This window comes from Drosophila montana, unplaced genomic scaffold (genome assembly GCF_035044405.1).
Source record: "Drosophila montana isolate Dmon_TW-CO22-7 unplaced genomic scaffold, ASM3504440v1 contig_2669_1, whole genome shotgun sequence".
In the NCBI taxonomy this organism is placed as follows: domain Eukaryota; kingdom Metazoa; phylum Arthropoda; class Insecta; order Diptera; family Drosophilidae; genus Drosophila; species Drosophila montana.
This window is the reverse complement of record NW_026997536.1, coordinates 130,635-375,594: the sequence shown is the minus strand read 5'-3', so window position 1 is coordinate 375,594 and position 244,960 is coordinate 130,635. Positions and strand designations below refer to the sequence as shown.

At 38.3% G+C, this 244,960-nt stretch overlaps 11 protein-coding genes and 7 long non-coding RNA genes across 36 annotated transcripts; 7 read left to right on the top strand and 11 right to left on the bottom strand.

Moving 5' to 3' along the window:
- Positions 1-15,279: 15,279 nt before the first annotated feature.
- Positions 15,280-16,597, bottom strand: LOC135429679 (uncharacterized). Its single transcript, XM_064684097.1, has 4 exons — positions 16,068-16,597; positions 15,902-16,009; positions 15,605-15,846; positions 15,280-15,530 (listed from the first exon to the last, which is right to left on the bottom strand). Exons 1-3 carry the CDS (start codon positions 16,425-16,427, stop codon positions 15,652-15,654), a joined length of 663 nt encoding a protein of 220 aa, XP_064540167.1. The 5' UTR covers positions 16,428-16,597; the 3' UTR covers positions 15,280-15,530; positions 15,605-15,651.
- A 7,113-nt stretch (positions 16,598-23,710) lies between these two features.
- Positions 23,711-25,465, top strand: LOC135429693 (uncharacterized). Its single transcript, XM_064684111.1, has 2 exons — positions 23,711-23,917; positions 23,977-25,465. Exons 1-2 carry the CDS (start codon positions 23,887-23,889, stop codon positions 25,383-25,385), a joined length of 1,440 nt encoding a protein of 479 aa, XP_064540181.1. The 5' UTR covers positions 23,711-23,886; the 3' UTR covers positions 25,386-25,465.
- A 24,197-nt stretch (positions 25,466-49,662) lies between these two features.
- Positions 49,663-56,666, bottom strand: LOC135429700 (uncharacterized). The gene is made up of 12 exons (XM_064684117.1): positions 56,508-56,666; positions 56,323-56,451; positions 56,046-56,260; positions 55,769-55,858; positions 55,649-55,712; positions 51,308-51,323; positions 51,046-51,080; positions 50,827-50,955; positions 50,557-50,768; positions 50,407-50,496; positions 50,168-50,350; positions 49,663-50,099 (listed from the first exon to the last, which is right to left on the bottom strand). Exons 1-11 carry the CDS (start codon positions 56,556-56,558, stop codon positions 50,269-50,271), a joined length of 1,113 nt encoding a protein of 370 aa, XP_064540187.1. The 5' UTR covers positions 56,559-56,666; the 3' UTR covers positions 49,663-50,099; positions 50,168-50,268.
- LOC135429707 (Golgi-associated plant pathogenesis-related protein 1-like) lies at positions 51,759-52,782 on the bottom strand. 5 transcript variants are annotated; one of them, XM_064684143.1, is made up of 5 exons: positions 52,643-52,782; positions 52,450-52,578; positions 52,187-52,401; positions 52,042-52,131; positions 51,759-51,978 (listed from the first exon to the last, which is right to left on the bottom strand). In XM_064684143.1, the coding sequence occupies exons 1-5, from the start codon at positions 52,643-52,645 to the stop codon at positions 51,888-51,890; spliced, it is 528 nt and encodes a 175-aa protein (XP_064540213.1). In that variant the 5' UTR covers positions 52,646-52,782; the 3' UTR covers positions 51,759-51,887. The 5 variants fall into 5 exon arrangements, with proteins under 5 accessions (XP_064540213.1, XP_064540215.1, XP_064540210.1 ...); XM_064684145.1 differs by having other exon boundaries at positions 52,187-52,389; XM_064684140.1 differs by having other exon boundaries at positions 52,648-52,782.
- On the bottom strand, positions 53,591-54,137 carry LOC135429708 (uncharacterized). Its single transcript, XR_010436450.1, has 3 exons — positions 53,975-54,137; positions 53,788-53,913; positions 53,591-53,725 (listed from the first exon to the last, which is right to left on the bottom strand). It is a non-coding gene; the product is annotated as an uncharacterized LOC135429708 (long non-coding RNA).
- A 1,106-nt stretch (positions 56,667-57,772) lies between the features above and the next one.
- LOC135429683 (Golgi-associated plant pathogenesis-related protein 1-like) lies at positions 57,773-58,880 on the bottom strand. Of its 2 annotated transcripts, none has more exons than XM_064684100.1 (5): positions 58,733-58,880; positions 58,549-58,677; positions 58,266-58,486; positions 57,992-58,081; positions 57,773-57,923 (listed from the first exon to the last, which is right to left on the bottom strand). In XM_064684100.1, the coding sequence occupies exons 1-5, from the start codon at positions 58,781-58,783 to the stop codon at positions 57,842-57,844; spliced, it is 573 nt and encodes a 190-aa protein (XP_064540170.1). In that variant the 5' UTR covers positions 58,784-58,880; the 3' UTR covers positions 57,773-57,841. The 2 variants fall into 2 exon arrangements, with proteins under 2 accessions (XP_064540170.1, XP_064540171.1); XM_064684101.1 differs by having other exon boundaries at positions 58,266-58,483.
- A 3,311-nt stretch (positions 58,881-62,191) lies between these two features.
- On the top strand, positions 62,192-63,322 carry LOC135429712 (uncharacterized). Its single transcript, XM_064684149.1, has one exon. It carries the CDS (start codon positions 62,298-62,300, stop codon positions 63,219-63,221), a length of 924 nt encoding a protein of 307 aa, XP_064540219.1. The 5' UTR covers positions 62,192-62,297; the 3' UTR covers positions 63,222-63,322.
- Positions 63,323-67,864: 4,542 nt separating this feature from the next.
- LOC135429714 (uncharacterized) lies at positions 67,865-105,964 on the top strand. The gene is made up of 2 exons (XR_010436451.1): positions 67,865-70,195; positions 105,565-105,964. It is a non-coding gene; the product is annotated as an uncharacterized LOC135429714 (long non-coding RNA).
- Positions 105,965-106,078: 114 nt separating this feature from the next.
- Positions 106,079-149,842, top strand: dpr11 (defective proboscis extension response 11). The gene is made up of 7 exons (XM_064684150.1): positions 106,079-106,420; positions 130,849-131,105; positions 137,136-137,206; positions 142,625-142,785; positions 147,809-148,017; positions 148,474-148,579; positions 149,362-149,842. Exons 1-7 carry the CDS (start codon positions 106,267-106,269, stop codon positions 149,475-149,477), a joined length of 1,074 nt encoding a protein of 357 aa, XP_064540220.1. The 5' UTR covers positions 106,079-106,266; the 3' UTR covers positions 149,478-149,842.
- Positions 149,843-152,474: 2,632 nt separating this feature from the next.
- LOC135429681 (uncharacterized) lies at positions 152,475-153,621 on the bottom strand. The gene is made up of 3 exons (XM_064684099.1): positions 153,465-153,621; positions 152,715-153,399; positions 152,475-152,646 (listed from the first exon to the last, which is right to left on the bottom strand). Exon 2 carries the CDS (start codon positions 153,391-153,393, stop codon positions 152,725-152,727), a length of 669 nt encoding a protein of 222 aa, XP_064540169.1. The 5' UTR covers positions 153,394-153,399; positions 153,465-153,621; the 3' UTR covers positions 152,475-152,646; positions 152,715-152,724.
- Positions 153,622-164,600: 10,979 nt separating this feature from the next.
- LOC135429682 (uncharacterized) lies at positions 164,601-172,223 on the bottom strand. Of its 4 annotated transcripts, XR_010436445.1 has the most exons (6): positions 171,829-172,223; positions 171,610-171,772; positions 165,187-165,780; positions 165,014-165,131; positions 164,868-164,942; positions 164,601-164,807 (listed from the first exon to the last, which is right to left on the bottom strand). It is a non-coding gene; the product is annotated as an uncharacterized LOC135429682 (long non-coding RNA). The 4 variants fall into 4 exon arrangements; XR_010436444.1 differs by having other exon boundaries at positions 164,601-164,942; XR_010436446.1 differs by lacking the exons at positions 164,601-164,807; positions 164,868-164,942; positions 165,014-165,131; positions 165,187-165,780 and adding an exon at positions 166,708-166,903.
- A 2,794-nt stretch (positions 172,224-175,017) lies between these two features.
- Positions 175,018-176,052, bottom strand: LOC135429696 (uncharacterized). The gene is made up of 2 exons (XR_010436449.1): positions 175,286-176,052; positions 175,018-175,229 (listed from the first exon to the last, which is right to left on the bottom strand). It is a non-coding gene; the product is annotated as an uncharacterized LOC135429696 (long non-coding RNA).
- A 1,630-nt stretch (positions 176,053-177,682) lies between these two features.
- LOC135429677 (esterase-5B-like) lies at positions 177,683-179,809 on the top strand. The gene is made up of 2 exons (XM_064684095.1): positions 177,683-179,088; positions 179,146-179,809. The coding sequence occupies exons 1-2, from the start codon at positions 177,708-177,710 to the stop codon at positions 179,388-179,390; spliced, it is 1,626 nt and encodes a 541-aa protein (XP_064540165.1). The 5' UTR covers positions 177,683-177,707; the 3' UTR covers positions 179,391-179,809.
- A 2,717-nt stretch (positions 179,810-182,526) lies between these two features.
- On the top strand, positions 182,527-200,279 carry LOC135429678 (uncharacterized). Of its 3 annotated transcripts, none has more exons than XR_010436442.1 (3): positions 182,577-182,923; positions 183,026-183,486; positions 200,151-200,279. It is a non-coding gene; the product is annotated as an uncharacterized LOC135429678 (long non-coding RNA). The 3 variants fall into 3 exon arrangements; XR_010436440.1 differs by lacking the exon at positions 200,151-200,279 and adding an exon at positions 183,690-183,818 and having other exon boundaries at positions 182,578-182,923; XR_010436441.1 differs by lacking the exon at positions 200,151-200,279 and having other exon boundaries at positions 182,527-182,923; positions 183,026-183,652.
- Positions 192,313-211,741, bottom strand: LOC135429675 (uncharacterized). Of its 9 annotated transcripts, none has more exons than XM_064684086.1 (8): positions 211,235-211,741; positions 204,153-204,189; positions 198,660-198,748; positions 197,445-197,650; positions 196,943-197,381; positions 195,829-196,871; positions 194,295-194,969; positions 192,313-194,233 (listed from the first exon to the last, which is right to left on the bottom strand). In XM_064684086.1, the coding sequence occupies exons 1-8, from the start codon at positions 211,359-211,361 to the stop codon at positions 193,535-193,537; spliced, it is 3,315 nt and encodes a 1,104-aa protein (XP_064540156.1). In that variant the 5' UTR covers positions 211,362-211,741; the 3' UTR covers positions 192,313-193,534. The 9 variants fall into 9 exon arrangements, with proteins under 9 accessions (XP_064540156.1, XP_064540158.1, XP_064540157.1 ...); XM_064684091.1 differs by having other exon boundaries at positions 192,318-194,233; positions 196,375-196,871; positions 211,235-211,737; XM_064684088.1 differs by lacking the exons at positions 204,153-204,189; positions 211,235-211,741 and adding an exon at positions 205,638-205,675 and having other exon boundaries at positions 192,314-194,233.
- On the bottom strand, positions 208,219-209,900 carry LOC135429695 (uncharacterized). Its single transcript, XR_010436448.1, has 2 exons — positions 208,838-209,900; positions 208,219-208,778 (listed from the first exon to the last, which is right to left on the bottom strand). It is a non-coding gene; the product is annotated as an uncharacterized LOC135429695 (long non-coding RNA).
- An 11,850-nt stretch (positions 211,742-223,591) lies between the features above and the next one.
- Neurochondrin (neurochondrin) lies at positions 223,592-226,356 on the bottom strand. The gene is made up of 2 exons (XM_064684110.1): positions 226,245-226,356; positions 223,592-226,178 (listed from the first exon to the last, which is right to left on the bottom strand). The coding sequence occupies exon 2, from the start codon at positions 226,109-226,111 to the stop codon at positions 223,940-223,942; it is 2,172 nt and encodes a 723-aa protein (XP_064540180.1). The 5' UTR covers positions 226,112-226,178; positions 226,245-226,356; the 3' UTR covers positions 223,592-223,939.
- A 7,175-nt stretch (positions 226,357-233,531) lies between these two features.
- LOC135429716 (uncharacterized) lies at positions 233,532-234,116 on the top strand. Its single transcript, XR_010436452.1, has 2 exons — positions 233,532-233,634; positions 233,705-234,116. It is a non-coding gene; the product is annotated as an uncharacterized LOC135429716 (long non-coding RNA).
- The last annotated feature ends 10,844 nt before the right edge of the window (positions 234,117-244,960 follow it).

The following is a 244,960-nucleotide window of genomic DNA, read 5'->3' as shown; positions in this document are numbered from 1 at the left end:
CATACAATAAGCATCTAAAAAACCACCGATAGCGACAGAGCTGATAGCGGTCGCTTGTAAAAAGTAGCTGGATCCAATGTAAACAATAGCTTGGAAAAAGCTAAATACGCTTACTGAGCAGAAATTGTGAACAAACAGAAATAGCTAAATCTGTTTCTGATTCCCATTGTTGCCGCTCTGTTCTACTGTAAATAGCCAAATTTATCTAGAAAAAAACTAAGCTGCCAACGCTGTCGCGCGATAAGCTGCGTTAAAGCGTGTCGTTTGGCTTTGAAATTTGAATGCTATTTTAATAAATCTGAATAGAGTATGTATATGCAAATGGAACTGATTATTTAATTTCAGAATTGCGGCAAATCTCATAAAGAGCAAGTTATGCAGCCATATATATATGTATGTATATATAAATATGTTTGTATGTACATATGTATTTGGGAAATCATTTGGTTGTTGATTGAATATATTTTCGGTAAACATCAAAAACACTTGAAGACAATCTAATAACTACATATTAACATACACACGCACACACCCAGAGCAACAGCAAATATCGAATGTTGGATTTCCCAATTGCATTAATCTTATTTCCGTAGCTGCCAAAACGAACAATCCAGGCAGGATGCCGGGTCCTGACCCGGCCAGGTTCGGGGCACTGGGGCTCAGCAGCTCATTGCACAAGGAAAACAAAAGACTCTTCTATTGTGGGAAATGAGATGGGTTGGGGGTGGTGGGGGCTTGGTGTTTGGCTTATTTGCACCAGCAAATAAATGCAAAAACTAATATTATTACAACAAATAGAGGCAAAAGAAACTCAAGAGTCACATACAGCTGGGCATATGTTGGGTGACACTAAATGTGCGCGCATGCCTGTATGCGCACTTATTTGTATATATGTACACACACACATAAATATATATATATATTTATATATAAATGCGTGCGTTTACTCAACAACAATTGCCCGTCAGGCAGTTTGTGAGCCAGATGTATGATATAAGCCGTTTGGCAAACAAGCTAGTTATGTATGCCCTGCACTGTACGCAGAATGTGACTAAAACAGGGTATATTGGCAGCTTTGCAAGTGTATGCAACACGCAGTGTGGGGCTTGCTTGCAGGGCATTTGACATTGGACTAGAGCACTCTTCATTTTAGCTCAGTTTTCACGCCTTAGCGAAGCTTACATGTCCTTAGAGACATATTGAACAAATATTCAATGATATTTTATACATATATTTATTTCTTTTTCTGTTTGATAGGAAGAGTCTGAAAAGAAAAAGGGTAATTTCTGAGCTTTGGATCAAAAAGAAATTTACAAATTTATTTGAATTTCTGTTTACATAATTAGAGACTACACCTCTAAACAATGTGGGTTACATTATATTATTTTACATTGATATTTTTTTGTTTCTCGAAACTGAGCTATCTTTTTATTAAAAATACAAACTTTTACTCACCTGCTGAGATAAGATAAGATGAGAGGGTAATGTGTAATGCCTTCTTCGATGTACCCTCCGTACGACGATCCTGTCAATATAGCCATGTTCGTTAGGCTTCTATGTAACTTAGCCTAGGTTCGTCTATTTATTGCAGGCATACATCCGACCAACGTCGGAACCGGATCGGGCTACTATATCATTAAGCTGTCCTAGGGCAGTCAAATATAAGGCCTTTTCTGGTTTTTCAGACATATTGACGAGACTCGGCATTTATTAGTTTTCACAGCTACTATATATCATAAAGTTTTATAGAAAGAATCGGTAGACAAATGGGGCTGTCTTTGACGTGCCATGGATAGCCTTTCTTTCCTGTTTTAATTATATTTTTTCCTATCAAAAAAGCATTTGAACAACACACCTTGTTCTTCTGGTTTTAATTGACTTGGTTCTTCATATATTTTCGTCTTGTTTTTGATCTAATATCACCAACCCATAAAAACACTCCTTATTAATTTTGTTCTCAGGACTAATGGTTGAAGCTCGTTTAGAGCTCCTTGACTTGTTTGTATTCAAAATGTTGGCAGACAGCGTTACAATGTATGTAAACATGCATAACATGCAGATGTGTGTGCGTGTGTGTGTGTGTGTGTGTGTGTGAACAATGTTTCAGTTTCTGTTTTAGTTGCAGTCAAAAGCCCAACCTCAGCGACCATCTCAGTCGGCAGAAAGCGCCAATACAAACTGTTTGCATACTGGACCAGACATTCATCCATCCATCCATCCATCCATTCATCTATCTATCCATCACTCTCATGACAGCAGCTATATATTGTTGTTGTTATTGTTGTTGTTGCTGCGTGTTGTTGGTTTCGGGTGGGCCATACGATCAGACATCGTTGACATTTTAACTTTGTGTTAAATGGTAAAACAGTGTGCACACAAAAAAAAAGGAGAAAAAATAGCCTTTTTGATACATAATATTTGTGTGGGTACAGTAAGGGCGCGCGCGGCGCAGGGCAGGCAAAAAGCAATGCTGTTGCCCCGCATAAATGTTGGGCACAAACAAAAAAAAAGTTAAGCGCTCGGTTTTGCGGGATTATTTGCGTGCTTCAAAGGATGTCGCCAGACTTTTGTCCTGCACGACAACTTTTTCAACTCTGCACCGCATTTTTTTAGTTTTCGTTTCTTATGGTTCCCGAGCTCTTTTATATGCGCGCTCAACTTATATTGAATTTGTTAAATTGAATCAACGGTTAACCCTATCAAAGTGTTGCCTAATTACAAGGCATTATTTCGGAAAGTATTGCGAGTAAAAGTGTCTACGTGGTGGTCAAATAAGTTAAGTGTTCTGCAAAAGTGATAAAGTGCGTTCGGTTTGGCTGCACTTTGAGCCAAGTATGTGGATTGTAATAGGAATTGAAGCCTCTTCATTCGGTTACGGAAAACCAGCATACATCTGCGAGATCGACCCCGTTTTTAGCTTAAATTAGTCAGTTCTCAACTTTTAATGAATTTATTAAATTGAATCAAGTGTTGACCCTATCAAAGTGTTGCGGAATTACAGGGCATTATTTTGGAAAGTATTGCGAGTAAAAGTGTCAACGTGGTGTAGGTGGTCAAATAAGTTAAGTGTCCTGCAAAAGTGATAAAGTGCGTTCTGTTCGGCTGCACTTTGAGCCAAGTATGTGGATTGTAATAGGAATTGAAACCTCTTCAGTCGGTTACGGAAAACCAGCATGCATCTGAGAGATCGACCCAAGTTTCAGCTCAAATAAGTCAGTTCTTAAGTGTAAGAAGGACACAAAGTGCAGCAGAAAATGCCAAAAGATCCATGGCAAGCTCGGAAACGGAATTTCAGGGTAATGCATAAACGCGTTATTTGCTGCTCTGGCAGGGCCAACGCACCAGGCTATCAGACTTGGCAACTGTCAACAATTTATGCCCAAGCTGTAGCTGCACCAAAAAAAGGGCGTGGCACGGGTTGGAGCATCGAGTTGCAGCAACGCCCAATACTTCAGCAAACATAAATTTATTTATGAGCATGTGGCTGGCCCACTTCCCCAACTTGCAGTTGAGTCAGGCTGGCAGCCCCGTGGCTGTTGGTCGCCAGCTCGTCGTCGTCTCGTAGCTACTTCCGCCGCGCTTACAAATTGTTTGAGGGCGAATTTTAATTATTCTTCATTGTTTTGATAGCAACGCGTGCTGCTCACGCGCTGTCTTTCTCACTCCCTCACTCTCCCTCTTCGATGTGAACCTGCTGCGTGGTGCGCCGCCTGCAGCAGCAACATCAACAACAACAACAACAGCAACTGCTGCTGCACAGTGACCTCAGGGGGACCCAAGCGTTCGTTCATTTGGATTTGGCTTGCATGCCCCTCGCCAACCTCTTGCTCTCTCTCTCTCTCTCTCTCTCTCTAAATGCGCTGACAACTCTGGCTCAGAGGTGGCAGCGAATTGTCGTGGGTGCCGTTGCTGACCTAGTCGCAAAAACAATTATTCTTTTGTCTTTACCAAACCTCGTTCTGGCTAGAGTTTGTGCTGAGCCGGCGACTTCTGAAGATTCGTTTAGCTAGAACTCACTTTTATTTCGTTTTCGGCAAGCTGACTCCAAAAGCGTTAGGATTAGATTGTGACATAATATTGTCTAGCTTCCAAATTAATGAAGAATTCCTGACTATTTTGTAAAAATTAATTCCATATACAGGGTGAATATTTTCTTCTGTTAAGCATTTAAGCATTTCGCCAGACCAAATACAATAAAAACTATATTAAGCTTATGATTTATCTTTGTGCGGGTTGAGTTTGGACAGGATCTCTTGCCTGTATATAAAATAATACAGGGTGTTCCGTTGGAGTTTACAAGTATTTTAAAGGCTCAATATGATAAACTTAACTTAAAAGTGATAAGATTTCAGTTTACCAATGTCACTGTGTATAAAAGTAGTTTAACAATGTTTAACAATGCCAGATTAAATAGATTAATACCATATATACAGGGTGCTTCTCTAGAAATTAGGTAAACAATAAAAAAGACTGAATATACAGGGCGATTCTGCTCGACATGCAATTCTTTTAGATATAATATAATACAACCAATTATGATTTGCCATTGCTTATTAAATAAGCACTCCTGATTACCGAATTAAAAGCGCATATACAAGGTGTTTATTCTTCGACTGAATTTATTATGGTAATAACTATATAATACAAATTAAGATTGGATTATAAATTGACATTATTAAGGCTGGGATAAGACATTAATACCAGATTATTTGATTTGTGCGTACCAATGGGTAAACAGTATTCGAAAGCCTTCCAAATAAGCGTAAGGTACGATTTCTTGCTTGCCTTCAGCTTGAGCTGAGCTTGCTTGAGTTTCTCTGTGGCAACTATTTGTAATTAAATAGAAGACGCAATTACAGCTCCACCAGCTGAGCTCTAAAGACAGTTTCGTTGACATTTTGCGCTGGCTTTTCCCTTTTTCTTGGCGTCAAAGCGCATAGCGGGAACTTCTTCAAATTGGGCAGTTATGAAGGTGAGCAGGGGGATGGGCGGGTAGAGCACTTTGCTGCCTGGGGGCATGAATGAGTTTTATTATTGAAATTTGTTTGTGTTGACTTTGTAGTTGACGCTGCTTTTGGCAGCGCATCCCTTTTTGTAATTAAATGCAGATTTTTTTTTTTTTTTTTTTTTAACATAATTATTATTTATTTTATTTAAAATCTGCCCCCTTTTTGGGCAATAATTAAATGTTTTCTTTGACCTATGGCAGTTATGTATTGCGTGTATCTATGTGTCTGTTTTGTGTGTTTAGTGTAGGGGAAGCAGTGGAATTTGTGGAGTTAGACTCTTTGGGGGAGGTCAAGTGGGTGTTTCCTTTTGATGCAGATGAAACTCAAAATCAGGTCACTCATACGCCCCGTCTGCTGTCGTCGGCCCGTCGCCCAATTGCAAGAAACTTAACTTTCAAATTAATTTTTATAAATAGCTTTTAAAATTATTACACTGCCTGCTGCAAATTTTTGGCTTGGTCGCAGCTGCAACTAACGTTAGTTGCCAAGTGTTTCTGTTCCTGGCATTGATTGGTCCTCTGGTCCGGGCTATTTTAATTAATTTGTCAGCTCTCAAGAAAACCAAAAAAAATTAAGAAAATGTACCCCAGGTGAGCAATTCTTGCCCAACAGCTGAGCAGTTATTTTCTTTTAAAAAAGCTTCGCGCATTGTTCAATGGCTTTTCAACTTGAGTGGCATGCTTTTGGCCATAATCCTTTAAAAAATTCAAGTTTTTGGAATACTTTGCAACAGTTTTGGGTGAAAAGTTCTTATTTAAATACGTTCAAAGTAGCTTAAAGTTATAATCTTCACAGGCAAGTTGCATCATGTGAAATACATTCAAGCACAGGTGCATATAGGTTGTTGCTCCTAATAATCAAATATATATAAATAAAATAAAATTAAATTTTGTTTCTCAATTTATTGAGCTGAATTTGAGAAGCAATGAACCCCTTTTAGTATATTAAAAAAATCAATCCATCTTTATATTTGACTTTTCAGCTATTGCTTAACTTTTGTTACGAATACTCTCTGTTCGTATCAGGATTTTTGTTATCTATTAGAGTATATATATTCTTGATCAGCATCAAGAGCTGTGTCGATATGTATAATAAAGATCCTTAAAGTACATGAAAAGATTTAGGTTATTTCAGATTAAATATAACTTGCTCCGTTTCTTTGAATTCGATAAAAATCGATATTTACAACTTTTTCTATTTTTTTGGATTCTTTGAAGAGCTAGAGCTGGAAATCTTCCTTCGGTTCCCGCGAAATTGTAATAATTGGAGATCAGGTTGGCTTAAAATTATTGATAGCCTATTACATATTTATGAAATCGATTAAAGTCGATAAGGTTAACTTGTTTGTCGGAATCTATAAGAGCTAGAGACATCAAATTCGTTATATAGCCTCTATTTGGATACCTTCCCCGAACCCACCACATACATTGTAACAAGCACATTGGGCCATATGCACTCTTTGAGAGTTTCATAAAGATCCGAAAACAAACACCGAAGGTATTTGGGAGAGTATTTAACATAGAGACCGACTCTAAGGGGATCTACTTCCGACTGGATTCCTGCTGAAGCAACTGGTAGTTAGGAGCAAAATAATAAAATAAATAATAAAATGGGTAAATAAAGTGCAAACACAATTTTCTTGCTAGCCATGCAGCTGGCCATGGCCCTTTGCTGTTGCTGTGGCTCTTGCTTTGGCTGTGTTGCGACGGCAACTGTGGAACGTGGCAGATTATGCTGTATTATCACCTGTAATTCCTTATTGGCAATCAAAACTTTTCCGCATGCACCACGTCCGGTGCGGCACACAGGACGCGGCGGCAACAGCGTCGTCATCGCGGCTGCCTTCACAATGTTATCGCATTTTCTAGTTTCAATAAAAAGCAAAATCTGCGCATGCAGCCAAACTTTTAATTTTGTTGGTAAACTTGCGGAGTTTTTAACACGCGCACCCCAAAAACATCCCCCCCCCCCCCGTCAAGATACCCTACTGGACATATTACCCAGCCGCGCTGTTGGGCAGTTGGGCGTATCAATTGTTGGCCACCGATTCTCAGTTTTTATATAGCTACTTTAAAAGTGAGCGAAAAGTTTGAAGCTGTTTTTCTGTTGCCCCGCTTAGAAATGATAGGACCAAGAGAAATTACAACAAGTTTCAAAGTAAAACAATTACCCAGAAGATCCAAATATCGGAGGAGCACTAAATTCTGTGTATTTTAAGCAATTCAAAATTTAAATATATATAAAAATTATATTTTGTTGCCAGTTATTTGAAAAGAATCGAAGGCAAAACTAGAATTTAGTATTTGGTGCGGTACGTCGCTTGACCTAACCTCACCCAATTCTAAATCTAGCCATGTAAGTGAACTTAAGGTCAGAATTTAAGATCTGGCCATTCCCAACGCCTGAGAAATACTTACCTTAATTGCGGTACACATTTCTCACACACGTCCGGAATATTGCTCGCATGCTTGTATCTTGCAACGAGGAAATATTCATTATTTTTGCTGAAATTGATTATTTGATATGATTTTCGTACATTTGGTAATATTTTCTTATTACACCTTAGCTGTGCCAATTCCAAACGTTTCGCTAGACTTCCAATTCCGTTTGTATAAGCCAAAGTTGCCTTGGAAAATTTTCTGTTGCTGGATCCAATCGTTACAACTTTCTTTCACATTTCATGCTTTGCACAGATTTTCACCATTTTGCTTTTTAATATACTAAGTCGTCTTTTTGTGCAAGTTTCAAATATGCAAGATAATGTCACAGTAGACTGATCAATTATTGAACTTGACATATTTCGATCCAGTTTGAGAGCGTGATAAATATACATACCTCGATGTGAATCATGTTCTTTCAGTTGGCGGTCCGCAAAGTCAGCTTTAGTTAACAGACACTTACGAATAATAAAGTTATTACTTTTTGACAGAATCTAATTAAATTAACTAATGTTAACTATAGCCACAGCTATCATAGGAACAATTGGTATAGTAATCAGTTCTTGTGTTGCGTTGCAACCAAGTAAAATATAAATATTGTGTCTATGTTATACCCTGTGCTCATTAAAAATATATTAAAAGGGTACATTGATTTTCTGCAAATTTGCCTAAGGCAAACCGTATACATTTATATGTTTACTGATTTCGCTTTCGAGTTATAAGCAAGATAAGAGGGTGGTCACAGGGCGCCCTATTCAATTCTTGATCAGGAGCGGAAACGATTTATTTATCTCCGACTGCATACGTCAGGATATATGAACGCTTCGAATTTGCACATGTAAAGCAATCTTAAATAAATGAAAAGAAGCTATTAAAAAAACATTTTCCATATTCCTATGCAAACTGAGAAGCTCCAAAAAGCGAAACTTTAACCAAAATTGTGTGTCAAATTTCATATGTAGCCCATGCTTGATTGAAAATTACTTAACAAGCACTGAGCCGCTCCAGCTCTGTGCAACCTGCTGGCGCCCCAGAAGCTCAACTAATAACTTTGATTGCGCTTTCATAATAATCTCTCACGTAGCATACAATGCGGCGCTCTCTTTGTGGCTCTGTACTCTAATTAAGTATACAAAAATAGAAAATAGCAAGGAAATAAAGTAGAGGAATAATAAAAAATATAACACGTAAGAGGTTCTAGTCGGGAGCTCCCGACTAGGGGATACCCTGAACCCTCTTATTCCAACACCAAATGCAGTTCGCGCTACGCGCTCGTTTTTAGTAATAAAGGTAAATTAAAAAAAAAGTTCCCTTGGCAGGGTTCGAACTCGAATTACTTGCTGCCGACTCTACTCAACAGCCACACCAGTCAAAAAAAAGAATAGTCTCCTCGGTAAGGCTTGAACTCATAACGTAACGGTACGGTTTGAACGGACGGACAGACAGACAGGCATGGCTAGATCGACTCGGCTATTGATGCTGATCAAGAATATATATACTTTATGGGGTCGGAGATGCTTCCTTCTGCCTGTTACATACATTTGTACAAATACATTATACCCTTTTTACCCATTTTTAATGGGCTCAGGGTATAAAAATAAAAAAACAACTTTGTACAAATGACTCAACAATGCTGGGGCTATTCATGATAGCTGCCCCAGACCGTGGCGAGTAGCAACAGCAGCTCCTTATGTTTTTGTGCCTTTGTTTTGTGCAACTGGAATTAAAACCAAGCACTTCAGAGCACACAACGCGCATAAGGAGCTGGACGGGCAGGCAGTGTGGTTGTTGTTTTTGGCCAAGCCAGAAATGTACTTCAAAAATCGTAAAATTGAAATTATAATTGCAACTGCAACTGATTCGAAAGGTTCTTTGTTTTTCCACCATTGTTGCCAGGGCATACTCGACGGTGCCCCGAGACGGAGCCGGAGCAGTTGGGCCAGCAATTCTATATAAGTGGGCTGTTATTTTCACGTTCGCCGGGCAGCGGCGGCTGCAATCGACGCACGACGTCAGCTATTTGTTGTCTGTTGTCTGCCAGAAAGATGGCTCTAATTGCGGTCTTAACTTGCTGGATACTTAGAACGCTTGTCAAATAATAATTACTCGAAAAGCGTTTGCCAGCTATAAAATGAAATACGAGCGCGTCTTCAAATTGTTACAGTCATTCCCTTTTTCTTCTCTAAACTAAATACTGCTAGCTGTTAGCCCAGTTTAAATGTGCTGTTTGGCTTTGGTAGCTCTGTATATATTTCTGGCCACTCAGTTCATGTTCCGATTAACAACCGAACTGAATATGAACTGTGACGCCAGAACACAGTGGGCGCACTTCCAGGTCGTCTTTCTCTTTCTGTCTCTCTCTCTTTTTCGAGCCCGAATCCTTGCCAAGTGCATGTGGCATGCCGGATGTTGTGACATTTTGGAAAGCGCACAAAAATTTCGACATTTTCACAAAGCGATGTTCGGGAATGCGCGCCGATAGCACTTTCTATGTGTGTGTGTGTGTGTGTGTGTGTGTGTGTTTGCCCCATTTTTGTTGCGGTTGTTTTATTTTTTCATGGTTTCCAATATTCTGTGTGCAACATTTTTGCTAAATATTCAAAAGGCTTGCCAGTTCTTTTTATGCCATTGAATTTGACAATCTATATCCATCCGTTTGTTGGACTCATGTGTGCTCAGGGGGCGAATCTGTGTTAGCTTTGCCCAGTGATACTCTATCGAACCAGCTCTGATTCGGACTTTATTTTTGTGACTTTTTGATTGTCTACAAATACGTAAAAGTGAATGCATTCAAAAAAAAAACAAACAACGTATATTTTACGGCAGTTTAAATATTAAGGCCTTTTGCCAAATTAATTGAAATTGAATTTTTGAACGTGGGCATTTACTTTTCAAAATAGAATACAACTTTTTTATATCAGGCGTTCATTCAAGCAATAAATTCACAAAATAATAGAATATTTCCTTGCGCGTCCCTGAGATAACATTTTCTTATGATAGAGGGTGCATCGTTATTTATTATTTTATTATTTAACTATATAATTAAAAATGAAAAAAATACGGAGTTTAATTTATTTTTTAATAAGAAGTTTTAGAAGAGAACAAAATAATTATTATAGGAATTTATTTTTTATAAGAATTGCATATTGCGAATTTCTGATTTGCAGGGCAAAATATGAGTCTTTTATTATTGTAGTTGATTAAAATATATAATATATGTTAGTATTTTAATTTATTTTATTTATTTTAAAATTTTTTTGTTAGCTGCTAATCTGTATTCCATTTAATTTATTCTCAAATTTTGGCAGAGACTCTTCACAGCAAACTGATATGATTTGAGTTAATTATTGTAACATCAAGCAAAATTAGGCATGTTTAGTTTCGTTTCCATCTTGGAAACTGGAAAGAACTTTTTATGCCTATTAACAAGTGCTGACAGAACTCAATGTATGCTCTATATTTCTCTCTCTCTCTCCCTTCCTCTGTTTCCCACCCGCTGCATTAACACAACTGCTGCAAGAGACTTGAATATTTGAAATTATTTTTAAGCACGAGGTAGCTGTAAATTGCACCAAAGCCAATTGCGAGTGTTGGAAAATTGTTTTGTGTACGCAGCAGAAGCAGCAGCAGCAGCAACAACAACAACAACGGACAAGATTGGAGTGTTGCAATGCTCGTGGTATAGGGGCAATCAGGATGAGTATAAAACAGAGGCATATACCGATATACAGAGAACAGACGGATACAGAGACAGTAAAATATACTTAGGATGTTGCCTCATTGCACTGGCACAAGTCGCTGCAGTTGCAGCAACAGCAGAAGAAGCAGACGCAGCAGCAAAGGCAACAAGACAACAGCAACGGATTTGGATTGCTAGTGTGTGGTGTGCGGCACACACACTCGGGCCTGTGGTTAAGGGGAAGCTGCAGCAGAAGTGTTTGTTGTATGCAACTGATTGCAAAGGATTTTATGGTTGCCATTTGTGCTGCTGCTGCTGTTGCTGGCGCTGACGATGGCGACAATGCAAAAATACACAACACAACAACAGCAACCGATCGCAGCAGGCAAGGGGCAGCTGATGCAACGCATCTAAGTGCAGGCAAGCAATGGATTGGGGCAGGCGGTATATGGGAGGTGGCACTGCTTGTTGCCACATAAGGTGTCGCTGCAGTGGCAAAACATGAGCCCATAACAGCAGCAACAGCAAGAGCAGCAGCAGCAGCATTCGAAGTAGCCGTAAAATGCCAACATCAGCATTACATGCAGCAATTGCTGCTGCGGATTTGCAGTTTAATGTCGATGCTATCGAAATGAAATCCTAGAAAGTAGACGCATTCAGAGACGTTGTTGGCATAACGAATGTGTGTAGACCAGTGTGTGGTCTGGTGCTGCTCTTCTTTTGTTGTTGTTGTGCTCTCTTGCATCAACTGTGCCACAGTTTTGATTAGCTTAGGCCAATTGCTGAGCGTTTACCGCACGTTTGCATAAGGACGTTTCTCCCAAATGAAGCGTTTTATTAAACTTGACTTTAAATGGTCAGCTAATGGCTCGAAGTGTATGCTGCACACAATTTGTATTTAACAATGAATCAATTGCAATCGTAGTTGGGTGTAATTGAAGATTTTCGATTCTTATTAAGCCGGTCTCACTTATTCATTAGATCCAGGCAACTTTTGGCTGATTTGATTTGCAGCATTTGCTAAATGAACTAATCATATCCTGCATTTGTCACATTTACCACGCCCACCTAATATACTTTGGCTGCTGCGCATCACGTTTGAGTGTTTCCTAACTATATAGAGTATCTGTAGATGTAGAGTATCTTTACACTAGTATCTAAAATAAGTATCTGAAAGACACTTGTTTTACTTTATCTATAGAGCTTTTCACAGTCCTTAGTCAGAGTCTGAAACATTCAATTGGTATTTGCATCATTTGCAGCTGAACAACTTTTAGTCACATGCTAACAAAAAAGAAAAAAAAAATTGCGGAAAAGCAAAAGACTTCACGTGCCACAAATGAATTCCGTTTTCCCGCTGAACCTTAACAGATAGAGCTATTGTGTAGACCTAACTGCCAGCGAGAACCCTGATGTTGTTTCTCTTATCAAACGCATTGATTTGATTTCAAAGCATTTACATATGCCCGCACAGCGCCTGGCTGGTGCTCGTTAACAAAAGACTCTTACATATGTATGCATGTATCTTGCAGATACTTGCTGGCATTTGCCTTTGTGTTGGTTTGCCGCTTGTGCCACGTTTCACTTTTTCTCTTTCTCTTGCTTGGTTAGATTTAAATGCCGAAATTTCAATGCTGCACACATCACGACAACGGCAGCCGCCCCCCCAAAGGACATATGTGCCCGCCCCCATCAGCTCGCTGTCGTGAATGTATCTAACTCTATGTGTCGTCGACTCGCATGCGGGGCACACGTGAAAGTGTAATCACTTGTACTTAATATGCAGATGATGACAATGTGACAATCAAACTGGTTCCAGGTCGCTTACCTTGCCTTACCCCGTCTGCCACACACTTTCGCTCTTTATTTGCTTGTGTATTCGCTGTATTCGTGGAGGATGACGTTATGGCAATCTGATTATTATTATCATCGTTAGAAGTAATGCTCCACCCCCTTGAATACAAAACGGATTTTCCTGCCCTGATTTCCTACAGGCATCAATGCATTAGGCGGCTTCCACAAAGCACTTTGAATTCTAAAAAGGCAATTTGTTTTTATTTTTATGTTAAGAATTGCTTATGCATATTTTTCATTTCCACAGAAAACTGAATATTCAATATGAGTAAGACAACAGTTTCAATAGTTAGCTATAATTAATTGGCATAGCCCACAAAGTAAACATTCGCCATCTGTTCTACTATCTCGATCTCAGAGTCTACAAAAGCTTGAGCTTGAAAATTTTGTAAAATTTTTTTTTGTTTCTCGGTTCAATGCACTTCCATAAACATCCCATTTATATTTATTAACGCACTATGTTACTTCATAAAATGATAAAATACAGTGGGAAAAAATAAATTCCCATCCAAAAGTTGGCCATGAAAAATGAACAGTTTGCTACGTGTGTGTGTGTGTGTGTGTGTGTGTTAAGAATACAAATGGGGCAAACATTTTTTTTATTTTTATAAAAACTTCCTCATGCACATACTCGCCATACACTGGCGAGGCATAAAACCGAAAAAACTGTTGATGAAACTGCAGAAACACGCGCGCACACAGCTGAGGCGCCGCGACTTTTTCAGCTGCAATGCAACAGGAGGCGGCGTGTTAATGCAGAAGGGCAACAACAACAACAACAATAACAACGACCCTTGACGGCAAGTGCCAAACTCGTGATGAACTGAAGCTGAAGCAGCTCTGGTCAGTGGTCCTCGAACTCGTGGGTTCGCATTCATCACGTCAAGATTTACAGACGGCCGCACGTTCTCGTTCGCCGCCTGCCAGTGGGCGCATTTCATGTTTTCCCTTGAGCCCTTTTCGCTGGTCTCTTTTAGCCACAAGGACTACGCCCGGTAGTCTTTTTTTTCGTTTCCTCCTGTTTGGCTTTAGCCCTAATGAGGCATGTTGTTGACTGTGAACCTCCGTTGCTGCCCCGATTTTTTGATTTTGCCCTTTTTGACCGTCGCTGGAAAGTGTCAAGTTGTGCAAAGAGCGAAAATTGCATTTAATTGCATAAGAACAACTTTTGCTTGTTTTAACATATTTGTTAGTCATACGCACAGTTGGGCACAAACAAAACTACGTATACGCCATGTCGCACGCGGGCAGCTAGAAAAGCCGACGGGAAAAGTTTTTCTAACTATTCACAAATGGAAATGTATATTACCCCTCCCAGCTGGTCCCACTCCGTGGATAGTGTTTATTGAATTATCACAAATGTCCCCTCAACTTTTGGGTCAATTGCTGCTGCTATTTAGAAACATTTTACATCATTCTGCTAGATAAATTATTATTACTAAATAATATTTATTATTTAATTTATTTTATATTGTAATAATTTTTTATTTTATTTGTGTTTCATGTATCAAATGCTGGAATCAACCATTTCTGTAATTAAATCACAGAATTTTGTAGATATATATAAAGTTTTGCCTTTGGCTGATTGCATTTCATTTAAACAATTTAATTAAAAATGTTCGTATTGGTTGACGCAAGTTTTTGGGGTATGCTTTTTTGTTAGGCAGGGCGCCCACATATGTTGCCATGTTTAATTGCTTTATAAACCCGCAAAGCAAGTGCTGCCTGCCTCAGCACCGCCGACAGACAATCACAGACAAAGAAATAAGCCCACAGCGCCATTATAGCATTTAGAAAAGGAGTTGAACATGAAGGCGGCAACAAGGATACACAAAAACAATTACACACACTCACACACACAGCCAGATATTTGAACGAAAACAAAGCTGAAGTCAACAGCGCGAAAGGCAATTTTAACTTTTCTTCTGTATACCTCATGGAAAAGTACTTTACATTGTTCTACAATAGACATTTTCTAGGAAGCTCATTTAAAACACTTGTCTCCTTTATGTAGTGCATTACGAATGGACTGCGCATATGTTGCCTTGCGGTTCTCTAATTAGCAGAAAAAAGGCCCATTTTTTGGGCACCAATAGTCCGTTATTATAATATTAAAGCACATATTTGAAAATTGTTTACAAAGATTTGAATTTCCTAGCACCGCCTGGTTTTAAAATGCGCCTATTTCAGGTAAACCAAGGCCACTAAAATTTTCAACCTTCTTTTTTTGTTGATTGTTTGATTTTGTAGGTCAATTCACCCACATGAAGATCTAATTTTTTAATAGATATTTATGTCATTCGATGTTCGCTTGTCACTTTATTTGACAATATTTCATTGATAATTTATACAGTATTCTAAAATTCAAATTGTTAATTATTAATAAGCCAACATTGCTATAAGTATGTGACGGATTTATGTATAATACCCAATCTCATTTAGAACAGTTTCAGTTTTAGTTATTCCAACAAAGCTACCCGAGTTCTTAGAACCTAATGAAATTCTTTCCTAACTTTGGCTACGTTTATATTCAAAAAGCCCGCACATATGCTGCAATCAATAATAATAATGATAGTGAAAAGATTAATAATAAAATAATAATCAAAATAATGCATAATACCTACTATATATTTGAAAATTCATTAAAATTGTAAGACAAAATCATTCAAAGTTAATCTTCGCCAGGAAAGAGTGTTGCAATATTTGTGCAATATGCGATTGTGGTTATGTCGGATAAATCGGGAAATATCTGTCCCAGAAATTCCAACAGTGCCGGCTGATTACTTACAATCTCATTATATTCCTCATATGAGATAACGCCATCCTTGTCCAAATCAAATTTATTGAATATAAACTCGGTCATATCCTGGAAGAAAATGTGCATATATAGTAGAATGTATTTGAAGTGGTTCATCACTTACCGCCTGCAACTCTTTGACCTCATCGTCATCTTCACCCACAAAGAAATTGTTGATGGCCATGCCAACAGTTTCGCGATTCAGCACGCCAGAGGAAGAAGTTGTGTATACCTGGAGTTTGGTGCCCATTATTTTTCTTTGTGCTTTCCACATAATATCTAAATAATACCTTATATGCAAACAGCATGCGCTCCTCCAAGTTTTTGCTTAGGAACACTGAGAATAGCTTCATCCAGGCCTCCGGCCCGATGTAGATCACATCGGCGGTGATATTTAGCAATATACGTTCTATAATGGTCATATCGTAGATGCGAAAGAGCACCAGAAATAGATTGTACATTTGCTTTTTTTTCATCTGCTTGGCAGTCGGCCCATTGATCTGCACGAATTTGTAGTAGATGATGAGAAGGCAGACAACTTCAGTTTGGTTAAAATCCGTGGAGGCGGTGAACTGTTTGATCAAACTACTGTAGAGCGTCAGAAATTTGGTATTGGCCATGTCATCCATGGTAGTATCGATGCGATTCATTTTGGCGTTTTGTTTGGTATCTGGCTTGCTCTATAAGATATGATAATTGGTGTTTACTGTTTTTACTGAGTGCTGTGCTTGTGCCTCGTGAGTGTGTAAGTTTTTTATTTTTTGTGGTTCGATAATACGAAAATATAATTTGGACTTTTCCTACACAGGCCTACTTAAAATTGTCGACAAAAACTGCCTAATTTTTTACCTGAGCTTAAGGACAGGGAAATCTATGGTATTTTGTAGTTTTATATTTTTGTATTATTTGTCAAATAGCCGTGCTAATACAACCAGGCAAGCGTACCTGGCTCTGAGTTACCCTGTATCCCATTCTAATTAACTCTGGGATATTTATTTAAATGTAATGCTGGTTTTGGCGACCTTTCAATGCGCTGCCATAATGTATCGGTAAACAAAATTGTGTTCAAACAAAATTGTGTTCTTTTTGTTTTAAATAAATCCCCAAACCTCGAGCCAGCTAAACAAATACTTATTTAAAATTTATTTAAATTTGTATTTTAGGATATTTAAGACTTCAAACATATGAAAATACGCCATATAGGATCGAATTTCTTCTTCTAAATGTTACACACATATGCAAAGCGTTTGTATGCGAATAGGCTCTAAATTCATTTGATGTATATATCAATAACATATTTAAAGCATATGTTATTATATTGCAGCGTTAAAGTTAAAATGAATTTGACGCTCGCAAAAGGTAGGCAAAATAAATTTAAAATATTCGCTTGATGAAATGTGACTTAAAGTCAGATTTCATGTTTATGTTGAGGCCGCGAATACGCAATCCTATAAATGATATGAAATAATCCACATTCTTTTGGGCTCTTTGTCTGCTTACAAGTATTTTGAGGGTGGTGCCACGAAGGCGTGGCTGCCGCCTCAAAACAAAACAAAATGTAACGAGCGCAATTTAAAGGCAATAAAAAAGCGAAGCAAAGACATAAAAAATACATCAGAGTCCTTACGCGGTGCTATGTGTGTGGGTGTTGCCATTTTTGTTTTTGAAATAAATATTTCAATGGAAAAATGTTTAAAGCTGTGAGCATGAGAAATGCGTAAATAATAATCCACGCCAGGCCACACGCAGAAGGCTGCAGAGGAAGCAAAGGACTTCAACTGGAAATCAGCGGAAATGGTCGTGCAGCCATTTTGTTTTTGGAGTAACAAATGTTGCCAGCCTTTCGGGGCTCGGCTCTTGTAATTGTATGCCGCACATGCTGTCATACATGCGGCTTTACAACACAAGCACCTCCCCCAACCACCCATTCATGGCTCAACCCCCCGTCACGGCAGCATAACAATAAAAAAAAGATTCACGCGCCTTAATGTCGGCAAGTTGACAACACGGAGTGTTAGCGGATTTACAGCACCACCACAGCGCACAAAACCACAACACACACACAACACATACACCCCCACCCCTCCCGGCGCACACACACATATGCACCCACACCCAGGCAGATATACTAAAGCCAAAGGATTTTTATTGTGCTTGGCAAACTGTTTTGATTGATACATTTTGCGTTTGGTATTTTAAAGGACTTAAATAAGAATTTCTTAAGCATGACAAATTGTTTAGATTTGTGGCTTTAAGAATTCGAGAAATGTTTTTTGATAAAACGCTTTTTCATTTTTCCCAAGTAAAATGACATGTTCCCATTTAATTTACAAATTGTTTCCCACTATAATGCGCGCCTCGTCAATGCTCGAGTGTGCACTAGCTTTGGGCTTACCTCAAAACCGAGCAGCTCAGGTATACCTTTAATTATGCTATTGGTGGCCAACATGTTGCACTCAACCTAATTATGTAAACTATGCCAACATGTGTAACATATACCGTATATCTATAATATGCACATAAATATATACATATATATATATATACATACATGGACGGTTGTGGATGCATTTATTACATTTATGCGAATATAAACGCACCTGATGCATGGCTTGTGGCAATGTCGGTTAAGTAGCTCATTAACTTCAATACATTCAATCATTTGATTAAAACACATACACACAAACAATGGAACTCAATCATATGTACCCACACCTGATTGACGTTTTGAGTCTGTTACAAGCGGCATGGGCTTGTATTACAATCTTAATGCTTGCTCAATGTTAAAGCTATTGGCACATAATTTTAAACCAAATTCGGTTTTGCAAGCACAGGTGCTTGCATTATGAAAAGTGAGTTAGGACGTGGGCTTTTTTAAGTGTTCTATTATAGTCAGACCAAATTATATTTGGCAACAATTAATGGAAATTATTGCTGGCTTAGAACCGGAGATCGCTCGCTTGTTTGTTCGATGCTCAGACATCTAGCTACGCAGGCTCATGACTTTGAGCACTAACATTCCACCTCTAAGTCTTCACTTGGTGCAACTGTTTCTGCCTGCATTAGTCAATTCTAAATGATTAATTCTCTGACCACGCCCTGCACATGGCTGCAGCTTACGGGGCACCAATGCGTATACGCTCTGCCTGCCATAAGATTAATTATGGTTAATAAAAATCATGCAATTTGTTATTGCCGCAGCTGTGGGCTCAGTTAAGTTAACGTCCTTGTCAATGATCTGGGTTACGCTGTTGTGTGCTGCTGTCGACTCTATTGTGGTATTTGCAGTTGAGGCATTCGTGTGGCCGCCTGCATTATTATGCTCATTATTAAGCGCTTCTGACGGTATTTCATAGTCCGGCGACGGCAAGTCGACCAGGCAGCCGCACAATGAGCGCTTGAGGAATTGCATTAGGGCATGTGAGTAATTATAATTCATTTAAAGAGACGAAGTGGCGGCAAGCAAGTCATGTAGGAAGACTTGAAAGGCAATATAGTTAAAGGTTATCTTAAAAAGTCTTTATAAAACTCTTCGTGGCCACTGAAAATTGCATTATCATTATCATTATCATTATCATTATCATTATCATTATCATTATCATTATCATTATCATTATCATTATCATTATCATTATCATTATCATTATCATTATCATTATCATTATCATTATCATTATCATTATCATTATCATTATCATTATCATTATCATTATCATTATCATTATCATTATCATTATCATTATCATTATCATTATCATTATCATTATCATTATCAGTATCATTATCATTATCATTATCATTATCATTATGATTATCATTATCATTATCATTATCATTATCATTATCATTATCATTATCATTATCATTATCACTATCATTATCATTATCATTATCATTATCATTATCATTATCATTATCATTATCATTATCATTATCATAATCATAATCATTATCATTATCATTATCATTATCATTATCATTATCATTATCATTATCATTATCATTATCATTATCATTATCATTATCATTATCATTATCATTATCATTATCATTATCATTATCATTATCATTATCATTATCATTATAATAAAATTATCGTACTTGACTTTTAATTATTATTATAATTATCATTATCATTATTCAGAATATTATTTAGTTGCTTTTCTAATTCTGAATGATACTCAATATTTAATTGTAATAAAATGTAATTGTAATCATTTTAATTATTATTATTATTCAGAATAGCTTCTTATTTAATTCTGAATTATACTCAATGTTTAAATTCCCATTATTTTTGACACTGTGTGTTGTTTCTTCTGGATTTTCTACTATCTACGCTCATTAAACGTGTTTCGAATTGTGTGTTTATTTACAATGGCTTTCATTGATTTGCATCGGATAGGTTTGAATCGATTGAACGATTACCGCACTTAATTGCACAATGTTTAATTAATCTCCTTGAGCGTGACAAAAGCCTCTACTTAGGAAGTAGTTCTGTTGCTATCAATAGCCAGTTGAGTTTCTAAAGCAAACAAGCAATTTGGCTCAAGATACAATGCAAACTGTGCGGAAAAGTCAAACTCAACTTTAGTGAGCTGCAATTTTCGATTAAAATTCCAGTTGGCGATTCAATTAAACACTAATTAAAAGACATTTTTCCGCAGCTCGCAGCTGGCAGTTAGCATCCCTTTGATAGGTCCCCTTTGCCAGTCTCAGGTCTCAGTCAGTCACACGCCCATTGGACAGCTCAGCTTGTCAGCTTGGCAAAGGACTATGGGCGCTGAAAAGACTGCCAACAGGATAAGGCAAGTCGACAAATGTGCTGCACCAGTGATAGACGTGCAACGGGTGGGTGTCATGCAATAAATGTCATAAGGGAAGCAAAAAAAAAAAAAGAAACTAAATCAAAGGCAACGTTTTTTCCGCATTTTGCTTAGCTCTGCTTTTCGTGCGACCCTTTTCCCGCTGGCTGTGAGTGCGTTAATTTTTTGCCTAAGTCCGGACCGAAAGGAAATTCGTTTTTCCTTTTACCTTATGCCGTTCAGAGTAAATGTTTTTTCCTGCACCGGGAGAATTTTGTGGATAATGTCAACGCTTAAATAGGGCCAAACCTTAAAAATGCATAATTAATTGTTCCAAAGGGAAATTTAGTAAACCTCAAGTCAATTGTGCTAACAGAGCTAGAGCAGCGCACCGCAGCCAGTAAAACGTTACGGGTGAATTATTTTCTCTCGCGTGAGAAAAAAATGTTTAGCCAGGGAACGGTGCGGCTAACGGATAGAAATTGCGAGAGTTTTAAGGGAACTTTTGAATACTTTTATAATATATGATGTTCCTTTATTGCTCTTTAGAAAGCTTTACACCACGCCTGTAAAACGTTGCGGATGAAACATGTTCTCTAACGTGACAGTCAGAACAATGTACTTTTTAAAAGCAATATTGCATACTAAGTTATTCAGTCATTTTTATGGTATCCACTTTAGTTATCTCTAAAGCGTGATCTTAAGTTTCCGCAGTTCTGCCAATCACTTGTCCAGCGTTCAAAGCGTGTCAGGAACATTGCCTAATTATAAATGTTTTATAAGTAAATTATCCAAGCGCGTAATTTTGTGCAGCCTCCCTGCATTGAATGATGCCTGACGCTGGCAAGGACTCGGCACAATTTTCTGGTTGCTTGGGTGCATCAAAGCATCGCCGTGACAGAGTTGTCATGGCCAGCCAAGTACAAAATATCGAATGACACGCTGTCGGTAAACTACTTAATTGCATATATATCTAATTAGCAAACTTTTCGCGCGTCTGTAACTTTTTTGATGCTGCAGTGCGCCTGTGGCCAGTAGCTGCCAGAGTTGCCAACGTTATGCTGTTGGTTGCAGGCAGTATTGCTTTGCATATAATTAATTTGTCGCTAAGCCAGAAGCGAATACGATTGACATTTATGATACGGGAGGCGGTATTAACAAATTATTTGCTGACTATCATGGAAGGGGCTTGACAATGCGAACGCGGCAAAAGTTATGGCTGGCTAATGCTATAATCGGATTTGCGCTGGAAAATTCATTGAATTAATTTTTATTGAAAAAAAAGTAAGAGGGTGGGATAGAAATGTAAAGCCAAGGCACAAATAATAATGGCCAAAACGCGTACGTGACCGAAGCCAAAAACGGAAGCGGGTCAACCAATACCGCGCGGCCGGCTCAATTCGCATAAATTTCAACTAATTACAATTTCAGTGTCCGGTGCACACAATCAATGGGAAAACCATAACAATTACAAATACAAATAAAAGGAAAACTTTGAAAAAAAAGGGAAAAGCTAGCCACACACACCCAAACAGACAGCGAGAACAGATGACGGTTATGACCAGTGCTCTTAATGGCTGGACGTGAGTAGAGGGCTAAGAGCATGCTTGGTTTGGCCATTTTGTGGTCATGGCCGGGCCAATAACAACTACAACAACACAAACAGCTGCGAGGGTGCATTGATGCGTTTTGGCCCGGCGCGTCTTTTGTATTTGTGTTTGTACTTTTGGCTTTGTGCTGTTAAACCCTGTTGGCCGTTCTCGCTGATGGCGCGACCACAGTGAAAACTCATTAATTTATTCTTCTCTTCGTTTGTTGAACTTAAAATAACAGCGTTAATCCGCTTAGCGCCGCCATTGACTAAAAACAACGACAACAACTACAACAACTAAGAGTGCTTTAGTCAGTGCAGCTCGACTAGGAGATACCCTGCATATGCTATACGGGAATCTACATTTAGTGTCTGTAGCTCTTATAGTTTCCCAATAAGTCCAAAGACAGAATATCTTTAATATAATTGTATAATAATTAATATAATTTGAAGCAAACCTAATCTGACGTCAAGAGAAGATACGCTCGAATTGTCATGTCTTTGAGAGCGTTCGATTCATACAAATGAATAGAGAGACAGTTGAACTTATTGACCTTGATTCGCCTGTTGATGCTGATCAAGAACATCAGTATATAAAGTATATTCTGTTCTGTTGCACAAAAACATTATGCCCTACCGACCATTTTTAGTGGGCTCAGGGTATAACAATGGAAAGCTCACTTGTCGCCAGGCTTCGCGCTCGTTGACTGAAAACACAGGCAGCTTGACCGAGGAGCACGGCTGAATAGGGGGTTGGGGCTCCGCTGCTGCGGTTTACATTGCCATGATATCCAACTGAATCCGAATGCTGACAATGACTATGACGAGGCGCAGCAAACAAAATGAATTAAGGAAACCGCAATGACATAGTTACAGTAGCACAACGCGCCACTCAGACAAATACATATGCACATATAAAGATATATAAATATATATGTGTATATATATACATATATATATATACAGTCAGGGAGCCCATGTAGTTATCCGTTTATGTCTCGCTGCTTCGTTGGTTGAACGACTTGCACTTGGCCATAAAGTCACAGCACAAAAGCCAGACGCCATGGGCGGCTCTTGACTAGATTGGAATTTGGACCATGTATAGTGTATATGTATGTATAGCGAGTGTGTGCATCCTTTGGCGAGCATACTTTAGGTAAAAAGTTTTTCAACTTGGCTTGAACTTGTGGCAATGATGGGTCAAGACTTGGCGACCATAAAGTCAACTGCTGACCTTTGCTTCACTGACCATTCAACAAAGTTGCACACTCAGAAGGATTCTAATGTTCCTAATTGTATAAATGTATTTGTGGGAGGAAATAACTGCCTCAGAAGCACATGACACTTGAGTGCCTGAAAGAAAATATTAATTTTCTGATTTTAAAATATAATTTTCAGTCTTTCTGTATAGTATTAACATTCGATATTTGAATAGTTGGGAATATGAAGAAGATAAAAAAAGTAAAACAGGCTTCTATTAACAATATAACTTTTTATATACTACACTCTAGTTAAGAAGAAATCCTTTAAAAAATCCTCAAATTATGGTTCAAATATCGCTTCGATAAACGATAAAAGCTCATCCCGATTTTGTATGCTGCTTTAGCATCGCTTCATAAATGCGAGGTGGCAGCTCTGTTCTCAGCCAAAATAAGTGGTTCGATTTTCGAGTGCGCTTTTAGCGAGAAGTTTTAAAAGTTTTCCAATTAATGTTAAATGAAAAGTGAGAAATTGCTTACAATGTCGAGTAAGTGCATATAGAAAAAATTTAAATCATTTCGGCATAACTATCAACTAAATCAACAGCAAAAGCTACACAGAGCGTCAGCGTAAATGCTTCCACTGCTAGTACGTCCGCTGTCAAAGCAACGGATGTCCAGGCTCCGGAGACGCCAACTCTTAGCCAGACTTATGCCACGTTGCGAATCTGCCTGAGATATGGTGATAGTGGCGCCAACATCTTCGGTCGGTTGATCAAGGTCTTGGAGGCAAGTGATTTAATACAAATTCTGAAAATGCTGCCCGATGAGGAGCTGGAGCGTTTTATGCCCATGCTGGGTCAGCGTTTGACGCGGCTGCGTCTGGAGATGGGTGAAATACCGCAGCTGTACAGCCTCTGTCGTAAAATGGGCGTGCCGGAGCTGCTGCAGGTGCGCAACTGCGAAGTTGCGCAAAGCAAGCCAAAGCCGAACGTCACCAGCTCCAGCACAAGCAACAGCAGTTTCGACTGCCATCTGCAGTTACTGGGCAAGCTTGTGCCGCGCCTGGAGCTGCTCAATGTGCATGCCGCCGTTGTGCCACCCTTTCCGAACAATTTGCGACATTTGCGCGCGCTGCTGCTGCGCCAGAACCCCTCGCAGGCAGTGCTGGATCAGATCTGTGCCAATTGTCCGCAGCTGCAGCAGCTTTTTCTGCGTAACGAGACGCACGCCTCGCTGGACGTGACAAACATTTTGAAGTGTTTTCAATTGAAGGAGCTGCAGCTGCCGCTGATGCTGCACTCTCCGCTGGCCGTCTGCCACTTGGCGCATCTGGAGCATTTGTCGCTGCAGCGTATGCAGCTCTGGCCGGGCATGGACTGGCTGCCCATTGTCAGGGAGATCATCAATGCCAAGCGCTATGAGCTGCGCACTCTGAAATTTGATGGCAGTTGGCTCTCCGCACCGCTGGATCTGTCGGTGCTGCAGCTGAAATACTGCTGGGCTCTCCGGGAGTTGCTGCTGAGCAATTGTAAGCTCGCGGATCAGACACCGCAACCTGAGCTGCCGCTCAGCTGTCAGCGTTTTGGGCTGAGAGGCTGCACGCTGAACCGGCTGCTGCGCTATCTGAAAAACAATGCACAGCTGCAGGTGCTCGAGTTTTTTGAGTGCCAGCTAGTTGCCGGCGGTGGTCAATTATTGCAGCATATGCTCAAGCAGCGCCAGAGCCTGCCAGCAGTGATGCCGCTGCTGCTGCGCTTTAGCCACTCGACGCCTTTGCGTTCGGAGCTCACGAGCTGGACGCCACGAAGGCGACAGCACTATGAGAAATGGCTGCAGGTGCAGGAGCTGGATGAACATGAGCCCACCTGGAAGCAGCCGCTTGGCACAATTAGCATGACATTCGGCAAGCCACTTAACTATACGCCCGATATAGATCTAGGCAGCGTTAGCCAGAACCCAATCCCGTTGACTCACAAACATTTGAATGCTTCGCATAACGCAACTCTGGGTTGACTTCCATCGAATGAAAAAAGGATATTTCTTTTTATTTTTTGTTGAACTGCCAAACTATATAATAATATTATTGTGTTTTATATTCCGATTATTTTTTAAGTTGTTTTTTTTATACTCTTTATTTGTAGATTTTGTCAGGAACGTTTAAAATGTTACAAGCTTTAACTGAAGTATTAATCTATATCTCATACTTACAATTTAACGTTAGTTATTTTTTGACCGAATTATATTAGTTTACACCTGGAAGTAGAGATAGGTGCGTTCATCATTTTCAAGGACAGGGCCGGCACGAAAATGAAGAATGCACTTAAAAAAATACCAGACACGCATTTTGTTATGTCTAACATTTCGACTATTCTGTCGAAAACTTTTAATACAACTGCGAACACCTTATTGGGGTTTGCTTCTATGCTACTGTAGCCCATTAGTCAAGTACAGAATATTGCAAACCAAGTCATAATTTTCGTCACAGAACTATGCCAAAAAATAAACTTCCCATGTTATTTGCTAGATTAAAATTTTTTAATATTTATATAAAAATAACTTTAGTTTAGGATTTTAATTTTTTTATACCCTGAACCCATTAAAAATGGGTAATCAGGGTATATTGTATTTGTGCAAATGAATGTAACAGGCAGAAGGAAGCATCTCCGACCCCATAAAGTATATATATTCTTGATCAGCATCAATAGCCGAGTCGATCTAGCCATGTCCGTCTGTCTGTCCGTCCGTCAGTCTGTCTTTCCGTCCGCCTGACCGTATGTATGAACGCAAGGATATCAGAACCTATAAGAGCTAGAGACTTGAAATTTAGCTGTAGGTCCTCCTAATGCCCGCGCAGATCGAATTTGTTTCCGATATTCGATACCTTGTCCCGTTTCCAAGTAATCGATAAAAATCGATATCGAAATCTAGTTTTTTGAGCAATTTCGGCAAAAAATATGAGCTAGAGTCACCAAAACTTGACATGTAGCTTCTATATATATCAAGTATCTTTCATTTTATACCTATCACCACCTCCCCGCTACCACCACAAAGCTATTAATCAAGTTAATTATCCAACTTGTATTGCCCATCAATTTAAGCCACGATTTATAAGCAATTGCATTTTTGAGAATACACAAAAATTCTTTATTCTATTCTACAATAAGATGTACTGTCGAAAATTTCATTAAGATCGGTTAAGAAACACAAAAGTTATGCGCGAACGTGTTAGCAGCATAGCTGCTGCGCAAATTCCAAGAATTTCTGTATACATGTACACACACACACATTCATGCGCGTCTGCTTTGAATTCTATTAACAGCATTGCATTTGCGATTGTATTGTATTCTGTGCTGTTATTTTAATTGGTTTTTTTACTCATCAAAGTTATTGGTGTGGCCCTTGAGTAGAGGCAGCGGCAAGTGGTGCGGTTAATTGCGAGTTCGAACCCTGCCAAGGGAACAATTTTTTTTTTCTTTTTTTTTTTATTACTTCTAAATCAAACGAGCGTGTAGCGCGAGATGCATTTGGTGTCGGAAGAAGAGGGTTCAGGGTATCCCCTAGTCGGGAGCTCCCGACTAGAACCTCTTACCTGTTAACATATAATTTCTAGAAAATTTAGGTTAAATTTGTTTTTTTTTTATAATTTTTATAAAAATGTATTGAACCTTTTTTATTTAGTAGTTTTTAAAAAACTATTTTATTTATTTTTTCCTACAATTTGTATAAAAACTAGTTTAGTTTTTATATAATTTGTTTAAAAGCTGATCAAAATTAGTATTTGTTCTACAATTTGTGTAAAATTTAATTTAAGTTAGTTTTTTACTCTATAGTTTTCCTAAAAAATAGTTTATTGAGTTTTTTCTTCATAATTTGTATAAGAATTTGTTTCAATAAGTTTTTAAGTTGTATACAAATTATGACAGCCAAAATTGATTACACAGTTTTGTCAAAAGTATGTTCTTCGTAAGTCTCGGAAACTGATTTAAAATAATTTTTTGGGTTTCTTACGAGTGATTCGACAATGTCCCGTCCTTTTCCTCGATGAGCGTAATTTTGTTTGTTGTTTGGTGGGACAAATGCAAGCGTGAAATACTACACCCCTTCGGGCCACATAAGACAATCGAAATTCGATAATATTGAACAAAGGAGGGACAAGCCAAGCCAGAGGCAACGATTGGGTCAACAATGAAGTCGCAAGCCCGTCCAAATCAACTGCTCGTGGACCGGACCCGGCGAGAGCTGCCAGCTTTTGAAATCCGATGACAGACTAGATGGGAAAAAGAGAAAAAATATATATAAGAAAATTGGGAAAAAAGCAAATAAAAAACAATGAAAATGCCCCGAATGCATGCTAAATAGAGGATTTAGGTAAATGGATTTCTAGGCATTTTCGCATTTGCCCGGGAAATTGAATATAAAGTGTGTGTCAGTATGGGCGTATGTCTGTGTATGTGTGTGGTTGGATGTCCCTTTTGTCTTTTGTGTTCACTATGTGTGTGTTTTTATTGGTGTTTATGTGAGTATGCGTGTGGGGGTGTGTGTGTTGGTGACCAACGTTAATAGCCAAACTTTAGGCAAAGATTTCATTTTATTATGTGGAAATTTATTAAAGCCTTTGGGCCAGGAAGAGGGATTTTAATCGCTTTGCGTTTTGCTCACAACACTTATGCCCATTGCCAGAGTAGAGGCTGTTGTTGTTGTAGCGGCTGCTGATGGTGTTTGTGGTGGTGGTGGTGTTACAGTTGGCATCATTTCCCAGCGTCCTTGAGCCCTGGAAATGGAATAATTGGATATTCTTGTTACTTCTGCTGCTGCTTCTGCTGTTGCTCAATTCTTGGAAACAGCTCGGACAGCTCTGGCTGCGGGTCCAGCTGCTGACGATGACGTTGATGTTGTTAGCTTTTCAAAATGCTTTAAGTAAGTTTAATGGCTTCCTAAGCTGGTGCACAAGGGCTACAAAGTATCTGGCACAACATGCAACGCTTCTCGCAATGCAAAGAAAAACGAATTTTCACTCAGTTTGTGTTGTGAAAAGAAAAAAAATATATACAAATTGAATGCACTTTCAAAAATTACTTGCTATGATTCCACTTTCAAAAATAGGTTGTCTACTACTTATTTGTACTACAATATAAATTATTTATAGCAGAAAAAATTTTCATCTTTATGTATTATACCATGTGCTTGCTTTTGAGCTAATCGATGTGAATTTATTTAGATTTCAGTTTTTATTCAAAATATGCTAGTTAATAGACGAGAGAATGCGTTATTCTTTTTCTAATAAATTAGTTATTTAAGTTTGAAAAAAATAATATTACAGTAATTTACTAATAGGCAACAACAATATACATAATTATTAAAAAACTGTGAGTCCTATTAAAATAAGGGTAGAAATATCATATAATATGATTTCGATGGAAAACATATTGTTAATGTCTTATAAAAGAGTGCAGCAGACTGCTTATAAAATATTTAATTTATTTGTTAAACATTTCTTTTAAGTATTTTTTTTTTATGCTCTTTAAATTTCTTTAATATTTTTTTTTTACAAATGGTAAAGTTAGTACATATATTAAATGACATTTCTAATTATTTGTTTCTATTTTCTGTTCTGTACTGCAATGTACATTTTCTTTTCGATTTCTTTTATCTTTTGTGCCACAAACTGCTCATGGCCTAAGCACTCTGCCCATTAGCAATTAATTGGTGCCACTAAAAGAATTTTCGCAACCAAATCTATTTTAGGCCACATTTGGGCCAGGCTAACTAGTCGATCAATTCTAATTGTAAGTTATTGAGTTTATTAAGGGTATTCCATGGCAAAGCAGAATAGTTTAAAAGTTACTGATTGTTGTGTTTGTATGCTGTTACCCCTTGCTCTTATTACGCTCCGTTTTCCGCTCTGCCATAAGTTTAGATTGCTGGCCAGTTGCTGTGCACTAGAAAGAGAGAGAGAGAGAGAGAAGGCACAAATTGACACAGTTGAGGACAACAAGCAACAATTTTCAGATATTTTTCTTTTACTCACTTTACTTAGCTTCCTTGTTAGCTGTTTTAACTTCCGTTTTTGCTGCTGGCACTTCCTAGTTCGCCATTTCTCATGTCCCCGTCCCCCACCCACCTCCTGATTTTTACATGCGCTTTTGCAGTTAACCGTTAACGTTCCAACGTTCAGTCCCACGGCCAACAATGTTGGTGACAGTTACCATTGGGAATTAGCGCGGTCTGTAATAAGGATCGTCATCGCCCCCATAATCATTGGCCTGTGTAAACCTGCACTTAGCGTGGTCATTTCGCCTGCAGTTGCCGCTGGCCCCAGGAGAACGGGAACTGGACCGCGTGGCCTGGAGAGTAAGGACGCCTGCTTGTACGGCATATCCTGGCAGTCTGGCGGTCTGGCAGTCTGGCGGTCCGGCAGTGTATCCTGCCCAGGCGAGCCGGGTATTTCGCCACGAACCGAAATACTCTTGAGCGCAAATGGTGGCGCGCTTTGTGCGGCTTCCGCCTCGTCAGCTAATACCCAAATGGATGTTTAGTGTAAGTCGCCGTCATTGTCGCCCCCAGGAGGCAGGGCCCTTGTCCTTTGTTCTGGGCGTCGTTGCACGGTTGCTGCTGTATTGTCATTTTCTCGTATCCTTTTGCCTTTAGCCGGCTTTTGTGGGACCCGGATTTGGGTCTGGTGCCGGCAACGCAATTATATAGCCTGTTATTGTTGACAGAGCTGAAGCTGTAGTCCGAGTCGAAGTTGTTGCTCATTTCTGTTTCTGCTTAAAACTTAATGACACTTTCAGTTAATTATCGCGGTGGATTTGCAAAATTAAGCGATTTGGGTATAATTACCAGGGATTATGTAACCGCCTTATTTTGCTTTTCTTTCCCTTTTTTCTCCTTTTAGGGGCTTTTTCATCGCTTCTTTCGCATTGACCACAGCAGCGATTGGCAGGTTGCGGTTAACAAATCAGATTTTGGAATTACTTAGTGCTTAAGGCAAAGTAAGTGGCGCCTCAATGCTTTTTAAAATGTTTTGTCAGGGCTTGTTGGGCGTTAAATGACAAAGTTTGGGTCCAAATAGTAAACAATTTGGGTTCTATTATTTCAGCATACATTGCTGGGATATTACAATAGAGTGTTTTAAGGTTTGATAATTACATCAATAGTCTGCATAACAAATTTCAGCTTAATAGTTGATTAACATCTTTCGTATTGTATTTGTTTTACAATTATTATTTGTCTTGAATAATAACGAATTTAATAAACAAGTATTAACATTTTGAACTAATGGCAAATTTGAGCCGATGACTTCTCGGCTGCTAGCTCGACGCTCAGACACATAAGCCACACGGACAAAGCACATTTATATTTGACCACCATTTTTCTTGAATTTTTCAATTATCCTGTTTTAGAATTCACCTTCGACCCAAAAGGAAGCTTTACTAAACATTTTAGCATATATATCGTGTATCGGCAATCAGTCAGTCAATCACGACAACATCATTTGTATACATAAATCTTAACCGCCTTTTAAATGTTAAACATAGTCTATGATTCTCTTCAACTAATTTTATATGGCTCTCGACACGAAAATAGCTTTCTCCCGCTGACTAAGTGAACTTTTTTGCTTAAAGTTGAAACAAGTTTTGGAAACCGGAAAATATTCACAGCAGCTGGATATGACCCGGCACATTAGCCTCCAATTAATTTGGAATTTTGGTAAACTGCGTAAAGTTTGCGTGTGCGAGAAAACATTTTTAGTACAATATATTTTTTATTTCACTTGTATTTTTATTAATATTAATGCATAGTTGGTGCGCTCAGGTGCCTTAAATATTTTACCTTTACCGAGATCTGGCCAGAGACTGAGTCTAACGTTTGCAAATAATTTGTGCGTTGAGCTTAGCGCAAAACCCAAACGCAACCGCACAAAAACTTTTTAGACAACAGTTTTCAAAGTTTTACAAGTGGTGCTGAAAAACGCAGCATGCATTGGGAAAGCGAATGGGGCGGGTTGGAGAGGGTTGGGCAACGTCGATGGAGCTGAGATGCGGCTGGCTGTCGGTGGGTAGCGCCAACTTGTATTTGCCCACTTAGACAGGGAACGAGTTAAAATTTATAGGTATTTCGCCTAAAATCTCGCAAAGTATAAACCACTTAGGGGCAGCGCCGGGGTCGGTGCTAGGGGTAGGGGCGTGGCCGAGGCAAACACTTTGGTATTTTGTCTTGGCAGGACTTTTTTGTGAGTTCGTTTTTTTTTTTTTCTGTTGCCCCATTGTTGTTGCCGCACTTTGAACGCATAAATCAGCCATGAGTAGCGCCAAATGCCAAAACTACCCCGGCCCTAGCAACCCGCATGCCTCGGCTCTGTCCAGGTACGTGTGTGCCTGTTTCGTTTAAAAATCAGCAGCAGGCAAAGCCACAACAACAACAAATGGCCCATATTACTTGGTGCAACAATTGCAAGTGTTCTGAACCCAGATATAAGCCCCTTATACCCATGTCCCCCTAGGCAAGCTTCGCCTTCGTAGCTGCCCGGCTGCCTGGTTGCCTGGCGCGCATAAAGTTTTATTCTGCAGACAAGTTTGTTTATATTTTATTATATTTTTCACACGGCATTGGCTTTTAAACGTTTTCAGTTTGTTAAAACGAGAGGGCAAGATGAAGATACCCTGTATTTAAAAGGTAGAACTTTTAAGACCTTGAAGACTTAAACCATATGTGTGGTAAAAATTGTTTAGATTATTTGTAAGATACCCTGTAATCCATTATGCTAAAATATAGGTCAATGTGGTATATATTTTTCTTTTTTAACATACCCTTTATTCAGATATTTACAACGCAAGTACAGGGTATTTACAGCATACAGTCCTTACTCAACTTCATTGGCTTGAAAACACTTCACGTTTCTGTACGGCAAAAATAAAAAAGATTTCATTTAATTTCCGTGGTCATCCACATGAAGTGGTCTGCCTCGCATTTCGAGTGCACAAGAGGCTTAAAAAAAAAGAATGAAAAAAATGAAATGAAAAGAAAATGGACTCTGCATTGAAAGGGGCACGTGGCAAGTGGCAGCCTATTAGCGAGTGGCTGCAACAATACTCGGCATTTGCATACAAAAAGATATTATTTGTTCTGTTGCTGTCACTGCCTTAAAACGCACTTGAAAAACGAGCCACTCGGCTACTTTTGAGAAAAGTTGTCAGGTTTTCAAAAAATATATATATAAATGGCAATTGGACATAATATTGAAGCTAACACCTGGCGAATTTGGCAAGTTTTTGGGCATTCCACAAAGCAAATTGAAATAAACTATAATTTCAGATTATCCTGATCGAGTTTGAAATTTCAATTCAATCTCTAAGAGACTACTTTTTAAAGCGCAATAGTTTATCCTCTTATCAAATTCTTTTAGACTACATAATTTATTTTGCATTAACCTAGATCTAAAGCACTTGACAAAATCAAATATTTATATTTTCTGGTCAGGTTTTTAGTTCTTATTATAAATTAGTATTTTAATTAACTCGTGTGCCGGCCTTTATTCCATTGGGTGCTGCCGCATCATGTTGCACGCTCTGCACGTGAGCAAACCGGAAATTACATTGGGCTTGCAGCATTTTTTCTTTTTCATCCAATTTTTGACTTTTAACTTTGACATCGCTTTCAGATTTTGTAGCTTAGTGTACATTGGCCTGCCCAAAATGCCGGCAACAGATCCCTTTGAGCTTTCAGCTTCTTTACTCAATGGACTTCCGGTGATGTTTTAATAATTTAATTTTTTCACTCTCCTCGCATTTCTTTGCTCTCCCAGCCCAGAGCACAGCGCTGGGAGCTCGGCCCAGGCTCTGGCTGTGATATCCTCAGACTCAACCTTAGCCCTGTGCTTGGTCAAACGCACGCGACTGGGGCCAACGCGTCGCCAGTGTCCTTTTTGGTGGGTGGAGGGGGCCAGAGTTGGTGCTCAGTGGCTCTGCTAGTGGCTGGTGTCAGCATTAAAATCCAGCGAAGCAGAAACTTGGCAAAGCAGCCGGATGCGTGGTTGGGCGGGTCCCTACAACGCGCAGGCTGTGACACGGGCCGTGGCTCAGGCTCAGGTTCAGGCTCAGGCTTTGGCGATGTCTTCAAGTTTAAGTTGGCGGAAATTGTCTGTTGTTGCGATATCCTGCTGCGTTTTATAGTCGCGTTATGAACTGTTTGAGTGTGTGTGTGTGGGTGCCTGCTGCACCCTGCGGCGGTAGTGGACGCAGATGGATTAATGACAGCAATGTCTGGCGCACACTTTTGCCCCGCCGCACACACAACTGGCAACTGTCTCAATTTACCTTTGTCACTGCCTTCGCATCCTGCTACTCCTCAGCCACATCCCCAGCATTTTCATACACTTGTAAAGGGTATTCTTATATTGTTATTAGATGTGTCAAGCACAGAAGGACAAGTCCCTGACCCATTAAGGCATATATATTCTTGATCAGTAGCAACAGCGAAGGCCATCTAGCCATGTCAGTCTGTCTGTTTCTATGAAAACTAGTCTCCCAGTTGTAAGGCTTTCGGCAGGAAACTGTCCCTCTATCCCTTCTTCTGTTACAAGAAGTACATAGGAATGATTGATCGCAAATGGATACTTTGATTAAACTAGACATTTATAGGTACCACTATGGTTGCTACATAAAAACAAAGTCTTATCGATATCGAATTACTATATCATATAGCTTTATGGGAACGAACGATTAAAACGTTGTTTTTTTTTTAATGGAGTTCATATTAAAACAGTCTGTTCAAAATAAAGTGTTAAGCCAAAGGGTATTTAGGCTTCGACGTGCCAATATTAGATGTTCCCCCAAGTTTTTTCTTCTCCTTTTTCGTCGTGTCTCTGCTGGTCTTTGTTTTGCACTCGCTTTGGCAAAACTTTTAATTAATTTTCATATTTTATGCAACAGTTCACCTGGCCTGGGCTGCCTTGGGTTGTTAATGTTGAAGCTGCGGCCAACTGTGGCGCAACTGGACTGACAACGTTCTCAGTGTTGCGAAACTTCATAATGTGTGGCTAATTTGCTGGGCATGCCTTGATTTATGTGCGAACTGAATATGTGAATGAAATATTATAAGATATGTTGTGGATTTAAATGCAAAGTTGGTTTGCTAGAAGGGATTTAGAATATTATAAGTACATTAATCATGACAGAAAAAATAAAATACATTTGCCATTCAGTTATGGGTTTGCCTTTATCTATGTTAAACCTAGTTCAACACACTTGGCTCCACCACGGCCATGATTAACTAAATTGTATCTTTATCTTCAACGTTTAACTAAAGCTTATCAATTGTCTCTTTTGGCCATTACTTGGGCCTTTAAGGAGAGCTTGCTTTTACAATCGCTTTACCCATAAAATTTTCAACTTTCCGACAATTAAGAATGTATTTGGGCAACATCTACATAGGAATTCCTATAAGTACTAAACTGACATATACATATATGTATGTATATATATATATACACAAATGCACTGCAAATGCAACTGGTGCACTAATGAATATTTATAATGTAGTGCATCTCTTTCATCCTTGCATCCCTGCACTTCACTTTGGTCAAAGAAACTCATTTTAATTTATTCGTTCGCACGACTTTCATTTGTTTCACTTTCGACATGCAATTTCTAAGCGTGGAAAACTTTCAAAAAGCAGGCACCCAAAGACACCCCCTTCAGACTAACACACACACACACGCACAACTGTGAAAGTATTCTCTATGGGACACACAAACATAATGGCACAACAATCAAGTGACGAGGAAAATGAGAAAACTGAGTGGAAAACAACACAAATTTACTACCCAAATCTTTTTGAGCATGGCAGAGACAGACAACGGCGTAGAAACTGGAGCTTAGTAAAGATATTTCACGAATTTTCTTCAGTTATATTTCAATTTTTACGTTTCACTATTTTCCTTTTGCATTTTAAGTTCGACATGTGAAGTGCTTTTTGCTTGTTATCATGAGCTGCAGTTGGTCTATCTTTCATTTTTGTCGTTGTCTGTGTGTGCGTATGTGTATCAGTGTGTGTATAATGCAATTGCATGCAACAAATTTGCTGAAGCACCTGTCATTGTGCAACAAAATCACTTGATTTCAAATACTATGAGAAAATTTTTTATATTTGTTTGCAATTCACATTTATTCAACATATTTATTTAAAGTGAATAACGAGTCGCATAATTTAATTAAATTGCAAACTAATTCCCATCATCTCTTCAGTTGAATGTAATTTTTTTGTTTTTTTAATTGATATCAAGAAATTGGCGTTTGATTGTTTGCGTTTCGGGGCGTTAATATCAATTTTTGTTTGAGTATGAACAATTTCTAACAATTTTCACAGAATGCAATTATATTGGATTAACACCCAAGCGTGTATACATACATATAAACTCTCTCTTGTTGATTGTTTATTGTATTTTTATTTGTTTTTCTTTTTACGAGTATTTCTTGTATCAATTTGTTGCTTTCAAAATTATCAAATCACAATTTAATTAAAATTTAATCCCCTCTTTGTTGCTGCGTGTGCGTGTGTTTTGTACTTTAATTAAATGTTTATAAGAAAAGTTGTCAAATAGACGACATTTGGTTCTTAAAATTGAATCTAGTATACTTTTTGCCTAATTGATTGTAAGCCAATTGTACGCTTTCTTGAAAGCTTGAGAGCTATTGTCAGCATATTGCTTGTGCACTTACTTGTTGTGTTTAACATAAGGTTTTAATTGGCTGAAAGCTTTTGTAAGTTAGTCGAATTGTCAATTTTGAATATCCTCTTTGTACTACGTAAAATATATTTTCATTTTTTTTCATTACATTAGCTAGTTTCATAATGTCTTAATGAAAAGCCAAGCTGACTTAAGTATATAGTTGACTTAAAGCTACTGCATTACTTTATTCTAATGGTTATGCAATTTGTATGCATATCTGGCACTTTCTTCTAGTGTCATTGTGCTTTTAATAAAATATAATATACAGAAAACTGCACTTATGACCCATTGTATGAGAAGCAACCACACACCAAATTTTGATGAAACAACAATCTTACAACAAGAACAACACTACAACAAGCGGCACGCATTAGAAATGCTGCACATAATTAACACACCAACCAACAAACGACTAAACTACAAGACAGACATAGAAAATTGCGCTCACTTGTACAGACACCTCTTAAACAGCCAAACAACCTCAGTACCAATCTCCACGTCAAAAAGCGCAGACGTGTAAAATAATGTATGTAAAATGTTCGAATTAATGTTTAATTTATTGTATTCTAATTGTTAATTGTTTTTTGTGTCTTGGTGCTAGTGCCCTGAAGACGGTTTGCCGATGTGCAACCGAAATATATTGGAAGCAAAACATTAAATAAAATTGTTTTTATAGTTTGTCTTTACAAACCCAGACCTCGAGCCAGCCAACAAATATTTTGCTTTTAATAAAGTTTAAGCAAGAATTATACCAAAAGATTTCCAAATAATTCGTATTGAAGCTGTTTTTATTTTATTTTCCATATATTATACAATATAAAAGAAAGTACAAGAAAAATTAAGATGAATTACCTCGGCCAAAGCTGATGATCTACCAAATCTCATAAATCCCATTATTTCTATATGTATGAAGCATTTAAGAGCACTTTTCACTTTCATCGAGTGATTTGTTTTTTTTATTTTTTTTCATTATATATTTGGTGTTTTAAAGTTAGTATTTTGAATTTATGATCTGGGCTTTATTGGATGTAATTGTGGAATATTTAAGTTTATTCACGGATGATATGGTACAAGGTGGAATAGCAAGTGTCATTGAACTTTTGGTTGGGTGGCGAATCAACCCCCAATTAATATTAATATATGTTACTTCCTTTATAAAAATACACCAAATATATGAACTATCTTAATCCCATTTTGATATCTATGAAGTATTTTTATGTTTTGTGGTCACTTTCTGCTAGGGTCATTTTATCTGCAGCTTTGCTTATAGGCATACTATGGAATATTTTATTATATTTCATGATTGAGTGATAAGCTAATGTCATTGTGCTTTTGGTTAAGCGCCAAAGTAATTCCCAATTCATGTTAATCAATATGTGTATAATTTAGTAACTTCTTTTATTTTAATTTTTGTAAACCATAGAAAATTAAAATTTGTCAAACATATTCCAGAACTAACTTTATCACAACCCTTTCATATTCCTGAATTATAGCTATGAACTATTTTTATATATTGCAGTCACTTTCAGCTATTGTCATTGGTTTTTTTTTATACAATGAGCTATTGCAGAATAAAAAGCTTGTTAAGCTTCTGAGTTGGATTGTATGGTATAGTGTGGAAAATTTTAATACTTATTTTTCCTAAACTTTCAGCTAGTGTCATCTTGTCATTGGAAGTTTTACTTTAGATAATACTCCGACTTTGGTTAAGCTGGCAAATCTTTATATTTTACTTTCACTTTCAGCTGGTGTCATTTGTGCGTAAACATGACCTAAATAACTATTTATCTTTATAATGATTGTCAGTCTGCAATATCCTTGCCAGCAGAGCTCTGGGAGGGAGGTCGGGCGGCAGAGTTGAAATGCTGTTGTGATTTCTGGCGCGGTTATTGTTAAGTGCTGAATAAATAAATGTAAATTTTTCAAGATTATAAATCGTATGCAGTTGTAAACAGTTTGTAGAGACACGGAAAAGCAGCTGTGGCGGGAAGTTGAAATCTGAAAGCGGAGGGGAGTTGCCTGGGTTGGGCTGGGCTGGGCTGGGCTGGGCTGGGCTGGGCTGGGGTTTGGTTGGGATGTGCCACAGTTGCATAAAATTGCATACGGAAAACTGTAGCACCACAATTTCTGGGGCAACAGAATCGATGTCGATGTTGGGGTGGGGGTGGTGACGGCGACGGCGTCGGCGTCGGCGTCGGCGTATGCATGTGCATCCTTCGAGGACATTTTGGTTGCGAGGCACGTTTTAAAGGCTTGATTTATGCGCACTAACTTGGATTTTACAGCGCGCTCGGAACTCGTTTCATCTGGCCTGCTCCTCCTGCGGCTTGGTCCGTTTCTGTACTCGGCTGCCATGATATTGTTACTTTTTTCCTTTCTGTTCAGCTGGCTCTCCGGCGCTAGCAGGGAAGCTGTCAGTGTCGTATGGAAAGGATTATTTAGAGTCAGCAGCGGCTTGCAAGCGTCTCAGCGATAAGAGCGCAGGACTAACGACAATGGAGGCGATGCGTCGGAGGTCCGCGACCGCTGATGACGACGAAAAGCGCTCCGATCAACGCAGCGGCTGCCTTTCAGCTCGGCTGGGGCAGGGTGAGTTGTGGGAGTTGGGACACAGGCTGCGCGGAAGCTGTGTGTCAGCTGTGCAGCTTCCACCAAAATATCAGCCACTTTAGCCTCAGATAAAGCTGTCGTCCTTTGTTGTGCGTGCGAGTGTGTGTGTGGCGGGTATAGCGGTGCGGGGGCGCTATCATAAAATGCGCCTTGGCGAACCCAAATGCAGCAAGATTTGAGAGTCAGTGCGTTGCTTTTATACATTTTTCGCTCTCTCTTTATATAATTTGCGGTTACATTTGTGCCCACTGTGCAGCTATTTCCGATTGCGTATCAAATGCAACTGTGTCTAGGAAAACAATCACAAACAATTCTAAGAGCGAATGCAAAGAGTTTAGTAATATAATTCAGCTACGGCTTATTTTATTTTTTTTTAGAAAAGTTAAACAAAAATACTAATTTCTTATAAATAAAACAAATACAAATATAGAGGGAGAAGCTAGGATAGAAAGTTGAACAAAATGATTTAATATAAATTATACAATTTTTTTGAGCTCTGGATTCTGGATGCGGATTGATTTGTTGTGCTTTAATTAGGTTACACAATTTATATCTTTTTTGTTAAAAGTAAATAGGGCAACAAATCGCAAAAGTTAAGAATTCTAAATAAAAGTTAATGCGTTTAAAATATGCCGACTATGCTTAGATTCAAGAAATTCCATTCCAGCAATCATTATACAAAATCAAGGTGCAATGGGTTCCAAATATTTATTGTTTATGGAGAACTTAGCGAAAAAACATGCATATAGTATTTAAAAGTCTTTCAAATATTGTTCAAGCGTTAAAAATCTACTTGGGAGACAATATGTAATAAAATATTCAGATATACAAAAAATAACTATTGCAAATAAGGATATATTTATATATATTTTATCTAAATTTAGGAAGGAATTTGTAACTAATGCCGTTGGCGTTGGCTTTGATTATTCAGACATTTTGTAGAAGTGCAGATAGACGATAGAAGTGCAGGTTGGACAGGCCGAGTAAACATCTAGTGGGCAATACGCCTATACGCCTTAAATAAAATATATATGAATATATCTTAAATTATTATATTTCTGTGACACATGAGCCGAATGTTTGTGCCATGTTAAGGTATATTAAGTTATACTCACCTATATGTGTTATTTAACATTAAAAATATCGCAATTAACATATTGTTTGTTTACAGGCAGGATTCGAGTAGCGCAATTCGTTCATTTAAAAAAAAAACATAAAAATGCAAAACTTGAAGTGGACTTGAGGCCGTGTATAAAAGCGCCAGCTGTTGGCAACTACGATATTTATGCATATATGGAATGTTAAAATGCTTGACCTGCGATCGAAGTTCAAACAAATATTTGCATCTGTCATTACAGGGACCAAGGACCGAGGACCAAGGGTCGATGGTAGATGGTCGAGAGTCGCGAATGGCGAATCGAGAGGCTCAGCGTGCGCGTTCGATTTTGTGGGCTTTATGGAATCATAAAAGTAATTAATTGATATGTGTGCGTGCACGGCGTAATTGCCGGCACAGACAAATATGCCGTGTATACAGTTATACAATTTCTGCAATTTTTCAGCTTTTGCTGTTGCCGGTAATCCCCCCACCCCATTCTCACAGTCACTCGCAACCGAACCGTAATGAAACTTAACAATTACATGCTGCAAGGCTTGAATTAAATTTTGAGTTGTGGCCGGTTTTATTGCAGATGATAATTGCTATGTAATGACATTGCCCATATCGATTGGGCCATCGTTCAGATTCGCGGTGCGGTGCGGTTCAGTTTGGTTCGGTTCGGTTCGGTTTCGTCCTCCGCATGACAGCGTGTTGGAGAGCCACGCTTTCGGAATTCGTTACGCATTTTAATTATCCCATTGTGTGCACGTAACGGCCGGAATGAGCATATTGAATTGTATCCGCCGCGAAATTGCAAACAAATCTCTGAATCATTGAGGCAACCGAAAGAACCCAAAGGAAAACGAAAAGTTAAGCTTAATCGAAGTGTATGCAAATTTTAAGCAACTGCTGCAAGTGTGTGCGTTTTTTTTTTAAATTTTTTTTTATGTGTGAGTTTATAGGTAATCAATAAGAAATATTCAACATTTATATGAAGTCATGGGAAGATCAAGAGTACGAACAATATCGGAGCTATCAGGTGAGTCAGATATATAATATTTATATACATTTATTTGAATATTTTCCAAAAATTTTTATTTTATTCATCAAAAATGAACAAAACAATAATTAAAATTGTAAAAGAAAATGGCCATGAATAAAAGACAAAATGCCAGTTTCAAGAATTTGCCTACTTGAAATAGAAGTCAACAATGATTGCATAGGTTATTTTAGGGATGTATTTGAAAATTTGGAGGTTGAAAAATATTCTGTACACACAAATTTCGTTGTCAGCTTTAGCAATATTATGCTGGCTTTCGTCATTCATACGCAGTTTAATTATAAACTTCTTTGAATTTCTCTGAGTGAAAATTACACTGCCTCCTTTATCTTATTACTCTATCATATAATATAATTGTATGCATGAAATTATAAAATATCTGTTATTTATGAGCTGAGTTTTACACCCCTCGATTTTCCTTCAATAAGTGTTGGAAAAGTTTTGTTAGTTTTCCAATCGAACTGAAAAACTTGTTATGCCTCGCACCCCACAAGTGCCATAAAGTGCTTTAAATTATCATAAAGTGCTATGCTGTACTCGTGTGTATATTCGACTTACAAGCATTTCCAATAAAATGTTTTTCAAAACAAAAACAATTGGGGGAAAAACACAAACAAAAACCTCTTTTATGCGGCTGTTTATTGTAATGTACTCATGTGCCTCATATTACGCATTGTAGATAAACAATAATTACGCACATTTAAACACACGCAAATTAACTTCAGCACATGTGTATGAGTGTGTGTGTGTGTGCTTGTGTGGGTGTGTGGTCTGTTGGTGGTCATGGTAGCATCAGCATCTGAATGCTAGCACGCATATCTGGCCAGTTGTTGTGGGCTGTGGACTGACAGGCTTTGTGTGTGTGTGAGAGTGTCAGTGGGTAGGGTGTTGCTATGGGTAGGGTGGGCCATTACAGATTTATCGCAACGAAATGTAGGTGTGCACGATTTATGCACAGTTTGCTGAGAGCGACAACAGTAACGATGCCAACAAATCACTGTACAAAACAACAACAATGAAGATTATATGGCATTGGCATCAAGAAGCGCAACAGCATCAGCAGCAGCAACAACAACTGATGCCCACTGGCAATGGCAACAATGCCGAACATGAACTTAACGTGTGTGTAAATGCGTGTGTATACGTGTGTGTGTATGCTGATTGCCCAGCCATAATGTGCGGCTGGCCAAAAGGCGGTCAAGCCTACGGCTGCTTCAGCGCCCACTCGCACAGCCACACCCACAGCTGTTGTGCCCGCTGCCCGATACCGTAGCGTATCACTTAATGTGTGGTCAGCTTCAAGCGGAAACGGAAACGCCCCACAAATCGTGGCCTAATGATCAGCTCTCATTTAATTAATTGTTGATAACAGTTTCATGCTGCACCACTCACCACTCACCCCTTCGCCCCGACGCCCCATCCACCTGCCAATGCGCAAATGCGTCGCACGGACTGTGGCCCCCAACGGGGTTACCAAATTCAATCTCCACGATAAAGTGTTTCAGTTCCTAATCATATTGTAATTAGGTATATGATACCACCTCATTTCGTACTCATTTCAAACTAAGTATTATATTATAGAAACTGTTTGGATTATTTATAGTTTATATTCGTAAACATATTGCATTGGGCAGCATCATTTGGTCTTCGTATAATATAATTTCACTTTTGAGCAAACCTTTAACTTGGTTAAAAGCGTAATACATAACGGCATTTAAAAGCCCTGCTATGTTTCCCAAAGAAAATTGTGGGAAATTTATTCAACTCTTAACTTTCCCTTTTCCTCATATTTCGCTTGATTAACTTAACCAAGAGAGCAGCAAAAGTAGATGCAGCTCTTCATATAGTCAGTTTGATATGTGCCTGTGCGTGTGTTTGGGTCGGGTTGCACAAGTTTAGGCAGTTAAGATACCCTAGCAGAGGGCAGGCGGAAGCAAGCGGGAAATTCGGTGCAGAAATGGGAACAATTTGAGTTCAGCTTGCTCCACATGCACATCAATTGCAACTTTTATAAACTGTTTCAACTCAAATTATATTTACGAGAGACCACAAAAATTGACAAGGGGCCTGGCGCGGATGCTGGCAACATTTGCAGAATGTGCGAGGCAGATATGCCAAGAAGTCAGCAAATTTGTGTGCTGCATATGAATGGATGAGGGGGAAGGTGGGGTGCAAGTGGCAAGAAGCAGAGCGCCGAGTCGCGAGCTGCTGTGTATTGCGAGCGGCATGCGGCATGCGGCATGTGGCATGCGGCATCATTAAGCGCATCATTTTTGGTACTTAAAACTTCAGCAACGTTTCGCTGTTGCCGCTGTGGCAGTAACAACAGCTGCAACAACAAACGGTAAAGCGACTCCAACAGCGAGGCGCCCAGCGAAAGTAGACGTAATTTTTAATAGTTTTCGCAATTAAATCGTAAAATTTAACAACTTTGCGCAGTTCTTAACGAAATTGCGTTGGGCGGCGCAAGTCACCAAAATCTGACACTGATGCATTTCCGGTTGGCTGTCGACCAACTTTGTGAGTGCAACAACCAGCCAAGCATCAGTGCAACCACCGGAATCACCACTCCCACTGCCAGCTACCATCTCCGTTCCATTTCCGGCTCCGGCTGCGCTCATCGTAATGTGAATATCTCGAAGTTTTGCTGATTTTCTTTGCGCTGTTCGTCGTTTCGACGTCAACTTTATTATTTCCGTCATGCAGATCTTTAAATTAAATGCACTTATAAAGTGTTTATGGCTGGCGCAAAATATTATGGCACGATTTCTATTGGCATTAAAATGGAAACAAAATTACGAGTTTGCCACAATTATATCGCTTGCAGTCAATGATGCCGATTCCCATTTACTATTTCGCATAAGTTTCGCGCTCTATTTAATGCACTTTCAGAAATTGTGGCATAGAGCTAGTCAGGAATTGGGGTCCATTATCGGTTAATTCATTTGCATCAAGCTGTGGTACTCAATTGACTTCGAGTAACGAGCTAAGCAGTGCTTGAAGAAACGATTTTATAACTACTCAATAAGCATGCAACATGTTCGCGCTAATCAGGAGACATGTATGAACAGTTGTCTGCAACACCAACAGCTCGAGCCATAAGAAATTGAGTGACTTGCTCGAAATAATTATTCGAGTATCCGAAACGTGTTTGCATTGGATTTAGAAACCTATATTACTCATATTTACCTAGATTATAAAAAAATCCGCTTTAGTATTGAAAAGCTCTTAACTATGTTCTTTAAAATACTTTAAAACGTAAAACCTTCTTTTATTGAAAATTCAATTTCTTTTCTTTTCAATTATATGGATAGATACTAACTATTAATCTTCGAATGTGGATCACGCAGCTGCAAAATTTGTGTCCGAAAAGAAAGAATATAACCAAAGATTGTAAATCTTATGACCGCAAATGTTTTTGCCAAGAAAAAGCGTCGACATGGGCGTCAAGCATAGCTCGTATTAAGCCATAATTTATATGCACAAGTAAAAAAAGAAGCAGGCATAGAGCAATTCTCTACGCCAGTTCAAAATTCAAATGCCCTACAAGCTATGACATGGCCGCTGCCGCCGCCGTTGGTTGCAGGAAGGTGAAATTTATAGGAATTCCATCAATTCTAAAACCATGCTCTGCTCCAATTTCAAATCGAAGGCATCCAACTGTGCTGTTTGACCCGCACCGCATGGCAACGCACAGCTCTTTGTAGCTGCTGTTGGCTGCTGCAATGCCAGCCACCCGCAGCCGCAACCGCCAGCCTTGGCCACGCCTGTCGTGTCGTGGCCTGGCCTGGTCAAGACCAACCGCTCATCATAAATACAAAGCAGGCAGCGCTTTGTCAGTTGCCCCGCTCTGACACTTTTATTGGCTCTCGTGTCGCTGAAAGGTGCTCAGCAGCGATATGCCAGCAGCATCCTGCAGCTGCTATTCCGCGCCCCCATGCATCCGTGCACCCACACCCCCATCCTTTGGCAACGCACGTCTTTGTGCAACGCAAATGAAATTGAAAATTTTTATGATGCCAACGCAGCCGGAACAAGCTTCCAATTGAAGCGCCCCTGGTGGGGGCCAGCGAGCAGATGAGCAGTGGCTGCGGCTGCGCTTGTTTGGAATTCTGGAAATTTAAGCAGCTGTATAAAGTTAGTTAATCTGCTGCTGATTAAGAGGCGCCCAACTTCTTGGCATTTACGGCATCGAGGGCTCGGCCCGTATAATTTTAATAGCCACCAATGGGCGACACGCGCGGCTCCGGCTTCAGAGCCTGTTTCCAGCTCGCATCTTTATGAGCGTTTGCTCCTTAACCAAAAACTGCAGCTTAAATATTTTGTGCAAAAACTGAAGCAGAGCCAGGCGAATTTCCACGCGCTAAAAGTAGCTGCCAAATAACAAGCTTAACCGCAAAACTTTGAAATAAACTTTTGTTGCTCATAAGGTTGTTGTTCCTCTTCTTCTTGTTGTTTTTGCTGTTGCTGGCAAAATAATTCAACGTGCGCCCGCGCGAGCGGCATAACTATAACTTCCGATTCCGCTGCCAACCAAGGGGCAGCAGGGGCAAAGGGGGCGTTGACTGGTTGAAGTTACTGTTGCGGGTGCGCCATGTAATACAGTTAAATATAAATTCAAAAAATATATAGAGTTTGTGCAACTTTTCGCTCTGCTCTGCACTTGCCCCGCTTCTTATATCTTCCATACTTTTTACTTTTATTTGTTACTTGTGCAATTTGCATGAGCGGCAAACACCCACGAACAACTAACAAGTCCTGTTTGGTGGCAGCAACAACAACAATGGGAGTGGCAAGCAAACTTCCGGCTGATGAATAAGTGTCTGCGTGGCCATGTGGCTGTGTGTTGGTGGCGGAGGGTGGGGGGTGTGGCCGTGGGGCGTGACTATTGCCATAGCTGGTTGTTTGTTGTGTGTGTGCGTGTTTAGTTTGTTTAACTGTACAAAAAAACGAAGAAAATAATAATAAAAACAACTTCCTAATTGCGAAAATAAAAATCAACAACTGCCGCAACAGCAGCAGCAGCTACAACAGCAACAATAACAATTAAGCGCGAACAATGGGCAACTATCGAGGCATAAGTAGCTACTCATAAGACTGAAAACTCGAAACAAAGATATAGCAACGCCAGATGTGTGTGTGCCAAGCTGCCAGTTTAACAGAGTCCCATGTCGGGACATGGTAATATTAGCCCACATTATGCTCAATTTGGCACTGTTAATTCAGCTACGATCATGTTATGGAACCAGTGCTGCCAAGCAAATAGCTTTCTGTTAGGTGAAGAGCTTTAACAGAAATGATGTTGCTTAACAAGCAGTCTGCTAGCAATTTGACTAAAATTATTATTTTAAATTATATAGATAAGAATTTGCGCTAATATGCGAACGCATTGACCATTGTAGCACTGGGGTATGGCATTGGCATAGCATCGCAGTCTGGCATAAATTTAACGCAGAACAACTCGGACTTCCGCTCTGACCGAGCGCCATGTTGTTATGCAGCCTGTGCGGACGTTGCCGGGCCGCAATGCTGTCTATGTCTGGAATTGCGAGCGTGTGCGTGAGCTTGTGCGTGTCTGTGTGTGTGTGTGCACAAATACGGTTTAACAAAAAGTAAGTGGGCCCAGGGCTTACAGCAATGCCGGCAAGCGAACAAACAAACCAAATGAAGTTATACAAACTCTGATAGCGGCAACAGCAGCAGCAGCAACAGCAGCAGCAACAACAATCACAACACCAACAGCAGCCTGAGTCCTGAGGCCTTAAAAAATGTCGGCTCATATTAATTTCTGCTATCTCAGTGACGTTTCACATGCGTATTGTTGTTGTAGATTTACATTGTTGCTGTTGTTGCTGTTGCTGCTGCTGCTGTGCGTTCGCGTGCGCGACTCCAGCAATAAATTTGATTTGTTTAGCAATTTGTTGCATATCGCATTGCGCATACGCCCCGTGCATTCATCTAGACGCAGTCACGTCTGTTGTCGTCGTTGCTGTTGCATTTACCCTCTTTCTATCCCTCGCCATCGCTTGTGCAGTTGCTTTAACGATGAATAACGTGTTTTGCATTGTTGTTCTTTTCGCTGCCAACTGCCAACTTTATGCGACATTTTATGCACTACAACTGACAATAATTTATATTGAAATATGTCTGTATATTCTCTGTCTGTCTATGTGTGTGTCTTAGTTGCGTATACATGACGGCTACGCAACATTTAAGCATGGTCCATAGTCCATATAGTTGTGTAAATTGTACTTTTATCCAGAAAGTCATTTGACTAACTTAAGTAATCTATTAACATTTATTTACACATGAATAATTGCGTGATCTAAATGAAATAACATAGGAAAATCATATTTTTTTATTTAATATAAATTATCTTTTCATTTAACAAATGCATTTCTAATATGTCTAAATGATGCATAACTCCTGGCAATTGGCAGCATTTGGAACAAATTGTTCCACTGCGACCAACTTGCACTTGTCTGTGGCCGCTTGGTGCCGCTCAATGTCTTGCTGGTTGTGTGCATTTTAATAATTAATAATAATTTAGCATGCACTTAATTTTAATTATAACTCAATTAGGTCAGAGCCGTTACAATTTAAGCACCGAGCAGTGCCAGCGTTGCTCGTAATGAAGAGCGCGTGTAATTAAACAATTTTCGCTGGCCACAGGCGGGACATGGTTTTCGGCGGACAAGACGCTCCACTCGGTTATGTCGCTTGGATTCGTAGCCTGTCATTGTCCTTGCCGCTGTTCGCTTCCCGCCAGCCGCATCATTAGGGACGCTTTGTGTGCAAATTTGATTTCATAACATTTTGTCAGTGTTTCGCCTCGATTTGGCGCCTTTACGATGCACATAAATTTTACGACCAAGTTGAACTTATAAATAGTTGACGAACTGGCGCACAGCTATACCACAGCAGTCAAGATGAAGTGACGATGACGTTGACAAAGCTGATGAGCGGATGTCGTTAAAGAGAGGCAAAGGGAACAACACCAGAGAATCATTTGTGTTAAATTTATTGAATGTGGCCAGCGAAATTGTATTTATTTATTCATTTGGAAGTTTTTCATGCGTTTGAATAAAGTTGTGAAACACATCATCTCGAACTTTATAGAGAAATTATAAGTATAGGGTGTGTATAAAAAGGTAAACTTTGCTTGACTATGGCAGGCGGCTTTAATTGGTTGTGAATTGTAAGCAAAATATATCTTTATTTATTTATAGAACTGCTTTGCGTCTTACTTTGGCGTGCTATAACGTTCTCCTTACATCTTCATAACTTTACTTATGAGAGGTGAGTTTAACTGGTTGGGAATTGCAAACAAAATGTATTGCTTTGGTATTTTATATTGCTTTGTGCCTTACCTTAGGCGTGTGTCTTTCTTGTAACATCTTCAAACCACATTTAGTTTTAACTTTCTCGAGGTATTATTTGTTCTTAAATTTTATTTGCATATATCATATATCATATATCTTACTATGGTAAATGCTTTTTTTAAGGCCCGAAACAATTTCATAAATTTATATAACGTGCACAGTTTGATTTCGGCCTGAGCGTAAACAATTTGAATGCCATTAGGCAAAAGGCTGGGAAGAAATAAAATTGAAATTCACATATCACATGCCCATATACACATATACACATATATGTATAGGCATATGCATATATGTATATAGTGTGTATGTATGCAGCAGCAGCTTTAATGTGCATTCCAAATGTAAACGCGTGAAAATGCTGAACAAAAAATCATTTTACCAGAGAGTAAAATCGAAAAGAGCGAAGAAGGTGAAAAAAATAAATAAAACTTCATATCTGATTGAATAATAATGTGTGCTTAAGGATTTAATGTGCTGCTGGCAGCAGCTGCTGTTACGCTTTCAGGTCTCAGGCCCAGATCAGAGCAGGCCATTTTATTTTTACTTTTTGTCTTCTGACTTCCGTGTGGCGCTCTCTCTTGCTGCAGTAAATAGCACTTGGGTTACGAAAAAAAATGCAAAATTACAAAAACAACAAACATCGATGGGCTGGGGCTTTGCGCCCACTAGGGAATTTGCTGTTTGCCTGATGCTGATTGCCAAAAAAGTAAAGAAGGGCACATTGAAGCCAGCGCTAGAGAACTACTTGTAAATAAACACACACACACGAGCACACACGTACTTACATGTATACAATACAATACTTTGACAGGACACATTTACTAGCAAGAAGAGCAGCAGAAAAAAATTGAATTTTCTTATCGTACGTTTTCAAATTAACCGAAAGCAGCGCCAACAGCAGCCCCACAGGGCTGCGTGTCAGGCTTATTTAAATGTACCCCCACCCATCCAGCTCCACCCACCCCCTCTCATTCACCCATCGAGCGGTGTCCCCATTGCGTTTTGCTAGCCATCATCATTAGCAGCACATTTAGATAGACACCCACATGTGAGATCTTTTGGCATTTACTCGCACCCTACGACCACAACAAATAAAATGGACTCAAACAAGGGTATACGACGTAGTCGAGTGCCACTGACTGCGCAATACCCTTTTCGGCATGCCTGAGATCAAAATACCCTTGCTAAAATTTGGCTTAAAAGTACTTCTGTACAAAAAATTTACTCTTAATTGTTCCTATGGAAGCCATATAAATGACATTATTGAACGTTTGAAGCAGCTTAGTGAAGCACGCAGCTTCTGAGTTTGGCCCAGATTCCTGCTATGAGCCTATGGCGTCAGGCGCTTGTGCGTTTTTGTGTGTTTAAAGGGAATTCTCAAACACTTGACTACCTCCATAAGCGTAATATCTGGTTTCAAATAATTTTAATTTTATATCGTATTTATCGTTCTCTACAACCGAATAACAAATAATACGTATGGTATTCCATATAGTATATACCGTAGTATGCCCGATAATCTGAACTGGGTTTGGATTGAAACCTGCCGATGAAATCGATTAAGATGCAGGTCAGTCGCAACGTCTGGGGAATACTCAAGCAGCAAGCGGTACATTTTCTGCCGGATAACAATTGGGACAATTTCCAAATCTGTTGCGAAAAAAGCCTGGCGACGTTGGAATATTTGCGCTTTTCAAGTCGTAAAGTAATATTTCCAAATACCAATGTGATACAGCATCTTTTGGAGTTTCTGATGAGATAAATTTTATATTTTCGCCATATTTTCCATTTGTTTCAGAACATTCTACGCCATCTTTTTTGCAAGGCACAACACAAAATAACCTCGCTAGAAAGAATTGGTCGACATATGATTTTGTGAATGGCAAAACTGACTGCTTTTTAAGACATATTTACCAAGCTCTTCAATTTGGAGCTTCACTTTTCTCCTCACATATCTGCAAATAGGTGTTGCATCCGCGTGCACAGTTTCTTTGTCTGCCAAAATTTCTCCAGGCCTATGAAAACCAGATTAAAAATACCCAAGCAAATGGTATAAAATATATAAACCAGTCTGTCTTGCAGTCTGGGCTGAAATTGCTGTGGGATAGACTCGATTAAAATGAATATCTAGTCTGGCGTGAAGAAAAACAAACTTTTTTGGCTCCGGGACATTCTCCTTAAACTGACCCGCCACATTGCCACTAGGCCTATATCTGGCGACAACGAAGTTCTTACGATTACCACTGGAATTGACTGTTTGTTATGCGTTGGAACATTTCCTGATTATTGTTTTATATACATACCTACTCTGGCCAACACCCATAGTTGTGCTTGATTTCCAAATTAATTGAGTAAAATGCCCAGTTAATAATGAGAATCCAGGAGACCCATATTTGTAATCCTTGATTTCATCGTACCACATTTTCACACATGTCAGTGGATTTTTTGTCGTGTAGCAGAGATTTTCACCATAGTCACCTTTTGAGTGTTCTAGACTATCTTTTTCGACAAGCAACTTTAATTTATAGTTCAGCATTAAATGTGTCCCACAAACAATTGTTGCAATTACTTACTTCAGCATACTTTTTACACTCCTCGCTTAATGTAGGGTCTAGCAGGAGCTTGGGACAGCCGTGATTAGCCCGATATTTATTATGCTCGAGTAGAAACTCATTCTCAAAATCCGATTTAACTGATTTACACTAAAAAGCATATTGAATGTATAAATTCCAATATTCTGTAGCTTGAAGGACGAACGGATGGACATTTGTCGATAGAATTTAAAAACATACCAACAATAAAAGCTCTGTCATCCACAGCGCCAAAACTATGCCAGTGTTCATGAAGTATTATACATAGAGAATTTAAAACTTATATTTAATTTATTTTGTATTTTTTTTAATGAAAAACAATATGCTTACAACATTTCAAGTGTTACTTTGATGACTTCTACTAACACAAAAAGTTAACTTAGTATATAATTTAGCATAAAAAATTCGAACAAAAGATAAAAGAAAACGAGTGGAGAATGCCAAACTAGGTGGTACCCTGAACCTTCTTCTACTAACACCTAGGGGGGAAAGTTGCTATAAAATGAAAGATACATGATCTATATTTACTATTTGAGAAGCTACATGTCAGATTTTGTTACCTCGCTCATAAAACTTAAGATATTTTGTCAAGAAGCAGGATTTCGATATCGATTGCTTTGAAACGGGGCAAGTTATCGATTATTGCAATCAAACTCGTAATCCGCGGGCGCTAGGAGGAGCTACGTTCAATATTAAGTCCCTAGCTCTTATAGACAGATGGACGGACGGACAGCCAGACATTGCGAGATCGACTCGGCTATTGATGCTGATCAAGGAAATATATACTTTATATATATTTCGGAGATGTTTCCTTCTGCCTGTTACATACATTTGCACAAATACATTATACCCATTTTCAATGGGTTCAGGGTATAATTATAATTCTATATTGCAGACAATTGAATTTGTATAAGTCATATTAATTTCATTTTATAGTAGAATTTAAATCGAATAAACATATGAACCCATACAACTAGGCGTAACTGTTTCAACAGCTGGAAGATACCGACTGACTTTACTATAGCTTAAGGTCGTATATTTTCTTATAGAAATTTGAATGCAAGAGCTGGAAACATTATCGACAGCGGCAAAACATGTTTGTAAGAGATGGGCTTAATAGGAGAGCTGGAAGCGCTGCAATTGGAGTTGACTTAGTTTATGGTTACTTTTTTAACACAAATCCTTAATCAGACATACCTGATTTCCTTCGGGACATTTTCCATAAACATGCCTTCAATATTGCCTCGAGGAATAATTTTCACAACCACAAAGAAGACGCCAGAAATACTAAAATTTAGTGATTACTATGCGTTTCGTATTTGAGGTCAGCTGATATACATACTGTAAGCACTTTCCAAGACCGAACTCTTTAGAACTTTTCCAAATCATAAGAGTATAATATTCAGCCTCTTTAATATATTTAGCCTCCTTATAGTCGTAGTACTTTTCTTGGTAGTGCCAATCATCTACACATTCTAATGGATTGTATGAATCGCATAAGAGTTCAGAAGTCTGATTATCGCCAGACCTTTCCAAAGAACCCTTCTGGCAAAGAAGCTAAGAATATATTATTTATCTAATTATCGGAAAAATTAGATTAATTACTTTGGCATGCTCATTAGCTGATGCGCATAGATCTTCATTTAGATGGAGCTTGGGACAGCCGTGCAGTTTTCGGAACGTGTTAATTGTAGCCAAAAAAACATCCTTGAATTCATTTGTGGACCGAATACACTATAAAATATAACAGACCTATAATACGGCATCCAGAGTCAAAAACTTTGAAATCGAACATTACCATACCGATGCATAGAGCAATACCGACCAAAGCGCCAGCATCTTTCGAAACTTCATCTTGTGATTTAGACAATTTAAAGGGGTTTTCTCTTATTTTTATATATTTTTTGTTTGACAACAATAGCTGATTATAAATAATAATACCTATAGATCCAATATTTGAAGTGATTACTATGATGACGCCTTATAGTACATTTTCTCTGGGAAAGTAAAACATCTAAATGAACCACGGTTGGTTATTATTATTTAAAATGACAACTTCAAAGACAATCTTAATCATTTAATCCATAATCGAATAATTTACCAATTCCTTCAAATACAATTACAATTTTGAACAGATGTATAAAAGAGGTATGGAGGAAACATCTCCGGTCCCATAAAGTATATTCTTCTCTTGACGAGGAGCTGAGCTGATCCAGCCATGTAGTTATGTTCGTCTTATATATAAATAAATATCGATTGAGGCATTGTTTTTTAAGCAAAACTTCAAATGTATAAAGCTATATTTCAATTTTTCCGCATTCCTCAAGCTAAAAACAAGCTCACTTTTGCAGTTTAAGCCTTGCGCTTTGGGGTATGCAGGCATTTCTATGTCATGTTTAAGGCCTGAAATAAATTTGAATGTTAATTTAAAAAATTGAAGCGCCAGTGCTGGAAATAACCTTGAAAATAAGGCAAAAGGTTTAGAAGTTTATAGTCTGTGATGAAAACTGCAATTAAATTTGATTAGTTGGGAATTGGCATTCTAGGCCAGCGCAATGTCCGACGAAGTCTTACCTAACTGGCAACATCCATTAACAATCCGTCAATATTTCCTTTATCCAGCGTCGTTGCAACTATTTCTATCTTCGCTGCAATCGATTGTTCGGTATCCTTCGGTATATTAAGTATATTTTATTCCTATTTCTTTACTTTTCCAACGCCAAAGATTACACTAGATTTGCGTGAAATGTTCGCTAGCAGGTGCTTTCACTGTACAACTTTCCTGTACAAGAAGTCCTTTTTTTTTGGTGTGATGCATATATTTTTCCCATATGCTGCCTATTGACTTTGAGCGTTCCAATGAATCTTGTATTACCAGCTCCTAAATGGCATTGAACAGTATTATACGAAATGTCCAACAAAGTGGGAAATTAATTTACATACATTGGCATATGTTTTACATTCAGCGCTTGGATCGCGATCCAGATTAAGGTTGGGGTAACCATGGTTTTGTCTTAACATATGATATTTCAGAATATCAATTTCCAAATCAGCTTTATTTGGAATACACTGTAAAATAGGGCTCGTTCATAACTATGTTAACCAGAACCAGGAACTAAGTTAAACTTACCAATAACAACAGAGCCGCTGTCCACAGCCAAAAAACTCTTTCACTTTTCATTGTGGTGTAGTTTTTCATAGAAATTTAAGAATTATAATATAAATCATGCAATCATTAGTTTCTAGTAAATTCAAGTGTTACTTTGGTATCTGTTCTCTGGACAAGTTACTAAATCCAGAAATTGCAGAGGGTATTTTGAGTTCATCATTAAATTTGTAGAAGTCAATGCCAACCACACAAAGTATATAGAAATAATCTTGCTCATGTCGAAACGGGGTCCTGTGAAAAAAAAAACGTTTGTTTTCTTTATAAGATATGATAACAATTTATTTAGTAAATATATTTGGCTTGCCAACTTAATGTTTAAAATAAATCAATCCCAGCACCAAATTGTGGCCATACTCTATAATGTGGGCTATCATCGGGTATATTACCCAGCCCAACCTTACTACCCATGGGGAAAGGCAAACAATTTTGTTGTTCTTCTACCGTTGACGCTTTACGCTTAATGCATTTTGGCATTAAGGTCCTTAAATGCTCATCGCGTTGCCAGTTGCCATGTGGCGTTTGACTGGCTGACGGATTATCCAAAACGCTAACCACTGGGGCGTGGCAAAGGGGGATGCAGCTGACGGCCGGTTGTTAGCAGTGGCTCTTCAATTATTTGAAAGCTAGCACGCAGTCAGAACAGAGGATAATGCGCTGCGTTCCCATAGTCAACGGCAGCAGGATAACTCTATTAGTGTCATACTCGCACGCACACACACACACACACCCACACACACACACACACGCGCGCGCATACGCCGACAAACAGATGCACATACGCACATGCTGCCAGATATTAAATTTTTTTGCTCAGCCAGTGTTGGGGAGTTGCGCCAATAAAAGATGGCGAACAGCCAAGCTCGTTCCAGTGTCCTGTATCTAGTGTCCTGGCATTGACAGCTTCAATGTGTCTGTGTGTGTGTGTGTGTGTGCTGTGGAGTGTGTGCACGAGGGTGTCGAACGATGGATGAGTTGTTGCCGCAACGCCTGTGGCTGATGCTTTGGGCCATCATTGTTGACAACAATATCAGCGACAGCAATTGCAACAACAACAGCAGCAACAACAACCGCAGTTGGCTAAAACGCGATTGTCAGTTGCCTGCATTGGAAACTGCTGCTAGTTACTTTGTCCTCCACGGGCCTGGGTTGTAAAATGTCAATTTGTGTCCGTGACGAAGATTTATCGTGTGCAGCGCCTCGAATTTGATAGGCCTGTTTAAATCTCGCATTCATCCCATTCATATATAGCTCTATTTAGAAATCCGACTGACTGGCTGACATTTTTACTGTAGTCATTCTTTGTGTATCAAGATTAGTTGGACAAAGATTCAACTCTTTGCCGAGGATAAAAAATGCACTTTTCGCTGCATACATTCCTCTGCTGATGGCCAAGATAATATATGGTCGGAGAAGCTTTCTTCCGACTGGAATATGTATTTAATTAGAACTAACCTCCAAAATATTTTAATTAATCATTTTGTTATATGCGTTGTTGTATCTACACTAGAACCGAATGTCGATCACTTTCGGATAGACCGTTTTTCTTATTATTATGTTATTTTTATTCTTAAAACGAATTCACATTTTTTAAGGAGCACAGGTAAAGTATTATTCAAATTTAAAGTATTGCAGCACCAATGCTGGAAATAACCATGAAAATAGGAATATATATTTAGAAGTTTTCAGTCTGTGCTCAGGACTGCAAGTAAATATGATTAAAATTAGAATTATCTTACTTGCCCGAGAAAAACTCACCCGTTTGCCTTTGGCACATTCTCCTTGAACATTCCCTCTACATTGCCGGCGGGCTTGTATCTAGCGACAACATAATTTTTTCCAGTTGCGCTGCAATTGATTTTTTTTTTTGGTAATTATTATTATTATTCATTATTATTATTCATTTTTTTTCATTTTTTCGTATGCTCGTTCGCAAAGATGTGTGGAAAAATCAAGATTACAATCAACTTTCTTGTACTGCGAACAAGCATTACGCAGTCGGTTTTACCCGTCTGCATTATTTGTTTATTCCTACCTCTTGGCTTGGCCAACGCCTAACACTTTGCTAGACTTCCAAATTACTTGTGTGAAATGCCCGGTTGCGGGCGAATACTTGGCTTTGCCATAGTCGTAATCTTTGATTTCGTCGTACCACATTTTGACACACGTTGTCGGGTCCTCTGTTGTGTAGCAAAGATTTTCACCATATGGTCCACTTGAATGATCCATGGAATCTTTTCCGGCAATTTCCTAAATGACATTTAACAAAATTATATGAAATATCCATCAAAATGGTAAATTACTTAACATACTTCGGCATATTTCTTACATTCTTCGGAAAAAGCGGAATCGAGATCGAGATTGGGACAACCATGCTTTGCCCTGTACTTATTATGAAGATTAAGGACATCATTTTCGAAATCAGCTTTTGTTGGAATACACTTTAAAAAAGAGACTCGCATATAGCTATGGAAACTCGAAAATTAGCTAAGCTTACCAATAACAACACTAGCGCTATGCACAGCCCGACAACATTTCCAGTCTTCATTATGGTGAAAAGTTTCTTACTTTAATATGTAAAAAAATTCGATTTGTCACGTTAAAATTTTAAAATTAAAGTGTGACAAAAATATGTTTCAAATAATGTTTCACTCATTTCTGTCAAAAGGCACAAGCTACTTTGTTCAGAAATTTAAGAGAAGCGTGCATTTTCCTGATCTTTATGAAATATGCATATACTATCGAGAACCTAAATGCCAATGCCGAGCTCTTATAAAATTGGAAGTATGATTAAAAAATTACATCATAAAATCGATAATTATCGATATTATGCAAATGGAATTAAAACTGACAAAAGAAAAACGTGCTCTGCATATGATAATATAGAATATATATTCCAACTCTGTAGCTTCTGAGATCGACGCGGCTGACAGACGGACGAGCATATATACTATACTAGCGGGTATAACCCGGCCTTGCCCGTGGCACGTATGTTATAAAATCAATGTTTTCAAAAAGCTTTGAAAATGATTTTGAAACTGATCGGACGGGAATCAAAGAACTTTAATGCAAATCGGACAAAACTTAAAATTCACCGAAAAAATCTTTGAGAGGCATTTTCCATCGAAGGAGTTTGAATTCTGCGAAAAGTGTGAAACACGTCTTAAATGATTTTTCTTATAGATCTCCGAAAATGAATTTGAGCGCGAGACGTCACCCACCAAATCTTTGACCTCCATTTCCACCAAGGAGGAACGGATTTTCCTAAAAGTGTGAAACACCCCTCAAATGAATTTAAACAAAGATCTTTGAAAATAAGTTCGAGCCCGATCAGATGGTGAACAAAAAAGTTACATACAAACGTTTTTCGTGATTTTTCCACACTTGCGGGTGGAATTTCCCAAAACCCCGTCTTAACGTGCAACTACATCACATAAGGTAACTACGGTGAAAACTTTAGCTTCCTAGCTCTTACGGTTTGGGCTGTGCGTTGATCACCAATCAGTCAGTCAGTCAGTCAGTCAGTCAGTCAGGACAAACAGTTTTATAGATAGAGATATACTATATATATATATATAAATATTTAGATTCTTGATCAGGACGATTTCCTCCGGCTGCTATTGCAAATCAAGTTATCGTTCAATTGCGTCGTTTCCTTCGATATATAAATTATCGATAAAACAAATCTTAAATAATTGTAACAGCAGCTCGTTAGTGGTTTCAGAGTGTCTTCCAATCGGGCATTCCCAAATAGAGTAATCGTTTTTGTTTTTTGGCTAATTTATTTTTATAAAATTTTTAAAAAGCACAATTTTTTTCAAATTTAATTTATTAAAATGTTTGCAGCGGCAATGCTGGAAATAGCCATGAAAATAGGGTAAAATACTTAGAAGTGTGTATTCTGTGACCAAAACTGCAATCATATTCGATGAAGATTAACATTGACATCCGCGGCATTGGCTGTGCATAAAGAAGACTTACCTCAGCGCCTTTGGCACATTTTCCTTGAACATTCCCTCTGTATTGCCAGCAGGCTTGTATCTAGCGACAACAAAATGTCTTCCACTTGCGCTGCAATTGAATGTTAGCTATAGATTTGGTATATTTTGTATTTTAATGTTCGTTCGCAATGTGAAAGAGAATCTTCAGTGACAAGATCTACTACGTGACAAATCGGAAAACATTCTTGGACTGCGAACGAGTATAACGCAGTCGGTTGTACTCGACTGCAACAGTGTGACTTGTTTGTTCTAACCTCGTAGCTTGGCCAACGCCTAAGGATTTGGTTGCCTTCCAAATTAGTTGTGTGAAGTGCCTGGTTGCGGGCGAATACTCGGCTTTGTCAAAGTCGTATTCTTTGACTTCGTCGTACCACATTTGGACACACAATTCCGCTTGTTCCGTTGTGTAGCACAGATTTTCCCCATATGTTCCATTTGCAGCTGAATGATTCAATTCCTCTTCTTCGGCAAGCTTCTATATGGCAGTCAGCAATATTACACGAAGAGCCCAACAAAATGGATAATTGCTTAACATACTTCTGCATATTTCTTACATTCTGCGGAACAATCGTCATCCAGGTAGAATATGGGACAACCATGCTTCATTCTGAATAAATTATGGGAAATCAGGACATCACTTTCGAAATCAGCTTTAGTTGAAATACACTGCAAAACAAGACTCTTAGATTACTGCGAAGACTAGAAACCAAGTTAAACTAACCAATAACAACACCGCCGCTATACACAGCCCTAAAACGTTTTCAGAATTCATTATTTTTGTTTTACATTAAAATTTAGATTTAAAAAAAACATAAAAAGATCTCTTATTAGTAATTTCCAGTGTTACTTTGTTCTTTACAAATTGCACAGAGAAAATGCACTGAGGAAGACATCTCCAACCACCCAAAGTTTATGTACATATTCTTGTTGAGGGCGATTATCTTGGCTTACTGTCATTTCCATGTAAACCAGTCCACATTAGTCTTTAATGCTGTGGCTGTGTTTCTTCTTCTCGCAGCCTCGTACTATATTTAATTAATTCTGAACTGGCTTGCGTATTACATCCAAAAGAGTATGTATACCACCTTGTCTCCCTATCTCTCTCCCTCTCTCTTTTTAAAATTGTTGGGAATTTGTTGAAGTATTAAGCATAAGAAATATTTTAAAGATGTGTTTACTATACGAGAACTCAAATTCAATTCTTTGTGGTCCCTAGCTATTAAAAGCTGATAGCTCTGCTCCAAAAAAATTTCGATTATTTATATCGATATCATGAGAGTTATCCATTATGTGAAATAAGCTCGAGCTGCCCATGTCTTAGGAGAAGCTGTCTTTAAAATTATTAATCTCCAGCTCATTTAAAGTTCCCGACGGAACTCGGCTGTTGGTGCTATGAATATATGTACTTTATATGCTGGGAAGAGCCTGCAGAAAACCCCTATACCATTTTTAGGATACAATAAATTCGTAAAAATTGACAATTATAAAGATAATATAAACAAATAATTGTTATTGTTTCAAAGTAGTTTACTACATTTAAATGTTCTTCATTAAGACAAATTACTGTTGAATTGCGGGGAATTAAGCAATTTTATATACATAACTCTGCAGCTTTTCGTATAAAATAAACTTCTATTCTTTTCTTTACCCATTGGTATGCACAGCGGCTTTATATAGAATGCGCCAATATGAGTTGTGTGTGGAAAAGCTAGCCGGGGATTTGGTCTAAAAACTAAACTAATTTCAATCGAAGCGACTCAACCCACGTATAGAGATGCTGGGTAAATTTTCCGCGTACACTGCGTTTTCCACATGTGTCCCGTGTTGGGGCCTTGCCCAAAATGCCGGGCTGCCAAAACTTTGGGCCGTGCACAAAGCCGCAGTCTGCGCAACAGCTAAGCTAACCAGCAGCTGCCACATCCCTGCGCGGATAGAGTAGTCGGTGCCCAAGAGGCAGCCGTGACCGACATTCGATGAATTGACCAATGCAACTTGTTATATCTGTGTGCAACAGCGCGTTTCATTTGCTGCCCAGTGTTGGGTAGGCTGTGGTGGGGTCGGGCAAGGGCAGGGTAGGGATACCTTTGAAAGTTTTCCGATTTTGCTAGTTTTTCTGCGATTCGACAGGCAACGTCTGTTTCACCTGTTTGGCTGTGTTGTAGTTGTTGCTGTTGTTTGTTTGCGTATTATTGCCCCTGGGTGGGAAATTGTATATATTTGTGTGCGTGTGCGTGTGTGTGTTTATATTGGTATGCGCAGGTGAGCGTAAATTTAGCGCTGACAATTGTGATTTCGGCATGGTTATGGAAGGTAGGTTGGGCGTCAGAGGTTTTAATTAGATTTTTATTTCATTCTCATTTGCAGCTGTTATTCAACTCATTCAGCGTCCTTCAATCACGCGCATCAGAGAGTTAATGAACTTGTTGTTCATATAACAATAATAAAACCTTTTTTCCTAAAAATAAAAACGTAATCCCAGTGGTATAATGTGCAAAAGAAATGAAACAATCGAAAGTATAAATCATGTGAATATATACATAATAAAAAACATATATTTTTAATAACACGTAAATATTGTTATAAGAGTTTGAACAACATATAACAATAAATTCGACTTAAACTAATAAAAATAACAAGAAAAAATAATGTTATTTCAAGTTTTTTTTTACAAGGGTGGACCCATACACCTCATGAAAATATTTATGTAACAAAGTAAATAATTCTTAAATAAAATGTAAGTCAATTAAATAATATGATTGAATAACATATAACCATATATAGAATTTCAGACACTGAATTTGGAAGCAAATAATAACAAACAAATTCTTGTAATTTTGTGCCTTATATTCCAAGTCCTATTTAATGCTGGCTGATAGTTTTTTTGCACAGTTGTTATATTATTAATCCTTTAAAAAACGGGTTATCAAACTTAAACTTTTTTAAATGCGTTGCGTTGCTACTTAATCTAAAAGAAACTGTCATCAAAAAATGATATTTGCTCATCAGTGCAGGGTATCTCGTAGGTCGAGCTAAAACTTTGAATGTTCAGTAACTTATTTCATTAATTAGCATTAAGCCTCATCAGCATTTGTTGTCCTGCCCATGCACTTCTCAAGTTCTTTAAAGTCTTTTTAAATTCACATTAAGCGTGTTTGTTCTCCGCATTAGCCTCCATTATGAAGATGAATTGTTGCCAGTGCAACTGGGTCGGTAGCTGGAACTGGAACTGAAACTAAAACTGAAACTTTAAACGGAACTGCAAGTGGTTCTGGGTCTGGATCTAAGCGTAACACACAGTCAAGTGTTTACCTTACGCGGCTGGCGCATGCATTGCTTTCTTCTCCTGTTGCCCTCTGACCTCTGTCCCTTGTCTCCTCCTGTCTCGTGTGTGCGTGTGTATTTATGCTGGTTAGTTGCGTCTGGGTTAAGTGCTCCTTAAGCGGTTCTGTAAATGTCATTCATTGTGCATGGCACACACACCCATTCCAGCTGTTGGTGGCTGGAGCAGCTGCTTCAACGGCCTGACTGCTCCTCAATACATTGCACAAAATCTAATCAAAACTAATGAGACGAGTAGCTTTAAAAGGAGTGCAACAAGCGCTGTAAGAACTTGGAAATAATATAGTTTTACGGTTCAATATGTTCCGTCTTAAATTGAAAGAAATATGTATAACTGAATTTTAGCGGAAATAATGCAGCGCAGTAACCAAAGGCCTTAAACTGTAAGCCTAAGATTTCCAGTGGAATATTTTTAGCGATAAATTTCCAGCGGAAGTCTAAAGGGCTTATATTCAATGGAAGATTCCAGTATGAGTCATCCAGGTACAGATTTTAATCAAACAAATTAAATAGTCAGATCTACTGGGTCCGATTTCTACCGGAAGAGGTCCGGCGTAAAATTTGCAGTGGAAGTTCCAGCGTAAACAAAGAGCGTATGTGTCCAGCGGAATATTGAAGCGGGAGATTTGAACGAAAAACATGTGGAAGATTGAAATTGAACTCTTCAGCGTTAATTTCTTCTATTAGGTAAACATCTTCAAACCCAAATTGTAAAAGACCAGAAACATCTCAACATATTTTCCAGTGTATTCATTTTAAATCGGAAAATTTTCTGTTTCTGAAATACCGCTACAGCAAAACTTAGAACGTTTTCTTTTGTTTTCTTGTTGAGCATTGCTTAAATTTTGTATAGTTTAATTCAAATTTTCAATCTCAGCTATACATACTATTTGTTTGTTTTTTGTTTTTCACACCAATTCGTGCATTTAACTCATTTAAACGAGCCAATGTCAGCAGAGTCAATCGAGGCGCAGCCAGTCTGCAAGGCCCCAGGTATGCCCATCTGTGAGCCGGAGGAGACGAGATCCATAGTAGAAGTTTTGGGCAATTTGAACATAGCGCCAGCCGAACCTGTCAAGACCTTACTTTGTGGCCGTGTACATAAGGCCAATGAGGTGGACGAGGAGGCGGAGGAACTAAGTCTAGAGCAGTCAACGGCAGTCGATGAGGAGCTGAAGTTGGAGGACATCAAAGACGAACTAGAGAAGAATAGGGCGCGCGTTGATCTCATCGGCCAGAGGCTGTCGTTGAGCATACCCGATTGCCCCGAGCTGGATGCCTGCATGGACATGCAGTTGGAGCTGAATAAGGACGTCATGCATCCAGAGATTCTCAAGCTGCATCGCAACAATAGCCAGTTACGCCAACAGCTGAGCCAGCTGCAGCGCAGCTGTAAGGCCGTCGATTTGTCGCTGCAGTATATGCACAATAGCCTCTGCCGAGACTTGGAGGCGGGCGCAGCAATGCAGCGCCGCCTGAACGAGCTGGACTCCTTCAAGCGCACAGCAGAGCACGAACAGGCGCTCTGTCGACAGCGCTATCGTCATCTGGAGCAGGACAAGTTCGACTGGAACGATTGTATCGCCTACATCAGCAAAAGGCGTATGGAGTTGCAGCCTTTGCTAAAGAAGTTTGTGCGCCGAACTGAGTATGGACAGCCAAGACACGATGCCATCGAGCTGCTCAATCAAGCCAAATTGGAGGCCAAGGAATTGCACGACTATCTGGCCGAGAACATGTGCAAGCTGAGCCAGCGGGTGGGCCAGTGTGGGCGCCTGGGTGCCGAAATAGGCAATGATCGGCGAATGGCCATGGAGATAGCCGCGTTTTTGCAACGCAACGAGCACCTCTTTAACAGAGCAACGCATTAAACCAAAATCTGTCCGAGATTGTTCAATTTGTCAGAGGCAGTAAAGTTGGGTGTGGCAAGCGCCATAAGGCGACAACAGAGACCACCCAAAGCTCGGCAGCAGTTCATTTGCATTTGATATCGGGGCGTTGGTGGTGGGAGGGAAACGCCTTGATTATGTTGTTGCTGGGCGTTCTTGACCATTTGAGGCGGTCACATCCACGTGACGCCAGATGCTCCAAATGGCGCCATTTTTTTGTTGTTTTGTGTGTGTGTGTGTGTGTGTTTTTCGGGTGTTAGAGCAAAATGTATTTAGCATAAAAATTTACGATAATGCTGGCAGCAACATTGGCAACAAGCTCAGCTGCCGCTTGCCCCAATAGACAAAAACAAGCATTTGGCGTCAAAAAGTACAACAATCGCATAGACAGAATGTGGGCAGCAGACAGCAAAAATCCGATGAGGCCTACATGTGGTCGGCGATGTGGGCGGCTGCTCCTGCTGCTGCCTGTGCTGCGGTTTGGTTGGGCAAATGTCATTGCTCTGTTAACGCAAAAAGTTAAATTAATATTTTTCACACTGTTGCAAAACTTCTCCCCATTTAAATTGACGAATTTTGAGGTTTTAACCGCCGCGTCAAAGTCAACTGCTGTACACAGCTTTCTCCCCTTTCCTCAGCCAGTTTTCCTATTTTCCCCCCCTATTTTCATATCTCACATTTCATATTTCATGTTGCTTGTTGCTGGATTTTTAAAGCAGATTAGCAAAGTTTTCTGCAGTCATTTATTTAAACTTTCTTTTGACGGCACCGCAAAACCACTAACAGGCGAGCGCGGCGGGGTCGGGTGTGGATTTTGTAAGCAAAATTTGATATCAAGATAATCGTATTGCCATGTCGCATAGGTCGTTGACTGCACGAGCAACGTTTGAACTTCTTATGGATGAGCTTCAAATATTTTGAAAGAAAAAAAATATATATTTATTCTAGCCGGATATAAGAAATCTCAAGAGTTTTAAGTCTTTAGATTAAAGGCAAAACAGTTTGTCAAAAAAGATGGTTATATAAATCCCTTCAACCACACAAAACTTGCCGCAAAAACTATTACAATACTTTAAAAAATAAGAAAGCATTCAAGAAGCTTTTTAATTGACAACACTTGAAAATTTGTTGCCATTAGAAGTCAAGGCTAAGCTGTATAAACTTTCCACATGCCAAAGAAAACACGAAACTAAAGTTTAGTTAAGAAAACTATGCGCTTGCTGTGAGGCAAGTTTTTTTTTCCCTTTGAAAAAGTTGACATGTCTGGAATAGGCAAGTTTTATAGCTAAGGAATTAAAGTACATAGGCGTGTCTATTTGACTTCACTTAATAGGTAAACATGCAAACAAGTTGTCTTTTATAATTTGAAAGAATTTATGAAGATGAGTTAAGAGGGCTTAAAACTAGGCAACCCTGAGCATGCAGTGAAGCCTTGTTGAAGGTTTAAGGTGCTATGCTTGCCTAGTTACCTGTATCCTTAACGCACGTTGGAATTTTGTATTGTGTCGCAGGCGTATCAGTATTTATTTTGTTTTAATTATTACTAATGATTATAAAAAGGCAACACAGGACAACACAAATTCAGGCACCAGTCAGGTTTGGGACCAGAGCGGCTATCTTTAAAATTTCTTATTTAGTTCAATTGTATTTAACTAGATATAAATATCTATTGATAAAACAAGCATTAACTTTAAAATTATAAATAAGTCTGATGAGGGGGGCTTAAGTAAAATATTAATACCATTATATATTAGCTAAGTTAAATACTTTTATTACATATGGGATTTCTCTCCAAAATTGCAGGTTTATTTTGCTGGTTGCTCAAAAAGTGACAGATGGAGTGCTCTACAGATTATTTTACATATTTATGATGCATTATCATATAAATATTATTTTATATTATCTCTATATATAAAACTGTTTGTCCTGACTGACTGACTGACTGACTGACTGACTGACTGACTGACTGACTGACTGACTGACTGACTGATTGGTGATCAACGCACAGCCCAAACCGTAAGAGCTAGGAAGCTAAAGTTTTCACTGTAGTTACCTTATGTGATGTAGGTGCACGTTAAGACGGGGTTTTGGAAAATTCCACCCGCAAGTGTGGAAAAATCGCGAAAAACGTTTGTATGTAACTTTTTTGTTCACCATCTGATCGGGCTCGAACTTATTTTCAAAGATCTTTGTTCAAATTCATTTGAGGGGTGTTTCACACTTTTAGGAAAATCCGTTCCTCCTTGGTGGAAATTGAGGTCAAAGATTTGGTGGGTGACGTTTCGCGCTCAAATTCATTTTCGGAGATCTATAAGAAAAATCATTTGAGACGTGTTTCACACTTTTCGTAGAATTCAAACTTCTTCGGTGGGAATGCGATTTAAATATTTTTTGGGCGACGTTTTAAGTTGTGTCCGATTGGCTTCAAACTTACTTTCAAAGCTCTACATAAGAACTTAACAAATACGTATTTCAGCGATTTGGGAAATTACACCCGCAACAGTGGTAAATTGGCTGAAAACGGTTGTATGAAAGTTTTTTATTTACCGTCCGATCGGCCCCAAACTCATTTTCAAAGATCTATGTTCAAATTCATTTGAGGGGTGTTTCACACTTTTTAAAAAATCCATCCCTCCTTGGAGCAAATGGGGGTCGAAGATTTGGTGGATGACTTTTGTGTTCAAATTTATTTCCAAAGATCTATAAGAAAAATCATTTGAGACGTGTTTCACATTTTTCGCAAAATCTAAACTCCTTCGATGGAAAATGCATTTCAAAGATTTTCGGGCAAGGCCGGGTTATACACTCCTTAATTCTCTCTATAACATACCTAGCAATCTTTCAGTGAAGTCGAATAAATGTATATTTGTGCCTTTCAATTTAGTTTAGTTTGTATGTGTTGTGTGCGTTGTGGGTGGTGTGCGTAGTGTGTGGGGTGTGTGGGCAGGGTGTGGGCGGATTACCTATCTAGTGCAGCATAACATAGCACAACTTGTGTAAGAGAACGGTCCGCCGTAAGTGTTGCCTGGCTGAGGTAGTTGTGATAAAAATAAATATACAAATAAATGCAAGAGAGAGAGCATGCATTCTGGTATTTTATTTTTGCCAATACTCGCACACATGCACCCACACACACATACATACACTCACACTGATTTGAGTCTAGTGCTAGTTGGGCCCACGCTCGTCTTTCATGCATGCCTGCTTATCCTGTGCGTGTGTGTGTGGGTTAGGAGGCATCTTTGTCATTCAATTCAGAGCCGGTGGCTGCAGTCGGCTTACGCGACATGTGTGAGCCAAGCCCCCGCCTGCCACCTTCCCACTTGCCCCTTGGCCCATGCACCCAGCCTCTTGCCGCTTGAGTCGCGCTCTGCAAATGCGTCTATAAATTATTCATTTCGTTTGAGATGTTTGATGTGGCAATGCCTGAGACTTCTTTAAGCATGCCCAACACATCCTGCCCCGGCTGTTGCAATCCTGTTCGTCTCCTTGTTGCCCAAGACTTCAGCTGGCTGCGAGTTGGGTGCAAACGGGCACTTTTACCCGCATTTCATTGAATTCATTCATTTTTTAGCAGCTTCTGCCAGCAACGATTTCATCTCTCTTTTTTTTCCAGCAGTTTTTGCTGCTGTTGTTATTGCTGTTGCTGTTTGCCACAGCTTTGCATAAATAAGATAAACACAAGTATGCGCCCATACCATGCGGAGCTGAGAGGCTACTCCTCGCCAGCCGCACCCCCCTGTGCCCTCTAAAACTGAAGCATCTTGCAAGTTGGACTCGACTGATGTGATTTATTTTGCACTCACTGTTTGCCAAAGTAAAATTGATTGAAGCGTTTGTTGGCGCACCAATTGATTTTCACTACGGCATTTGCCCGCACTTTCATCCCAACTTCCCCAACATTCCCCCCACACACACACTTCGCCGTGGTTCGTCCTGTTTACATTGGTTAAATTAACTTTGGTCAATTTGGTTTTTGTCCGATTGGCCGAGCATTGCACTGAGCCCCTTTCACGCTACTCAATCCACAATTCCAGCCTTCGTCCACGAATATGTATAGAATGCAATGGAATAATTGCTTGGTTTGTAGAGCAGAATTTTGGGCTTGTTGTGGCTTGTTAAAAAAAGGCAGAGAAAGCTGGGTGAAAAGCTTTTTTGAGTCAAGGGGTAGAAGTTTATTTTATTAATAGATATTTACAAGAAAATTCTATACCGCTCTGAAATATACATTTACTTATCCCGCCCGTTCCGATATCGCGCGAAATTTGACTCTTTTTAGATTCATGCTATAAATATTAATTAGTAAATACCGAAATTTTTAAAATTTCAACCTGCAATAGATACATTTATACATCTTTACTTATTCACTCACACAGTTAATGCTAAACGTACGATTTATTTCTTTGATATATATAATAAAGATTTTGTTAATGAAAAAAATGAAAAGTTTTGTTTTGGGATGGGACACTTTTTAATCATGGTTTAAGCTATGTTTGTATTTATTAGATTGAACTTTTATATATCAATATATATTGGTCGATTTCGATCAATCTTGGGGTTTGGTGTTCTTTGTTTTAATTCTCATAAAACCTAGGTGCTTTCAAGTAAGTTGGCTTTGTGTAGCTTGTAGGAGGTGCAATTGGAAAAAATTACAAAAATATATCTGCTTCCTTTTAGCAAAATAATTTGTATTTATTTGTTCTTTCTATTAGGAAGCTTTTGCAGTGTTCACTATTGTAACTTTTATTGTTTCATTGAGTAAATTTTGCTTCCAAATTATTACCCACAACGAAAAACTAAAACGAGACAATCAAATGCCAGGTCAGTTAATTGATCTCAATTGGGGCTACAATCATGCGAAAATAAACAAAAATCGTTGGCGCTGGTATTTGATTAGGAGTCAGAATGAATACGAATTTTATTTTCGATTTGAATCGAATTCAATCGAACCGATCATATTTTCTTTGGTTATCGAAACGTTTGGGAATTTAAATAAAGTTTCGGAGATGCAGAACATATTTCTAACATAATTTTCTTAGCTTGCCTTTTATGAATTTATCCTTAAAAAAAGTTCTTCATCTAAAAATAACAGAAAAATTGTCAAAACTATTATTTAAATGTGAAAGCTGCCAATAAAAAAGTCTTAGGCTATGCTAACAGCCAGTCATCTAGTCGATTAAGAAACCAAACCAAACTAAACACTAGCAATTAACACTCGATTAGCCGATTAATTACAAAATTGGACAGTTAAGAAAGATGTATGTGTGTGTGTGTGTGTGTTGTTTTTTTTTTTATATTCTGCCAATTGGTTTGGCTGGAGTGTTGGGTTTAATTGCTGTCGAGCGCTTGTTAAATGCTTTGCAGTTAAAAGCGCTGCCGTCAGTTGCAAAAATGGCAACAATTCATCACATGTCGTGCTGGCTGTGATTTTATTAAGTGACGCTGATGGTGATTGAAGCACAGCTGGCACATCAACACCTGGCACAGGTGCAGAGGTACAGGTACAGGCGAAACAGGAGCCGGCACAGCCAGAAGCCCGCCGTCTGCACCCCGTGCGGCACGAGCTGCAGGCCGCATAAATCTTGGCTGTCAACTGCAGAGCATCCCAAATAGAAGAAAGAAGAGCAGAACGTCAAGTAAGAAACAAACAGGCAGCAAGTAAGTGCTGCCAGGCATCGATGAAACAAATTGCGAGCGGGCATGATAATTATGCAGCATGTATAATATTAGAGCCTCCATATATGTATGTATATATATATATATATATATATATATATATATATATATAAAGAAGCAGCGACACGCAACTGTAATGACATTCCATTTTATGAATGGGCATTTATCATAATTAAAAATTCTGCCTTTTGCCGGCAAGCAGCGATTGCCGCAGTCGCAGCCACGACGTTTCTGACCTAAGACATGCCACAACGAGTGCGTCACGAGGACGATGATGACGACGACGTCGACGCCGACGACAAGGACGAGGACGTGGCTGACTGGCGTATATTAACGTTTAGGCCCATTGCTCCATTGGCTTCATTTCAACAGCTCAACAGCTGTTTGGCTTGGGACACGCTTTTGGGACTCTGGCATGCAAATGAGCAGCAGCTAACTGTGGCATTGGAAGCATGCCACACACACGCACACACACACACCCGCTCTCACTCTTTTAGGAAGCCTGTTGGTGTTTTGCCGTCAGAGCGCATGCGTCGCGTCCCAAAAGCCTCAAAAACACACCCAAAATGCCAGCGCGCTCTTAAGTATGCAACACTTTTTGCCATAAAACACGCTCTCGTTGTGCCCGACTGCGTAGCTCTCGGCTGTGCGACTCGGCTCGGATGTGTGGCAGCTACTTCGGCTGCGGCTGCGGCTGTGGCAGCGGCTCGTTAACGACATGTCGCCACTTCGCATGCCGTTGTCGTTGGCTTCAGTTGTGCTAGCAGCTTGCCGCGTGTTCTCGTCCTCTTTGTGCTGTCGCTGTCGTTTGTCGTCTTTGCCGTCGCCTAAGTCAACGTGGCGTATGCTCAATTTGATCAGTGATTAAGATGCTGCATTTGCCGCTAATCGAATGAGCCGAGTGCCGTGTGCCGTCGCGCCAATGCCAAAAATATTAAGTGCCATATGAATACACACAAAAGTGACGCCTAAAGGGCTGGCGGGTTGACGGTTTGACGGTTGACGGGTTGACAGGCAAACGGTTGACGCCTCAAGCGTCTGTTTGGCAATCGCAAATTTTTGCCGCGCCATGTGAATTTCAACAAAAACAACAACAGCAACAACAACAACCAAGTCGTAATCAGTTTTGTCTTGCTGTGTGTGCGTGTGTGTGAACATGCGTAGCTCGCACGCATGTGTGTGCGTATGTCAGCGTGTGTAATCCAAGAAAATCTGTCACGTGCTTCGGATATCTCTTTGTGCAACTCCACACGCAACGTACTTATTGAATAAAATAAAAGGTGAGCAGCAGCAGCAGCAGCGGCAGCGGCGACAACTCGGATTACTAGGCGTATGAGTTATATGTGAGACAAGCACACGTTAAATATGCAGCTTATAGGAACGTGACATGTTAATAAAGCAGACAAATTTTTACTTTTGTTTATTTATTTTCATTTCATTTGTGTTGGAACTCAGTAATTGAATAGTTGCATACATTAAATATTAAATAGTTGAATTTCAGATTTAAAATATCTATCAATATTAAGAACGCTAGGCCTAAAACAATTACCAGTCTAGTGCAAAGGTTCGGCAACTCTGGGGAATATTCGCGTGCTGATACATATTTGCGTATTCCAGCTAGTTGATATACTCCTAAGGGCTTTTTAATGACATTCTAATTATGGTCAAGCAAACATGTTGATAAAAAGCCAAAGATAAACATTGGTTTATGTTGTTTATTTCAATTAATGTTGTGCTTTCTGTAGATATCGTAAATGTATTATCATATAGTATAAATGTATTATATAAATGTACTATCAGGCTTTATACCTGAAGACAAAAATAATGAAAAACATGTTGATGTTTTCGTGTACAAAGATATTTCAAGATACTTATATTTTTTAACTTTTTAATTATATTTCAATATTTTTATAACTTTTGATTCTTTAAATCATAAAATATGAATGTATTGATAAAGACAAATAATAGACATAAATAATAAATATATTTGTGTTCTGTTTCCCAGTCTACCAATACACAAATATATTTAAGTGTAGATATATACAAAGAAATAGTTTTCTCTGCCTAAAAGACGCGTACGTTAGCAGAGTTTTCACTGTATAATATTTATATAGCTTATATATTGTATACCCATATATTTTTGCTTATGACTCGCATAATTTAAATATAATCTTCCGCTAAATTTAACCATTTAAAATTTGATAGATACTTTCGTTTAACCTTTCGTTAACGACTGGTTGATTCCTCGACCTTTGCGCAGGTCCCCGCATTAACAGCGTTTAACGTTCATTTTCCTAAGTTGGCCCCGAAATTAAATGACAAAATTTGATTATTTTTATGCACGCAAGAAACGTATTTATAGTGCCCCGCCGCCCCCAAGCCCAGCCAACAATTTAACCGAAAACCCCAAAAGCATAAAAATGAAACGCAACTGGCAACCGGGAACAGGTGCCTTCACACTGGCAACTGGTAAACTTTTTCCCCCAATTGTTTATTTAATAGCTATGAAAAAATCATTAGGCATTTTTATCACACAACTTCAAAGCTGAAATTTACATGAAAATGCCCAAAAGAACTTTTTAATCCACAAAAAAAAAAAGGAAAGAAAATTAAACTTATAAAAATTAAATATGATTTTGAATGCAAAACGAATTGACAAGCCAAAGTGCCCGTTCGTCTTATGCATTAACCTCATTGTGATGAATTTTATATGGATCGTCTTTTGCCTGCGAGCCAATGCAATTTACGCTCGCACATTTTTAAATTGGCCATGTTTTCTGGTTTGTCGCGTCCGCGGTTCGACAATACTTCAAGTTCATTGTGCATGAATAATGTAGTTGTTGTTGTTATTAATGCTGTTGCTGTCAGGCAACACACACACACACTCCCTTGCTGGCCTTTTTATGCCATATAATTTGATTCAGCTTTTGTTTGACACAGTCTGTCGTCAACTTTTGTACTAGTGCTCAACTGTTCGTTAGCTGTTGGCCAACAACATGGGAATTGCGGCTGCAAGTGTGTCACTTGCATCGCTGAACTTTTTATTTTATTTCAGCATTTTATTTTATGTTTTTTATTCAGTTTCTCTCCTGGCACATGAGTTGATAATGAATGTGTTCGAGCACCCGCACACACAATGTCGACCACAATGCTCCATTTTATTGGTTAAAACAATTGTACTTGATTCAATTAATTGTTGTGCTGCCGCAAAAAATAGCTAACTCCACCTATTTTCTTCTATTTACACATACTTTATCACTCGCCAGAGCTGTCACTAGCAGATGTGTTCATTTTTACTGGTTGACGTTTATATACAAACTAAAAATATATATTTATTTACAATCGATTTTTTTGCGGATAAGTTAGAGTAATAATTGAATAAAATAAAATGACGAAATGTTAACTTTCAACATTTTTTAGAATTTTATGTTCAATATTAACAGATACTTCAAATATGATCTTAGCATGAGTTAAAAGTTGGGCTGGGCTTAAAATCCCAACAGCACAGTAAAGCTTAGAAATTAAGGAGGTTTTTAAAACATAATTTGAGTATTTTATTTAAAATGGAGAAAATGGCTATAAATTCTTCAAATAATAAAATTCATATTTTTATAAGAATCAGAATTTAAGCCAATAAATCTATCGAACTTTAAGTCTGGGCTCTGCTGCTGCACGGACACAATGCTGTATTCATTGTAATCGGATATATAGTCCACTTTTTAAATGCTGTACATCATTTGTAAAACTGTCCAGAACTTGGAACAATGCAATGGCAGACAAAAGGCCAACAAATTTCATGAAAAGTGAGGTTCAATCGCACTTTTCATTATTTACCCAGTTTTTTGTTTGTTTGTTTGATGTGCCTCGGCTCATCCCCTCATTTGACGTTTGTTCTAGTTTATCTTTTAAAACTCTGTTTTGTGCCTTTGCGTGATTTTGAACTACGATTGCAGTTTACCATGTGGAAAACGAAGCATTCACAGCAGGAGCGGGAGCAGCCACTGCTGCGCATCTTGGAAATTTCAGAATAATAAGGAAACTAACGAGCCAAGACTTTTCCATTGTTTACTGGCACAAAAATTGCGCGATTATTAATTTTCTATGCTATTTTGTAGCACTACTCTATATATATATATATATATTTTTTTTTTGCCGTACCGTCTACTGCAGCAGCACATCCTGTGCCGCTGTGCGGCTCCTTTGCCAGTGGCTGCCGCCTGCTAGACGCTGTCGACACTTCTTCGTATTATTTCGCTGCCCGCCGCTGCCGCCGCCGCTGTCGTCGTTTGGCCGGGTTTTCTGGCTCTATTTATGCTGCCTTTGGCAGCAGCATTTTTAATATTTTGCAATATTTGCCACGTTTTCTTTCTGCCTGCTGCGTCCTTCCGCCTAGCGAGCACTGAGCCAGGACGCGAATGTTGCCAGTCGCTCGACAGCAGCTGTGAAGTTGGTTTTTCGTTTCTTTACCCTTGAAGAGAGTGTTAAAATTCTTTCGTTTAGGGTGTAATGCATAGCAGAAGTCGCGTCAGATCCTATAAGCCATATGTTCTTGATCAGTATCAACAACCGCGTAGATATACCCATGTCCGTCCGTCGATAGATCTCCACCAAACTCAACTAAAACCCGCTTCGCAATTCTTCTCTCATATCTGCATAAGCGTAAGCCATATGACTAAGGGTATTTGTTCTTCAACGTGCCAAATTCAACCGTTCTTTTTTGTATTTTTTGTGTTCTTTGTAAAGCGGAGTTCATTGCTTGCCCGGCAAAGAAGGCTCCACATGCAGGCTATACTTATTCAGGATGTACTTACTTATACTCACACACACACACACACACACACAAACGTACACACACACTCACATGCGTGTGTGTTTTACTTACTGCCTTCTCTTTAACTGACACATTTTCGCGTTGCTTCACAAAGTCTTAAAGTTGTATGTGCCTTTCTGCAGTCATCAATTAATAAAAAACGTTGCTTCCGCTTGTATATCATGTCTTTGAGGGCAAAGTGGAAATATAAGAAAATTAAGATACAAAAAAGTAAAGTCGAACTTGGCAAGCCGCAGATATAAAAATTAAGTTGCAATGGAAAAAGGCCTGTAGAAGAATATTTAATATAATTTCTTCTGCAATATATAAAAGTATGTTTCTTTGTAAATATGTGTTTTTCGATTGAGAGCGATTATTATCGATAATTAATGCAACTATGACTTTAAGAAATAAAGCAATATGGAAAAAATTTTATTTTTGGCCCTCTTAAATATTTTTTTCCAATCCCAATTAAATCATATTAGTGATTATACCTTGAGCTCTAGAGGGTTAATCCATCCAGCAGCATTGCTTAACGATATCATATATTTGTTTTTTTAAAATAAGAATGATTTTATTGTGGATATTGTAGATATGTTTTTATCGATCCAGAAAACATTGCTTATCGATAGCATAAATTGTGTTGCAGTCTGATAACTTGAAAAACCTGCAAATATTTGTTAAATTATCAAAAAGCCGAATCAACCTAAAAATAGGTCATGCAAACAAATAAGTTCACAAAAAATTGAACACAAAAAAAAAATACCTTTTTGCAAGCAATACAAAACATCTATAAACTTTTTATTGGCTGTGGCAATTAATTAAGCCATTCGAGTTGGATATTCCATATTCATTGCCATAATTCGCATAAATTGTGAATTTTGTTAGAAGGGCGGCGGGCACTGGGCGAGGACATTATACAAATGTTTTATAACAACTGTTTTTTATATATGTAATAACAAAGGCAATAAATTGTGCTCTCTCTTTTTCTCATGCTTTTTCAGGTGAGTGCTGCAGGGGCAAATGAAACTTGGCAGCTTGTGGCCCACAAGTACAAATACAAATACAAACACGAATACGAATACAATACAAATACAAATTGTCGCTGTCGGATGGCCTTCAGTGGCCGCTGCATTCGTTTATTTGGCATTTGAGCGTATGTAAATAAATTTTTAATTTAAAATAAACATGGTTATTAAGTTAGGCCCTACCCTTGCGGGCGCAACGTGTGTGTGTGTGTTCAGTTCCTGGCAATATCCGCAGTGCAGGGTCTAAAAAAATCGTATATAAATCGTATATATATAAAACTGCGAAACGGCATCAAATCCAATTAGTTAATATGAATTTTTGATGAAATCACTTCCGCTTCAAATGCAAAAAAGTTTTACGCCTTCTCACCGACCCGTGCAACACCCGTCATCATCATCATGATGATAATGACTGCGTTATTTAAGTTTTTTTTTTCGCAACGCTTTGCTTGGCTCGAAAACTTTAACGCATGCTACTTTTTGTTGCAAGTCATCGTGTTTCGTATTTCTTTTTGCTTGCACTGGCACAATATTATTTATTGTGTGTTTGCCACAATAACCGCAATTTGCAACTTTTTGTGGCATTTTGTCGGCGTGTTGTCAAAATGTTTGTGCGCCCGAAATATTTAAATATTTCATTTGTCACACGCTCACGACGCGCACTGGCCCCGGCGGCAGCAAAGCGAAATTAGTTTGCGTATACGTACTATGCGTGGCGTATACGTAATATTTGTACAAATTCGCTCTCTACACACACTCGAGCAGCAAGTTTTTGCCGTGAGGTGCTTTTCCCATTTGCTCACTTTTCTTTTTGCTTTTAATTCTTTTATTTATTTATATATATATTTTTTTTTTTGGTTTTTTCATTTCTTGTTCTGTTTAACTTTTTCAAAATGGCTTGCTTTTGTTGTACCTTTAGCTTTATTTTCTTTTGTCGCTGCTGCTGCGTGTTTTGTATGCATGCAACAATTGATATAAAATTTTAACGAGGTGCGGTTGCTTGTTTCTGCGTTTCCCTTTTTTTTCCTTCATCATCTGGTTTTACGCTTTGTTTCGTTTGTATGCCTTTGCTTTTGGCTTTCGTGAAAATGACACGCATTCCTTTTTTGTGCACTCGCAGGCCATTTTTAAAAATTAGAAGAAAACGGGAAAAAGCGTTAATAAAAATGTGATTTATTTTGTGGGACCAAATTCTTAAATTCTGGTTGAACTTAAACTGTACAAGAGCATTTTTGACGCTCATCAAATGAGATAGCTGTTTAATTTGCGACTATAATTAGTTTTCCGCATTATTTTACAATATTTACACATGGACGCAAGCTGAAGCATAATTTAATTTTCCACATTAATGCATTTAATTGATGTTGAAGGCTTTCCAAATGGCCCAAACTCGTTGAAATTTATTGCTTGCCGCATTTGCAGACTCCGACCCAAAGCCAGCACTGCCCAGCTGTCACGCCCACTTTTCTATTTGCTGGCAAGAGCAACAACAAAAACAACAAAAAGTTGACGCGCAACATATTCGGGCTGTCGCACAAACTGAAATTAGTTAAGCTCATTAAATAACAAAAACAAACTATTTTAATTAAATGGCAAAGCAACACAGAAAATACTAAAAAAAAAAATTAAAAAAAAAAAAGAAGAAAATTGAAAACTTTTCAGTGGAAATTCGAGACTAGCGCATATAAAACAAACTGAAAATTCGCTAAAAGTTAAAGTAAGCGCGTTACAAATTGAAAAGGTTATATAGAGCGCAGCGCACACAAAAACATGAAACTAAACATGAAACTAAACCAAAAAAAAAAAAAAAAATAGAAGGAAATTCATCCCAATGTGGAACATAAAGAATTGTAAGCATTTATTTCCCGCCAAGCGAAAATTTGCAATTTTTTGCCATTTGTTAGGCGTGGCGCCGTCTGCCAGTAGCCGCAGCGCACCAACAATAAATCACCATTAAACAAATTATGTACTCAACCATTTTAAATGTCTCTGCTGTCCATTGTATCTGCGCACTGACTGCGTACAGTTATTCAAGAACAAATACATATCGCATAAAGAGAAGCCAGCCAGCGAAAATTCTACAATGCGACAGGCGTGGAACATGAATATCTGCAAGAAAGCTGTGAAACGGTGGACTCCGATTTTTTGAAATGGACACAAATGTTTTTGCTGAATGCCCTACAGTTTGAAAAAATATGCATTAAATCAAGAAATGTATCTGGTTACTGATGCACTGTGGAAGTGTGTTAAGTGTTTGTAAAAGAAAAAACATAAATTCTCTTCAGAGAGAGAGAGAGACAGCGAGTGAAAGGGAGTGCGGAAATATATATATATATATATATAATATTTGAATACTTAAGCTTACTTAAACGTAAATTCTTAAAACTAATTTGATGTTAGTAAATACTATAAATTTAATTTTAGGGTTTTATTTCCAGATTGATCAAATTTTAAATATATTTGTATAGACTTATGTTTGTACATTTGTAGAAATATAATGGGATTATATTAAAGAATTTAGATTATTTTTTTTTACGTATATTACTATATTAATTTATTTTAAAACTACGTCCCGTAATTATTTACACATCTCGTTATTTGTGCTCATTATTGCTTTCGCACCACTGTGCGGCGGTTGGAACGGTTGGCCATTATGTTTATTACAAAGTTGCCGGTTATCAGCGCTCGTCCGTGTGGCATCATTGACACGTTTTCTGGGCGCCTTCTGCCACAGGCAGTTCCTCAGCTTGAGACGCTGCTCCTGAGCTACTCGTGCGCACACATATACAACGACAAGGTGTAAACATTTATGAGGCTCCCTTGTGCGTGTGTGTGTGTATGCGTGTGTGGCAGTGTTGCAGGCGACACAAATTTATTTCTAAACATTTTGAGCTTTTTTTCACTCGTATTTTGTGTTGTTCTTTGTCTCTTGTTATTGTTGTTGTTGGTGTTCTCCTTTTTGTTACGCTAGTAGCCGCATGCCACATTTAGTATCTCACAAATTTGGGCATCCCTTAGCAACGGGGGAGCACTTACAAGAGAAACAGCACATCAGAACTAACCACCCCACAATTTCCCGCCCACTCACAGCGGGCGCATTCTTCAGCGACCACAAATTTTCGTGTAGTTATTTTTCTTTGCCTGTTTTGCGAGTGTTCCTGGTTTTTCCTTTTTATACCCTTGGTTTTTTGTTGCTGTTGTTTTAATTTTTTCTGGTTTTTTCTTCTTCTTTTTCGCGCTTAGTTGCAAATGTGCTTTGTTTTATTTTTACAACTTTCTTACGCCACGCCCCGCACGGCCCCGCCACGCTCCGAGCCACACCAAAACGTGAAAAAGTGCGAAAAAACAACAACAAACAAGAAGCAGAAAAAGAAAAAACAGTTTCTGCTTTTGGCCTGTTAAAGTGTTTCAATTTTTTTTAGCTTGTCTCTTTATCTGCATGTGTGGTGTGGTGGGTGTGTGAGAGCGAGTGTGTGTGTGTATCTTTTTCTATTTGAAATACGAGTGTATCTTTTGTTGGCATTGGCACATCCGGACCTCGAAGTGCGTCGTCTTCCGCTTTTGCTTTGGCGCAAATTACAGCGCATAATTTTCACATTACGTCAGCGCAGTCGTGTGCGTGCGTGTGTGTGTGTGAGTGTATGTGTGTGATTGGGTGTGTGCATATTCTGCGATTGCTTCGAGTCTTCGTGTCTCGAGTCTGGAGTGCGCCCTCCGACTTTCGCAATATTGCGATATGGAAATCAATATTCCTAATGGTTGTCAGCTCATACAAACAACACACACACAGCTATGAATACATATATATTTATATATAATGTGTGTGTAATACTGCCTCTATCTGGCAAGAACTTCTATTAGCATTGTGTATAGCATTTGATTGCCATGAAATATTATATAAATAATTAAATCGTTATCGATAAATGTCAGCACATAAATGCCGAAATTGGACAAGTTGGGGCAGGTAAGTTCTGTTCCAGGAAAATATGCTGTTCCGGTGTGCTTGCCACCATAAAGGAGCATAATGCTGTCTATGTATATGATACCTTTTTCCAAAACCAAATTTTATTCTCTATATATAAAACTATTTGTCCTGACTGACTGACTGATTAGTGATCAACGCACAGCCCAAACCGTAAGACCTAGGAAGCTGAAATTTTAGCTGTAGTAACCTTATGTGATGTAGGTGCACGTTAAGTCGGGGTTACCGCAAGTGTGAAAAAATTCATTAGAGGGGTGTTTCACACTTTTTGAAAAATCCATTCCTCGTTGGTGGAAATGGGGTCAAACATTTGGTGGGTGAAATCGTGTTCGTGTTCGTGTTCAAATTTATTTCCAAAGATCTATACGAAGAATCATTTGAGACGTATTTCACGCTTTTCGCAGAATGCAAGCTGCCTCGGTAGAAATGCGATTCTAAGATTTTGGGGCGAATTTTTAAGTTTTGTCCGATGTGCTTCAAACTTATTTTTAAAGCTCTACATACGAATATAATAAATAAATATTTGTTTTGATTTTATTTTATACTTGCCACGGACAAGGCCGGGCTTGTATCTATATACATATATTCCAAAATGTACCTGATAACAAACGTGAGGAAGCACAAAATATTTAATTAATAAGAATACGCTTTAATAATATTGACTTACAGCCTCTTTTAAAAATATACCCAATTCAAACAAAAATTTATTTAAATTCAAAATTAAATAAACAAATTCAAATATTTTCATATCAAAATAATTTTACAAACTAAGCCCCAAACTGAGAACTTATTTGAAAAAGCTATGTAAATATTTGTAAAATGCATTTGATTTGCTTCATCAGCATGCTCAGCAAAGCGTAAAGCTCTCAAAGGCCATGAAGATATCAAAGTGCGTCAATATGGAGACATAAGCATTTGTCGGCGACAATTTACGAGCAACCCAAACTCTGGTGTTAAACTTTTTGTGGCTCGGCAGCCTGCATGACCCACATATCGCTGGGTTGCGTAATAAACTGCCAATGCCTGCACACAGTTGAACCCGTGGAGCTGGCGGAGCTGGGTGTTTGAATTTGTCGTTACTCGTGACTCGCTTATCCGCAGATACCTCTAAGAGCAAACAATGGTTGGGTATTTGACCAACATGGCCTAAAAGGCAAAATAGATGAAGGCACCAAAAGCTAAAAAGTAAACTGCGAGCAGGGCCTGAACAGGGTCTGCAAAAATAGAGGAGGAAAAAAAGTAAAAAAAAATAAAACAAAAAAAGTCGCGGTAATTTGAACCTTTTTCCGTTTGAGTGATTTTTGCTGTGGGCGCAGGCTTAGTAGCGGTGGGCGTGGCGGCTGGCCTTGCAGCTGGCATAGAAATCAAATATCAAAGCAAAACTTCTGTGCGCCCCGTGCGTGTGGGTGTGTGTGTGTGGATATGTGAGGTTTATTTTTGTGGTGGGCAGGCATGGGTAATCCCCTAGCAACAGGTTACCAAGTCTTTTATTTTGACAACCAACTTTCAGGTCGTCTGTCCGCTCAAGTTGGCCATAACGAGAGAAAATAACAAAACCGTGAAAGGCCGACAATTTAAAGGGGCTGCCAAAAGGAAACGCAGACTTGCAGTTGATTTGCCAAACCAAAGTTGCATGAAACAATGTCAAACAATCCGGAAGGACGTAGATAAGACTTAAGACCAAGGATCAAAGAGCAGGGCAAGGCAAGGCAAAAGCATCGACAACAGCCATAAACGACAAATAAGTGAAAACTTACGGACAAGCGTTAAAATAAAAGGATTTACACAATTTAAACAGCGCAACTTAACGTTTTCGATTGAAATAAGCTACTTTCTTTTTCCCCCTCCAAGCCCAGTTCGACCTATAGCTCGTTCGCTCAGTTCTGTCTGTTGATTTGGGAATTGACTTTTGCTTAAGGCTGCTGCTGCCCCCTCGCAGACAAAAGGCGAACGTGCCCCATGTGCCCCTGCAGCTTGACAGGATGTAATCTTTCATCTTAACTGAGATTTCTTTGCCCACGTTCTGTGCACTCGCTCTTTCAGTATCGAATGTTGCTTTTTTCTTTCTCCTTTCTTTTTTTTTGTTTTTGTTTAAGTGCTTTTGTTTTACCTTGGCAATTGCAGAAGAGAATTCGTTTTTGTTTTCCCTGCCGTATGCGAAACGATTTTTCTCTTGTCGAACACATCCAAATTTATGGGAATTCGTTGTTGTTTTTTGAGAGATATCAAAGTTTTATATGAACAGACAGCGGTAGCTGACTTGTCCAAGTGATCCTGTCATTCAAGGTAGTGAACGACAAGGATCCGATTACGAATCTCTTTTAGTGGGCAAATGTTGAATGACTTTGCTGAAGGACAGTGAAGGACTATGGCAGCTCCAATGTAAGTAAGACTTTGCATAATAGATGCCGACCTTGGTCAACATATCTTGACAGACAAACAATTTTTCTATACAAGAAACTAATTTTCGATTGATCGTTCCAATGACAACTATATGATATAGTGGTCCGATCCGTCCGGTTCCGACTATGTACTGCCTGAAACAGAAAGGCGGACCAATGCAAAGTTTTGAAACGATACTTCTTTAATTGATTTTCTGTAGCTGCTCCACTGCTTTTCCAAAGATCAACTTTGTTCTTCGACTAAACTCGAACTTACTTCAATTAAAAGGCAATGTATGCCCATAGAGTTTGTGGCGTGAATATTTTCCTTGACTATATACAACAAAAATAAAATATGACCACAAAAGTCAGATATGAATGAAATATAATATTGGCAAATATATTTTCTATAAACTTATTATTTTATTTTTCGAACCTAACGCAAAACTTTCAAGTAAAATTGACGGAACGTTTTAATTTTATATTTTTCCAAACAATTAAAATACGCTTTATTCTTTTCAATAACACGATATTTGCCTCACTTTGGATATTATATATAATGTTTATATTTTTCACAAAAAATAAAAAAAACTCCAATTTAAAATGTAGGTCGAGTGTTCGGCAAACAATATACTGACAGTCTATATATACCCATGTACACGTACGTGTGTGTGTGTGTGCGTGTCTGTGCTTATATTTGCACCAACACACATAAAACGCGCTAAAAATAAATCAGAAGCCGCGCTGCAATAAAACGAGCAATGAAATTAAATACGTTCCCGGTATAAACGCCAAATAAGAGCGTGAAAAATAAAAAGAACCCTCCCCTTAAGCAAACCCTCCCTCCCATATACACACGCACACACAGCCCTTAAATGCCCCGCCAGGGTTGCCTACACCATGTGTGAGTGTTGTTTGCATTTGCATTTGAAGCAGAAACAAAAATGAAATCGACGCGGAGGCGAATTTGTTAAAGAAAATGAAAAATAAAATAAAGAATTTCCTAATTGCTAATTTGCATGCAGTCGCATCTAATTTTTGCCCATTCGTCGGCCAAATAAACCTAATTTCTCTTCTCTTTGCTCTCGACTTCATTTTTTTTGTTGTTTATAAATTTGTTTGTTTAGTGAACTGACTTTGCTTTGCACCACCGCCTGGCCTCGCCCCCTTTCCTCGGCTTATGTTACATTTTCACGCAAATCTTATTTACACAACTGAGTTGCCACCTACCTTGTTGCTGTCACTCTCTGTTCGCAAAGTGAAGAAGAGTAAATTGGTTTTTTGCGGAATGTCAGTGTCTCTGTCTGTTCCGAGCTGAAGATTCCAAACTTCTAAATGGGTAGAATTTATAGAGTTATGATTGTTTGTCAAGCAGTCAGATTACACTTGAACCAACATATTTTCGAAAGTCACATCTTTAAAGTCACGGATTTTCGATAATAAATCCTAAGCAATTTATTTATTTTCTTAAAGTTTGAAAGCACAAAAAATACAAGACTTAGAGACAGCCTAGTTAAAAATCTTCTATAAATATAAAAAATTGGTCACAAAATCCCAATAACTATTTAAATATTTGTTATAAATAAATACCCAAAATTATTAATTTAAAAGAAAAAGGTATACAAAAATCCCCTATTCAAAAAGTCTCTTTTGAATCTATTTTCTTAACAGAGTATTGCGCAGTCGGTTGCTTCTTATGGTTCTGTGCTTTTTCGGTTTCATTTACATGGCATACCAAGGGCTTGTTGGCGCTGCCAGCGTTGCATATATTGCTCGGCCTTTTTAATTTGCCCAATTCCGGGGTCAGAGCTTATGCGAGTATGCGATTATATATTTGCCTTTCACCTACTGCCGTCTGCCTGCCAGCCTGCCTGCTGCTCTCGTGTGTTATTTATGCAAATGTCAAATATTTTGAAATGCCGCTGCCATGTGAACGAAAGCGAACGGAAGTACATTATAAAGTTTCTCCACGTCGACAGCACCACCCAGCACCGCACTTAACCCACCAGCCGCCGGCCGTGTTATTTGGCCAACCGACAAACCGAAATGTGCCCTAATATGACCAGGCCGGGCCACGCCCACTGCAGCCGCCCTTCCTTATCCATACTGCTAACAACTACAGTAATTATGGCATTTTTGGAATACCCACCTTGTTGCCGTTGCTGTTGCTGTTGTTGACTGTTGCTGTCGGGGGGCATCTGTGTTGCCAGCAACAGCTGCCATTTGGCCCTTCGCTTGAAAAAATAAATTTTTGAGATTATTGGCACGTTAGGTAAATTACTTTGCGGTAAGAATTTTTAATTTTAAATATATATACGCTGTTCGAAATTGTCTCGAATTCTCATTAAATATTTAATGTTGAACTAACACAAACGAAATTCGAGAAATTGTTATCCTCATCCCCCAGAGTGTGGGGGGAGGGGGTCATGCTAATGGAGCTGCTCAGCTTGAAATGCCAATTAACTAAGCCAATTATCTTTGGGTTTGCTTTGAGATAAGGGATTCCTTCTGACAATAGTGGAAAACGAATTAAAAGTACATAAATACAGCATTGGCGTATAATTTATATTTATCTTAATAGGCTAAGATATTGAGAGAGAGCTGCGGCTTAGCTACACAATATGTTACACGAATGAAAGCCAATCACAAACCAAATTTCAGCTGTATAGCTCTTGTATTTGCCGAGTTCACAGAGTTCGCAAATGCATATATTTGCACCTAAATAATTTACGTATATGTTCACAATTGCTAAACGAAATATATTTTTGTTACTTTAATTAAAGTTGGCGTACAGTTTTTACGTACTCTTCAAAATACATTTCTCATATCATTTCATATCTGAACTAACATTTTTCAAATGCTACTCAACACTTCACTTAGCAAGTGGCCGTTGTTGTTGTTGATATTTGTAACGCTTGGCCGCACATTGAACCCTTTGTGGGCAGCCTTAACCTTCACTCTGACCTTATTGTTTGCTCGGCAAGCGATAGAGAAAGAGATTTACAGTTGATTTAGCCGCTTGAGCCATGGCTAATGCATAATAAACGTTTTCCCCGCAAACTTTCACATCACATCCTACGCCTAAAACACAAAACCAACACACACACACGAGCGTGTGTGTTGGTATTGGCCAATTTTTTGAGCCGCTTGTTTTTGTACCCTAAGCCCATTGAAAAGGGGTATAAAGTTTTTGTGCAAACGTATGTAACAATACTACAAAAGCTAGAGACTTCAAATCAAATTATTAAAATATATATTCTATAGGCAGATATCTTTATAGATATCTTTTCCCAGTTTCATAATATCGATCAAAATCGATTTTGAGACTTGGATTTTTAACCATTACTCGAATATTATAAGCTCAAGATAAGGCAAACTTGGTATGTAAGTTTTTGTGTAGTAACATTTTGTATTCCTTATTAAGGCCCTTTAAATTGTATTGAGATCGGACTATAAGTACCCCTAACCTGAACAGTAAACGGCGTCCTTGTGTATATTCAAAAGCAAGCTAGAATGCTTGTAACCGCAACTCGGCGCTGGGGTAAGGGTATCTCCTAGTCGTACGTGCCGAGTAGGGCACTCTTACATGTTTTTCTGCTCCGGCTCGACTACTCGTTATGGCCGGTTTGGCATTCTATTTAAGATAGACATCATGTGCAGTCATTAGATTGTTTTCGATTGACGTGACATGATAATGAATGATATTTGCCACGTTCCGTTTGGTTCCGTTTAATGCCAAGTTTCATTTCTTTGTTTGTTGCCTACTTTTCAGGGCAGCCGCAAGCAGCCTTTGAAGTTGTTGAAACATGCAATTTGAGGCGGGGCAGGTTAGTTTTGACTGCTGCTGGCACTTGCCCTTTGCCAATTGGCAGTTGGCCATGATTTGTTTATGGCTGACCATAATGACCGATAAAGTGGCTCGACGCGCCCGGTTATGGCCCGAAAAGTTTTGTGCTCAAATTAACATGAATTGCAATTCAAATTCGCACGAAATTCGACAAATGTACACGAGCGAGCACATCAAGGACCTGCCACAAGCTCGTAATTTCAATTGCGTTTCCTTTGAAATGCGCCTCTCTAATCGCCTTCTAATTACGGCCACAAAGAGCCGTAAAACTCAAACATTCAACCCCTTGACTCGTTATGCAAATGTTCTTTGCGGCCCAGACTCAGGCTCTTATTATTTACACTTGATGCTTTGACGTTTGGTATCTCTATCCTTGACAGCCAGTCACAGCTGGACTTATATTAGAAAATCTGGCTAATAAACAGGTGTTCATTATGCGTCCACTCATTTATCGATTGTTTCGCATTTCTCATCTATATTCATCACTTGAATAGAATGGCTTTCTGGATCTTTGACGATTGGCCAAACTGAAGTAATTGTACACAAAAAGACATTAAGTGTTTCATGTGTCCCATATTTTGAGTACGTATTTCCCTTTGTCTCTGGTGAGGATGGAGGCGGTTGCTTTTGTTTTGGGCCTTAATTAATACGCGTTGCTAACTTACTCATGCGTGTCTGTTGCCCAAGCCCCCACACCCCCTGGCGACACCACTTACGTGCCGCACCCAGCCCTGCACCCGCCACGCGGCATGTCTTGAACTAACAAGCAAATGCAATTTGTGCGCGTAGATTATTTGGTGTATTCTATGTTGTAAGTAAAATGGAACTCACAAGTTAAAAGCTTCCTTTTAACCCCTCCGCACGCTAACATTAAATTACCATATTGCTTAGGACCTTGTAAATTAAATTGTTCCGAAATGTTCCAAATATATGTGTGCACACTCCTATCCCGATTGATAAGGGCTTAAAGCTATGACCTTTTTGTTTGTTGGTTAACTTTTTCTAATTAATGAACCTGTATCTAATCACTTTTTATGATATGTTTTTTTTTATTATTAGAATTAATAAAAAGAAAATCATTTGGGGTTGTCATAAAAAGATCAATAAGTAACCAAAGCAAGAAGCTACCCTTAAAATCGTTAACACATAGTTGCATAGTACAGAGCTTAACAAACACTATGAAGAAGTGTTGGACAGCCAACGAATCGAAAAAATTTAGTGTTCACAAAGTCCTCAAATGTAGCAGCATATTAAAATTGTTTATGCTGCCAATAAAAACAGCAGCACAAATGTGCGGGAAAAAAATCACATAATTAATAAAAGAAAAAAAAAATTAACAATAATAATGCCAGCTGAGCTGCCAGTGCATAATATCATGTTTTTAATAACTCACAAAATTGTTCAGCATGTCGATTATGTTCATTTAAAATTACAAGTGCTTAAGTTCATTACATCTTCAATTAAATGAAATCTTCTTCTTATATTGCAATATTCATCTTAATGTTCAATTGTTATTTTTGGCATTTGTGTCTTATACTCAAATTTAAATAAAGTTTAAGAGATGTTTGAATTTCCGCTTTGACGCGTGTTTCGCTCATTTCCTATATGCTGTTAGTAACAAATCATATGTGTGTGTGCGTGTGTGTGTGCTAAGGCTTCTGCCTTAACTGTGGCCGGATGCATTTCATTTCGTGCTCAGTGAACATAACGTTAATTGATTACCACTGGGCGCTCCCTTTTATATACACAACGACGACAAAATCAATTCATGTTTAATTAAATTAAAATGTTGATTTTATCAAAAGTCGATTGCACAACACACGCGCTTTCACACATACGCACACTAGCCACACACACCCGTGCTTTTAAATTGGCGTCCTCTGTGTGTTGTGTTTTGAATATTGTATTTATTTTTAAGAATTCGCTTTTCAATTTGTCCCAATCGCACAAGTAATTAAATGCACAAAAAGATTTGCAAACTGATAAATTATTTAATAACTAGTTGAACAGAAATTAGTATTTACATTTTTTTTTATAGTTTTTGGTATGTGCTGACGTATTTCTTGATTTAATAGGGCATCATTTTAATAGTGCTTCTTTATTTTATTAAAAAAAAAAAAAAACTCTTAAATACTAATGTTATTACTTTAAGTATTTCATACTTTATACCAATCCGAACAAAAAGAAAATTTAATAGAGGAATTTACAAATATGGCTTCAAAAATAAATTCCTAATAAATTCTACATTCAGATCTTAGAAGAGCCTGTTTTCCAAGTAATTTGCTTAGGCCAATATTTCGAGCAGCAAAACAAATATATTTAAAATTCAGGGAAAACTTTCAAATGACGAGTGAATGCAAATGCTGGGCATAAAATATATATATACATTATATTCACGGCGACAATTGGCAACTGCTTAAGCAGCATGTAAATATTTTTCTAGGATTTATGTAAATTTGCGTAATATACACATGTAACCAAATCCGGCGTAGAAGCTTACTAATGCCAGTTGTTTGTTGTCTCTGATGATCTGCCCACGGGGCGTATGCGCAATACGAAAAATTAGGCGTACATTTATTGTACTTTTGCTTACGTAATGTAATATGAACTTTGTCAACTTTTGGCTGTCGCTGAAATGAAAATGATACCGAGCAAATGCAGTCGGTTGGCGTGCTGCCCTAAGCTTGACTTTTGCGGGGCTTCAATGTTGCGTGTCCGATCGGTTGCCAGATTCGCGTGTGGCATGTGCGTGCGCGACGTCGAATCAAAGCAATCCAGACATGAAATCTCTAGAACTGCATCATTTACGATTAATTAGCGCACGCTTACAACATGTTGGCCAACTGCAGCTGTGACTGCAGCTGACGTGGCCGGAATGCCTGAGTTGCTAAATATACTGTGTTGCCCACGATGCGCGCTGCGCAGTCTCGGACTCAGTTGGAGAGAACTCCATAATCCTGGCCAGTGCATTAGGCAGTCAAGCATTTGGAAATTAGCGTGCCACCAATGGCACTTGAGTGCAACGTTAAGCTATGCAGCCATAAATGCTCCATATCTGTGTGTGTGTGTGTGTGTGTGTGTGTGTGTGTGCCATGTGGCTGGCTTGCTGTAGCCCTAGCCAGGGTCGTCCATTGGCTGGCGAGCCAAGAGGGCACTTTAAGTATTTATGCGGCGCGTGTTGCACGTTAAGTGCAACCCTGTGTGTGTGCCAGCAGTCGCTGCCCTTTTACGACTTATTGTTGCTGTCGTTGACATGGCTCACATGGCGTATGCGCCATAAAATGCATTTCAATAGATTATGACTTGCTCATAACTTCAAACCGTACATCGATTACGGGTCGCCTCGTCGCGACTGTCTTGCGACTGCGGCCAACTTGCATTTAAGCCGCGGAATGCACAGCACGCGCATTAAGACGGCAGTAAACAGCACATTTTCAACGTCACGACTTCACAGCACAGTGGGGCAAAGTCATTAAAATACAACTGGCAAAGGTATTCAAAATTTTTAAATGTAATAATAAAGACAATGTGCTAGATTAATAGAAAATTTTAAATGTATTTGCCAGCCTCACACCAAACTAGTCAGCATTAAGATTACTAAAAAAACTTTCAATAATTTGTATTTATATCTCAAACAGGGCTGCAAGCTCAATGCCTGCTGGTTCGGTTTGCGATTTGAGCCAGCCTTTTGCCTTGAAGTTCGATTCGTAAACCTAGTTTTCCACTTCCATAAACCCAGGTTTCAGTTTAGTTTTTGGGACGTCATAAGTATTTTGTAATTTGAATGAAAGAATTAAGTTTTTTGTTTCTTATTGCTTGTTCGACCGAAAACTGCATGTGGAGGAGTTCGCATATTGAAATTGCGGTCTAAATATTATGCGCGTATTTAATAAAGTTAGGTACATCGATTGGTAGAGGATCGAATTATTTATGCTACTTGGCTGTCTTGTCCTCAACAAACTTTAAGTAAAAGAAAATAATTTATGAAAACGAAAATTGTTTTATTCGGGTTTCGCTTCAGTTGTTTTTACTTAGCAAGTTTAGTTAGTTTAGGATTCGGGTACGATTTAGGTTTACAGTCTTGATCTCAAAGAATAAATATTCCATTATCCTTGGTGTTGTATAGCTCTATATATATATTCAGCTAGATGCTTTTCTTTATATCAAAGACTTTGTGTCACACTTTTTCTATGCACTTTTCAAACGGCGTTGCACCACTGTGCATGTAGCATCTTCAGGGTATAAGCGTGCAGCTCGACAACTCAGCGGTTACCCAGTGCGTTTATTATGCCATTCGCAGTTTAATAATGATAATAACGGCAGGATATTAAGCTTTTCCTGCCCCGTCTGGCTTGGGTGGGTGGGCTGATGCTGCGGGGTCGTCTGTGCGGCATTAAAACTATAATCAGTTTATGTAATAAAGTAAATTGTGTACGTAATGCGTGCTGATGTTGTCTTTTATTTATTTTGTTGTCTTATGCGTTGCTTTTTATTATAGCGGACCAAGCGCTAAGCAGCGATCCTTGGAATCTGGCGCATACTGGGCGTCTGCTGGGTTCCTGTACGGGCAGCTGCTTGCTAGTTGCCGCAATAATGTTCAATATTAATAAAAGTTTTTGGGCCAAGTTAATTAAATTTGCTTTTTAATGTGCAGCCATGCATGCGGCCAAGCGCAAATGTAATAAATTGACCGTGCGCTCCATAATGCCCATTTTCGAGCCAGGGCAAGCTTGGCAGGGTGAGGGGGTGTCGAGGAGGTGAGAGGTGATGTGAGGAGGCGAGGTAAGCAGGCCAGAATTGAATGCGCTTTGCGAAAGGAAATGAACTCGAATAAACTTGCACTCGTCGAACTGCTGCAAATGACAGATTTATGTCGCTGGGGCCGAATCTGAACGTGGCAAGTCCCAAGTGCTGTGATATGTACATATGTATATTGTATATATATATATATATATATAAATTCTATGTAAAAGTACTATATATATAACAGTTTCAAATTTACAAACATAATGTCACAAAGCAAAGAAAATCGTTTTTATTCTGTATAAATAAAGAAGTAAAATGCTGCTTAAATTAAATTATTTTTTTAATGCATGATATCTGACAAATTTCAATCAACTTGTATATATATTCCATAATAAATAAATCACAAAGATAAATGTTTTTAAAGAGATTACACGAGCTCTTTGTTAAATATATAAATCAATTTTGACTTTAGCAAAACATGTTTGCCCTGATTTTTCTATAATATTTGCGCAAGCTGCTTATGTTTTAAATCAACTAAATCACAGTTTTGTCTCACTTAAAAGTTTCTAAAGAAATCCATTATTAAACATTAACAATCATTTCGAAGTATCAAATGCAAGTTTTTGCTTTTTTAAGTACGTAATTGGGGGCATTTTAATGCTTCACCTGCCACAGAAACGGTTTTGCCCCCGCGCTCAACCGTCGCCCAAAACTCGTGTTCATGCCCCGAACTTTGGCCTTAATAAAGCACATAAAGCGGCATTAGCGTGGCAAAAGCGACGACAGGCAACAAAGTCGCCATTATGAGTTCTTTTGTAGCATTTTGGACCTCTTTGGGCCACATCAATATTTAATAGCGAGTTCTAGTTCCCAGACTGGGCAACATGCTCTGCACCATGCCGGCTCGATACTTTTATTTAATAAGGCTGCGCTTTCAAGTTATTTGCTGCAGGAATTTTGTAAAAAAAATTAAAAATAAATATCGACAAACGTTTGAAATGCCTATTTATTAAAGCGCGCAATTTGGCATTTGCCCTGTCTAAACTACGTTTAAAGTGTTGGCCAAGTGACAGCTTTGAGTGCGTTCCAATTAATATAAATTAGCAGCACTTTATCTACGGCGTCACGCCCACTTCATGTACAGCCCAACCCACAATTGTGCTCAAATCGAAAACAATCGAAGCAATCAAGCGAAATCTTTGGCAGCAAGTGAAACGCGTGCACAGGATTTCCTGTGTATTAAGGTCTTAAGCAGACGTGAACGTGAGCGTGGCCTTCGCTTTTGCCAGAGGCGGTGGGAGGAGGTAGGGCGTGTCAGCGCGAATAAGCCAAAAAAGTTTTGGCAAACGTGGCGTATGAGCAGCGCGTGCCACTTCTCAACTTTTCAATTTGATTAAGTAGCTGAGACAAGAGCCTCAGAGACTGGCCAACTAAATCCTGGCAGAGAAAAAATAAGAGTGTTCTCGTCGGGAGTGCCCGACTAGGAGATGCCCTCAATAAAACATTCTTGCTTACTTCTATATATACACAAAAACACACAAACGCACACAGTTGCGGCTGTACTTCTTCATAGTCCGATCTTAATTTTCGTTTTGGCCAAATGCTGCTTAAACCCAATGGTGGATAGACCGACTCAGCTCCTCTTCTTGTAAATATACATCACTTCAAGAATATATAAATACGTTATGAGCACGGAGATGCTTCCTTCTGTCTGTTACATACATTCGGTCAAAGCCAACATACCCTCTTTATCCATTTCCAATGGGTGCAGGGATCAAAAAGTAGAGGAAGAGTTCGCTTTGGAGCAAAGTCTGAAAATATTTAAGGCTAATTTTAATTGAAACACCACACAAATCGCTGAAGGCTTGGAATGTCAGCCAGATTTATGTGCACGTTGGCCACCGGAGAGCACTTGACAGCAGCAACAACAACAACAACAGCTACAACAACAGCTACAACTACAGTAAATACTATTTAAAAGCAAGAAGCAGCACTTGGCCAAACGATTTGATAACATAATTTAAGCCAGGGCCCAACAAATGAACACATAATTTAAAGCTTTTTTTGGCCAAAAAACTGAGCAGCATAAAATCTGTGTGCTTTGTATATATATTTTGTCATTTGAATGGTTTTAAGTAAATTACAAGCAACAATGGCCACAACAAATTCTGAGAATGCCAATAGCATATACACACACACACACAAAAGCACACAAACACACACATGGCACACGCACACACACAACATTATACAAAGCGAATGTCTGACGTTGACTAAAAGCCAACTACGAGGGGAGAATTGTCGTCTTGTTGGCCTGGCCTGGCCGCAAAGGAGGACATAGGCAGCCATGCGGCAAAATTATGTAAAAAGTCAACAGCAAACAGTTAGCAAAGGAAGGGGAAGCAAGGGAGCGAGTGGTGGGGCCGGGGCTTTGGCTACAGGGCAGGCTAGGTCACTGAAATTGTCTGAGCGGCGACAAAGTGAAAGCGAAAACGCAAGCACATGACCTCCAGGGCAGCCTGGCAAAAGGAAAAGATGCAGAGCACGTTAACGAAAATGGTAACAAACCGAAAATGAACATGCGACAAACACACTCAACAACAACAATAATAGCAACAAAAAGTAGCTGCAGAAAAGTGACTGCAGAGGAAACAGAAAATTTTCAATTTGTGTGAAAGTCAGCGTTGGCCAAAAGCTAGGAAATGTATGACTTTTCAAGGCATATGTTTATAAGCACTCAGATAATCCGTAATCAAATACTATTTATGCTATTTGCTAATATAAATTTAAGTTGATTGGAAAGACTTGGAAGAATTTGACAAAATTGACTAATATTGGGGCTAATTCTAATATCTAGGCGGGAATTGACTGTATTTTAGTACATATGTATATCGCCTTAAATTTTTGAAAAAACTGACAGCAACATTTAGGCTGCATATGCCTAGTCTTAGTCTATTATAAGTACTATATGTCTCAATATCAAAGCCGAAATAGACTGTATTTTTTTCGATGTACTGGCTTAAATTTAGAGAAATATAATGCTCCAAATAAAGCTATATTTGAAATAATATCTTAGAGGGAAAGGGCTTTATTTAAGTCTGCATAGATAGAAAAATATGAAAGATTTGAGTCCATTCATTACCTGAAATGTAGGCAGTAAAGGTCTAAAGGTCTTCTAAGGTCAAATAAGCCAATTACGCATAATTTAAGACATTTGTTTGCTTCTTTAAGTTGTATTCTATGTGTAAATTCTGGGCTTTAAATTTATCAAGATCTAATTGTTGTATGTTTATTAAGTGTGGGAAAAAGCTATTTAAATGAGAGATGATCATTGAATGCTTAGACAATTTTACAAGCGAATGAATATACATCTGCTTATATACATGTTTCTTTGGTGAAAACCTTTCTAAGTTATTTACTAAGTGAGGAATCATCAACTTAAGCTATAAAAAGCTTTTACTTATCCACCATTTCAGCTAAGATTTCAATGCATCCTGAGGGTTTAAAACTCCGCCATGCTGTTTCGGCCACTAAGAGAATTCTGCTATCCAGCTTCAACGCTTTTTGTTGATGAATCTTAATACAGCTGCTTACTATCAGAGCAGGCACTATATCACTGCGGTATCATTATATCAACAAAAGAAACAATCGCTGGTTAAGCAAACACATTAATCTAAAGAACAATTCGAAATATCCATAGAGAACTACCAAGGAAACCAAAACACGGCGCAAGGCAACAAACATTCAAAATTAATTGTGAAATTATGTACAACATTTTATAGAGGTGTTTTAACCGCAAGACAAGCACACAAAACAAAAGCCACAAATGGATGTGAATTATGTGAAATGCCGGCAAGTGTCGGGTAAACGCAACTTGGCGCTAAATTATTAATACATAAGCCAAACAAACGCCGAACATCTGTGAGAACAACAAAAGACAAGACGAGCGCCTCAAATGCTCCGAGTCAGCGGGGGCAAGCTAGGGCGTGGCTAAGAGTCCGGAACGGGGGCGGGAACAGCGGCAGCTAGTAAGCACCGGGGCAGGTGGCCGCAATCCAACCTTGACGCTGAGGTGAAAAAGAGAGCATCAAGTGGAAATGCCTTCCGTTTCAGCAGTCATCGTCCTATGCTCAAAGTCCTGGCTTGCTTACATACGCAACGAATGACTAAGCCCCCGTAAGACCCCTCACTGTACCAAACACACACACACAAACACAACAAGGCTCGCAATATATGAGCCAAGTGGGACTTGGGTGGGTTTGGGACTTCAGAGGGCTACTCAGTTGCAGCGCATAATCTGCTGCCTGCCAGTGCTGCTTACTTTCACTACAAAAAAACTAGCTAAATCTTATGCTAAAAAGAGCTAAAAATAACTATTAGATAAGCAGGGCGCTCCATTGATAAAGGTGCACAGAGAGGTGAAGAGCTGTGTCCTTGTTAGTTAGCAGTAGGTTTAAAATTCTTTTTAGTCTTCACCTTTTTTAAGCATTCTAAACCTTCTAATTATAAGCAGAATATAATTATTTATAAAAGAGTAATATCATATAAAATATATTAATTTTATTTTGAGATTATTTCAAGGAAAAAAAATAAAATAAACGTTTAGCTAGTAACACGTACAGTGTATCTATCGGTAAACGGTTAAGTCTGGTTAAGTCTGCCAACCTAGACTTATCACTGAGATGACAAATAATAAAAAAAACAAATAAATAAATAAAAAATAATTAAAAATTAGCTTTATTGTTGTAAGTACCAAATATTGTGCGATAAAGCTATACAAAAATATAGCTAAATCGTGCACATTAATTGGGCCCTGAATTGGTCAATATAGTACGTTGATGCGCACTAAAAAAATGAATTATGATAAACAAACTTTGGTTTTAATTTATAAAGTTCGTTTAATGATTAATGATTACGTTTGAAGTATCGATATCGTATCTGATATCGTACTCGTTATCGATACTTGAGACACATTGCGCTGGGCTGCTTACGACTTATCGCTATACAATATGATCACATTCATATTCAAATTCAATTTGTTTCTGATCAAACATAATGACAGTTATTCTCCCAAATGGTTCGGTTTTAACGTAGCCTGAATTTCAGAACCTGCTAATTTGCACAGTTATCTGTTGAGAAACTCCTAATATAAGCAAATTTAGCTAGAAAATGGCTGAATAGGCAGCCTTGCTGGCTGTAAGCTGCTGTTGAGGTTAAGCTGAAATGTAGTTAATGTTTGTGTGTGTGTGTGTGTAAGTATGTGTGTGCCTTAAAGGTAACTTAAAGTTTTCTACGGAGCTGCCTTTAATTCATTATGTATGCCTAATGTTAACAATTTAGCAGCTATTGGTTTATCTTAATGAAGCTGTTTGCAAAGCAGCCCAGCTTACAGCCTAAATACACACACACAGTCACACACACACTCACACACACACATAACCACCCACTCGCACAGTTGAGCGACCTTGCGACCTGTTTGGCTTGTCTTTAACTTTTATGACGCGTTCAAATCCGCTTGGCATCGCTTCGCTACATTAGTCGTTCCACCCCCGCCACACCCCTTTCTGTGTGTCTATCTGAACCAAATCCCTCATCATATTTTACATAACGCCCGCTAACTGGGCCCGCGGCTAAGGCTTTTGTCTCTACTGTCTTCTGAATTTTTCAAAGCCGTCTTAAATATTAAAGCGTTCATTGTGGTCGGCAGGCGTTGTCAACTCCGGGAATTCGCAACTCCCTAATGCAAGGCGGGTGGGCCGGGGGCGTGGCCAATGGGTTAGCCGGCGCCAAGTGCTGACACTCGTGGGAAAATGTTTTAATAATTTGTGTAAAGAGTTGACAGCGTGGCCCCCACCAAAAATAAAAGGGTGGCAAACAAAACGTGTGATATATTAAACTTTTATTTTCTATGGTTTAGCCATGTCAGAGGCATGGTAATGAGGGAAGGCTCTGGGCTGGTCATTATAAAATATGCAAAAATACATTTGGATACACAGCGGAATTACAAACGAGATGATTGTTGTTGGAAAATTGTTGGGCTGCTGTTTTCGGTGAATTGATTTGACTTTTCTACAAGGGCTCTGACAATATTATTATTTAAAACTTTCCACGTGGGAAACTGCTAACTCTGAAGGGATACAAACTTTCAGTTAGAAGCACAGCAATGCAATGTTTTTTGATATTGTCACCAATTCATTGAATTCGATAACACGTTAAGTTGCCCAGCAGAGTGCGCATATCGAACAAATTTACTTATTTTCGATCATTATTATTATTTCAATTTATTAACGCGATTTGCTAAGAAAAATACATTTAACATGTTTGCTGATCATGTCGCTTACTTATAAATAAAGTGACTGTGAACCAGTAAAAGTTACAGCCAATATTGATTGGCTATCGATATTTATCAGTCACACAATATTTACCCGCACCCATCCCTAAAGTATATGCAAACACAGCCAAATAAAAGCCACGCGGTTGGCAAGCTTTAAACAAAGTTTCGCATAGATTAAGAAAATTTAATCGTAATTAAAGTGATATAACAGAAAATTTAATTAACAAGAAAAATAAACAAATCTACAAGCTTAAAATATATTCAAAATGAGTGAAGATGCAGAGGACAACACGCCAAGCGATTTTATGCAACCGCTTCCAATGCCCTAGAAACCCATCAAGAGTTTGAAACTTACAAGAACTCCTTTACCCACGAGGAAACTGGTGTAACCACCATCCAAAACGTTGCCATTGAAGAGTTCATCTTTGAGATGGATGTGGCGAATTCGCAGCCAAGCCAAGCCATTCCAGGCTGCGAGACGGGCATACCAATGCAACGGGCTGGCACGGTTGATATTGGCGAAATAACAAAGCGTCTGTTTGACAGTGCCGTCCATAATTGTGATTGCATCTTTCGGGTTGACCAGGAATTGTTAGGTGCCATTGCCAACGAGCTAAGACAGGCCATCATTAGTCCCCTGAATGTGATTGGCGCACAACTGGACCCAGTTCTCTTTCCTCTGGTGCCTGCAATTGCCTTGGATCGCGGCTCGGGCACCGTGGTCGCCTATGCCCTGGGTCAGTTAGTATCGCGCAGCATAAACGATCGCAAAAAGCGCATGCTATTCAGGGACTACGCCAGGGATATTCAACAAATTTTAATCAAGTCCGTTGCACAATCGCTGCTAACTGCCAACGATGGCAGAGATTTTTATTTCACAAAAAAAAGTATCGAAATATATATTATTTGTAAAATTTATTGTTATATATACACTGTAAGAAGAACACGTTCGTTATGCAAAAAATGTTTAATCTTTAAAAAGAAAAAAAGAAGTTTAAAAATATGATTTTAATAATATACAAATGATAAGGATAAAATAAAATAAATGATAAAATTTGATATATTGTAATAAGAAGCAAATTGGCAAATCGGATGAGTTGTAAGCTCCAAAAAAAATATATATATATTACTATATATTAATTATATTAAACTTAACTATTGCTGATAATTGATATTTTTTTTTATAAAAATAATTTTAATAAAGATTTTTGTTCCAACCAAAAGTTGAAAAATAGCATATATATATAACTGACATGGATAGTAAATATTAATATATCGCAATAAGAAGAAAATTCGTAAACTAAAGATTTGTAATCCACAAAAATTATACATACCTATAAATATTTAACTTTCGAGCTTATATTTATAAGCAGTTCCTCTCGTTGTTATATAATCTACTATTTTAATATGGTCTATGTGTATCCGACACAGTCAGACTTTTGATATGTATCGAAGAATATAAATTACCTAAATGTAAATTTTTGCATAATTAGCTTTCTGCTGATACTAGGGGCTGATAACATGCCCCAGTAGGAAGTGGGCAAATTCAGCATATAAACCACATAAATAAACAACCAGCGAAGCTGTTCGGAAATTTATTAGCAACTACATGATTTATTAATGCCGAACATTTGCAGCATCAGCAGACACAAAGATGTTGCCACAGTGTTGCAAACTGTATTTGCGCCTTATATTGCCACATTATTGTTGCAATTGCAAATATAGCTTAAGTTGCATGCATTTAAACAAACAACCGGATGCAATATGAGCTGTGTGTGTGTGTACACTGGCAAAAATGCACTTACATTTAGTGCAAATTTGCATGTTCGCACATTTGTTTAGGAAATTTCAACACAAAATGCCAGAACGCCAGTTCCGAAACATTTAGACACTGCAGACACCTATCCCCTCCCCTCTAGCCCTTTGTATACTCTGTCATGCAGTTACGCTGCATTTAAGTAGACGACAAACAGCAGGCCTTGTCATGGCCAAAAATAAAAAAACTAGCAAAATAGTCCAGCAATTTCCCTTCCATATACATACACCCATATACCCAGTATTCTGCTGGTCCCCAGCTTGTGCCGTTAAGTAGCTTGTCCTACAAATTATGTGCAAAAGGGGTTGGGGGCTTACTTGTTTAGGGAGCATGAACCTAATTGCGTTGGGGCTTTGGGGGCGTTGGTTTCGTTGTGCGTTTAGAAACTAACGCCAAAATGACAACCGTATCCAGGCGAACCAATGGTGCGTATACGCAATGTGCCACGCCCAACCCACGGTTAACTTAAATCCCCGGCCATAAATTAAATTTTTATTGAGTTTAAGCCAATATCTCTCTTCGTGCTGAGAGTTGGCCAAGTTTCGGCAAATGAATAAATGCCGCAGTTATTTTTCGCATGCATGACATGCACCTACAAACATGTGCATATATACGAGATACATACGAGTTATAGATATGTATATATATATACTACCCAGTCTAACTTCTTTGCTTCCTGAAATGATTAAATGCATGCAATTTATTCAGAGATCAAAGTTTATAGCATTTGCTACCTTTCTGTGTCTGCACATTCTGTGTTTTATCAGCCAAACATGTACAAGGCTGCTGTGCAGGTACATGCACGAATAAGCGATACCCTGTTACTTAATGAAAATATCAAAATATATAAAAAAAAAAAATTTTAGATTTTTACAAGTAAATAATACATTAATAGCCTTTCTGAAAAGAAATCTATTGCACTTTACTTTTCCTAATTTAATTTTGGAGTTTTATGAGTTTTAGTTTTAGTTAGAACTAAGTTCAGTATATAAAATAATAGTCTGCACAGTTTCAGATAATGTAATATAAAATACATGAATTAAATGACTGACTCTGAGATACCCTTCAAATAAAATAATTAAATACATAAATTATTTTTAATATTTTTCTTAATTTTCCATTTCAATTTCTCTATTGAGACTTCATTGACTTGAACCTTATTTCCAAGGAAAAGACTCTTAAATTTGGCCATTGCTCGCGCGGATGTGGAACAATTGCTGCAAAGATTTTGCAAAGCAATTTTGAGCTGCGATAAGGAAAAAAAACAAACTGTGTCCATTTACTGGAACTGATCCCAACAAAAATATAAACCTGAGATTTTTATAGCCGACTTTATTTTTGCTTTATTTGTTGTTTCTGTTGTTTTTGTTGCTGGTGGTCGTTAGCTGCAGAGAGTTGAGGGCCAGTTGCGGCAGCTGCTCGTGTATTCGATGGAGCAATATTTTCTTTTATAGACTTTACGTTTCGCATCCCAGTTGTACAGGCCCTTGCCCACAGACGCTTGACCTCTTCAGACATATTTTTCGCTTAGAAAACAAAAGAAAGAAATTGACTTTTATGTGCGAATATTGCTTATGCGTGTGTGTGCGAGTGTGTGTGTGTTTGTTTGTGTGTGTTTTCGAAAACGTGCCCAACGTTCGGCTATCTGTGGCTTTTGGTCAGTTCTTATGGATTATGAAAGATATATACACTGCGATTCCTTTGGTTCTCATAAACAGCATGAGTTATTTTTCCAAAGTTTGTTGCTGTTGTGTGTGGGCGTGGCATCTGCCCAAAGCTGCTATACTATGCCATTTCCTGATTGCCTGTCTCACATATACTGTGAACACAAAAGGATATGGCTTTGAGCTGAGCAACTGCCACAGGAATTCAAACAAATGTGGCGTACTGTGAAGTTGGTCTGTTGTAAAATACCAAATACAAGGGAATTCAAGCCGAAGCAGTTACAGACACAATTCTTAACTTAAAATAAAATTCAGATCTATAAATAAAATACAGTTAATGGTTTATTCACAACGACTGGCCCCCTAAGTACACAAAAAGCTGCACTTGAGCTACAATTTATTTTCCGATTCGAAAAAATTACATGGAAATGTTAAAAGTGAAAACGAAAACAGAAATGTTCGATTTGAGGAAGTGAGCCAAAAGAAGAACATTGTAAATATTTGCAAATGTATTTTTTTAACGACACAATGAAAGTCAGACGGATATATATATATATACCATATGTATATATACATGTATATATGTGTATATAGCAAAGCCTTTAAAAGCAATACAACAAATGCTCGACATGATGACAGTTTGACAAACAAACATATACACACAGACGGGCAACCATACTAAAAGTGTTGCGTGTGTGTGTGTGTGTTTGTGTGCGTGGTAGGTGGTAAATACAAGCAACTATTTTGCCCGGACTCAATGTCTCAGCATCGAATGTGGACAGCTGCACGTGCCTGGAGAATGGACACAGACATAGACATAGACACGGTCATGTCAGAGAATAAAGTTTGTGCAAATTCTTGTTTGCCATATCGTACAACAATCAGGGGCGCCACACACACCCACACACACACACATGTCTTCATATGTAGATGTGCCCTTATAGTTGGCCAAGATACGCATCTCGCAGCTCAGCTACTGGAAGGAGCGCCTTTTGGGTTTGAGGGGGCGCAAAAACATTAATTCAGTCGAAGGTCGAACAACTTCAGCCTCCTCTAACTACACACACGCACACTCAGCATGTAGCTCGTTATAAGCCAATGCTGCTGGGCTCTATTTGTGGGCGGGGTATATTAGTTAGGGCTTCTTAAAGGTTGGGTGGGGGGGCTTTGGGTCGTCAACGCTCTTTCACACACATAACATAAAAATTTGTTGTTGTAAATCTGCTCAGCACTTTGTGCGTGAGAGTGGCACAGTTTAATAGCAACACACAAACACAAGCACACACACACAGGCGCACACACAGGCGCACACACAGACACACGCACACACACTTAAATACAGCGCCGTACACATAATCTGTTGTGTAATGTCTTTAGTTGTGTCAACTGTGCTGCATGTTGTGCCACAACAGCAAAGTGTGGAAGGGAGAGGGTAGTAGAGGGAAGGGTTGGGGAGTGCGTATAGAGCTGGAGTGGCACCCCTATACAAAGCATTGTCCAATGTACGTTGTCTGCAGAGGCAAAAACAGATTCTGAGTGAGTGCGAAAAATGGCAACATGCAGCGCAACCCGCAGCCCGCCCGCCCACTCCCTGCGCCCCACAACAGTTGAAGTTTTGAAACAACATTTAGATAAATTTCCCCAGAGAGAAGGCCAAAGTGTTGCGACGAAAAAAAAATTAAATAAAGCTAAAGGAAGCATATAACAATAACAATTGGCGATTGCATCTGCAAATGTTGTTTATAGGGTGCGTTAGCTACTGAAACCTTTCCAACATCCTGAACACATTGATTTCCAAATGAAAAACAAACTTGGACCTAACTAGAATTCATGCATTTGATTTCAATTGCATCCCCTTTTGCTGAATTACTTCAATTTAATTAACTGCGGGCGTGCATGAGTTATAATTTAAAAAAAGTTAAGTCATTCATTAACTGAAACCTCTTAAATTCCGTTTTTGCATATAAAAATGCATTGGACTTTAATCAACTATAATTGAATTTAAGCGCCAAATGTTCAATTATAATAATTTGTTGTTAATTTATTCGAATAGGAATTATCTGCCCATATATATATATATGCCCATATATATATATATAATCCGGTATAACCCGGCCTTGCCCGTGGCACGTATGTGATAAAATCAATGTTCTCAAAAAAATTTGAAATAATTTTGAAAGTGATCGGACGGTAAACAAACAACTTTTATACAGACGATTTCCGCGAATTTACAACTGTTGCGAGTGGAATTTCCCAATTCGCTGAAATAAGTATTTATTAAGTTCTTATGTAGAGCTTTGAAAATAAGTTTGAAGCAAATCGGACACAACTTAAAACTTCGCTCAAAAAATCTTTGAGTCGCATTCCACCCGAAAAAGTTTGAATTCTGCGAAAAGAAACACGTCTCAAATGATTTTTCTGACAGATATATAGATCACCCACCAAATCTTTGACCCCCATTTTCAACAAGGAGGAACGGATTTTTCGAAAATTGTGAAACACCCATCAAATGAATTTGAACAAAGATCTTTGAAAATAAGTTTGAGGCCGATCGGATCGTAAACAAAAAAGTTACATACAAACGTTTTTCGCGATTTTCCACACTTGCGGGTGGAATTTCCCGAAACCCCGTCTTAACGTGCACCTACATCACATAAGGTAGCTACAGTGAAAATTTCAGCTTCCTAGCTCTTACGGTTTGGGCTGTGCGTTGATCACCAATCAGTCAGTTAGTCAGTCAGTCAGTCAGTCAGTCAGGACAAACAGTTTTATATATAGCGATATATAACTCGAAACCACCCGCAAGCGTGGTTAATTAGTGGTAAATGGTTGTGGCAGCTTTATGACGTTGAACCAATTGTCTGCAAAATCGTTTTTTATACAAAATCTCATTGGAGTGTTATCGAATGTTAACGAGTTATATAACCTAGGCCTTCGAATCGAAAAAAAATAATAAAAAAATCATTTCAATAGTTTTTGACGTAACTTAAAAATGTAAAAACCACGTAAAAAAGTTAAGACAATTTCTAAAACTATTTTCTTAATTTTATTCATTTATTTGTAAGTTGACTGGAGATCACTAAGTGTGGCCAGGTTGTTCGTATACCTAGTTGAAGAACCTGGTTCTATCATCAGCTAAGTTTGCTATCGGCTTTAGACTTGCAAGGCCTTATCCAGAGTCCGAAGCTATAACCGCTTGAGAATTATTAGCTACAAAAAGTAAATCTCAAAGGGGTTGAAGGACTTAAACAACGTGCTGATATGCTAGATTTACATTATAAATAGGATCCCATTTTAGGTATAGAACATACCTTCCTAATTTAAAAACCCTTTGAAAGCTTATAAAATGGCCACTCTGTCTTTATTAGTGCCTTATTTGAAATAGACAAACAGAAGTTTATTTAAATGTGTTTAATTTGAAGTAAAGTGCTCTAGCGTGACCTTTTCCAGGTCATATGTTGTATGCTTTTAATGCACATGCCATATTGCCTTAAAACAGTCCCTTCCCGCCCCCTGCATCATACCCCCCCTTCCACTTATCAACCATTGAGCTGAAGCTCGTAATGGGTGGAAATGTTTGACTTCGTTCACTCGGAATAAGTAAGAGCTGCTCAATTTGGCCGCTCAACTATGTACTTGGTGGTTTTGTCATTAAGCTATTATGTTGTTGGGGGTCATGCGGTTGCCATTGGCATGGTATTTCGTTGCTTGTTTTGATGGCATTGCGTTTTTCCAGGAAAAGCCAACGACACGTGCTAGACCGACTGGAGCAACGGAATAGAAAACACTATACAACCAAATTGAGCAACATTTGTGGCATAGCAGCTACGAAAACTTTTGCCAAAAATTTCATTCAGCTAAATGTCAAGACATTAATATTCAAGCCATAAAACCAGGGACCAGCACCCTCTCTTACTACCCCCCCCACACTCAACACACACACAAACACATATTGCTGGAATTCGAAAAGTGTGTTTCGACTACTTCAGCGCTCCGACAGCTCAATGTGGCCGACTGGCAAATAATATTTAATTAGAGAATTGTTTAGACAAACTTTTTAATTACGTTCATCGTTGTGTGCGCGTGTGTGTGTGAGTGTATGAGAATGTGTGCGCGTGTGTGTTTGCAAGTTATTAAGCGACCCGCATAAATCTTCAGATGTAGCTGGCGCTTCCAATTTTCGTGAAAAATGCACGCTCGACTGAGCGCCTCGTGCAACGCCCACTTGTCTGTGCCGCCCACCAAACAGGATGCATGATGCCAGCCACGACACGCCACGCCCCGCCGCCCTCCTCCACACAGTGCTGCTTGACAGCCGGGACGAGCTGTGACCGTCAGCTGCATACATTTTAAGCGACAGCAGCATTAAAGTCAACATTTTGCCAGTGGCCTACATTCAAGCGGGTGAAGGGGGAAACGGGGGAAGCGGGAGCACAGTTGGGGCACGGAAACTGGTACGGGAGCAGGCGCTGCTGTTGCCGCTGCTGTTGCCGCTGCTGTTTCTGCTGCTGGGAGCGTCCTTTTAGCATAACTGCCTCCGCCTTTCGCTTTCGCTGACATTTTGATGCGCTGCATACACACACACACACACACCCACGCAGTCACACACGCACAACTACTTATGCCATGTGTGTGTATCTTTATGTAGATGAGTTGGCAGTAACGTGTAGAAAATTATGAAGATGCATTTTTATTTGTCCGTTTTTTATCTATATATACTTTTACTTTTTTTTGCTGCCAAAACTAACAAAAGACAAGTAAAAGTGCACTAGTCGGCAGTGTACAACTACGCGATACCCTAAACGCCAAGCTAAGCTAGCTTTACAGCCATAAACATGCCAAACAGACGGTTAAAGATAAGGATATATATACTTTGTGGGGTCGCTGATGCTTACCCCTGTCTGTTACATACATTTGCTCAAAACCGATATACACCGTTCAATGGGTTCGGGGTATAAAAAACCTCTGAGAAGCTCAAAGAGCGTCGGCGACAAAGAGACGAAGGGACAGACACAGCGTGCGCCACTTGCTGGACAGCAGCTGCTGCTGGCAGACAGCAAAATGAACAGAAATTCTGTGAAAAATTACCTTTTGAATACATACAGCTAAAATGTTGAATAGCCGCTGTGAAAAGCGACTAAATGAAAAGGAAAAAATTTAAGAACGATTTCTAAAGGCAAAAATTAATCTTTAATTAAGCGTGCAGATAGCAGACAAATGGGTATAAACCTGGGCAATAATTAATTACTTTAAACTGATATTCTCATAATAAAAAAAAGGTGTTGAGTAGCAAAAAATGTGTTTAGGGAAAAATAGGAAAAAATATTTATAATTAAGTTTGAAATTAAAGTAAATTACTTGGAATTTATTTTAAAAAGCAAAATGAAATGCATTGAATAAGCTAGAAGTGCATTCAGAATTTATTTATAAATATATATTATTATATTTAAAATATAGTTGACTTATAATATTCAGCATTATTATTTACTAATTTTATGCACATTATCTATAAAATAAAATTAAGTTGTTTTAATTATTATTTTTACACAAATTTTAAAGAACTTGCAACAAATGACCCATCATAATCAGCTGTGAATCGTGCTGTAAACTGTTTTCATAGTTAATTAGATAAGCGGCAAATACAAATACAATGATGCATTTTAGAGATATATGTGAGATATATGTATTGTGGCATTGAATACAAATTGCAGCGGCCAGTGGCATGTGGCAAGGCCAATTGGGGGTACTAAGTCCGAAAATGGCGTAAGTTGAGATAATTAATTGAGCGCAAAACTAAACACGAAAGCAGCAAAAGCAATTATCTACAATAACACAGGGACACACATGCAAGGAAGCTGGCCACGCCTAACACACTAACACACACACACACACACACAAACACACGCAGACATACACACAGACACACATCGATAGGGCTAAGTAGAGTAAATCACTTGGCATTTAGCAGTAGCAAATAAATCGATTCTCGACTACTATTAACGGTACATTAAAAACCCTGATTGCCTTTTGTTTCATTCCAGATAATTGCGCCTGAAATACAGACACACACCACTCAGCCACACAAATCCAAAGGATACGAAATTGGCCTCAAACTGACAGATGTTGTTTTTCAGCTGGAATAACAACTTTTCCGCGTGGGTCAATGTGTGCGGCCTTCGGAGTGTGAAGAACTAAATAAGAGCTTACTTACAGCGCAGCCAGTGGAGAGCTCATAAAACTAAAAGAGAGAAAATAGAAGACAAACTAAAACAATAACAGGCACAAATAAACAATCGTATGCAAAAATTATGAACAGTCGTCAAAGTGCGGAAGTGTGAAAAGTTTGCGCAATAAAATTGGCAATAAAATCGAAAAAAAAAACCAAAACAACCGTCCCATAAAAGAACGCCGACTTTTGCGATATACTTGTATATCTACAAATATATATGCACAGCAAATAATTTTTATTTGTCAAATTATTTGCGCGTAAAATTTCGTCGACGTGCGCAGAAATCAAGAGTGAAACAAACCGAGTGGCAAAATCTTTAACATTCACCAAAAACAACAGAAGTAGAGATTTTTTTCGGTTAGGTGTTAAATGCGTTTACATATCTCTGACGCGGCAATTGCCGCCTTCTTCAGTGCAGCGAAATAGAAGTAAAAGTGAAAGTGCCGAGATTCGCATTATTTCTGCGTAGGTGAACACATTTATCAGAGCTCTCAGAGAGGGACAGGAGCGCAGCATGCGCTTGTGGAAAAATCGATCAAAAATGCGAATAGCCGCAATTGGCAGGGTGCCCACCAGCACCACCATTACCAGGAGCACCACCAGAGCAACACATCGCTTCAAGCAGCTGGCACAGTTACTTATTGGCGGCATTCTCTACATGACAATTGGTAAGTTCTCGAAAGGAAAAACAATCTTAATTTGAAATATTTAAGACAATTGTGCTCTGGCCTGCAATTAACATTTCAAGTTGCGTTTACCCAATTAGCTGATTAACTCTTTTTGTTAATTAGGAAAGTGGCCAAAAATGCTTTTGGGTTAATTAATCAAATTAAAAGCTTTTATTGAGCTCAGATAACCCGAAAACTTTGCAAATTCTGCTTGAGCGCGACTTATATATTTATTAAGGGTATGCCGCAAACTTTTTCGCGACTGATGAAAAGTAAAATTAGTAATTAACTGATTTATTTAAGATTTGTCTGAGCAAGTGCTTACCTGCTGGTGTTACCCGTCTTTGCACAGGAAAACTTAAAAAAAATATATATTTTTCATAGATTTTTCATAGATTTTTCATAGATTTTTCCTATTATTCTTAGTCAGCATCGGTTTAGGCTTCAATTGTATATATTTATAAATTTTACTATATATAAATACGAACTCATTTATTATATAGGTCGTGTCAGCAGAACCCATAAAAGCTGCAGATACTTACGGTTCAATTACAGCTTCAATTGCAGATACATGTGTATATAAGTGTGTGTATGTGTAATTATCATTAAAAATGAATGAGTGCCTGTCGGCCAAATGTTGTAATATCGACTTCAGTCCTAAAGGGTCGCAGCTGATATTGTTGTTGTTGTTGTTGCTGTAGAGCAATTGTGAATGAAGCAATTTACAAATTTACGATTGTTAGCGGCGCAATTCAACAGCTGAACACAAAAAAAGATTAAAAAAATATGAAATTAACAGCAAAAAATACAATATAATAAATTTGCAGAAAGTCGCAATTGAAATACTCTTTCGGTATAAATTGAAAATTAAATAAATAAAATTAAGTTTGTGCTTCGCTTTTCCATGCCAACTTTAACGGAGAGATAAATGTTATTTGATGAAAATATGCACGTTGGATTCAATTCAATTTTCACCTACTAGCTGTTACAAACAAGCTTACAAATTAGTTTAACCGTTTTGTAGGGGCAAGTGTGTGGGCGCAGCTGGCTGCATAAATTGGTTTTTTGTTCAACACGCATACGCCCTGGGGGCGCTCGCCGAGCTGCCAGCTGATTTTTTTTTTCTGATTTTCTCGCTTGCATTTGCCACGTGCTCTTATGCAAATAATCGCATTCACTCGTACGTGCACTTCATGTCAAAACAGTTAACTCACTTAGTCAAGAGGCTGCCAATTTCCACTCGCTGGCAGCCGTTGGTTTAATCACAGCTCCATTTAGCCTAAAATTGCTTTAACTATGGCAAATAATTGATTTTATTTAAAGCATAAACGATTTTAATGAAGCCCGACAGCTTTTCGCTGGAAAAGTTTTCGGAGTGGAAATTAGAATGAAAATTAAAGGAAATTTTTTCGATTTTCTGATTTTGCTTCATTGCTTCTATAAGCAGCTATTAGCGTACTTTTTGCTGTCTTCACAGACTTAAAGGGAAGGGAAGAGGGGAGCCCCACATCAACAAGAAAAGTGAAAAAAGTGAAAATGCAAAACATGAAAACATAATTCATGAGCTCGGGCAAAATGTTGAATTGTAAATGATCAGGCGCTGGCAGAGGGTAGACAAAGAGGCAGCCATCGGCAAGGCAAAACTTTAAGCCAACGCAAATGAGCAGACAAATATGCGACAGAGAGGGAGCGAGAGGTGGAGACGAGCTCGAAGTTGGCCAACTGAGGGGCGGCCATAAAAAATGCTGTTGGATTTTAATGCCATAACTGGGCTTGTTGTTCGTGTGAGGGTAAAAAACTTTACAGTTGACCCAGCCCCCAACTAGTAGCTCGACTTATATCGTGCTTATAAAATATCTTTATTGATTTTTCTCGCTGTGCATGGCTTCAAGTTCTTTGCGTTTTACAGCAAATTTACTGGGCGCACAGTTGGGCCCGGTGCCCCGCTGCCCCGCAGCTTCATTGACTTTTACCTCTGCCTTGGCGCTGGGTGTAAGATTGATTTATTTACCATTCCGTTTGGTTTTATTTTTAAACATTATTCATAACTTTTTCCGTGCGGCTGCGGCTTTGTTGTAATTTATTTCTGAGCAGCGTCAAAATAAATTGAACGAAATTTGTAAGCATTTAAAAATGATTTGCATGCGAGGCGGGCAACTTCTTAGCCCACAATTGGCACTCGTATCTCGGCCAACTAAGAACTAAGAGTTTGGGCACACTTAAGTGCTCTAAAAGCGCACGTAATGCGCGTGGCTAGCCCTAAAGTTGTGTTACGTAGTTACGTTACCATATAGTCTGTCTATAAATTATGGCAATAAAAATAAAATCAGCAACGCTTCGCTTTGGTTTTTGGCCAGCTTAACAATTGTTTTTATTTCATTTGCTCTTTCTTTATTTTTTTGTTGGCTGCGTTTTACTTATGGAATTTATTTATTTTTATTTATCTTATTTTTGTTGTGGGAAAACTTTTCACTTTCCTTTTTAGCTTGGGACATTATTTTTCTGCTTTTATTTCCATCCGTTTTGGGTTTATTGCAGTTTTCAGCTGTCGCAGTGGCTGTCTCTCCTCTCCCTCCCTGCCGATCCTACTGTTCCACTTTCCAATGCCACTCGCACATTTTTCCGCCGAAATAAATGTATAAAAAAAATATTCGTTTCCAGTTCCGTCTGCCATTTTCACGAGTTTTCCTTCTGCAGCATAGAAAGAATTTTGCGCCGTTGCCTTTTGCTACTTTGGCTTTTGTCGGCGCACTTTATCCATTGCGTTCGCGCATTTTCCCACGGCTCCCCAAAAACAGTGCGGCAGAGGAAAAAGAAAAACTCAAAACAATGAAATGAAAAATTATAGCTGGCACCCGCCGCACTTACATCTCGCCCTTGCAGCTGCTTTGTCAGTGTAAATGTGTTTTTGCCATCAATTTTTATTGCAAGCAGAGTGTATCAATAAATTTTACAGCAATGTGCGGATTTAAAAGCAGAACTGCATTGGCTTTTTCCTCTTCACATGTGGGCGGGCTACACACACGCACAAGCACACACACATGCACACACCCTGTCAGCACCTTATGGGCCATTGAATTGGTTTATGACATTCGGAGTTGGGCATAAAATGCTCTTTCGCATTGTGGCTCAATTGGCCTTCGATGATGTCGTCTTTAGGCCATGATTTCCAACTGTTGATTGCCATTTGCTTGGCTAAGAGCCTTAGCATATGTAGCAATTAGCCCTAATTGGCTTATAAAATGCTCCACAATTGACAGTAAAAAGTGCTATTTCCAGTGTTGAAAAGAGCTTTAGCAGTGGAATTCCCTATTCATTTAGTTAAATTCCGCTATCAATATACTTTGTATTTTCATATAATTGAGATTAAATTAATTTGTATACAAAAAGTATGCTTAACACTTGTCAAAGGCTGTCAATATTTGATGCTAGTGCTGTAAAATGCCATAAAATAGATATCATGCCTAAACCTATCTGCTGAATTTATAGCATATAAGCAAAACAAAGCGCTCATAAGTAAAAATCAATATGCTTTATATCAAAATTAATGGAGTTGCACTCACCCACACACACACATACACAGCAGCATGGAAAAAGTGTTGACAGCTGCTTTTATTCACCTGTCAGACACAGAAGCCGCTAAACTGTTGATAAGAAGACAGAAGACAGAACCGGCAGCTGGGTGTCAGAGCGTGTGCTCCAGCACCGGCAACTATGCATCCGGGTATCACCCAGTTATAACCAAGGGCTGGCAAAGGGACAAGCGAGTCCCGTGTCCAGGCCATCAGCAGGGAGCTGCGACTGAAGCCAGAGACAAGCGTTGTGACAGCACAGCCAATAAAAATCCTTCACAATCATTTATCAATAAGTTTCAGAGCAGGACGATGGCGATAGAAGGCGCCCAACCCATCAACCGCCCTTAGGGAATGGCTTTCTGAAGTTGGAGCGGGGCATGAATTACATGAGAGCGTGTATAAAGTATGGAAATATCAAATAATCATGTATAAGTGCTGCACAAAATATGTCAGCTTCTAGGGGAGGAAACGAAAAAAATGAAGAAAAACGTTATCAAGCCTGAGCAGTCCGAACATTGCTGGACTGTGGACTATGTCGGACTCTGTGTAAATGTCACAAAGTTCGAGCTATTATAAATGACATAGGATGTCGCTTGACAGTGAAATATATATTGTGAAGTAGCCGATAAAAACAATTGACAGTGGACTGATGTTAGCATATAACTATGCTAAGCTAGGCCAGCTTACGAGTAGGAAATGAAACTCTTTAATAGATTACAGCATTATATAGAACAACTGAACATTTTCAAGTTTAAAATATGACATTTATACACATTTTCTTTTCGCCTAAACTTAAACATGAATTATTTATGTTAAATATAATATAAATGATATATATAATATAAATAATATATATATAATATATATATGATATAAATGATATGTATGATGTATATGATATGAATGATAAATATGACATATATGATATAAATAATAAGTATATGATGTATATGATATATATGATATATCTTATGTATACGATATATATATTATATGATTATAATTTTTCAAGTATTAAATGATGGCAAATATAACCGATATTACTTTTGCCTAAGCTTAAATGTGAGAAAAGTCTTAATACGAATTTTATAAATATATTTAATTGAATATTAAAAGCCCGCAATTTCGTTGGTTGCTTCAAGAAAATGTTCTCATCTAGTTAAATATTTGTCATAAATATTTTCATTTAATTAGCTCAATTATTCAGTGGCATTCTTTTATCCACTTTAACTTCAAACTATGAGAGGGGGAATACTTGTAAGTATTTAGGGCTGCATTTCTTAAAATTAGATTAAATATTCCAGAACTTCTTGGGGTGCCAAACAAGTGTACTTAGTAAAATTAACAATTTCTAATAGGCCTTAAAAAGTGTATAAAAAGTGTAAATGTTTGTCCAAAATTAGGTTCTTCTATTTTTGACCATCTTATCACCTCAAATTTTAAGACATATTTTAAATTAAATTTAATTTAATTTTTTTTTTATTATAATCCTCATATATTTCAATTCAGACTTTTGTGTCTCGCAATAGAAATATATGCCAAAAATAGAGGGGCTCTATACATTGCAAAAATGGCAATAATGAAAATCTGCAGCAGACATGCTGTAAAAAAAGCAAAAAACACTCTCAAGATTTTAATTAATTTTTATCAGCGCTGCTGCTGTCTGCCTTTTGCCTTCTGACGGCTTTTTAGCATAAGGTGAAGTGAAAATGTAATTCAATTTTGGCGAGCAGCAATCTCAGAGGTGGGCTGAAGGGGACGTCGAGTGGGTGCGGGGTTGGGGGCACGCTGCAGCTGACAGTTCAATTCTGTAGAAGTGTCTCTGAGAGTTATTTGCTGTCGCCTTACTTTTGTTTACAGCCAGTGTAGAGCGCCTTTTTGCAAGGCAAATGAGTGCCAAGTGCCACACCCCCTAGCCCCCTAGCCCAACAACCAATCAGCTGGCCGAGCCCAGAGCCGAATGCCCAGAGCCAAGCTCTCAAACAATATCTGATAAGCTGCATCATGCATTTGCATACTTCCGGCAATTTGTTTTTGTGCGAACCAAACGAATCGAGACAAATGCAATAAGCGCACAGAAAACACACACACAAAAAACAGAACTACAGCAAAAAAAAAACAAAAACAACAAAAAGCAAGAAACACACAACGCATAAAGATAAAACCGAACGAGCGGGTGCACTGCATCGCATCCTGCTCGCTGCTTTTCCACACAAAAATGAAAGCTCCGGAGCAGCTCGCATTGTGCATTCAAATTACGCTGCCGCATTGTTCCTGTTCCTTCCGTGCCAGCCAGCTAGCAGTCTCATAACCAATCCCTACCCCACCCCCACCCGCAGCCACTATCCGATCCTCCAATGCCCGATACCCCATTGCCAATACCGTAACCCTCGCTCCCGTCAGCCCGCTTCAGCGCTTTGTTTATTTACGTTGTTTGCCATTTGTTGTGCGTTGTCTCGACCCAGCCCGTCTCCCTTCCCCCTTCTCCTTCATGCATACACATAGTTTTCAAAAATATTGTTAGCTATAAATTCGGCGACACGCGCGCAAAAAAAAATAAAAGAGAGGGAGACAGAGAGAGAGAGCTAGAGGAGACAGCATCACGCGCTGCATGTGTACTCACAAAATCCGGCATTTGTTTAGAAACTTCTTTACCCCGCGCCAGTTTAATATTAACTTTGAACCTAGTCAAGTCCCCTAGCCCTCGCTGCCTTAGCAACTACTGAGACGAACTGAGTTACAGTTATAGTTACGGGTATAGTTACAGTTACATGTGTACTCACTATCTGTGTGTACATATATTGCCTTAGCCATAACTCTACGTTATCCGCGGGATCTGTGTGGGCAGCAGCTCGTGCATCTAAATGCATTTGCCGGAAAAAATCTTTATTGAACTAATATTTTTATAATATAAGAGATGAAAGAGTTCGTAAGAAGAAACACTCTAAAATATAGAAGACATTTTACGGGAGAAAATTGATCTCTAAAAAAAAAAATTAAGTTGGAGAAAGTTGCAGGATAAACTACTGGAAAATAAATATAATAAAATAAATAGAATTGAAATAACCTAATATTAATTAGCGAAAACAGATCCAATTACAAGTCGAAGCAAAAGAGTTTACAGTAATTGGTTCATCTAAAAGAGCATAGGATGTACATAAAATTAAATAAAATTAAATAAACATAATTAAAATAGGGAAGTTTAATAAAAATCTTAGAAAACTGATCAATTTACAAAAAGAAAGAAAGAAAGAAAGGAAGCTTGCAATAATTGGTTCAAAAATCTTCATAGTGTAAAGAAACGAAAAATTCATCTATAAAAAAGGTAGAGTCAAAAATTAAGGGATACAATATTTAAAAAAAAAAAGAATAAAATAAATAAAATTTAGGTAGAAGCTAGATTATAATGAAGTTTTAATAAAGAGTTATAACGAAGAGTTTTCTAGTATATATACATTTAAAATGGTTAAATATTTATAATTACTGATTAAAAACTCGTTTATAAAGTAAAGGGACACCATATTGGCTACGAACTAAAAATAAAATAATTAGAAAAAATAAAAATAAACTAAAGAAAACAAGTCAAACAATCACATCAAAATGTAAGAAATATGTTCTTTAAGTTACTGGAGATCTTTAATTAGTTGAGAGGGAGATTTAATAAATTTTTAAGTAAGGAAAGCACCACTTGAACTCCTTGGAACTTAGAAAGGTAAACATTCATTGTTACTCAGGTATCAGGTAAACGCTGCTAAATAATACTCGACTATATAATTTTGTACTCAACCCATATATAGTTTCGAGCATGGTTAAAGTTAGTTCAGTTCTGCTAAAAATATATATCTTAAGCCTTAAGTATTATCCTCCTTCCTAACTTTTCGTCGGCTACCTAGCTTTCCACTCTCTCTGTGGTACTTGGTACTTTCTCGCTACTTATTGCAATACCTCTAAACATAGACCATGCCAAATGTCCTTCTTATAATATACGAGTTCTGTCAGATTTCCATAAATAACGTAGTGAGAGAGGCATCTCCAAAAGATTTAACTATATGTATAACAATTATTCGTGCAAAATAAATAAATACGATAGTTAACTGTGTCAGCTGTGCGATTGACCGTGGGCGTTGATAAATAATACAAATCATTGGATTGTTTTCCTATGCAACACAATTTTTTCCGTTGACTCGCTAGATAGAAAAAACCAACCAGATCTGAGGGCACAAAAAAAATATAACAAATTAAAATGGCAAATGCTCGAATAGAAAAACGTTCAAATGGAAAGCTCTAATAAAAAAAGAAGAGAGACATTTCCATTACTGCGATTAAATCGTTGTTCAGACAAAAAGAAAGACGGAGGGAGGGAGATTGAATGAATGAATAGAATGACATGGTTTACGAAAGGCAAAGAGTGGGAGTTGGCAACATGCAGGATTTTGGCCTTTAGTCCTTCCGCATCAACGCGGTTGGGTGCGAGCTTGTGATAGGATACGATTTTGCTATTATTTCAATTGTTATTGTTTATATTCATTGGATGCTGCTGCTGAATGGAAGCAAAATGCTTGCCATAAAATATATACATTTTTGCTTTTGATGTATCTTTTTATGGCGCATAATATTAGCCTGACATAATTATCAATCTTTACGGCCAGCCGGAATGGCTAACATAAAATGAATCATGGCCGAAAGCGCGTAGATAGCACACAAAACCAAAAAAAAAACCCAGACCAACGTTGCGTATGCGCAATGTTGCGCTCAATTGTTCCTTAACCGAATACCGGAATTGCGCGCAAAGGCAAAAGGATTCGCCATTACACACGAGCACACGCTGATAAAATTAGCAATTCCATGCCATTTGGTCGGCAATATTAGCAGCAAATATATTCATGCCGACTCCCTGACGGCCTCTGGCGGCATACGGGGCGTATGTGTGTTGCACAAGCGTGACGTTGCAGCGCCTGTGTGAAATGCAGGCTGAACGTTTGCGGTTTGGCCTCGCCTCGCCACCCAGAGCCCCTGTCAATGTTCATGTGGTCGTTTCTATTGCCACTGGCATCCCTTCTCACCCCAGTCCCGGTTCCCGGGACAGTGGTGACTGCGGCGTGGACGCGTGTCGAAGCATCTCAGTCGGAAAATGGGTGACAATTCATGACAGTGCAATGCGCGTAATTTGCATATAGAGTCGAACCGTTAGCCCATTCGTTGGCTCGTTGCCTGTTTGGGTCGTTTGGTTGGTCCCCGGCTCGTTCTGGATTCCCAGGCTGCGCGTTTTGTTCGATTCTCTGTCAAATTCTCTAGTGAATTTTCGACACACACACACATACACTGTCACATTATGCAAAAATTCATTTCCAGTGCATTTTCGCATCGGGCTAAAAAGAAAACTCGTTCAAATTTTAAATGCAAATGACACCAAAAAATGGGCGTGGCGCACAGGTGGGCTAGTTGATGGTGGTGGTGCGTTGAGAAAGTCAAGCACCCAATTTGTGGTTGCAGCTGCTAGATTGAAAACAAAATTAGTTTTCTTTTAATAAGCCAAAGCAGCCTCCGATAAAATCAGTTAGTTCGAGCTGTTTCAGTGCAGTTCAAAGCGGCGAGACTATGCATATATTGCATTTTGTGTGGCCGCCCCAGAAAAGATACGAGAAATTTTATCGATCGAAATCGACAACATTTTCAGGAGACATACGAGCATATTTTTGGCTTTAGCCAAATCGGATAAATGCACGTGAATTACGCATATTACGGTTGCTCCAACATCAAATGAAGTGTACGTATGAAATGTATGTATATGGAAATTTAGTATTAAAAACTTGTTCGAATAATTGTAAATTTTTATCTTTTAATGCTACTAAGAAAAAATATTTGAATAACTATGGGAGCTTAATTAAATATGCAAAATACTGTAGCTATTTATATAACTTACTTAAATAAAAAAATAAAATGAAATCAATTGATAAACAAATAAAATATTATTTAAAAAAAAAAAATATATTTATATATATTTAATAAAATTCCAAATTGAGGATATTTGTGCAATTCAATGAAACACTTTAAGCGGGCATTTAATGCGATGCGGCGAGCATATTTTAAATGCGAACTGGGTAAGTCGAATGGAATGCACGCCAAAAATGCCGAAGGCATTCGCAAAGATCCTGCCTGGCTGCATACCAGGATAATGGCACTGAGCCCCGCACTCGCAAAACAAATAAACACGAACTGTGTGCGGGCGGCTATTTCTTTTTTTATTTGGTTTATTCGACGGCAAACAATGTGGAATACTTGCGGTCTGAATGTGATACGAAACACGCCAGCCAGCCAACCGGCTAAGCTGGTGGGAGGGGGGAGTGGCTGGGAGTGATCTGGGCTGTTTCGGCAAAACAATCGCTAGGTAAATGTAAAAGCAACCCGCGGCGCATAATACATGCCCAAGGCTGCATTCAGAAAGCAGCCAGTCAGCCAGTCAGTGTTCCATTTTCTCGGGATTCTGCGGGAGAAACACAAAAACACACCCAAGAACTTTAGTTCTGTGGCTGCAGCCGATTCATGAGTGCAGGAAATGCTTTATGACTCGGTCGGCGTTTCCGCTGCTCCATAAACAGCGAGCAGGCAAATTGAAATCTTGCCGCCATCTACTCCCTACTCGCCCAGCTGGCCAAAATTCATAGCTACCATTGCCCGCTCTACCCGCCCTTTTGGCCGCCCGTTGAGTTGGCAAGTTTTTTGCTCCATTCGCTAAAGACGCAGCACAGCCAGCCAAAATGGCGTCGACTTTGACTGAATGCAGCAGCCAAGGCTCTAACTGCTCATAATTTATGCTAACGGCAATTTAAACTTTGCCTGTTATTTATTAAAGCCACGTTCAGCCCCTTCGCACCGCAGACTTTCGAGTTTGGCCACAGCAAGTCGCGCTTTCTATTGAATACCCAGGAAAGTGTTCAGCACGCACAGTGGGTATGTTTCGCCTATTTGGGTATACAAATATTATGTAGTGGGATTTAAGATCATGCAGCTGTATTATGTTATTATAAGAAAGTTTTAACTTTTAATATTACAATTGCACTTTAATATTATTATTTTTTAAATATTTTTTCTAATACTCACAGAAACATGTTGCTACTATTTATCATTTGTTTAAAATTTTTTTTTCTATAATATTTTTTTTTTTTTTTAAGTTTTATTAAAATTCTTTTTTTTAGTGGTTTTTTGTTTTTTTTTATGCTTGTTTTTTATTTTTATTTAGTTTCCTTAACTGTTATTTATAATTTTTTTTCTAGTCAAAAAACATTAAAATTTCTTACTTCTAAAATAATAGGAAAATGTTTTGATGTATTATTAGAGACTATCACAATTAAAAATTGGACTTCAATGAAGTTTCTTTTTTTAATACATTTTTTTTAAATCTGAATAAATACTTGTATTCATTTTTATGCATGGCAAGTGGAAAGTGAGAGTATCTGAGTTTATCTATACATGAACAGATGATTTTATATTTTTTATTTGTACATTAGTCTTACATATCTTCCTTTACGAGTTCAGGCCAATCTTTCAACCCAGCTCCATTCCATTTTTTTTCTGGGGCCAAGCCTGTCAGCTGTAACTTAGTTTTGCAACCTCCTTGGCTTCTAATTAGCCCAATTGGAATTTTGTTTTATCGCCAGCCGATCTGTAAATAGAAAGAAAGTAGAAATTGTAGTTTCTGGCCCTATTTGCCTGGCCTTTTGCCACTGTTTGTTATTGGCACCCAGATGGGCCCCCTTTTGGCTGCTGTCTGTTGCCCAAAAACTGACCCAGATTTACGGCCAGTCGGACGGGTGTAGCAATGTCTGTACTTGTTTGTTTGTCCATGTACTATGTCTGACGCCCCTCCCCCCTTTACAACACGATCCACAGCTCCCCGCAGTCGTAGTGTCGTCGCAGAGTGCCATCAAATTGTTGCCGCTGCAGGGCGTCAGCGGACGGAGCACTGAGCGTGTTTTGTGAGTGTGTGTGTGAAGTGTGTGTTGTGTGTCTTGTGTGTGTTTTGGTTTGGTTAGAGGCAACTCTGGCACGTACTGTTTGAGTGAGTCACCGCCAGCTTCAGCTTCAGATGCAGCCTCAGCATCAGCATCGCCGTTGCCTGCAGACGAGTTAAGTGTTTTATATTTTCGTTTAGCAGCAGAAAGTTGCATCCTTTACTGGGTCCCAACTCTCAGCTGCACTAACTGCTGCCGGCTGCGTTGTTTTTATGCAAAAGTTAAAAGGCAGTTTTGTTGCCATACACAATATGGATCTGCAGCCAGGTCCTTACTTTGCCATTGCAGTTTAAAGCGCTTTCAGTTTTCAGATTTCAGGAGCTTTATTGGAAAATTGGACAGATTGAGGTAAAGTGATATTAATGTGGACTCTAGCTACAACAACCCCAAAACTCAGCTGAGAGGAACTACAAATAGAACAACAAGCTATGTTAACTTTTTAGACTACAGTTTGCACTGGTTAGGAGAAGTTACAAAAACTCTTTATACAAATTAAGTTGACATACAATTTTATTAAATTTTCAGCACTCGAGTAAGGGCTTTCGCACACGAACAGGGCACACCGATGCTTACGCTTCAAAAGCTTAAAGCTTAGCATAGCTGAGCTGGTAGCGCGCAGTTAAAAGCTCACTTATACAACCGCATTTACTAATACACGTTTACCTAAACGAGCAGTTGCTTTAAATGCTTACATTAAAATATATTTCTGGAAATATATCGTCACTAGCTCCAACTGCGACGCCTTTGTGCTATAAGCATCTGCTTTCGCAATTATTTTAGAGTTATTTGCAAAGTTATGCAGACACGCTGTGAAAAATATGCACAGGCGCATAATTGACATAAAAAACAATTGCGTTTATTTTTCTTATTTGGTTCTTTCCCTTTTTTTTTATGGCGCAAAACGTGTTTAGAACGCGTTACACGCTTGCACTCTGCGCTGCGCGGCGACTCCATCATTAGGTGGCATAAAAAATATAAACTGCTCGCAAATGAAATTTCACCTGCTATCAACAAATTGCGCTACTTTGCAGGTTAACTGCAGCGGAACAGACAAGGCGTCCGTGACGTGGCGCGATGAGAGACCAACAACCAGCAACAGCAACAACGACAACCAACAACAACTACACTTGATGTGCATGACTTGCAACAAAGCGAGCTACTCCGCTTGCGGGGTGTTGCCTTTGTGTGTGTGTGTCTGTTTGTGAGTGTGTGTACAGTTGATTGCTGACTGTTGTGGTGCCTCCTGTATGTAGGCGGGGCAACGGGGGCGTGTGCTGTTAAAAGCACCGAGTTTACGACGTGTTGGAATTTTTATGCGTTTTAAAGTATTTGCCGAGCATCCGGCGATGCTGTCGCTGCTCCCACCCCAACTTCATGGTCAGGATGCTGTGCAGTGCCCGTAAAACTGTATTAAGCGTAGAAAACTAAGTTATGCAACGTAGCGCTGAGGTACGGCCATAGCCAGGCGACTACGTGCGAATATCGGCCATCCACAAGCTCATAAAACAAAAAATGTGTGCAAGTGTGAAGGACGCTCTGATGCCCTACACTCAATTGTAGGGTATATAGCCAAAGATAAGCAAGAAAAAATAATATAGATGGCTGGAGAAGTGCTCAAATAGTTTTTCTAACATATAAATTATTTCTCCTTCAATAGTATGCTCTACGCTAGATTGTAAGGTATAAAGCCAAAGATAAGCAAGAAAAAATAATATAGAAGAAGTGCTTAAATAGTTCTTACAGATAAATTATTTCTCCATCTTTAATAAAATTAAATACATTCAGTTGTATTTCCTGTAGTATCAGAGTTACTTGGATAACTGTTGATACTTTATGGAACAGTTCTTAAAATATAATATTTCCTTGACCAATAATAGTTCAGGGGTAGGGAGTATAGTACAAATTTTAGCTTTATTTGTTCCTTGATAGTATGTATACAACATTTTCTGACTCTATTTTCTACAGTCTCTGAGTTATTTGGCTGTAAGCTGAAATACTTTATGAAACAGTTCCAGTTATTTCCTTCTTCTATATTATTAGCGGGGTAGGGAATATTTATCAACTAAGATATATTTTGGCTTTATTTGTTCTTTGACAATCCACATACCAAATTTTCGGACTCTGCTCCTACGATCTCTAATATGCTTGGAAGCTTTATTTACCTTATGGAATGAGAATTTTCAAACACTGCCTTTCGGCGACTTTATTAGTACAGGGTATAATAAGCACCTGCTGCAGCGCCTATGTGGCGGATTGGCAGTCGCAGAGCTTCTGCAGGTTGGTTCTATGGACTTTATGACGGGGTAGGTGACGGGTGGGAAGCTTTACTGTACGTACGGCTTGAATGACACGTTGCGGAAGTTGTGGCTTAGTTAAAACGTGTGTGAAAGAGCATCAGCCCACAGTTTATGCTCGTTCATATGTGTGCGTTTCGAGCTAAGCTCAAAAATACGCCAGCTTGTTTGCTCAAAAGGCATAAAACATAAAAAATACATATATATAACCCCGAGACCAACCCCCACCACCCCGCTCTAACACCGCCCACATTATGAGAGGCGCAGGATGGTGCGTGCTTTTATGTCACCATTACCGCATCATAAAATCCTTTTTGTGTTCAACTAATGATGGATGAATGTAGCCACAGGTGGGGATTTACACGTGCTAACAGAGATACAGACGGAGAGAGCGAGAGAAATTTAGGGCATGGTTTTGCCATTATGTCTATATCTGGAGCACTGACGTCAATGTCCATTATGAAATTGCGTAATGCTCAGCTCAACAGCTAATTCGCTGCTGCAACAAAATGCCACTCGGTTCAATACAAAAAAATCAGCCATCCATTATTATATGCATTATGCGTATTTTACAGTTTGTTAATTTCCACTGAATATTACGCAAATTTTTGTTTTCACAAATTGAAAACTAATGTTCCTGCTGCAACATGTTTTTGTGGCAAAGCCGCGAAATTAACGTTGCGCTTCATTCATTATGCAATAGACAGCGACAGCTACAACAACAACAACATGAACAACAACAAAATTTCAGCATTTGCAACAACAAACAAAAAAGCAAAAACTTTAGGAGAATTTGTACTTGCATTTTAATGAACTAATTACTGTTGGGATTTTACAAAAAAGAGTTTCTAAATTTTTAGTTAAGGCACATTTTTAATTGGTAGATAATGTGAGCTATAAATGAAAGCTAGCTCGATTTAAATATATTAATTTATCTCATTATTTCTTCTTATGTTATATTTTTAAATGCTGCTATATTTTATAATTAGCTGGCTCTAGGTCCGGGGCTTAATTAAAATAATAAAGTGAAAACAATTTTGATTTAATATGTAAGTATTTCTTTAATTTTGATTTTTATCTCCAATATTGGAGATTCATCAAAACATTATATTTTAATAAACTTAACGCCGGACTTAGTGCCAGATAATTAAATATTTTTGTTTTATTTTTCATATCTTCGAAATTCTTTATAGCACTTCATTTTGGCATCTGAAACATTTTCTTAATATATTAATTAAAGCCAAATTTATTTGCATCTGAAGTGTTTATGGAAGATAAATTAATTGGGATAATTGATTAACTTTAAAACAAAAACGGCCTATAAAGGAAACTTAAATTAAAAAAAAAAAATGGTTTGTGATTATAAATAAATATTATGATTATGACTATGATTATAAATAAATATTATTATTATATGCAAAAAAAAAAAAAAACTTTTGGTGCTAATTCAACATAAACATAGAAACCGCTTTTCAACTGGAAATGTCAAACCGATAAATGCAACAGAAACCGCTTTGAAAACTGGGCGAAAGAGATAAATGCATATTAATTGGGAAAACAGTTTGCACATGCGGTTAGGGCTGACAAATTTCGGGTGGAAATTGATAAACACATAATTTGCTGCATAATTAATAAATAAATGGAATAAATGGAATAATAAATAAATTCAAACAAAGCGCGTCAAATGCGAAATGCGAAGCTCAAATGTAAACCGCAGACTATTAGGGTCTATTAAGCGTGATCTAATGGCTGTCAGTATTTTTAATACATATTTGTTTTCGGTACTTTTTCATATCCTCTATTTTTGTTGTTATTTATTTAATTTACGACATGACGCACATAGCATGCATAACTCTGTGGTTTTTTGCATTTTTAAGTAAATATTTATTTATGCATTAAATTTGTCAAATCCAGATGGCGATGTTTTTGTAACATGAACCCAAACATTGAACGTCACGTTTATTTAAAGCATAATTAAAAGCAGCTAATGCTGAAACAATAATGTCCATATATATGCACAGCTCGTCTAGATATTAAATATATGTCACGCCATTTTTTTCGATTTTCTGTCTTCTTCAAATATATCAAATGCAATGTGAATAAATTAAGTTAATTCATGGCATTTGCAGTCGAATTGATCTATTTAAATGGGCACCCTAAAAGTAAGCAAAAACTTGGTCTAAAGCCACTTTAAAGTTTGTTCGTTTTTTGTGCATCTTGCCCGCATTCCAATCCTCAATTCTGCAATCTATCAATTACGGCCAGGTTTTTGCCCTTGATATCTGTTCCTTGAACAAATTTGGCCCAAGGTGCAGCACAGCCAAAATAAATACAAGCAACCTATAGAGATTGAGTGCGCTACAGTGCCTGCCTTTCGCAAGGAGCCGGCTCAAAAGCGGGCCACCCAATGCCCCGGCTAACATATACGGAAATAGTGAGATTAGGAGAGTGGGAAAGGGGTAGGCGGCCTTCCAAATTGGATTTGCCACCTCACAAGGCGTTATGCAAAACACACACACACATAAACCATTTTCATTTTCGTTACATTTTGTATACCCTGAACCCATGGAAAATAGGTAAAAGAGGTAAACATGCAGAAGGAGACAACTCCGACCACATTAAGGAGCCGAGCCTGGCCATATCCGTCGAGATCAGAAATTATAAAAGACAGAGAGACTTGATACTATAAAAATCAATTTGATAATTCGATTTATTGAGCAAATCTTAAGTGCCACCAAATTTTGCATGTAGCCACTCTGATAGTATACACAATTCCAGAATACCTCCTCATACCTCTGGACAAATTGTCATCAATGCATTCGTGGATGTTTAAAACTAGGCTTTGACATTTTGACATTTAAATGTCATTTTTATGCACAGAAAATTTCACCAAAATCGGACTAAGAACCGAAGCTTTTCGAGATAGCATTTCTCATAGCTTGGAGTTCGGGGATGTATGTGTATGGGAACTAAATTGATTGCAAAAGGGGCTCATTGCAGGTCTTAGAGTATCTAACAGTCGGTCGCACCTGACTAGAACGCTCTTACTTGTTTTGCTGAAGTATTCCTGCGATGATGACATACAAATATGCAGCTGGCAAATTTTAGACAGGACCTGTATGGCTGTATGTGGCCAAAAAATGTTATGGGTTATGCTAATCACAAGCTGTGCTGTGTGGCAACCTTATGCAGTGCCTGCGAGCGCAGTATAATGTCGATTTCCAGGGCAATAATTACAGCTAGAGAGAGAGTGCGAGAGTGGGGATGAGTGTGAAAAAGGGTTGAAGGGCGGATGGGGGCATGACACACAAAGCAAGTCGCATAATTGCTGCCTTCCGGCCTTTTGAAAACTCATTTCCGGTTTGACTGCTCCAGCTGCAGCTGCAGCAGAATGTAAATTGTATGCCAATTTGTCGTTAGTCAATACCTCTAGCTTCCTCGCTCTCTCCCTGTCTCTCTCTCTCTCTCTCTCGCGCTCTCTCGCTGTGTTTTTCTAACATTAATTAACCCTAATTAAGTTCGCTGTAGCTGGACCCACAGCGCACAGTTGCCGCACCGCTGACAACGCGACCAACTGCAAATGTATCTGTATCTGTAGCTGAGGCTATATCTACCGGGCGTAAATATAGCAGCTGTATATACAAAGTGTGCGGTATTGCTTGGAAAATGCTTTTGGGCATTTTCTCTGAAATTGTTAAGCAACTGCCGCAGAATGTCGAACGCAGTTACTTAGTTAGTGCCGTAAAAGACTGCGGGCAATTTTGCGACATTTAACAAGCATTTATTTAAACTTTTCCTGCTCTGTGTGTGTGCGTCAGTCTGACTCTGTGTGTATATCTGTAAGTGTGTGTGTACATCTGCAATGTAAAATGTTTAATTAAAGTATGCAAAAGTTTTGTCAGCTGCCGCTGACTGCAGCAGCAACAGTAGCTGTAAATAACATCCGGTTATGCGGAATACAGAATACGTAATACGAATAAGAAAGAGAGTATCTGACAGTTTCTTTTAGTTGTCATCGTCGACTTTGTGCGTATCCCCTTAAACTTGTGAGCTTTTGCTGTGCTCTGCGTTTGTGTGCCTGTGTGTCTGTGTCTTGTGTACGCTGTTTGTTCTCATGTACTGGCCCTGTCATGCTGCTGAAATTGATATTTTAATTAATTTTACGTACAGCAAGTTTTATGTTCTAATTCACATAACTTTTAAATGACCAACTTTTACCTGAGCCAAACACACAATAACAGCCACAAATTGTTTCATCTTTGTTTTTTTTTCGTTTGTGAGCTTCATTAATATACTCCCAGGAGCAGTTTCTTCTGTTTTAGCGAATGTGAGCAAGCATAACAGAGACCAATATGTACTGGAGCTGGCATTTGAGATATCTTACTCACTTGTTTTTGAATTGTGTGAAAGAAACCAAATAGAAGTATGTCGAACTAATGCAAAGTATGTAATCTTTAGAGAAATATACTCACTCTTTCGAAATTAAAAGATTACCATATACGCACGTATATACATTATGTTTCTTATTTTTCTTCTTTTGGATTTACTCACTCGTGAGCGAAGGATTGCCTTATTTCTATTTCCACGCCATTCGTAACCGTTTTTATTTTTAATTCCTCCATCTTTGCTTTCCTGCGACAGCGAGATTGACTTATTCCTCTTTACACGCCATTTGTAAACGTTTCTCGTACTTGCAAGTATATACTCTTGCGGTCCTACTCTATCGCTAGCGTTGAATTTGCCATTTTGCTATGCACGGCTTTCGTAAACGTTTTGCGTACAAAGCAATTTCTACGATAATTACAAACACTAAGCTTAGGGGTTTTTTTTCTTATTATTCGAAGTGTGGATGTGTTATATCAATTCTCTAACGGGTTATATCGAATTTATGGTAATATTTGTGCTAGCTACTTATACTGTGGTTAGATGGCCGATTCGAGCCGAGTTTTAGCATTTGGGGCCGCAACATGGACTGCAACATGGACTGCAACAAGGGCTGCAGCAAGGAGTGCAGCAAGAACCACAACAGCACGGACAGCAACAGGGCCCGCAGCATGGTCCACAGCAAGGTGAACACTTTCCGCAACAGGGTCCACAGCACGGACTGCAGCAGGGGCTGCAGCATGGAGCACAGCATTTACCACAGCAACTGCCACAGCCTTGACATGGACTACAACAGGGTCCACAGCACGGGCCACAGCATGGTCCGCAACAGCAACTGCAACAGGGCCCGCAGGAAGGTGCGCAGCAGGGCCCGCAGGAAGGTGCGCAGCAGGGCGTACAACAAGGTCCACAGCAAGGGCTGCACATCTTCAATTCGTAAACTAAACTGAATTTTATTTAATATAATTGCAATTAAGAGCAACTGCATTCAACAATGTCCATGGTTCATACGCTCACCTTCAACCCGTCAGAGAATTGAATTTGTTTTCGAATTTCGTGTGTTTAAGTGTACAGAATTTTATAGATTATGAGACTTCACTGTCATGCTGGCATCTGTTAAAAAAGTCATACGATTTTTTTGACGAAAAATATTTTGTATATTAAATATTAGGGGAAGTGTTTTGTTCAGGCCGTCAATAACTATTCCTTAACTCGGCTGCTTTATTTCTTGTCTTTGATCTTGAACAAATTTTAATTTTAGCCATATGTGGTCTGCTCATCTTCTACAAATCTTCAATTTCGTTTTTTGTGCACTCCCAAATCCCCAATCTCTGATTTTCCTGCGCAACCGCCAGTTCGGTCGTGGAAACTAACAGCAGCTCATTTCCAGCAGAGCCTAAACAAAGCCTTGGCAAATTGTTTGAGTGCCAGTCGGCCCAAGGGCAGGACAAATCATGGCGTTGCTTTGACAAATCATACACGGCTCCTGTCGCTCAACCGAATAGCGACAACCCGCATTGATGACACGCCCTAGCCGAAGTCTTGTCGCCCACACCGACCGCTCCTCCTGACTATGTTACAGGATGAGTCTCCAACTTTTGTCACTGACAATTGAACGGCTTTGATCTTTTCAACGCGCCTTCAATTTAAGCGTGTCGATTGCAGCGTGTCTGGCGTTGAGTGTGTGTGTGTGTGTGTTGCCCCTGGCTGTCTGTGTGTGCCTCATACAGGCACTCGTGCGTGTATTTGTCTGCGCAGCAGAGGCGACATCGGGAAACAGCAGTGGCACTGGCAATGGCATTGGATGCATGAAACCTTTTGTCAATTACGGTGGACGCCAACGTTGCTGCCACTTTTTGTGGCACTGCCACATGCCACACACACACTCACACTCACACTCTGTCACTGACAGGCCCGGAGACTGAAAGGCACAAAATAGGCAAAGATGAAATGATTGCTGATTTCTGGTGCAGACGAGGGCCTTGGGCAACCAGTTCTCCCATTTCGGCTGCCTGCCAGGCGTATGGGCAAAACATATCCTGCTGCATCGAACCGTCCCTTTCCTTCTCCCTCCGCCCCGCCACACTCAACTTGACTGACGCTAACCGTCACCGGTGCCCATCAAAAACGGCGCAGCAATTAAATTGACGTACGAGTTGTCAAACTCGAAATCATTCGCTCTTTTAATTGGGGCACAAACTCGGATCAAATCATTTGTCCGTGGGCTGAAACGCTTCCCTTTTTTTTAGAAGCTTTTGCATATTTTTGTTTTCTGTTTTTTGCAAGCACTTTTTATGTGCATTTTGTGTTTGTTGGGGTTCTCATGTTTAAAGTGGTAGCTGAGAGAAAAAAAGAGAAAAACATAAGCATTAAAAGCTGGTGGCAATTGTATTGAAATGTGTTTTAAGTGGTTTGAAGGAATAAATATTAGATTTAAGTTGAATAGGCATAAGACAATTTATTTTTCAAAAAATATGTTATGAAAAATGAGGGAAAACGCTTAAATTGATTTATTTAAATATGTACATTTTTATTTGCTGTAATTTAATAAATATTTATGTTTACATATGTTTATTTTATTTTGTTTTTATTATATTTTATAGTTAAAAAATTTTATAGTTATAAATATATATATATATATACATATATATATATAAAATAATATTTATATATAATCTAAAATATTTAGAACTATAATATGCAAATTTTATAACTATAAAATAAAATAAAAACAAAATAAAATAAACATATGTTAACATAATATATATATATATATATATATATATATATATATATATATATATGAAAGTAAGTTTGAAGCAAATCGGACACAACTTAAAACGTCGCCCAAAAAATCTTTAAATCGCACTCCGCCCGAAGAAGTTTGAGTCCTACGAAAAAAGTGTGAAACACGTCTCAAATGATTTTTCTTATAGATCTCCGAAAATGAATTTGAGCGCGAAACGTCACCCACCAAATCTTTGACCTCCATTTCCACCAAGGAGGAATGGAAAATGAATTTAAACAAAGATCTCAGAAAATCAGATGGTCAGCAAAAAAGTTACGTACAAACACTTTTCGCGACTTTTCCACACTTTCGGGTGGAATTTCCCAAAACCCCGTCTTAACGTGCACCACATCACATAAGGTAGCTACAGTGAAAATTTCAGCTTCCTAGCTCTTCGGTTGGGCTGTGCGTTGATCACCAATCAGTCAGTCAGTCAGTCAGTCAGGACAAACAGTTTTATATATAGAGATTAATATTTATCTTTAAACATATTGTTTTATATTTGTTTTTATTTAATATTATAATAATTTTTTGTGTTATAATAGTGCAACATATTTTGATTTGTTATTATTTTATTATTAATTCTATTCGTATGATATATATTTATATATATTTTAAATTGTATTTTATTTATGTTATTGATGAAAAATAATTATTTATATATTTTAGCATATGTTTATTTTATTTCTTATTTTTATACATGTTTTTTTTCTTGATGCTTTGCATCATAGTTTCGCTCTTTATTTATTTTTATCCCTGGCCCAGAGCACAGCTCGAAATCCCCAATCAAAGATTATGCTTTTGAAATAGTATGTAAAGTTGATTAAAAAAAATACAAAAATATATATTTTGCCCCTTTTTCAATATTATTTAAAAAAAAATTGTTCGCTTTCAGCTCGCTGCGCATTGGGGTCAGGGCAAAAACAGATTTCAATTCCAATTTGATAGAATCGATTTGGCCAACGAATTTATAAACAACAACAAAAAAACAACTGAAACTGTCAGCGACACTCGGCAAATGCGTCAATATCAAAGTTGAATTGTCCCAATGGGTGCGCGCTTTGGTGTATTACCAACAAAAAAAATATTAATTTATAAAGTAAAGTGGCTCTGCGTACGCCTGTGCACTCATCAGGCAAAAATAAGGCCAAAAGCACGTCAAAATCAGCGGCAATTGTTAGGCGCGGGCTGTGCTACGTTTTTAGCTGCTAAGCATTTCATTTGGCGCAATTGCTAGTTAATTGGCGATTCAGCAAATATCATGCGTAGCAGCGAACCCTGCAGCCTCCCAGACCTGCAGCCAGCACTGCCGGGCTGCGGCCCACTGTGTGGCTGAGTGCGTATTGCCAAATCATCGTCTGTGGTGACGCCGCAAACAACAATCAATTTTAATGAACGCCATTCATTAAAAAACTTTGCAGCGCGAAAATCACAAGCGCGTGGGCGTTGGGTTGGCTGGTGGGTGGCCTGATTGGGTGGTTGGGTCGTTGCTGCTGCTGGTGCTGAGTGGTGACGACGCGTGGAAGCCACTTAAACGGCGTTGATTAATTCGAAACCAAAAACTGACAGTCGCCACCAAACAAAGGCACAAACACGCCAACTGCCGTCACCTGCAGCTGTATGTGTGTGCCTAAAGGTGTGGCAGCTCCTCGTGTCTGCGCCTGGCTGACTTTGCGGTTTTGTTAGGTGACGCGCTGCGGGTTTCTCTGTGTACAAGCGTCATGCGCATATTTGCCACATCGTCAATTAATGTTGTCGCTGCTGTTGTTGTTTGTTGTTGTTGTTGCTGCTGCTAGAGCTGCCACTGGCATTGGGTGTTTTGATAAAGCACCAAACGCAGTTTGTCAATTTCGCATGCCACATAAAACGAGGCGCAAAATTATTTATTCATTGATGACAAGAAATTTGAACTGGAGGTAGAGCAAATCAAATTCAAGCAATATGTTAATCATTATTTATTGCATTGATTTATTCTACATGAAGATATAGCACCGATGAGACTATATTATTGAAGTCAAGCGCCATTTATTATCAATTATGTGAGTTATTAGAGTCTTACCAATGCAAAAGGATTGGATTAGAGCAAACTAAATTTGAGAAGAAAAGTTTATATTTTAATAACACAAACATGATAGCACACCGAAGATTAAATAGCCTTGGATTACAGTTTTGCAGACATTTGAGGAACTTTGCATAGCTTGTAATTGAGGAGTTAAGGCAAAAAATCTTAGCAGAAAATTGCAACTGATGCTTTCCGTTTAGCTAAGTGTAATGTATAATGGTATGATTATATGAAGATATTGCTTATTTGTAAGCAGAAATTTTGATACGAATTTTTTATATGAAACAAAGAAAGGTGCTCATAGAAGAAACTCCGATCGTTGCAATGGCAGCTATAACATATGATGTTGATAAGGTGCTTCTTTCATCATATGTTTTCAAAAAACATATTTGTAGGCCGAGCATTACTATGGCAGCTATATGTTAGGGTGTCCGATCTTGTTAAGATTTTGCTCATAGGTAGGAAACAATGTCAAATTAGTGTCTGTCAAGTTTGGTTAAGATATCTTCAAAAACAAGCGCTTCCTTGCATGAAATTAACTTCTAACCGATCCTTTCTATGATAAGTAGTATCCGATTCGACCAGTTTATATGTACTTACTGCAACAGATAGTCCGAGCTCGTTTTACAACAATAGCTTTAAGACTGAGAGAAGGGCTTGCACATTAAACTGACAGAAAAACGACTATAGATATCTCCAGACAACAGTTACAACTGATCAAGAATTGGAGACTATATAGTTAACGGGAGCGAACGCCTATGGGAATTCGTTATGCATGGAGAAAACTATAAAAAGCTTGCGTCAACGAAATTTGATCGGTTATGTTAGCTGTCACTGCATACATATTCTTTATTGGACCGGCCATGTCTGCTTTTTTTCCGTTTACAATTCAATAGAAAATAAATCATACCCTCGACAAGATATTTCCACAAGTTTCAGAATAGCTAAGAATGTCTTTAGTATTTATTAAAAATCCAAATAAATGAATACCCAGTTTTAATGAATAGTTATTAAAGTCGAACATAATTTGCAAACTTAACAGGCAGCACATACTAATATTTAATACCTAATACCCGGGCTTGGGGAAAATCGATGTTAGACAATCTGCGTGCTGCTTTAATGTGGCCCCGATCCCCAATCAGACACCCCCTAACCCAGGGGCTGTTAATCACACACCTATTGATACGCTTATCTCACGTGTGCTTTGTACGTGACAAAGGCGCTGCCCGATACGCAGCTCAAATTGCGATTTCGATTAACAAGAAATCAAGTTGATTTTTATTTTGTTCTGCTCTTTTCCCAAATCAATTTCAGCATCGCATCCACAGATGAGAGCAGCGGCCACAGCCACCGCCCCAGCCACAGCCGTTGCCACAGCCACAGCCACAGCCAGCGGCAGTTTCGATGAGAACGGCGTGGACACATCCTCGTCAGCGGCTCAAGTGTCGTCCTTGCTGCCCGAGGTCGGCGCCCTGTCGGCGACTGGTGTCCTGGTGGAGCCATATCTGGATGGTTATGCCACATCGAATGTGACCACGCAGATTGGCACCCATGCCTATCTGCCCTGTCGGGTAAGCGGCAACCTAATCAGTTCTCTTTATTTGGACTCGTATTTCATAATTTGTAGCTTGGCTATTCTTATTTTTCTTGTGAATAGTTTTCTTGAATTGCGTGCTTGACGCTGCGTGCATGTTTTTGTTTGTAATTATCGGTAGGTCCTGCCCCTCTGCAGCCCCTGCTACGGCTCTCTGTTTGCCCATTAACATCTCGACCATAGGAAACACATTAAATTTTATTGCGTAAATATTTGCCGAACAACTCGAGGCACTCGGCCATGAGGTGTGACCGCGTCGTGTATTTAACACAAAGCTGAAAAACAAATGCCACCAATTTGTGCCCCCTCCCCCTCCCCACCCTGCAGGGCAGGACGACGGATAATGTGCGGGCTCGCTCTGTGTTTGCGCAGGTGTTTAAAGGTCAACGCCGGCCAACAGGCAGCCGAACATGCAAATTGTTTGCTTAGAAGTTGTAAATATTGTATTGCGGCCAACAACGACAGCAACAACAACAACAGCAACGGCAACGACTAGCCGAAAGCTCAAATTAAATTTACACAAATTAGTTTTATGGCATTACGTGCTTTGTCCAAACTCAACAAATGATATAATATCCCTTGCTTCGTTTCAACTGAGCTGCACGCAAACCAAATTCAAGCGGATGCCCCAATAAATTATTTTGGCTAAATTGAAAAGTAAGCCCAGCTTTTGTCGAACAATTAAACATTTTAAAAGTCTAGAATTTATAAAAAGAACAAGTAAGAGGTTCTAGTCGGAAGCTCCCGACTAGGGGATACCCGGAACCCTCTTCTTCCAACACCAAATGCAGTTCGCGCTACGCGCTCGTTTGATTTAGTAGTAATAAAAAAAAATGAAAAGAAAAAAAAAATTGTTCCCTTGGCAGGGTTCGAACTCGGAACTAACCGCACCACTTGCCGCTGCCTCTATCAAGGGTCACACCAATAACTGAGCTTTAATGGAAAAAAAACCAATTAAAATAACAGCACAAAAAACAATACAATCGCAATTGCAATGCAGTTGATATAACTTAAAGCAGACATGAATGTGTGTGTGTGTACATGTATACAGAAATTCTTGGATTTTGCGCAGCAGCTATGCTGCTAACACGTGCGCGCATAACTTTTGTGTTTCTTAACCGATCTTAATGAAATTTTCGACAGTACATCTTATTGTAGAATAGAATAAAGAATTTTTGTGTATTCTCAAAAATGCAATTGCATATAAATCGTGGCTTAAATTGATGGGCAATACAAGTTGGATAATTAATTTGATTTATAGCTTTGCGGTGGTAGCGGGGAGGTGACGATAGGTATAAAATGAAAGATACTTGATATATATATACTATTCTAGAAGCTACATGTCAAGTTTTGGTGACTCTAGCTCATATTATTTGCCGAAATTGATCAAAAAACAAGATTTCGATATCGATTACTTGGAAACGGGACAAGTTATCGAATATCGGAAACAAACTCGATCTGCGCGGGCATTAGGAGGACCTACAGCTAAATTTCAAGTCTCTAGCTCTTATAGGTTCTGATATCCTTGCGTTCATACATACGGTCAGGCGGACGGAAGGACAGACTGACGGACGGATAGACAGACGGACATGGCTAGATCGGTTCGGCTATTGATGCTAATCAAGAATATATATACTTTATGGGGTCGGAGATGCTTCCTTCTGCCTGTTACATACATTTGCACAAAACCAATATATACCCTGATTACCCATTTTTAATGGGTTCAGGGTATTAAAATAGCTAAGAGGTGGAGTACAAATTCTCCGATTGGTATTAGGCTCAAGATAGTATTGTATTTGATATTTTTCTTAAAAAAAGTTGTAATTATTTAATATTTATAATTAGTTATTTGTACTTTAATTATTTTTATTACTATTTTATTTTAATTATTAATTTAAAGAACTTTATTCCTCGGGGTTACAAGTTGGACTCATAATTAAGACACAATCTAGACACGATTTTTATTTGTTATTATTTTATTATTAATATTTGAATATTCTCATAATTATTTGATTATGGTTATTATTATTTCAAATAAGATAGGAAAGTCATCTTCAGGGTGCCAAATTTTCTGTTAAGTGATTATTTCTTTTTAAGCCATTTGTTATTGGAGTTTGGATATCAATTTTTTTTTTTGAGTTAACCAAAAACTTGTAATTTTTTATATAATTTCGAGTTGCTTAGGCCCTTGTTTGTTCATTATAATATTAAGACATTTATTATGATAACTCTTCACGCATTCCGAACTGAACTGAACTCTCAAAGATATTCGAGAATATATATAACTAGAGTCAACTACTTTGAAAGGTGTGCTGAGAAAGCAAAAACATATGGTACTTCAGGCAGATGCAAAGATGCTGCTAGCTTTAAACCCTAATAAGGTCGCTAGGGCCTACGGTGACCCTCTCATTGAGAGGTGCCTAATAAGGGTTCACACCAGCGACTTTCAGCGCAGGCGAATTATTTAAACAATAATCTTATGTATAACTTTATGTAATAAAACTTATAAACTATTGTACAGATTAATTAATTTAAACTTATGCATATAAATTTTCCAATAATCTTTCGCTTGGTAAAGTTCACAAGGCTCTGAACGATTTCAGTGAAGTTGAACCAGCCACCTTCCGCTTGCCAGTCCCACGCGCAGGCAATCTGATTAAGCTCCGACTTATTATGCAGTCTTATTATGATCCCTTGTTTTTTGATGATTTTCAAACAGTCTGAAACAAACGTTTTCCTCCACTTGGAGCTCGAGTTTGCCAAAAATCTCTTCTGTTTTAAGTTCAGCTGCCCAGTTCTTACGGCTTGAGCTGTGTGTTAATCACCAGGACAATCTCTTTTATTTGTATATAGGTAGCTAAAGTAAGAGATGACTCATCCCAGGGTTTTTTTTTCGAATGGTGCTGAAAGTGTAAGAGAAGAGGGTGCTTACATTAGTTTCCGCTTCTAAAACAGCAACATGATTGAAATAGCACTTAAAAAAATATTGAATTAAATGGCATGATGCTGATGCTGCCCCTAAGTATACACAATATCTGGTCGGACTATTGTCTGTGCGCATTAGAACTAATTAAAATTATCACGCCCCAGTTCAATTTGTATTTCGAACAAAGTCATAAATTTTTGGCATTCCGAGGTGCCCGTAATTGGCCGCCAGGTCAAAGGCAAAATGAAATTCAAATTCTTGTGCGGCTCGGCTCGCACACAAATTGTGGCCTTGGCCATTAATCGTTTGGGTGGACACCGGAACTTCGACTCATCTTGAAACTGGCGAAAATATATATTTAATGCATGGAGCAAGCAGCTTGTGCTGTAATTTTCCCTAAAACGAAGCAATGTTAATTTTTCGTTGTCATGGTCAATTAAGTGCCGGCACTTCGTAGACAGCTGGCACACGCCCTCACCCAGCACCCAGCACTCAGCATCCAATTTGAGGAGGAAAGTGAAAGAATGAATAGCTCGCATCTCAATGTTTGTCAATTACGGGTACTCATTCGTTCGTTTTGCACTTGATGCCTAACGTTGTGAGCTGCGTTGCATGCGGCTCTTTGTTCGGCTGCCATATTAAGTGGCACAGTTGAGCGACTTCTTGCCTCTGAAGCTGACCGAGACTGAATCTCCTTTCAAAATTGCTCGCACTTGTGCTCAGCCTGTCTGCTGATGTCAGTTGAAGGACGATGAGAGCTGGCTTTTGACTATGCACAGGTATCAATTGGGCTATTTAAAGTATTCCAAGCAGCAGCTTATCGTAATGCCCACCAAGTTTAAGCCTTGTCAAGGTGCGCACACAATGTGGGTCCTTCGAGTCGAGCTCGGGCCGAGTGCGATAGTTCTTTTTATTGGCTTGTTGTCACATCGAATGCAACATGAATTTAATTTGAGCATATTTGGTTCTACTTGTGCCATAATTAAATCTGGCACATATGCAGTGCCTAATAAGTCCATTGCAGACCAAATTACAGGCCAGCTCGATGTAATGGCATCTACGGCCTCGACGCAAAATCAATGCCGAAGTGTTGAATAGACAAAATAATTTTCATGTAAATTCAACAAACCAAAATATAGACACACACATGTGTGTGCGTCTGTGTAAATGCATTTTAGATTTACTAACTACGACACATTTCGATACATATCAGTGTGTGGGGGGTTTGGTGCTCGGTCTGCTGTCTGCTTGATAAGTTTCGTGTTCATTTTGGTATTTAATTACATTTCAATGTTGTTTCTGTATCTGCAAGTCATCGCATACATTTTGGCGCATTAATTTACTCCCGGTTTGGGTTTGGCAAATTTGGTTTGACCAATTTGCTACTCAACCACGCCCCTCTAGCCCACACTTGTTGCTGGTAGTTGGAAGCCCTTTAACCCCGTAACTGCCGCGGGTGATTCCTTTGAATTTGTGACATATAATTAAATCGACTTCAGGTTGTTTGTTTGAGTTTAAGCGAAACTTTAAGTAAATTGTGTTTACTCTTTACTTTGTGTAAGCATGTCTTCTTATATGTCCTAAGCTTGGCAACACCCATAACTTTAATTAAATCGCACAAGTTTAAGAAGTCCTCTAGTCCTCAAAGTAAGGAATTGACTCGATAATAAAATTAACAAAAGGGTGCATAGTTAAACACATGACCCTTGTAAATATGACGAAGAATTTTCAAATTCTTATAATTTTTCCACCTGGCTAATAATTACCTTTGATTAGAATAGTCAATTTTCGTATTAAATATTTTAATATCATTTAATTTTATAAATATATATATAACTAGCGGGTATAACCCGGCCTTGCCCGTGGCACGTATGTTATAAAATCAATGTTTTCAAAAAGCTTTGAAAATGATTTTGAAACTGATCGGACGGGAATCAAACAAACTTAAAATTCACCCAAAAAAACTTTGAAATGTATTTTCCACCGAAGGAGTTTAGATTTTGGGAAAAATGTGAAACACGTCTCAAATGATTTTTCTTATAGATCTTTGGAAATAAATTTGAACACGAAACGTCATCCACCAAATCTTCGACCCCCATTTGCACCAAGGAGGGATGGATTTTTCAATTTTTTTTTTGAAAATGAGTTTGGGGCCGATCGGATGGTAAACAAAAATCTTTCATACAACCGTTTTCCGCAAATTTACTACTGTTGCGGGTGGAATTTCCCAATTCGCTGAAATACGTATTTATTAAGTTCTTATGTAGAGCTTTGAAAATAAGTTTAAAGCAAATCGGACACAACTTAAAACTTCGCCCAAAAAATCTTTGAATCGCATTCCCCCCGAAGAAATTTGAATTCTGCGAAAAGTGAAAAACACGTCTCAAATGAATTTTCATATAGATACTAGGAAATAAATTTGAGGGCGAAACGTCATCCACCAAATCTTCGACCCCCATTTCCACCAAGGAGGGTTGCATTTTCCAAAAAGTGCGAAACACCCCTCAAATGAATTTGAACAAAGACCTTTGAAAATAAATTTGAGGCCGATCGGATGCTAAACAAAAAAGTTACATACAAACGTTTTTCGCGATTTTTCCACACTTGCGGGTGGAATTTCCCGAAACCCCGTCTTAGCGTGCACCTACATCACATAAGGTAACTACAGTGAAAATTTCAGCTTCCTAGCTCTTACGGTTTGGGCTGTGCGTTGATCACCAATCAGTCAGTCAGTCAGTCAGGACAAACAGTTTAATATATAGAGATAAATAAATGAAAAAAAATTTTTATTTTGAAAATATTTAAAATGAATAAAAAATAAATAAATAAGACATCAAAATTTTTTAAATATTTTTAGATTTTTTGTTTTTAAAAATAAATTAAATTTTGAATAATTTATTAATGTACATTTAAAATTATTAAAAATTAAAAATTTATATTTAGTTTTTGAGCAATAATAAAGAAAATATTAAATTGATAGTTCAAATAAATTAATTAAATTTTTAACATTTTAAATCATATTAAAATTAATCTTTAAAATATGAAAATTTTAACTTATGCTTGAAACTGTTCCATTCACAGGTTAAACAGCTTGGCAACAAGTCCGTATCCTGGATACGTTTACGTGATGGCCACATACTCACGGTCGACAGGTAATTAACGAAACCCAATTATTGTCGACCAAATGAACAATTTTAATACCCAAATTCAATGTATTTGTATGAATTCGGCATCAGTTTCTGGCTTAGGAGCAGAAATTAACAAATTTTGAGTGCTGTGTGGAATATAAATGAGAATATTGAATATAGAAATTATTATTTGCTCAGATTGACGCCCAGAAGTGAATGGTAATATGCACACATATTAGCTTTGATATACATTACAAAATGTCATTTACAATTCAATCGGCTTATGAATTTATCAGCTCAATTCAGGGTATACAAAACTATCTGCATTGTTCCAGCGCTGAGCATACACTTATGAATACTAATGAATATTTAATAAAGGGCTGCAATGTGAAGCAGTTGCTCACTTCAAAGTGAAACCCCTTTTAATTACTCTGACATTTCACATTCTCTGGCTTAAGATACTTTGGCAAAAGATACAACAGACGAAGATGTGAAATTAAATTTGCAGCTCAAGTTACTTTAAGAAGAGATGCAGCTAAAGATACTTTTGCATAACGAATTCAAGATGATTTAAAAAAAGACACAGATAAAAGAGAGATGCAATATTTTTGCAGCTGAAGATACCTTTACATAATAAATGCACAAAAGATACTTAATTCTAGTACTGCTTAAAAAAATAGTAAGAGATACTTTGACAAAAAAAAAAAAACTTCACTTGAGCAAATAAAAGACACTGCTTTTATTTGCATAGACATAGTTAAGATATTTTCACATGGAACACAGAAGCAGATTAAAGAGCATTCTGGTATTTTTATAAGACTCTTGTTTTGTTTCGACTTGTGAAATTCTCTTCATAAAAAAACAATTTGCAGTAAATTGAATCAAGTGTGCCAAGTGGCAACATGTACTTCTATTTCAATCTGCGTTTCCAATAAGAAGCCAGCCAATGCGTCAGGTGGGTTCTCAATGAAGCCAGTTCTGTATGAGTGTGCATCCTATACAGGTGCGCGTGTCTCTGTATATGTGTGTGTGTGTCCAATGTCCTTCCCGTTCTGACATGCGAAGCGGAAACACAAGTGTGTGCAATTTCATTGCATTTTTTGAAATCCTGCAAAACTTTATTTCAAAGTGTCTGCGTTTTTAGCTTGGTCCTTTTTCTCCTTTTTATGCCCTGTACCCATGGGCAAAAGGGGTGTAATGTTTCTGTGTTAATGTTTGTAAAAAGGCAGCATCTTCGATCCTATAAAGTATATATTCTTGATCATAACGACAAGCTCGGTCGAAGTAGCCTGAAGATGAAGACCTTGAAGTTTATCATTTATTTTCGATATTTGCAAAATATTGATAAATATCGATTTTAAAGGAAGGTTTTGTGAGCATAAATAAAATACTATGAGAGCTAGGTAGTCCTACAATTTGTATGTAATAATGTACAAATTTCAAATACTCAACTTGTTGACTACCTCACCCCATTCCCAATAAAATTGGATTATTATTAAACGTACAGCCTTGGGCTTTGGTATGTGCACACTTTTGTATGTCATATTTAAGCACTGAAAATTTTAGAAAGATCGGACTTTAAACATTCGAGTTAATAGAGACTGTATTTGCCATATATAGTGAGGTGCGAAGGGCAGAAGAAGCACTGAGCTGCAAGAGGCGTGTGTGTGTGTGTGTGTGTGTGTGTTCATGCGTTTTTGTGTGATTGTAAAAGTAACGGCAGCTTGGCGCTGGGCTTAGGGTATCTCCTAGACGAGAGTACGTTTGCTTTTTATATTTCATCCCAGTTGCCTGCTGTTTTAGTCAACGTTTGCTGTTTTTGATTTGTGTGTGTGTGTGTGTGAGTGTGTGTGTGGGGTGTCCTGGTTGGGTAGCCAACATTTCCAGCTTATTACTTTGATAGAAAAGTAAAACCAATGAACCTTTCACATTAGATAAGGCGGCTGCCTGTTTGTCTGCCAAACGGATGAATGGCTGCGCCCGAATGAATGACTGTGTCCTCAGCAAGGATATACACACACACAAGCAGACACACACACACACACACGCACACACACACACACACACACAAGCAGGCGACTGCTTGCAACGGACTGTTGCAGCTGCAGCTGGGCAAACAGAGGACCAGTGAAATTAAGCCCAGATAGTGTGTCCTTACTGATTGCTTCCTGTGTGCCGCAGTCTGCCTTCCTGCACAGCCACTTCCGTCCTGGGTCGATTGTGTGTGCGTGTCCTTTCCTGCTCCAATGTCTTATGTCACATTTATCTAGAAAGTTTTCTTATTCTGCTGCGCTTCGCAAGATGCTCCGCTCTTCACAGCCCCTCTAGCCAGTAGCTCACATCTCACACATAATGAAAATAGATTTCAAAAAAGTTTCTGCCACTGTCACGTTGCAGTGCCAGGACTCAGTCGCCTCATCGTCCTGCAGCCTGGAATGTGCATTGTATAATAGCTCAAATGATGTGTTTACACTTTCATATAAATGTCACGTGCCTGGCGCCTTTTGTTTGCCCGCTGGACGCACCGCTTGCAATTTATTATCATCGCACAATAGATTACTTCTGTTTGCACTTGGCCCAAAGTCCACACAAAGACATAGATACACATGGAGCAACTGTCTGGCACTCGTCCTGCCTTTGCCCTGGGACTGGGTAATTACGTTCAGGTGTTGCTTGACTACTTGTTATCGGTTATCTTCACACCTGGGCTGCATGTCATTTATTTACCAGGGGGAGTACTTAATACGCAATCAGCCCAAGGACCGACGACCTTTTGTAACACTGCTCTGTAACATATTGTTGGTAATTAAGGCAAATATTTATATATGACACCTAAATGGAAACTTCTTGTGCTGGATTGTAATTCCAGTTGTAACAGGGTTCATTGCACTCTGGGCCTGTGCTTGTATTTGTACTGATTGAAATACACAGATATTTAATGCTTAAAGAAATTGACCCTAATGCGAGCCAAACTATAATTAGCATTAACATCATATGGCCGCGTTGAATGAAACCCGTATTTTTTGGTAGATTTGAGGGCCATAAAACAGAAATAGATTTTTTAACATTTTTGTACATTTTTCTAATTTTTGCATTTTTTTATTTGCATATTTTGGTAGTTGGTTGACTCTTTTCGTCATAATTTTAAATCTCGACCAACCTCAAAAAATATATATATATGAATCTGTTAGGCACATGCCTAGACTGTGAAATCCGACTTAAAATAATTTTGCTGACGAGGATTGTAGTAACTGACTTTCAAAGTAATACACCATTTGCCCTATTTATTGTCATCATAAAAACACTATTAAAAACTTGGTTAAGACCATAAAATAATAACAATATCATAAAGTTAAACTTTTTAAACATTAACATTATTTTTTTCTTTTATGACCCACCTTTGAGGAAAAAAAAGAAGAAAAACACAACAAATACCAATATGATATGCAAATTTTTACTGTTTTATTAACACGTATTTTATGTGTATTTGCTGTAGTTTTTTATGCAAAAGTGGAATTTTTTCTAGAATCAGAAACTCTTGTCGAAACTTTTTATAAAAACTTCCGTTTTTTTTTTGTTTTGTTCCTTTTGGAACGCAACATAAACTGCAGATGGAAACTTATGTTGTTACGGGTCACTTCCTGACACTTGGCTAAGAAAATTTCTAAAAAAAAAAAAAAACGAAAACATCGGACAAGAGCGAAAGAAATGCAGAGAACTACTGAGGTTTGAGGGGAAATGGAATGTTGTAAAAATATGGAAAATAATGTGGGGGAAAAGCCAACAGTGCGAGGCCAAACTTAAAAACGAGATGAAAATTATAAAGTAACTACAAAATCTGGATAAGAAATACTGCAATAGGTTGACTTTCAGTGGGCGGTGGCAGGAAGAGTAGGAGACGCCCGACGCATGGTTAAGCAAGAAGAGCTGGACTGTGGGCGGGGCGGGGCACAAAGGAAATGGTAAAAGTCATAAAATGTCGAGTTTTACGAGTGCAAAACGCAAGGGTCTAATCTGGGTTTAGTATCAAAACTTGTTAGTGCAAGGAGGACGTGCAAGAGAGAGAGAGAGAGAGAGTAAGAGAGAGGGAGAGAGAGAGAGAGAGAGAGTGAGAGAGAGGGAGGGCAAGAGATGTGTTGGGCGAGTCCGGGCAAAGTCAAAAGCTTGAAGCAGAGTGCCTAATAAGCAATGTCAACGCATGTGTGCGATGCCAGAGACCTAGGCAGTGGGGGGTGGGGTGCGTGTTGTGGCACGAACGCTTTAGTTGGTGCACTTTCAACTGGAGACGGAAGCATTTTTGCACTTTGCGCAAATGGCAGAGGGAAATTTCCGGGCGAGCGCCGCACAAAAATATTGCAACAATGACATTAAATGCAACTTATTTCAGTGGACTCCTAAACAAGCACCATCTCCCGCCCGCCGCCCACTCATTTGCATGCTGACAATTGTTGTTGTTGCAACAACTTTGTTGGCGTTTGGTGGTGGTGGTGCGGGGTGCGGGGTGCCCGTTGGCTTGGCGGGGGGCAGCTGTTTAAATGCCGCAACTAAATAACTTTGAGTGTCTTTTGAGTGGCCATTAGCAGCGGAGCTTAGCGCGTAAGTGGGCCTGTTTTTATTGCCGGTGCTGTTATTGTTGCTGTTGTTCGAGTGGGCCGCTTTCAACATGCGTCGCAGTGGCTGCCCTCGGACTCGAACAGGTTGCGTGTCCTGATTCGATACAACCTATGCAAGTCGGAAGTGTATTTACTTTGACTTTGCTAAATACCCAAAATATCTAAACACACTTTCATGTTTGAATGAATCAAGTATTTAAATACTATTATAGATAAATTTTGGAACTAAATCTTAAAGACTTTCTTAAATAGCCAACATATTGAATGAGTATTTATGTTTAATATTTATTACATATGGCTTATTTTTGACTGAATTGCGAAACTAGATCTTTGGGATCGTTAAATTTAGAAAGCTACGTATATATGTCAAAATGTATAAAAACAATTTAATTTGTTCTCCAAACAAAGTGAGTTCATGTAATATAAAATATATAATAGATAATAAATTTTGTTCAAAAGGTTCTTTAATTTAGTTTGTTATATTTAATACCTATTTATTTTTATTTTTTAATATGTATATATATTATTTTATTGAGTTGAGTTTAATATCTATAGGCTGAATTTTAAAATATTATTCCAGTGTACCATATAGAAAGACTAAAAGGCTAAAGAGTTTGTCATTCCAGCTAAGATATAAAAGACCTCAGCTTTCCTTGAAAAGAAAGGTCACTTATTTTTTTGTATACTCTTCCTTTAATAAATTAATTAAATTCATATTAAATAGCGCTTGGCCTAAGCAGCGCTGACCTTAGAGTTAAGGGCCCCTGTGCAGAAAAAATATTTAAAAACCAACCGAATTAAATGTTGCTTATAACTTCTTTTATTGCAGAGCTGTGTTCATTGCGGATCAGCGCTTTCTGGCGCTCAAACAGCCAGATAAATACTGGACGCTGCAAATCAAATATGTGCAGGCGCGGGATGCGGGCACCTACGAGTGCCAGGTCTCCACGGAGCCCAAAGTGAGCGCGCGCGTGCAGCTGCAAGTTGTTGGTAAGTGGCCACGGCCTTGGACAGGGACACGGAAACGGACACAGGCGAGAACAGGGAGAGGGGAGACGGACACGGACATGAGCTTGAGCCCAGAACTAGTTCCTGCCTCGCTGCGGGCCAGAGAGCATATTGAGTGCATGCAATTAAGGCATAATATGAAAGGTCAGGAGCAGCATTCATGCATATATATAAACACATGCATATATATGAGATAAGTATATATATCTATATATATATATATATATGTGTGTGTGTGTGTGTTTGTTTAAGGGGAAAAGTTTTTGGCCTGGTTGGGACCTTGGGCCATGGCCACGTTAGGCACGACTGGTCAGCAGCAAAGCCAGACAGTCGAAAAGAGTGTCAGTGCAAGGGGTCGGGGGTCACACATACACACACACATGCGCACACACACTTGCTTGGAGATCTTTGCATCTTTCATGCGGCTGCTGCATTCGCAATTGCTCACGAAATTGCATTTGAATTGCGGTGCCTGCTGCATTTCCATTCAAACGCTTTTTTTGACCAGAAATTTTTACCAAGTTTTTTAACGAGAAAACTTTTGTGTTAGCTTCACTTCTTGGGTTTGTTAGGCGCACACAAACGCACGGAGGCACACTTGAGGCCCGGACTAAAAAAGTTAATTAAATTTCATGTTTGCACACACAAAACACACATAAACGCACACACTACCAAATTGACCAGGGTAAACGCCTTTGGGGTAAAATAAAATTGGACTCGAGCATGTGTATTGCTCACTTGTAATTGACAATAAATGCCTCGAAGAATAATTGAATGAAAGAAAACCTGTGCACAATTTTGTTACCCAAGATATTTCGGTTAAAAGGCAGCAGCTGTTTCGTTTAATAGCAACTAATTGGACATGGTTCAAGAAAATGTCTCAGGTTAATAGTAATTCCCTTTATTTGGCAAGAAGCTTAATTTTTAAAATTAGGTTTTATTAGCTTCAAGATATTTTAAAAATAATAAATAAAATATATCAAAATATTTGTTGGCTGGCTCGAGGTCCGTGTTTGTAAAGACAAACAATGAAAACAATTTTATTTAATACTTTGCCTCCGATATATTTCGGTTGCACATCGGCAAACCGTCTTCAGGGCAATTATTTTACACGTCTGCGCTTTTTGACGTGGAGATTGATACCGATACATTTCCCTTAATTTCTATATATTTTTCATTATAGTATTTATAATACCATTTATTAATTATTTTTATATACTATAAGCACAGCGCTGCAATTTTTCAATATAAATATCTAAACAATTCTTGAAACTAAAGAAAAGATCCACTCTTTTTAAATATATTTTATTTATTTTGCCAAGAATCGGACAACAATTTTAGCTATTGAAAGACAGGTATATATATATTGTATATAGATGCCGCGCTTAGTTCCACACTGATAGCCAAATTGAATATAGTTTCATACAAAACACTTAAACTTTGATAGACTGGGATAAAGAGAAAAACGTAACATACAAAAAATAACATAAGGATACGACGCTCGTAAAGGCTGCAGGAAGAGCGCAGACTCGATAATGCGCTGCCAAAAGTGATTTTCGCATTTCCAGTTCAGCTAATTTGTATGCTAAGCACTTGCCCCAAAGTGTGTGTGCGCGCGTGTGTGTGCGTGTGTAGCAAGCCAGCGGCAGCGTGACTAACAGCGGGACGCCACTGTAATATGACTGCGGCGCCCAACAGGTATGCCAGCGAATGGGCAACTCGTGCCAAATGCTCGACAAAGCTTGACGGGCAGGCATAAAGGGTGTGTTAAGGTGGCGAGGGGGAGCGGGGTGGTGTAAATTATGTATGCGCGGCCACATTTTGCGTTAATCTAACGACAAGTTGAACGCATAAAGGATTTCGATGCGTGCCCAAAACCGAGTGCGGAATACAATAGAATTTGGTTGCTGCCGCCGGAGTGGGTTCTGGTGCGGAAGGGGGGTCTCTAGCCTTTAGCCTTTTGCTATTTGGGAAGCTGCTTTCTTGGCCAGCAACCGGCTCAGCGAACCATTATTTGCAGTCATTTGGCACAGCGCCGGCAACTCGTGGTCCAAGTTGGCTTTGTCTGGCTGCAAGCTGGGTCTCCTTTTTTGCTTGGGTTGTGTGTTTTCCCACTCGGCTGCCATAACCATTATCGGCAGCACCTAGTTCCCTGTTTGCCCAGTGCTCCTTTGCTTCCTTCTCCTTTATTCTCTGTTTTTTTCTCGTATCTCTCTTTCTCTCCCTCTCCCTCTGTCGGGTTTTTTGATTTTGTGCCTTGCCATGTAATTTGTATTTATTGCATCGTTTTGTCTGTGCAAACGACTAAAACTCCCTTTGCATGTTGTCGATTTGAGTCGTCCCTCCTCCCCCCTTCCCCCCTCTACTAGCACCTCTTTAGCAGTGCCTGCCCAATTTCCAATGTATTTTATGCTTGGTTCCGTTTCTTCTGGCCTGATGCTTGATTTCTGAGCCCTCTTGGCCATTGGCTCGTTGGGGTAATGGGATCGTAGTTTTCGGTCAATTTGTTATGCCAATGCGAGTGTGTATGTGTGTGTGTGTGTGTATCTCTGTGCACGTGTGTGTGTGAGTGAATTTGTTTTTTTTTATTGGTTAAAATGTCAGTTTCTTTGGTTTTGGCTCATTTACTTGATGTTTTGCTCGCACAATGGCCAACTACAGCTTAGGGACTGACAGCGAAATAATGAATGAATAATGAAAAACATCTCTATAATTAACAAATGTTATACTAGGGCATGCTTTGTATTCGAACAAGTAATTAAATATTTAATTAATTAGTTTTCTATATAATGATTTTATTAAAAAAACTCGTATCTTTAATCTTTTTAATGTTGGTATGCATACAACCAAAAGCTTTTGACGCACAAAATTCAATTTTGGCCCATTGTGCGTTAATGTACACTCACATTTAGCCACACACCCACACAAACCCACACACAAACACACACACACGCACACTCATTGGCGTTGAATGAATATATTTTTTTCTGCATCATTGAACGACAAACTAGATTTGGTTTTATGAGATTTGTTTTCTGCTCATCTCGTTGGTTTTCCAGCTTCTGCTGCCCCAACTTACCCTCTATCAACCATCTCCCTCCCTTAATTTTTTGTGATTCTCATTCATTTACAGGACTTGGCTCTGTTCGTCTGCTTATTTAATTTGCTGCTAATCTTGTATAGCCAAAGCCAATTTTTTGTGGCCTGGTGCTGCGCGTTTCTTTTTTCTGTTGCTTTCGGTTTTTATCTCGCCATCGAAAGTGACAATTCCGCAGTAATGTTTACGGCCAGACGCAGCAGCCTCTGCACCCAGACGGACTGCACATTTCAAACTTAACTAATTTCCCTAAAAGCATTTTGCCATAAACCCAATTAATTTAAGTTAGTGTAATTCGTTTCACACTATATGCCAGGCCCTGCCCCGCCTCACTGTGCAGTTCCCCTTCCCAATTTGTGCCCTTTGTTCAGTTGAGAATTAGTGAAATTGTGTTTACCGCCTTTGAAAGTTTCTTTTATTTTATCTTCACTTGCGGTTTCGTGGTTTCCGTTTATCACCTCACCATCTCTATATTTCCATAGGTCTTTTTTCGCTAGAGCATTGTTATCGCGGCTTGTTCTTTAAGCTAAAACTACATTAAGAATCCTTTTATGTTAGAATATTAATTATTTTCTAATTACCTTGCGACCATATCGTGAAATACGGCTTGCTTATTTTAAGCAAAAGGTTTTTTCCATGTTTTTCAACATTTTAGAAAATTGGTATTTAAAAAACAGCATTTAATATGTTTCTAGAGGAATCAGCAAAAATATGAGAAAATATTTCCAAATAGAGATAAGTACGGGAAAGAAACTTCGATTTTATTCTGTTATATCTCTAAACAGACTTTTAGCATCCCATCCCGTTTTAACTATAACCCACCCGTCATGATGGCCGTCATGCACACACTGCTTCTATAGGGTAAGCCCTTAATAGACTTTGAACTCTGAGAACTTTGACAAAAATGCATTCTTATAAAGCAAACAATTTTTGAAAGGGCTTAAATTCTAAAACTATTTATGGGTTTCATATTAGATACTCTATCTGTTAAATTTTGAGAAGAGAAGCCCAATGCCTACAATACATTTTAGTATATGCAAACACTCAAAACTGCCGGAGAACAAATGTACAGAATGAACTGGGTTTGGGACTGGGATTGGGTCTGGGACTGGGACTTGGGGTTAAGGGACTTTGGCTAATAATATTGCATACGCTTTTAGCTGCGGCGCGCATCTAAAAGTCAAGCAACTGGAAAACTAACATGCACAACACGACGATTTTGACAAGCTGACACAGTTTGGTGTCAAACCAAAAGCAAAGAGCCCGCACACGCACACAGCAATACACACACACAGAGACACACACTCATACACATGCGGGCAGACAGCATTTTGTGCAAATTCTCAGCGCATTCATTTTGAACAGTTTTGTATGACTAGCAGCAGTGAAAACCCCGCCGTATACGTGATTTTGTCGAATTCGTAAGCGCACGTCGCCGTTGGCCAGCTTGTGGCAGGGGCAGGGGCAGGGTCCAGGGGCACAGCTCGTGTGATGTATAAATGTATGTAGCCAGCGATTCGAACTTACGTCTATGTATTTTTTATAGCATACGAACTCGCATTTTGACACAACTTGCAACATGTAACTGACTGAGGCATAGTTTGTTATGCACGTGCGTGTATCCAGTGTGTGTGTGTGTGCGTGCGTGTGTATGTGGGGGTACCTGCTGGAACCAGTAAGTGAAAAATTGAAAAGTAGATTTGCCCCACCCCCAACCCCAAGGAATAGGTGCGCAGATTTACGTGCGCGACATGACTAGCAGCTGTTAATTCAATAGATTAACGCCAATGTCACAATTTCACACAGACACGCGCCGCATTTTCCATTGGGCTTCACTCATAATGAACATCATCATCATCAACATCATAATGCTCATCATGGCGTTTTCCTTGTCTTGCTTCGTTACAGTTCCTCGCACCGAAATACTCGGCGAACCGGATCGCTATGTCAAAGCCGGCAGCAATGTGGTCCTACGCTGCATTGTGCGCGGCGCCTTGGAGCCGCCAACGTTCATCATGTGGTACCATGGAGCCGAGCAGCTGGCTGCGGATTCGCGTCGCCATCGCACGCAATTGGATCCGAATCTGCCAGAGGCCAGCGGTGAGGGTCAGAGCACGGTGAGTTCTGCCAATTGTTCCCTTGTTGATTTTAATTTAATTACACTTGATTTCAAATTGCTTCTCGACGTTTCCGTGCCTGGGTCCCTGTTCGTCTCCGTGTCCGTCCGTGTGTCCGTCGTGCGTTCGAGCAAAATTACAATATTATATCATACAAGTCGCATTTATGTCACATTCCTGCCACGCCCCAAATGCCATTCAAGGCAAATTTTGTGAATAGCTGAAAATTAGAGCTGCCCTTTTGACAACGTGACTCCGCGCACTCGTTAAATATTTAGCCAACGTGTCAGAATAGAACTTGTCATAAACGTGGCTCAAACCTGCCATTACCATAGCTTTTTATGTTTCTCCTATTTTCCTTCAGTTCTTTCAGGCAAGTTTTCAGACTTGGCGATAAATAGCGAGTTTTTCTTTATTATATCTAAAAATTTGCATTTCTATTTCTGCTCGTTTCAGATCGGCTCATTAATCATCGAGTCGGCCAAGAAGCGTGACACAGGCAATTACACTTGTAGCCCGTCAAACAGTCCCAGTGCGACGGTAACACTCAACATTATAAATGGTAAGTCCTGGTGGATGAATATGTTTACGTAACATTAATATATATCAAAGACTACGAGATGGCGAATCTTTAAAAACGTTTTTCTTAACTGAAATCAGGGATTTTTTGCATTCTGTAAAATTAAACTAATTACAATTAATATTATTATTATTAAATGAACTTAACTTTTAATTCAAATAAAAATTTTTTTTATTTATTTAAGTTTTTGTACAAAATTTTTAATTATTTTTATTTTGTTTCGTATATTGTATACCAATAAATAACAATTTTTGTTGTATTTTCAAATATGGAATACAAATATGGAAGTATAATAGAAGTTAAACTAAAAAAAAAAATTGAATTATAATTTTTTGTTCTTATCCGAAAAATTGGAATATAAACCGTAGTCTAATGAAAGTTAAGCTTATAAAACGAATAAATTAATTAATGACAATAAAATAAGTAAAAAAATATAAGAATTTGTTTTAATTATGTTATTAAACAAATTTTTATATATTTTTCATTTATAATTATTTGTATTTTATTTTATTGCATTTTTTTTATTCCTCATTTATTTATTTTTGTTTTTATTCTATTTTGTATAGATAAGATTTCTTATTGCATTCCAATTTCATGAAACGATTGAAATAAGAAAATTTAAATTTTAGGAGCAGTATACCATAAAAAAAGGCGTCTATTTATTTCTACTTTGACCATAATTGTTTATATTTTAGCAAAGATAATATTTCTGATTCTTTGCATTTTCATATCAATCTGATCCTGAATTATTATGACAATTTTAGGGGAATCATCGGCTTCGGCTGTGACGTCATCCGCACCCATCACACGTGCGTACACCCTGGGCATCCTGGCTTTGCTCCTCAGCGTTATCCTGATTGGGGCAGGACATCGCACATGACAAGTTGAGGCTGGAAGCAAACAGCAACTGATTTAAGCTAAAAACGAAAAGTAGCAGCAGCTGCGAGTCGAAGCAAAAATAATAAGTGCAGCCAACAAAAATTATAAATTAATAAAAAGCAAAATCGAGCAGCAAACGATGCCATACAAAAATATTTAAAAAAAAAATAGTGCATGTTGTAAGCTAGTTGATTTTATCTGCTAACTAATAAAATAAGCATTGAAAAAAAAAACACGACCCAGAAAAACTGTGGAGGAAACGAAGTAAACAGGAGTAAAAACAAGAGTGTTTGACAAGCTAAAAGTATGCAAATAAATTGTAAGTACTACAAGCTCTAAGCAACTAGTCGTAAAACCTTAGAGCTAAGACAAATATATATATATTTGTATATATATATATATATAATATATATATATATATATATATATTTATATATATACTTATAATACCTACATGCATGCATTTATATATATTTAGCTGATTCGGCATTTGGTTGTCGTCTTTGTTGTATTGGCAAATATGTGTCTATGTGTATGTGTGTTTGCATAAATGCATAAACGTAAATATTGACGCAACATCAAATGAAATTGCATCGGATATTCTTATCAGCCAGTGCATGGCTATTTGGACAGACAACGACTCCAGCTACAATCGAATAAAAAATAATATTTGATATTTGGCCATGCAGTTGGACAACAGAAATGAATTTTCATTGCAAAATATTTACAAGTATGGCCAAGAGGAACAGAAAGCGGGGAGCCCGCTGCATTATTCAAAAAGCTATCAAATGTCCTTTGCCTTGTTTGTCTTCAATAGAATTTGCTGCATTCCAATTGAAACATTTGAAAAACTGAAACACAGTGAATTTCGTTTAGAAACAAAAATATTCAACTAAACTTTCAAAACGATTGAAACCTGTTCAGCAAAATTATTAAGAAACATTTTAGTGAAATGAACTGCATTTTAAATGCTTTTTCATACAATGCAAATGCATTACAAAAGCTTTATAAATATAATTTAACTTTGTTTTGTCGTAAATCCAACGATATTTACATGTGTTCTGTTCCATAACTCAACTCAATTTATGTTATGTTTGTCAAGTCATAAATACATAAAATATTTTGCAAGCTCTTATCAAACAAAAAATAAACTCAAAAATTAACATAAACAAGGAAAATATAATTTAAAAGATAACATTTTCAAAATAATTGATTGAGAGACTCGCATCAATTTGTACGTAGCATTAAGGCTTAACTGTATATACAACTGTATTGTGTAATGTAAAACCAGCATGTAAATTAATTGATTATACACATATAAAACATATTTAAAATACCATACATACATACACATATATGGCACACGAAGAGTTAGTACGCAGAGTATTCAACTTGCATTTAAAAGGTCACGAAAAAACAACTCGCAAAGTTAATCGGGTAAAAAATGCATTGTGCAATAGCAGACGAGTTGCATAAATTCATATTTATTTATACACTCAACGCCATTTGATAATTAGGCGAGTTAAGGCATAAACAAAAAATAATAAAAGCAATATACGAAAATGTAATAACAATTTAATTGCGACAACAGAAAGCCATAAAATTACCCAGTTCCATACAAATAAAAAGTCGCTGGCGTTGTATTTCAGTTGGTTTTTATCTGAGCGCAGCAATTGCAATTAAGTTGAATACCAAAACAAGAGCCGAATGCTAAGAAGCCAAAAAGCTAATACGCGGAAAATACAATAAACGCTTAATTGCAATTAGTCGCTGTGACAGAACTTAAAGTCCAAATAATCGAATGTGCATTAATTATACTCAATATAAATAAATATACATATATACATGTGTGTGTGTGTGTCTGTGGCGTCACGGCGTATGAGTGACCTGACCTGTCGGTCATTAATAAAATCCAACCACAAGCAGCTGCGACTAAATGGGGCAACAACACTGTGGTCAACAGCCTGTGGCGCCACGCAATTTCCTTTTCCTTTCATTCTTTTTTTCTCTCGGCAAATAATCACGCATCAAATGTTTGCGGTCTCTGCGGTCAGCCGTCTTTGAGCTGCAGCAAACAAGTTTAAAACTTTTAACCCGTCCGTTTTTTTTATTTCGAACAGCAATTCGCTTAATTGAGCCCCTTTCCAACCCCCAACCCACTTTAATTCCCACAGATAGTTAACTATTTAATCCAACCAAACGTTTAAATGTTGAGCCATGAATTTTAGCCCGTAAGTCGATAGTCGTATGAATAGCTATATAATACTATTAAACGAAATCAAAATACATTTCTAAGTCCTTAAGTGTTTTTTCATAAAACTAATTAAAACGTGACGCAAGGCCAGCCTAGTCACAGCTACTTAATTAAACTAAACCCTTAATAATCGTAAAAACGTAACGTAATCAAAGCAAGGCAAATGGAAAACAGAAATAAAATTAACTAAAAGGCAAAACTGAATTCGTTTCAGTGCATTAGCAAAATGTTAAACTACTTAATTGTAAATATAAACATAAATATATATATCTATCTATATATGCCTCATTGAAAGGAAGGGCATAATACGAAGATACATTTTTAAACATACATATACACTATACATATACATATGCAGTTATAGCGAAACTAACGTTAAGTACCAACTAATAACAACAACAACAACAAGAAAGAACAACGTACTTATATGTAAACGAAAATAAACTATGTGAAAACTCTCAACGGAGAAAATTTATTGCATTAAATAAATAATAATCTGAATATCTCGCAAAGGCCATTTATTTTTACTGCACTTGTTTTAGTGTGATTTAATTTATCAAAATTGTTGTTATTAGTTACCATTAATTTAGAGTTATTTTTATTTATTTTTAATTCTTAATGAATTTAATATTATTTTCTCATATTTTTTTTTATATATTTTTGTTTTGGTTTGTTTTTCGTTTTCAGACTTGGGGTTGGGACCACCGACCCCTAAACTGCTCTCATTAACTCAGGTAGGATGTCTTTTTAATTATAAATATTTATTTCAGTCATAAATAAAGTGAAGAGCAAAACAAACAGAATTCACCAAGTCAACAAAATATAAAAATAATATTATTGTGCTGAAAAGAGCTTAAAAATAAATCCCGGAAAATGTGCCAACCCATATACATAACTCAACCGCCTGCTGATTCTCCTGCAAAAAAAAAAAAAAAAAACAAAATCAATTACCAAGCGTTATCCAAGCAAAACAGAAATACTTACAGAATAATTGCTAAATTGAAGTTTCATTGACTGGCAGCAGAGATTGCGAGATGGACTCAATGATGATCTCGCGCGACTGCACGGTTAGGGAGCGGCCGCGCACGACCATGGTCATTTTGGCATTGTTGACGCCACGTGCCACCAGCTGGCCGACGGCATAGGCCATCACCCGGCCGGTCTCGCGCTGCATGGCTATGGCCGGCACCAGGCTGAAGATGACCGGCTCAATGCTCTCGCCATTCTCCTCGAGCGGATTGACTATGGCCTGGGCCAGCTTGTGGGCAATGGCGTATATGAACTCCTCGTCGACTTTGACGCCGGGATCGCAATTCTCGACCGCACTTGTGAGCAGGCGTCGCGTTATGTCGGCAATGTCTATGGTACAGGCCAGCTTCATGAGACGGCCGTTCTTATTCGCGGGCAGCTCCCAAATTGTACTCGAAATCGATTTGTAAATGCCACGCTGTGTGGCTGCATCCACGTCGATGAGAGTCACAAATTCGCCAATATCATAGTTTTGTATGCCAATTGAATCGCCATTTTGGTCGGCCGCCTCGGGATGGGTGCCCAAGTTCTCGTAGAGCCCATGGATGTGCCACTCGAGCGTGGGCTTAAACGGCAATGCTATGGAAGTGCTCGACGTCGACTCCAGCTCCAAATCGGGTAAGTTCTCAGTCATTTTTACCTTGGGATTTAAACAACTTTTTGTAAGTCTTCCGTTGCTCACATCTTGCTTCGTGGTGCACTCACTTGTTATATAATGGATATATATGCTTGATCAAGCAGTTCAGATTCTCTATGGTTTTACGGAATCACAGTTTAAATTCTCTTAAAACGACAACAACAAAAATAATATATCCAAATCAATTAATTTATTGCCTGCTATGACTTAGCAATCATTTTTGTGAAGTTTTTTTGTGTGACTGGCAATTATCGATGACAAGTTATCGATATTTATTTTATGAGACAGTGGCTTATAAGAAATTTTAATCGTTATTCGATATTTTGTCCAACAGTTACTTCGCGAAATTTAAAATATATTGATTTGTTTTCCATGTTTCACAATATTTCATTGAGTTTTAGCCTTTTTCTAGGTAAATTTGGATGTTTTAATGAGCTAGCTAATCAAGCTATTTTAAGTACATTGGCTTCAGCTAGTTTTTAAAGCAGTAAAAATATATTGGGTTCAAATACGTTTTTCTTTTTGATTGAAACTATTCTGGTAAAAAAAATTATGTTGGATGAAAAATTAGTTATGTTTACCTGCTGACTTTTGAACTGCATTTCAATGCTCCGAGTTAGCTTCCATTCAAATGCAGAGCAGTTTCAAGCCTTGACCCAACTCTTCCGTTCGGAATACATATATACTTATTTGTGGGATGTTTATTTTCTTCAATTTCAAACTGTGGGCCTGCTGGAAACGCGTAAAAAATGCGCATATGCATAAGTGCGCATAGAGCTATTAGACAGACGTGTGTGTGCACTTACTATATAAACTACATATAAATGTCCTGGCAATGCGACAAGTTTGGCCAAGGACGTTGGGAATCAATGCACTGAAACAAGGTCGAAAATTGTCAAAAGGATGCATTCCAAATTTCTATTAGCAGGGCGAATCGCCGTGTTTCCCCAGTTGGAATTGGGTATATGCACTTTCTGATGAACTATGTAACGCTCAGGCAATATTTTACTTCGCACTCAAATCAATGTTAGCCGACTTTGTATTCTTCAACCGTTCACCTTCTATTGCGAACTTTACTTTTAAGGGTATTCGTAGCTGCGGTTTGAACCATTCACTTTTTTTTGATCTGATTGAATGGTATGCTAACGCCATTGATTGAATGAAATTGAAGCAGTTTGATTGAAAAATGCAATAAAAGAAAAGCGAACCAAAAAGTTTAAATTAAATGCTGTTCGAAAAGCACCAAAACAAGGACAACCAATGGGACAAAAGTTTGTGGAGGTCGCCGAAATGCAGCCTTTGAGAAATTGAAAACGTACGCAAAAAAAAAAAAAGAATGAGTGCTTAGTTAAATACAGTAAGTGTACGGTAGACAACAAACATTGTCTATAAGAATGTTTGGAATATTTCAGCATTTGAAATTATCTACGCTTTTTCCAGTTTCAGACAGCTTTTCCGCTGTCTCGCCAAATTCTCAGATATTAATTTAAATCATTTGCGCATCGCTATGCAGCACATTCTGAAGGATGCGCCCGTACTTAATATGCCACACAGAGGCCGCATAATTTTCTAAATGAGAACTAATGAGTACACATTCAGGCTAAAAGGAAGCTGGAAGCTTGAATGCTTGGGAGTGTCTGCTTGGCCGGACGACCCAAGGGGATGTTTTTTTCTGTGCTCATAACAGGGTCAAACTAAGTAGGAAATGCAAAGTGCATTCACATTTTGATTGCATTATTGCCATTCACTGCAAATCTGACTTCCGTGTGCAACCAGAACATGTGCACGTCCTCTTCCCCTTACTGCGCTTATCTTGTGCTTGAATGCCTACTATGGCGCCTATTATGGGCTCAGACGCCTCGCACAAGGTGAGGCATTGAAATGCGCCTCAAGCAGCCACCTGGACATGCACGAGAGCAGCTAAACTAATGCCATAGAAAGCCAAGCCGGAAAAGCCGCCTCACCTTGCCAAATAGCCCAATTTTCAGTGTCTGGATGCAAAACTTTTGGGTGTCAGCATTAGTTGAGCGCTTTGTATGAAACCCGTGCGGTTTGAAAGAGATTTGCGTTTTGTGGAAATCAGCTCAAAAGCGATTTAAGCAACAACAACAAAAAATGATGTTTTCCGTGATTTTCGTGACAGTTTTTGCGGCTTAAGCAAATGAATAGACGGATAGAAACAGGATTAAGTGAGCGATGAGCTTAAAGCTTAAAGGGACAAGCCTAAGTAATTGTACATAGAAAAAGTCAAGGAAATTACTATAATAATATACCATATATCACGTATATAGAGGGAAATAGATGGAATGCTTAATGCATAGTGAGAATATAAGCTATTCAAGAAAAATTATAAAAAAAAATATAAAGAATTCTGCAACATATATTTCTACGCAGCTCACGTTTATGTAGTCAGTTTTCTTTTAGAAATGTTCTTAATATTCATCATAAATCAGCTAAAACAATAAAGAAAATCTGTCATTTAAATGCTGGGTCTCGAAAAGAGACCAAGTTTTCCAAAAATTATGCAAAAATAGCCCAAATATGATGTGCCCTTTCGGGCTGCCACAGCCCAAAAAGAAAATAAATGGTGTCGAAAAGGCGGAAACATGCAGCACCGCACTGGCTGTAAGGTCAAAGGACATGCTCTGAAGGTCGCTAATAAAAAACCGAATTTCCGTCAAAGCAAAGAAAAGTTCTGCATCAATGGCAAAGGATTTAAAGTTTGCGAACAGGCCACATTTTACAAAAAAGGGTTCCAAAAAACGGAAGCTACAAATGGTGACACCGGACATGAAATAATTTCAATTTTGTGCATTTCCTTGGGCGCCAGATTGCTTGAAGAGGGCACAAGTCAAAGAAAAATATTAAAACTGAATTTAAATTTTTAATAAACTTTTGCCACACAACTTTCGAATACCCTTAAGTCCGGTCTCTCTCTCTCTCTCTCTCTCGCCCACTCTCTCTCCCTCCCATCTCTGCTCGTTGCAGTTGTGTTGCGGGCACAAAATTTACGAGAAATTCTCCAGTTGACTACCCCACCCCCTATTCCCCGCTGCTGTCTGCGTTTTAAAAGCCGCAAAGTGGCGCTGCCTTTGCACTACTTGGCTCAAATGTCCGCTGGGAATGAGGCGTCATTGCTTTACACTTTTCTTCTAGCGCTGTTCATTCGTTTAATTTCGGTGGCTGCCACCAGCCTCCACATCTTAGCTGCCGCTCAGGGCGCCCGGAGGAGCGGGCGCAGGGGCAGGTGTGGGCTATGTACAACAGATGGCACTTGGGTATTTAACGTTCGCTAATGCCCCGCAGCCGCTGCGGTGTAAATGGGGCGTGGCTGCAGCCGCAGTCGCACTCGCTGCGGCAGCCGAAAAACGAAGGCGACAGTTGTCGGCCGTTTCCTAATTACAAATCAGCGGTGGCGCCCAAAAAACCAGAGCAAAAAAATATCCTTGCAACACAAAAAAAGGGAGAAAAGAAAAAAAAAAGGCACAGAGAAATTACAATTGTTTTCTACTCTTTTTCTCCATTTTGTTGCTGCTTTCTTGCGACTTTCTGGGTCAACAATTATGCAAAATACTCTTTTCGCGGCGCAGACCGTCGCATTTATCTGTCCCTTTGCCTGTGGACCCTCAACAAAGAGCTGCGCCCCTTCCCAATGGGGGCCTGCGCGCATCCGTTTTGTAATTAGTTCGCTGCCCCACAACACTGCGAAAATAAGGGAAAAAACACAACGCAAAGTCGAAAGAGAGTCGAAAACAGTTTCTAAACGAGACTTAAAGATTTAATTGCTTGAAATTTTGTTGAGTGCTTCGCTCGATTATAGTCCAATCCCCCGGGCATAGCCTTGAATTCGACTAATGTGATTGTTTTCGCATTGGCAATTAGAGATTTTTTCCCACAGCTTTAATATTTGCATATCTGGTGCGGGATGCTGCCAAGGAAATTTTATCTTCAATTTTGTAAATCAAAGAAGCTTGAAGAATAATTTTCTAACTTTTTATTAGGTAGTTGACATCCAAATTACATTTTACCTTGAACAAAACCTTAAACTCAAACCGTTTCCCAAAAACTGTCAAGCCGAAAACCGAGTTTTCCTATTTACTTTTCAAAAATAGTTTGACTCAAAATAACATTTGAGGAAGACCCAGCTCCTGATTTGATTTATCTTACCATACGCCGTAGATGCCCATTTCGGGAGTAGATTAAATTTAGCTCACATCTTTTCTACGAAAATACTTAAAACTTGCCATATTTTCAATTAAATATTATAAATTTAAATGTTTTATTTAAATTTTATAAATATAAAACAAATGCTAGAATAAAGGGGCCACCAAAGCGAGTTCACGAAGCGAACTTTAAGGCATGGAATTGTTTCGAGACGTAAACTCTGTGTAATTTATATTTATTAAAAGTATTTAAAGTTAAAGCTGTTAAAGCTCTTACTACTATTTTGCTGAATGTTAATAAAAACTTACTATTCCTCATGCTTATGTCTACAAAATATTCAGCTCTTGTTGTTTGCATGATTGGTTCTCTTGACTATACAACATGTAACTTAATAGTCTTGTTGTTTTTTATTTTTCAATGCCTTGTTTCATGCTGGTTTGCGGCCTTAGCCAAAAAGTTGTGGCTGTTGTGTGGCAATGGATATTCGCCTGAAGTCCTCAGGTTCTAGCTTCGTTTGCGACTCGGCCTTATCAGTCAGCACTTTGGTGGCTCTGTGTGGACTGCCTACGGCAAGTGCTAGTGACATCATTAACTTTTTCTTGGCTCTGAGATTGAGGCTGTTGGGTTATATTCTGGTCTTGCACCTTTTCCGTTGCACATTCCGCTTCACCTGAAAATCAGTAAAAATAAAACGTCTAAAAAGTTTTCCGAAGCAGACGACCAGCTTGTGGTTGCTTGTTGCGGCTGCACTCTGCAGTTGAGGTAGAGTCGAAGAACTTTCGCTCAACCCTAGCCAGAGCCTAGTAGATGCCTTTGTTTCAACTGGGAGGGAGGGGGTCTTGGGGTGTTTATTGATTTGTATATTGAAACTGCATTACAAGTTGAGACTTGTTTGACCAAGTTTATTTGAACTTTTTCATTTGGTCTGGCCAAGCTCTCGAATCTCTTGCTTTTGTTTTCTCTAACATTTTGCTGGCCCCTCAATAGTTCAGTTTACTTAATGCTATTTGTTGCATGTCAAGAGTTGTTCATCAAGCACACACACACACACGCACACACACGCAGTTACCTAACTACTGGTCGTATACTTAATATTTTGTGTAGCCCTTTGAATGCTTCAGCTGTGACTTAGCAAAGGAAAACTCTTCTGAATTTCTGCAAGCTACCAAAAAGTAAATAAAATGAAATGAAATAAATTTGTTAGCCCCGACTAAAAACGAGCATTTTGCTGGCTAGGCTCAGAATACCGCCACCCCCTCGCCACCATCAAAAAAAAAAAAGAAATGCATACAATTTGACAACAAATACGTTAAGAAAACTATTTGCCTCATGACAGAATGCAGGCTTGCCTGCTCTTCGCTTCTGCTGCTGCCTCTTCTGGCCAGCTCTGGCCCGTGCTGGCCTGGCCCGAAAAGCCAGTCAACGAGTCATGATTTTGAACTTGTACGACAAACGGGCTGCCGTTGTACGAGTGGCATTTGCAGCTGACATGGAAATACCTAAATGCACACACACCCCACACACACGCACAGTTACACACGCATATGTCGAGCGCTTGCGGCTCTTTTGGGTACTTGGGCACACAACCACGCCCACAATAATGCCGTGGGCCGGGCACACTAGGGCCAACTAGTGGCCTCGCCGCTGCGACCACCCGCTTCTTAGTAGCCTCAGGCTCTTTCGCTGCCAGCCACACGCACAGTGGTCGAAATGAATGAAAATCTAGTAAAATTAATATATCAATTGATATATCACAGCATTTGCGTCCATCTAAAGTAGTGAGATTTGTAATAGATAATCTTTGTTCCCATATGAAACTTAATTTAATTTAATTAGAACAAAAATAAACCATAAAAAAAGGAAGCTAAAACATCTTACGAAATGGATTCGAGCATGTCGAATAATTCGACTTCGTTTGATATTTATCTCAAAATTTTGCGACATATCGGATAATTGTAAAAGCCTACAAATGGGGCATATAAATTAATTGGTTCATCAAAAAAAAAAAAAATGACATCCTGCAACGAAAACGTTTGAAAATATTTATCTAGATTATTAGTTTATATTTATTTTATAATTTTATAGACCTGGTAGAAAACTTCTTTGTTTATATTAAAATCATATAAGTCTCTTATATTTTAAATTTCTCCGCTACAACTGAAAGTTCTAAATTTTATTCACATTGTCTTGATTTTATCCCATGGCACTCTCGTAATATCCACTCAGTTCCCTTGTCACACAATTTCATTTGTTGTTATGCACTCAAGAGGTCGTCGTCGAGATGCGTTTCTATCGTCGACGCTGCATGATTACGCGAGTGTTATCCTCCTCCCAACTCACTCCTATCCCCTCTCACATTTAGTGTACAAACTGATGCCCCCATCATCTTTCTGGCATTGGCCTGCTGCAGCATTTCTTACTTATTTTTGTTGTGCCCAGCTGTGCTGCATTCCAAAGAGAACAGCGCAAATCCTTCAGTGTGTGCGTCGCCTAATCTGACATCGCTGCATATCGAGGTTAAAACTTGACAATAGTTCAACACGACTTGCAGCACACTCCCACGTCTTTATTGTCCTTAGCCGCCTTTAGCCCGGGCTCAGCTCTGGGGTTACGTATACGCCGCGTTAACTTGTCGCCGTTGTCATCGTCGGCAGCGGCAGCGGCAGCGGCAGCGGCAGCAGCAGCGGCTGTCCCTCGCATTCGCTGCCGGCTGCTCGCTTGAGCCATGCCAACCAATATGCAAGACAGCCCTCGACCAGTGCCGCATGCCCCACATCCGCTCGACCGACAGCCCGCCTGCCCGTTCGTGCCATGAGCAGATCGTGACCCAAATTATTTGCACAAATACAACAAGCGTTTTCGAGTGTGTGTGTGTGTCTCTGTCTGCTGCCTGCAATCGCAAGTGTCTTCAAGTTGTGTGACATTCTTGCCTCACCCCCACCGACCTCTCCACCACTGCTACACTTCATCTGTGTACAAATCGGCATTTGCCTGTGCGAAGATTTTCGAGGTTAATGCGTGCAAAACTTTGAAATTAGTAAATTTCCTTTCTTGCATTTGCGATGCTGCCAACTGCCAACAACCTTCCCATGCCTCACACTCCCCACGCCCTGGGTCGACGCTGGCTGGTTATAAGTGCATCTAATTTATTTGTATTTTGTGTTTGTGTTACAGTGCGTATACGTGATGCTTGCTTTTTGCTACCGCCTCTGCTTACCAAAACGTTGCAACACAAACAAATAAGAAGAGCATGAACAACAACAACATTGTAGGCGACACTGGCACTCGTTTAAATTAAAGTTTTTGACCCGAATTTATGTTAGAAGTTGATATTTTCTTTAGCATTAGTTCTTGTCTGAGCATCCTTCGCTGCTTCCGCTTGCCTTTGTGACCGCCCAGCCCGACCCTGTACAATATTCTAAAAAGCAACATACGTGACAGTATTTTGTAATTTTGTGCGCCAGCGACGAAATGAGTTCATTCCGAGTTGCGTCTAAGGAAATGCACTTTTTGCTTACCACCTCCTCCTTCTCCTGCTCCTCCTTCAGCCAGACCAAGCACTCCACCCCTCCTCTGGGAGACTTATGAAGCAGCTGAAAGTCTTTGTGTGCGACTTTAGTTGCAGTAATGGCAAAAGTAAATTCTCCAAAAATGTTCTCATGTCTGCGGCATTCTGTGTGACCACGTGGCTGTTCTTGTTTTCAATTAAATTGGATTTGGAATTTGGCGCAGAAAGTGCCCCTTGCTCTTTGACGTCTTACGACAAGCTAAAAGCTTTGTTGCATTTAATATTTTATTTATTCATACAAAAATCCAAATAAGGGCAACAAAATCCTCAAAATGGTTCATGAAAATACGCTGAAATAAAATTTACTTTGAGCTCAGAATAGAATGCGTGCAGCAAAGATTCAAGATCAAGAAATTTCATGCTTAACTCTGCAGGCGAATTCCTACAAGTGAAAACCAAGTAAATAATGGAAATGAGAAATGTTTGGTATTCGATTTGATCTTGATTTGAGTTACATTTTTAATATTTTTTTTAATAATCCTGTTTGGAATATTAAGCTTTCTGCTTTTCCGGTTAAGTCAGCTCAACTTGCAGTATTCAAATAATGTTTACTTTTTAGTTGAATATTAGAGTTTTATTTTATTAATTATAAATTTATTTAATTGTCATTATTATGTTTAGATTATACTAATATTAATAAGCGAGGTATTTTCTGTTGAGATCCGTTTAAAATTCCGATTCGGATGCATATTAAGATTAAGTCCAGTAAAAGGACTTATTTAACTTATTTAAATGTGAATATTATGTTTAGTTTATACCAAAATTAAAATGAGTGGTTTTTCTTTCGAGATCCGTTTAAAATTAATTAAGGCTCACCTTTAAAACAAAGAAAACTCTAAGCTTGTAGGTTTTCACAGCATAATTTTTTCGGCATTTCAGCCACCTTTTAAAGCTACAAATAAACATTAAAAGCATAAATTTCTCGTAGCATACTTTGTAGGGCATCCCAGCTATTTTTTGTATAGCTAAAATACAAATGCATACATTTAGAACAAAGAGCAGTCAGTTTTCATGCCATGCAGACTCATTCAAATTAAATAGAAAAAGCCAAAAAATTCGCTAAATATGCAGAACAACAAGGAGAAGCTACTTAATAATCATGAAGTAAAGAAAAATTTGCTCAACTACTTAAATATTGATTGGCATGAAAATTGCGGGGTCTGCTTTTGTGCAACTGTAATTAGATTTCGCTTTCTGTTCAACAGATTGTAAGTAGCACATTTAAGACTAACAGTATCTTATCTGGGCGCTTAATTAAACAGCCAGCGGGCGGGTGGGGTGCGCCCAAGCAGCCTCGCAAATTGTTCAAAATGAGTTAGTCAAACAAGGCGCAAGGCCATGCCGCCGGCAACATTGCATACAGAAATGAAAGCATAAGCAAAAATGGAAAAATATATATTCAGAAAAAAAGAAGGAAATTGGTAAGCTTATGCAAGGGTGAAGCTTAAATACCCTACATTGTAGTTCTATATATGACGAGTACAACAATTTGACTGCGAAATAAAACGCTTTGTGGAAAGTAGTATTTTGATGAATATTTTGATCGAATTCCTATTCTATGATATAGATCTATCTCATATATCCCATATCTTTAAAATTTTTTTTTATAATATAAGTATATAAGTCGCGGATATAAATTATATAGAAATCAAAAAATTTAATATCTTATGATAAATTTAAAAATATGTTTCTATATGTAATCTAGACTCTTCAGTCAATATACTTAGAGCATGGTCTAGTAATCAGATCTTGGCTGTAAATATATCTGTATAGTTAATGCGATAAAATCTCGCTCTTCTTTATCACGAACAGATAATACCCAAGGAATATAAGGGAATAAAAAAGAAAAATGCTAGGCAATGTGATGGAAAGGGAAACGGAGGCGTGAATGGGGATTTAGGGAGCAGTGGACTTGGCCATGTTCATGTGTCTGTGTGCGTGTGTGTGTGTGTGTGTGCGTGTGTACATTAGAGTGGACAACTATGTGCTCTGCGTGTTGGTTGGTAGCCAGCGCCGCGTGCTAATTATGATGAAAGATTTCTGCATCTTTTAGCGTTAATCCATTTGGAAAATTAGAAATGAAAATTTAATGAAATTTCCACCAACTTTTCCACACACTTTTTTCACCCATCGCCAGACAATTAGCGGGTCGCCCTTTCAGGCGACCAAAAGCAGACACTAATAATTGAATGGAGCACAAACTAAAGACAGAGTGGGTAAAAGTTATTGGCAAAAAAAGTTAACAACTATTGACAGAGAAGCTATTGATGTTGCCAGCTGGTTGCAGTTATCGAGAGACTTGAGTGCAAAGTTCTTGTTGACAGTTTGTCAATGTGTATCTTCGGCTGCTTCTTCTTCTTCTTTTACTTTTGGGGTCGCCAAACATTTATAATGTCATCAGTCATTCATTAGGTTTTATAAAGTAAAATGCTTCTAAAACGAACATTAATTTCGCCCAACAGCCGGCAATTAACGCGACTTTGTTGTCGGTGCCCAGCATTTGCCCAGCGGCAAAGCGCCGGCACGCCTCCTGCTCCTTAGAGACACGCAGTTGCTTTATAACACGTTTTTAATTACCCGTTTTGCAGCAGGGCCAACAATATGGCAGTCTAACAATACCGGCAATAAACGAGTGCGACTTGAAAACAATTAAAAATGTCGTAATTGTCGCATTAATGTTTTTCTGATAACATTTTTGCACTTGGCACGCGGCCAGATCCCGAACCCAGACAGAGTTCTAATTGCAACAGAAATTACCAAAAAGAAATGTCAATAAAAATTTAATTAACGCAACTGAAAAATATATTTTTATAGACAGTTATCATGCATAGGTCCCAACAATCCCCTCTTTCTCTCTCTCTGTCTCTCTGTCTCTCTGTCGTTGTCGCTTCACCTATTTATGCAAAACTAATAAAAAAATAAGAAGCAGAGAGTTAAATTTTTCCAAAGTTTTGTTTTTTCCCATTTTTGGTCAAACATGTTTCGTGGCCATAAAACATGGCCGGGGCTGTACTTAATGGCCTAACCAGTGGCCAACGTACTAGCCTTGAATCATTAAACGCACTTGTGCCTCCCAATGTGAATACTCCCTCCGTCCCTCCGCCATGTCACGACGTCCGTCTCATCCACGCAGCTAAATCATGGCAAATACTTGAGAGCTTGGCCTGAAACGCATGCAACTAAGTGCGTAAAATATTATTAAAAATATATTTTTGCTATAAATAAATAGTTTAACTGGTATCAAGAGAGATATCTAATTTTATGCTAGATTTTAATGCTTTGCCGAAATATATTTTTCGTGCAAACAAAGCAAAATGACAGTCGGTTAAGTTTTGTTTAAAGTTTATATTTCAGTTATAGAAAAGTGCTTTAAAAAAGATTATATTGTTGTTAAAGCCCCAATATATATATACATATATTGTTATTTAAAGTACAGTCTATGCAGATCAGTGTTGAAAAAACTTGTTTTTTCTTGATTATAATTATACATATTTTCTATTCATCATTTAGAGCATGTGAAATACGGCTAAGTATGACTTTCCAATATTTTCACTGTTAAATTGACAATAAATAGTGTTGGAAAATTTAGCTATTGTTTTTAATTGATAATGCATTTATAAATATTTGCCTAAAACAGTGCTGTGAAATTTTTCTATTTATGCATTCCTTTTAAATAGTGCTGAAAAATTTGTTTGTAAATTATGCTCTTATTACACATTATATAAATATTTCCCCATACATTATTGAGTCTGCCATAATTCGCTTAAAACAATGTTGCCAAATATTTTCACTCTTGATTTCCCTTTAAATAGTGCTGGAAATCATGTTTTTGTTGATAAATTATATTCATATATATTAAAACATATTTGCTGTACATTTGCTTACCTTTTGCCAAACATTCTCTTTATATCCTTATCGCTAACATTAACAATCGCCAACTTTTGTTGTAACCCTCCGTCTTCTCATGGCCATAGCTATAACAAAGATACATACATATTTCAATCTTAATGAAAATGGTTACAATTCAGAGTTGGCTTCAATAAACAACATTTTCTTACTTCCGGTGCTGCTGTTAATGTAATTACCGCAGCATTTTTCTTCAGCTTACAATGCACACACACGCACACTCGGACTCAGGCATATTCAACTCCTGTTCACTGACATCCTCTCACAGGACGAGCCGTTACTGACAGACTCGCCGGCACAAAACTCGTTCAATTGCCGCAATGGACATATCAGCCAATGGGCGTACGCACGCTCCTCTTGAGCTGCCTGGCTGTGCGTGTGTGTATGTGTGTGTGTATTATAGTGCCATATAAGGCATGTGCGTGCCTCTACGTATACTCATTAAAATTGACCAGCCATTATTACAGGAACGTGCCTTCTTTCCTGAGTAATTTATTCGACTCCTTTGATGTGCGACACACGGAGGTGTGACTTCTGTTGCTGAGACGTTACTTCCAGCAGCCACTGTGTCTATGAATGCTTTAATAGCCGACACTCTATTATAATTATGATAACACTTTATTTATTTAACATTTACTGCATGTGTTATGTTTCGCGTCACTATAAATGCTTTTGAATAAGAATTATTATTATTATAGGCAGACATATGTATTTTGGCGTGATTTCTTTTTTGAGATGTTCCCAAGCTTTAAAGATAGAAGTAAATAATTGTTTAGCTCCAATGAAAATGGGATTCATTTAGCTTTGCTTGGAATAAAGTCAGTTGGAAGAGCTTCAATATTTGCAGGGTTTTTATTTGTTTGAGATATGTTTTTCACTTATTGTTGGAATTGCGAAAACAGCTCACATATCAGAGCACCTATATCAGAATTGACATATCTGCATTCTGCCATTGAAATTTTATAAATCATGTGCAGATTTACTTTTTTCTTGCCATAAACATATATCTTTTATTTCGGGCTGCTTCTCTATAGCAGACACACACACACGCACGCACACAACTACATAGACATGTATGCTGTGGGGCTGCGCGTTTATGGAAGAGGCGAAAAGCCACAAAACACATTCATCAAATCCGCAGAGTCATTCATCATGGGTAATATATTTGACATTGTCAGTGATGGATAAATACTACGTAGTACCATACGGCGAGCGGCCCACTGTGCCAGCCAAAAGCAACAACAACAATAACAGCAACAACAATGGACAATGGCAAAAACAAACTACAACTAAGGGATAAGATATTCCGCAACATGAGCTGCCCCGGAAGCATATCGTCTGCATGTTAAGCTCGAATTTTGCGTTTCGTTGCATGAAAATTGCCTTTAAATTGATTTTTTTCTCTGTTTCGGGTAATCCATGGACGCAGGTGAATTGTATGACACGAGTTCAGAGTTGGGGTAGGCCAGCATATGTAGTCGAATGGTATAATTTGTTAGGGCTCAGATATCATGCGTTTACAATTTTAGGAAAGTGTGTTTTGGGTTTTTTTTTTGAAAATCGAAATATAAAAATTTAAATACGGGTTTTAAATAAATATGAAATATTTCTATTACTAGATAGTTCCTTTCATTTTAAAAACTTTTATAAATGCTTAAATAAATACTTCAGCGTGTTTTACGAAATAGGTTTAATTACTAAAAAGCTGCAGTCTTGCGTAGTATTTATTATTTATTTATTTCAATTTATTAGTGTTTAAACGTCCTCCTTCTTTGTCAGCTAGCGATATATCGGCAGCCCCTTTCTTCTTATCGATAATACAATAATCTTTTCATCGATACCTACTTATAATTAAAACTGATAGCCATGCTGTAAAAACATAGAAAGAGTTTTCAATAAATAAAATTGCCTAATCCTATTGCAAGTATTTTAACATTCCTTAAGTATAGGGTAGTACTCAGTATGTGCTTTCCCCAAACTGCAATATCTATCGCGCCCAAACTAACCTAACCTGAAAGTTGCTTACTTTTGTGTCATATGTAAATGGAGCTGCTATACTTTCTGCAAAAATGCAAATATGTAGATTCTCTTTTGTGACCACATTGAGCTGCATTTAGTCATCGATTTGAAGATGTCAAGTTTTGTGAAAATATCAAAAAATTCCAAAAATCTTCTCCAAGAACTTTCATGCCATAAAAACGTTTTCGTTTGGAATAAATGAATATAAATTAACATTTTTACTGTGAGTTTTCGTTTAGTTTTCTGCTGATATAGATTTCTGTCATGTTTGGCTAAATAGTTTTGCTTTGTAGGAAAATTGTTATTAATGGGCAGCGCCCATATGAAGTAACCAATTCTAGCCCAGTTCTGTATTTCAATTTCCGGCAGCTTTTTGCGTTAAGTTGCCATTTGGTGACAGGCAAAGAGCAGCAAATGGAAATGTGGAGTGGGCGAAAAACTTTTGAAATAACTTCAAATGCGCGCGCAAAAAGAAAAAAAATAAAAGCGAGAAAAGCGACAGAAAACGGCATTAAGAAAATTGTGGAAAGCGCTGCCGCGTCTAAGAACAAGCAAACTGTTTTTGTGCTTTTAGTAGGCAACTAAGCGCGAAAAGTTTCGCTTTTCGGCTGGCAAGGACAACAAGCCAATGGGACGAGGGACGAGGGCGACAACGGAGATGGTGTTCTAAATAAAATAAATTCGATTCGCATTTGTGGAGCTGGGCGGGGGGCGTGGCCGTGCCAGAGCCTGTCCAGAGGCCTCTGCGCCAGCAGATTCATCGCTTTGCTAGCAAATTTTTTGCCACACTTTCTGTGGACCATTTTTATTTTATTTTTTTCTTGCGCTTGTTGCCTTTGCCTTGAAGACGCGCTGCCACATTAATTTCACTTCTTATAAATCTCGTAAAATTTTTCTTGCTGCCTGCGACCGGATTTGCTTTTGAACATAAATTATTTAAAATTAAAGCCCATCGTATGCTGCTTTAAAGTCTCGCTCAAAGCTCATATATCATCTCTTATCAGCTCAATTAGAAAACGATCAAATGCCTTCACTCTGCCTTGTTTTCAATTTGTGTCGATATTTTAATCGCTTTCGATTAATTTTGATTGTGTACATTATTTTTCAAAACGCTAAATTTTGTTTGCCCCTCGATGCGTCGCAAATATTGACAGAGGCGTAATTTGGGCATTTTTCTTTCAATTTCATTAGGATTATATTTGAGCAAGTACTCCGTATCGGGAAGTTGGGATGATGGGATGAGAATCTGGAAGTATATACAGGACAAAAATTTGGACATGCTTACAAATTCCTTGCGGGGCTACTTTTATGATATCGATAGTAAGAGCCTTTGTTGGGATACAGATTAATATCGATAGTCCCGATAATTTTCTTTTCGATTATTGTCAAGTTCATGGGATTGATGCAATGAGAAATATGCAAGAATATCTAAGTCCTGGCAGTGGTTAATATAGGGTATGCTCGTACTTTTAGGCAACTTTTTTAATATCGATAGTATCGAAAGCTTTCTCTGATTGTCTTGAACTCTATAATAATGATGTGATAAAAACTCTGCGATTATGTATATTATATATTAATAATTTACAAGAGGCGAGCTTTCGAGCCTTGTAGCTCTTTTAAGTATATCGATAGTTGTTTGTTTGAATCGTCCTGAAATTTATGGGAACGATGTGAGAGAATCTGCTGTTATGTATTCTATATAGTATATTTTTATAAAGGACACGATTTCGAGGGCCATTGCGGCGCATTTTAGTATATCGATAATTTTTCCTATAGTCATAATTCATTTAACTTATCAGCGCACATTGAAGAAGCTTCTATTATCGAAGTATCTATTGCAGCAAAAACTAATGTTGAGTATTTTTTCAATTATTTCTAACTGGTTTAAATGAGATTTGCGTTGAAATATCGATTCAATTATCTAGAAAAAAGTTGCAATTCACTGTTAGTTAGTAAAATTAAAAAGTATATTCGGCTAAATAAATTGGTTAAGGGCTATAAAAATAATGGTAAATAAAATGCGACAAAATGTAATGAAAACAAACAAAACTATAAATTCGAACTAACCCATAAAACTTTATTGGCAAAACATTTACTGAGTACATAAACATGAAAGTTTTATGCTTTTTGTTTTTGTTGCTCTGCTGTGTAAAGTATATAGTTAATACAGTTATATACTTACATACATTTAATCACGCTAAAAGCCAAAGTACACTTGCCCAAAGGCTAACTATGAATTTGTGTTTATCTACCTTTGATTTGTGCTGACTTATTAAAGATAATTTTATCGGCTACGCACGAGAAGAATTTATATTATTAAAAAAAATACTTGCATTTATTTGATTTGTGCTCAAAGTAAATGTCAATCAAATTTTTAATTTATTTAAACACGAACTGCGGTTGAGTGTGAGCAAAACAACAACTTATTTGGCAATAAAATACAACTTAAATATAAAAACTGTAGGTATTCATATTTTGCATGCCTACAAGAAATTGAATTAGTTTGGATCTGTGACTCAAGCTTTTAATGCCAGAACAACAACAAGCTCAAGCTACATAGCTCAGATAAATAAACAAAAATTTTGAAATAGTCTACAATTTAAACTATTTACTAAATCAACAATTTGAGAAAGCATGTAAAGCTTTTTTAAATCAAGAAAAGTTTGGGTAAATAAATAGTTGAAATTAAAACTTTATTAAATTGGCTTTTGATTTGTCATCCATAAGTTGTTGTTCTTAAGTGCAAGAGTTGTATCTATGAAAATATTATGTGAAAGAAACTCAGTTGAAAATCTCTTAAAGTAATCTTTTGCTCAAAAAGTTGCAATCGAAAAAAATGTAAGAATTTTTGGCAGTGCTATGAGTATTTATTACGATATATAAACCTTTTTAGAATGCATCTATTATAATAGTTTTTTATCTTTAACTATCTGGCATATATCTAACATATCAATCGAGTAATCCAGTGCTTAAAACAATCAATTTAAAAATCATCTATGTATCAAACCAGCTTTTTATCGTTAAATATGTTTCTAACAAGCATAAGATATTATATTTCTATGGCTCTAGCAATCTAATTTTCATTTATAATCGAACCCACCCATGTCTTGTTAAATAATTAATTATATTTGCCCCATAGATAATAAATTTCTTACAAGCTTAACCTCATACTTAGCTAATTGCCATATTGAATTTCGTGCTGTCTTTCAAATTTACATGTGTTTCAATTAAGGAACCGAAAAGAACCCCCAAAAAAAGCAACAAAAATAAGCAGAAGAAGAAGATGCTGCTGCATAGAACTACCTCAACAATTAAGCTAAAACGGTTCTCTGTGGTTTTCGGTGACCGTAATTATAAGTTAAGCTGCTATTAATTATGGCGCCTAATAGAGTTTGGCGCAGACGGGCAGGGGGCGTGTTCTGTGTGTAGCAGCAGCCCCCAAAACTCACACATGCTTAACCTCAATGTCAGACAGACACACGTACACACACAGACACACACACACATACATACACAAGGGCAGTTATCGCTGACATCAGCAAAATTTATCTGGCAATAGGCTAATCTCTCTGGCAGGTTAAAGTCGAGTCGCTTCCGCCCGCCGCGCGCAAACACCAAAAACACGACCCAAATGAAATCCAAATTAATTTTCCAATAGCGTAAGTTTTATATCAAATTTGCATGTCACTCACACACCCCACACAGTCACCCACCCACTCACCGACATACACCCACACTCACACACACACACAACTTTTGTTGCTAATTAGCAATAAATTTGAATATATGCATCAATTGTAAATACCTGTTAAACGATTTGTTCGAGCCGCATTTTGCTGATGTGCGCAACACTATTTATGGTCCACTTGATACAATATTAAATCAATATTGGGGCTAATCAGTTCTTGCCAAACGCTAGTTAGTCTCCAATGTAGTTGGATCAACACTTCGTGCTTAAGGAGATCGATATATCGATTACCTATACAATTGTACAATACATCAAAAAAATTTGACAAAAATCATATCCGATTTAAGAATATATAAAGTTAGTAATCTTTTCTTATTTCCCCATTTTTTAAATTTCGATGAATGTTTCGTTTAAATTTGACACTTAAGCAGTTATTGTTATCTACCCACATATTCATTTGAAAGCATATTCGGAAATATTTCTTTTAAGGAATGTTGACTGAAAAAGATTTTGGCTTAAGTACCGAGAGATACAAGTCAGATGTTTGGTATATGTGTATGGGAAAAAGTTTTGTATGCCTAGGGGTGTGCTATGAGTACAGCAAGAAGCTTTTAACTAAAATCTGCGAGCTCAGTTTTGTTGACCTCAGCAGGACTGCGTTATTAGGGAAGCTGGTTGTGTGGTTCCCCAAGTCGCCTTTCAAGATTAAAGAGAAACCAGTTCCTGATCAATCGCAGAATACCTATAATATAAATACCTTAGCAATAGTGTTGTAAGACATACTATAGATATTTATGATGATTACAGTAGCTATCAGATATTTGGAATTGGACACAATCCGAAACTTTTTAAGAATCAAGCGACTCACATTGAACATCGAGTAAAACTCGGTAAGAGAAACTGTAGAGAAAATCGATATATCGATGTTTGCTTATTTCACTGGCAATAAGCCCCATATGAGCTGAAATAGCTGGCAATTTTGAAAGTAATCAGGCATATAGTACAACAGGAGAAGCGGGGGATCTCTTTGTCTGAGAAAAAGTCGCATAAATCAATTTGAAATGAAATGTACACTTCATGTACTTGCCGTCTGTCTTTACTTCGCATACTTCCAGAAACTCGGCTTCGCTTCTGCCTTGTTTTCAGCCCCCGCTCCTCCATTGCCACACACAATGTATCTGCGCAGCTCTACATAAATTTTCCGCGAAAATCTGCATAAAATCAACGCTAACAAGCTCCATCCACGGAAAGCCAGCCGAACATCTTTGCCAGCGTTTCCGTCTGGTCGAGCTGCTCCTTTGCGGCCATGGAGGCGGGCGTGGGCCGCATATCTCTTACAACTCGGTACAATGTTCCCATGTTGCAATCTCTCCGAGTGCTTGTCGACTGAAAGTTAGAAAAAGCAGCTATACAATCTATTCATTTGACTGAACAATACAAAAAACATGAATTTAACAGTGCCAACTGAATGGAGCTCTCCGAGTTATGCTAAGCATAATCATAAAACAAAATGTAAACGGAGTTTTAAAGAAATGATATACATAGTTACATTTGGATACAATTATCGGGTTCTCTGAATGAGCTACACACAAACATTAATGGCTCGATTCCACTATTACCATTTTCTACATTTCTTTGCGAATGCTAAACTATATATGCATATATGTTGCCAGCACGTTTTTCCATAAGAAACAATGTATCTCACATATTTAAGATATGCAAGAAATTCAAACTGAATTTCGTGTTGCTTGCGAACTTCTATCGAATAGCATATCGTTGTTGGGATATATATGAAAGTATCAATACAAAAACATTTTATCAACAACGCTTTCCAGCACATTGAATGTCAAAATGTGAAGTATTTACAAAATTTAAGATTTGTTGAGTATAGTGGAATCGGGCGATAAGAAATTCTTTTATTCCCATGAACATTCATATCCTTATCAACTTTGTCCAAAAACCGGGTGGCAGCGCTAGGTCGATAGGTTGGCAATCGCGATGCCAGATATAGAAAGCAGCACTGCAATTAATTCAGATAGTTTTTAGCTTTGATTCATAGAGTAATAAACAGATACAGAGGAGTGTTCTGGATCAAACGCTCTTTTTCAAAAAATGTGAAGCTAGATTGCGAGGTTGCAAACACAAATTGCAAACACAACACCCGGCTGTCTGCAGCTACTTCTGCCGATGCCCAAAATTCAATGACAACTTCAGAACATTTTCAATAAGAACCAGCAACGAAAAGAATCAAAACAAAGAACACGACAATAAAAATGGCACACCACAATTCTGTCCTTGCCATCCCTTTTTGGTTCGAGGCTACAGCCTATGATCTAAGCTTCTACACTCTTCTAACTCATTGTTGTGGTTTCTAAGCACTGCTATGCCTATAATTCGCAAAGTCCCAAAGTCTTGTCTTCTTCTTCTCCACTCGCTTTCAACTTGCAAGCAGCCAGGCAGATTTTTATAATTTTAATTTTTTGACCAGCATAGCACCCTTTCTCTAAATAGGGTATTTTGACTATTGATCAGTGCTGTAGCTAAATACCACAAATCTTCTCATATACAATTTTTGATCCAATGTCTGATTAAAAAATAATTGCGTATTAACTGTTCAACTATTGGTACAATCAATAATAATTATTTTCTTTGAACATTATACACTATTACTTTAAATAAGGGCATTTATTACTCAATGGGGTTGGATTAAAACCAGCAATTAAATGAATACACATTCAAGAAAATATCTGGATTTACTCAAACATAAAGTAATTAGCTTTGTATATTTATAAATTTTAGACACACGGATTGATTCCACTATGCTTGATTCCAATATGTTACATTTAAAAACTGCACATTATGCGATTCCATTAGCAAAGTAATTACCTTTGTAATACGGATTGATTCTTTGTACTGATTAATTCCACTATGCTCAAAATATGTTACATTTACAAACTGCACATGCGATTCCATTAGCAAGTGGTCGGAAACGGTATGAATGGCAAGAGTACCGCTTTTTCAAATAAAAAGCTGATCGGTTTGATTTAATTAACCTAAGCACCGAAAAGTTTACTTTTTAAAGCTCAAATCATACGGCCACGAAATAAGGGTTCCATTTAATAAACTCTTTGCTCTTTGGCCATCTTTATATGTTAAAAATTGTGGGATTAATAAAATGTAAAATTATAATTTAAATTTAACGCTTGCCTTTGTTGCTATATCAGCTGTTTATGGTAATGATACTTTTATATTTTTCATAACATCGATATGAAATTCTATAAATTATCGCATTTCCTGCAAATGTGAAAATGTGGTTTCTTAGGGGAAAACGTATAGGCAAAAAAGGTAAGAAATGCTGGCAGTGGAATTAGGCTATAAGATTTTCTGTGGGAAATATAAAATAAGCAGGGCCAATCAGCTGTTAGCCTGAATTTCAGACCTTTCAAACCTTGAACTACTATGCGAGCAGCAACAAGCCGAGAAATCCAGAACCAAGCGATTCCGGTTGATACAAATTACGGCGTCACTTTGAGTTGGCCATCGAATAGGTTGATATCTGTGGGTAGGACTACGTCTAGGTGAGGCGGGGGGACAAACACTAATTGGCAATCAGGCTGAGCTGTCAGGCGGGCAGGCTGCTTACAGGCCATTGAACATATACAACATTTTGCGAGTTGACCAATCTATCGAATGGCGAGAGTGTGGTGGGAGGAGTACTACGGTCTGTTGACATGGAAACTGACTTAACTTGGCTTGAAGCAATGTTTAACACAAACTTTGCAGCCAAGTTTACAACCATATATTCAGCAGTCGTAAACTTAGACCGGGCAGACGGATGCCCACTGGCATAGGTCAGTCGAAAAGTAGTGTATGCGTCCCCTGCATATGCATATATGTATGTATAATAGGCAAATCCAATTTGAAGACTGTGCAACCACAAGCTACATCTGCATCGCTTCATGGATAACAAACGACTTTATGTTTATGTAAATGACGAGAAATACAACAGCATCCTGAGTGCAAAATATGATCAACGCACGTTAAGGGGCCATTTCGGAGACTTCATAAACTTTAAAACGTTGACACAAGCATTGAAACTGTGCGAATATACGCATATAAACCTGGCAGAACTACAAACAAAATCCATTTGTAGCCAAACACAAGATCCGACTGTCAGCAGTATTATCTTTAAGGCTAGGACAGCACTTACATGCTGCCAGTGTTGCAAAATGTGCAATGTAAAGCTAGTAATGTCAGGCATCTAACTTACTCCTAGTTACAATTTTCTTCGCGTATATCTGAAGAGTTTATTTAATGAAATTATTCATTATATATATGTATATATATATATATCTATGTGTATATATATTCCCTTTTATAGAACTATCAAATAGTATTGATAGTTCCACTCACAAAACGCATCTCAGCTCACATATACAGAAGCCGCTTTCAGTTAAATCAATGCAGTCACAATAATCAATATTCCAACTGAAAAAGAGCATAGGCTGTTATTATTTATAGAGCAGTATTTGCTTGCATCTTACCATAGTTCGTCCTGGGCATATGGAACATGGATATGATGCTTAAATGTGTGACACATTCAACAACATATGTGTGCACACACATACGACCGCGACATTCTTTGGTACGACCCATGCTAATTGTTTTGCTCTTCGGTGTTGATGATTTTGGCATACTCGCAATGCTGTGCTTTGGTTGAGAGTTGTCTGCTGCTTTCTTATTGCCTGGATTCACAGTTACATTAATAGTCAAAATAAAACAAAAACTGAAAATCCAAAACAAACAAAAAATATCTAATAAAAGTCAGAAATTATAAATTGAGAGAGTTTCCGCACTCGCACACCTTGACTCCCAATCTGACAAGCTCAAAACAAAGCTATCGATAACTAAATGACTTTTAAAACGGCACATTTCATATACAGCTAACCGCGACTGGGAAACAGTGGAATTGAAACATTGACAGTTAAGACTTTTATCGACTAATTAACAAATTTCTTATTTAGAACTTAAGATTGCGCTTGTTAATTTCAATTGCAATTGACATATGTACACTAATGCTTGCATATTTTGATTATAATGAAGGGTTTTTGTTTCGAGTTGATCGATTGGGACGAGATGATTATCTATGACAACTCCAGCAATTGCACGCAACGGACTTTAATTGGAAGGTGGGGCAGCTTCGCCCAAACTCATCATGGCATCTGGACACGTGTCAGATACACAATCGAAAATCATTGAGTTAGGAATTGAAGGAAAGATAGAAAAACAGAACACTATCAAGAAAGGAAAAAAAAAAAATTAATTCTATGCTATTTTTATATTAAACTAGACCTTTACGAGGCTTACTTTGCTCTTAACTTAATCGAAACTATATCGGACGACTATACTATATAAACGAATGGTCGAAAAATTACTTTTCCCTTATGTTTTTCAAGATATATTAATCAATATTCATATTTTTAAGTGTAATACATATGTGCAACATCTTCCCTGCATATAATAACTTTAGCTTCTATTAGAAAAATTAGTCTAAAATGTAGTATAGCTTAAAAGTTAATATATGTATGTATGTTTATTTGTCGGATGAATTTAGAGTGATTGCGCGAAAAGCAGTGATCATTTAGTTGAAAAGTACACGCATCTCTGTAAAGGAGGCTTTTATTTGCACTGCATGCAGTCAAAGACAAGATAATATACATACATAATTATGTTTATATTGCCTTTGATGCAGTGCTCACTATTCTACTCTTTTCTAGCTAACGTTTGCTATTTTCAAAGGTGAGCAGTTGAAATTTTAATATGATTTAGCTATTTTTTGGCATCTCAATGAACATTGTTTATTGCCCGTCGGTGCTCTGTTATATACAGCTATTTTCAATATTGAGTGTTGTCACATCAGCTCTTTTCTAGTTAAGTTGATTATTTTTAGAGGTGGTCATCTAGAAACAGTTGAAATTTTAAGATGATTTTTGGCATTTAATGAACATTGTTTATTGCCCCTTTGTGCTCAGAGAGCAAATGCAGCTATTTACTGCTGCTCCAAAGAGCTCGAACTATACTGGGTTCACGACATTGGTTAAAACGCCTTAGGTTCCGTTATGTTAGGTGTGTATCCAGCTCTGCTTGTGAGAGCAGCAGCTTTGATCGTTATCTACTCTTGCTGTTGTTGTTGTAAAAGCTGGCTTGCAAAAGCTTGCTTAGTAAAGGCGCGAGCTTAATGAGATTGACTTTAGTCTGTGCGCGTCTGTTCATGTTTATCAATTGTGTTCTCCGCACGTGTGCATTTAATTGTTTTCTTATATTGATAAATCAGCTAAATAGTAACTTGAAATTGTGTTAAACGCGTTTAGTTTGATTTGGAGTAGTTATATACAGTTTAATATGGGTTTAACATCAGTTTTACTCACTTTAACAGTTGTGTAGTTTCGGTTTATAAAGCCACATACGGAGAGATAGAGAGAGTGAAAAAGGGCGCAAGAGAATGCTTCTATTGAACAGGTATGCGTGCTTTTGCATATGTATATGTATGCACATGCACACAGTTATATAATTATATTCATATAAAATTGTATGCAAAATCGCGTTTCTGACAACGGGAACACGCCCGGCAAATAAAAATGAAACTGTTTCATTATCTGAAGGGTGCACTTAAAAATACATTAGCGATTAGTCAATATTACAGTGAACCCTGAATATAGTGATTTCAATTAAATGTCCGGCACTTATCAGAATTGGCATTTCCCATTTTGCAATATGTTTATAAGCTGGGTAAGCTTTAGCTTATATTTATTGCTAATATGTTCACAATTGGATTGTCACGATTGAATGCGTATGCTACGCCCCCTGCCTTGCATCAGGGTTACTCACAGCGGCAGGCTAAATAAAACGAGATTTGTTTGGGTTAGCTTGGCACAGTTCAAACCGGGAACTCTTCGATAGAAGACCATGTTTTGTGGGCTATTGTGGATGTGTTTGCTCTGCCTGCATGGGCCAGAATTTGCCCGGGCCGATCCTTTGCTGGTGGAGCTAGCCAATGGCAAACTGCGTGGCAAGGACAATGTCGCTTATTATAGCTATGAGTCCATTCCCTACGCGGAACCCCCGCTGGGCACGCTGCGCTTCGAGCCGCCGCAGCCGTACAAGCGCCAGTGGACAGAGACCTTCGATGCCAGTCAGCCGCCAGAGTTTTGTTTGCAGTGGAATCTGTACATAGACGGGGCGAATAAGCTGCTTGGCACGGAGGATTGCCTGACTGTGAGCGTGTACAGGCCAAAGAATGTCAGTCGGAGCAGTTTTCCTGTTTTGGCCTTTATTCACGGCGGCGGATTTATGTTCGGCGGTGCAGAGGAGAACGGGCATGAGTACATCATGTCCACGGGGAACATCATAATGGTTAAGATCAGCTATCGTGTGGGACCGCTGGGTTTCTTAAGCGCCGGCGATGCGCATTTCCCGGGGAACTTTGGTCTGAAGGATCAGCGCTTGGCTCTGCATTGGATTAAACAGAATATCGCCAGCTTCGGCGGAGAGCCGGAGAATATCATGTTGATAGGTCACTCCGCAGGCGGCGCTTCGGTGCATTTACAACTATTGCATGGCGGTCTAGAGGGTTTGATTAAGGCGGCGGCTTCACTAAGTGGCAATGCGTTGGATCCCTGGGCGCAACAGCATTATGAACGCCAAAAGGCCTTTGAGCTAGGTTATGTTTTGGACTGCAAAGTGGCGGGAAACTCCGTGGAGCTGAAGCAGTGCCTGCAAGCCAAGGATGCGAAGGATATTGTCAGCGCTGTGCCACACTTTCTGGTCTTTGGCTATGTGCCCTTCGCGCCCTTTGGACCTGTTGTGGAGGCTGCCAACACGCCGGAGCCTTTTCTCACCCAACAGCCCGCGGAGATTATGGCGAGCGGCAGCTATTCGCACATTCCTTGGCTGCTGTCTTGTACTGCCAATGAGGGGGGCTTTAATGCAGCGCTCTTCCTGGATAAACAGGACAATGGCAAGGAGCTTATCGAGGTGTTGAACACGCGCTGGAACGAATTGGCACCAGATCTCTTATTCTATCGCCACACAAAGAACACTTTGGAGGAACTCAATTTGCGCTCTCAGGAACTAAAGCGGCAGTATCTGGGAGATCGTGACTTCAGCTCGGACAGTTATTGGGATATGCAGCGCATGTTCACGGATCTTTTGTTCAAGAATAGCGTTCAGAGAGTTCTCGATTTGCAACGCCAGCACAGCCAAAGTCCGCTCTACTCCTACGTCTACGACAATCCAGCTGATTCGGGCATAGGACACTGGCAGTCCCGGCGGAAGGATGTTTTTTTGGGTACCAAACTAATATATTTAGCATCTTATGCCTAACTAACCGGAAATTGCATTACAGGCACAGTACATTGCGATGATCTCTTTCTCATCGTCAACAATTCGCAGCATCCAACGCTGCGCGCGGATGAGAAAATCATATCGAAAAATTTGCTGCGAATGATTGTGGACTTTGTGGAAAGCGATCAAGGCACCTTAACTTATGATAACTGTGCATTCACAGATATTGCGGGCCAAGGCAAGGTGGAGTTGCTTTCTATAACGCGGGAGGGTTGCGAGAATAAACAAGTGGAGGAACTTTCTTAGCTCCTTAGGGAGAGGTTAAATATTTCTTATTATATTCAATTTGTTTAATTGGTTAAAGATTTTATGGAGATAAAGGAATTAAAGTTATAGAACTTTTACGCAGTATATAAATCTTGGGATCGAGCTCCCGAAGTTGAGGAAAGCTGCAATGCTTGAGTTCTTTTGTAGCTTGTTATTTGAAGGAGTTTGGCTTGAATATGTGTGAGTTCGGGAAATTCATCAAGCTGATGGAAAGATTATAGGTAGACGAATTTTTGCCTCGCAAAATAGTTTCCTGTTTGTCAAGTGCGTTTTTGGGTTTGTAAAGTTCAACGCCAGATTTATTGCGTACAAAATGGGCTTTTTTTATGACTCTTAAATGTAAGGGAAAGTCCCGAATGTGCAATTCAAAAAAGAAGTATACGAAATACAAAAGAAACAATCTTCATAAAAACTCGTATAATATAAGCAATTACTCGGCCTTTTACGATATCATACTTTTTGGCTGGAGATGGAGCTGGAGCGAATGCTGCGGTTATTCAATCAATATTGGATTTTAGCACAATCACAGACACTGACAACAGAGAGAGTGGGAGAAGGGAGGGAGTGTGTGGCAGGCGCATATCAGGAACTTATTGAATACGTTGGCGGTTAGTTTGCTGGCCAAAAACGAGACGCAGGACAAGGAATTGAAAAAGAAGCCAAAGAGAAAACAAATAGTCTGCATGTACAAATAAATTAAATTAAAACGTATACAAACATAAATTATTTAGAGATAATGTACTGGCCCAGTCGAACGCGGAGCCACGAATGCCAAAGATCCAGAGCCTGGCAGAGCTCTTGAGAGCTACTAACAATAAGCAGACGGTCTACAAGCCACAATAAATGCAATAAAAGCAAATTCAATTGGCGGCCATAACGAAAACGAAAATGAAAATAAACGAAATGGCGAAGGAATCGCAGAGACCAACTGGCAGAAGTCAGCCGCAAAACAAAGACAAATAAGCGGAGCAACTCCAGAAACGAATTTCATATAAATCACCCCAAAAATGAAATCTCAGACCGAAACCGAAACTGAAACAGAAACAGAAACAGAAACTTGGCCAAACTGGGCACCAAAATTTAAGAAATATGTTTTGGCCCTTTATTTGTGTGCCTCGCTTACATTCTGGTTTATTTTCTGGCCCATGGGAGTGTGCCTCCTGCCCCTTCGACCTGCTGCCGCGTTCACCTGAGCGGCTGCAGGAATGCACAAGAATTCATGAAATTGGCCAAAATGTGTTGACGTAATTAAATCTCAAAAACCCAGCAAAGCGCAAAATGAGTGTACAATCAAAAATGCACAATAGTAAATACTTAACAATCAAGTAAGAAAGTACCTAAGTAAATTTTAAGGGTGCCCGATTTTCTAGAATTTAGCAAATACAAATAAAATGCTTTTCTCTTCTTTCATTTTTTTATAAAATAAGCGTCGAAATATATTTTTCGAATTCTTTAAGCATATTTTGGTTGAGCTTACAACGAAATAAGCTTACTTGAAATACCCTGTAATCAGAGAAGAACTTGCGGGGGTACAAGTCCGCCCAGCTCGTAAAGTGAATTTAAATTTTTTGTTTATTTGCTCTATTTTTCGATTATTTTATGCTGGAAATATTTCTGAGATGCAATTGCTTGCGTAGCGTAGTGCGCTATGCATGGGCACAAAGTTAAGGGATCAAGCTATAGACGGAAGTCAATGTACTTTATATAACAATTATCTCTTCTTTTTTGTTAATTTATTTCAAGCCAATGCGAATGTCTGTACTTTAAATATAGCAGCTGCGTAAAGGGTAGCTTAAAGTCGTACTCTGGCGATTTGTGCAAACCTATTTAAATGCAAAATAGTGAATTGTTCGCTGCTGCGTATATTTGAGACTCGGTTTCCATTGCATTTGTATTGTATTCAAATAAGATTTGCAGCTAGTAAAATATGTATACAAAGTTGTGATAAGGTGTATTCCGCTTTATAAACACGGGAATAAATTGATTCCCCAATAGCTTATTAAAATGATCGAAAAAATATTCATGTGGAAAATACTTGAATGCAATTTTTTATTAAATATTGAAAACATGCATCGAGTTGGTCTTCATGGCTTTCTATTAAGACTTGAAGTGGACCAAGTTGAATGTTTAAATGTTGGATATACCTAAGAGAAATGTGCATTAGTTGTGCACTGGCATTCCATTTGAGATATTAAACCTTTATACATGACTGCAGTACATTATGGTTGGACCAACCCAAATGTGTGCTCGTAGCTCGTAATTTGTATTTATTTAGTGGAAATGACATATGTATGTACGTCTAAATAGTTGAAGACAACTTTACGAAGCGCTCAGGCTGAAATCTGTCGCAATTTCTTGATTTCTATTTCAACCTTTCCCTCCTTTTTTTTTTTTGCTTGGAGTTTTAGTTTTGTTTTTTGTTGTTGTTGCTGTGTTAGTTACTTGACAGCCTGAGGCTGTGGTATGCTGCTGGTTTCCTGGTTTGCTGGTTTCCTGGCTTGGCCAGCATGTCCAACCAAAGACGAAGTGCTTGCCAAGTTCATAAAATATTCAGCTGCACTTTAGCCAAGACCGAATAAAACTGGCGCTAAGAAGTTGCCGGCAATCATGTAACGAGTATTTACCCGGCAGCACCTTGACTCAAGTGCCGTCCAGTCGTCCTGTACTGGCCGGAAGTGAAAATCGTTGCATTGCCAAATGGCAGATTAAAACGGTGTTAAGTTGCGTTCGCCGCAGTTGCCACACTGTGGCAGCAGCAGGAACAGGAGCAGCGGCAGCCAAGTGCTGCGGCTTAAGCAAAGCGAATGAATAAGCTGCTCACGCGAAATAAACGAGAGGCTTTCGGGCAGTTGGTAGAAGAGTTCTCAAGGGATGGGCGAGGCAGGCGTTTTTATGGCACGGCTCAACACGAACACGAAGATAAGTTTTGCAATCATGCACGTGAAAAATATACCCAGCCCAATCGCACAAAGTCGAGAATAACTTTTGTGTTTTTTGAGTTTCATTTTCATGCTGAGTTAACATAAGTTATTCACAATATATTTAATACGACAAATAGCTTTTTATTTGGAAAAATATAACATTAAGCATGTTGCCTGATGTTAAAAAATAAGTCACCCAATGGCTAGTCGCAGAGTCTAACTATTTTCTCGGCCAATGTCTGGAGAAGTTTTCAAATATTCGCTTCTTTCCAAAATAAATCAAATGAAAAGTCGGGATTTGGTTTTATTTTATTATATTTTTCCATTTCAATATCTGTTTCACATCCGCTCTTTAATATCTATTTGTCGGCTATTTTGCATCGGGAAAACTCGGAAAAGTCGTGTTTATCAACATAGCTTTTCCTGTTACCTGACTTTAAAGTTCGTACACACGAGAACTAGAGTTTTGCAGCTCATCTTTAGCTGGAGGTCCTTGACGGCACTGTAATTGCGCTGAATGGCGTGCTTTATGTGTTTTTCAATACGCACAACATTTAAATGAAAACTAAGGAAAAACGAGTGACATTTTATGTACGTATATGTTATGCACATAACTTGCATGCAAATGCCTAGCGCCAAGAGTTAAATAGAATTCAAGTCGTGCACTAACTGACGACAGCAACACCTCAGCAGCAGCTGCCACAAGCAGCACAATGTTGTTAAAGGACATGCACTGGAGAACATGAAGAAGCAACAACAACAAGAGCAACAACAACAACAGCAACGATGAGGACAACATGAATGCAAAACGTCGTCGGCATTCGGTTGTGTAAACATTTTAATTTCTGCTGCAAACAAATGCGCAGCAGCCGCAGTCTTAGCAGCAGCATGAGAACGCCTACCCTGCGTGCATGTGGACCATGGTCATCCAATCCCACTGCATTGTCTCTATTTCTACCTCTCTCTGTGTGTGCGTGTGTTTGGGAGCCATGAAGGCGGACATCAAGACGATGATTTCAGTTATGTGGACTGTGGCTAACCGTATTTGAATTTCCAGTTTCAATTTCAATGCTTCCGCAAAGACATTGCCAACTAGCAGTCGGAAAAGCCATAAAAGAGTTGTGATAGGCAATTCGAAAATTATGCATTCACAGGTAAGCTTGAGAATCCCAGAGAAGGTTTGTACTCAAAGCGAAATTGCTAACGCAAAAAGTTTCGTTAGCTTTAAAAAGACAGTTTTATGTTCATTGAAATTATTCTTGCTTTAGTATTTGAGAATCGCAGAGAGGGGCCCAGAAATACAACGATATGCTGCACAAATATTATTTTGAGTATTTATTAATTTATATTTTTATAGCTGTGATTCTATCACATTCGTCAAGTTTTGAAGCATTGAGCTGTCACAAATTTTAATTGGGGACTGTATTCTTAACTAAGGCTTAATAATCGCCGAGGGACGCGAATAAAAATAAGAGCAATATGAGGCTTTTCTGCATTACATTTATATTTTTATTATAAGAATTAATAAAAACTATCGCTAAGCGTAGACTTTAGCTATCATCGCTAGCAGGAGGCCCAGTTTATGAAATCTAAGCTTTTGTACATTTTAGCTGCAGTCCCCAAATGCCGCTTAGCTGACACCCACTCACACAGTCACACACACACACACACACACCAATACGCACACACACATGCACACACAACCTGTGGTTGTAGGAATATGTTTTTTGTTCAGTTTATGGCCTTTTCTGCTACCATAAATACCAACACCCCGCCCCAGACGCCTCATGAACCATTACTGCACTTGCAAAAATGTAAAAAAGAAGCAAAGAAATAAAAAATGAACAGAGAAAAGAGACTGAGAAACCGCATTTAGAACCAACAAAAACTCACACACACAATAATGTTTATTATATATATATATATTCATATTCATGGGTGACAGCAGGCATGCTTTTTGTGTACAAAATGGCAGATATGCATTTCAAGGATACAGTTAGTAAGCGAAATTGTTCGCAGTGAGTTCTGTTGCGGCTCTCAACCGAAAAGATGAAAGTTTATTTTATATTTTGCACATTGCACACTTCGCGCAATTAATTTTACAAAAATTCAAATTTACCAACTGAAAAAAAAGAAATTATAAACGAAAATCATTTGGCATTCGCCTTCATTTTCCTGACAGTTTATTATTTTTAATGAGGCATATTATGCGAGTAATCAGGCGGAAAACACACACCCCCGCACACCCCCATTTCCATTTGCTCGTGTCGGAAATGCCCGCTACGAGTGGTTGCCATTCAGCGCTGATTTTGACAGCAGTAATATTAATAAAAAAAAAATAAATAAATCAGAGAAAATATGACACTTTCATTAAAATATTTATAAATAAACTCGTACATTATGCGCCCTCAATCCGCTGCCAACTGGCACGTAGTTTGTGGGATTGCATTCATGAAAAAAATATGTTAAGGTTCTGTCCGCAATTGCTAGCTAGAGTTAGAGTACATCGCTAGATTTGTGGCCATAAAAACATGTAGAAATGCATTTCCTACAAATTTATAAATATAGGCATTTTTTTGTAATGCTTTTTGCTTTTCTAGTCGCTTCTCGCTCTGTTATGCTAAGCCTCCGACTAGGTCGACCTTAAACAATTTGGTTTGGTTGGCAATTATTTCGTCACAATCAATGAACTATTGAATATTATGAACGCATTTAATTTATTTAAGTTTAATACCGGACAAGAAAGAAGCAATAAGAGAAGTGATAAGTTCATATTTTTGCAGGTCCTAACGCTAAAGGTGATGCTGACAATTAACGAGCACTTACTAGGAAAAAGACCTTAGAAACTTTATTAAGCTTTTCACTTCTCTAGTTGTTTCTCACTTATCTAAGTAGGTTGTCTTTCAAAAATGTTGTTTGTGTAGCAAAATTATTTCGTCATATTGTGAATTTTGATTATTATGAATAGATTACAATTTATTAAGGTTTAAGCCCGTAAAGAAAGAAGCATTAAGAGAAGTGGAACGTTTATCATTTTTAATTAATTATATAAGTAGGCAAAAGGCCTTAGAAATAAGACCTTAACTTCTCGAGTCGCTTTGTCTCCATAAGTGTTATTTGTCTATCAAAGTCAATTTATCATAGTCCGAAAAATGGAATATTATGGATATGTTAAATAATATAAGTTACTTTATCGGAAAAGGAAGAAGCATTAAGATAAGTTGCATGTTTATATTAAGGCTCAAACGATGAAAGTGAGGCCTACTGATAATTTAGGATCAATTATTAAATTGGCATTAGAAACATTTGAAAGCTTTCTCACTTTTCTAGTCGCTTCTCGCTCCTGCTTTTAAGCTTCTGCCTAGGTTTTCACTATAATAATTTGATCTGAGCTATTGATTATTGCGAATAGATTAAATGTATGTGAGTTACTTGACCTGTCTTATTAAGTTTGGCTCCACAATGAACACACTCTATGGAAGGAAAGCCCCAGAAGCTCGTTAGTAATTTAGATGGCATATGTGTAGCAAGACATAAAAGGATATTTACCTTGGGCAGACGACAGGCACAGTGGCCAGAGAGAGAGAATGCGAGAGAGAGCAGTAGAGAGCTGTTTGCCCGGTGAAAGTTTCACACCATAAATTAATACTCAATGTGGCATCAGGTCTTTCGGAACGTGTACAATGACATTTATTATAATTTAGCATAAACGAAAAAGCAAACAGCAATGCGAAACGAGGCGCATTGTGAGGCAAAACTGACTGCCTGGAAAAATATATTCATAATATATTAGGATGTTTGTGTTAGATACACTGCAAAAAAAGGGGAAATACGTGAAAAAAAATATTAATAAAAAATTTATATAATGCGTGAAGCCCGTAAAAGTTTTAAAATATAACTAAACTTGTATATACATTCGTCTGGCTTATTTCTTGCAGTGTTGCTGTTTGGGCTGGCTGCATGCTTGATGTAGGTACATAAAACGGAATATAATATGCCCGTTAACATGACCCACACACACTAGGGCTCCTGCAATTTGATCTTGTACAAACAATTCGAGTCCGGGTCAAAGACAAAACCAACTCAAAGCACGACCCATAGCTAAGTCTATGGCATCTTCGATGTAGCACGGGCATCGAGTTGTGTCCTGTGCAGGACGTGGACTATTATCCTTTGACCGCTGTCGTGCTACTAACCTTAACCATAAATTGGCTAAATAGCCACGCAACATGCCAGCGCTTGACAGCGGAGTAAACTACGCCTGACCGCCAATATGAATGTTGGCTATGCAGGCAGGCTCTCTCCGTGTATGGGTGTGTGTGTGTGTGCGTGGGGCCTCCAATCAATTTATCACTGGAACAGCGACAGGCGAGCCGCTTGCACTGTGTGTCCCTTGGCTCCATGGCTGCGGATGCGGCTCGGGCTGTGGTCTTTTCGGCGCTTTCGGCAGCAGCTCGTTTGGCTAGTGGGCTGCAGTAGAGAAAAATATAATTTTGCCAGCCATTAGAACATTTATAAACAAAGGGATATTAGTGCCAAGCGCTTGTTTGCGCCACATGTCCACAGCGGCCGCTGGTCAAGCGATTATTGCAGAGGGAGAGATTTTTCGGTGGGTGTGGCGGCAGTTGCTGAAAATGTTGGTCACACACTCACATGTGAAAGGTATTAGGGCGCACGTTATGGGGCTCATTGAATGTGTCGCAAAAGATTTAATGGAGCATGGCGCCTGGTCATAGGTGAAATATGCAATAGAAATGTGTTTAAGCAGCAGCAGGAGCATCAGCAGCAGGACATAGACCCCGATGACCGCTGACCAAACACACAATAAATCATAAATGTGTCCGGCGTGCTGGCATTTGGTTTATTGATATTGTAGTCGTAGTATTACATGTCCTTGTTTATCCTGTCGCTAGCCTTTAAGACCACCCACACATATAAATATTAATCAGATTTTGATATATATGTATATATACACATAGATATATTGATCATGTGGGCAAAAGTTTTTGCACAGCTTATTGACTTGCAGCTGCGCTACGCACAGAAAAGTTTTCAACAATTTGCTGAAGGATAATGCTGCCAAAGGTCCTGTCCATGGCCAAATTATGTTAATTTGCTGGAGATAGTTCAATAAACTTTGTAGCTGCTGCTCGATAAACAAAAAAGAAAACTCGACTCTCATAACTAGTGCAAGGATAGTTATTAGAGCCTTTGACGCTGGCTTACAGATTAAGAATACGACATGGCAGCCAAGCGGAAATGGTCGCTTTCTGGCTGCTTTTGCCGCATGCCACATGGGCCACATATCAAATCGCATTTAAGGCGTTTAGCTGTGACGAAAAACGAGTGCAACAAATCAACTAAGTGAATGGCGAGTGGTTGGCCAGGCCAGTTAGCTGTTTGACAAATTGCCACTCAGCTTTAGGGCCAGCAGGGGGGCTGGGGTGGCCTGGGTGTTGGGCGGTTTTGCAAGACGTTGTTTATTTGGTTTTCATGTCGCGCATGTTAAATGCAAATTACTCAAAATGCCTGCGAAACCCGCTTGGGGCAGTGCCCACCCCCCTCCGGGCTCAGGCACACACATTCGCACATTCGCACATATCCTGCACGTTGACCTTTTTGCAATCCGGCAACGCCGTCATTGGAGCGTGTAATTTGTGACATTTTGTTTTGCTCAGCTACGTTTGAACAAATAAGCTTCACGCGATTATGCAAATTTATAAATGGTGTTCACTCACTCTTAACTACAATGCAGCATTGGGCTCTGGCTCCAGCTCTGGCTCTGACTCTGGCCCAGTTTCGGGCCGAGCCCCACGAAAGGTCACTTAACCGTAGGTCTTCCTTTTTGGCGCTGCCGTCTGGCAACACAGAGATTTGTATGAATAAATTAGATTTCACTTATTGTATGAGTGGCATGCAATAGGAACTTTAAGTGAACTTTGAGCTGATGGCATAAAGTGCCAAAGGGAGAGATTTAAGATTTAAATGTGGTGCATTTTCGTAAAATCCGATTTGGTTTATGCAGATGAGTACGAAATAGTTGCCTATGCTTGAAATTGATGAGATAATATGTTAAAATATACGCATACCCAATTTCAATAGCCCAACTTGATAATTGTGGTTGGTTCCTCTGAAACAATTTGCTAGGGAACTTGAAAATGTGAGAGACTTAAAATATATTTAAAAGAGGTGTAAAGGAAGCTCCGCACAAAATATTTCAGTTATAGCTTGTGCAGTTGCTGAGTTCCTTGGGTTAGTATGGACAATTTAAAGCTCTCTCAATTTATTTGTCTCTTTCTGTATCTCTCTCTCTATCTCTGCTTATTGATTGCATTTGTACAGATTTAAAGCACGTTTTTGTTTTCATAGTTTTCTAAGAAACTAGTGAAGGATATTACCCAAGATCTTACATTTATAAGCGGATTAGGGGAACCTATATACCAAATTTGGTAACTAAAGCTGCAATGTTAGCTTGCCAGATATTTTATAACACTTTGAATGTTTGCCTGTGCTTGTGACTTTCATATGCGCATTTTAAAGCTCGATTTGCCATATAAAACAAACTTCTAAAGTAAATTGTTTGTTTTAATAATGCCAGTCTGTCATTTAAGCGTAAGCTTTTGTGAACCGCAAACGTGTCTGCATCATATGAGTCGACCAGGGCCATGTGTATTATGTGCATTTGATATATTTCTTAATAAAAATATCACGCAAGTCCAAACAATGCCACATGGAGCCAGCTGCTGGAGGCGTGGCAGAAGGCTGGCGACTCATGTGTCAACGACTGAAATGAGAAATGATCAAAGTGAGTGTTTGGCTGGAAAAGTGCAGATGCTGCAACAAACAGCAGCTGTTGCCCACATAGAGAGTGTGTACGTGTGTGGGTGAGGGTGTGTGTGGGTGTGTATATGTAGTTGTCCAAGGGTGCCAACTGGGACATCATCAGTTGCTACTTGTAATATTCAGCAGATCCAGCTGTGCAGCTGTGTGGCCTGTCCACTCAGTTAATGCGCAGCAAAACTGCAACTGCAGCAGGGCAGGAGCTCATCTGCTGCAGCCAAAGTAATCAGCAAGTCAACTGGGAGTAGCAGTATGTTTGTGAGTCTGTGAGTGTGTAAATGTGTGTGTGCGTGCATGTCGAGCAGCTTTGCCAAGTAATTAGTTGCCTGTGCATTGATTTTTACGCGACGGAGCCTGCTGCCGCCGTCTAATTCGGCTTGACAAATTGTTAATACGTCAAAGCGCTGACAACAACAATAACAGCAGCGGCAGCAGCAGCAGCAACAACAACAACAACAACAACCGGCAGTTGAAATAATAAAGAATAAAGCCATATAGCGATTGATGACAAAGTTGTCGCCGTCGGCTGAAGCCAAGAGAATTTATGGTAATAAAAGCCGTAGACATGGCTTTGTCTGTAAGCAGGCGCGACTGTGTGCGTGTGTGTGTGTGTGTGTGTATGTGTATGTGTGAGTGTGTTTGTCTAAAATACGCCTTGATTAAGAGCGAGCGTGCGAGTGTATGTGTGTGTGCAGACACTGCTCATTGGCATAAGGCGCCAGGGCACGCCTCGTCAGCATTCAGAGAAATCATAAAATACGCATACGCCGCGTATGCCAGGCGCATAAATCATTTTAACACCAAAGGCAGAGCCCGCACAAATGCCATCACATTTGGCACTGGGCACCTGCTCGTGTATTTACATATAAATTGCCAGCCAGCCCCTCCACACCCCCCTACACCCACCACACCCCCTACTTCTACACAAACGCACACATACAAGCACTCAATGCTCCTCTTATACAGCCGCAAAACATTCGCGACTGTTTATAACACTCGAAGCAATTACTTAAACGCAAATGATGCGAGCACTTGCCTTGCGACTTTTTGAATGGTGTCGTCAGTTTATTTAGAAGGTATATATATAGCCGCATTCATATACTTGTATGTATGAATGTATGCATGAGTGTGTGTGTATTTAAATACTTTTTATCTCTTTGGTTCAGCGTACTAAAATGAGATATTAAAAAGCGCTTAAGTTGCGTGCTTAAATAAATAAGAAAGAGTCGGTGGCATGCTATAAGAAATTTTTGAAAGTGTTTAGTTAGGGACTGGAGTCGAATAAAAAATCGAATAAAAAGTAAAGTATAAGTTATAAGTTATAAATATTAAAACGAATTTGTAAATAAATAACGTTTTGAAAAGTAAAATAAATAATAAAAATATATTTCATACAAAATATAATACTAATTTCTTAATAATAATATTTTAGATTAAAATAATAAAATAATAAATAAATAATAAAATAATCGATTATTTGAAAATAAAATAAAATCATTAAATACCTAACTGCCTTTAGAATAAAATATTTGCTTAATATACTGACTTAAATATTATAATAACTATAACCTGAACCCATTGAAAATGGGTAAAAAGGGTATTATGTATTTGTATATATTCTTGATCAGCATCAATAGCCGAGTCGATCTAGCCATGTCCGTCTGTCTGTCCGTCCGTCCGTCCGTCTGTCCGTCTGTCCGTATGTATGAACGCAAGGATATCAGAACCTATAAGACCAGGAGACTTGAAATTTTGGCTGTATTTCCTCCTAGTGCCCGCGCAGATCGAGTTTGTTTCCGATATTCGATAACTTGCCCCGTTTCCAAGTAATCATTCAAAATCGATATCGAAATCCTGTTTTTTGAGCAATTTCGGCAAATAATATGCGCTAGAGTCACCAAACTTGATAAGTAGCTTCTAGAATAGTATATATATATATATATATCAAGTATCTTTCATTTTATACCTTTCGCCACCTCCCCGCTACCACCGAAAAGCTATAAATCAAGTTAATTATTCAACTTGTATTGCACATCAATTTTAGCCACGAATTATATGCAACTGCATTTTTGAGAATACACTTCTTTATTGTATTCTACAATAAGATGTACTGTCGAAAATTTCATTAAGATCGGTTTAGAAACACAAAAGTTATGTGCGCACGTGTTAGCAGCATAGCTGCTGCGCAAATTTTAAGAATTTCTGTATACATGTAGTACAGACACACACATTCATGCGTGCTTGCCTTAAATTCTATCAACAGCATTGCAATTGCGATTGTATGGTTTTCTATGCTGCTATTTTAATTGATTTTTTTTTCTTATTAAAGCTAAATTATTGGTGTTGCCCTTGAGTAGAGGCAGCGGCAAGTGGTGCGGTTAGTTGCGAGTTCGAACCCTGCCAAGGGAACAATTTTTTTTTTTTAATTTCATTTTTCTCTATTACTACTAAATCATTTGGTGTTGGAAGAAGAGGGTTCAGGGTATCCCCTAGTCGGGAGCTCCCAACTAGAACCTCTTACTTGTTTTATATTAATTTATATCGTTTTAAATACCTTCTCAAGTTGAGGTATATTTACCTATATTTTTTTATATATTTTTTTTTAAAAAAGTTTATTGTATTGACTCAAAAATAGCATACATTTTTATTACAAGCCTGGCTTTATCGTGGACAAACGTCAAAGGCGGCTTTTTTGAATTAGGCTGCATGGTCACGTAGGTAGTCGGGAGACTCTGGGGCGTCTCCTATGTCGTGGTTGGAGAAGGACCTTGAACGATCTTCTCTTGAGCCTCCTGACTACACACCTCTCAGCGAGGTCTCATGCTACCCTCTTTATATAGCTAAGCTAAGAGACTGTCAAAATGACAATGAATCAATTGTTCGCTCATGAATCCAATTTCAATGCCAAATGGCAAAAGGAATCGATGTAAACGGCACATAATGTTCACAAATTTATAACCCATCTGAGCAGCATTAATGGCTTTTGCATCTGGTATTTGTCGAGAAAAGAAGAAGAACAAAACAATATTGGTCAAAATAAAGAACTCAATAAAATCAAGCGGCCGGCTAGCTGGCAACACAGAGAGTCATTAATTAAAATGCAGATGCTACATGTCGTGAAATCGCTTTTCGGCGGTTGATCATTTATTGTCTTTATTGTAGCACAGTAGACTAATAAATACCTAATTATAAGACTGAGCTGTCATTAAAGCCAATTCATTCGAGAAAGTGGTTTCGGTTTGGAGCCTCAGACTCGCCTGCGCTTGTGCATAATTATTTTAATAAAGTCGACCCATTTCGGTTCTGTCAGCTTTCTCGTCTGTCTTTCACATATTTTATACTTTTTTGACACCACTTTTCTCTTTTTTGTGTCGCTGCAATTTTTAATATTTTTTGCATATCTGTTTTTTCGCCAGGGCAATTTGTGCAGCTCCATGGCAAAATTTAATTTGTTTTGTGCACTTCCTAGAGGCGTTTGTGTGTCATGCATTTTTACACCTTAATTTGCAGCTAATTTGCATATTATATATGAGTATTCTCGCTTGTTGCGCAATTTCAGTTGCATTTGCGCTTGTCTTCGTCTTTATTTTGCCTTTGCTAGCTCTCTTTGTAACTTATTTTCTGCCATGTGGAAATTGTTTAACTGTCGGCTATACGAATTCAGCGAATGCAAATGTAAATTTTCTTTTAAATTGCTGTAAATATACCAAATTTTATCTGAGAAATAATAAAGATATAATTTTGTGTTTGCTCGATAAGTTTATCAGCTATTTTCTTCATCTCTAGTTTAACAGGAACTTGCCAGTTGCTGGTAAAGTTTATCAGTTCGCTAACTTAGCTATTTGCCCCGAGTTTCCAAACGATAAAATACCAAGTATAGTTTAGACATTTGACTATTATATTTATGTTTATCCGAATTGAACAACAATAATGAATTATTTTACAAATAATTTCTGTAATACACTACATACAATTGAAATACTCGCCTGACAGATTATATACAATCGAATATAAGTATTAACTTAGTTAATTGCATACAATTTCGAACGGAACGGAATTATTTAATTAGGCTACGTTAAAACATTAATCTTTAGTCGTTAACCTAGAACTGAACCGCATTGAATTGTGTTTTAACTCATTTTGTACTTGACGATTTTTTTTGAAAAATGCTTTTTTAAATGAAAATTGGTTCAAATGGGCGTACTTCCTGGTGTTTCCTTTAAGACTAGCTAATACCATACACAAACATGCGGGTGGGTTTAAAAATATGGTTTCCTTTTGGTCGTAGGACGGCAAACGGCAAGCTACTGTCGATAATGCTTAAAGCATGCCCTAAATTTAAGTACAGTCAGAAGCCCCGCTTTAGAGACACCCATTGCCCCAGCAGCCGCACCAGGGTATCTTGCCGCCCGTATGTGAGCTTATCGAGATCTTGCGCCGATTGGAACGCATGCTGAAGCTGGTCGAAGATTCGCGCGAGGATCCAAAACTATTCGAGTTGCGATCGGATTGGGAGGTGACCGTCTCATGGTTGCTGTCCTGATGGGAATGGTGGCTATGATGCGGATTGCTGCTGATCAGGCTGCTGTGCTGATGGTGATGCGTGTGATGGTGATGATGACCACCACCACCTCCGCTCGAGTTGCTAATGCGATGCACACTGTGCACGGTGCCCTCCGAGTGGCGACGCGAGCATTTTGTGCGGCTGACTGTGGCCGTCATGGGCGCCGGATCGCTGCTCTCCTTCCTGTGATGATGATGGTGTGTGGTGCTGGGCGGTGCTGAGGCTGTGGCCGACACCTCACCATGCCCCGCTGTCATTGTGTTGCTGTTGGTGCGCCGGCGCGAGGAATGTGGAGAACTGGGCGTACTGTGGCTTATCTGCCTGAAGGCCTTAATGCTGGGATGGATGAGTACGCTGGCCGCGGCGCTGGTCAAGTCGCCACAGCTGGCTGTTGCTGTAGGCGCAGTGGGTGCAACACCATTTGCCACGGGCTGCTCCTCGCCACAAACAATGGAGACGCGGCGCGCCTTGCGCTTGGCCGCCTCCTCATCCTCCTCCTGGCGCAAAGAAAAAAAATTCGTGTAGCATCAAAGGACACAGACTAAAAGCTGAACCCACCTCGTTGGCTGCCGCAGGATCAGCTGGCTCGCCGCCTGTGCACTCCACATCCAGAGAACGCGTCAGTTCCGTTGGCGTCGAGCGAAAGACGGCTCTTTTGGCCGCCGCCGTGGCCAGCGATTTGTACAGATGGCTTTTGTTCGGCGACAATCCAGCCGGCGGTTCTGGTGGTGGCTCTGTGGGCACGGCCGGACGTCGCGCCGGTGGCAGCGGCGGTGGCGGCTTGGCAGGCAGACTAGGCTTAACGCCCACAGGCGGCTTTTGGCCAGATAGGGAGTGCTTCACGGCGGCAGCCTGATTATTGAGCTGCTCGAAGCCCAGATAACTGCACTTTTCCGGAAATGGCGCCATGGGATCCGGCATATGCGGCGCCGGACTGTCCGTGTGCTCGCGCTCTAGCGAGCGTGTGCGACTCGAGAGCTTGTGGCTGCTGCTCGAGTCGGAGGCGTTGCTGGCAGCCACAGTGGTAGTTGCTGCATTCGAAATGGTCGGATTTGCGCCGTCGTATTGCAAATAGAGATTCATCTCGGAGCGATACGGTTTACTTTTGTCCTTGTCGTTGTTGCCATTTATGAGATTATCCCGCGATTTACTTTTCTCCAGCTGTATGGCCAGAATGTCGCCCGAAATTGTCTGTATGTCGTTTAGCAAAGACTCCAAGTTTACTGAATCCGTCTGGGGGAAAAATGATAATTAAATAAATTAATTACTGGGCTTTTAATATGTAATTGTTGTACAACATTTAACTAGAGCGCTTTGGGTGGGCCATTTGAGGCGGGGATTATGATATAATAATAAATAATTTATATTGATTTGTAAGCATTCCGATCCGCTCCAATAGATGACACCAAAAACTCTAATAAATGTGGGCAGTAAACATTCAAAGCTTTCTATCTTTCTTATAGAATGGGGTATTATATCCTTATAAGCATAAAACAGAATCCGACAAATTAAATCGAATTTAATTTTCGAGTACTATATAAAATTCAATAACATTTATGAGGGTATAAAATACGGGTCTAAAATCTATTTACAAAAAGCTTGGATATATTTATTTATAGACATTGAACATATAAATAAAATTAAGGTTTTTCAAACCAAATACTCTTCAGACGTATAGATTAAAAGAATTGATCAAGTTATATAGAGTTCGAATTGTACGCCGCGCCGAAGATTAAATAGCTTATTTTGCAGTTACACATTTAATGAAAAAATTATAATACCCTCAAAAAGGGTATAAGCATATATGTTCTCAACTCAAAATGAAAAATAATTGTGAAATTCTAGACACTAATCATGGGGAATATCTGTTGCTTAAATATAGTAGACAAAAACCGAAAATAAAAATAGGATAACAGGATTTAAGAGAATTTTAATTTAAATCCTGTTATCCCATTACACATCAATTACTGGGGTATAAACATATATAAATATACGGACTTGGCTGAAAGAAATGAAACTCTAGAAACGATGAAACGAGGGGAGCATTACAAGCCGATGACTGGTTGATGATCCATGGCAGATCCCCTCTCACCTGACTGCCAATATCCACGATGGAGACCACCGCGGGATTTGGCTTGCAGCTGGCTGCACAAGCGGTAAGCTTTGCGGGCTGACGCAGCGGCGATGCGGTTGTCTTTGTGGTGTTCGTGGTGGCGGTCATCACGGGCTTGGTCAGGGCAGTGGCCGATATGCAGCTGCTGTGGCAGCCTTTTTGTGCGGTCGCATAGACTGGCTCCACGGAGCGGGTCAAGGGCAGCGGAGTTGGGGGTGCTGACGCTGATGCTGCTTGGGCAGCGGCAGCCGAAGCAGCAGCGGCTAGCGCGGCGGTATATATGTCAACCACGCTGTCGCCGCAGGCGTTCGCCTCAGCACCGCCAACGCCCAAGCCGACGGCAGCGGCCACATTGACCACCGCCCGATGCAGCGAGCAAGACTGCGGCGGCAGCTGCTGTTGCTGTTGCGTGAGCGTTGGTGGTAGCTGCTGGCCATGGCGCTGGCGTTGCTGGTGGGCGTGCGCCTGGCAGGGCTGGCTGTGGTGCAGCTGGCAATGGGAGCGCGTGCGATGACGCGGACTTACTTGTGGTGAGAGCCGGGGGCCGGGCCGCTTATACGGCGAGGCTAGCGCATTATTGACAAATATATCCGGGGGCTCACGCAGCGGCGTTGCCGGCTCTAGCGGCGGCGGCGGCGAGCCCGGCGGCAGTGCATCCTGTCCCCGATTGGCGAGCTCCGTGTTGAGCTTGAGGCGCGGCTTAATGGGAGCAAAGAAGTGCTTCGGGCTATTGAGCGCTTGCTGCGTGGCGTTTGTGGTTATGGCAACGGTCTCAATGATGCCGCCGACAGCTCCGTTTGTGGTTGGCGCATTCAGCGCTATCTTGGGCATGGCCTGCAGCGTGCTTGTAGGCACAAAGGTGGTCAGCGGCGGCGGCGGTGAGCGTGAGGGCGACGATGTATTCGAGTATTTGCGCTGCGAGAACGGCGACTGCAAATTGTAATCCCAGCCATTGGTATGCTTCATGGTATTGCCGGTGGTCGTGCTGGAGCTGGTGCCCAGCTCGGGCGTAGGCGTTAGCACTGCAAATAGAAAAAAAAAATATGTATATATATAAGTCTAAGATTCAGGCACACATTCTTAACCATCTCACCCGTATTGGCGCCCATGTGCTGGGACAATATGTTCTCAAAGTAGGAGAGCGGAGGCACCATTGCCTGCAAATCGTTAAGCTGATTAGCCACCTGTTCTACGGGCGTCAGTGGGGTAAGTGGACCCACCAGGCTGGGCAGCGTGCTCTGCGAGCTATTGAGATCGGGCGTACAAATCATGAGATGATGCTCCGGCGTCTGCTGCGCCAGCTGCATTTCCGGATTGCTGAGTGTCTCCTCGGAAACCACAGACAGATGGTCAAAGTGCATGGCCTGGTTTTCCGGCTTAGTTGTCGAGGTGCTATCATTAGCCGCCTTGACGCTCGTCTCCTCGGGCGGCAGCGACTGTTTGATAGATACACAAGAACCACGTTCCTGGCAGCACTCGTCGCTGCAGTGGCCATCGTCCTCGCAGCGACACGTATCACATGAGTCAGAGTCCTGTGTGTGGAGAGTGGGAACTTAAGTACATACAGGGTATCTGCTGGCTGGGTGTCAACTCACATCACTGTTTCCATCACAACCTGCGCTGCCTCTGCCGCCGCTGCAGCGACGCCCGCTGCTACCGCTGCCGCGACATCCGCCGTACTCGTGCTCGCTTAGCTTCGCCTTGAAGCGCTTGTTCAGCCGATCGCATTCGTCGCGCAAAGTCCAAATCTCGCGACGCAGATGCTCATTTTCACGCCGCAAACGTTTGATGTCCGATTGACCTGCAAATTAAGCGATAGGTTGGAAAATTATTCCATTTATTTAACTAATGATACGCTTACTAACTAGAGATAGACGCGTGCTAAGTTTCGTACAGGGCACAATTAATTTTAAAAAATTATACAAAAAATATGCTACACTTTTGTATAATTTACTTATTTTTTTTTTGTTGCGACGATTATCTGTTTATAGATAAATGAGAAGTGTCTTTCAATTCTTGATATCGATTTTATGATTTTAACTGTTAAAGAGAAGAGTGATATTTATGGCAATTTTTAGATATTGTCCACTATTTTAAGTGCCTTCATTTTTAATGGTTTTCAGGACTATCTTTATTACGAATCTTAATTAACTTGCCTATGTGAAACAATTAAATGATTGTTGCTCACATAACACGCTTCCCATATATCAATTACTGTTTAACATAAAACGTTTACGAATGCAGCCAAAAAGGGGACATTTTTTTATTTACTTAGGCGCGTGTCGGGCGCGTGTTTTATGTTATTTTATACACAGAAATTTTAACATATTTTCGGCTTATCCTTTGTTATTATTTTGCATATATCTTAATCTTTGCTAATCAGAGCAGTTGGTCAACTATAATCGCAATGTTTACATTCGCTTATCCTATGTTTTGGCAACGAAGACAATAAATATGCACCTATATATATTTATATATTATATATATATATATATATATATATATATAAATAATATATATATATATATATAAATAATATATATATATATATATATATATGAATATATGAATAGATTTTGTTGTCTAGCTATATGTACATATATTTTTTATTTTGTTTTTTAGTTTGGCGTTTTACGCATCTTTTTTTGGGTTTCTAATGTCTTTTTAATTGAACTTTTTATATTTTTACTTTTTGATTATTTCGTTTTCTGTTCAAAAACAAACATATACACATGCTTATACGCAATTCTGTAGGTATATTAAACACATTATAAAGGGCTAAGGGGGTTTGAATATTTATTAATATTTACCTCGCTCGACTTCCGCATTTATGTTGATTGTGCGCAACCTGAGCTCTTCATTTTCGTATATCATGCCACGTGATGACTTTCTATCCAATCTGTAAATTTATAAAAATAGTTAGAAATATTTGCATAAAGTAATATATCATATTTTTATTATATATATATATGTTTAAATTTTAATTGTTAATTATTGCCTTTCATCTGTTAGGGGTTGCCATTGTGAACGTCGGCCGATCAGCATTGTGCATCTATATAACTAGGATTTAGGTCTATGCTATATGATTAAGATATCTTATCACTATCTATGCAAGATATGAGTTGGCAGATGATGTCTCAACGACTGCTGTAGGTCAACTGAATAGGGTAGATTCAGTTTCGCTATGCGTTTCGCCTAATTATTAGGCATTCCGCTGGCTCTGTATTTGTGGCCTTTCAACACTCGCCATGAATAAATAAATAATATAAAAGCGACGTAGACAAATAAATATATACCGCTGATATATATTTTTTAGCTTGGAACGCGCCGCATATACGATTTTACCAAAAGACTCAACATTTAAAGAAAACCAAGCACTAAACTGGAGGTGATGGGCCTCATCTAGAGAAAAAACGCAAACAAACTATAAATTACATAGATTTCAAAAGCACACATACGTTTACTGTAGCAAACGCATATAATTTTGTATATGTATATAATAGAAAATACCCAGAAACGACGCCCTAAAGAGTGTACTTTAATTCGATATGACTATCATTTCCGTTTCATTTGTCGAATCATTATTGCTCCAATCAAATTAAATCAATTAAAAGCTATGCACAAATCCCAAATGATCCATAAAAAGCCTCTGCAAATTTTCCATAACTTACGTTTTTTTATGTATTTCAAAGAAGCTGCGCGCGTGAATTTATTTTTGACACTGTGGTCTGAACATTTTTGAAAAACTGCCGACCTGTTTGACCAAATGCTACCGAATCAAGCATGCTCATACCCTGTAGGCGAGCTAGCAAGGGTGCATATGATGCACTATACACAAACTAGAGCAAAACTTGATATGTCGGGAGGTTTATGGCATAGATATGTGTTTGACCGGAAGATTAGCTATAAACGGGTCTTATTCTTCAATTCTATTAAATATTGTGAGACAAAAGATGAACTTAGAAATAATATGTCAGTATTTAGGTTCTAAGGGGTATCTTCCAGTCTATTTTTAACGCTCTCATTATTTACTCGTTTCTGAAACACGACAGTTTTTTGGCAAGTATATCAAAACAACAATTTTGAAATAATAATGAAAAAAAAGCACTCTGGAAGATGTAATACTCTAGAGAAATATGCATAATAATTAAGTCAATTATCAGTATTATACATTGCATGAAGTCAAAATAAAATAAAATCACTATTAGATCAGGTTTTTTAGAGATTCCAATATTCATAACCAACTTTTTTTAAAATAAATATAAAATAATAATTATTTTTAATAAAACTTCAAAGTATAGCTAGCTTTAACAATATGGAATCTCGACCCAGTCTATTCACATAAAGCTAACATCTCTAATAATACGTGAACTAGAACTGATTCCGTTCACGAACCACAGCGTTGTAGCCCTGGATTTCCGAATCTATTTTTGACTTGCTAGCAGCAGTGAGGAGGCAAATGCGTGAGCGAAACGTGTGTGAATACACAATCGAGCCGATAAATGTATGATCGATACAAGGCGAAAAGCTTGGCAGTTTTATTCATAAAATGCGATGTTGATAGTGAAATGAATGCGGGATGCGTATGAAAACAATCGTTTGCAGTATGATTGGCTCTGAAATGCGGGATAAACATTGTGTGGAACGTGCAAAATCAACTTGGACAATGTACATGACTCGATGATAAACAATAAACTTTATTTTTAGTTTCTGTTTGGGGCGTGAAATGTTTATTTTACGATCGCTAAAGTGTATGGATATTAGAAATTTTAATGACTTTTAATATTAATCGATATATAGGGCACGAGTTCCAGATGTTCCGTGACCAAAAATAAGTGTAACAAATGGGGAAAAACTATGCCAACTGCTGCTTACTTTGCTGACTTCTCGGAGCGTTTGCTGCTCTTGCGGCTGCGTTCATTTTGTGTACTTCGAGTACTTTTCGTGCTTTTCATTTAAACACACAAAATATTATACAGATTTATCAAATTGTGACACAATGTAGTTGGGCTCGAAGGCGCATCCCAAACACAAATCCAACAGACACGTGCTTTACTTTAGCCCAAATTAATTAGCCAAAATATGTTTATAGTTGTTGAACATTGTTTTTTAAGGCACACACATTGTCTTGGAAACCGTATGAAAAATTAGATAACAAAAGAAAGAAAATTCAACGCAGCTAAGACGGAGAAAAATGTATTTCGTATTGCAATACCGCACGATTCGGCTCTGAACAGAAAACTGACAGTTGGGCGAGATCAGTTTTGGCCAAAAACAAACGACTACAACAACAGTGCAAAAGCAACAAACGAACGCCAACGACTGGCATTGAATGCCGCCAAGAGCAACAAGCTCTGCCCGTGACGGCCACTGGTTCAATTTTTAATAAAAACTAAACCAAAGAAAAAAAAAACAGCAACAACAACAAAAGCAACAATATAAAAAGAAAACTGTGAAAAGTTTCATTAAGCAAATGCGGCGACGGGTGAATCTTAAAGGCACTACCAATATCAACAAATCATCGTTCTCAATGAAATGCGCGCAGTCTGCTCGGAGATTAAATATGAAAAGAAAAACCCAGACGCAAAATCTTAAGCCAAATGCCGATTAAAACAATGCTCTCTCTCTATTTTTTTATACAAATATCAACAAAGGTATAAAAATAGTTGCACATCTCTTTTTCAATAAAAAATATAGTGTTAGTCAATACTTCACTTGGGTTTTAAGCTAACTATTTCACAAAGCAAACATAAAAAATGGCAATTTTCAGTTAAAAGTTGTTACTAGAAACTATTTCAAAGTTCTTCTTGAATAATTTTAATTATAAAATTGACGAATGAGTGTTGGCAATTACGCAATATTCTTAAATTTAAAGACCTAAACACACAAACTAATATAAAAATATTAAAAAGAATAAAATATTTTTTGATAGTTTTAAATATTATAATATATACATTTGTTGTTTATTTCATATAAAGTGCAGTATTGGACAACGACAATAGTTTATTAGGGTTTGACAAAGCAAGCTTAAAAGTAGGCCCACTTTTCATATACAATTTGTTATTTATTTAAATTAAGATTCTTGTTGTATATTTTTTTTTTTTTTAAAATAGACAAATTAGTGTTGGCAAAGGCGCAAATATTCCCTAATTTAGAGACCTAGAGACATTTTCAGACTAAAACAAAACTATTAAATATGACATATTTTGATAGCTGCTCTTCTTTTAAGTATAAAATTACCTCCCTTTCTCGTCTGAAGGAGATTTTTTGATTGCTGCTCCATTTTAAAGATACATGATGTGTGAAATGGATATCAAAATGTTGTTCAACGTATTTGAAAGGGTATACAAAAGAGATAAAACGTCAGAGTTTGAACTTTTGACGTAGTCGTGCAGGCAGAGAGTTTTCAACGAAAAAAAGCTTTTACGATTCGCTTATGTACAAATATATACATAATGTAAATGTAAAGGAAAAGCTAAATACTTTTGCATACGTAAATAAGCCGCAACAATGTAAAGTAGTTTATTTTAAATATATATTAATTTTGAGTAAAACTAAATGGATTAAATTAACATTTTTCATTCATTAATAATTATAAAAACCCAACCCCTACCAGGGCAGTTTTTGAGCAAGCCAATTTATTTAATGTGATTTGCAATTTTTGTTGCTTTTTTTTTGTGTATCTTTTTCTGTTTGCTACATAGAAAATAAATTAAATTTAATCAAGCCTTTAATCGGATTGGAAGCACAGTTTGGTTTATTACAAGTACCAAAACGACAACAAAAATTAATTAATTTTAACAATAAGCAGCAGATAATATAAATTACCCAGCTGCACCGCAATTTCAATTAATTTAACAGCTCAGCTACTGAGTTAAATAACATTGTAAATTGTTAAACCATTTTTACTTGATTGTATGCAGTGGCTAATTATTAGCTGGATAGCCTGTGGTCAGAATGTCCAAAAAAAGGCACCTGAAATGTGTCATTGAGCTGGCTGTGGCTACAAGTGGGCTAAAATAAAAGTATCTCGAACGCAGACACAGACGCAATGGCTAATAAATCTTACATATAAACAGACGCAGAAGTACGACTCTTTAACCCAATAATCTGTCTGTCAGCTAAGATCAATAATTGAATACGGGGCTTGTTGTAAACATTCTTTATAAATATTTCACTTGTAAACAAATCGCAGACGAGGGCTGGCCAATTATTAATCGATATCTGTGTCATCTCTAACGCGTTCGATAATATAATCGTTCTGAATTTAGCTAGTTCCATAAATAGATTCGCTTTTGGAAGGTCAATAACTTTTACTTTTATTTGCGCCTGGGGCTTTCTGCATCTGCATTGGCAAACAAACTAAAATATGTTGGAGTGCTGCCAAATTAGTTTTATTTTCTTAATTACTGTGACTACTTTTCAGCCGCCCCTCGACATACATATATACATACATAGTTCGGTTAATATTTAACAAATGTGAAGTTCACAGGGCTCGCCATAAATAATATTTTTCCACATATATTTGTATATGAAAATGTGTGAATTTAAATTATTTATAAGCCATTAAAAAATTAGCTCAGGTTATGCGAGCCAATTAATATCTGGCACAAAAAACGTATTTTATTTTTTGTTGTTTTTTTTTTGCTTTGCAAAACTCGTGCCAATTTGTGGCTGAGTTAATCGCGTCTGTCATTCTTTTTGCATGCTTCTATTGTTTACTTTGACATAAATTTGACGCAGACAGTTTAATCTTAACTGATAATATTTTAATATTTGTGTTAAGATGCCGTTAAATGTTCGTTTAAGAAATTGTTGACATTTTTTATAATTATAGAGTATATTTATCTGTGACGAAAATTTAATGAAATTTGATTTTAACTCTCAGTATACTCTAGTAAGTTCAGGGTGGATTTGAGAGATGGCAATACTTTTCTAGTATTCTATGCATAAGCTCTAAAACTAATTTCTTGATTATTTCAATTTTAAGTTAAAAAAAAGTTAAAAATTTATTATTTAACATAATTTATGTTTTAAATAAAATTGAGAGTTTTTCTCTTATAAAATATAAAAAAAGTTATATATATATTTATAATATAAGAGAACTTCTATAAATTAACTGCGCATGATCCTTAAGAAAAGCTCGCGAGCTTATGCAAAGCTTTCGCTCTCTTTGTGCGCAGAGCTTTGCACTGCTTTAGAGATCATGTCACAATCTTCCGTTGGCAGTTGAAATTTAGATCTTATCTACACTTTATAGTTACACACTTATAGATAAAATATTTAAAGATCTGTTGAGTTACCTGCTATTTAGCTTATAGTGTGCATGACGTCTTCGTTCTCGGAGCATAGTCGTGCGTTAGTTTTCCGCATATGAAAGAAAAACCAGCAAACAAAAAAAAGGGCAAAAAGACACATAAAGTAAAAACGGAGGGAAAAACGAAAGAAAAAATAACAACAACACAAATCGTAAACAAAATAACAAAAACAAAAAATTAAAGAAGAACAAAAATGTTCAGCAAATTATTTTTCTTGTTGTAAACGTGTAAATGTTAGACATGTGATTTTCGTTTTTCCTTTAATACGAAAATTTACTTTTACTTTGTTTATAAATACTCGAGAGCGTGTTTATTTAGATAGAGTCAAAGTATGTAAGCGCATTGAATATATATTCTGACACAAACAATACAAACAGAGCGTAGCAAATGAGTTATTTACCGAGAGATATGCGAATTTTAAAAGATAATTCAGTTGAGTTTTGCGCTTTAAGGTAATCAAAAAGTTTCCAGACAAACGCACGCATAAAACGATATGTGGCTTATTAATCACTACTTTAATATCTTGATGTTCAATGACATTCGCAAGGACCTGTCTGCCTTATACACAATGCATATACATATAAGTATGTATATAAAGTGTATTCATATGTAAATATGTTTTTCCGGCGAACTACATACATCTGAAAGCGGCATCGAGAGACAACGCACAAAGGCATATTTCGAACAGAGAAACCCCAACAACAGCAAAACAACAACGAAGAGGCCTGACAGCAGCACGCAAGGGTTTGCTCCAGGGGGTGTGAGGGGTTGTAAGGCATTTTATTCAAAGGGTCGTAGAAGCATTATCTGCCAAGGCAATTGATTTATCGATCAAGTTGTCAAGTGCTCTTGTCATTATTCAATCAGTATTTACATGTGTTACAATCGAGACCAGCGCCTCGAGCGTGAATCCCTGACAGACCCCAAACGATTGCAGCAGCACATGTGCGCTAATGGAACTCATTTCGAAAGGGTATTTTTTGTATATAGTTGCATTCAAAAGATGACTTTCATTAATTATTCAAAGCAAACAGAGCAGCAAAAATATTCTTGACATACTTTTATCATGTCTTATGATCTATTAAATGTGTTATGCCACTTTTTAAGACATTTAACGTGATTGTATTGTGCTCTGTTTATGTACACAATTACAAAACACTTATTTTTAAGTAAACGCAAATTGTTTCCGCTCACTTTTAAGCTATTTTAAAGATTAGCTAATTAAATCAGAAATATAACTTTCCATTGTGTATCATCTATCAATCGTTAAAAATAATATTTTAAATAGAAATTTGTTTAAGTAATTCATCTGCATGAATGAAAATACAATGAAAAGTAATTAATTCGTCTCGTAGTGAAATCTCACAAACGGTTTACCAATACACCCATCTATGAAGGAATTAAAATTTAGCTAAAGAGTATTGGTTAGTCGATTACTTGGGATTGAAATCTGTTTATTTATAAACTTACTCAGTATCGTAATAGGAACTCATAAATATAAATATTAAATGCTATTTTCGTGGGCAAAGCAATTCGCGGGCCGTAGATGCAAAGTGTTCGATTGAATTTATGAAGAATCCGGCTTATTATTTGGGCACTTGTATATGCTATGCATGCTTAAAATAAGTGGATCATATATGGAATTTTAAAAATAAATTTTTACACGGCACAGAAAGAAATGCGTGTGTTTGTCTGCGAAAGACGGCGAACGTTCGGATGCGAATGCGTTGACAAAGATACAAATGCAAATGCAGATAAAGATACAGATACTGATACAGAGAGTGAGTGAGAGTGAGACTGAGATTGAGGGGCGGGTGGGCACAGGTTAAAACGCGCACGGAACGAGCCAACGGATACGTTGTGGCCTGGCAGGCACGCGACTGCTAACTGCAACCGCTGCGTCTGGGGCAACCACTTGGCCGCATGCCGCACGGCAACAAATTTCGTTGTTGTTTGTGTGCTCATGTTAAATAATTGCGTATACATTTTATTTGTTGTTGTTAGGCCCAAACACACACGCTGATATGCCTATGAAATGAGGCGAGGGTTGGGGCTGGGGTGAGAAGCAGTGGGCGGGGCAGCCGTTGCAGACGGCATGCCAATTCAGTGACGGAATATGCGTGCGTCTCCTAGTCAAAATTTACATCCATACGTTGCACGCACTACAAATTGAGAGCAAAACCGAAAAGCACAAAAAAAACCGGCAGCAGCAATTATCGAAGTTCAAATACCCTTCCCATTGAGATATTTCATTTACATGCAAGTGCAAGGCTCTATCCAAGATACCCAAATGTGTCTTCAACACGCCTCAAACTGAGTAGAATTAACCCTGCTGACCCTCCCCCCAGATATAAATATGAATTCCATTATAACACGAAGCATAAATATATATCCATATATACTTGAATATTGCTTAACAATCAGAATTTCAATTAATTTAAAAGATTTCTGTTAAAGTCAAAAAGTTTTGCCTTCTCTAAGAAGTAGTTATAAAAACTCATTAATGAAATTTTCAAACATAAGAAGAATTTAAAAAAGTGTTACGATATTGGGATATTTTTTTCTCTTATGCTTGGAACTAAGCCAAACTCGAGTTTGGCTAAAATAAATTGATAATACAAGAAAGTAATTTATGCAAGAACTTAATTTTCCATTGATTGTTTCCCTGGTAGCTATTTCAAGCCAGATGGCTCCCATCTATATAATGCCTGCAACCTCCGTCAAGTTAGTTTCAAACTAAGAAACTAGCTTATTACTCAAGAATAAATATACTTCATATGCTTGAAATTATTTTCTCCAATATGCAACACATTTTCACTAACAAGCTTGACATACCCTTTGGTCTTACGTGTAGGGTATAAGCAAACGCAACTTTTTGTGTGTGTGGCCAAAACCAAATGCACAGCTGAAATTCAAGCAAATAAGCTTTCAAAAATCTTGCTTGCTCTTGTTCTTGTTTTTTTGTGATTTTTCATGTTGGCCTGCAGCCTGCTGCATTTGGCTTTTGTGGCACAGACTCTGTATTTCGTCTGGCACATCATTTTTTGCGTCCGCTTTTTATGCAAAACTTGTGAGATTCGTTCCAAAATCGCAGCCACTCACGAATTCCCATAAAGATCACTCAAGGGGCTGGCATTGGTATAGAACTTTTGATGTGTCCGCCGTTTCGAGAGTTTTTAATATACAACATATGACTTTTATGGTGCAGCGAGTTAAAGAGCTGCGAATGAAACGGGAGGACGGTCTGACGGGCTGACTGTGTCGCCAGAATTTGTATCTTTAAGGCAACATTATTATCAATTTTATAGTTTTTCTACGATTTTGACCTGCATACAGGCACACTGTATTACAGCTAAACATAAATAAACAAGTTTATGATCAAAGTTTTTCGAATGGATTTGAACTTTTTTAAATGATAATTTATGGCCTCCTGCCTTGAGGAAAGCCTATAAATTTATACTAATTATAATGCTTAAGACATTTATGAAAATGTGCACTATTTGAGATAGGGAATGCGCTCACTTAAGCTTTAATTCTATAACATTGTCAGAACTCAATTCACTTTTGTAAGCGAGAACATTCTGAACTTGACTAGGTCTCTTAATTGATTCTGCTTTTAAATTTGAAAAATAGTAAATAGTTTGGGAATACAATTTTGAAAATGTAGAATTTTTGGAATTTATTTTTCATAGCTTGTGAGCTTAAAGACTGGTCGAAAAAGCTACTAAAAGTGATTCTGAATGAGTTGATTTTTCTGTCTTTAATCATTCTGTTAAAAAGAAGAACTTATAATTGGACTTGTCGAATTCCCCATATACATATTTAACTTCTTCGTAGACCTTTAACTGAATTTAATATAGAAAACCAGTTTGGCCTTGACTTGCCCTGCTTATTTAATTTAAAGCAAAGTTGTATTTAACAGAAATATTTATTTATTGTTGTGATGATTGTGAACTATTCCCAAGTTAGTTTTGACCAAACGATGGCATACTTCAGGTTGTTGCAATAGTTCGTAATCAATTTGTTAAGGAATTTTAATTCTTTGCATAAATTCTTGAAATATATTTCAAAAAGTTGCTTATTGGCGCAACGCATTTATTTATTTGATATGTGTCAGAATTTCAACTAAATTAAACTCTTGCCAAACAAATGGTATATTTTTATTTTGCGGCTGTCTAGCTGTGGACACATTTCTGGCCGAAAGGTGAGTGCTAAGATCAGGCCGAATCTATTTTGGAAACGCACTCACACAAATCTTCCGCTGTTGGAAGCTCGTGAGTCAGCTGTAAATGTTGGCCAACATTCCAGTTGGCCACCGAAATGTGCAGCAAAGAGCATTGTAAACAATAAGTTTTGAATGCTTTCTGCGCCATATGCCGACAATTTGACTGAATGATATTTACAAGTGCGGGATAACACTTGCTTGGCCTTTGCCTTTATCCATGCCTCGGGCTATTTTGTAAATAATTTCCAAAAATGAAAACAATGCGTCACACCGTTTGGCACTGTGATAATTGAAGCGATCCAAGCAAAAGACATTAAAACGGGTACATTTTGCTTTAATTTGTTTACCCAAATATGAGATACCCTTGAAATTTAAATTCACATATGCTAGAGATTTAAGAGAAAGTTGTCTGTTTAACATATTTGAACCTCAATGTTCTATTTACCATGAAGCGCAACGAGTTAAGTCGAGGGTCAACAGACAAACAGGAGCACATTGAACCATACCAAACCATACTTAAACAAATAAATAAATAAAAATTATTGTTTGTATATAAAAGAAATTTGGGATGGTAAACATTTTCTTAGAATTGTGAAAAAATTGAAAAAATTGCCTCAAAGATAATTTTGACCCCAACTCTTTGCCTTCGAGGCAATATTTATGGGAATTCGCTAGAAATTTAGCATACTTTTCAATTTAAAAATATTCAAATGTGAATTGTTTTGATTTTAATTTTAGAATTTTGAAATAAGAAACTGTGTGGCTTGATTAAAAGCCAAAAACTGAGCCTATGGCTCTGGCAAATCAGGTTCAGGAAACGAAAATTACCCAAATGGAAATACATTATTAATTTTGTGGCGTTCCATATAAACGGCAAAAATTAACATACCCCAGGGTATATATGGTCGCAGCGGGACATTGTTCTGCCGAATCAAAGCGATTTTCAGCGTCGATTTCCTCGTGGGCCTGCTAGCAAGGTAGCGGAAGCGAAATCAATTTAATTATCCAAAAATTAGCGTAGCACATAAAATCATGTACGAAATCGTTGTTTTTGTTGTTGAAAATCAACAGGGAAAATATTGGCCCGCATTTGTGGGGGGGTTCAATGTTCCGATGACGCTTTTTATGAGCGCAAATGAAATGCAAATAATAATATTTCAAGCGTTTCCAATTTTAATTTCATTCGCTGCTAATTGTACAGACCAAATTGAAATATGTACTCATATGCGCGCGTAGTATAAATATGTTTTCATTAATTGCATATATGTGAAATATTTGCATAGGCAAAAAGAAAAATAAAACAACACGATTAAACACATTCGCTTAAAAAATATGCCACTGACCCGGTCGACAAATTGGGCCTAAAGCTAGAATAATGTGTTGCCCAATTAAAATGAAATTCAATAAATTTTTCTTTGATGCTAAAGACAAATTTATGCGACTGACCCAACCATTCACCAGACGAGGCCGTCATTTAATTAGCGGCATAATAAATTCATTGGAAAACAGTGTGGCCAAAAACAAGAGCAAAAAAAAAATACATTTTTAAACGATTTCAAGTACATTTTACGGCGTAATTGAAATAAATCTCATACCCGTAATGCTTTTAAACAATGCCTCGGTCTGCCAACAACTGAAGCGCTTTGGCATTAAAACGGCAACTGGCTCGAATCACAGGTGAAGGCATCATTTTATGGCCGAAAAACATAAGGTCAAATGCCGGAAACATCAGCACTAGCATTAGCATTAGCGTTAGCTCAATATATCATATTATAAAAACTACAGTTGGGCAAACCTCAAGATTTACTGACTGCTAATACGTTAATTCTATTAATAATAAATGTTACCAAAATATGGCCTTAGCTGCTTGTGAGACTTGACAAGTTGCCAATTCGTTGCAAAGCGTCTTTTAGGTTTTAAAACTTCGTTAAACCTGAAGTGATTTACTATGCGTGATTAGTATTCATTTGTTCTGATTCTGATTATTTATTTTATTCAATGCTGGAAATATTTTTGAAAGATATTTCCTAACATAATTTCACAAAATTATTTCAATTTTATTAATTATTTTAATTTTTCTAATATTTTAAATCTCATAGTTGTATAAATAATTGAAAAGAGATTCAAAATTATTTTTAATTTAAATTAAAAGCAAAATTAAAGAACTTTAATTTTTAAAGTTGCTGAAACCCTAGTAAATACTCTTCCCAAATGTTTTACAAAACTAAACCGGTTTTAAGCTTGCTTTGTTGTACTATACACATACATTTTTTGGTAAAATGCATTTCGAAAGCAACTTTTTATTTGGTTTTCAATTTTTTTGCACTTAAGCTTAAATGATTGTTAATTCATTTAATAAACTATTGACTTGCTGAACATAGTCTGTTGTTTAGCGGTAAACAACTCAAATAATTGTGTTGGCAACTCTGCCGCTCAGCAGGAAATAACTGACTGTGTTGGCAACTCTGCTGTGATGCTGTAATTAACTCTCTGTGTTGGCAACTCGGATGTTTAGAGTAAATAACTCTAAGAATTGTGTTGTTAACTCTGCTGTTATGTGGTAAATAACTCAAATAATAGTGTCGTCAACTTTGCTGTAAAGCGGTAAATAACTCTTTGTATTGGCAACTCTGCTGTTAAACGGTAAATAATTCAAATAATTGTGTTGGCAACTCTGGTGCTTGTGAGTTTTTGACCATAGTCAACTTGCGCTTACAGACTTGGAATGGAATTTTGTTAAGCTAAGCTAAATAAACACGCTCGAGTAACTCACGCTGCATATGTGTATGTATAGGTGTGTGTGTGTATTTGTGTGTGTGCGTTAAACTATGTTGCAACCTACTTGCTTTTGCTGGCGATGAGCTTTGCGTTGATTTCCGCTGATTGTTGTCGCTGTTGTCGCCGTTGCTGCCGCTGGCGCGTCCGCTAATTAAATTGTCATCCAAAGAAATGCCGTCGAGCCAATGCATGACATTATTTCAATTAGTTAGACACCCACACACACACACTTAGAGAGAGAGAGAGAGAGAGAGATAGAGGGGAGCTGACAGGTAAATCACATTTCATTTGTATTGAATTGATAATTCGTAAACGTTGACACACGTCCGTCACAGACACATTCTTCACATTTTCCGCGACTTTTCCATTTGCTTGACGCGACAAAAATGGACTCGATTTTCGTTTTACCCAGCAACAAGTCGTGTCGGATTTGCCTTTTCTTGCTTTGACTTCTGGTGTCGACGTGTACTTTCTGTATTCACTTTAGCTGCGCTTTCAACACGCATACGCCCCGTACGCCCGCATAATTAGCACAATGCACTTTCCAACACTTATGCGGCACTTTTTGCTGTGGTCGTTACTTATTGTTGTTGTTATTTTATTTTTGTTTTTGTTTTTATTGAAGCGCAGCGCACACGCAATTTATTACATTTTTCCAGCTGTACATTTGCTGCAACTGCAGCTGCATTTCAATTAAAATCAAATACATATATACATATATATGTACATATATGTTTTTTTTTTACAGTTAAGCGGGGCAACGCGACACGATCGCTCCGATAATTCCTATCGATTTGTATACTCTATCTGCGACTTGTTGTTGGCCCGTTGGCTAACCGGCTGCTTCTGCCTCTGACTCTGACTGACACGCCGGACGCTGACCGGGCAGTAGCTGTGGCAGTGGCAGTGGCAGCGGCTGCGGCTGCGGCAGCGTCTGGCGCATTTCCAATCGCTTCGCACGTTATTGTTTCCATTGTGTTCGATATTTGTATTTACTTGTACTTTTGTTATTCCTACATACACACACACACACACGTACACACGCACAGATGTCTATATGTTTAAGTTTACCTCAATTTATTGTGCCTTTTTTATACCATTGTAGAGAGGGTTTTATAATTTTTCCATAGTATATGTAACGCATAGAAGTAAACATCTTAGATCCAAAAATATTATATTTATATATATTCTGATACCGAGCATAGTTGATATAGCCAGGTCTCTCTGTGCGTCTGCCCAATGCAAACTAGTTTCTTTCTGTCTCAAATATATAAACATACGATTTTGCCTAGTTCCGCCTTTCCGTTGCAGGAAGTACCTGTCGAATCGGAATTCTATATCATTAAGTTGCCATAGGAACAATCAGTTGAAAATTGAATTTTTGACTAAAAATTTCTCATTTATATTCGGATATCTTAACTTTTGTTAGTAGTTAGTTAGTTTGTAGTAAGAAACTTAGCTAAATCTTATCCATAACGGACTACTAATGAAAAACTTTAAAGATGTCTTCAGAAAATTTGGCATATGCGCGTTCCAACATGTTCTTTACATATAGCTAAGTTTTAATCAATATATACCATTAATACCATAGCTTATAACTCCATTGGAAGAATCTATCTAATAGTGAGCTTTTGTAAGGAAATATTTCACTTCTTAAAATACCCTCAGTAAATTTAGCAATTATGAACTTTAGAATTCACGTCGCATATCTGCAAAACCGTTTGCAATGTGTCTGCTAGGGCATTTAATCGTCTGTATGCCACAGCTGGCCGTTTTTTCTTGTTTGTTTTTTTTGTGTCTATTTTATACTCGCTCGAAATGTTTTCTAGTATTACGCTACAAACCCCTCTCTTAGGTGGCCAGTAGGCCGACAAACCCGCAGACAGTTCGCCTTGTTCGCTGGCCAATTTCCTTTTAGACAAGTCGGGACATAAACATACGAATTAGCATTTGGGCCTACGTATGCGTTGGACGGAACTATCGTCTAGAGCCCACATATTTTGTAATTCCGCGTACTATGTGGGAATGCTACAAGGTCTTTATTTATTCTATGATGACTAGAACCTGTTAGATTTCACATATTGTTTGGCTTGTGGTATTACTCATTCGATTGCAGATTGATTTTAAATGTTCCTCAATAATTAAAGAACGGCGCAGCATGTTTATTTATAAATAATGCTCACCTAATGATCAATGATATTTAAAGAGCTGAGAACAAGCGGCATCAGCTTCAGACTATATGCTTTATAGGGGTAATAATTAAAAATCAATTTGATTTGCTCGATTTTTGTTCGCACATCATTTTCTTTTTTTCTTTTGGAGAGCGCTGCGAATGTAAACCAAATGGGCAGAAAAAAAAACACACATACAATAATAAATAAATTAAACCGAATACACCAGAAAATTATTGAAATTAATGGAAAAACAATTTCCACAGCGAATGCTCAACGCCAATCTTAAATAAAAATTTAATGAAAATGACATAAACGTGTAATTTATGACATGCAGAACATCAAATACATTGTTGCCTGAATTATGAATCTTCTTCGTATACCCTGTACAAGTTGTGTGCTTGGGAATGGGTATTCTAATGTTATGTTTTAATAAGAATTTGCTTTTTATATATGTATATGGAAAATATATGGAGAGGGTCAGGGGTACTTTTCCGAATAAAAATATATGTATACATGTATATACATGCCATTAATCTATTTGAAATTTGTAATATTTCCCTTAATTTGCTTAACTCTCTAACTACTAAATTCTACACAGGGTCAACATTTATTTTTATTTTTAGAAGTCTTCAATATCCTCAAAATGTTAACATCAAAGTTTTTCAAGAATTTGCAATACTTATACAGTTATGGATATATGGTTAAGTTTTGCAATAATTGTGACCTGGTAACAGGGCATCTGCCAGTCAATCAGTTTAAAGAGTCAAATTTTGATTTGACAATTTAGTTTGGCCAAGATTAGTCCAATTTATTTGTTTATAATAAACCTAAAATTAAAATTAATAAAATACTTAAAAGCAGCTACGAAAAAAGTAGAATATTTCTTTTGTGACATAATTTAATACGCTCTGCAATGGCATTATAATTGATGCGCGGTAAGATTTGACATGTACACATAATTAATTCAGTCAGATAGTGCTGGCATTTATATATGCGTGGATATATATACATATTTTTATAGTTTGTAACCACTGTGCGCTTAATGGCGGCACGTCAACAATTAACGAGCTGACAGCCTGCGTTTGGCAGTGATTGAAAATTCATTTTTGTAATTTAAAACCGTTTGTTAATAAACCAAACAATAGAGTGCAGCTAGACACGGCAGCTTTAAGTTGATTTAAAAAAAAAACAAACATCATATATTTTATGATTTTAAGTGCACACACACAAATACACGCAGAGACAGACACTTCGCCTTCGTGGGTCATTTGAAATTGTTGTAACGATTTGTTGTTTGATTTGAATTGCGTTCGCATTAAAGTCGCAAATTGATTTATTACACAACAGATACGTCACGCCTGGATCTGGGTCTGCACTTTCGCCGCGACGTCAATTGGCCAACTGCACTTGGCCAGGCGCAGTTTTTGCTTTGGCATATTGAAATGATTAACATCGTCGCTGGCAATATTTTTTTTGGCGCCCATTGCTTATTTACATTTCAATCAACAAACAACAACAACAGCAACACGCTCTGTCCCAGTCTCTGGGTCGCTCGCACGCAATGTTGCCTCTCTCTGTCAGCATCGATCGCGCCACGCGGCGTATGAACGATTTTTTGTATTTTTTTTTGCCAGCGGCAATTTTTGGGCCGTCTGCCACGTCTGAAAGACCGACTTACTCTGCAGCCAACTGCATGCACCTCGGCGCAGCGCTCCAAACAGCTGTCTTCCAGGCAGCCTCATGTGTGTGTCGTGTGTGTTGTGTGTGTGCGAGCGGGTGTGCGTAGGCCGTAAATGAGGCGAGACAACGCAGACAACATGAGTCGTTGCCGGGGCTGGAGGTGCAGCCATTTACCGTTACGCTCCCTTCTATTCTGTTCTATTTTGTACTTGTCTGAGGCCTTTTGGCCCCCGACAGCCCCCAGCCGCCTGCCACCCACGCCCCCGCCTGTGGTTGTGCCTCCTGTGTTTCGTTGGAAAATTAAAAGAATCAAAGGCAACGGCAAAGAGCGAAATTAAGTATTTAGTTGTATTACGAGCACTCTATATAGTATCTATCGCAGCTAGACATGCATTCTGCCTCTTGCATCTTGTAGCAGCAGCAAGGGAGAGGGTGGAGGAGAAGCAGCGGCAGCACGTGTGTGTGTAAACGCGCTCATAGGCAATACTTCAATTCACTTGGGCATAGAGTGGACCAAGAACTGAAGATAAAAAATATTTGTAAAATTCGAGCAATAAGATGAAAAAAAGGATATATTTTGGTTAAAAGCGGTTAATGTTTATTAATTTAATTTGATATAATAAATAATAATTTAATAATTTGATTTTACATGCCTTAAAAAATTACACCAAATATTTATATATACTCGATTTTATTTTGTTAACATTTTTTGAGTGCTTACAAATTTTTATAATTTATAATAGCTTTGCATAAACAAGACATACTTATCATATATATAAAAATATATGACATTATTACATCACTTTAAAAATCTGCTAGCTTATTTGGTCCACCCTAAAAACCCAGGCGGTTTTGCGTGTAAGCGTCTCAGTGGCTGCGTGTGGGTTTATGTCAAAGCTGAATGAAAGCAGAGTGAAAAATAAAATGTGTAAGAGTCTCATTGCCGTGCCGAGATAAAATGCATTGTCTCATATCAATCTACAGAAGAAGAAGAAAGCAGAAGAAGGCAGCAGAAAAAAAAGTAATAATTAAAGGAAATATAGGGGATGGTGAATGATGTAACGGAAATTGGCCATAGGGTTGTCAGCAAGTAACAATTATTATATAATTTCGATAAGTATGTGAATTAGTGAGAAGCTAAATCTGAAGTGTTAAGAAATTAACGTGCTAATGATTATTCATATTATAGTAATTAAATATTTCAAATGAATATGTAATATTATGAATACTACAACTGTATGCTTAAAGAGAAAACTGAAAAAAACCCATAAATTTAGATGGTATTTCTTTCATTAGCTTGTTTATAGATTAAAGACAATTTTTTTGAATGTTTCTAAAGGCCTGGCAACCCTGCTTGGCAATGATACCCATACACATGTAATATTTTATATGCTGCATATATTATTTGGTCTTTTATTATATTACTCGCACACACGTTGCTGCCTACTGGTACTTTTGCACGGGCGTAACCCATTTGCTCGGCCTTGCCCCCACTCCAGCCCTCTGTCCCAACCCCATCCCCAACCGCCACTTACATGGCAACAATGTAAGCATGGGGTACTTCCAGCACGCAGCGGCCCAAAAGAAGCTCCAGCACAATTAACACGTCATCGATGGAAACGCAATCTGAAATCGGGCCTTGTCTTGCGTCGATTATCTTATTGGAAACGAGTCTCAATATACATACAAATTGCCATATACTATAAATACAATATATAAGTTGGCTTGGAAGGCCGCATTAATGGGGTACTGTGATTGCAAACCGAGCGAGATAAATTATTTTCCTCATCTCGCTCTAAAGTGTTGACAGTGTTTGGGACACAGGGGACCAGAGATTAAAATGCATTTAAATGAATATCTTTGGTCCATGGAACACGATGCCCAAACAGAGAGAGGCAAACACAAATATATATAAGAGGCGCATATGTATATATTATAGCTGGAGACAGCAAGGCGGAATAGATGCCGCCCCCTTACAATATATATTGGGTTTGTTTGGGGACACATCGAAAGCATAAACTAACCTTTGATGCTCCCTTCTGTTTGGTGAGGGGTTGCTTGTTGCCAGACATGACCAGACGTGGCTCGACTACATGTGGATTTGCATGTGTATTCCAATTATTTATGGTGTTACGCATACGCAGCGTGCGCCAGCCGAGCAAAGGGCGCATTAATTCAATTAAGTTTCCTTGCTGCTTCCTGCTGGCCGGCGCTTGTATTTAAAGGACTCGTTTGTTGCATTGTTTTGTGTAATGCAAATTCTAAAAATTTATATAAATAAATTTACTGTGAGTTATATGCTTCTCTTACATGTTGGCAGCGTCATTCGAAAGTTTTGCTTTTTGCGAAAAATTGAAATCAATTTGCGAATGGCAACAAGTACACTCATTGGGAGCTGCCCTTCGTGTGCCGTTGGCATTCAACTTGCCACCACGTTGCACGTTTATTTTCCTTTTATTGAAGTGCATGGCAAAAGGTTATTGAGAGAGCTGCTCAGCACAGTTTCGATTATATTTGATTACAAAGGTCAAGAAGCGGCAAGTGCAGTTTTTCATGCATCAAGGGGCTGCTCTTCAGCCTGAAATTTATTTAATCAGCCAAAAAGTGCACAAAAGAGGAACTGCAATTGCTGCCAATTTGAATAAGTGGCTGGAGAAAAGTCAAATCAAATGATAAGGGCTTTTGTATTAGAGCTGAAACTAAAAATATATATTTATATTATTGTTTTCAACTCTTAATTCAAGAATAAATAAAACCAATAAAAATATTATTTACAAATGTTGCCAGTAAACATAATAAATTAAGTAAAATTCCCAAAAACAAGTCTTAAGATAAACCAATTAAAAGGAAAAAATAATATGAGATAGGGATTGAACAAAAATTTCTTAGCTCTAAAAGAAATGCCCACCACAATGATATATATTATATATTGAATTTTGCGCCCTTATCTTTTGATTGTCATCATAATTGTTCCTTAGCCTGTCCAGATAAATATAGCAAAGAGTATTCCGCAAAGAACAGAAGAAAAAACTCTTTAGCACTATAATCCTTAGCTGAGCTGCATTTAAACCCGTGCTTTATGTTATTTTATTTAACGTAAGACTCCGCTAAAAAGCACAGTTAAAACATAGTACTTAAAAAATAATCACATTTAAAATGCCCTGCTTTAGCCGCGAGACTTCCGCTTGATTATGGCAAACGAAAAAGAATAGACTTTAGGAGCGGATAAATAAAGATGACGAATTTTTGTTTTGTTGTTGCAAGGCACAAACATATTATTAACAATAACTTCAAAGGCAATTATCATTAATTGTTATGGCCATTTAAATTTAACGCATCATTAACGGCGCCAGCCAAACGGGCAACAACAAAATCGGCTAAAAGCTCTCCACACACATATTTATAGCAAGCGGGCGCCAAGAGCTTTTATTTGGCAGCCAAACAGGAGTCAGCTTTTACCGCTTAAGAGAGCCAAGCTAAGAGAGCCGACGCGTTGGTGAAACTTTTTTGGCGTTCTTTCGGCGCATTTTCGGTTTGAATTGTAAATTGTTGCCTGCTTTTGGGCGCCCGCCTTAAAAGGCGCTCGAATTTGCCAACCCGCGCGCCCCCATTAAGGAATTTGGCATCTGGACTCTGTGACAAATTTAATTACCAGCAGCAACGCGCCTGCCTGCCATTGATAACCCAAGTTCAATGAATCGTTCAAAATTGATAGCCATTAAAATTTCTGGCATGCCTGCGCATTGATCACACAAAATCATCACAAAATATTTTCCAAGGTCAGCTGCACCTGGCAGCTCCCCAACTAGGAAAAGTTTGGGTACACAATAAGTAGATGGCATACTTTACAAAGGCCAACTAATTAGAGGGTTCGCATAGCAGCAAAATTTTTAAGCAAAGTTCTCAGAAATTGATTGGTGCTTCTCTATATAAAAGGAGTGCTTGAGAGGCCTATTTTAAGCAGGGGCTTCTCAGCTTTAATCATACGAATTAAATAACTATTATAAGACATCGTATATCTTGGGGTAAACTAGGCGACTTCTATATATAGAATATGTTTATGTTTCTTTTTAAAATGGAAGTTATTAAGGTAATAGATTTATATATAAACTGAGATTTGGGAGAAATATTTAAACTACACGAGTAAACAAATCAGGTACACATGTTCTTAGGAGACACTGACCAGCAGCAAGAGCCGGAGACGCAGCCGGAGCAGTATTTCACGAACATTTGCCAGTAGCAGCTGTCAAAAGTCCTGAATAATTTATTAATTGTTCGCAGCTGCGTATTCACTGTTACCTACACCAAGAAGGGACAGCTGCATATGAAGCGTAAATTAATTTTGCACCCTTCAGTTGTGTGCTGTCTGCTAAACTGATAGCTAAGCCAATTTAAAGTAAAATGTCAAGTTGTGTTTTTTATCGAGCAGATTTCTTTCGCACCCTTAATTATGGCACTTTACGCCAACGTTTGGGGGGTGGAGGACGTCGCAACTGGAAATATGCGCGCAGGATTTTCTTTATTTCACTTTTTCTTAGTCTGCTGTATACGCTGTCCAGAAACCGGGTGCGGGTGCGGAGTTTGTACACAAGCGCGCTCAGTCGTGCGTGCATTTTCCACCCTTTTCACTAAGTGCGATTGGTTTTCGCAGTGACTGTGAAGGCGGATGCTTAGCTTGGGCAATGCCAACAAGTGGCAATGACAATTGAATCTTCTGGCAATCAAAATCACATAAAATCTCTGATATTGAGTGCGCATTTGGTGTGCTTGGGGAGGGTAAATGAGTTTAGAAAGTACTTCAAAACAGTTGCTTATGCATATATCGGGTTTTTATTATTGGTGCTTGCATATGATACTTTAGCATTGTAAATATTCATGTTAACTTTTAATCAAGCTAACCGCGCGGCACACAGTGCTGTAAAACACTTTAAGATGTCGATGAGTGTGCCACATTTAAGTTAGATTAAAGTATATAATGACTAACGTGAGCCTAATAGGTCGATTCTAGTATATCTTACATTAAGATACTTCACATTCTGCGATTTAATTAGGATAAAATACAAATATATCTAGACGAATTAAAATATTATCACCAAATGTTAAATAAATAAAATTGTTGTTGCCTATGGGAAAACATGCAGGCAACATAACTACAATGTTAAACATTCTCTAAGTATGTAAGCAGTGTTCCACTAGGAAGTACGTTATTCAAAAAAGGCGACCCAACAATTTGAAATTAAAATAAGAAGTAAAAGACCGATTTTTCATAAGAAACCCGTGCGATTACGGCATAATCAGTTTGTACTTAAATGAGCTCCACTTGTGCATACAGCTTAGTGAGTTTTCTGTTTTAAAAACTGATTACCCCAGTTACAAGGACTTATCAAGAACAAGAAAAAAGAAGCAAACGACTTGCATGAAGTGCAACAACAGCTGCCGCACACAATTACAACGTTGAATGTTGCCATGGCATAAAGATGAGAAAATTCCTTTGTTTTCTTTTCATTAACGCAACGACAATGTATGAGAAGGCTACTAATTGCAATCAAGATAACTTCAACTTGTTGCAGTGCTTGCTCCACTCCACTCTGCTTCTTGCAGCGCTCACAAAAGCTCGCATCAGTATCGGCAACGACATCTGAAACAATTGTTAGACGAACATATATTCATTTTTTTTTGCTCTTGACCATGCATTTAGCCTCCTAATGAATAGTTCATTGAATGAAGGAGTTGACGCTTTGTTTTTTGGAAGACCGCAATCAGCTAATTAAGTTGCGGCTACAAATTGGTAGTTTACATTTTGACTCTTGCCCAATCTAACGATTTCTTATTTGTCCTTTTATTATAGATGGGACGGTACTGCTTCTGTAATTGCTATCGATTAGTCTGAATGGATACTCATTGCGTCGTTTGACAAGCGAGTGTGCTGTGTATTGCGACTGTTATCGATTTTAAAACAGAACCTTCTGGTACTTATCGATATTTCTGCGATTAGTAATCGTGATTAATAATCATGAGCAGTATTTTATTGCTGTTAACGATATTCCTGCTACTAGTAGCCGTGTGTATCGCTCCTCTCCAAGCCTATCTCCTGGAGCCGTGAAACGGCTCGATTTAATGTTATTTGCTATAAAGTGTCGCGAGTTTCTTATTCTCCGATCTTGTCGCCTCATCCCAGACCTATGTAGATGAGGCAGCGGTCATGTCGCACGAGTCATTTGGCCCGTGCATTGCATCAGGAGCGCAGCAAGGACATGCACGGCGACTATTTACATCATCAAGCTGCGCGTGACTTTGTGGACGTGAGGAGTGTTATGGTCTAGGACGCAGTCATTACCACCTAAAAAAAAAAGGAAAAGAGATTTCGTCGAGTTGCGAAATCAGGACTGTCTCACCATGTTGTGCACTCTTGGCACGTGAAAAAAGGCGCACAGTATGCAGAAATTCTGGCCAATTACGCATTTAAGTCTGAAACTTAAGGAACCGCTTTGCTGGACCTACAAAGTCAGCAAAAGAGCCCTTTTCCTTGTGAGTATTGGAACTGTACATTAAACATAATAGATCTGAAACTTATTAATTAATTTTTGTTTATAGACAAATAAGGTACTAAGGTAATAAGATACATGTGAGTATTATATAATATTTATTCATGCCATTTAAAGAAGTTTTCAATTTCACTTTAATAACAAAATCTATATTTGAATATTTCACTAAATGAGAGGCAAACAAAAAATGTTGCTCCGCCTGCTTAAAACTATAAAAGGTTTATTTAAAGCCCTAACGATTAGACCAAAAAAAAAAAAAAAGAAAAGCAAAGTCAAAAAGGAAAATAAGTTGAGTGGGACAAATGTAAAATATTTCGCCAGAAGCTGGGTAAACATCAACAAGCAGTCGGCGCCAAAAGCCAAACGTCCTTTTTATTACCTTTGTCAAATGCACAAATAGCTGAAATCCCCCCAACAAATTTACACATTTTGTTGTAGGCAAAAAAATAAAAAAAAGGGTAATTCCAAAGGTAGACCCGGCCGTGTCCTTTGTCGCTCCAATTTCGGACTGCGTGCGGGTGCTCAGGCAAATATTCAAACGTCTAAAAGTATACAATAAAATATTATATCGTAATAAAAAGCAAACACACGGCAACGAATGCTCGAGTTGCTGCAGAGTGTTATGTGGGGGGCGGTGGGGGGTGTCGTTATCATGCGATTGAGCAATACTTTCGTGTAATATTTTGCTAGCCTGCCGACAGGAATAGAGGATAAGAGCTGGCTGCGATTGCCACACACACACACCCCAACTCACACACGCATGGGAAAATTGTCGCAATGCCTCAAGATTTATAGCAGATTTATCGACGGCTTTAGCTAGAACTGCAGCTGCTGCTCCTGCTGCTATTTCTGCCATTGTTTTAACAAGCTGTTTGACATGTGCATATTACGTATACGCACTGCTGGAGTGCTAAACAATGTCCTTCAATGAGTTTACTTATCAGGTAGGGATCTATCGCTAGCAGCAAAGGGATATTGTGTTTTTAAAACTATCCACTAAAGGTAAATTTTGGAAAGATTTCGTCCTATCTTTAGGGATTTGTTTACTTTATGTCCTTTTTGGGATTTGGGTGTGGTACCTGAAATATATCTACTGAAACGATAGGAAAATGAAACAGCACATTTTATATTAGTAAAAAGGTTAGTCAGTTTTAATCGAAGTAGTTTTTAATTGGGCAGCTTTGTAGAAAGGAGATTGTGCTAAAAATTATATGGGAACAAATAATTTACATCGATAAGTTATTTTATTTATCGGTGAGTCATGTCTGTAGAAAATCTGGGAAAATCAATCAATAAGAATATGTTGTTTTGATGGCATGTTAATCGATACATTTCGTAGATAAATTCCATGGATAACTTATTTATCAAACAAATTTCATGGATCATTTATTTATCTATATGTTTCATTGATACATTATTTGGTGATACATTTAATCGATATTTATATGTTGTTCTATTTGATCGATAACTATTTATGAATGCATTGAAGCTATTTATTGATCAATGTAGGCGATAATTTAGTCTATAATGTAATTTATTTATCGCTTAATTAAATCAATAACTTGTTAACAATGCATTTCACCGATAATTTATTGATCGATAAATAATTATCGATATTTATCGATAAAAAGGCTTTCATTCAAAATATTTAGGGCTTTCTGTGTTTTCATATGAAATAAAACAATTGTTTTCGTTAATCATCAGTGCTCAGATTAGGCAATGTACATGCCTTACATTTTATGTGGTATGTTACAGAAATAACAGGGTATATTTTAGTCGTCTAACTCGATGTGCTCCTTATTTTTGTTATTTCGTTTCGCTTGTGTATACAAACCAGAATCGTGACGTGTTGCGCCTTGTTCACACACAGAAACTAATCCAACCTGCTATATAAATAAATATTTATATGATGCATATATACGAATATGTATATATATTTATATATATTAAATATATATATCGGCTTATATCTAGATATTGTCGCAACCAAACCTGAATGAATGACAAACAACTGGCGGCATGTTTTGAAAGTTAAATTTATTGTAAATCATGTTTATTTTCTTTTTACTTTTTGTTTTCTTCATATTTATTTTTATCCTAAATGAGTTTTAAATATTAAAATAGTTTCAAATAAAGCATAAAAGTGCATACAAAATATTTTTGTTTTGTGTTCGGCAAGAAAAAGTTTTCCACTAAATTTTTTATATCAAAAAGAAAGCGTGACGTCACGCCTACACACACACAAATTCCCACAAAAAAGAGAGATAGATAAATGAGAGAATACACCGAATACAAGATATATATAAAAAACAAAGCTCATACAAAAATAGTTGAGGAAACGTTTCCCAAAGTAAAGCTAGAAGTGTGCATCTAATCGCCGAAGAGCTTCTTGCCCAGCTCCATCATCCTGTGATTGCGGCAAACGCGCAGCGCATCGGCCTTCTTCAGGACGGCCACAACATCGGCATTGACATCTACCAGCTGGGAGAGGAAGTCCTCGTAAGCGGACTTTACGTTGGCTGGCAGCGTGCCGATCTTCACCTTCTTCAGCGTCTTCACAATGCCCTCAGCCCAGCCGGATTCGAGGGCAAACTCGGATAGCCAGGGCACCAGGGGCAGCACGCCGCACATGGTCTGCATGCCCAGGAACCAGAGCTCCGAGAGGTCCGACCAGTAGCCCTTGTAGGCAATGGACACCACCAGAGCTGTGGGATCGTTGCTCTCGTCGATGTTGTACGCATCCCAGAGGAAGCGTATGGTGGCCTGTATGTAACGGCAAATGGAGAAATCGTTCTGTTTCACCTTCTTGGATTGCTGTTTGAGCAGCAGCAGGCCGAGCACAGCCAGATTGCCATGGATGACCAGATTATCGGGTGTATCCTTCAGTTCGGGTAGATTCTCAACGACGAATTTCAGCAGATTGACAAAAGTGGGCGCATCCTCGGCGCGCTTTGGCTCCAGGACCGTAAAATTCATCAGTATGTTGCACAGAGCGACAATGGCGCTGCGCGCCTCCTTCATCTGGGCCTGCTGCTCCGGCGTGGGCACCGGATCTGGTTCGTTCATGCGCTTAAGACGCTCCGCACGCGGAATGGGCGGGCGCTTCCAGTGTGCAATGCTGAAGTACAGCTCAACGGACTCCAACAAAACCTCGTCCTGTTTGTGCGTGAAGAGCACGCGACGTGCCTCATCCTCCACGGCAAAGTGGCACAATGCTGGCATCATGACGCGTAGTATATCGACGGGTGGGCTGCCCTCACGTGGACCGGCGCGCCAGGCTTTCAGCTCGTGGAAGCTCTCGTTGCCAATCTTGAGCATGAAGGGCAGCAGCTTGTAAATTGCCGGTCGCATGGCGGTGGTCTCCTGGGCCAGCCAGGCGGACAATATGCGCACCGTGGCAATGATGAATTCCTTGTCGCGCACGTTGCCACTGTCCTTGATCTTGTCCTGGCTGACGCGCGTGAGCACGGCCAGCACTTGGTTGAAGGCGCCCTTCAGCGCCGTATAGGTGGTCTGCTTCTCCTTGGGCTCCATGTCTAGCTGATCGCTGGCCATGTACTCGATGCATTGTTCTAGTATGACAAAGCAGCAGGTGAGCAGCTCCGCCTGCTTGAAGGTCGTCTCCAGCTTCTTCTCGTCCATCTGCATGCGCACCTCAATGGCCGCCAGCTGAAGAAGCATGAGGAAGAACTGTTTCTGATCGTCTATAAAGGCCCACTGCATGCCCAGCACCTGCAGCGTGGTGGCTATCAAATGCAGCGCCGGATCACGCTGTTTGGGTCCAATCTTGGCCTTCAGTATATCGCCACAGCCCTTGAACAGGCTTTCCGGCCAGATCTGGCCCTCCAGCGAGTTGAGCACAATCTCACGCCGGCAGGTGGTCAAAATATCAGCGAGTATGCGGCACAGCTCGTACTTGCGTTCCGTGTGATCCGTTTCCATGTCCAGGGCAATGCGTTGGATGAGTGCATGGAATGCCGTCGGATCCTCCGGCCAGGAGGCCACCCCAAACTTCTTCACCAGCTGCACAATCAGATGCAAAGCCTCGTCCGTCTGGAAGCTCTGCGCCGAGTAAATCTGCGACATCTTGGGTATGGCGCCGGTGGCCAGAAGCGCCTGCTGGCCAGGCTCATAGCTGGCAATGCTCTTGAGGCAGCTATAGGCCTCGCTCACCACAATCAGATTATCCTCGTAATCCGCATCATCCGCCTGCTCGACAATCTCCAACAGAGTGGGTATCGCATCAATGATATCCTTGTGCGTGGCCAGCTCCTCCTCCTGACAGAAGCCTGTCAGAATGGACAGGGCGACGCTCTTGTACACCAGCGGCGGGCAATCGCTGGGCAAATCCTTAGACACAAGCAGCTTTCGCAGAAAGGGAAACCCAATCGCCTCAAAGAGCAGCTGCTTGCCCGCCGTATTGCAGTCCTTGCCCTTCATCAGCTTGGTGACCATGAAGAGGGCCGCAAACTTTTCGGTATCGCTGCGTGTGCCCTTCAAGAGATTGGCGCACTTGCGCACGGGCTCTGGCACGTCCGTCATTTTGTAGCTCTATTGCAATTGTATGCCCGAAAACAACCAGACTATATGTGGACTTTTCTCTATATATCTATGTTTATATATATATAAATATATATAGTCGTCTATATGTGCACGCTCTATAAATAACTCTCACACTTTCACTTGGCTACACAGTTCCCGTTGGCGTTTCTTTCGGGCGGCGTGTTCGCTTCTCCGTCTTCTAATATATTTTTGGGCTTGGCTCCTCGCTCGACGACGCACTCTCGCGCACTGATCGCTGTTGGGGAAAATATTTGCGACTCGTTTCGAATTTTCCAAAGTGGACGCAGCTGTTGCTGTTCAAATCTCTTTTGGACATGACGGCAAAACCTACACAAATTTTATTTTTACTTACGACAACACTTGCACCAAAGAGGGGCGGAATCAGTTTAACAACAGATTTGTCGCCCTATATATACATACACATATATATGTCTCATTTAATTATGAAATTTCCATTGATTTTGTAAGGAAATTAATTTTCTTTTAATTTTGATCATCAAAAATTGTAAGGTATTTTTTTTTACATATTTTCCATTCATCTTTTACCTATATTATATAGGAAAAGTCGTTATATTAAAAAGAAATTTCTTTGAATTTTTATATTGTCAAAAATAACAGTTTATATTTTGCTTAACCACTTTTAGTCTCAAGTGGTAACACAGTTATTTTTTTAAAAAGTATTAGTATTTTTGGTATTTATTTCTAGTATTTTCGTCATATGCCTAGTTTTTTTTAATACAGACACATATTTTAGTCTAGTGGGGTATTTCTTAAGTCGCAAAACAGGTATTTGTAATATAGTGTTAGTATATTTGGTAATTACTTATAGTATTTTCGGTAGATGTCTAGTATTTTATGATTAAGAGTTATATAGTTTTCACTCTTGCTGATATTTGAAATAGTAATCGTTTTTTCTTATTGGTGTTCTTAGTATTTTCTACAAAAACAGTGCTTTAGTATATGTCTAGGTTTTAAATGTAAATAAAATATATGGTTTTCACTAGTGGTGGTATTAGAAATGGTAAGAAAGGCTTTTCCTTTTTGGCATTTTTAATATTTTACTAAATCATTTTCAGTATTTGGTATTTATTTTGCGGTTAAATAGTATTTTCTAGCATTTTTTTTTAATGTCTAGTATTTTTTTGTTGTGAGAATATATTTTATACTTGAGCTGCTATTAGTTTTTTTTTTCATTTGGCAATTTGAATACTTTTTCATTATATTTTTTCTCCTATACATGCCCATTAGAGTATACAATTGTAGGCATAGCATATTTATTTCAAATTTTCTTGAATTTTCACATGCACACTACAATATGAAAATCAATTTAAATCGAGCGAATGACGAGTCATTTTAGACAACCCATGCAATGCACTTGCTCTCCCGAACTGTTGCTCTTTAACTCTCCCGCTTTCTCTATGCTCAACGGGACGTGCTCATGTGCGATATTTGTGTATATTTAGAACATGATTTTTCGTTTTTCCGACTTTTACGTGTTTACATTCTAGCCAAACTGTGAAAAGTCAGCCGCCGGCTGCATTTGTTCCAGAATTTTTCAACGTGTTGTTTCTTTTTATTCTTTAATTTTGTATACGTATGCGTTAAACGATTCATTTGATTTCCATGCATCTCTGCTTCTCTTTATATAAAGCACATATATCGGAGCTATATGCATTTATTTACTTTGTGTATTATACACACAATATGCAAAAGGTAAAACTGCATTTTAATATAATCTGTGCAATGCCGTGAGAGAGCAAACTGCGTATACATAAATTATTTGGAAAAACTATACACATGCATATAAGCATGCTTATTAACATAGGTGTGTGTGTGTGTGTGCGTGCATAAGTATGTGTATTTATTTGCATATTTTATTTAAATATGCTTTTGGTTTATTCATATGAGGTCAACGAAATTAATTTTGAATTGCAGTTTGTTTTGTTGCACATTCAATTTGTATCACTTCACGTAAATATGCGTGCGTGAGTGTGTGTGTGTGCGAATTATATTTCTGTATTATTAATTGTTGCCACATTATTTCGAACAATTTAAGTTCTCAGCAATTTATGCATATTTTATACATTGTTATTTTATTGTTTTAAATTTGAAAGTTTTATACAAATATACCATTTATTCAATCTACATATTGTTCTTTATTAAATTTATAGCATTAGATATAATGTATTTTTATATATATTTAATTAATTAGGTAGTTGAATTGAGTAGAATTAGATAAAAAATATTTTAATAAATATATTAAGATAATTAAATACTTAATGCCATTTACATTTATCACATTAATTATTTATACCATATTAGGTGTTATCTTCATGTAATTTATATCATTAGATTGATTTTATAATTTATTTAATTAATTAAGTACTTAATTCCATTTACGTTAATTAGCTGCGTTGTTCAGATTCATTATGAATTTTTACTTGAAGGTGCCAGCTGCATCTAATGATAATTATCACCTCATAGGCACAAACTGGTACATTTTAATTCCCCAATAGCGAGCATTATGAGTTTGTCACAAACTTTGTCAAATATTGACAAAACATCTTTCATGTTATGGATAATACAATAGCCAATCCTTTTGTCTCCGTTTTCTCTATGCAATTTTTCTGTGAAGGGTATTTAGGAAGGAGAACATTAATTTGATATACATATATAGTATCTACAAAAAATGTTTTTCTATCAGAAAATAAATAGACTTTTCTTTTAATTAATCTGCTTAAACTTTGCTATTAGCTTTTTAAGGGTATAAAGTATTTGGTCTACCGGAAATAATGGTTTGTTGCGCGTTTTCTCTTCGCATTTATGAATTTTGGCATGCAAAATTGTCTTTTGAATATTAAATATATAAGTATATATTAATGAGCCATGATTTTTGTTACATTCCCAAGCACGCGAATATATAAGCAATCAAATTAATGTTGATGCCCTTTAAAAACTACTTTTATCGCTTACATATTCAGAGAAAAGTACAGATACGAATGATTGGGTTAGGTCTGCAATGAAAATACAAATTAAATTTGATATAAAATAGTTCAGATTATAAGAATATGAGTGTGAAGTATTTCGGACTACTTTATGTTAACTTATATATGAAGAAATTAAATATAAATATGATATAGAATATTTTAAATTTAAAGCCTCTTGTAAATGTAAATTTGGTCAATCAACTAACAATTGGAAGCAATATATACGCATTTATTAGAATCAACAAATCTTCCCTTTATAGTATTATTTTCCCATCAAGTTGCAGCTTTGCCAAATAATTAAATAACTTTTTAATACCATAAGCAACCGAAATATTGTCACACACACACTCACATAGAGAGATACACACACACAAACTGACGGGATTTGCCGTCAGTTTGATAAGTTGGTCAATCATTATGGATTTTGATATTATATAAGTACTCAGTGTATATTCATATTGACACAATGATAAACCAAACGAACGCACGCAGAGCGCACGAAGGCTGATTGCAAATTTAATTTGCATTGACAGTCAGTTTGCCTGTTGGTCGGTCGGTCAGCTGGTCAGTTGCCATATTAACATAATTTAAATGAAATGCTTAACGGCAAAAATCCATTCGAATAGTGTTTGCTGGCAAACCAAATGCAAACTGAGCGCATCGCAATACGCAATGCAAAAATCATACTCGTAATCACCAATGGCCATGGCGAATATTTTGAAACATTTTGCACGCAGGCCACAGCGGGTAAGTGTGTGAAGGGTGCACGACTAGTAGATATCCTGTAAATACAGACACTATATATGAGTTGGCTAGATTAAAAACATATTTAAATCTTCAAGTTGTAATTCTAATTTTCTTAAGTTGCGGCTAAAGCTGTTTATACTAGGATATGGGTATCCACAGTCCAAACTTACTTACCCTAGCTTTTATAGGCGGCTTCTTCAGCCTTGACCTCTTCTGCAACAAGTGGCAAGTGGCCAATTCTATTTTCCTTTGGTCTTAAGTGTTCAAAACAAGTTTGCAACTACAATTTACAATTCGTATAGTTAGCGGAAAAAGAGCTGGGTAAATTTATATTAATGCCTTACGCAATCTACATAAAGTATAAAAGAGCCTACGTACCAAATTTTCAGGCTCTAATTTTTATAGTTCCTGATATCTATGAGAATGAACTTTCACGCATTTTAGAGTTTACAGGGTAGAGCCACGCCTCTGTAAAGCTCACCCGCATGTAAACTAATTCGTATCTCATAAAATGGGTCTGTTTGTGTTTGTTATTATTATTTTAAATTGATAATGCTGGCGTTATTCTCATGCGGCTGGCAGCTTCGTTTCGTGGGTTCCATGGATATTTTGAGCATATTTTTGTGTGTGTGTGTGCGTGTGTGAGGATTTACAATAATTGGGTTAGAGTAAAATTTATGAATTTGTTCGTTATACGTTTTACTAATTATGGCAATGTTATTATTGTAATTGCGGAAATATGCTGGCAGTACCTGGGAGTGCTCCACTTGAGTTTGTTTATCCACTGATTAAATTTGGTATGGAAATTTTGCATAATGCATATATATGTATACATATATATATATAAATATATAGATATCAATAGCAAATGCTAACAAACAGTCGACTTTTATTTGAGAGTTTTAAAGCGATTAAATAGCAGCTTTAAAGCCCGCCTAAAGTCATTTGGAAACCTGATAAATGTGTGGCCAAAACTTGAAAAGTCATAATGACACACAATCTATTAGAGTTCTAGATATTGGAACAGTCCGCCTGGGCAGACAACATGCGCAATGACATTCGAGTACAACATTTTTGGTACCATCAAGATGAGGAAATTGTTGATGATGGCCAGAGCCTCAAGTTGGAAATCAATGTTGATGATCTGTGCACAACATTTTGGGGCCAGTCAAAAGTTACCAAATGTCTAATGCTGGCGGTTAGCTATCTATTTATTTTCCCCGCAACGCCCCGTGCCGCCCTGTCCTGCTGCCTGTGGCCGTGTTGGCCGAGGTTGACGACAGGCCGCAATTGTTGGCCATTGGCAAATTCGATGAAATGAAAAATACAAACAAAATCATTTGTCAAAACATTTCGAAAGAGCTTTATAAACTCTTGGCTTCAATAACAGGCGGCGGCGACAGCAACTCCACCCTCCCCACCCCGTCCAAAATCGATGTTGTCCACTGACGCAGGGAAACTTAACAACAAGCTAAACCAATCGTCGAGCACAATGGAGGCGCTGTGTGAAGGCGGAAGCGGATACGGATCGGAATTGGAAGAGGAAGCGTGAGTAAGTGTGTGCTGTGTGAGTGTGTGTGGGTGTGTGTGCTTGGCTTTCTCAACTTTGGAACTGCTTCGGCCTGGGCCTAGGTCAGTCAGGATTCGAGTGTTGCGAGTCATTTAAGAGTTCCTCTTCGGTACGCCCTAGCACCCGCTCATGATTAGTGTTAGGGGTTTTTTCTTTTCTTTTCTTCTCTTTATGCCTGCCTTTTTGATACTTTCTTTATTCTGGCTTTATTATGGCTATTTTGGCGTTTTCCTTGCCGACTTTTTGCTGCAAACATCGTTTGTCAAGCGATTTATTTCAATTATATATATTACGATTCATGCTTTCTTATATTTATTTCTGTAGTTGTTGCTGCTCATCTGTTGTTCGGTTGTTAGATTAAAGTAAATGAGACTTGAACTTGCGATAAATGTGAATAATATAGCTCTTCATTGATTTCGAATATGTAAATTGGTATGAAGAAGTATTTTTTGAGAATGTTTAAGGCTTAAGTCTTTTAGGTATTTATTTGTTTATTTTAAGTAGCGCCCCTCAGGAAGGGAAACTATCTTTATAATATATCTATATATTTATGTCTCATTTATATTTCATATACACTAAATTTATAATATATTCTATCGAGATTGGTCATAGACATAGGAAAAGACGAGTGCTTCGCAGTTCGAAAAGTTTACTAAAGAATTTCCGGAGAAACTGATTTAATAATAGTATTCAATGAAAAAATTTTAAAATATAACAAATGAAAATTGCTGCTGGATTTGATCCGTCTACCTCTTGCTTGTTGGTCGGACGCTCTTTTTAAGACAAAGTACATTACAGATTATATATGTTATAACTATATGCAAATCTCGTAACTTTTTTACGTTTATCTTCAATTTCGAATATAAATATAAGTATGTACCCACCCATGCATCCAAACTTTATTAAAATAAAGTATTTTACTGTCACTAACAGACTTGTTGCTTGACAGTATTCTCCGCTTTGACCTTTAACTTCATGTCAGCAACAGAGTTGAGCTTTAAAAATAACCTGATATTCTCAGCTGGGAGCTGTTTTTAGTTCCCTGCACTGGGCTGGTGGTCGTCCCCAGTTAGCCCGAATGCCATCGAAAAACTGTCAAATAATCATATCCAATGTAAAAGCCTTTAGGCGGCAGTCGGTTGTTCTTTCATTTTGCACCACCAACTCCCCATAGGAACTTTGATGCACGAGTTCCGCTGGGGCCTGGCCCAGCTGTTTGCCGGCGAGGCACGTGGCAATTTAAATGCAAAATCAAAAGCCGCCCGGTATGGAGAAAATTTAATTTCACCAGGCAGCAAAACAATCATATTTTCTTTTCTTTCCTTGCTGCTTTGCGCTTTTCCCCAGCATCGCATATGCACACAACCACACAACAGGCCAGGACACAGAAGTCACAAGACAGCAACCGGGAAGCAGGGGAAGTTCCTCCTTCCGACTGTTAACATTTTTTCCGCGTGTTTCGTAAGATATCAATGACTGATTAATGTGGGGCTCGTAAAGGTTGCCTAGTCACCAAGTTATGCGGGCACAGGCACAAACTGTGGGGTAACCAGACAGTTGCCAAACCGTTTTCGAATTTCAATGCCACGTGCCATGTACTGCTCGCCTAACCACACACACGCACCTTTCTAACAATATTTTACCACAAAAATAGATAGCTAAAGAGACTGAAAGCGTATTTAAATCTGGGTGAGATCCGTCTATCCAGCACTTAAACGCATTAGATCAAAGTAAAAGTTGGCATGGGATAAGAGTAGATGAGATTCCGCACAATGAAGTCTTCTTATTTTTGGGAAATATGTAATTTTAAGTTTAGCACAGTTACACTAATTGATTATTCTTTCGATATGAGTTTATCGATACTTCGATTATTAGATAATATTCTGTCAGTCAATTAAAATTCCAACATCGATAGTTTGAGTAGCTCGATTAATCGACAACAGTCTGTCAGTCAACAAAAATGCCATTATACTGATGATCGAACCTAAAAGTGGCTTTCTCGTCAATGGATCTTTCGTTGAGTCGATTATTGACGGTTAAGCGATAAATCGATTTGTTATTTTATATATTTCAATATAGAATAGAATCCCGTGCGGCTGTTTTATATATCTGAAACATATTTACCTATTACAAACAAATGATATTAAGTCAGGATACCGATAAGTGGGACTAAAAGCAACTTACAGGTTCACAGATTTGTGAGTAAATGGACAATGGTCGATTTACCGATAACCCGATTACTAGACTTTTAATTTAAATATACAATAGTGCCGCCTCGCAGTTTATGGCATTGTAGAGAACCGCATAGCCTTTTCTCCTGAACAACGCCAATTTATGCAAATCCTCTTGAATGGCTTATGCTTCATGAATTTATATCGAATAGCGGGTTGCGGCTTTAAGAGCCAAACAATAAAAGCTCATTTGTTGCTATTATCGTTTGGACCAACAACAAATAACAAATCATCGAGCCAGCGGGGCGATGGAGCACTAAGCACAAAACACCCACCTGTTTCTATAAGAGGGATCGGAATGGGCCTGAGGGGGCAAGTGGGTTGGGCTGGGGGGTGTGGCTTATAGCCGAATCGTGCACAGCGCTCACCTCGGACAGAAGCTGTGCGCTGATGCCGCACAAACTGCTGCCAATAAATTGTGTTAATAAACCAAAAGTTGTTAATTTAAATGATTTATATCTGAAGGCTGTGGGCGTTGGGTGGGAGATGGTATGTTGGTTATTGCTGAGCCTCAAAAATTTACGTAATTTGGCATAACCTTTGCGGGGCTGCGCCTTAGCCAGCCTCTTTGGCCCGCGCCCAGCCCGCCCGCACGTGCCCGCCCAGTGCGGGGTCAACTGTGTGTGTATTTGTATGAGTTGTGCGTGGGGAGGGGGCTGGATGTCTGGGGGCGTGCCGCTTGCCCGCCATCAGCTTAAACCAATTTACGTTGCCGATGTCTTCATTTTGGCAGCGGCTCAGCGCCGTGTGTCGTGAATTATGGCGACCCCTCACGGCCAAATGGGGCAACTGTGCGTATGCGTAATGTGCAGACCGGCCCGACAGCCTGTTGTCTATGCCAGTTTACCCACCGCCCACTTTTTAAGGCTACTATCGAAAGCCAGCAAAAACTTTGGCAGTTCACGCTTCCCTACTATCCCTTCTGCTATATACAGCCTGGCATGTGTATACATACATAATGTATGCATGTATATACATTAACTTATATATAAATTTATGTCTTATTGTTTTTTTTAGTCGAAATTATTTCATTTGTTTGTCTTTATTACAAGCAAATCCCGTTCAATGCCACATTGGCTGTCCTGCTAAAAGGGGCCTAAGGGCGGTGTAGGGGGTGTGTAGCATTTCATTTAAGCGGCAGCTTCCATTTTCCACAGCGTTTGCTTTTAATGGTCGGCGGCTGTTTGGGGGATTTTCCACATCTTAACTCCGGCCGAGACCTACAAATATTTGATGCTCACATTTTTCGCTGTTGTTTCGTTTTATTGATTGGCGCCGTGCCTGCTTTATGAGCCCCATTGTTGTCCTTGTTGTTGCTGTTGTTGCCTTTACTATTGTTTTTGTTGCTCTTTTTGGCTGTTTGGTTGGCTTTGCCGCTGCTTTCAAGCGTAACACTGCGCTACATTGTAAAGGATTTCGACGAAATTTAAATTGTTGTCCCAACAGCTTGACAGGAAGTCAGTCTTCATCTTCCTCCGCCACATTGCCATCCTTTATCCCGCTTGCTTTTCAGTTCTTCAACTTTGTTTTAGTTTCTTTAATTAACAATTGATAAGCAACTACAATTTGCGTATTCTTGCTCCTCAATTATGGGCCTGAACAAATATTTGTGCCTGGCACGAGCTTAAAACTTTTCTGAGCTAACTAAATATGTCTACTTTTTGTGTTTTTGTTATAAATTCAATATTATTACGTTAAAAACAAACCCAACCCAACGAATTATGTTCCCTAACATTCCCCTCTCTCCACCTGCATGAGTTTTTCAATTCTAAAACGAATTTCCTGATCTTTAACATTTTTTTTCTGCTTTACCACCCCCAACCCTAAAGTATCCAAGTGTTTAATTAAATAAAAAATTATAATGGTAAGTTATTTGTCAAAACTGAATCTATTTGGACAAGTAAAATCTTTTTGGTTTCGGGATTAATTTATTAGCTTAAATAAAATAAAGTATTCTAGCTTTTTCAATAGTTACCTAAGCATATTCTTGTTGTGAGTCAAAAAAACGCGTCGCGTTTTGTGTTGCATTCATCTTATCCATTGAAAGTATATTCATGAGATTATGCATTCTCTCAGCTGGACTCAGGTGAAGGCAAGTTGGGCAAGTTGGCAAGGCATAAATGAATATAAAGTACTAGATTACAACTCAGTCATTTGACAAGCGCTCGTAAGGACATCGACGGATGCTCGGGTTGCGATTGTCGCTGTTGTAGTTATTGCTGCTTTTGAATTTTTAATATAATCATGAATTATGCAAAATAGCTGATAAGACAGCTAGCGGTGAAGACGTTGCATTTGCGGATTATGGCTGAAATTAGTGAAAGTGATCGGAAATCTTGAGATAAATGTGGGAACGTTTATGAATTCTGCTGTTTTATGTTGCAACACTTGTTAAACAAATTTGCAAGTCAGCTCGTAAGTTTTGTGATTTTTTCTTCTCTGGCACAGACATAAAAAAGCTGGTTCTATCAAAAATGCAGAAGTCATTGCCGGGTCAAGGCTGCGCGCCTGACAAGGTGCTTGTTTGTGAGTGTGTGGGTTTGTGGCCGAAATAAATTTGCTATTGATAGCACACAGCGCCAAACAATTTGTAATCAGTTGAAAAGGGCTGTGCGCCCAATTCCCCAGTGGCTCCGACTCGTTTACACCATAATCCAATCGTTCGAAGCGCTTTTATGGTTTCCACATGGCGAATCGCGTGCGAATTTGAATTTGAATTTGTTCTGCGCATGCCGCCACGTGCTCGCCGTAACCCATTCTGCACTCTTCATACAATCCGACGAGCCATTCCATTACATACCATTTGTTTAGGATCCATTCACATCCATCTAACCATCGTAAACCCCGCGGGGGTTGCCAAAGGTTTTCGGCGTAGGCGCGCCGCGTGTGTCCACGTTCTCTATCATCAGGACACATGCTCCGTTTAAGTGCTAAAAAACAAACGCAGCGAATCAGAAAAATAAATAAAAACTTATTCACGTCATGTGATTTGAGGCATTCTTTTCAAATGGTCTCCCATATTTTGTATGCGTACTGTGCGAATTACTATTTATGGTTGTTTGTCATTTGTTTATTATACCCTGTGGCAAGAAAAGGAAGCATGCAACAGGCGGCAAAAAACATCTTCGACACATTGTACAATTGTTTACACTTGTTTGAAGGCAAGAGGAAATGCGATTTGTGTTTATGTGTTTCTTCTAGTTCACTACTTTGTTAAATTAAAATTTCGGCCCAACATTTTTAGCATGGCTTAAAACTAATTGTCCTCAACATTGTAGACACACTTTTTATAATCCTATTTTATTGTACAGGGTAACTCCTAGTCATGCCTTGTTAAGTAAACCTTTTTGTATATATATATACTCTTTTTTTGCTTACACGCACCGCATGAACTCGCAATATTTATTGCATAATTTTCATCATAACAGCACAAAGAAGGACAAATATTTCATACTGTTTGCCCCTCAAACCCATGTGTGCGTGTGTGTGCGTATTTGTACTTCCGGAAATTGGCAGGCGACATTTTGAGTCTCTTATTTGGATAGTCTAATTGGATATGGAACCCTTTTGATTAAATTAAAAACAGTGTCTTTTTCCCGACGAATCATTGTGGAGGGTTTCGGTTTCAGATGCAATTGATTAAGCACATTTTAGGGCGTAGCTTGGGTGCAATGTTAGTATATTTTTTTAATTATAAATTTATTTTATTTAAATCGATTCAAAAAATATTGAAGCAATTTTATAACAACATTATTTTTAAAGAATTTATGCAATCATTTATTTAGTTTTCAACCCAATTTTTCTCTTGGAAAATGTGTCTTACGCAGCTTTTATTGCTCAAAAGCTTTTTCGAACTCAATTTTGTTGACTTGGAAAATGTGTCTAGCAGAGCTTTAACAGGTTACAAGCTTGTTGCAACCCCTTTTCGAAGCTTTAAAGTCAAAAGGCTTTTGGTACGACAATTATAGCAGCTTTTTCCTATAAAATTTGCCTAAGCTTTTCATTGTTTATGGAGTCATATTCTATTAGCATCCGTATTATTGTGTAAGCTAACAAAAAAACATAATACAAATTATAGGACTTAATATTTAACTATATTAAAAAAAACACACAACTATAATAGATTTTATTTGCTATGGGGTTTTTCTTTTAATTTTGTAATCTTCAATCAGATGCTTTTGACTTTCTTATGTGCATTTTCCCACATAATATGCTATCAGAAAATTTAAAAAATATATTTTCTGTATTTTATTTTAATTAATAAATTAATATGTGGCACCTTTCGACAGAATCGAGGGCAGCTTTAATTGGCATTATATATTGAAAAAGAAGAAAAGGAAAATATGCTTAGGCTCATGATGTGAATTCACAATAGAAAGATTCGCAGCTAAAAATAAAACAAATATCATTTTCAATTATCAGAAAAACTGAAACAAATAATTGCAGGGAAGAAATAAGTATAAGCATACCATATATCATTTTGAAAGAAGAAGCAGCCACGAGTTCGAGGAATTGTTAACACACACACACACACAGAGAGACACACACACACCCACTGGCACACACGCGGCATATGGAGCGGATAAATTGTTTCTGTAAACGATGCCGAAGGAGGCTAAATAAAAGCGCAATAAAGATATTTGCGGGGCGCACACACTGCAAGGCAGACATAAACAACAACAATAAATGCGAGTCGATGGCAAGGATAAAGCAAAGGAAAAATGCAGCGGCCGGCATTAAAAAGGAAAAGCTCTACCCAATGGCCGCTCTCAATAATCAACTGCATAGTGGGCATATATGTTTATATATATATATATAGTCCTGTGCACACACAGAGACTAGAGATGGGCACGGGCCTTGAGGCCGAACACGAGCACCGCATATATACGCAACCTAAGAGTATGCTACACTTTTTATATAACCTTATTGTGTTGGTGGTTTTTAATACGAGTCAAGACATTTTTATTTAAAAACTAGGTCACTTTTATAAGGTTTTCGTAAAAAGATATGTTAAAATGAGCCATGTCCGATAGTTCGAAATTGGGGTCAGCTCAGCTGCGATATTCAGATATTGGCCAAAATTAGACGCCGGTATTTCTTTAGCTTCAGCGTGCCTTTATCTTACGTTCTTTTAGGCTCATTTTCGTTCGCTCATCTCCAACACAGATGCTTGTACTCGAACATACTTCTACTCGGAAATACTCGCGTAAGGGCGTGTGTGTGTGTGAATTGCCCTGCAGACTTTTCGAGCCGTTTGCCTTGGATCGATGTAGCGTCTGGTAGAAATATGCTGCGCTGTTAATTTCGCTATCATCCGCTCTGACAGCAGTGATTGAAGGCAGAGCAGCAGCTAAACGCTTAACGCTGATTGCTCTGCGCTGCAGCTGTAAATTGAATGTTGCCATCGTCGTGGCTGTTGCTGCTGCTGCTGTTGCTGTAACGCATTATTTTTAATCGATTGCTCATACGCCAAGTTGGACTAACGAGCAGTCGTGCTGGCATTATGTAGCTCCTCGAACGGCTAGTTAATGAAAACAGGCTGCCTGTGTGAAAAGTTGAGCCCCCAAAAGGAGCAAGCACAAAAAGTTGGCTGTGTTTCCCTTAACTGACAGCCATGGCCATGGCCCTTAACAGCTCCTCCCCTGCCCTAGCCGGCCTGGGCAGCTGTCGCGCCTGTTAATGTTGCCGAATTTGCATTTCATGCGGCTGTCGCTGCCGTCGTCAACGTATTGTCAAGTCACGTACCCAATTTACAGCAAAGAAAAGTCAATACACTCGGCAGACGGGCGCGTTCGCCTGGCCCATTTTGGCCTCTGGCCCTAAGGTCGCTAGACCAGCAAAAACGGCATATCGCGCCCAGAGGCAGTATTTTCACTGCCAACGACTTGGCATAGTAGGTTGCATTTAAAATGGCTTTATAGTTGCATACACGAATCTTTTTAAAGCATGTCAACTAAACTAGATCACAAATCTGCGTAGACCAGAGCTTCTGCTGGGATTAGATGGCTGCTTAGAGAATGAATTGAGAATGCATCCGATCTGATATTTCCGATTAGTTTTTAGAGCAGATTGTCTTACGGTGGGTCACATTTGGGGTTTGCTTTGAAGAAATTCGAGAAGGACAGCTTGTAAGCTCGTTTCTTATCCGTTTCTTATTCACCAATTGCATTTATTGAGAAAGTAAACGCAATTTCTATCCTCTTAGCGGGCATTTTTTGTTTAAATTGATGTGCTGACGGATTGGTCCACAAGCTCTTTTACTGGCTTAAATATGATTTGATTAAAACCTAGAAACTGCTTTACCAAAGGCAAAAGAAGGGTACAGAAAATGTGGCAGCAATTGCGACAGCCAAATAAATAATTAAACCTTATAATTTTTTATGTTAATATTATATAAAATATAAAAAAAATAATCAATTATACAGTTCTTATGAACAAATGTATAATTTAATAAATATTTAAATACCAGATTTTTCCATTCAAAAACATTTCCACAATGTTTTTAAATGAATGTGAAATTTGAAGTCAGAACAGGGCTAACATAAATCACGAACTAACGAAACTATGGAAGAAAAGAAAGAAATATTTATATATTTTCTTTTTTGTGTATTTTAAACTTGTTAAATTTAAATAGGGTTCAAGCTCAAGAGCACATTCCACTCCACGTAAAGCTTCAAGATGCATAAAGTTAGCTTTTACTAAATAGCTTCTCTAGTCTTTAGCCAGTTCGCATAGTGAGTAAACGCATAGAGAGTAAACGCACAAATCTGAACCTGTTTTAATGAAAAGTTTTTAATTACTTTCTCCAACGCAGCTGTTAACATTTAACGTGCGACTTTGTCCCACACAAAAGCTACATTGACAGCTCCGAGTGGCTGCAATGTGAAACAGAAACATTTGATGAATATTACACGGATTTTTATTTTATACTCGCTGCGATTGTGTTGACTGAAGTGGTGGAGTATTCAAGTTGAATGAGATTAGACACCGGAACTCTGACACGAATGAACCGAGCCTCGGGGCGAACTTCAGTCATTGGGCATTCGACAACAATTTGGATTTGAAAACAGAACTATGTGGGCTGCTTGCTGGCTGGCTGGTTGCCTGATTGGGTTTGAATTTCTGCTCGAGGTTAAATCGTAAATACTGGCTCTCGTTTAATTAGCAAAGTGACAAAGGCAATTCAATATTGGACTTAACGTGACCCATTGACCTTTACCAATAACAATTTAATTAGCTTGAAGTGCGAGTAAGTATTTAGAGTGTTTCATTTATGAGATCTAAATTGTTTGCGACTTCTCGATATCGTTTGTTATGGTAATTGAAAGGAGCTATACACAAAATATTTATAGTATTAAAATCATACTGTTATTTATATTAAAAGGTTTCCATGTGGCAAAATATTTATAGTATTTATTGCTTTTCAATTCTAGGGAATTATTTTTAATAAATCAAAAAAATATAAAAGGCAAACTTTAAAATTAACTTAAACCAAAATAAAATGTTAATATAATTATATTATATTTTTATATATATATTTTTATATTTTCCTGGATTAGACTCGCCTTATCTAAGCTCGTCTAAAAAATTTATAAACGAAGACATTATTTTAGAGGACTTGAACAAAAAGCTAGGATAGTTTAATGATTTTTTAGATTCTGAATAATATTTTACTTATTATTTTAATTTTTTATAATAATGGCGAGCATGCCAGAGTCCATTCTCGTATTCCAAAGAATAATATATTTATTAATTATTAAAAAAATTGATACGTCTTTTTACAATGTTTTTTGTTATTTATATTTTCTATTAATTTCAATACCATTTACTTTCAAATGGAGCTCATAGACCTGCCTATACACTAGAATAGCACTTGGCTTTTCAAAATGTCTTTTTAAAAGACTGGGAACAGTTGAATGTATCGAATCGGTTAACAGTGCGCTGTAAATGGGAAGAGTCATGCGCAGCACTGAGGGCATGCAACAGTTTGCCCTTTCATAAAACAAATAACAAATCGCTAACTTGGGTAACTCGGTAAATGAAATGGAATACGCTCGGAATCAAAAGTGAGTCCCGCCAGGGAACATGGATAAGTGAAACAGATTCAATCCCAATTAATCCTTTGGCCGCTGCTGCTACTAGTTGCAGTTACATCATGCGGACTAGGATGACTAGGACAAAAGTGGGTCTTAGCGAACGGGGATTGGGGATTGGGCTAAAGCCATGTCAAATGACGAATGCATGTACTGTTCTTTTGAGGTTCTTGTCGGACAACTTGGTCGAGCCACGAATTTTAAATGTCATACTTAATTTGGCGGGCCTCGGTGAATGCGACAAAGGTTGTGCCATCTACGAAAGGTGGTGAGGGAGGGGCGCGACTGGTAAACGGCACCAAGGGCGTCACCCAGCTACGGATTAAGAAGTTGCCGTCAACTTTGCCTCAAAGCACGCGCCAATTTTCGCACAAAATACAAGTAAATCCTCGCCATAAAAGGGCTAAATCGACCTGGTAATCAGATCAAGTGTATTTACCCAGAAATTTTGGGGACCAAGTCACATTTATTTGCATGCAAAAGCTTTTAACCGCAGCATGGAAAGCGGCTTAAACGTTTTTTTAATTGCCAACATTATAATTAATCGCGCGTCCAATTAAACTGTTACCCAATCAAAAATTGTAAAAAATTTTATTCAGCTTCATAAAAACGAGTTAAATATTTTTTTTTTGTGGGTCTCTGCGTTTTTTTTTGCTTTTTGGTTTATTATCAGCCATCAGACCAGCATATGTGCCTGGCTAATGAAAGACAAAGCAAAGTCCTTGACTATATAATCTGCAGGGCGCGGGCAGTAAAGGGTTTGGCAGTATCTGTGGCGCATAAAAATGTGGCAACACTGTCATTCTCTGAAAAGTTGTTGCACTTTTGTTTGAATTTCCTTGGCTTTTTCATGCTTCTGTGGCCGCCAAAGTTTTTTGGCCCCTGTGACATTTTAAGAGCGGTTTCCCGCACTCCTTACAAGAAACGGTTGAAAACTTTTATGCTCTCCCTATATAAGTATATATATATATATATATATATATAGACGTATATACGTGAATACATGTGATAGGGTGTAAGCACACATGTAAGTGTGTTCTTAGAGAACCGCAGGGCAAACTCATGTCTGCGTCTGGCCTGTCTGTCAAAGTTTGTGTCGTTTGACTGGCTAATTTCCTGTGAAAGCTGATTTTCACATTATTAAAACGATTCGCAGCTCTTTTATTTGCTCCTAATTGAGGTTAAAGGTCCGAACAAAAGCCTATTAATTAGCATTAAAAATTTCAGTTTTTTTTTCTATTAATTGGCCATAAATATTAGCTGATAAATGATGATAAAAACGCACATAAATTTGCTTAAATGCTATTTAAAAACATTGTAGCACAGTTAAATCGGACAATTTCATTTTCCATTCATTCAAGCACTTATTTATATGTATATGTTCACATTTGTTTGCTTCAGTAATTATTAACGGGAAGAAAAAGGATATTTTGAAATAAGCTGAAAATGTAAAACTATTACTGAATTACAAACTAAATTATTAATAAAAATATGTTAAACAATTTTTTCAATTACTCTATTAAAGGAATGGAGATAAGTTTCACTAAATATTTAAACATAAGAAACATAAGGTGTCTGAGCTTTGAACATCGAAATGAGAGGTTGCCGTTTCAAACCCAGCAACAGCTTAAAGTTTTTGAAATTTTTTTATCAATTTTTTGATTAATCAAAAAGCAAAAAGCTAATTTTTATGATATGTTTGTTTTGTTAATTATTAACAAAAAGCTGTCAAATGTTTTCGGAAATGTATTCGGAAATACTCCAAACAATCGCTTGCTTAGGTTTTTAGGGTCTAAGGTCTTTGCTGAGAACAGCATGTTCTTATTTTAGATTTAATTAAGAAATATGTGTTTTTAATATATCCTGACGTGCATAAAATACATATATCGAAATTTAAAAAAAAAAAAGACTTAATAATCATCGAAAAAAAGCTACAATTCAATTCCTCTTCAAAATAACACCAACAAATGATATTTTTTTGGTTTATATAGAAATTTTGCACACATATCGAATTTGATGTTGTGTAAAAGAGATTCAATTTATAAACGAAACTCCCACATAATAGCAGATATTTTTGCTTATATTGGAGTACAGCACATATTTGACTGAGATATATGAATCGAATATGCGTGAGCCATCAAACGAAGATTTTGTGCATGTGATGAAATTCAAATTCAATGAAATCAACATCCATCACAACGAAGAGCCTCAACAGCTCAGCTCAGCTCAGCTGTTGCTGATTATGATTATGATGATGTTGATGATGATGCTGATAATGCTGATGATGCTCTTAAGAGTTGAGTATTTGGATGCGTTGTAACTTCTATGGATTCATGGATTTACATGACGCTGACAAATTTTGTGGAATCGATGGTTGGGAAGTGCGTGGAAAAGAACGTGTATTGAATAATTTATGACCATGTTTATTTTGTGTGTTCGTAATGTAAAATATGTGTTTACCCGTAATCATTGCACTGCCAGATTGTTAATGTGCAGGTGTACAAAGTATTTATATGTATAATCCTAATGCCTGGCGACCTTGCTGGATTTTCGCATTAAATAAGATATGAAACGGGGGCCCATTGCTTTGGTAACGGAAGTCGATTTGCGTACGCATAAATAATATGAGTGCTGTAATAAATTCAATGGACAACAACAATACTGGCAGACGACAACTCGGATTATTAATATTTTCCATACTGCTTTTCAGCTTTGCTTGTGCTTTGTTTGAGCACTTGAAATGTGAGCTCCGGCAGTAGCAGCAGCAGGCACAATGACCAGGGCCCAGAGCCCAGGGCGAAGGCAGCGAAATAAATCAGCTCAAGTATAAAAATTCACGTCAACATGCTGCACACATAAAACCCTGCCCCCCACAACCGCCTCCTTTTCCTTTTGTGCAAAAGTTGGTAGCTGGCAGTTAGGCAGGCAACTGGCCAATGCTCCAGGGAGATTTGCGGGGTGGCAAACATTGCCTGGGCATGTTGGCTTAATGAGTGCCGGCCACAATCACGAGTTAAATCTTGTAAAGCTGCCCAAAAGTCAACCATGTATGCCTGCAGCAGTAGCCCTCCAGCTCCATTTTTTTTCCAAACCATGCCCACAAGCTGTCGACTCTTCTTGTTTGTAAAACTTGGCTGCAACTAAAGTTGGTCTACAAATTTGAGCTAGTGCTAAACAATCACGTTCTTCACTAAGCATCG

Excerpts from the sequence above, each read along its gene's own strand:
- LOC135429679 (XM_064684097.1), bottom strand. The coding sequence starts at position 16,427 with ATGAATCGCATCGATACTACCATGGATGACATGGCCAATACCAAATTT. Across the intron at positions 16,010-16,067 it reads GCATGCTGTTTGCATATAAG|GTATACACAACTTCTTCCTC; the intron begins GTATTATTTAGA and ends ACCAAACTCCAG. Across the intron at positions 15,847-15,901 it reads AGGTCAAAGAGTTGCAGGCG|GATATGACCGAGTTTATATT; the intron begins GTAAGTGATGAA and ends ATTTTCTTCCAG.
- LOC135429693 (XM_064684111.1), top strand. The coding sequence starts at position 23,887 with ATGAAAAGTGAGAAATTGCTTACAATGTCGA. Across the intron at positions 23,918-23,976 it reads GAAATTGCTTACAATGTCGA|CAAAAGCTACACAGAGCGTC; the intron begins GTAAGTGCATAT and ends CTAAATCAACAG.
- LOC135429707 (XM_064684140.1), bottom strand. The coding sequence starts at position 52,698 with ATGAAGTTTCGAAAGATGCTGGCGCTTTGGTCGGTATTGCTCTATGCA. Across the intron at positions 52,579-52,647 it reads CGGTATTGCTCTATGCATCG|TGTATTCGGTCCACAAATGA; the intron begins GTATGGTAATGT and ends TATATTTTATAG. Across the intron at positions 52,132-52,186 it reads GGTCTTGGAAAGTGCTTACA|TATTTCTGGCGTCTTCTTTG; the intron begins GTATGTATATCA and ends ACTAAATTTTAG.
- LOC135429700 (XM_064684117.1), bottom strand. The coding sequence starts at position 56,558 with ATGAAGACTGGAAATGTTGTCGGGCTGTGCATAGCGCTAGTGTTGTTA. Across the intron at positions 56,452-56,507 it reads TAGCGCTAGTGTTGTTATTG|TGTATTCCAACAAAAGCTGA; the intron begins GTAAGCTTAGCT and ends TCTTTTTTAAAG. Across the intron at positions 50,956-51,045 it reads TGACAGAGCTTTTATTGTTG|TGTAAATCAGTTAAATCGGA; the intron begins GTATGTTTTTAA and ends TATGCTTTTTAG.
- LOC135429683 (XM_064684100.1), bottom strand. The coding sequence starts at position 58,783 with ATGAATTCTGAAAACGTTTTAGGGCTGTGTATAGCGGCGGTGTTGTTA. Across the intron at positions 58,487-58,548 it reads AATGTAAGAAATATGCAGAA|AAGCTTGCCGAAGAAGAGGA; the intron begins GTATGTTAAGCA and ends ACTGCCATATAG. Across the intron at positions 58,082-58,265 it reads GGCGTTGGCCAAGCTACGAG|CGCAAGTGGAAGACATTTTG; the intron begins GTTAGAACAAAC and ends ATTCAATTGCAG.
- LOC135429712 (XM_064684149.1), top strand. The coding sequence starts at position 62,298 with ATGTCAGCAGAGTCAATCGAGGCGCAGCCAGTCTGCAAGGCCCCAGGT.
- dpr11 (XM_064684150.1), top strand. The coding sequence starts at position 106,267 with ATGCGCTTGTGGAAAAATCGATCAAAAATGCGAATAGCCGCAATTGGC. Across the intron at positions 142,786-147,808 it reads CGTGCAGCTGCAAGTTGTTG|TTCCTCGCACCGAAATACTC; the intron begins GTAAGTGGCCAC and ends GCTTCGTTACAG. Across the intron at positions 148,018-148,473 it reads GCGGTGAGGGTCAGAGCACG|ATCGGCTCATTAATCATCGA; the intron begins GTGAGTTCTGCC and ends TGCTCGTTTCAG.
- LOC135429681 (XM_064684099.1), bottom strand. The coding sequence starts at position 153,393 with ATGACTGAGAACTTACCCGATTTGGAGCTGGAGTCGACGTCGAGCACT.
- LOC135429677 (XM_064684095.1), top strand. The coding sequence starts at position 177,708 with ATGTTTTGTGGGCTATTGTGGATGTGTTTGCTCTGCCTGCATGGGCCA. Across the intron at positions 179,089-179,145 it reads GCGGAAGGATGTTTTTTTGG|GCACAGTACATTGCGATGAT; the intron begins GTACCAAACTAA and ends ATTGCATTACAG.
- LOC135429675 (XM_064684086.1), bottom strand. The coding sequence starts at position 211,361 with ATGCATTGGCTCGACGGCATTTCTTTGGATGACAATTTAATTAGCGGA. Across the intron at positions 198,749-204,152 it reads CACTATAAGCTAAATAGCAG|ATTGGATAGAAAGTCATCAC; the intron begins GTAACTCAACAG and ends ATAAATTTACAG. Across the intron at positions 194,970-195,828 it reads TCGTGGATATTGGCAGTCAG|ACGGATTCAGTAAACTTGGA; the intron begins GTGAGAGGGGAT and ends TTTTTCCCCCAG.
- Neurochondrin (XM_064684110.1), bottom strand. The coding sequence starts at position 226,111 with ATGACGGACGTGCCAGAGCCCGTGCGCAAGTGCGCCAATCTCTTGAAG.